The 288,358-nt window shown below is 35.8% G+C and overlaps 1 protein-coding gene across 1 annotated transcript; it reads left to right on the plus strand.

Annotated features, from left to right (window-relative positions):
• Positions 1-23,033: 23,033 nt before the first annotated feature.
• NRK (Nik related kinase) lies at positions 23,034-228,851 on the plus strand. Its single transcript, XM_036271468.1, is given in 29 exon segments — positions 23,034-23,090; positions 30,239-30,304; positions 127,122-127,178; positions 128,470-128,541; positions 145,547-145,672; positions 146,989-147,099; positions 148,530-148,620; positions 151,183-151,313; positions 152,902-152,956; positions 163,642-163,720; positions 164,670-164,845; positions 166,614-166,677; positions 167,079-168,243; positions 171,507-171,614; positions 181,619-181,686; positions 183,590-183,684; positions 186,259-186,353; positions 188,324-188,688; positions 190,574-190,910; positions 193,155-193,341; positions 193,783-193,938; positions 195,747-195,890; positions 198,738-198,896; positions 203,054-203,158; positions 204,745-204,887; positions 205,175-205,324; positions 214,283-214,442; positions 226,425-226,564; positions 228,017-228,851. Coding segments are annotated over 29 exon segments (4,758 nt in total). The 3' UTR covers positions 228,113-228,851.
• The last annotated feature ends 59,507 nt before the right edge of the window (positions 228,852-288,358 follow it).

The following is a 288,358-nucleotide window of genomic DNA, read 5'->3' on the forward strand; positions in this document are numbered from 1 at the left end:
TAGAAGACAGGCTAGAAGAAATCAATCAATCAGAAAAACAAAAGGAAAAAACGATTAAAAAACAAGAAGACAGCTTAAGAGAACTGTGGGACAACTGGAAACGGAATAATATTCGCGTAGTAGGAGTCCCTGAAGAAGAAGAAAATAAGCAAGGGTTGGAGAATATATTCAAAGAAATAGTGACAGAAAACTTCCCTAATTTGTTGAAGGAAGAAGACATTCAAGTTCAAAGAGCACAGAGAGCCCCAAGTAAGAAGAACCCAAACAGGCCCACACCAAGACACATAGTAATCAATGTGCCAAAAATTAAAGACAAAGAGAGAATCTTCAAAGCAGCAAGAGATAAGCGACAGGTTACCTACAAAGGGAACCCCATAAGGCTCTCAGCTGACTTCTCACAAGAAACACGATAGGCTAGAAGGGAATGGCATGAAGTAATCAAGGTCATGAAAAACAAAAATCTGAATCCAAGACTACTTTACCCAGCAAGGCTATCATTCAAAATTGAAAGATCTCTTATCCTTTGAGACTACATGGAGGGACCTGGAAAGTATCATCCTAAGTGAAACAAGCCAAACAGAGAAAGACAAATTTCATATGATCTCACTGATTTCTGGAATATAATGAACATAACAGTTTGAGGACAATCCCCTAAGGAGTGGGGAGGTGAAAGAGGGATGAACAACAGAATTTATATGCATGTATGCATGAACAGTGGACATGGACAACAATCGGAGGAAGGGGCAGGGAGGGAAGGGGGAGGGGGGAATCAGTGGGGGGAAAAAGGAGAATCATTTGTAACAAAAATTCATCAATAAAAAAAAAAAAAAAAAAATTGAAGGTCAAATAAAGAGCTTCCCAGATAAAAAAAAAAAAAAAAAAAAAAAAAAGGCTAAGGGAATACATTAGCACCAAACCAGCACTGCAAGAAATGTTAAAAGGACTGCTGTCATTACCAGGATAAATGGGAAGGAAAATAGAACCACACTAAACAAAAATGGCAATAAATAAGAACATATCAATAATCACCTTAAACGTAAATGGATTGAATGCTCCCATAAAAAGACACAAGTAGCTGATTGGATAAGAAAGCATGACACATTTATATGTTGTTTACAAGAGAACCACCTCACAACAAAAGACTCACATAGATTGAAAGTGAGGGGATGGAAAAAAATCTTCCAAACAACCGGAAAAGAAAAAAAAGCTGGGGTAGCAAAACTTATATCTGATAAAATGGATTTCAGAATGAAGGCCATAATTAGAGACAAAGAAGGCCACTACGTATTATTGAAAGGATCTATCCAACAGGAAGATATAACCTTGATAAACATATATGCACCTAATATAGTAGCACCAAAATATATTTAAAAACTTCTGGAGGACTTCAAAGGAGAAATCGATAGCAATACAATCATAGCAGGGGACTTCAACACCCCACTGACATCACTGGATAGATCCTCTAGACAAAAAATTAGCAAGGAAATAGAAACTCTAAATGAAGCAGTAGACCAAATGGATTTAATAGATATCTACATAGAACTACACCCCAAAACTACAGAACTCACATTCTTCTCAAGTGCACATGGGAAATTCTCAAAGATAGACCACATGTTAGAGCACAAACTAAGTCTCTACAAGTTCAAGAAGATTGAAATTATATCAAGCATCTTCTCAGATCACAATGGCATGAAACTAGAAATCAATTGCAAGAAGAACATACAAAGACATTGGAACAAATGCAAGCTAAATAGCATGTTATTAAACAATGAATGGGTCACCGAGGAGATCAAAGAAGAAATCATAAACTTCCTGGAGCCCTGGCCGGTTTGGCTCAGCGGTTAGAGCGTCCGCCTGTGGTCCTGAGAGACCCGGGTTCGGTTCCCGCTAAGAGCGCGTACCTCGGTTGCAGTTTGTCCCCAGCCCTGGTTGGTTGTGAGGGTGGCAGCCACTCGATGTGTTCCTTTCACATCGATGTTTCTCTCTCTCTCTCTCTGTTCCTCTCTCTCCCTCCCACTCTACCTGAACAAAAAATGGAGGAATGTCCTCCAGTGAGAATAAAAAATAAATAAATAAATAACAAACAAACAAAAACTTCCTGGAAATCAATGAAAATGAAGACACAACAACACAAAATCTATGGGATGCAGCAAAAACAGTTCTGAGAGGGAAGTTCATAGCACTACAGGCCTACCTCAAAAAAGAAGAAAAATCTCTAATAGACTATCTAACCTCACAACTTAAAGAACGAGAGACCAAACAAAAGGAAAACCCCAGAGCAAGTAGAAGGAAGGAAATAGTAAGGATCAGAGAAGAAATAAATGACAGAGAGACCAAAAAAAAAATTCAAAGAATCTATAAAACAAAGAGCTCGTTTTTCGAAAGATAAACAAGATTGATGGACCCTTAGCTAGACTCAGCAAGAGACAAAGAGAGAGAACACAAATACACAAAATCAGAAATGAAAGAGGAGATATAACAACTGACACCACAGAAATACAAAAGATCCTTAACAACTACTATGAACAATTATATGGCAACAAATTTGACAATCTAAGCAAAATGGACAAATTTCTAGAAACACCTAGTTTCCCAAAACTGGACCAGGAAGAGATAGAAAACTTGAACAGACCAATAACAACAGAAGATATTGAAGATGTAATCAAGACTCTCCCAGAAAACAAAAGCCCAGGCCCCAATGGCTTCACGGGGGAGTTTTACTGAACATTCAAAGAAGAACTTATACCCATTCTTCTCAAACTATTTCAAGAAATTCAAGAAGAAGGAAAACTTCCAAACCCGTTTTATGAAGCCAGCATAATTTTAATTCCAAAACCAGAAAAAGACACAACAAAGAAAGAAAACTACAGGCCAATATCCCTGATGAACACAGATGCCAAAATCCTAAACAAAATACTAGCAAATCAGATCCAGCAATACACCAAAAAAATTATCCACCATGACCAAGTGGGATTCATCCCAGGGATACAAGGATGGTACAATTTTCGCAAATCCATAAATGTGATACACCACATAAATAAAATGAAGAATAAAAAACACATGATAATATCAATAGATACTGAAAAAGCCTTCGACAAAATCCACCATCCATTTCTGATAAAAACACTCAGCAGTGTGAGAATAGAGGGATCATATCTTGACATAATAAAGGCCATATATGAAAGACCTACAGCCAACATCATACTCAATGGGCAAAACTAAAATCATTTCCCTTAAGAACAGGAACAAGGCAAGGTTGCCCACTTTCGCCACTCCTATTTAACATAGTACTGGAAGTCTTAGCCACAGCAATCAGACAGGAAGAAAAAATAAAAAATAAAAGGGATCCAAATTGGCAAGGAGGAAGTGAAATTGTCATTATTTGCAGATGACATGATAGTATACATAGAAAACCACCAAGACTACATGGAGGGACCTTGAAAGTATCATCTTAAGTGAAACAAGCCAGTCAGAGAAAGACAAGTTTCATATGATCTCACTCATTTGTGGAATATAATGAACATAACAGTCTGAGGAATGGGGTAGTCCCAGAGATGCGGAAGTGGGGTACAGACTGACAATCCCCTAAAGAGGGGGGTGGTGAGGGAGAGATAAACCACAGAACTTATATGCATGTATGCATGAACAGTGGACATGGGCAACAATATGGGGAAAGGGCAGGGAGGTAGGGGGAGGAGGGAATTAGTGGGGGGAAAAGGAGAAACATCTGTAACAATAATTAATTAATAAAAAAAGTAAATAAGTAAATAAAAATAAAATTCCCTTTGTTATGGATTTGTTTATGTTTGTAATAAAAACTTTGTGGTAAATAGTAAAGATGGTTAACTCATTGGAAGTGAGACTGCAGAGGACAGTGGGCCTATTATGTACTTCTTTATACACTTCTATGTAGTTTTACTTTTACCCTGTTTTCACAATGAAGTTTTGTTACTTTCACAATTTTAATAAAATATGTTTTTTTCTATGAATTTACATTTATATAACTACTATGAAGTTGAACACATTTTCATATATTTATTGGCTACTTATATACCTTCTGTGATTTGTCCATTTATAGCTTTTTCCCATTTTCTTCCCAAAGACTTTCTTTTTCTCTATATATTTGTAAGGCTTCTTGTCTATTAGTAACATTAACCATTTTTGTTCACATGTGTTGAAAATATTTTTCCAGGTCCATTGAATTTCTTAAATTTGTTTTGCTTGTCTTTTCCTGCAGCTCATCAAACAGTAAGTTAGATCTATGTTTTGATATCTGTAACATATTAAGTGAGATAAAGCAAGTTGCTGAGTAATGTCTATAGTATGATCCTATCTGCTTAATTTAAAACATAGAGGAAAATATATTATCTTTATATATGCTTGCATATATTTGCAAGAGCAAAAATAAAGCTATAGAAAGAAAATTCAGACTGCTAACGTTATCTCAATGGTGTGAGATGGAGAAACAATTATTAACTTTTCCTTTACACAAGCCTATATGATTTCACTTGTGTTTGCAGGTAAAAATTATTTTTATTATAATTTTTAAAATCCAATAATTTTTCTTAATCTTAAAGAATACCATCACTGTGTTTTGTGCCCTTAGAGGAGACTATATATTATATAGGGCAAGCACCACTCTCACAGATTTCCCTTGGAAGCACTGCAAAATGAATAATTGATTGAATGTGCTCCATAACTTATGGGTGGATGTGAAGCATAGTCACTCAGACATATTCCCAGAGATGACTCACTACCCCACCTAACACACACACACACAAAACCTGACCTTAAAGACCCTCTTTAATGTTTCAACACCACAAAGAGAAAAACAGAAGAGATGGAAGTAGATATTTGCAGATTGCAATGACAGTGTACATTGCGTGGTAACACTTAGGAGGATCTCGAGGAGGTTAAAGGGGGAAGAAAGGAGTGGTGGCAATGCTAGTATTGCTTGGCATTTGCCCCACATATAAAATTAGCTAGTTATGTCTTTGCATTCTAACCAAGTATAGCATTTGTTATATGACTTTATATTAAATATAATTTCATAGGTGTGACTCAAGTAGAGTACAACTCAAGTAAGTTGAAAACAGAATAGCAATAGTTTCTGGGTAAATAGCCAGACCACAAGATGGAGGAAAAAAAAATGGTAGTTGCACAGTGTCTCAGAATTGGAAATGGAAAGGATTTAGAGTTATTTTAGTTCAATCTATCTTCTAATTTATGAGTTATTTGTACAAATCCAGGGCAGATGACCATCTAGTCTCCACTTGAAATACTTCCAATTGAGAAAGTTCTCTGATTTGTAAAACAGCTAATTCTTTGCAGTGATAACTGTAATAGCACTCTCCCTTAATTGCTATTTTTACCTATTTTGAAACTTCTACCCATTCATCCTTCTTTCTTAAGACTTCCCATTAAAAATAAGTGAAGTCCATAGCCCCAATTAAGCCTTATCTTCAAAAGCTTATATCACTGGTCCTTCAAACTTTCCAAATGACATGATTTCTATATTATTCACCGTTCAAATTAGCCCTAGTTTGACAACTATTTAAGTTGTTTAAAATGTAATGCTTTGGCCCAGCCAGTGTGGCTCAGTGGATTGAACGCCTTCCCGTGGACTGAAAGGTCCCAGTTCTATTCCATGAGGGCACATGCTTGGGTTTCTGGCTCGATCCCCAGTGGGGAGCGTGCAGAAGACAGCCAATCAATGTTTCAATCTCACATTGATGTTCTATCTCTCTCTCCCTTCTCTCTCTAAAAGATCAATAAAAATAAATATGCATGACCAATGAATGCAGACTACAAAGCTGGGGATGGGGTGCGGGGGAAGGGGAGGAGGGTGTCAATGGGGGGAAAATGAGAAACATCTGCAACAAAAACAAATTAATAAATTAAAATAATAATAAAATAAAAAATCAATAAAATATTTTTAAATGTAATACTTTATAATAATCACATCTCTTCAGATGTCTTGGCATATGGTGCAATTAAAAAATTGTCCCTGATTTATATAGTTTACTGGTCTTTCTAGAATCACAGCAATACTAGATTAAAATCACCCTTTCCCTCTGGCTATCACCATACTGCTTTGTCTGTGTCTTTGTGTCATACACACATATATATGCATTGTATACATATATATACATATATATACATATATATACATATATATATATACAAGTTATGTGCACTTCTTTCATGTTTTCACCCCAAAACAGAAAATCTGTATCACGTACCTTTTAGAGTTTCTGTCCTTAGAATTCTATTTTCTCTCTAAATTTTAATAACCCTGATTAGTTTTTTCTTTCTTTTTTAAGCATGCTTTTACTGACCAGGAATGGAACCCGAAACCTTTTGGTGCATGGTTTGATGCTCAACAAACCGAGCCACACCAGCTAGGGAAAACCTGATTTCTTAAATCATAGAGAGTTGCACTGTCCAATACAGTGTCCACTAGCCACATATGTCTGTATAAATTTAAATTTGCCTTAATTAAAAAGAAATAAAATAAAATTTAAAATTCCATCTGTAAGTTGTATTAGCTACATTTTAAGTATTCAGCCTCATGTTTCCTATGGCTATGATATTGGACAGTGCAGATATAGAACACTTTCACCAACACAGAAAGTTTTATTGTATAGTGCTACTCTCAAGTGCTCAGCATAACTTTATACCAATACTAAAAGATCTCTCCAGTTATTTATTGATTTATTAGTCAACTGTTTTTGTTCACTTGGTAATGAATAGGCCTGTCTGTGCTTTATCCAGCTCATGTTTGTCTACCTTGTCTAAGAGGATATTAGGAGACCCTTTGCTGAAATAAAAATATATTAGCAATGGTAGTATCCTGATCTATCTTGTGACAACTCATTTTATTAATTATGCATTGCTTTGTAACAATTCATCCTAAAATTTAGTAGCTTAAAACAGTAATATGTTCTTCCTCTCATTTTAAGGCTTGAATGAGGCTGGAAGATCCACTTCCAAAGTGGCTCATCACATGATTGACAAAATGGTATTGGCTCTTTCCCCTGGGCCTCAGTTCTTCTCCATGTAGTTCTCATCACAGGCCAGCCTTCTTCAGCGTCCTCAAAGCTTGGCAATTGGCTTTCCCCAGATCAAGGTATCTGAAAAACCTAGCTAGATGCTTTGATGTCTATTGTGACCTAGCTTTAGACATACATTATCACTTCCATCATATTTTATCGGTCACAACATGATCAGCCCCGATTCATTGCGGGAGGAGAGCACACAAAGTAATATCATAAGTAACAAAACGTCTGGTTGATTGGGGGTAAATTAAAGGTTTGATATCACACAATTTAAAATAGAAAATGAGCTGGTTTGTCACAGCTCATTATTAGTGTATCCCTGCTTGCTCCTGGGAAGCTCCTCTTAAGAGCCATCTGTATACTATTTCAAAAAAATTCCCCTAGAACCAACTATAGTTTCTAGAATCTTATTGTTCTGTTTTCAAAATATGACTTTTTCCTGTTTTCAAAATTTAAAAATTTTAAAATTGTGGCACTCCGACTATGTTCCAAAGATCACCACAATCACAGCTGAAGAGTATTTATCTATTTTAATTCTGTTATTTTTCTGAACATGTAGATTTGCTCCTAAGCACCACAGCTGGGTACTCCCTAACAATTTTCTCTTCTTTAATCCCCTCTCCTCTCCTCCACTATTGTGTAGTGTACCACAATATTTTTTGTTGAAGTAATGTTCTCTCAAAACATTCTTGATTATGTGTGTTGCTCTCTATAAAACAGAACTATGAAAAAAGTCACATTTAAGCCTTAAAATGATAGTAATTACAGCCAATGTCTGACTGCAACTTGACAGACCCCGAGCTAAGCCATACCCAAATTCCTAACTCATAGAAAACATGAGAGAGAAGAACATATTACTGTTTTAAGCCACTAAATTTTAGGATGAACTGTTTCAAGGCAAGGAATAACTAATGTGTGTGTGTGTGTGTGTGTGTGTGTGTACATATGTATATATATTTTTTCTGTAATTTTCAAATCACCAACTAGCTTTTCTATTATTGCTCAGAATTAAATAGAGTATTAAGTAGCAGTTTTTCTCATTGTCTCTTTTCTCTTTTAATAAGGAGATAAATTTGGAATGAGTTGTAGCTATATATTTCACCTGGAAAGAGAGCACTGATACACGTTAAGTTGCAAGGTAGTATATGCTCCCATTTGTGTTTAAAAAAATTAAAGAGAACAAAAGAATAAGGAAAGAGAACTGTATGTGTATGTGTGTGCATGTGTTTTACAAACTTTATGCTCATGGAGAATGATGTAGAAGGATATATATCAAATTGTTAATATCGTGAATGATGGAGTGGTATTGGTAGTGTGTAATTGAATGAAAAAATTAGAGATTGTTACCTTTTTCTGCATTCATGTTTGAACTTTTTTGACTTATTATAATTAATATACATTAATTTTGTATAATTTTTTAATATACCAATATAATACATTAAAAATATATTCTCTATCATTGTTAACCTGTTAATCGAGCAGGACGTATAAATACATCAAATGTAAACAATATCAGGTACAGGTAGGACATATGAATACTTCCTTGAAATATATGTTGCACTCTGGAATGGGCGGGATGTATGTTTTGGAACAACAAAGGTATTAGTCATCCATACATGTCTCAACATGAATTTAAGACACGGAGGGAATCAGTATTATTTTGCTATTAAGAGTGGTGGACGTGTTCTGGGTGAGCAGTGACGGGTATGTACTTACACTCACCTACCTATTTTCGTATTATATATTATTTACTTATATTTTTTATATTTCCAACCTTTGTATTTTAGAATACATTCTTATAAGTATCCATCAAAATGAATGAAAGCGATATCAGCGATGACGAAATCAATGTACCGGCAGGTAGAAAAAGGAGACGTATTATGAGTTCGTCATCAGAGTCATCTGACAGTAATTTTGACTACGACACGGAACTGAGCGATACTGAGAATGAAATTGGTGAAGAAGTTGATGAAGTTGGTCCTAGCAACAGCATTGTTTCTGAAGAATGGCTACCTCAAAATGCAGAAAGACCATTTCCCTTCACTGCACATCCTGGAAAAACTTTCGATACTCCTTCAAGAAAAGTTCCTTTGTTTTATCTTGAGAAGTTTTTAGATGAGGAACTTATCAAATTAATTACAGAGCAAACAAATTTGTATGCCGGCCAATTTTTTTATAATGATCCTGAGTTGAAACCACGTTCGAGAATTCAAAAATGGAAGGATACAAATGAAGCTGACATGAAGATTTTGGGGGGCTTCCTAATTTTACAAGGAATAATTGGAAAACTGGCTTTTGAACTTTATTTTTCAAGAAGAAGAAGAATTGAAACACCATTTTTTTTATGAAACTATGAGCGAAAGCAGGTTTGGATTATTATGTAAGTTTTTGCATTTTGCAGACAATCTAAGTTTTGATCCTGACACATCTAATAGAAAAAACATATAAAATTGATCCAATCATCAATAATTTGTCAGAAAATTTAAAAGTTTTTATGTATGTGAATGAGAAATATGCGTAGATGAATCTCTTTCATTATGGAAAGGGAATTTATCTTGGAAATAATATATATCTACAAAAAGAGCCATATTTGGAATGAAGTTGTTTACTTTGAGTGAAAGCCAATCTGGATACGTACAAAATATAATTTTATACACAGGCAAGGATACAAATTATGGTTCAAACTACCCACAAGAAAAACAATCAACAAGAATTGTTTTGGAGTTAACACATAACTTACTGAATAAAGGGTATAGGATTTACTTAGATAATTTCTATACATCAATTCATTTGGCTGAACTCTTGTGTCAAAACAATACAGACATTGTTGGAACAATGAGGAAAAACAGAGTCAGAATCTCCAGTGAAATAAAAACAAAACAAAAAATACAGAAAAATGAACATATAGTAAGATTCAAAGACAAACTTATGGTTTTAAAATAGAAGGATAAAAAAGACGTATTGATGCTCAGTTCTATTCATAATGAGGAAAAGACAATGATTGAAAAGAGAGGAAGAAGGCAAGAAAAATCAAATGTTGTCCTGGATTATAACAAGAATATGTGTGGCGTAGATTTGGGAGATGGAGTTATGGTGGCCTACACGGCTGCCCGTAATAGGCTAAAAAATTTTATTAAAAAAATTTTTCTACGATTAATTGATATGTGCTGCTTCAATGCATATATTATATACAAAAAAGATAAAGGTCATTTGGATTGATTACACTTTTTGATAGAGTGTGTAGAGAAATTGGTAGATAACAATATACTGAAAACACACCCAAAGACATCAACAAGAAACTCTACACTTAAACCATCATGCTTAGTTAAAAGGCATTTTCCAGAACAAATGAAAAGCGATATAGGAAAAACTAAATCCAGAAAATGCCGAGTTTGCTACAAAAAAGGTGTTAGGAAGGAAGCTATATACTGGTGTCCGGATTGTAAGGTAGCACTATGTATCAACAACTGTTTTAAAATATATCACACGGAAATTGAGTTTTGAATTTTTACATATATATTTTAATTTTTAAACTCAATATTTCTATTTTATTTGTATGCTTTTGTTTATTGTTCTGTAATTGTTAACTTTTTTATATTTTTATTGTGTATCTAAATAAAAAATATATATTTTTTGTAATCTTTATAATTGTTTGTAAAATTTATAATTTTTTAATTCGATGTTTCCATTTTTTGTTAGTATTCTTGTCTATTTGTAATTTTGTATTTTCCTTTGTGCTTTATATATAAATAAACGAAAAATATATATTTCATAGTCTTTTCATTTATTTTAAGCATAAATAAAAAATAATAATAATATGAAATTACATCCTCCGGGCGTGACATATTTACACATCCTAGTGAAAGAGTTTGCGCCATTATACGCTGCATAATTAAAAACGGAATTCCCCGGTTAACAGGTTAATGCGTCCCCCAGTGATAGTATTTTGACCTGCACTTAGGAAATCATTGCCTATATTTCCATAACGATCACTTCTGTTTTCTTTTTCTTTTTTCATCCTCAATCAAAATTATATCCATTCTACTTATATGATGTATTATTTTCTTCACAAATGGATAATTTCTTAAAGGTCAGTGAATTTTTTTCTTCTTCTTTGAGTGTTCTGTTTTTTCAAAATATACACTCTCTAGTTATGGCTTCCTAATCACTATTATTTTCTCAAGCCTCAGTGGTATTATGGAGATTATATACACACATTTTTATTTACTTTTTTCCTTTTAAAATGTATTGGGGGAGACTGAAAATGGCGGCGGAGTGAATGGAAGCTACAAAGACCATCTCCCAGGACCAAACTGGAATTACAACGAAAATAAAGACAAATCGTCAGGAAAAGACAACTGAAAAGAAGCTTGGAGGACCACATAAACAGGGACACTGACTCAATCCTGGTAGGCTTCTGAAGACACGAGAGGGGGCCGGGAGCCCACAGTCTACAGTGGACTGGGCTGGGACCTGCAGAGCCCTCGGCTGGGAGCTTCGGTGGCCTCAGCTGGGTCCTGCAACTTCATCCAGGAGCGGCACCCATGGGTTACACTCCCAAGCAGTGCCACAGTGCAGAGCCGGGACAGAGGCTAAAATAGCAGCAGCCTCTCACCTTGGGCTCCGGCACAGGAAGGGCAGACTGGATGGGAACTATGGGGGACGCTGGAGATTTGGAGGGCGATTAGACTTTTGCTGAGTTGCAGCCACACAGGACTGTGGTCATCTTACTCCTTCCCAGGGCCCTGAAGGGAGGCGGTGGCCCCTCCCTAGGAGATTCAACCCCACCGGGCAGCCATTGAAATGCTAATAGAGGCCCATTAACAACCAGCATCTGCCCAACACTCAGGAAATCCTCTCACACTGAGCACCTAAGGGAGGTTTCCATTCAACTCAGAAACCAAGGTTCTTCAGGAGACCACTAGTAATAGCCTCCAGGCAAAAAACTAAAGGATAACTACCATTCCCTGGGCTAGCAACTCTAACCAGGAAAGTAAGACTTGACAGTGGTTATTAACTTGGGTCCCCCCTGCCTCATCCAAACCCAGAAGAGGGAGCCAAAAACAGCAGAACACAAACACCCACAGGGAATATTTAGCAGGCTCCAAAGACCACTGTGATAGCCAAAATGGTGACACACAGAAACAAAAGCCAAATGAAAGAACAAGAGACCGCTACCGGCTTATTTCACTTAGGATAATACTTTCCAGGTCCCTCCATGTCGTCTCACTTATATACGGAATATAAGGAACATAACAGTCTGAGGAATACGGTAGACCCAGAAACATGGAAGTAGGGCACAGACTGACATCCCTCAGAAGAGGGAGGTGGGGGTGGGAAGAGATAAACCACAGAACTTATATGCATGTATGCATGACCAATGGACATGAACAACTAAGCCGGGGACGGGGTGGAGGTGGGGTGGGGAGGGGGGTGCCAATGGGCTAAAAAAGGTGAAATATCTGCAACAAAAAATAAATAAAAAATTAAAAAAAAAACAATAACAACAACAAAAAAAGAGACTGCTACCGAAGATGAGATAAATGAGGTGCAGTTAAGCAAGTTAACAGAACAGAACTAGAATTCAGAGCCATGATCTTGAGGAAGCACAACAGCATGTGTAAGGACATGAGCACCATGAGTAAAGACATAGAAATGTTGGAATTTAAAAACCACCAAGAAGAAATGAAGAATGACATATCAGAAATAAAGAACACATTGGAAGGTCTAACTAGCAGGGTAGAGGAAGCTGAAGACTGGATCAGTGAATTAGAAGAGATGGTAGAAAAAAATCAAACAATCAGAAAACCAAATGGAAAAAAATAATTAAAAAACAGGAAAACAGCTTAAGAGAACTATGGGACAACTGGAAATGAAATGACATTCACATCATAGAATTCCCGAAGAAGAAGAAAATGAGCAAGGTTTAGAGAATATATTTGAAGAAATAGTGACAGAAAACTTCCCTAATTTGGTGAAGGAAAGAAGGCTTTTAAGTTCAAGAAGCACAGAGAGCCCCAAGTAAGAAGAACCCAAAAAGGCCCACACCAAGACACATACTAATCAAAGTGGCAAAAATTAAAGATAAAGAAAGAATCCTAAAAGCAGCAAGAGAGAAGAAATAGGTTACCTACAAAGGAAACCCCATAAGGTTCTCAGCTGACTTCTCAACAGAAACACTACAGATCAGAAGGGAATGGCATGAGGTAATCAAGGTCATAAAAAACAAGGAACTGAATCCAAGACACCTCTAAACAGCAAGGCTATCATTCACAATTGAAGGTCAAATAAAGAGCTTCCAAGACAAAAAGAGGCTAAGGGAATACATTAGTACTAAACCAGCATTGCAAGAAATGTTAAAAGGACTGCTGTGATTAGCAGGAGAAATAGGAAGAAAAATATAACCACACTAAACAAAAGTGGTGATAAATAAGTACATATCAATAATCACCTTAAATGTAAATGGATTGAATGCTCCCATAAAAAGACACAGAGTAGCTGATTGGATAAGAAAGGATGGCTCATCTATATGTTATTGACAAGAGAGCCACCTCACAACAAAAGACTCACATAGGCTGAAAGTGAAGGGATGGAAAAAAATCTTCCAAGCAAACGGAAAGCAAAAAAAAAGCTGAGGTAGCAATACTCATATCTGATAAAATAGATTTCAAAATGAAGGCCATAATTAGAGACAAAGAAGGCCACTACATAATATTGAACGGATCTATCCAACAGGAAGATATAACCTTGATAAACATATATGCACGCAATATAGGAGCACCAAAACATATTAGATATCTTCTGGAGGACTTCAAAGGAGAAATCGATAGCAATACAATCATAGCAGGGGACTTCAACACCCCACTGACATCATTGGATGGATCCTCTAGACAAAAAATTAGCAAGGAAACAGAGACTATAAATGAAGCAGTAGACAAATGGATTTAATACATATCTACTGAGAACTACACTGCAAAACTACAGAATTCACATTCTTCTCAAGTGCACATGGGACATTCTCAAAGATAGACCACATGTTAGGGCACTAACTAAGTTTCCACAAGTTCAAGAAGACTGAAATCATATCAAGCATCTTCTGAGAACACGATGCCATGAAACTAGAAATCGATGGCAACTAGAACATGCAAAGACATTTGAACACATAGAAGCTAAATAGCATGTCATTAAACAATGAATGGGTTACCGAGGAGATCAAGGAAGAAATTAAAAACTTCCTAGAATCCAATGACAATGAAGACACAACAACCTAAAATCTATGGGATGCAGTGAAACCAGTTCTGAGAGGGAAGTTCATAGCACTACAGGCCTACCTCAAAAAAGAAGAAAAATCTCTAATAAACTATCTAAGCTCACAACTTAAAGAACTAGAGGGCAAACAAAAAGAAAACCCCAGAGCAAGTAGAAGGAAGAAAATAGTAAATATCAGAGGAGAAATAAATGACATAAAGTAAAAAAAAAAAATTCAAAGATCAATGAAACAAAGAGCTGGTTTTTTGAAAAGATAAACAAGATTGATGAACGCTTACCTAGACTCACCAAGAAATAAAGAGAAAGAACCCAAATACACAAAATCAAAAATGAAAGAGAAGAAGTAACAACTGACACCACAGAAATACAAAAGATCCTTAACAACTACTATGAACAATGATATGGCAACAAATTCGACAATCTAAGCAAAATGGACAAATTTCTAGAAACACACAGTCTCCCAAAAATGGACGAGGAAGAGATAGAAAATTTGAACAGACCAATAACAACAGAAGAAATTGAAGGTATAATCAAGACTCTCCAAGCAAACAAAAGCCCAGGGCCAGATGGCTTTATGAAGGAGTTTTACCGAACATTCAAAGAACTAACATCCCTTCTCCTCAAACTATTTCAAGAAATTCAAAAAGAAGCAAGACTTCCCAACTTGTTTTATGAAGCCAGCATAATTCTAATTCAAAACCATAAAAAGACATTACAAAGAAAGAAAACTACAGGCCAATATCCCTGATGAACATAGATGCCAAAATCCTGAACAAAATACTAGCCAATCGGATCCAGCAATATACCAAATAAATGATTCACCATGACGAAGTGGGATTCATCTCAGGGATGCGGGGCTGGTACAATATTCGCAAATCAATAAATGTGATACACCACATATATAAAATGAAGAATAAAAACCACATTATCATATCAATAGATGCCGAAAAAGCCTTCAACAAAATCCAATATCCATTACCGTAAAAACGCTCATCAATGTGAGCATAGAGGGATCATATCTTGATGTAATAAAGGCCATATATGAAAGATTTACAGCCAACATCATATTCAATGGGCAAAAACTCAAACTATTTCCCTTAAGAATAAGAACAAGGCAAGGATGCCCACTTACGCCACTCTTATTTGACATAGTACTGGAAGTCTTAGCCACAGCAATCAGACAGGAAGAAAAAAAGAAAGGGATCCAAATTGGAAAGGAGGAAGTGAAACTGTCATTATTCGCAGATGACATGATACTATATGTAGAAATCCCCAAAGACTCTATTAAATATTTACTAGACTTAATAAATGCATTTGTCAAAGTAGCAGGATACAAAATTAACGTCAAGAAATCGATGGCATTCTTATACACCAATGACGAACTCACAGAAAGAGAAACTAAGAAAACAATCCCATTTACCGTTGCGGCAAAAAAATTTAAGATACCTAGGAATAAACTTAACCAAAGAAATAAAGGATCTATTTGCAGAAAACTACAGGTCATTGAAAAAAGAAATAGAGGAAGATATAAAAAAGTGGAATCACATACCTTGTTCATGGATGGGAAGAATTAACATCATTAAAATGTCCATACTACCCAAAGCAACCTATAGATTCGATGCAATCCCCATCAAAATACCAACGACATACTTCACAGAATTAGAACCAATATTTCAAAAGTTCATATGGAACCAAAAAAGACCTCGAATAGCCACAGCAATCTTGAAAAGATGAACAAAGTTGGAGGGATCACATTACCAGATTTCAGGTTATACTACAAACCACTGTAATCAAAACAGCCTGGTACTGGCACAAGAACAGGCATATAGACCAGTGGAACAGAACAGAGAACCCAGAAATGGACCCAAGGCAATATGCTCAATTAATATTTGACAAAGGTGGCAAGAGCATACAGTGGAGTAAGTACAGCCTCGTTAATAAATGGTGCTGAGAAAATTGGACAGCTACTTGTAGAAAAATGAAACTAGATCATCCACTTACACCATACACAAGAATAAACTCAAAATGGATAAACGACTTAAATGTGACTCATGAATCCATAAAAATCCTAGAAGAAACTGTAGGCAACAAAATTTCAGACATCATATGCAGCAGAATTTTCACTGATACATCACCTAAGGCAATAGAAACAAAGGAGCAAATGAACACATGAGACTACGTCAAACTCAAAAGCTTCTGCTCAGCGAAAGATACAATCATCAAACGGAAAGAATACCCACTGTGTGGGAGAGCATAATTGCCAATGATATATCAGATAAGGGGTTAATTTCCAATATATATAGAGTGCTCATACAACTCAACAAAAGGAAGACAAACAACCCAATTAAAAAATGGGCAGAGGAACTAAATAGACACCTCTCCAAACAGGACATACAAATGCCTAAGAGACTTATGAAGAAATGCTCAACATCACTAATCATCAGAAAGATGCAAATTAAAACAACAATGAGGTATCACCTCACACCTGTCAGAATGGCTGCCATCAACAAATCATCAAACAACAAGTGTTGGCTGGGGACTATGTGGAGAAAAGGGGACTCTAGTACACTGCTGGTGGGAATGCAGACTGGTGCAACCACTATGGAAAACAATATGGTGTTACCTCAAAAAATTAAAAATTGAACTTCCATTTGACCCAGTTATCCTACTTCTAGGAATATACCCTAAGAAGCCTGAAACAACAATCAGAAAGAATATATGTACCCCAATGTTTGTAGCAGCACTATTTACATTAGCTAAGATGTGGAAACAGCTCAAGTGTCCATCAGTAGACGAATGAATCAAAAAGTTGTGGTACAAAAACACAATGGAGTCATATACAGCTGTAAGAAAGATCTCTTATTCTTTGAGACTACATGGAGGGACTTGGAAGGTATTATCCTAAGCGAACCAAGCCAAACAGAGAAAGACAAGTATCATATGATCTCACTTATTTGTGAAATATAATAAACACAACAGTCTGAGGAATGGGCTAGTCCCAGAGACGTGGAAGTGGTATACAGTGTGAAAATCCTCAGCAAAGGGGGTGGAGGGAGAGATAAACCACAGAACTTATATGCATGTATGCATGAACAATGGACATGGACAACAAAGCTAGGGACAGGGCAGGGAGGGAGGAGGAGGAGGGAATCAGTGGGGGAAAAAGAAGAAACATCTGTAACAAAAATAAATTAATTTAATAAAAAAATAAAATGTATTGGTGGTGACACTGGTTAACAAAATTATACAGATTTCAGGTGCACAATTTTACAACACATCATCTGTACACTGTATTGTGTGTTCACCATCCCAAGTCAAATATTCTTTCATCACCATTTATTCCCCCCAAACCATTCTCTCCCTCCCCCAAGTCCACCTCCTGCCAGCAATCACCACACTGTTGTTTCTGTCCATGAGTTTTTTCTCTTTCTTATTATATTCTCTATACATTATGCATTCAGGGTTCATACAAGTTTTGTTCGATCTGATGCTTTTATAATTTGAGAAGCCCAATTCAGAAAATAAATGTAAAATTTTCAATACAGAATTATTATGGCCACTCCTAGGCCCTTGGAAGTGCAAATGAGATGTCATGAAGCATAAGATTCATTAGCATCAAGATCAATTCGTTCCTGTTTGCATTTGTGCTGGATGAGGGAAGGTGGCTAACCTGAAATTGCTGGTTTGGAAATTCTAGGACTAGGATTATATGACCTCTCAAGAAGGAAAACACTTCAAATAAAAAGGAAGTCCCATTACCAAAGTTAGAAATGCATCTGACTTTTGGGTTAATTTCCCTATTTTAGTTATCTTTATAAAACAATTGTCTTTTTATAGAGTAGCATTCCAGTTTTCAATAGCTATAAGACCTATGCTCAGCTAGGATCAGATTTCCCAAGCCCCATTTTAGAAACAAGCATAGCTCAAATCATGCCGAGCTTAAGAGCATTCCATAACAAGTGACAGAAGCTTTGCAAACTATGGTCAGAAGGCATATTTCATGACCTTTAGCCTGAGAAACATCAGGTGGCTTGTTGCTTTGTCCCCAGAAAAGTGGCAAGTAAAAAAAAAAATCAAAAGGAGTGGAACCAAGAGTGTTGGGAACTGTGACAGAAATCCTACGGTTGCAAAGGTGTCTCCATAAAGAAGAAAGTAAACCCTAAGAAGATCCTTTAGCCCAATGGTTCTCACAGGTAGTACTTGCCTCAATAAAGACTTCCTGAGTTTCTTTGAGATAACTTGCCCTAATCCCTCACAGATATACTGTGAGATATTGGACCTGGAGTGTTTGTTATCACGAATGTGTGAAAATATATTTATAAGAAGACTGCTATAAAATTGTATTTCATTATTCTCATTTAGGACCAGTAATGTAAACAGCAAACTTGTCCTAATAGAAGTTTGCATGATACTCATTTTTATACATTAGGTGTTAAGGTAGAGTGACAAGAATAAATGATAGAATTCTGGGTGTGTTTAAGTGCTTAATAAATATTTACTGAAGCTTTTTATGAGATTCATTTTTAAAGTGTCTAAGATATATTTTTTCAATCATAAATCTGTAAATGAAAAAAAAAGGAAAAGTAGCCTAGACTCTTTTGAATCTATATTTTCACAACCTACACATGCTCTATTATTATAGTTTTCCATAATATGGTGGTTAGTAATTTATATGAAAAAATGAATATACAGTTCTTCACATACAGAGACAAAAGTACTGATTTTTTAAATTGTTTTTTGCAAAAAAAAAAGGTGGCTGGCTGTACAGAGGGGAGGTGCTATAAAGTGCCAAAGAGTGCAGAGATGCACACTGGTCCTCTGGGGGATGAAACCTGTATCATTGGCACCATGTCTACAGTACAGCTAACTGGCTGTAACCTTGCCATTTAACATCTCAGGTCTGCTAAGCACGGTTGCTCAAAAACACAGCCTCCTTCAAGTCTTCACTGAATAAGGTTTATTCTCAGCCAAAAAACTCTCTGGAAAAAAGTAGGAATAGATTTTAATATTTTTAAAGCATTGAAAATTGCTGTTTTTTCCCCTCTGGAACTTTCTTAAGCTTAGAATCCATTTTGCGCTGTGAGGTGATCCACTTGGTAAGCTCTGCTCAGGCAGGTCACTGGCTACTCTTGGGCTATAACTGGGTTCCATTTCTTTTTATAAGGCTCTTGTTATTTCTGTTAGGAGGGCTTGAATGCTGAAAGGGGGGAAGGGGAACTGGATAGCTCAGGGGCCTAGCTAATGTCATCTGATCTCACTTATCCTGAAGCTTTTTTGAATTTGGCTCCTCTTCACACAGTTTCAAAATATGCACAGGCTCTTCAACAGTCATTGACAAGTGGGCTCTGGAGTCAGACTGCCTGAGTTGGAAGCCAGACTCCTCCAATTACTAGCTGTGAGGCTTTAAGAAAGGTACTTCAACTCTCTGTGCCTCAATTTCCTTGCCTATAAAATGGAGTTAATAAGAACCTGGAAGAATATCTGATAAAATTAAATTAGATAAGATATACAAAACCCTTACTCCAGAACATATAACAATCACTCAATAAATTTTAACTATTAGAAAAATACCAACATATATTACGAAATGCTTAGCACCTTAAGATAACAGAATGAAAAGGAGGAGAAAGTGGAATAAATGTGGGACATAGAGTGTTGGCAGTGAAATTACTTCTGGGTAAAACACAATCTGACAACTTCCTAGATCCTGGATGGACTAGTTATTTTTATGCAGTTTGAGGTTAAGAGAGACCGAGAGAGAGAAACACTTTGGAAGAGGGGACAGGAAGTGATGGTTGTGGGGTGATAGGAAAAGAAGTCCTGAAGTTGGAAAATAAGTGCCCTATTTAAAAATGTTTCTCGGGCTGAGTCTAATGCTTGGGGACCACTTTTTGCCTTCTGATCTGCTGGCTGGACTGACCTTCTCCAAGTGGGCCACAAAAGTCCCCATAGCACTGGCTGGTTTGGCTCAGTGGTTGGAGCGTTGGACTGGGGACCGGAGAGTCCCAGGTTGGGTTTCTGCTAAGGGTAGGCATCTTGACTTCGGTTTGTCCCTGGCCCTGGTTGGGGTCTTGTGGGTGGCGGCCACTCCACTCCATGTATCTCTCTCACATAGATGTTTCTCTCTCTCTCTTCCTCCCTCTATGCCTCCAGCTCTATATGAAGATAAATGAGGGGAAAAAAATGTCCTCAGGTGAGGATAAAAAAAAAATTCCCATAATGCTAGTTCACAATGCCATGCTTCCTTTTTCATTGAAAATATTAATAAATGTGTAGGTTCCCTGTTGAATTCTGGTCAAACACCTAAGCTTTCCCTCCCTCTCTACACCCATGGCAGTTCAAACCTAGTTATGGCTAATCCCTATGGAGTCATGAAGCTGCTAGCCTCCCTAGGAGACTTGCAACTAAAGAGTCCAATGATATAGCCTGGATTGTTTTCACTGCTCTGGACTTGTTCCCTTAGACAGGCTAAAACAGTCTCTGCCATTGGAGGACCACAGGGCATTTCCCCATACTCCACCTTCAGCCAGCTGCATTGTCCAAAAAAAAAAAAAAAAAAAGCCTAAACTTATGAACAAATATTTTCTTTAGCAAAGAATATTTTAGAGTTCCTTTAAATGTTGTATTTCTTGACTCTATGTCTTCATTTCTAAAAACTAAATGTGTGCATAAAAGCATAACATTCTATTAACTAGCTCACCTGGCCACCTGTAGTTATGAAATGTTATTTTCAGACTCATATTTTGCAAGATCCAGAAGACTTTTATTGATCTTCAGGGATCATAAACTGCATTTTAAAAAGGCAAGATTTTGTACTGTGGAGTTAAAATTTCAATTTTTGGAAAATATAATTTCTGTATGATTTACATCATATTTGAATTAACATAAAAATTTGATACAGAACACCCAATTTTTTTTTTTTTTTTTTTTGGTGGAGGGGTGGTAGTTGGTTTTTTTCAGTATCCATTAACATAAAATGTTCTTTATTGAGTGAGAGCTGGTTCCTCCGACAGGCTGTAATGATTACAGAGCTCACTAAGTCTCACAGTTTAAGGAATGTAAAGAGGTCAAGCTCAGAAGTTGATAGAGATACGAAATAAACAAAATCCACCAATATATCAAGAGAGTAATTACAAAAGTTAGAAGCGTAGGTCAGAAATGATGAGCTTTGGGTCTTTGGGGAAAATTTACCTAAAAAAAATAATTCTTCCTAATTAAAAAGGAAAGAAAAAGGAAGTAAACCCCCCACGTCAAGTTCGGACCCCAGAGTGTGGGTGCACGAATGGTCTGTGAGCTCCAGAGAAGGTAAGCAGCTTCTGGACGTTTCTCTAAAGTGCTCTTTGCAGTTCAAGTGCTTAGAATGCGTTTAGTTTTACTAACAGACTAGTTGTGCATAAATCCTTCAAAAATAGACTTACTTCCTTAGGGTGAATCGCGTTTGTCAGATTTTTTAAGCCAGTCTCAGACCCCTTGTGCTTTGTGGGAGAATAGAAGCTAACAGCCTGGGCGCCAGGAAACTTTTTGCAAGTAATGAGCGAATGAATGAAACCCAGCCCAAAAGTTGGAGACCAGGAAAGATGCAGGGACACTGAGAGCTAGGCGAACTGTAAATTTAAGAGCCAGGGTAGTCCGGCTTCAGAGATCAGTCATTCTCTCTTAACCTCCAGCACCTGTAACAGGTGCGGTTCCGACTGAGTGGCCAGGGGTTGGTACGAACTAACTTGGGGCCAGAAGAGATGTGGCCGGACTCAAGGGGACTTCACAGCGGCCCTGTTCAGGCTGCCCTGACCTGGGCTAGAGACTTTGAAAGCGAGCTATGGTGGCCACGCGGCATACTTGGTACTCTCTATCCTCTCGCACAGGGTCTCACCCAAGTCTGATCCCTAACTCGGTGGCAAATCATTTCCTTATCTAACTTGATGAGTCTTTGCAATAAAGTCAGAGAAGCAGAAAGACAAAATGGACAACTAGAAAAATCTCAAGTGTTTCGTGGGGAGACTGGGGTGCGGGCTGTTTGAACTGTGGCAGAGCTGTGGGGCCCAGATTGGGAATCTTGTGGAACCAGACCGGTTTTCCGGGGCTGGCAGCTGCCTCAAAAAAGTTTCCTGTAGAACGCTCGCCAGCCAGGGCGGGGGCGGGGGCGGCGGGCGCAACAGTGGACAGAGGAGGGGGCAGGAGGGCGGGGGAGGCCGCGAGGGGTTGGCTCGCAAACCGTTATAGTCCTTCAGCACCTCCCTCCTGCAGTAGCTATCCCGCCCCTGCCCGCCTCCCTGCCGGCGCGGCTGCCCACCTGGCGACGTGACGCTGCACCAATCCCCTTCAAGCTGCTCCGGGGGTAGCCCCCACCTCCTTGCGCCGCCCCCCTCCCCACCCTGAAAGAGGCGCACTCTGCCGGGACAGACACTGCGCGCTCGCCAGAGAAGCACCCCTCTGGCTTCTTGGTCTCTCAGACGGACACTCAGGCTCTTCTCTCACCTTAGCCAAACTTGCTTTCCCGCCTCTCAAACTCTGGCTTCCCTCCACTCCTAGCTCTTTTCCCTCCACTTTCCCCTACTCTATCACCCACGCCACAAATCCCGGTCCCCTATTCCTTTCCCCCGCCTTTTTCCTTCTCCCCCTCCTCCTCAACTTCTTAACCGCTTCCACCTCAAACACCTGGAGCGTGCCTAAATCAGTCAGTCGCCCGCTCCCGTTCCACTCGAAGCCATGGCGGGACCTGGGGGTTGGAGGGACAAGGAGGTCACAGATCTGGGCCACTTGCCGGTGAGTAGAAGAGACCCATCGCCCCCAGAGTGCTCTTTTCTTTGGGTTCGGACACCCAGGGAGGGGACAGACATCCAAAAGCTAGGCTAGGCTTAAACTTCGACGGGATCGCGGGTGCAGGAGGGGACCCTGAGAGCGGGCTTGTAGAAAAGGCGTCCCCGGGACACCCGAGCCGCGCCAAACTCAAGAAAAGGCAAAGGGACCAGGGATTGTGGAGGGAGGAGAATTTGTGGCGGTTGTGCGGACCCTAAACAGCGGGACATTTTCTAAACGTGGCCCATTTTGTCTAGGGGTGCTCCGGTACCTGTCCTAGCTGGGCTCCAGGAGAGGCCAAAGAGAGAGATCAAGCATGGCTTCCTGAAAGCACTCCTCCCTGACACCCTGCCGCCCCATCTTCGTTTCCTTCTTTTGCCAGCGGAGATGCCCACTGGTGGAATGACCTTTACTTGTAGGTGACAGCGGGCCAGAAAATTAAAGTATTGGAGTTTCACTTCTCTCACTTTCTAAAACCTTCTTATTCTGCCAGGGCGCTATTCCCGATTTAGTAATGCAGGAGCGAAAGAACTCGACGCCGCTTGAAGAAGTGAATTCTGCACACCACAATTTAAAAACAAACATATTGCTCTCACTAGCTAACCAGATTTAGCCTTTTCTCGTAGTTTTCGTTTGTGGATTCTCCTTTTTCTGAATGCTCAGTTTTCTTCCAAAGTTGTAATTGATTGGTGAGCTATTATCGTCATCATTATTACTTGACTTATTATTTTAGCAGCGCCGTTTATTTCATTGGCATCTGGTTTCTGGCAGATACTGGATCTTACCCAAATTCGTTTTTAAGTTCTCTTTTTAGATTGGCATTTCACTCGCACCCTCTCTTGAATGCAAAGGGCCTCTGGACTCTCTGAAAGGGAATAAGCTTGCATGTGCTGGAATGATCCCCAGGCAACTGTAGTTCAGGCCTGCTTGCTTTGGGGAAAGCTAAATATTAACCTTGAAGTTATAGGACTATTCAAAGACTCGATGCCTTAATTTTACTCATATTTGGCATTTAAAAATTGTCTTCTTAATGGTTACAGACACTTGTCCCCCTCAAAAATGGGGCATTCCCCAGTCCTCACCTATATAATTTTACTAATGGTGTGGAACAGGAGATAATGCATGTGGATAACATTTAAACAAATTGTTCTTAGCCTTTAAGTAAACATGGTGAATTATAAATTTTAACATTGTGGTTATTGATGCAGCTCCATAAAAGTCACAGCATTTTAAAATATTAAATATTTTTCCATCCTGCATGTACCCAGTTCATATGTGAATATGGAGCCCTCAAACGGTGGTTTCCTTTCTGAAAAGAAATTTCATATTGTTACTAGATTTGCTCTCAAGTAAAAGTGTTAAATCGACAGATGAAATGTTCTCCTCCTCCAGGATTCTCTGTGTATAATGGAAGACAGAGGAAAAAGCAAACTAGGGCAAATATGTGAAACCACACATGGGCAAACTGAAATAAACTAATTCTAAAATTGATTAAAGAGAGGAATGGAAAAGACCTCATTGTAATGATAGAGCAGGGAATTCCAAACCCAATCAAAAAGAAGAAAAAGTTTTACACACACACACACACACACACACACAAGTGGAGGAAATGGCCCAAACTAACTGACCAAGTCATGGGCCTGGGATATAAGAACTTGGTGAGAGTGGAACAGATAAGAGAAAGGCTGCAATCTTTATATTCAGTCCAGTGGAAAATTAACTTTCTGGGGCTTAGTGGTGGTGTGCAGGGGAGAAGGATAAGGTTGATTTTTAATGTAAGAGTAGGGATAAGGCACAAAACCAAGTATTGATGCTTGTTCTTGTTTTACAGACCTCATGAAAGTCTCATAAAGTCTTTAACTTCCAACAATTGCTAAATTTTTATTATACAGGAGTAATTTTATAACTCATTGTGAAGGTTTTCATCATATGAACAAATGTGTAATTATCCCCTCTCCCCAAACATCCAGCTCTAAATCCCAAGAAATCTAGCAGAAAAGTAGTACCCCTTTTATGATTTATTTTATATCACATTTTTAGAGATGTGCAAACTTAACTGTTTCTTTGGTCACTGGGGCATTATTTTTTAGTGATTTGGAGTTTCTTTGCATTTGACTTATTTCCTGAATCTTTGCAGAAGTAAAATTAAATGAAAAGGTCAAAATATATCTAAGTTAGCACTCTGGAATTTTGCATTTTGATGAAATGTAAATAATGATGATAAAGCAAGCAAAGAAACCTGCATGTGATGGGAACCCTTTTGATAATTTTTCTCAATAGGATATATATGAAGGTTAGAAAGTTGGCATTTGTCAATCCCAAGTATACCAATTTGGCAACTACCAGATAATAAGAGGGGATTCAGACCTTTCAGTTTCACACTGAGAAAAAAAAATTTGCACAGTATAGAATAATTAAATATGGGTCTAATTTAAGATTGATATATTATGTCCTTTGTAGGGCTGGCCAGCTAAAATACAAGAGGACATGGAACCTTGACAGAGGTCAGACTTGCTGTGCAAATTGGGATTCAAAGAAAATGTTAGAAGTCTCTTTTTTTTTGGTACTTTTTATATTACATAGATATTATTTTAAAACCTAAAATAGTAAGCAAGAATAAAAACTGGGGAAACAGGAGAGGGACAAGGAAATTGTGTGACTCTTTTTGCATGATACCCTAAAGTGAGAGACATAAGAAAGCGAACATAATAACCAGAAAATTACAAGTCAACTACATTTTTGTCTGTTAACTATTGGGTTGCTGTAATTTTTCCTGATTGACTATTAAATAAATATCTCCTATAAGTGACAAAACAAAAAAAGTACAGAGATTTGTGGTTTGTGCCGTACGTCTTTATATATATATATATATTTTCCACCCTACTTGCCAGCAATATTTGGAGTTGTGGCTATCATCTATCTGTCTATATCTATCTACCTACCTATCAATCAATCATCTATCTATCTATCTGTCTATTTTTTTTTAATATGCTTATGTCACTCAGTCCTTGGGACTGGAAACTACTTCTTCATCTCCATGTCTTCACTAGGATAGTTGCCTTTGCCTTGTGTGCCCAGTATGGTAATGACATTCCTCATGGCAGTGGCCTTGGTATTTGACACTGCCATGTGTACTCCTAATCTATATTGGGGTCAGGATTAGACATGCCTGAAGGACAGTAATGGCAGAGGTGATCTGAAATAGCACATGATCTAAAAACTGTATTTAAATTACATTAGTTTTATATTTAAATATAAATGTCAGCTCTCCCAGTTTTCTACCACCCAGACAAAACCTGTTTTCCACACTCAGTCATGAGAACCTTCCCACTTTAACAAGTCCCTTAGCCTCCTACATATTTTAAAGGCTATTTATTTAATTTAACTTAATTTAATTTTGTCGTTGACAGTATTACAGATACCTCCCATTATCTCCCTTTTTTGCCCCCCCTCCACTCAACCCCTGCCCCACCCCAGGTCTTCCCCATTCTATTGTCTGTGTCCATGTGTTATGCATATATGCATATATATTCTTTGGCTAATATCTTCCTTTCCCCTCCCCGCAACACCCTCCACTCTGAAATCTGTTATTCTGTTCCATGCATCCATACAGTTTTACTGTGTTGTCCACAAGAATTGAAACATTCAGAATATCCTCCATTACATATTCTAGAGCATCACCTCAGCATGACACTTTATTTCAATCTATTTTCTCAGTATTCTTTTCCATTTTCTAGAACAGTGTTTTATACTAATGCTAAGAATAGTGCACAAGAATAATCTGGGGATCTTAAAACTCATCTCCAGGAATTCCATAGGAGGGACAGGAAATCTATATTTTAAATAAAATTCCCCAGATGATTTTCATGTAGTGAGAGTCTATGTTGTCCACAGTTTGAGAAACACTGGTTTAAAAGAAGAGATTATTTTTCCTCTTTTCCACTTGAATTGTGAAGCCCATTCCTCCAGCTATCTCTGAAACTCACTCTGGCACTTATAATGTTATATCTACTATTTTCAGGTTCTGTCTCCATAAAGACTTTTTATAAAATTGCTGTTTAATATTTAAAACAAAAGAAGGAAAGCCTCTGTTATTTCTTCTAGGTACTGTGCTATCTCTTTCCTTCCTGTAGATGTCTGACTATTGGAACGTGTTTTCTAGGTCTGCTTCATTACTGCCCTAAATATGAAATTTATTGCTACCCATATTGACCATTTAATGGTTCCTTTTGTTCTTAATTTAATGTTTGCCTTATTTGGTTCTGTCAATCAGCCACTGCTTTCGAGTCTCTTCCATAACCAGTAAACACTGCCTTCTAGTGGTTATTTTTCTTTCTGTTGCCCCCACCCCTGCCCTTAATAAAATTATACAAAGCACTTCTCTCCCCTTCTCCTTGAATTCAGATGACAAAAACAAATCCCCCAAATACTAAGTGTCAGGGGTGCAACGGTCTATGACTATTAAATTGTAGCAGATAATTTACATAAATAGAAAAATCCAGCAAAGTATAAAGTATTTGCCCAACATTTCATGGTTCAGAAATGTTTTAGTAATTTATTTTTTTGGGGGGGGGAACTTGCACAAACTGGGATTTTTTATTACTAAGCTTTTTTTTTTTCACCAAATGGAAAACCAAAGCATACCAAATCACCAAACAATCTTCAAGTTGATATAGCAGTCATAGATATAAAGATCTTTCCGCTTCTGGATTTCTTATCTTGGCATGGTAGAGCAGATGAAAGGACTGAGTAATTGTGGGGACCCCTTTAATATAGACCTTTTAATTTCAGTGACCAAAAAGAAGAGGTTCCTTTTTAATGCTTCTCTTCTTGGGAGCCCAGAGTAAACTTTTTCGAACTATAATTAAGTGGAAAATTTTGATATAAGAAAGTGACTAATATTACCCTAGTAACTAACACACTTTTTTTTTCAGTTTGACAATCATTTAGTTTTGAAAGATACTACTGTGAAGATGGGAAATGAAATATATTACATAAAACTAATAAAAAATACTCAGAATATATGAATATTATACTGAGATGACTTTAAGAACAAAAAAATAAAATTAAAAACTATTAAATGTGAGCATGAGGAAACTTAAAATATTTTGGTCATTTGTGAGCAGGAAAAATTTTCTATACAACATGAATATAAATAAAATAAGATCAACAAGAATTCTACAGGCATTTTATATTTCCTGTCAATTTCCTTGGTGTCTTTTTTCTTTTAGTAATTAGATCCCCAAATTCAAAATTTATGAGCAAGGTACTTATGTCATTGAGAGGTAGAAAAAGGATTAAATCAATTTAAGATGTGTTCAAAGATTCAGAAATAAAGTTCAGATAATTTAATAATTCTCAAATATATGGTATCTTTTTCAGCTAAAATGCAGCCTTAATTATAACAAAGAATGGTTTACCAATAGTAGTCAGTTAACATATTTGATTCTTTTGATAGATGGCCGGATGATGTTCTTTCTCCAAAACTAATAATTTCTAATATAAATCCCTCATTGATATCCTTCAAATAAATATGCTAAAGTAATAAAATCTTTAAATCTAGCAACTCCTTTCTTAGTAAACGTTTTCCCATAAATTTTTCACTGAGTTATAACAACAATGACATGCTTAATATCAAGGCCACTATAACAATACATATTTACTTCTCTTGAATCATCAAAATTATTATTTCAAGTAAGTTTTGAATTTTTATTGGGAGCATATTCCTTGAGCTATTTGTTTATAATGATCCTGTGCATATTGTGACATTGATTTTGATGATGATTTTAAGAAAGCAGGGTGCTGTTTTCTCTAACAATGATTGTATCAATCCAGTAAAAACATCTGGATTTTAGAATGTCAGAATCTGATATTTTTATAAGATTTTAGAGCTAGAACTAGAAAAGCACCTAAGACAGTACCTTTATTTTATATATGTGAAAAGTAAGTCCTAAAGAAAGTAAATAACCTACCCAGAGTCATGTAATTAATGGCAGAACTAGAACTAAAACTCCATTCTCCTGACTCTATCCAGTTGAATACTTGTTGACTGAAGTAATCCCAGAGCTGTGTCATTTTCTTATGACAGTTTTTGCTAGATTACACAAATATCACACCAGTTTTAAGGAGTATATTATTTCAGGATATGCATTGCATATACTCAATAGTTTTTTTGCTTAGCTCACATTTGCCACAGTAATAAAAATGTTTTGAAACAAGTTTAAACAAAGTTTGTGTATATAAAATGGGCTTTCTATAAGGCACATGAATTTCCAAGAATTTGCCAACACTGCTACCACTTTGTGTATAAACTGGCATATACTCATACCTCATATAAGTTTTCATAAATTAGCAAAACGAGCTCCTAGACTAAAAGTGATAAAATTTTAAAATACATGTTTTGTGGTGGACACGAAAGGGATATCTATATTTTAAGGTAAGAAAACAATGTTCAAGGATGAATATGGCGGCCTTAGGAATTTACCCATAAGCATGTTATATTTTGTCTTCTAGAATGCCACATTTAGGCTTAAGACAAAGAAAATATCAGTTAACTTGTGCCATAAAATGAAATGCATAGATTATCTTAAAAACCAACAAAACCAACTTTGCCTAGTTTTTAAAGCGATAAACTTTGAATGCCCTCATCTTGCTGTGTTATTCATAGAGATGATATTCTTACTATTATATGCATAACTATCTATATTTTATATCCAGTATATACTATTCATTGCTGTAACCTAAACATTCTGTCTGATTAGCACTCAAAAAATGAATGTTAAAAGATAATTTTAATTGCAAGTAAATGAACTTATTTCTGTTTTAATATTCTCTCTAATTATATTATGCATATACCTCAAGTACTCATAATTGTATGCATTTTACAATGTAATGATAATTAATATACAACTACTGTTTCTTTTTTATGAATGACTACACTTAGTCCAGGGAGATTTTAATATCTATTTTTTTTTTTTTTTCGGTAAGTGACACTTTGGTTTTTCCCATTCTAATGGAGTGAGGAAGACTGGAAATATCATTTTCAGATAGTTGAATGCTTGGCTGTTTTTTTTTTTTTCAAGAATATTGACCATTTTTGTTCTACATGTTTTAAGGATCCAACGGGAATATTCTTACTGGATAAAACCATTGGCCTTGGTACTTACGGCAGAATCTATTTGGTAAGTGAAAATAGATTATATATTAATTATTACTTTTTTTGTTACAACAATGATTGAAAGCCAAAACCCTACACTAGAATCCAAATAATGCCAGAACACACCATTTCACTTTGAAAAATTAATCAAATTAAGATTGCTCAGTGACACCTGTGATAACCATTAGAAAATGAATGGATTTTCAATCTAAAATCAACCAACCAAACAAAAATAAAATTATTAGCAGAGAATTAATAAAATCACTAATAGAAAAGGAAACTCATTCAAATAGGATGTACCCAAATAAAAATATCACTTGTTTCATGTTATGCCTCCATACCATTCTAATAATTCACATTCAAATTTTAAACTGAATGTTACAAAAAGGAAAGTTTCCATAGCATTCAATATCATATGGTGTACATGAGTGTGCACATGTGTGTGACAGAGTTTGCCAAAGACTCTAACAAGAAAAATTCTGCATTTATTTAGTGATTATTTATTAATCACAAAGTATGTGTCAGGCACTATGATAGCCTCTGGAGATAAAGTGATGAACAAAATAGATGATGCCTGTTCTTCTGGGGCTTATGGTCTAGAAATGTGTGATTAAATGTAAGTATGTGTGGGGTGGGTGGCTGAGGCATATATATAAATAAACACATGAGTAAATAACTGTATAGTTGCAATTGTAATATACCCTTTGTAAGAAAAGTTCTAATGATATAAAAGCATAAAACAGGAGAGCCTATTTTAGATCGAAGGGTAAGCATTGGCCTCCTTGGGGAAGTGCTTAGGTACACTGATACCAGCAGAACAAATAGGAGATAACCAAGTTAATGCTAGTCTGTGGAGGGTGACTTGATGCATTAGCAGGGTAGTGAGAAAGGATGGGTTGGAGTTGGGGGGTGCTTTGGTGGCCCTATCACCACAATTGCCCTTTCTCTACCCTCTAATATGAGAAATAGACATTTTCTCACTCTTGTATAAGTTTCTGTACAAATACAATGTTCCTCTTTTCCAGGCATGTCCCTCAAAACTCATACCACTGTTCCTAGGCTGATCCTTACTGTAGATTGACCACAGGTTTTTATATTAAGGTTGTGTAGAGGGGTATAGGTCCAGCAGAAGGGGCTTCTTTCTAGTTCAGACCAGGGTGCCCTATACTTGCCAAGCCTTGTATCTTTAGGGCTGCAGCTTCTCAGAAAAGGTTGCTTTTTAAATTTATCTACCCAGATTGGGATGGGGATATCTTTAATTTTTTCTCCATTGATTTTAGAGACAGAGGAAGAGACAGAGAGAGAGAGAGAGAGAGATGGGAGAGAACATTGATTGGCCGCCTCCTGCATGCCCCCCACTGGGGATTTGGCCCACAACCTGGGCACGTGCCCTGACTGAGAATCGAACTGGTGACCTTTGGTTCATGGGTCAGTGCTCAATCACCGAACCACACCAACCGGGTAGGGGGGTAGATTTAAAATTTGCACAAAAGTGCTTATAGCATACAGGTCGAGTAGGAGGGAAAAAACGATTGTGGAATGGTCCTAAAAGCAGAAAGAGCATTGGTGAATGCTGGAAACAGATTTAGTCATGAATGCAATATTCATGACTAAAGTATTTTTAAACCATTTTGTCCTTCCCTATTAACAGAACCAGTGAGCTATAGAGAGTGATGTGATACAGATACAAATGTATGGTTTATGTTGCCTCAATGGCATCTCATACTGAATGGTTAGTTAACATTTGTTTGATCTAGGTGAATTTTTCCACATTATGCATAAATACCTACACCTTATATATAGAAGTTCCTCTTCTTCTTTTTTAATCCTCACCTGAGGACATTTTTTTTCATATTTTGTTCAGATAGAGTGGGAGGGAGGGAGGGGGAGAGAGAGAGAGACAGAGAGAGAGAGAGAGAGAGAGAGAGAGAGAGAGAGAGAGAGAGAGAGACATTGACGTGAAAGGGACACATTGAGTGGTTGCCACCCGCACGACCCAACCAGGGCCAGGGACAAACTGCAACCGAGGTACGTGCCCTTAGTGGGAACTGAACCCCGGTCTCTCTGGACCGCTGGCTGATGCTCTAACTGGTGAGCCAAACCAGCCAGGGCAGAAGTTCCTCTTTTTATGGTACATTTATAATCTCCATGGATCTGTAAACATTTGAATTCCTGAGGAGTGTGTGTTTAAGTGTGTGTGTGTGTGTGTATTCTTCTTTTGATTTGAAGGTATAGAGCTTTCTCCACCATCATATTTTAAGTATAAAAAACCATACGTATATAAGGTAAAAAGCAAAGGTAAGGTTAGATAGCACAAAATGATGGTTTCTCATGAATCATCAGAATTGTGATGCCAGTAAAACAAGAAAAATCAAGAAGGTAAAAAGGTAAGATGTGCATGATAATATTTTTAAACTAGGGTTTATTGAAACATACAGCAGGTCCTCGAATAATGTCATCTTGTTCAGTGTTGTTTCGCTATAATGTTGATGAGATGCCATAGGAACTTAATTCTTGTTTATATCAATTACCCTATGATAAAATGGATTTTTATTATAGTACATCATTTTGTCAGAAGTCAGAGAACCTATCAACATTAAGTTAGGACTTACTGCAGTTTGTATTCAGTAAAATTTACTACTTTAAGTGTACAATTTTATGAATTTGGACGCATTCAGTCACATGACTACCACCACAATAAAGATTTTCCAATACGCATCTATGTCACACAGTATAGACTTTCAAGTAACACTCTACAACTACACTGTGTAGTGTTCCAGCTTGTGTACTATGATTTCAAATTTGCTATACATTTTGCTTTTACATATGATATAATCCCACAGTACTAGTTTGTTTCATATACTCAACACCACAAGTATGTTTTTAGTCAATTATCTTTTATAACAATTAAAAATAAAAAAATGTATTTATATTCATTTTAGTCATTTCTAGAATCTTCATTGCCTTGTGTAAATCCAAGTTTCTCTCTGGATATGATACTTCCTAAGCTTCAAAACTTCCTCTAACATTTCTTATAGAGCAAAGCTTCTGGTAATGAATTATCTGCTTTTGTTTGTATGAAAAGTCCTCATTTCTCCGGAATTTTTGAAAAATGATTACACTGGATATAGAATTTTGATTTGGTCTGATTCCGAGTCAGGGCACATGCCCAGATTTTGGGCTAGGTCCCCAGTGGGGGACATACAGGAGGTGGTCAATTGATGTTCTCTCTCATCGATGTTTCTATCTCTCTCTCCCTCTCCCTTCCTCTCTCTCTAAAATCAATAAAAAATTGAAAAGAGTTGTTTCTTTACTTTGTTTTTTTTTAGCAGTTTAAATAAAAAATGTGTGTGTGAGTGAGTGTGTGTGTGTGTGTGTGTGTGTGTGTGTTGGGTTATTTATCATCCTTGGGGTTTTCTAAACTTCTTGGATATGCAATTTGACATAATTTGGAGAAAATTATTGACTTTTATCGCTGCAAATGTTCCTTCTTCCTTGTTTTCTTTCTTTTCCTTGTGGAAATCAAGTCATATATATGTTAGACCATTTGATATTAAGTCACAGTTCTTGGATTCTTTGTTTTATTTTCTGTTTGTGTGCATGTTTGTATTCATTTGTTTGTTTATTTGTTTTTGTTCTCTTTTCTCTTTGTGTTTTAATATGAATCAATTTTTTTTCCAGTTTCAGATTCCTTTCTCAGATTTTTTGAGTCTACTGATGCAATTGTCAAAGGCATTCTTTAGCTCTTTTACTATTTTTCATTTCCAGCGTTTTCACTAAGCATGTTCAGCTTTTCAAATGCCTAGAAGCAATACAGAAGACTTTTAAAGAGTGGGTTGTTTTCTTTGCTGAAATCTACATTTGTTCATGCATGTTTTCTATGTCTCACTAAAACTTTTCATGTATCAATCATAGTTATGTTAAATTTTCTGTTTTATACTTTGAATATCCAAGTTATCTATAAGGCTAGTTGTGTTGATTGATTTGTCTCTTGAGAGTGGGCTTCTTTCACTTGCTTTTTGCATATCGGATTTTTGTTGTTGTTTGCCAGACATTATACGTAGAACAGTATTTATGCCTTGAAATGGTCAGTCTTGTTATGTTAGGTCATTAATATCAGAAGTTGAGTCAATTTAATAATATGAGCTATGTTTTGGTTATGTTGTTGCTATGGTTACCTTCCATTCACCACCAGCTTTACATTCCTCTGTTACCTTGTGCTTAGCATGAAGGTTTGTTTCCAGAATGCCTTTTCTCAATATTCTTACTCTACCCATAGGTTTAGACCTTCTCTCTACATCTGTGTCTCAGAGATTTTTTTCTCCATGCTATTGTTCTTCCCCTAGTGTTATTCCCCTACTGCTATTGTGTTCATGCTCAGTGCTTGTGAACTTAGGAGGGTGGGGCAGAGAGGTGCTCCATATTTTCTTGATTCAGCTTCAGTCATAGGCAGATTCTGTGCCTCTGGGTCATGGGAATTGGACTTCATTAGTTATCTAGAACTTCTGCTACTGGTAGGATACTTCTAAATGATCTGATCACAGACTAATTCTTGCCTCTTCCCCAGAAGTAGAGGACTTTTTATTTACATTTTCCCCAGCTCCAGTAGGTCTTCATCTGCATCCTGGAAGCAGAGACAGGGTTACTGCCATTCCCTTAGAGCTTAAGGCTTTCATGCCTTCGGGGGAAAGTGATTGGATGCGGTTGTATGTTTTTCCTACTGTAATGGCTTCTCCTCTCCACCCAATCATTTCTATAAATCCGTGGAGAATAGTCTGCAAGGGTATATAGATTTTTCTCATATCTGTTGTTCCCAAGGATACTGTGCTCTCAAGTTAGCTCATATTTAGCCTTTTAGCTAAAATTTGAGCTGAATTGTTTGTAACACATTCTATGGTGACCCTGTCTTCCCCCTGAAGCCACAGTTGAGCCAGTGCTCATGTCTCCACTCTCCTTGTAGGTACTTGTAATTCTTTAGATTTCAGGCTGGTTGGTGGCCTTGAGACTTTTTTTGGGGTTCAGGGTAAAATTATGATTTTGTAGATTATTCAGCTTTTTGTTGTTGGGGTGGGGATTACATTCTTTCCAGCTTTCCACATACTCAGCAGGAGCCAGAAGTCTATGTCAATTCCTTGTAACTAAATCTTCACAAAGGATCTACCATATGCTAGGTACTGTATATATTTATAATTTCCAAGATTTTTATATGTACCTATTCAGATCCAGTGATAGAGAACACTTTCTGCCATCAGATCTTCCAAGAAGAGACCTCTGTGTTACAGAAAGTAGAAGATTACATACACTTCATTTACATTAGATAGATTTTCCTTTTTCAGTACCTCTTTTTTTCTACCTCAAGTTAATTTCCTTCCGTAAAAAGTTTTGGGATTGTGGGATTATACAACATAACCACTTTCATGGAAAACAATTTTGGGAATGGAGTAAACACTTTGAAAATGTTTATGTTCTTTATACCAATAATGCCACATTTGGAAATATATGATAAACACCAAAAATATAGAAAAAGCATAAATCTATCCATTTTAGCAAAAAGGTTGTATATAGGGGGGGGGCTACATTTGAACCAGACAGACTAATTCAGTTCTTAATTGGCCATTAATTAGCTATGACCTTGAGCAATCAATTAATCTCTGAGTATAAATTTCCTTATTTATAAATGGAGCTAAATTATACCTACCTTGCAATATTTGATAAAATTGAAAGACAATGCTTTGCACCTTATAAATAGATGATAGATAGATAGATAGATAGATAGATAGATAGATGATAGATAGATAGATGATAGATAGATAGATATTTTAAAGTAGCTATTGCTATCATTATTATTGTTGCTGTTATCTTTAAAAGGCAAAATCTTAAATAGTAAATAATAAGAGCCCCCCTCTCATGCCACTGCAATTCTACCAGGATTGATTCAGTGTCCCTTGTTATATGGTCCTTGCAAAGTGCTTTTCTGTTGCTTTTTCCCAGTGATTTGTCTTTATTTTAGTTGTAATTTTAGTTTGATCCTGGGAGATGGTCTATGTAGCTTTCATTCACTCCGCCACCATTTTGGAATCCCTGAAAAGCATTGTTAATGAAGATATCTAGCAATATATAAATATGCTTAAGATGATAAGTATTTCATATCATATGTATATACTGATTACAGTTATGTTAAAAAATGCACATGAAAATAGTGAATAGTGAGATACTGGATACAATGTTTATTGTATATTTTTATATTCTGTATTTCTACTGTATGCTATATTATTTAAGTTAAGAACATATATATGTATGTATATATGATAGTACCAAACCCGGTACAACAAAATGGAAGCATAATACCATTAAAAATTAATGTCAGAGTGATTCATAGAGTCCTTTACTTTTTCAGTGCTGCCAACCACATCCCCTGCTGGTTTTTGTTTTTGGTTAAAGTCTCTCCAATGTCTTCCAGCTTGTTTCCAAGTCCTGGTACTCTGGAAGGTTGCCAGCTTTCTGCTGAGGTCTGTGAACGTTGAAATGAAGGCTGAGTTGCACACCCCACATTGTAAGCCCTTTCCCTTTCCTTCTTTTTCCTCTAATTAGATACCTATCTTTCTAACTTCTCCCACCTCCTGCCATTACAAACCTCACTTAAAATAGTGGCTTTCATTTTTCTCTCTTGTTTTAAAAGAAAGTGCTGCCCTTTTCCCCCTAGTAGTGTGATAGAACACATATTCTTTTTCACCTTTAACTGCTATTCTCATGACTTAAGAGTTGTCATTCAGATTGGAGTAGTACTTGAAATTTGTCCATGTAAAGCCATATTAGCAAAGAGAAAATAGATTGGAACTGATTTATTATGGTACTACTAAAAATTAATTTCCCAAATAATGATATACACAAAGATATCATAATTATTTTATGACATATTATGAAAGAGTCCAGGACCCTTTAAAGGTGGCGCAGTGGGTGGCAACCTGAATCTCTTACTGACACTATACATGTAATTTGACTTTTCTGGGCTCATTTTCTCAACTACAAAATAAATGTGTTAGACTAGATCACCTCCAGGGTTTCTTTAAGCTCTTCAACAATACATCTAGCACATTGCCTGGAATTCGATAAAATGTAAATTATTGTTCTTATTGTCATTAGCATATTAATACCTATCTTATCATCCTGTCACTACCTTACAAAATAGAAGTTAATTTTGACTACTAGTATGAGTAGTCCTCATTTCACCAAATATAATTATTTTCATCATGTTTTATTTCTATATTTTCCTCTACTCTACCACCTGATAGTGAGGCCTGATATTTAGCTCAGTAACTACTATGATACCCAATGCAGTGGTATAACTGGGTAGCTGGTAAATTGGGAAAGCAAGATGCTTCATTATATTTTACTGTTATCTAACACCATTTTGTTAAGCAGAATACTAGCAGGATAAGACAATGAACTGAATCTCCAGAAGAATGAGCCAGTTTGCCTTGACCTTAATGTAATGTTGACTGCACCCCTAACCTCAATCACCTTTCCCCACATTTCTATTTGCAAGTGGTGAGGGCATAAATAGGAGTGGGAAAAGGTTCAAGACAACCTTTTCAAGTAAAGGACAAATTAACTTGAAATAGGGTAAACCTCTACCAATGGGTCTACAGCTTCATTGTCACATGTATCTGATGCCTAGTTGAAACTCAATGCTGATGGAAGAAAAAGACTGCCCTAAATATCTCATTGTGCTAAAACTTAAATGCATATCCAGGGCATAAGTGAGCAGACATTCTTGAGAGATAATTAGAGTAGTAATTTGTCTCTTGGTAGTCAGCAGACTAAGTCAGACATATGAAAGTGTGGCATTATAATCATGAGCAAATTCCTGAATTGCTTGCTCTCTAGAAGTTCACCATTGAATATGGAAAGTTTTCTAAAACACCATTCAATGCTTTCCCTGTAAATTTGATTAAAAAAAAAAACAAAAACTGCTGGACACATTGTTTTTACTTGAAAATCTCATCAGACAGGTGAGATTTAGGTTTTTTAGTTACATTTTCTGAATTTGAAGTTGGGGCAGGGAATAGGAAGAGAAAGGCACAAAAGAATTATTCTCAAATTTAATGACATACAATTTATGATATATTAAATTAAGTTTCAGAAACATGGTGCTGACATTTGGGGTGCTTACTCACTAGATCTATTGGATAAGGTTTGAGTATTTTTCCTTTTAGGCTGAAATTATACTGTTTATCTGCCTATAAAATGTCTAACACTCTGAATGCTTTCTTTTTAGGTAGGAAAAGTTCCTCACATCCTTTCCATTTTGCAAATATAGCTCAATTAAGTCAGTCAACAAATGTTGCTTGAGCATCTGTGAAGTTTATAACACTGTGTATTTCATTATACATTGTAAGACTTAGAAGCAGGAACTGATGCTGCAGCTGAGTTGAGGCCACCCATTTACTAGGCTGTTGAGCCTTCCTAGTGTAGTAACATAAGCCCAGGGCAGTCTCTTGGTCCCACCTTCTTCCCGTGACATCATGCCCTGGTAGTAATAGGCTTCAAAAGTAAGGACTGATCTTTCTTAATTAATCCCTCAGCCTGCACCCTCATAAGAAGCATTAAATTAAAATGTTGCTTTTATTGTTTGAAATTTTCCATGATAAAATAATTTTAAGTATCAATTGAATACCCACTATGTTCCAAGCATTGTGTTGGACACTAAGAGCTAGTTAGAATGATCAGAAAACATTTTTTTGGAGGGGAGTATCATTTTACTGATTTAGTTTAGTAGACATAAGGAAGGAGGTTGTTTTCCTTATGATTATGGTCTCTACATTTGACAGGTTACAGGAAAGAAAGAGAGAGTTAAGGTGAGATTGGGCAAAAAAAAAGAGAGGAAATAAGATTGTTATATATATTTTTAAGAAAGTCTAATAAAGTTTCTAGTTGAGACTCCTAGAACAAGTTTTTCCTCAATAAGATAATTGAGATTGAATATTTGCAAAGGAGGTGAAATGAACCAACATGGGCTAAATACAATGAGACTTGGGAGACCAAAGTAGTGGAAAGTACTAAGGCTTAAAAGCCTTGGAGAAAATGCAGTATTTCTCTCTTGGCCATGGCATCTCTCCAACTGTGGAATATAACCCAAACTCTGAGTTATAAGCTTGTCTTTTTTCCTTTGGTGTTATACCAAAATTTACTTCTGCCTCCTGATAAATCTTGAGGAAGGATGAACTATTAGCATTATAGCAATAAAAGGTGAAAGTAAAAGTCATATGTGGGATTCGTGTTCTCAAGAGACCTTCATTAAATTTTTTTTACAACTCAATTTTTTTCACTATTATTCTACTCTGTTTAATGAGTTCACAGATATACATGGAGATATATTCAAATTATATATTTGATGTGTAGGAGTAATGCAAAATCATGAGCTCATATCTTCAGATATATAATCCATTTGATTTTATAATGTTGTTCAAGGGATTAAAAAAAAAATCCAAATGTATGAAAGGAACAAATTTATATTTCTAAACAAAAGTCTCAAGGCAACCAACCAGCCTAAAATATAAAGACAAGCACCTACAAGAAGAGAGGGGGCATGAGCATTGGCTCAACTGTGGCTGCAGGGGGAAGACAGGGTCACCATAGAATTTGTTAAACAATTCAGCTAAAATTTTATGAACTGCTAAAGGCCACGTATGGCAGCTTTGGTAATTCATATAAAAACATCCTGATGATAAATTTTAATTAAATATAACTATAAATATTTCTTTGTATGAGAATAGTACAGTTACCAAAAAATAAATGTACAAAATTGCATAATTAATGCTCAGGTGATACACAAAAATCTTTTTTTAATATACCAGTTTTAGGAAAATTTGTGAGGACAAGCTTTAATTTTTTTTTCTAAATATGTTTTTACTGATTTTTGAGGGAGAGAGGAAGGGAGAGAGATAGAAACATCAATGTGAGAGAGAAACATGGATCTGCTGCCTCCTGCATGCCCCCTACTGGGGATTGCATGTGCCCTGACTGGGAATTGAACCAGGACTTCTCAGTCCATGGGATGATGCTCAATTCACTGAGCCACACCAGCCGAGCAAGGGGACAAGCTTTTATAAACCATTTCATACAATAATGGGAGTACGTGGGAGCAGTGCTAGAAACACTAATGTACTCTTTGTCTAATACATTGCCAATCAGTTTTTGCTTTATTTTTCATATATGCATATATTTATATATACTATATATGCATATATGTATATCCATGTAAATATATATCTATATGTATATTTATAAAATATTATACAAAATACATGTATATATTATATATTTCTATAAGGTATACTACATAAAATATAAATTATATATATATATATATATATATATATATATATATATATATATATATATTACGGTCAGATTCTTGGTAGATTCACTAAAGGTGGTTGGTGTTTGAGTATCAATAGTTTTTGCTTTCCTTGATCCACTAGTAGTTGACTACTAAAAACTAGTTATCTAGGTAGTCGCTACATTTCATGAAGCAGACATTTTGGAAAATAACATTTTGGCAGTTCTAACACTTGAAATAAGAATGAGTTTCTAACCTACCATATGTGTGTATATGTGTTTAAGGTACTTTTGTGGGTGATGCCAAAGTTGCATTTAGAAATTACGGTGACACTGTAGCTGTCTGAAGGTGCCAAAGGAAAAGTTTAACCTCTTACACTTTTATGTTGCCAGGGCTACACTTAAGGTAGGCTCTTACAAAGAAGCCTATGAGTGACATTATGCTAAAATATCAATGAATTAAGCAGTCCTTTAACCTGCAGGGTTATTTTTCCCTGCTCAACTATACTCAGGTGATAACACATTTCTCCTCTGACAGAGCATGGAGAGAGGAGCAATGAGGTATAAATTGTGTAATTTCAATTGGAGAAATAATAATAAAGATATGGTTTATGTGTAATTTGTGTTAGAAAAATAAGTAAGTTTCTTTCAGGTATGTCGTTTATAGGCAGAGTCCCTTTATGACTAGGAAAAAGAGGTTGTATTATTCAGGATTCCCTAAGGGGAAAGAAAATTGATTATATTCTAAACACTGCCAGTAGCATTTTGTATAAGTCATTAACTCTGAAGAGAAATAAAATAAAAGAGAAACACTACAATGATCTAAAAAAGCTAAATATAAGAGTCCACAGAGAAGGACAGCTTTTCTTGACTCTGAGAAAAAAATAAATTAAATTAAAATTAAATAAAAGTATTTGGTAGAGAAATTGGGTGGAAAAAAAACGGAGATAGTGAGCTCAAGGTCCTGCAAATGGATAACTTTTACTGAAGGTTTACATTGTGCTTAGTTCTTAATTTGCATTATATTCCTTATATCTCATAAGTGTGTTGTGAGGTGTACACCACTATCATCAACATCCTCCCATCTCATAAATTAGAAAACTGATGTTCTAAGTAATTGAGTTACTAAACAAGTTCACACAGCTACTAAGTTGCAAATTCAGGAATCCAAACAAAATTTTCCTGCCCCCTAGGTCTGTGCTCTTTACTGTTATATTCAGCTCAACATATACAAGCCAGAGTAAAAAAAAAAAAAAAACATTTAATTAGATCAGCCAGTTTAAAAACAATGATCTGCCCAAGTACAAAAATTTACAGAAAACTAGTGAGCTGAAAGCAGTGATAAGCATCATTCATGATGTGTCCCTCCAGCATATTTGTTCATGATGGGCATAAAAGACAAACTCTAGTCTGAGAGCCCTAAGGAGGAAGGAAGCAACAAAAGATAATTGAAAGTTAGTGTCTCTCACATATGAAACAGAACCTGACATTTTCTTTGTAGGTGACTGTCTCTGAGTGGTGGAGATTTTAACAAGTTAAAAGAATAATTTGTGTTGATTTCTAGGAGCATATGTGAAAATATATATCCATATATTTGTGTGTGTGTGTGTGTGTGTATACACACACATTACATTTTCATTTGTTTACTACCTAATAGATCTCCCAGAGTCTAGACTGGAAAAATTACATAAAGGGGCTACGTGGCTATAGCTTGGAAGGTTAGATATTGGCATATTGGCAGAAGAAGATAATTAAGAAGGTGGATGGAGGCAGGTTTGACATTGAGATGAGATGAGGAGGTATATACCAGGTGTGCTGTTTAAGTAAAATTCTCTCTATATTGTTTCATCAGATGGAGACACAGGTTTCAACAGAACTATGTTTAGGAGTTTTGTGGTGGTTAACATCTATAAGAATTTTATAAGCATCCAGTTCCTCCCACCTTGTAATAAAATTAAATGTTGCAATGACAGCAGAAAGCCAGTTACAAGGCTTGGATTTGATGCCTAAGAATTCATTAATTTTTAAAACTAGTTCACAAATTTCATCATGGATGGTGACCAGGACATTTTTATTTTGGCTATACCTCCTGAGCACCTAATAAAGGGACCTCCACATAGTAGGCACACGGTCGTCAGAGATATAGGGCAAGCACAAATTTCAGTATAGATGTCTTAGTATGTTTTCTATTGCCCACACTCATTTTCTTCTTTTATGTGTTGCCATTCTACAAGTAGGTATTTTTGGAAAATTAAGTGTGTCCAGAAAATCTATCATCATTTTTGTAAAAATTTGGGGACTAGCAGAATAATTTACATGTATGAGTGCTTTGCACAATTTTTTGGGGGACTAAATAGATGTGTGCAAAGGAGACCATCTTCCAAATGGCATATTAAATGGGGGTTCTCTGCTGATGTGCCTTGATGGAAAGGATTGACAAATGATACCCTGTTAAGTAAATGCTGGAGAAAGGTTGGCCTTTCAAAATTATACTTCCTAAGTAACTTTCTACTCTAACTATAAAAATGGTGGCACTGTGTAGAGATAAATATTTCCAAAGGATGGAAATATTAGCCTTACTTTTTTTATTGCTTTCTAATGAATGAGTCATTTAGGAAGTTTGAAAGAGTATATTTTTTCTTGGGGTACTGTAGTTCACTGTAGTGTTGTTGGCATGACCAAGTGTAAGGATGGTTTAAGAGAAACTCATACCTTCAGGAAGATGTCTAGGACATTGAAAATATTTCCTAAGTTGAAAGATTGGCAGCTGTTAGAAAGAAAAAGACATAATTAAGAGCCTACAAATGTCCTTGCTTCTTTTAGCTTTCTACTCACTCTTGCCAGTGGCTATAACAAGTTTCTGTTGTGTTAATCCTCACCCTAGGATATTATTTTTTTCCTTTTTAGAGAGAGTGTAAGGGAGGGGGAGAGGGGAGATTAAGAGAGAGAGAGAGAAACATTGATGTGAGAGAGACATATTGATTGCTTTCCTCACACAGGCATCTCAATCAGGCTAGGGATCAAACCTGCAATCCAGGTACATGCCCTTGACTGGGAATCAAACCCATGACCCTTCAGTGCACCAGCTGATGCTCTAACAACTGAGCCACTCCAGCCAGAGCATAAGCTTTTTAAAACTACCCTAAACTTAATGATTTTTTAAAAATGTAATGTTCCCGATTAATAAAATGTTTAAATGTTTTAGAAATGTAGATTTTTTCATATCCTACACTGTCATTCATATATATATATATGATATGTATATGTATAATATATGTATCTGTATATGTATAATATATATATGTATAATGATCATTGGTGCCAATTTATTGCCAACAGGAGTTGCAAATTTGGTGTACACTGAAGAAGAAATTTTATTCAGTGCAAACAGTTCAATTGTAATATAACATTGCTTTGAGAACTGTACAGCATAGCTATGAGAACAGTTCAACAGTGCTACAGCTCAGTTATAAAACCGCACTATTGTGGAACAGGAAGGCTATAGGGCTGCCCTGGGGCAAAGTGGCCCTCTCTGGCTAGACAACTCTGTTTTGCTGTGATCTGCTCCACCTGTCCCAATATTGTCTACTCTGTTTTATTCTGCCTTGTACAAGTCTGCTCTGCTCTGCTCCTGCACTGGACTCATTTCTCTGCTTTGGCAAGAAGTCTGTGTTTCAGCACCAGTCAGGGAAACACAGTCATCAGTCTTAGTGCATTCCCAGAGTCAGAAGGAAGCTGACTTATATAGAAAGAATCCCCTGACTCTGATCCCTGATTGACCAATTCTCTGCAGATGAGGACTCTAAATTCTCGCATTTTGATTGGTCCAAAAGGCACTGTCCTGATTGATTAGAATGGAACTGTTCTTATTGGTCAGTTAAGATGCTGATGGGGATATAGCTGTGCAGCTCTGACTGGATGGGGAAAACTTCAGTCCTTTTGGTTGCAACACAATTCCAGGAACTCCTTTATAAGGGCTGGCTCAGGTGTCAAGAACGCAGAGAAGGCAGGCAGTTCAATTCAGGCTTTTCCTTGAATCACAGTTTGTGTGAGTGGCCCCTGTGTAGAAATGGCTGCTAGACGCTGTAATGTGTTCTCTACTCTTTTATAAATGCATATTTCTTTTGAGTTCTGTTGGTGCTGTGAATGATTTGCCATTGTATTTCATATGTCATTATGAACTTGATAAAGAATTACAATGCAGTTTGAATAAGTTACTGTAAGATTTAGTGCCCAAGAGTGTGTCTCAAGTTTATATAGATGCAAAAGTCACGAGAGGCTTTAAGAATTCAACTTGCCCTCTATTTGCATTAAAATCTGCAGAATGAGATGTGGACCTAAGTAACTTCACTTTACCCCAATCAAACTTATCATTTTTAAAAGGCTATGATGGCAGCGACCAGATAATACACGTTGCTTCTTTAATATCCCCTGTAGTAGCACTGTACTGATTTAAATTGTATTGGTTAATTCTGTATTTTGTTGTTTTCCTTATTCAAATCTTATATTGAATATCTTCTGATAATCAGGTAGAGGAGTGGGGGAAATGTAGAGAAAAAAATGAGAGAAATAGAAAGGTAAAGGAAACATTAGTACTCAGGTTGCCAGATTTGACCATGAAAACCATGGGCTGCCCAGTTAAATTTGAATTTTGATAAAGAACAATATTTGTAGTGTTATTGTGCCTTAATTATATATTCTTATATTAAGAAATTATTTGTTTATTTGAAATTTAAATTTAACTGAACCTGTCTTTCACTTTATCTTCTAAACTTATCTAGAATCCACTTTACCTGGGTTACAGATTTGTCACCAGTCCATTCTGTGTTAGGAAATAAGGAGAGAATGTTTCTTTCACCTGCTGTGGTATGAGAGATAATGCTGGTTCATCTTACCTGAAAGCTATCTAAAGCTGCCCAAGTGTGAGGAGGAGGTAGTCTTCTTGTCCTAGAATATGTTACTCCTTCCTGCTTCTTCTGACAAATGTTTGGTGCTGCTTTCAGAGCTCTTTAGCAAAGTTGCTTTGCTGGTAGTTGTAAAGGCCACTAGTCCAAGTAAGTAATTCTCTTCTTACTGAAGGGCTTAGTAGGGTAAAGAGAATTTTTTCTTTGACATGCAAAGGAGAACATTTTGCCTGCTCAGTCCACTGGACTGGAGAAAAGAATCAAGATCACTTTTTTTTTTTCTTACTCCAAAAGTGGAAGTGCTCTGTGCTGGTGACTTAATTGGTCACTCTCCTATTTTACTGTGCCTTATATGGGTCCATGCACCTAGTATAATTGCAATCGGTATCAATCAATGGTGTTTTTGTTTGTTTGTCTGTTCATTTGGTGAAGACCTTAAGTTCTTTCATTTCACAAGCCAGGCTATCACTGGCTTCAATCTAGAGATTGCTAAAAGAAAGCTCATTAGTGTTGTTTAGAAGCCCATTGCATGCGACCCATTTCTTTTGTGAATTGTAAGTTAAATAATTAATTTTGCTTATGGTACTGGGGCTTAAGGAAGGATATGTATGATATGACTGATCTACAGTGAAAAATAGAAGCAAATTGTCAGCAGAAGTGTTTAAATCGAATCATCATATCATGCTGCTCCTAATTCCCTCAAGATGGCTCAGAGAGTATATGCTATATTCTCTCTCTTTTGTAAATAATGTTTTCTCAATGACAACTGATAATCTGCAAAGGTAGAATGCATCTTTATATTTTAAGAAGATTCCTAAAGGGGAAGCAATATACTGGAGGTCTCCAGTTGATAAGGCCTTGTTAATTATGCCCTCTCTGGATTTGTTAAGGGTCCTAGTAGAGACAAATACAGCCTGAAACAATGCCATTGTCTCCCAGCTCTCTTGGGGATTTCATTTGCTGGACCTTCTACAATTATTAATTTTTTCTAGTACTTCAGGCAAAAGTAGTTTCTAAATAAGAAGTGGGTAAAGTCATGCACTGTAATGTATAAATACAAAATAAATCAGTCTTACATTCTAGCCAATAACAATTCAAGTTACCACTAAATGCTTACTACTTATTAGACAATAGTCTATAAACTTTATAAGCACTAACTCATTTGATTCTTATGGAAATCCTATGAGGTAGCTTTATTTTCATTTTGCACATGAAAGTGAAGCATAAAGAAGTTAAATAATTTGTTTAAAGTCATACAGTAAGTGGCTAAGCCAGGATTGAAAGCAGATCTCTCTGGAATTCAAAGCCCTCACTTTTAATTTTGCTATATAAAACCACAAGAGAATTACTAAGTACAAAAAAGAACACCTATCTACATAATATATTTGGATCAGTGTTAACCTGGAAGGTGATTCCATCAAGTCACCAAGAAGTACTTATGATGAAATTCCAGTTTTTAAACCTTCCAAGTTTCAGTAGCATTGTTGTTTCCTCCAGCCAATCTCAGAGAGCCTTTTTGATGAAGACAAAAAGAATTAGAAAAATATCTGTTCAGTCAATTGACAAAGCCAGATTATGTGGAACATTTTATAGGGAATATTAGAAGTGACATGAGAAATTAACTAGCCATTTAGAAAGTGCCTATTCAGAATAGTCAATATTTTAAAAAGACTCAATTTTTCTCACTGAGAGCTAGCTTTTATTTTTAAGAATAAATTTTGTGTAAAATATTTCAACAGCAAATTGGTGCACAATATAGGTTTTAGAATCAACAAGACAGAAATAAGTTAGACATGCTATCAATATTGTGCTATGCAATTCAAGACAAAAAGCTATTTACTTAAAAACGAACAAAACTAGACAGCAGACACAAACTATTTAAAAGGAAAATCTCCTTGATGAAAGTCCTGGCCAAGAAGGTTTCAGTTTAGGTTTACAAAATAGATTCTAAGTAGTCAGCTAAAAACTCACATAGGGACTTATTTTAACACAAGTTTGAAATATGCAGCTTCTATCCTTGTACAATCAAATATGCCTAGTCTTCTGCCATGCCACAGTGGCAACTTGTTTTGTGGTGTCCCACAGGTCTGAATTTAACTCCATGAGATGAGTGACCAGGTGGTGGGTTGCTTAACATATCTGAGCTTCGGTTTCATGAAAACAATGGGGACAATAAAACCCATTATGCAGTGTAACTGTTATTATCCCCATGAGAGAACATGTGGAAACAAAAAAAAAGTGACTTTCATCAGTACTGAAAACATCATAAAAAGTAATTACCTCTAAGAATAGGAAAATTGGTCGTCGATGGATGCCTTTCTTTAGTATGAAGTTTATTTTAATATTCTCTATACAGAAAGCTGAGGAAAATGAGGAAGGAGGAAGATTCATATTCTACTGCAGGACAGAGATGAAAAGACTCCCTAGAGGTTATATTATTTATAGATGGCAAAACTCAAGCCCTGAGAAAACAAGTGATTTGTTTAAGGTCAAGTAACTACAGGTGTAAAGCCTCAATACCATGTCTCTATCCTGGGCTAAATAACAATCTTTCAAGACCTCCCAGATATTAAGTAATGCTCTAATTTTCATCTAGTCATACTCTAAGTATCCTACTTCTTCCTAGGGAGCTGTGCATGAAATATCTCATTTTTTCTTCTCATACTAGATTGTAAATAATAAAATCAGTGATAATTTAAGTTTATAGTAATAACTATAACCAGTGAAATTATGTTTTTGAAACCAGAAATGATAGTTAAAATATATTATGCGTTAAGGATATTATTCAATTTAAATTAATCTCTAATAATATATATGCAGGGGGCTCAAGGCAGTGAGAGAGAGAGATAATGCATGAAAGAATATTCACAGATCTCAATGCTGCATTTTTTTTCCAGAACAATCCATAACTTGACATAAATTGAGAAACTGTGTTTAAGCAATACTGTGAGCACCAACAGTCTCAGGCCTGGACTTGCTGCGTTCTGATGGAGCAGAATGCCCTTATTTTTGTATTGTCATGGTTCTAGAGCAAGAGTGCATTTCAGAACCTCTGGAGGAATCATTTGGAAATGCAAATGCTTAAGACCCACTCTAAGAGGTTCTGATTGGGAACCACTGCCTAGCTGAACTTGAGTTTCTAAGTGTGAACCAGAAGTCTCAGAAAAGCTTTACTCCTTTTTTCAGAAGTGGAAAAAAATAACCATATTCTCTGGGAGGACAGAAATTTGTCTTGATATGATGTAATTTGCAGGAAAGATATCCCCCACCAAAAATATGTCCTACAGGCAAACCTTCCCCATATTTTGAAATTCCTACTATTAGAGAGTCATTCCTTCGGACTTCTTATCAGAAATCACCTGTTCACGTGCATATTATAAATTAAGTAATGCATTAAACTACTAATTAACACTTTAGCACAGATGAAATTAGTTCTCAGCTTAATTAATATCAAAAGAAATGAGGCAGAAGACAGATACAATTTTTTATGGCTATGAGAGAAGGCAGAGGGAGAGTTTTGTAACATGGGAAGCTGTTCCCAAGAAAAGCAAAGCCAGATGTAGCACCTCTGTAAGAGAAGAGAGTCTTAGGGGTGACATAAGAGGGTTCGGTGGAAGGGGGCAGGGGATGAATGTAAAATACACTTTCCAGAGGTTATCCAATTGCGTTAGAGGGAGTCTGCTTCCCTCACTCTTAGAGGCTCAAGTCTCTCTTCCTGAGAATGACCCTGGTTTATTTAAATGTAAAGCAACAAAAGGAGAAAGCCTGGAGGGACTTAATCCTACCATTTTGGTTATACAGTATTAAATAGCTGATTGATATAGCCTATTCAGTGAAGAAAACACACACACATTCAAAGTAACTGTTTATTTCTTACTTTAGGAAAAATAGCTAAACTATGTTAGACCAATGGAGAAACAAAGAAACAACTCTCAATCATTTTGCAGATGCCATTTTCTGTTTGTTCATCTGAACCCCAGCCAGTGATATGAGTCCTACTAAGCCAGGGGGTAGAGGAATTGACTCTTGGGTGAAAGAAAAATTACTGTCAGAACCTTTTAATATACTGACATTGCAAGCACAGGGATCTAGGCTGAAGGTAGGATAGAGGGGGAAGAGGATATCGTTATCTAGATTTGGCTGTTTTAAAGTTAACTGAAAATTCTGGTCTTGGTTGTAAAAAAAAATGTTTTGAGAAACTGATATGCATTCTACTATGAACTTTATCTCTCTTTCTATATCTCAGTAAAGCTCATCTGTCCAGATCTTCTGAATACCAGCATATAGTTAAGAAACTATATTCGTTTTTAAAAATGTAGTTTAGATTCATATGATCTTAAATAATTCAGTCACTCTTTGGTCAGATGAACTGAGTTTTAGAGCTTTTATTATATGCTTTTTAGCAGGATTTTTATTTTCTTTGTTGTTGAATTTATTAGGGTGACACTGGTTAACAAAATTATACATGTTCAGGTGTACAATTCTATAACACATCACCTTTACACTGCATTGTGTGTTCACCATCCCAAGTCAAGTCTCCATTCATCACCATCTATCACCTCTGATACCCTCCAAAACCTCCCCTCACCCTCCCTCCACCTGGCAATCACCACACTGTTATCCTTATCTATGAGTTTTTGTCTCTGTTTTTTTCTTTTTCCCTAAATCCTTCCACCCCTACACTCAGCCCCACTCCTGATAGCTGTCAGCCTGCTCTCTATCTATGAGTCTGTCTCTATTTTGATTTTTAGTTAATATTAATTTAGTTAATATTAATATAGATTCCACATATAAGTGGAATCATAAGGTATTGTCTTTCTCTGACCGGTTTATTTCACTTAGCATAATGCACCCTAGGTTTATCTGTACTGTAGGAAAGGTTATCATTCCAATATTTTTTATGGCTAAGTATTATTCCATTGTGTAAATATACCACAGCTTTTTATCCACTCATCTACTGATGAACACTTGGGCTGCTTCCAAATCTTGGCTATTGTAAATAATGCTGCAATGAACATAAGGGTGCATATATTCTTTCAAATTTGTATTTTGTTTTGTTTTGTTTTTTTGATAAATTCCAAAAAATGATATTGCTGAGTCATAGGACAGTTACATTTTTAATTTTTTGATGTAACTCCATATTTCTTTCCACACTGGCTGCACTAGTCTGCATTCCCACCAACAGTGCACAAGAATTTCCTTTTCTCCACATCCTCACCAACACTTGTTGTTTATTGATTTATTGATGATAGCCATTTTGACAGGCATGAGGTGATATCTCATTGTGTTTTTAATTTGCATGTCTGTGATGATTAATTATGTTGAACATCCTTTCATATGTCTATTGGCCATTTGTATGTCCTCTCTGGAGAAGTGTCTATTCAAGTACATTGCCCATTTTTAATTGGATTGTTTGGTTTTTTTTGGTGTAGTTTTATAAGTTCTTCACAAATTTTAGATAGTAACCCTTTATCAGACATATGTATAGGCAAATATATTCTCCCATTCAGATGGTTTTCTTTTCATTTTGTTGATGGTTTCCTTTTCTGTGCAAAAAAAAAAAAAATTAGTTTAATGAACCTAGCAGTAAGCCTATAGGTGGAGGCAGGAGGAGGTGGTACTTGTGGTTCTTTGGGACATTTACAGAACTGTTTCAGGCCCAGTGCTGGTAGAAGCTGGCATTGGTATTCAGCTTGGTCTTTCTCTCATGTAGGCCAGAGGCACACACAAAATATGGATCACTTATAGTTCCAGATAGGTTGCTGAAGGCCAGTCAAAGTCTGCATCTTACATTGGCCTACACAAGAATTGCCCCAGGAGGCCTAGAAAGTAACAAACCCAGTGGCCAGCTTCAGACAACATCACAGCAGGATTTGATAAGCTTCAAAAGAGGCATATACAAAGGAAGATCTTGGCAAGCACCAAATCCTGCTAACATAAATTCCACTTTTTGTGGTCAGCACCTGCACAGAAGCTGGCTTGTCATGATCGAGGTTGAGTCTCACAGGCAACCAGCCTGAGGGTTGATCCCATGTAAGAATGAACCAATAGCAGTTAATACTCAATCATAACAAGAAGGCCCATATAACCCATACAAGAGACATTGAGAGCACCCAGCTCAAGTAATCAAGCAGATTGAACCACTGGACCACACAGGACAACTACTATATAAGTTTATTTCACAAAGACTGGGAGTCATAGCAGACCTATCTAATGCATAGAAACAGTCACAAAGAGGCAGTCCAAATGAGGAGAAAAAGAAACAGATCCTAAAGGAAACAATAAGAGAAATCTTCAGAAAAAGTGCTTAATGGAATGGAGACAAGCAGTTTATCAGATATAGAGTTCAAATTAATGGTTATATAGATGCTCAACAGCATGAAAAAGTCATAGAAACCACAAAAAGGACCACTCACAAATGAATAATACAATATCTGAAATGAAAGAAACACTGGAATGAATTAATAGTAAGCTGAATGAAACAGAGGATTGAATTAATGATATAGAAGACAAGGTAGAAACAAACACCCAAACAGTGCAGCAAAAAGAAAAAAATTATTTTGAAAAATGAAGATAATTTAAGGGACCTTAGGAACAACATAAAGCATGACAATACCCACATCTTAGAGGTTCCAGAAGAAGAATACATAGAGTAAGGCACTATTTGAAGAAATAATGATTGAAAACGTCCCTAACCAAGAGAAGAAAAAAGACACAGGTGTAGAAAGTACAGAGAGTCCCAAACAATGACCGCAAAGAGGCCCACATCAAGACGCATCACAATTAAAATGACAAAGATTAAAGACAAAGAAAGAAACATTTTTTATTAATTAATTAATTAATTAATTAATTAATTTTTGTTACAGATGTTTCTCCTTTCCCCCCCACTGATTCCTCCTCCCTCTCCCTCTCTGCCCTGTCCCCAGCTTTGTTGTCCATGTCCATTGTTCATGCATACATGCATATAAGTTCTGGGGTTTATCTCTCCCCCACGACCCCCTCTTCTGGGAATTGTCAGTCTATACCCCACTTCCACGTCTCTGGGACTACCCCATTCCTCAGACTGTTATGTTTATTATATTCCACAAATGAGTGAGATCATATGATACTTGTCTTTCTCTGTTTGGCTTGTTTCACTTAGAATAATACTTTCCAGGTCCCTCCATGTAGTCTCAAAGGATAAAAGATCTTTCTTTCTTACAGCTGCATATTACTCCATTGTGTATATGTACCTCAACTTTTTTATTCGTCCGTCTACTGATGGACACTTGGGCTGTTTTCAGATCTTAGCTATTGTAAATAGTGCTGCTACAAACATGGGGGTATATATATTCTTTCTGATTGGTGTTTCAGGCTTCTTAGGGTATATTCCTAGCAGTGGGATCACTGGGTCAAATGGAAGTTCAATTTTTAATTTTTTGAGGTAACACCATATTGTTTTCCATAGTGGCTGCACCAGTCTGCATTCCCACCAGCAGTGCACTAGAGTCCCCTTTTCTCCACACCCTCACCAACACTTGTTGTTTGATGATTTGTTGATGGCAGCCATTCTGACAGGTGTGAGGTGATACCTCATTGTTTTCTTAATTTGCATCTTTCTGATGATTAGTGATGTTGAGCATTTCTTCATATGTCTCTTAGCCATTTGTATATCCTGTTTGGAAAGGTGTCTATTTAGTTCCTCTGCCCATTTTTTAATTGGGTTGTTTGTCTTCCTTTTGTTGAGTTGTATGAGCACTCTCTATATATTGGAAATTTACCCTTCATCTGATATATCATTGGCAATTATGCTCTCCCATACAGTGGGTAGCCTTTCTGTTTTGATGATTGTATCTTTCACAGTGCAGAAGCTTTGAATTTGATGTAGTCCCATGTGATCATTTTCTCCTTTGTTTCTATTGCCTTAGGTGATGTATCAATGAACATTCTGCTGCATATGATGTCTGAAATTTTGTTGCCTACAGTTTCTTCTAGGATTTTTATGGATTCATGAGTCACATTTAAGTGTTTTATCCATTTTGAGTTTATTCTTGTGTAGGGTGTAAGTTGATGGTCTAGTTTCATGTTTTTACATGTAGCTGTCCACTTTTCCCAGCACCATTTATTAAAGAGGCTGTCTTTACTCCACTGTATGCTCTTGCCACCTTTGTCAAATATTAATTGAGCATATTGCCTTGGGTCCCTTTCTTGGTTCTCCGTTCTGTTCCACTGGTCTATTTGCCTGTTCTTGTGCCAGTACCAGGGTGTTTTGATTACAGTGGCTTTGTGATATAACCTGAAATCTGGTAATGTGATCCCTCCAACTTTGTTCTTCTTTTTCAAGATTGCTGTGGCTATTCGAGGCCTTTTTTGGTTCCATTGAACTTTTGAAGTATTTGTTCTAATTCTGTGAAGTATGCCGTTGGTATTTTGATGGGGCTTGCATTGAATCTATAGATTGCTTTGGGTAGTATGGAAATTTTAATGACAAATAGAGAATCTTAAAGCTGGAAGAGAAAAGCAGTTAGTTATCTCCAAGGATGCTGCCATAAGCCTGTCAACTGATTTCTCAACAGAAACATTTTAGGCCCGAATGGATTGCATGGAATATTAAAAGTGTCAAAAAGTAAGACCTACAGCCAAGACTAGTCTATCCAGCAAGGCTTTCATTTAAAAATGAAGGACAGCCCTGGTTGGTTTGGTTCTGTGGTAGGAGCATCGGCCTGCGGACCAGAGAGTCCTCCTGAGTTCGGTCCCCTCTAGGGGCACGTACCAAGAAAAAAAAAATGAAGGATAAATAAATAGCTTTCCAGAGAAGAAAATGCTAACAGAGTTTCTTACCGTGAAACAAGTGTTAAAAGAAACGTGAAAAAGCCCACTTGAAGAAGAGGAGGAAGAAAGAAGAAGAAGAAGAAGAAGAAGAAGAAGAAGAAGAAGAAGAAGAAGAAGAAGAAGAAGAAGAAGAACAACAACAACAACAACAACAACAACAACAACAAACAACAGAGGAACAGAGTTAAAAATAAAATGGCAATTAATACATACCTATCAATAATCACTTTATTTAATTTATTTTTTAAAATATGGTTTTTATTGATTTTTTAGAGAGAGATAGCAATATTGATGTGAGAGAAACATTGATTGGCTGCCTCCTGTATGCCCCTAACTGGAGATTAAGCCTGCAACCCAGGCATATGGATTGACTGGGAATTGAACTGGAACTCATCAGTCCACGGAACGACGCTCAATAGACTGAGCCACACCGGCCGGGCAACTTATCAATAATCATTTTAAATGTAAATGGCTTAAATGCTCCAAACAAAAAACATAGGGTAGCTGAATGGATTAGCAAACAAGACCAATATACATGCTGTCTACAAAAGACCCACCTCAAAATGAAATATACCCACAGACTAAAAGTAGAGGGATAGGCAAAGATATTTTATGCAAATGGAAATGAAAAAAACAACCTGGCATATTGATACTTATATCTAATATAATAGATTTTAAAGCAAAGTCTACAGTAAGAGACAAAGAATGAGACTACATAATGATAAAGTGAGCAATCCAACAAGAGGATACAACCCTTGTAAACATTGATTCGCCCAACCTAGGAGCACCTAAATATGTAAAGCAAATCTTGGTGGACATAAAGGGAGAGGTTGACAGTAATAGAGCCATAGTATAGAATTTTAACACTCCATGGACATTAATGGATAGATCTTCTAGACAATCAACAAGGAAAGGGAAGCCTTATATGATACACTTGATCAGATTGATTTAATTGATATCTTCAGAGCTCTTCACACCAAAGCTGCAGAATATACATTATTTGTAAATGCACATGGAACATATTCTAGGATAGACAATATGTTAGGACACAAAACAAGTTTAAATGAATTTTGAAATCTAAAAGAAGTTTGAAATCATATCATCATCTTTTCTGACCACAATTGTGTGAAACTAAATATTAATCACAAGAAAAAACTGAAAAACACACAATGGCATGGAGATTAAATAACATATTACTCAACAATAAAAGGTTAATAATGAGATCAAAGAAGAAATAAAAAGATATCTTGAAACAAATGAGAACACAACAACACAAAATCTATGAGACACAGACACAGCAGTTCTAAGAGGGAAGTTCATAGCATTGCAGGCCTATCTCAAGAAACAAGAAAACTCTCGAGTAAACAATCTAACTTTACACTTAAAGGAATTGGAAAAAGAACAACAAACAATACACACATTGAGTAGAAAGAAGGAAATAATAAATATTCAAGCAGAAAGAACAATATAGAGTCTGAAAAAAATAATAATGCAAAAGATCAACAAAATTAAGAGCTGATTCTTTCAAAAGATAAACAAGATTGACAAACCTTTAACCAGACTCATCAAGAATAAAAGAGAGAGAGCCCAAATAAGAAAAGGAGGAGGAAAAGTAACAACTGACACTAAAGAAATACAAAAGATTGTAAGAAAATATTAAGAATATATGCCAACCAATTTGACGATGGAAGAATGGATAAAATCCTAGAAACATACAATATTCCAAAACAGAATCAGGAAGAATCAGAGAATCTGAATACACAGATTACAACTAGTAAAATTTAAGCAGTAATAATAATTTAAAAAACTCCCAACAAAATCCTGTACCAGATGACATCACAGGTAAATGTTACAAAACATTCAAATAGAACTAACACCTATCCTTCCAACCTATTGCAAAAAAATTCAAGAGGATGGACCACTTGCCAGCTTATTTTATGAGGGCAGCATTAGCTTAATTCCAATACCAGATAAAGACACTACAAAGTAATAACATTATAGGCCAAAACCCCTGTTGAACAGAGATGTTAAAATCCTCAAAAAAAAAAAAAAAAAATTAGCAAACTGGATCCAGCAATACATTAAAAACATTATACCATGATCAAATGGGATTATTGTGGAGATGTAAAGTTGCTACACTATCTGCAAATCAATAAATGTTATCACATAAACAAAATGAAGAATAGAAAATACATGATTATATCAATGGATGAAAGAAAAGCACTTGATAAAATCCAGCACTCATTTATGATAAAAATGCTCAGTAAATTTGGAATATACAGAACATTCCTCAATATAATAAAGACCATATATGAAAAACCTACAGCTAACATCATACTCAATGGGCAACAAATAAAAGCATTTCCCTTAAGATTGGGATCAAGACAGGGATGTCCATTTTCACTACTCTTATTCAACGTAGTACCAGAAGTCCTAGACACAGCAATCAGACAAGAAGAAGAAATAAGAGGAATCCAAATTGTAAAGAGAGAAATAAAATTGCCATTATTTGTAGATGATATGTTACTGTATAGAGAACCCTAAAGATTCCACCAAAAAACCTTTAGAACTGTTAAATGGATTCAGTAAAGTTACAGGATACAAAGTAAATATTCAGCGATCACTTGTATTTTCATGCACCAATAATGAACTAAATCAATGACTTTATAGTCAATAAATATTGGACAAAGGCGGCAAAAACATCCAATGGGTAAAGACTGTCTATTCAATAAATAGTTTTGGGTATAATGAACAAAAACATACATGAAACTAGACCACCTTCTCACACCATTCACAAGAATAAACTAAAAATGGATTAAAGACTTAAATGTTAGACCTGAAATCATAAAAATCCTAGAAGAAAACTTAGGCAGTAAAATCTCAGATATTTCTGGTAGCAATATTTTTTTCTAATAGATTTCTGGGGCAAGGGAAACAAAAGAATAAAACACCAAATTGAACTATATCAAAGTAAAAAGTTTTTATTATGCTTTTCTTTTGTATATTTGACCATAAAAAATGAGGCATTAATGGGCATATCAAACTTAAACATTAGGATTTAAACCACACCAAATCTCATGAACTTGCTTTCTTACCACCATTCCCCTAAGTTTGCATCTATTTCATAAAGCAGTACTGTTTTTAATTAAGTAAACCAGCTAAAGTTGCCTGAGTGGGGACTACTTTCTTAAGGGAAGCCCAGAAGCCAAGAAGCCAAGACTGAATTCTTGGTAGATAATTTAGTGGAATTAAAATCTAGTCAATATGGATGTACTGGGAATATGCTCAAATTTTCTCAAATCACCAAGACCTTAATAGTAGTGGTGGCAAAGGAAGGTGGGCTATAGTAATTTTAAAAATTTTTTAAAAAGTAATACCCTACTACACACTTGTGAATTTCAAAGCTACCAACAAAGTAATGAAATTAGTTGTTTTTCTTCCTCTGGCCTATCAATTTTTTTCCTGTAAATTTCAGTACCCTTTTGTATTCATCCTTGGAATGACTCTTGAGTTTTTCTTTTTTGTTTTTTTACTTTATTTTTGGAATGGTTGATTGACAGATTCTACTTTTACATGATAATTCCTTTAGTACAGGGGTTCTCAAAGTATGACTTTTGGACCAGTAGCATCAGTATTACTCAGGAAATTGTTAGAAGTGCAAATTTCTGGTTGCCACCCCAGAACTACTGAATCAGACACTCAAACTCTAGGTAAGAAGCCAAGGAGCCCCAGTTGTGGGGGCAGGCGATCTGTGTTTAACAAATCAGGCAATTCTGAAGCATGCTCCAAGTTGGAGAACCACTTGTTTAATACATTCCTTAGTTATATCCTATCCTTGAAGATGCTGTTTTGTACCTCTATTGCACCTATTATATGTCCTAGGTCAGGACATATAATATATATATATTATCCTCCAGATTAAGTTCTTAGAGTATACAAATTTGAGGAAGTTATTTAAGACTCTCTTTCACAATAAAAATAAACTTACACACTATGAAACATGTCCTTGAGTATCAATAAAAGCAAATCTCTTGACTTCCCTACTCCCTTATTATAAATCTCTAAATGTTTAGAATACATGCAGCCCCCAGTTTCTATTATAGAATTAGTTACTTTTCCTTGCTTTGCATATGTATTCTGTTAGTGAATTGGAAACTTAAGTCATTTGTTCTTTAAACCTTAATACACAGTCGAGTAGTATTTTGGGGCTGTTTTCACAGTTTTTTCTTGGCAAGTTAAAGGTGGCAGCTTAGTGCTATGGGTTGGAATACTGTAACAGTATTCTGCAATAAATTTCCCCATGGTGATGGCTTAGAATTTACTAAGCATTTCTGCAGAACTTTCACATCTGGAAATCTGGGCAAGATTTCTCAGTAAGAGTAGTTTAGGATGGTAATGGAGAGAGCTGTGCGATTTCCTCTCCTGGTAGGATTTAAAGAATGAGATACTTTGCAGATCATTTTAGAACTTTCATTGTTTTACCACCAAAGATATTGATCTATTCCAGTCAACTTGGTCAATCAATTTAATAAGAAAAGAGAACTTTGTCAAACCAGCTGTTTGACAAGATTAGCTCTTGATTAATTTTATGGCTGGTTATTTAATTAAAGACACATAGTCTCAAGAAACAGCCTACGTTTGATATACTCCTAGTAAGAAACTGAGAAAACTGCAACACCTGCAAGCCACAGGAATATGATTTTATATTTGGTTAATGGGCTTCAGATGAAATTTAATCACAGGAAACACCAAATGTTTTATAGCCTATTACACTTTACTTTTGTTTCTTTTAACCTGCTCCCAAGTTGACTAAACCCAGGTTCATTATGATCTGGTACATATCATTATAAGTGCACATGTCAGGTGATAAATGTTCTTCTGCCCTCTCTGAGGTTGGGTTTCAGTATTTACAGGGGAATCTTCAGTTATATTAGCTCTCTTTTTTCTTAATTTACTTTTGACTGAATTTATTGGGGTGACACTGGTTAACAAAATTTTGCAGGTTTCAGGTTCACAATCCTACAACACATTGTCTGTGCACTGTATTGTGTGTTCACCACCCCAAGTCAAGTCTGCATCCATTTCCATTTATCCACCCTATAATCTCCTTCATCCCCACACTCCCCAGCAATCACCACACTGCATTCATGTCTATGAATTTTTTTTCTTTTTATTTCTTTTTTAGCTCAATTTCTCTACACATACACCCCAGCCTCCTCCCCATCCCCAACAGCTGTCAGCCTGCTCTCTATATTCTTATTTTAAATAAATAAATTGCATATTGCCTTTGGAAACTGTATAGTTTATCGCAGAAAGCATGAACTTTGGAGTCACGCAGACCTGGGTTTTAAACCTAAATCTGCCTACTTTCTGTGTGAACTTAGTCAAATTACTTAACCTAATTGAACTTCAATTTTTTCCATTAGTAAAATTAAGGATAATACCACACAGGATATAGTGCCTAGTACTTAAGAAGTGCTTAGTAAATATTAGTTACCCCCTTTCAGGACATAAGCATTTACATTTGATAATATAATCATAATCAACGGTCATAAACACTGAGCTGTCCTAGTGACTTGGAGGGAGCATCCTATTTTTCTTCCTGACACATTCAATCATGAACTGTGCATATGGCAATAGAGAAGATGATGGGCAGAGGGAAAGAGGAGGAAAAAGGGCCTAAGTTTGACATCTCTGTGTTCTGATTTAATAACAACAATAAAAAAAAGTTTTGATTCAGTGGTGGAAACAGTTTCAACTGGTAAAATGGAAGTACAGAATTCTGAGAGAAGTATAAACTAGAATTGAGAAGAGAAGGGAATGTGTGTCTTTATAATTCAACTAGGGAGTAATTCAGTGCATATTGCAATGAGTACTATAAAGAGAGTTAGTGTGGGATTATAAGAGAGAAGATGAAAGAAACATGTTGAAATTATTCTGATTAAGAAGATTGGGTTGGAAGAGTTTCTGGAAAAATTTTTCCCATGCCCTCTCACCTCATGAGGCTGGGAGACAAGTCTGAATTTGCAGCATGCATAACTAATCGTCTCCTCAGGTGACTATTTTTGAATGATGATATTTAACTTATAAAACAGAAGAATGAAGGAAATTATTGGGAGTGGGGACATGTAGATATTCATACCTCACTTTTTTTTGAGGCACCCGTTTCTTAAAAAGTGTGCTTTGACTCTGAAACAAAGAAGATAACAGGAAGTCCATTAAACCATTATAGATAACATATTTTTGTGCAAGATAATATATATAACTTAGGTATCAACTCATGCCTCACTTTTTTATATCTCACTTTTTAATATCATTCTAATATACCTAAAATTACTGAACAAAGTTAGTAAACTAAGGATCATTTGATGAATAGTCCCAATAGCTCTTAGTCAATCAACAATAATTATAGTGTTCCTGTGAGCCATTTGATTTATGAAAATAATTTTTACCTATTTTTTTACCATTTTTTCAAGTTTCATGTTTATCAGCCACACTCAAAAAGAAAAATTGAGGTAATAACATTTTTGTTCTTTTTACTGATCTATTTCCCATAATCATTCTTTCTTTAATAAAAATAAATGTTTCCAGTTTTAAAGCCTTAAATATATACATTATGGAAATATATCTAAATACATTAGTTAGATACATTAATAATTATTTACAATGAATTTGAAAACAAAGAAATGTATGAGAAAACTCTGCTGAGGAAGTGCCTAGCTACCTAACAACTCTCACTAGAATATTTGCACTTAAAGGAATCCCCAGTTCTGGGACTGTTTATTCCTCACTTTTGCCCCTTGATCTTCAATGGTATATAAATAATCTGTGATAAAGTAACACTAAAAATCTCGGAATGCCATGAAAAATCTAAATTTAGTCCATTATGTCATAAGATTATTGCTCATGTAAATAAGATGCTAAACATTTGATATTTGACATTTGAAAGTTATAGCATCACATTGATATTGCCAACGTGCATGCTTATCATTTAAGAATTTCCATGGATGCAACAACAGTAGAGAAAAACATCAATAATTGTTATGCTTATAAGTCATTCAAATTTCAGGAAAGTAGAGAAAATATGAATATATTTTCTAAGGATACCAATGTCACAGGACCACTGACTAGTTAGGGACATCAATAGGGAACTCAGTATTACTTACAGAAATAAAGGGGCCTGAATTTCTTAGATACAGCAGTATCTAAATTGAACTATGTGATCTTGGACCAGTGATCTCTCAGTTTTCTCATTTGCACTGTGAGTATAATAATACTATTTACCTGATGGGGTACTAGTGAGGATTAACTGAGTTTATATATGTAACAACTCTTAGAACAGAACCCGGTACATGAAAATCCCTCTGAAAATTATTTTTATCGCTGTTATTATTTGAGGATAATGTCTCTTTGTCTTATATTAATGGTGAGACAACCACCATTTTCTTTTTAAGTGATCATTATTATTATCACTGTTATCTATTAATCATTGTATTATTCTGTAATATTTGATTAGAGTCACACTCTTCTTAAATTATGGGATATCAGTTAAGAAGCAAAAGCTTGTTGATACAGATTCACATTCTACATTAAATTTTTATCCAGTTACTTAGCAGGCCAGATGTAAATAATTTATCAATTAAACCCGACCTTTTGACAGAGAATTTGAGGTAATTTATAATGTTAATATGCCACGTTAAGATCAAGGTGAGAGATCAGAAACCAATTAAGGGAAGAATAAAGATAATTATCCCAATAATCTAAGATCTGGATTTCCTGGCATCTTAGGCCAAAAAAAAAAAGAAAGAAAAAAAAACCTCCAAAACTATGATGGCATTTATTTCAATTTGTAGAAAACTATGTATAAAAAAAAAATAATAATAATTTTGTTGCAATTATATCTTTATTGGGTAAGCCAAACTAAAGGGAGAATTAATTTATTGGGGTTTTGTTACACAAATAACTTGTAGGCAATAAAGAAAACAACAAAACAAGTGTAAAAAGCTATTTCCAGGCATTTGCTGGCAGGTGGGTCCACATTCAGTAGAGTTTCACAAATCTGTCTATATCATTCTTTAAGACTTACTCTGTAAAACATGTGACAAAACAAAATTCCCTTTTCTTTTTTTCTTTAATCCTCACCCAAGGATATATTTTTTTTACATTTATCTTCAGACAGAGTGGGAGGGAGGGAGGGAGGAAGAGAGAAACATGGATGTGAGAGAGACACATGGACTGGTTGCCACCCGCACGACCCCAACCTGGGCCGGGGACAAACCGCAACCGAGGTACATGCGCCTGGCTGTAATCGAACCCAGGACTCTTTGGTCCAAGGGCTGACGCTCTAACTACTGAGCCAAACTGGCCAGGGCAAAATTCCCTTTTCTATTTCCCTTTCCTCTTTTGTTGCTCTTTTCTTTTCATTCTCCCTCCCACACTCCCTTTATTTCCTTCCTTTCTTTTTTGATATAATTCCTCTCAGTCTCCTCACTGGAGGAACCCTGCCTGATATGTAAATTAGCCTATACCTCCTGCCTTTCTCTTCTCTACTTAATAAGTCAACAAATGAACTCTGGCATTTTGAAAGTCTTTCATAAAAAGTGAAAAAGAGTATTTTTTGTTTACCTCACTATTAAACTAAATGTTTAGTCAAACAGAACTTTCTATTAATTCCTAAGTCCATCACCAGTACTGTCGAAATAGTAAGAATAAAGTGCCACCCACAAGGAATTTTTGGAATGAAACTACTTGATATCTTGATTGTGATGGTGATTATATGACTGTACGGGGACTGGAAGAGATTAACCAAAGAACATATATACATATATGTATAACCCATGGACACAGAAAATAGTGTGGGGAAGGCCTAGGGTGGGACAGGGCTTGAGTAGATAGGGACAAAAGGGGGGGAGATGTGGTACATCTGTAATACTATCAACAATAAAAAAATCATAGCAATTAAAAAAAACCTCATAAAATATACATTAAAACAGGTACATTTCACTAATGTAAATTATACTTCAATAATCTTCCCCAAAAGGAGTGCTAGCTTCGATTTTTTTCTTCTTCTTGGTATCAGAAAGGAGAAGTTAGAAAGATATGTGGATGTATGAATGAATAGATATCCAAAATACTATATAGATAAAATTATATATTTATAGAAAAGTGCTGAGACTGAGACCCCCAAAGGCAGAATTTCAGGCTCAGCTATACCGCTGACTACACCCCTCTTTTATGTGACATCAGCAAGGTTACTTTCGCTTTCTGGATATTCTTTCTGCCTTTTGTATAAACTTAAGTGGTTGGGCTAGAATCTCATTAAGCCAGGCAATTCTTTGTTGAGGTGACCTGATTTGAGGGGAGGGTGGGAGCCATTAGGGAGATTTGTTTAAGTGTCAGAAAGTAAATTGTCTGTCACAAAAACAGGTGGAATGGATAATGTCATGTGAAATTTGAGCAACATCTGTTTGCCTGTATAGCAATATCTGGGTCAAGATGGAGCCACCTGGGTTGAAGTAACGTATTAAGTTACTTAAATCAGAATCTACTTGACACAAGACATTTTGGTCAGCGCAAAAAAAATGACTATTATCAGTTTTATAGTTTTCAGGATCTTTTTCAATTTCTTTAATTTCTAGGTATTGTTATTTGGAAATAGTGGGAGAAGAGAGTAACTGAATTAATGAACTGTTATTCTCAGCATAAGAGAATTATATTCATCTTAGAAAAGATTGCTTCTAAGATGAGTAGGTATTATTTATAAGTATTTTACTGTCTTGTTGTTCAAATTAATATTTATCAATTGAAGATATAAGAAAAAAAATTGTATCATTGATTGAATCAGTATTAGAATAAGAAAGAGTAATTCACTGAGATATATTGATATGTGTTGTAATATAACCTGATTATGTTGTGGAGACCTGGATTTCCATTTTATGCACAATGAGACCTATATAAAATAGTAAACTAGATAAAATGATGATTTTTGAAAAAGAAATAATAGGAGTTAAGGCAAACCATATTAACTGGTTGAATTTAGTTGTGTTCATCCTGTAAGTAGTATCTATAAATTGAACTCATCAGATAAGATTCTCCAGAAATATATTAGAGTACTTTTCTGTCAGTGACTTACCAAATAATTGTATTTAACCAATACTAGCATGATTTTAGAGCTTTTAATCAATTAAAGTGTCGTTAAGTTGAAATGTGGCTACCCAGCCTGTGTGGCTCAGTGGTTGAGCATCAACCCATGCCTCCGGTTTGATTCCCAATCAGGGCACATGCCCAGGTTGTGGGCCCGATCTCCAGTGTGGGGCATGCAGGAGGTAGCCAATCGATGTTCTCTTTCATCAATGTTTCTATCTCTCTCTCCCTCTCCCTTCCTCTCTCTCTAAAATCAGTAAAGAAAAAAAAATAAAAAGAAAAAAAGAAAAGAAATGTGGCTTGAACCTAGAGAACAGTGGCAACTGAAGAGTATGCACGTATTTCAGAAACACTCTGGAATGTGTTCCTCAACAGAGTGCATGGAAGCCAGATTTATGTCATAAAATACTTTTGAAAAATGTATTACAGATATCTCCAGTAAGAGATAACTTCTTTATGGTGTTCACTCAACAGGGACATGCATAAGTAGAATTCTTTGCACTACCTGATTTGTTGTTTCCATACCATATGTGTGACTGGGGAGGGGAGGTAGAGTACATAATCCTTCTGAAGGAGCAAATGGATAGTTGAGAATCCCATCCCACACAGCTTGGAAAGAAGAATAAACTGGCTGATGGTAATTTTTAATAGCCTGGTTGACCCTGAACCTCTTGAAGGTGAAGTTCTTGACTTAATTTGTTTTTGAAGTTCAAGTCCAGTACCTTGCCTTGAATGATTTTGTTATGATGTGTGTGTGTGTGTGTGTGTGTGTTTAATGTATGTCAGGCACTATGCTACTCCTTTCATGTACATTATTTCTTTTTATTTCCAAAACATTCCTGTGAGAAAGGTATTACCCTTCCTATTTTACTGATGAAGAAACAGAGACTCAGAGAGGTAAAGTAACTTGCTTAATAATTTGACACATAATTAGGTAATATAAACAGCTGAAATTCAAACGTTGCTTCACTGTCCAAATATTAACATGTTCTTGTAATATATTAGTAATTATTATTCAGCTGTTTCTTATACTGAATTGTTTTGCTAAGACTAGAGGAAATTCATACGTCATATTCCCACAGTCATTATTTAACTTATTTTCATTTTTAAGTAACAGCTTTATTGAAATAAAATTCACATAACATTCACCCTTTGTAAGTGTATAATTCAGTAGTTTTTTATGTATTCACAAATTGACCACTATCTGATTCCAGAACATTTTTGTCACCCACGAAAGATACACTGTACCCCTTAGTAATTATTCCCTATTCCCTAATTTCCCCAGGTACTAGCAACAACTAATGTACTGCCTCACAATATTTATATATTTTGAAAATTTCACAGAAATGGAATGCTATAATCTGTGACCTTTTGTGCATAGATAATTTCACTTAGCATACTATTTCAAGATTCATCATGTAGTTTGAGTCAGTACACCAGTCTTTCTTATGGCCGAATAATATTCCATTGTATGGATATAACACATTTGGTTTATCTATTCTTCAGTTTTGCTGGACATCTGGGTTGTTTTAAGGTTTTTCTTCTTTGGCTATTATGAATAATTTTGCTATGATTATACTTGTACAATATTTTGCATGGATGTTTCTGCAATCCTATTGGGTATACACCTTGAATTGGAATTTCTGGATCATCTAGTAAGTATAGGTGATTTTTGAGGAATCACAAGACTATTTTCCAAAGGGGCTGAACCATTTTACCATCTCATTAACAATATATAAAAGTTATGATTTTTTTCATCCTTCCACTCTTTTCCTTTAAAAATATATATGTTATACCAATCCTTGTTGATATGAAGTAATACTGTGGTTTTGATTTGCATTTTCCTAATAACTAATGATGTTGAGTATATTATCATGTGCTTATTGACCACTTAGATATCTTCCTTGGATATTCAAGTTTGCTGATACCAGTCACTAATATTTTCTCCCATGTAAATATGTTCTCCCATTTTGTGATGAAGGCAAATTTATTATATATTTTATTTTTTAGTGAATTTATTAGGCTGACACTGGTTAACAGAATTGTATGTTTCAGGTGTACAATTCTGCCACACATGATCTGTACACTGTAATTTGTGTTCACCACCCCAAGTCAAGTCTCCATTCATCACCATTTATCCTCCCTATGACCTCCTCCCCCCTGCAATCACTACACTATTGCCCATGTCCATGAGTCATTTCCCTTTTTTTCTTTTTTGCTCAATCCCTCCACCCCCACATCCAGCCCCACCCCAAACAGCTTCTGTCAGCCTATTCTCTGTCTGTGACTCTGTATCTATTTTGATTCTTAGTTGATTTTCTTACTTGGATTCCACATAGGAGTGAAATCGTATGGTACTTACCATTCTATGAGTAGCTTATTTCACTTACTGTAATGTTCTCCAGGTCCATCCCATGCTGTTGCAAAGGGTAAGATTTTTTTCTTTTTGTTTTTCACAGCTAAGTAGTATTCAGTTGTGTAAATATGTCATAGTTTGTTGTTGTTGTTTTTCTTTTCTTCTTCTTTTTTTTAAATTTATCCATTCATCTACTGAGGGGCACTTGAGCTGTTTCCAAATCTTGGCTATTGTAAATAATGCTGCAATGATCATAAGTTGCATATATTCTTTCAAATTATGTTTGGGTTTTTTTCAGATGTATTCCCAGAAGTGGAATAGCTAGGTCATAAAGAAGTTCCATTTTTAATTTGTGAGGGAACTCCATACTGCTTTCCACACTGGCTGCACCAATCTGCACTCCTACCAACAGTGCACAAAGGTTCCCTTTTCTCCACATCCTCGCCAACACTTATTTGTTGATTTATTGATGCTAGCCTTTTTGACAGGTGTGAAATGATATCTTACTGTGGTTTTAATTTGAATGCCTCTGATGATCAGTGATGTTGAGCATTTTTTCATATATCTATTGACCATCTGTATGTCCTCTTTGGAGAAGTGTCTATTCAGGCCTTTTGCCCATTTTTTATTGGATTGTTGGTTTTTGGTGTTGAGTTTTAGAAGTTCTTTATAAATTTTGGATACTAACCCATTATCCAATGTATCAGTGAATATGTCCTCCTGTTCAGTGGGCTGTCTTTTCATTTTGTTAATGGTTTCATTTGCTGTGCAAAAATGTTTAGTTTGATGTAGTCCCGTTTGTTTGTTTTCCTTGCCTTGTCCAATATTGGAGTATAGTTTGATATCGGGTATTGTGATTCCTCCAACTTTGTTCATCTTAAATTTGCTGTTGATATTTGAGGTCTTTTGTGGTTTTACATAAAATTTTGGAATAATTGTTCTAGTTCTGTGAAATAAGCCATTGATATATTGACAAGAATTGCATTGAATCTATAGATTGCTTTGGGTAGTACGGACATTTTAATGATGCTAATTCTTCCTATCCATGTACATGGTATATGCATCCACTTATTTGTATCTTCTCCAATTTCTTTCTAAGTATCTTATAATTTTCTGTGTACAGGTTTTTTATATTTTTGGTTAAATTTATTCATGGGTTTTTTATTTTATTATTTTTGAAGCAATTCTAATGGTGATTGTTTTCTTAATTTCCCTTTATGGTTGTTCATTATTGATGTATAAAAATGCAACTGATTTCTTTTCTTTCTTTTTTTTTTTTTTATCCTCACCTGAGGACATTTTTCCATTTTTTGTTCAGATAGAGTGGGAGGTGAGGGGGAGAGGAAGAGAGAGAGAGAGAAACATCGACGTGAAAGGGACACATTGAGTGGCTGCCACCCACATGACCAATCAGGGCCGGGGACAAACTGCAACCGAGGTACATACCCTTAGCAGGAACCGAACCCGGGTCTCTCTGGACCGCAGGCCTACACTCTAACCGCTGAACCAAACCGGCCAGGGCTAAATGCAACTGATTTCTTGATATTCACTTTGTATCCTGCTATTTTACTGAATTCATTTATCACTTCTAGTAGTTTTTTGGTAGAATATTTAGGGTTTTCTATTTACAATATCAAGTTAGCTACTTAAACAAAATCATTACCCAATCCAGTGTCATAGAGATTTACTCATATGTTTTCTTGTAAAAGTTTTACAGGTATAGCTCTTACATTTAGGTACTTGGTCCATTTTGTTTTAAAATTTTTATATGGTATGAAGGAAGAGAACAACTTCAATCTTTTGCAGTTTGCCCCAATAGTGTTTATAAAAAATAATTATTTGTTCTCAATAATTGTTTTACCACTGTTGTCAACAATTGTTTTATCATAAATATAAGTGTAATGGTTTATTTAACTTATTTTCATCTAATTATCAAAGATTTTATGATGCCTATCATAGATATGGTTTATATATTTGAATGTCACACAAAATAAGACAGTGATTGATAAGATACACACTGTGCTTACTTGCTGTAAAATAGTTGTTGAAACAATTTTGTCATCAAGGAGGAAAAAATAACTGGTTTGTAACTTTGAACATAACTATATTTAGGCCTTTGTTACAGTGAATTATTCTCTATTATGGTGTAACATTAATTGGGAAATGGATTACTCAACAGCTAGTTTTGTATAAGGTAATATAGTAATGTCATCACTGACTGCCTTTTCTTAAATGCAAAAAGAATTTCTTGCTGGTTAACCACTTAAATTACAAAAGGGAAAAAGCAGCTAGATGATTTTCCTATATAAATTAAATGTAATCATTAGTCATTTAAAAAATAAGAATAAAAAGAAAGTTGTCACTTATCTCCCAAATTAAGAAGGAATACATTCTCTAGTCTCTCAATGACTTTTCTCATTATAATTTTCTTTTGGCTGAGATTACACAGACATTTATTTCTTAGAACAGCAATGGGAGACAGAATATTTTGTTACTATGACACGTATCACTTGATATACAAAATATACAGAGAAAAAATGGTTTTAAAATTGGTGTGTCTGTGGCTTTAACTTTCCTAAGTTAAATTTTATAATGGATACAATTAGTGACCAATGTTAAAACCAAGATGGAGGGACTTGTGCTTATTGTGCTCTTAATGCATCTCAATAAGTTGATTAAACTTGTTTCCAGTGGGAAATTCACTTGTGTCCCTGAGGTCTTTCAGAGTCCTTAGAAATTTCATACTTTAACTGTCCTAAAATCTTCCAAGTGGTGAACGGTTGGTTTGAAATTAGGATTTTAGTCATTAAAATGTTTTAAAATACCAGGAGAGATATTAAAATGTTTTAAAATACCAGGAGAAGAATTTATATGCATATAGGCATGAACAGTGGACATGGACAACAATCGGGGGAAGGGGCGGGGAGGGAAGGGGGAGGGGGGAACCACTGGGGGAAAAAAGGAGAATCATTTGTAACAAAAATTAATCAATAAAAAAAAATAAATAAATAAAAATGAAAAAAAAAAATAAAATAAAATACCAGGAGAGATTATGTTCTATTTATCCTGCAGCATATGCCAGGGGCAAACAAAACCAATATTCCATAAATTGTGTACAAGGAATAATAGTTAAACTGCACAACTTTTGTGAAATATTAGCCCAGGTTTTTGTACCATATTGATTGCATTTCTTGAAAGGCAAAGGCAAGAGGAAAAGTCACTATGAAAGTAGAGATGATTCTAAGGATGCTGAGTTTGAAAAAGTTAAGAAGGAAGTTATAAATTGAATATTATTACTATGAAAAATAGAGTCTTGTTCCAGCATAATTTATTTAGACTGGCCAAACTTCAAATTTTTAGGTTAGTTATACATGTACACACACACACACACATACACGTGCGTGCACACGCACACGTGCACGCACACGCACACGTACATGCACACACACAGAGTTTTCTAGAGTCCTGGACCAGAAGGCTTCTCAGGGAAATTTTACCAAACATTCAAAGAATAACTAATACCTATCCTCTTCAAACTATCTAAAAAATTTGAGAAGAAGGAGGACTTCCAAGCTCTTTTTATGAGGCTAGCATTATAGTAATTCTAAAACCAGACAAAGACACTACAAAGAAAGAAAAGTATAGGTCAGTATCCCTGATGAACATAGATGCTAAAATCCTCAATAAAATATAAGTAAATAGGACCCAGCAATGCATTAAAAAGATCACACAACAAGACCAAGTGAAATTTATTCTGGGGATGTAAGGTTGGTACAATATTATCAAATCAATAAATGTGATACATCACATAAACGGAATAAAAGATAAAATTTACTTGATCATACCAATAGATACATAAAATGCATTCAAAAAAATCAGATACCCATTTTTGATAAAAACTCTCACCAAAGTGGGAATAGTGGGAGCATACCTCAAAATAATAAAGGACGTACACGACAAACCTAAAGCCATCATCATACTCAAAGGGCAGAACCTAAATGTGTTTCCCTTAAGAATAGGAACAAGACAGGGATGTCTGCTTTCACCAGTCCTGTTAAACATAGAACTGGAAGTCCTAGCTACAGTAATCAGACAAGAAGAACAAATAAAAGACATCTAAATTGGAAAGATGAAAGTGAAACTGTCATTATTAGCAGATGACATGATATTGTACATAGAAAACCCTGCAGAATCCACCAAAAAACTACTAGAGTTAATAAATGAATTTGACAAAGTAGCAGGATACAAAATTAACATCTAGAAATCAAAGGAATTTTTATACACTAATATCTCTGAAAGAGAAACTAAAGAAACAAACCCTTTACCATTGCAACAACAACAACAATAAAATAAGATACCTAGAAATAAACTTAACCAAGGAAGTAAAAGACCTGTAGTCAGAAAAAAACAGGAAATTGAAAAAAGAAATAGTGAAAGATAAAAACAAGTAGAAGAATATACCGCATTTATGGATTGGAATAATTAATATCATTAAAAAGTCCATATGACCCAAAGCAATCTATAGATTCGGTGCGATTCCTATTAAAATACCAACGAAATATTTTTGAGAACTAGAACAAACAGTCCAAAAATTTATATGGAACCAAAAAAGATCCTAAATCAGCAATCTTGAGAAACAAGAACAAAGTTGGAAGGGTCCCCAATACCCAATATGAAGTTATGGTATCAAGCCACTGTAATCAAAACAGCCTGGTACTGATAAAATAATGAATGTATAAACCAATGGAGCAGAACAGAGAACCCAGAGATTGACCCAAGCCATTATGCTCAACTAATGTTTGAAAAAGGAGGCAAGAACATACAATAAAGTAAAGATAGTCTCTTCAATAAATGGTTTTGGGAAAATTGGACAGGTACATGCAAAAAAAAAAGAAAGAAACTACAGGACCAACTTACACTATACACAAGAATAAACTCAAAATGGATAAAGTATTAAATGTGAGTCCTGAAACCATAAAAATCGTAGAAGAAAATAGAGGCAACAAAATCACAGACATCTCACATAGAATTTTCATTGATGCATCGCCTAGGGCAAAAGAAATAAAGGAAAAAAATAATCAAATTAGACTGTATCAAACGAAAAAGATTCTGCACAGCAAAAGAAATTAGCATCAAAATAAAAAGGGAACCCACCCTATGGGAGAACATACTTGACAATGATACATCTGACAAGGGGTTAATTTCCAAAATATATAAAGTACTCATACAACTTAACAAAAGAAAGACAAGCCAATTAAAAAATGGACACAGGACCTGAATAGACGCTTCACCAAAAAGGAAATAAAAATGGACAAGAGACATGTGAAAAAATGTTCATTGTCACTAATCATCAGAAAATGCAAATTAAAACTATAATGAGCTATCACCTCACATCTGCCAGAAAGACTCCCATCAATAAATCAACAAAAAACAAGTACTGGCAAGGATCTGGAGAAAAAAGTTACCCTAGTACACTGCTAATTGGAATGAATATTAATGCAGCCCCTATGGAAAACAGTGTGGAATTTTCTCAAAAAATCAAAAATGGAACTGCTTTGTTACCTCGTGATACCACTTCTAAGAAAGTTTCTTAAGAATTCTGAAACAACAACTGGAAAGAAAATTTGCAGCATATGTGCATAGCAGCATTATTTTCAATAGCTATGATCTGGAAACAGCCCAAGTGCCCATTGTTAGATGAACAGATAAAAAAGCTGTGGTACGTTTACACATAGTGGAATACTATGCATCTGTGAAAAGGAAGGGCCTCTTACTTTTTGAGACAGCATGAGGGACATGTGTGTGTGTGTGTATTTAATTAATGTATTTGTTTATTTTTGTTACATAGGTTTCTCCTTTTTCCCCCATTGACACCCTCCTCCTGATCCTGTCCCCCCAGCATTATTGTCTATGTCCTTGTTTACACATACATGCATATACTTTCTGTGATTTATCTGTTCCCTCCACCCACATCCACCTTTTCTGAGGTTTGTTAGACTGCACCCCACTCTTATGTCCTGATCTATTCTGTTCCTCAGATTGTTTTGTTCATTATATTCCACAAATAAGTGAGATCATGAGATATTTGTCTTTCTTTGCTTGGCTTGTTTTGCTTAGCATAATATTCTCCAGGTCCCTCCATGTCATCTCAAAAAATAAGAAATCTTCGCCATGGCTGGTTTTGCTCAGTGGTTGGAGCATCGGCCCATGGACCAGAGAGTCCTGGGTTTGATTCCCTCTAAGGGCACGTACCTTGGTTGCACTTTGTCCCCAGCCTCAGTTGGGGTTGTGCGGGTGGCGACCACTCGATATGTCTCTCTCATGTCGAAGTTGCTCTCTCTCTCTTCCCCCCTCTCTCCTTCCCACTCGGTCTGAACATAAATGCAAAAATGTCCTCGGGTGAGGATAAAAGAAAAATATATATATTTTTTTCTTACAGCTGCATAGTACTCCATTGTGTATATGCACCAAAACTTTTTTCACGCACACATCTATTGATTGACACTTGAGCTGTTTCCAGATGTTAATAATTGTAAATGGTGCTGCCATGAACATAGGGATACATATACTACTTGTCATTGGTGTTTCAGGCTTCCTAGGATATATTTCTAGAAGTGGGATCACTGGATCAAATTACAGTTCAAATTTTAATTTTTTGAGGAAACACCATATTGTTTTCTATAGTGGCGGCACCAGTGTACTTTCTCACCAGAAGTGTACTAGAGTACCCTTATCTCTGCACCCTCGGCAGCACTTGTTGCTTGATGATTCCTTGATGCTAACCATTCTAGCAGGTGTAAGGTGATATTTCATAGTTTTAACTTGCATCTCTCTGACGATTAGTGACATTGACCACTTTTAGGTATGTCTCTTGGCCATATGTATGTTGTGTTTGAAGCCGTGTCTATTTATGTCCTCTCCCCATTTCCTAATTGGGTTCTTTGTATTCCTTTTTTTTTGAGTTGTAAAAGTACTCTATATATTTTGGAAATTAGCCCCTTATCTGATATACTGTTGGCAATTATGCTCTCCCATACAGTGGGTTGCCTTTCCATTCTGATGGTTGTTTCTTTTGCTGTGCAGAAGCTTTTCAGTTTGATGTAGTCCCATGTGTTCATTTTTTTCTTTTGTTTCTGTTGCTTTAGGTGATGTATCAGTGAAAATTCTGCTGCGTATGATGTCTGAAATTTTGTTGCCTACGTTTTCTTCTAGGATTTTTATGAATTCACGCATCACATTTAAAGTATTTATCTGTTTTCAGTATTCTTGTGCATGGTGTAAGTTGGTGGTCTAGCTCATATTTTTTAATGTAGCTGTTCAGTTTTCCCAATAACATTTATTAAAGAGGCTGTCTTTACTCCATTGTATGCTCTTGCCACCTTTGTCAAATATTAATTGAGCATAATGTCTTGGGTCAATTTTCGGGTTCTCTGTTCTGTTCCACTGAACTATATGCCTGTTTTTGTGCCAGTACCAGGCTGTTTTGATGACAGCAGCTTTGTACTATAACCTGGTGTCCGGTATTGTGATCCCACCTACTTTGTCGTTCCTTTTCAAGATTGTGGTGGTTATTCGGGGTCATTTTTGGTTCCATATGAACTTTTGAAGTATTTTTTCTAGCTCTGTGAAATTTGTCATTGGTATTTTGATGGGGATTGCATTGAATCTATAGATTGTTTTCGGTAGTATGGACATCTTAATGATGTTAATTCTTTCAATCCATGAACAAGGTATATGCTTCCACTTTTTTATATCTTTCTTTATTTTTTTCAATGTCTTGCAGTTTTCTGCAAATTTACTTCTTTGGCTAAGTTTATTCCTAGGTATATTAATTTTTTTTGCTGTGATGGTAAATGGGATTGTTTTTTGATTGTTTGTTTGTTTTTAGTTTATATTTTGTTCATCATTGATGTATAAAAATGCAGTTGATATTTGACGTTAATTTTGTATCCTGCTACACTGACAAATTAATTTATTAAGTCTATTAGATTTTTAATGGAGTCTTTAGGGCTTTTTATGTATAATAACATGTCATCTGCAAATAATGACAGGTTCACATCCGCCTTTCCAACTTAGATTCCTTTTATTTTTTATTTATGTCTGACCGCTGTGGCTAAAATTTCCAGTACTATGTTAAATAAGAGTGGCAAAAGTGGGCATCCCTGTCTTGTTTCTGTTCTTAAGGGAAATGATTTTAGTTTTTGCCCATTGAGTATGATGTGAGCTGTAGGTGCATCATATATGGCTTTTGTTATGTCAAGATATGATCCCTCTATTCCCATATTGCTGAGCGTTTTTATCAGAACCGGGAGCTGAATTCTGTCAAATTCTTTTTCAGCATCCACTGATATGATCATGTGGTTTTTATCTTTCATTTTATTTATGTGGTGTATCACATTTATTGATATGTAAATATTGTACCAGTCTTGCATTATTGGGATGAATACCACTTGGTCATGGTGAATCATTTTTTTTTTTTTTTTTGATGTATTGCTAGATTCCATTTTCTCGTATTTTGTTATGGATTTTGGAATCTATGTTCATCAGGGATTTTGGCCTGTAGTTTTCTTTCTTTGTAATGTCTTTTTCTGGTTTTGGAATTAGAACTATGCTGGCCTCACAGAATGATTTTGGAAGTCCTCCTTCCTCTTGATTTTTTTGAAATAGTTTGAGGAGAATGGGTGTTAGTTCTTGGAATGTTCAGTAAAACTCCACCATGAGGCTGTCCGGGACTGGGCTTTTGTTTGCTGGGAGAGTCTTGATTACATCTTCAATTTCTTTAGTTGTTATTGGTCTGTTTAAGTTTTCTGTCTCTTCCTGATTCAGTTTTGGGATACTATGTGTTTCAAGAAATTTGTCCATTCTGCTTAGATTGTCAAATTTTTTGCCATATAATTGTTCATAGTATTTGTTAACGATCCTTTGTATTTCTGTGGTGTCAGTTGCTACTTCTCTTTCATTTCTGATTTTGTGTATTTGGGTTCTTTGTCTTTGTTTCTTGGTGAGTCTAGCTAAGGGTCTATCAATCTTGTTTCTCTTTTCAAAGAACCAGCTCTTTGTTTCATTGTTCCTTTGATTTGATTTTTTGGTCTCCATGTCATTTATTTCTCGTCTGATCTTTACTATTTCCTTCCTTCTACTTGCTCTGGTGTTTTCTTTTTGTTTGCTTTCTCATTCTTTAAGTTGTGAGGATAGGTAGTCTATTAAAAATTTTTCTTGCTTTTTGAGGTAGCCCTGTAGTGCTATAAACTTCCCTCTCAGAACTGCTTTCACTGCATCCCATAGATTTTGTGTTGTTGTATGTTCATTTTCATTGGTTTCCAGTTTCTTCCTTGATCTCCTTGGTAACTGATTCATTGTTCAATAAAATGCTATTTATTCTTCATGTGTTCAAATGTCTTTGCATGTTCTTGTTGCAATTGATTTCTAGTTTCATGACATTGTGATATGAGAAGATGCTTGATATAATTTCAATCTTCTTGAACTTGTAGAGACTTAGTTTGTGCCCTAACATGTGGTCTGTCTTTGAGAATGTATCATGTGCACTTGAATAGAATGTGAATTCTGAAGTTTTGTGGTGTAATTCTCTGTAGATATCTATGAAATCTACTTGGTCTAGTGCTTTATTTAGTGTTTCTGTTCCCTTGCTAATGTTTTGTCTTGAGGATCTATCTAGTGAAGTCAGTGGGGTGTTGTAGTGCCCTTCTGTGATTGTATTGCTGTCAATTTTTCCTTTGAAGTCCTGCAGAAGATTTTTAATATATTTTGGTACTCCTATATTGGGTGCATATATGTTTACCAAGGTTATATCTTCCTGTTGGATAGATCCTTTCAATATTATATAGTGGCCTTCTTTGTCTCTAGTTATGGCCTTCATTTTGAAATCTATTTTATCAGATATGAGTATTGCTACCCCAGCTTTGTTTTTCTTTTGTTTGCCTGGAAGATTTTTTTCCATCCCTTCACTTTCAACATGTGAGTCTTTTGTTGTGAGGTTGGTCTCTTGTAAACAACATATAGGTGAGTCATGCTTTCATATCCAGTCAGCTACTCTGTGTCTTTTTATCGGAGCATTTAATTCATTTACATTTAAGGTGATTATTGATATGTACTTATTTATTGCCATTTTTTTAGTGTCTTTATATTTTTCTTTCTATTTCTTCTACTAATTAATTACAGCAGTCCTTTTACCATTTTTTGCATTGCTGCTTTGGTGCTAATATATTCCCTTAGCCTTTTTTTTTTTTTTTTTTTTTTTTTTTTTTTGTCAGGGAAGCTCTGTATTTGACCTTCTATTTTGAATAATAGCTTTGCTGGGTAGAGTAGTCTTGGATGCAGATCCTTGTTTTTCATGACCTTGATTACCTCATGCCATTCCTTTCTGGCCTGTAGTGTTTCTGTTGAGAAGTCAGCTGACAGCCTTATAGGGTTTTCTTTGTAGGTAACCTGTTGCTTATCTCTTATTGCTTTTAGAATTCTCTCTTTGTCTTGAATTTTTGGCACTTTGATTACTATATTTTTTGGTGTGGGCCATTTTGGGTTCTTCTTACTTGGGGCTCTCTGTGCTGCTTGAACTTGAATGCCTTCTTCCTTCACCAAATTAGGGAAGTTTTCTGTCACTATTTCTTCAAATATATTCTCTAACCCTTGTTCATTTTCTTCCTCTTTGTGGACTCCTATGATGTGAATGTTATTACGTTTCCAGTTGTCCCACAGTTCTCTTAAGCTGTCTTCCTGTTTTTTAATTATTTTTTCCTTTTGGTTTTCTGATTGGTTGATTTTTTTCTACCCTACCTTCTAATTCACTGATCCAGTCCTCAGCTTCCTCTACTTTGCTATTTAGACCTTCCAATGTGTTTTTCATTTATGATGTGTCTTTCTTCATTTCTTCTTGGTGGTTTTTAATTTTCAACTGGTTGATTTTCAACATTTCTATGTCTTTACTCATGGTGCTCATGTCCCTACACATTCTGTTGAGCTTCCTCAAGATCATGGCTTTGAATTCTAGTTCTGTTAACTTGCTTAACTGCACCTCATTTATCTCATCTTCGGTAGAGGTCTCTTGTTCTTTCATTTGGCTTTTCTTCCTGTATTCCACCATTTTGCCTATCACCATGGGCTTTGGAACCTACCATATTTTCCCTGTGGGTGATGGTGTTCTGCTGTTTGTGGCTCCCTCTTTTGAGTTTGGATGAGCCAGTGAGGAGCCACTTAAACACCACTGTGAAGTCTTACTTTCCTGGTTAGAGATGCTAGCTCAGGGATGGTACAGTTATTCTCTTGCTTTTTGCCTGGAGACTATCAGTTGTGGTTAATTTAATAGCTTTGTGTTCTCAGTTGAATGAAAAACTCCCTGAGGTGCTCAGAGTAAAGGGGTTTCCTGAGGTTGGGGCAGATGCTGATTGTTAATTAGCCTCAATTTTTATTTTAATTGCCACCAGGTGGGTTTCAATCCTCGAGGGAGGGACCACCACCTCTCCCTAGAGCCCTGGGAAGGAGGAAGATGACCACAGTTCTGTGTGGTTGCAATTCAGCAATAGCTCTGAGCACCCTCCAAATCCCAAGTGTCCCCACACAGTTCCCGTCCAGTCTGCCCTCTCGCTGCCAGAGCCCTGTGTGTGGCTGTGGTTATTTTAGCCTCTGTCCAGGCTCTGTACTGTGGAGCCACTTTGGACTTTAACATGAGGGTGCTGCTCTCAGCTAAGGCTGCTGCTCACAGCTAAGGCCGCTGCTGACTGTGGGCTCCAAGCCCCCCTCTCGTGTCTCCACAAGACTACCAAGATTGAGTCAGTGTCTCTGGTTATGTGGTCCTCCAACCTGATTTTCTGTTGCTTTTTTCTGATGATTTGTCTCTATTTTCATTGTAATTCCAGTTTGGTCCTGGGAGATGGTTTGTGTAGCTTCCATTCACTCTGCCACCATTTTGATGGATTCTTTAGGGTTTTCTATATAGAGTATCATGTCATCTGCAAATACTGAGAGTTTCCACTTCCTCCTTTCCAATTTGGATTTCTTTTTTTTTTTTTTTTCCTTATTGATTTTTAGAAAGAGGATAGGAGAGGGAGAGATAGAAACATCAATGTTCTAGAGAACATTGATTGGCTGCCTCCTTCCTGACCCCCACTGGGGATTGGGCCCACAACCCGGGCATATGTCCTGACCAGGAATCAAACCCATGACCTTTTTGTGCATGGGTCAATGCTCAACCATTGAGCCACACCGGCCAGGCAGGTTTTCATCATGTCTAATAGTTGTGGCTAAGACTTTCAATATTATGTTAAATATGAGTGGCAAGAGTGGGCATCCCTGTCTGGTGTCTGTTCTTAAGGGAAATGCTTATAATTTTTTAGTATAATGTTGGCTGAAGGTTTTTCATATATTGCCCTTATTATGTCAAGATATGATCCATCTATTCCCACATTGCTGAGCATTTTTATCAGAAATGGGTGCTAGATTCTGTCAAATGCTTTTTCAGCATCTATTGATATGATAATATGGTTTTTATCTTTTATTTGGTAGATGTGGTGCATCACATTTATTGATTTGCGGATATTGTACCATCTTTGCATCTCTGGAGTGAACCCCACTTGGTCATGATGAATACTTTTGTTGATGTATTGCTGGAACTGTTTTGCTAATATTTTGTTAAGAATTTTGGCATCTGTGTTCATCAGGGATATTGGCCTGTAGTTTTCTTTCTGTGTAGTGTCTTTATCTGGTTTTGGAATTATAATTATTTTGGCCTCATGAAATGAGTTTGGAATTCTTTCATCTTCTTGAATTTTTCGGAATCATTTGAGGAGCATGGTTGTTAGATCTTCTTTGAATGCTCGGTAAAACTCACCAGTGAAGCCATCAGATCATGGGCATTTGTTTACTGGGAGTTTCTTGATTACATCTTCAGTTTTCTCCGATGTTATTGGTCTGTTCAAGTTTTCTTTTTTTTTCAGTTCAGTTTTGGAGACTATGTGTTTCTACAAATTTGTCCACTTCACCTAGATTGTCCAATTTGTTGGTGTATAATTGTTTGTAGTATGTTTTAATGATCCTTTTTATTTGTGTGATATCAGTTGTTACTTCTCCTTTCTGTTCTGATTTTGTTTATTTGGGTCTTCTCTTTTTGTGTCTTGATGAGTCTGGCTAAGGGTCCATCAATCTTGTTTATCTTTTCACAGAACCAGATCTTTGTTTCATTGGTCTTTTGAATTGTTCTTTTAGTTTCTATGTTATTTATTTATGCTCTGACCTTCACTATTTCTTTCCTTCGACTTGCTCTCAGGGTTGTTTTGTTTGTTTTTGGTTTGTTTGTTTACTTCTAGTTCTTTGAATTGTAGGGTTAGAAAGTCAATTAGCCATTTTTCGTGTTTCTTGTGGTAGGCTGGTAGTGCTACGAACACTCTCAGGACAGCTTTTGCTGCATCCCATAGATTTTGTGTTGTTGTGTGTTCATTTTCATTTGGTTTCAGGAATTTTTTAATTTCTTCCTTGATCTTGGTAACCTACTCGCTGTTTAATAACAAACTATTTAGCCTCCATGTGTTTGAATGATTTTATGTGTTTTTGTTATAATTGATTTCTAGTTTTATGACATTGTGATCTGAGAAGATGCTTGATATGATTTTAGTCTTCTTGAATTTGTAGAGATATACTTTATGTCCTGACATGTGGCTATCTCTGAGAATGTCCAGTGTGCAGTTGAGAAGAATGCATATTCTGCAGCTTTGGGGTGAAATGTTCAATAAATATCAATGAAGTCCAACTGATCTAGTTTGTCTTATAAGGACTCTATGTCCTTGTTAATTTTTTGTCTAGAAGATCTATCCAGTGGTGTAAGTGAGGTACTAAAGTCACCCACTATGATTGTATTGCTATTGATCTGTCCTTTGAAATCCTCTTGAAGTTTTTAAATATATATTTGGTGCTCCTGTGTTTGGTGCAAATATGTTGACCAGGGTTACATCTTCTTGTTGGATTGTTCCCTTTAATGTTATATATTGACCCTCTTTGTCTCTTACTATGGCCTTTGTTTTGAAGTCTAGCTTATCAGATATGAGTATTGCTACACCAGCTTTTTTCTCATTTCCATTTGCCTGGAAAAATTTTTTTCCATCCCTTCACTTTTCATCCTGTGTGAGTCTTTGTTATGAGGTGGGTCTCCTGTAGACAGCATATATATGGGTTGTGTTTTCTTATTTAATTTGCTACCCTATGTCTTTTGATTGGGGTATTTAAGCCATTTACATTTAAGGTTATTATTGATAGATACTTATAAGTTGTCATTTTTATTTTATGCCTGTGTTCCTCTCTCTCTCTCTCTCTCTCTCTCTCTCTCTCTCTCTATATATATATATATATATATATATATATATATATATATATATTCTTCTTACAGCAGATAGCTGTATGTGGCAGGCACCACTGGGACTGCAGGTCCTGCTGCTGGTGACTGGGGAGTGCTGTTACCTGATAGGGCTCAGCTCTGCTCAGCCTCTGCTGATGCTGTTGAGGATGAGTCTCAGCTGCCAATCTGTGCTGCTGCTGCCTGCGTTGCATGTCTGCTTCTGAGCCTCTATTGCTGGGGATGTGTCTAAGCTCTGATCAGGATGCTGCTCTGGGGAATGGTGCTTGGCTCCCAGGTGTTTTTAGCTTCCCCAGCAGGCACCTTGACAGTGCTGCTACTGTGCACTGGTCTGTGTGGACACAGCGGGATCCACTGCTCTGATGGTATGAGTTCCATTGGTGGGCTCAGGTCGCTGAACCCTAGCTGCTCCCACTGTCTTCTCCCAGAAAAGACCAGGGATCTTCCAAACTGGTGGGGCCTCCCGGCCCCACATGGAGAAGTGCCCTGATGAGCCGCTTACTGTGGTAGCTAGCTGCTCCCAGTCCACAGCACAGGAATCTTCTGCCCCGCAATTCTGCACTGCTCAAGGTTGCTCGTCCACACTCATGTCCACTCACACTCTCTCACACTCGCTCACACTCTCACACCATCACCCTTGCTCTGGTCCTGCCTGCCTCCATCATTTCGGACTTGGATATTTTTATGATAAGCAAAATAAGCCAGTCAGAGAAAAACATGTATCACATGATCTCACTTATATCTGGAATCTAATGAACAAGATAAACTAATGAATAAAATAGAAACAGAGGCATGGAAACAGGGAACAAACTGACAAATCTGAGAGGGAAAAGGAGACGAGGGGCAGGAAGAGATTAACCAAACAATGTCCATGCATATATGCATTGCCCATGGACACAGACAATAGGGTGGTGAAGACCCGGGCTGGGGTTGGAGCCCAATGGAAAGGGGCAATGGGGAAAAATGGGGGGTACATTTCTGTAATATCTCAACAATAAAGATAATAAGAAAAATAAAAAAATATATATAAAAAGTCACTGATTCCCATATGTTACCATTTTAATCAGCAAAGAATTCCTTATGATGTTCAGCCAAAATCTTTCCTACTTTAATTAAAGCCTAAGTTTCCTTTTTTATCGGTTCCTGTTATTACAATGGCATTCATGGCCTTTTGTGTATTAAATGACAATCTTACAAGTTACCATTGAACTTTTTCTCCTCTCAACAACCCTAGTACATCTAAACATTCCTAGAAAGATTAATTTACCATCACTTCAATCATTTTTGTTATACTTTGCAAAATAATATTTTTCTCTTCAAATGATAATAATGTTCAAATTGGCTTAGGTAGAGTCTCTCCAGGAGATTCTGAACTTTTTGCACTTTTCAGATGAAAGATGGAGCCTAACAATCTCAAAGGTCTATCTAGCAGACTGCCATTTCTCACCTTGACATTTCTCAATCTGTTTTTTCTTACCATGTGTGGTCACATCTGAAAATTATATAAGCAAAGCTTAGGTAAAGGCATTTCTCAAAGGCTTTTGTCATGGGAGTCAATTTGGTTATTAGCTTTGGAGAATAACTTATTTAACAAAATTGAGTCACATTTTCAATAGGCCCATCTCCCGAATTTTTTTTTTTTTAATCCATGGTCATTCTGCATCATATATAACAGTATAAAGTTTTAATTAGTATGGAAACATAAATATTAGAGGCCTGGACAGTGTGGCTAAGTTGGTTGGAACATCAAACTGTGCACCTAAAGATTGTGGTTTTGATTCTCAGTCGGGGCACAAACCTAGGTTTTGGGTTTGATTCCCAGTCAGGGTACATATGGGAGGCAATAGTGTTTCTCTCTCACATTGATGTTTCTCTCTCTCTCTCTCTCCCTCCCCTTCCCCCTTTCTCTAAAAAATAAAATAATATTGCATTAAAATGTTTTTGTCTTTTTGTTGCAACTTTAATTGGAATGTATTCTGTAGGGATATGCAGTGTTCAATTTATACATCTGAAGGGGCAGAGCCTAGAGTTAAAAATCCATATAGAAAGGATCACACAGCACTTGGTGCTGCTTAATTTCAAAAATTTAAATGGGACATAGGCAAAATCCAGACATTCAGTGTATAATGCTGTGTGGTACATCTAGTTACCTAGTAAACATAGAGAACTTAAAATAGCTATGGGCCACTGCCCAGTCATGACTCGCCAATTTTGCAAATTTACTTTCCCTATTTATTAGAAAAATATTCCCCTATCATTAGAGTGGAAATTTATAAACTCTTTAAAATTAAAAGGAATAAAATAATTATTAGTGGGATAATTCTAAAACCATAAAATATACCAAGTAGAGAAATAAAACTTTGATAGAAATCAACATTTATTTTAGCTGATGGCAAAGATTTATCAAGCTGTCCAAAGTTTAATGAATGTATAACTACTAAGCACACATATGTGCATACACACAAACATATGGTTCTCAATACCTGAATAATCTTAGTGATATAATTTGGAAGTTAAACTTCTCGGGTAGAAAAACTAGTTTACATTTGTCTTCTTATATAGCAAGACTTGTTCAGTCCAGAGTAAATTTGAGAGAATAAAACTAGGTCATTTAGGGTGTCTGAATTTTGCAAACAGACTGGTAAACTTCATAGAGGATAGATAAAATAGACCAGTAAAATGAATTGCTTTGGCTGCACTTTGCCCACTCTCTCCTACCTTCCAGCACCCCCTCCTCTTCCTCACTCTTGTTTTATCCTCTCCTCCTCCTCCTCCTTCTTCTTCTTTTCTCTCTCTCTCTCTCTCTCTCTCTCTCTCTCTCTCTCTCTCTCCCCTTCCCTCTCTCTCTCTTTCTCTCCAACCCCCCCTTTCTCTTCCCCTAATTCCTCTTCCCTTCCTCTCTCATCTTTCTTCCAGTGTGGGCAACAAGGCAGCCTACAGCTCATTATCCCATCAACAGTCCCACTGTCACCCAGTCAAAATGATTGGATCTACTCATCCTATCTATATATCCCTTCAGGCTCTTCTTGGGATATTTTTTCCCCTTCAAGATAACCCTGGATTTTTATTTTAACCTGTGTATTCCCTTATATTTAAGTGCTTGTTATACTGTTTAACTGCTGCTAAAACATACTGCCACAGTTTCATTTCAGCAAGACAATTATAAAATAATCTCACTATCTCTTTAAGACTTTACACGTGTAGTGGTAGGTTGGGGAGAGTGGGAACAGAGTTAGTGGAAAGAAGGCATAATTTTGACAGGTAAAGTGTCTTCCTTAAGGAGGCCCCTGCTCATACTCTTTCACATAATGTCCCATAAAGATATTGGAATATTTTGACTTCTTCTAGTTCACAATAAAATAAAAGTTAGTGCATGATGAATAAGAGCAACTTCTTAACCATCTCACTGACAGTGACTCATGACCACATCAGTGAAGACCCTTGAAACCTGAGGGTTTTAGTTTTGTGAAATCCCAGGTGTGAGCTTAAAGAGATAGTAGGATCTTTATTTTGTTTTTTAATAATTATCTAACTGTAATGGGAACCCTGCGGTATATTTAGGCAACTGTTAATAAGTGCAATTACCATTTCAACCCACACAAATGGTGTAGGCTGCTAAACTATTATTTATGTAAATATTGTAATTTGGGCCTGAAAAAATTGGATTTTGTATATTAATAAATAAAATTGGATATAGAAAAAATAAACTATAATTGACACCTTTCTTTGCAGTCCTCTAGCTCTATTTCTATATCTGTAGAAGACTTACTAAGGAAAAAGATATTGTCAGTCTTACAGCCTTGTAGGCACTGCTATGGAAAAATAATATTTTCTTCATTTATATTCTGCCAAGACAACCATTTGATGACCAGTTTACTGAGAAACTATTTCAGTTATTTTGTTTACAAAGTTTGTGCCAAGGAACACTGCTTGGCCTGGGGATTACTTTAGGTGGCATAGCTCTCAAAAATGTAAGTAAGGCACTTGAAACAAACAAATAATAAAAAGTAAGCAATAAAAGTCAATAGGTTTTTTCATGATAAATTTTAATTTGTGTTATGAAGTCCCAAATGAATATTTTTATTGGCTTATATATATTTTATTACTAATAAAAGAAGTTTATTGCATTATGATGACATTAAAATCTATTCGTTTAGCATACAATAACAGAACTTCTATGCATATGCATGTAAAAACATAACATAAAAGTAAGTGACAGACTTACAAGGAGATATTGATAAATCCATGATCACAATGGAAGAATTTGACACCTGTCTCAGAATTTTACAGATCAAGTTAACAAAAAATTTAATAAAAGAGCAATGAGCAGAGCATCGTCCCAATATGCCAAGTTTGCACATTCAATCTTGAAGGTCAGAGCACATACAAGAAGCAAACAATGAATACATAAATAAATGCAACAACAAATCTCTCTCTCTCCTCCCTTCCCCTAAACATATATGCACTTAACATAGGAGCACCAAAATATATTTTAAAACTTCTGGAGGACTGTAAAAGAGAAATCGACAGTAATACAATCATAGCAGGGGATTTCAACACCCCACTCACATCACTAGATAGATCCTCTAGACAAAAAAATGAACAAGGATAGAGAGACTCCAAATGATGCACTTGAAGATCAAATAGACTAGATATTTATAAAGAATTACACTACAAAACTTCAGAATTCATATTCTTCTCAAGTGCACACGGGACATTCTCAAAGATAGACCACATGTTAGGACACAAACTTAAGTCTCTATAAGTTCAAAAAGATTGAAATCATATCAAGCATGTTCCCAAACCACAATGGCATAAAACTAGCAATCAATTATAATAAAAATATTTAAAGACATGGAGACTAAATATCATATTATAAAACAATGAATGGGTTACCAGGTAGATTAAGGAAGAAATTAAAAAGTTCCTGGAAACCAACGAAAATGAACACCTAACATAAAATCTGTGGGACAAACAGAGAAAGACAAGTATCATATGGTCTTACTTATTTGTGGAATATAATGAACATAACAGTCTGAGAAAAGGGGTAGTCCCAGAGAAGTGGAAGTGGGGTACAGGCTGACAACGATCAGAAAAGGCGATAGTGGGGGAAGGGAAGAGATAAACCACAGAACTTATATGCATGTGTGCATAACCAATGGACATAGACAACAAAGCTGGGGATGGGGCAGGGGTTATAGGGAGGAGGGTGTTAATGGGGTAAAAAAGGAGAAATATCTGTAACAAAAATAAAATTAAAAGTGAAATAAAAATAATAAATAAACTTAAAAAAAGAACTATGTGACCAAGGAAAGAAAATAAAAATAAAATAAAATCTGTGGGACTCAGCGAAAGACGTCCTGAGAGGGAAGTTCATAGCACTACTGGCCTACATCAGGAAACAAGAAAAAATTCTAATTGACTATATAGCCTCACAACTTAAAGAACTAGAAAGCAAACAAAAGGAAAAACCCAGAACAAGTAGAAGGAAAGAAGTAGTAAAGATCAGAGCCAAAAAAAACTCACATAGAGACTAAAAAAATGATTCAAAAGATCAATGAAACAAAGAACTGGTTCTTTGAAAAGATAAACAAGATTGATAGACCCTTAGCTAGACTCACCAAGAAACAAAGAGAGAAGACCTAAATAGAGAGTAGAAGTAACAACTGACATCACAGAAATGCAAAGGATGGTTAACAAATAGTATGAACAATTATACACCAACAAATTGGACAATCTAGGCAAAATGGACAAATTTCTAGAAACACATAGTCTCCCAAAACTGAACTGGGAAGAGATAGAAAACTTGAATAGACCAATAACAACTAAGGAAATTAAAGATGTATTCAAGAATTTCCCAGCAAACAAAAGTCCAGGCCCAGACAGCTTCACTGGGGAGTTTTACCAGACATTCAAAGAAGAACTAACAGCCGTTCTCCTTAAACTATTCCAAAAAATTCAAGAAGAAGGAAGACTTCTAAACTCATTTTATATGGGCACCATAATTCTAATTCCAAAATCAGATAAAGACACTACAAAAAAAGCAAACTACAGGCCAATATCCCTGATAAACATAGATGCCAAAATCCTTAATAAAATATTAGCAAATAAAATCCAACAATACATTAAAAAAATTATTTGCCATGTTAAAGTGGGATTCATCTCAGGAGTGTAAGGCTGGTACAATATTTGCAAATCAATAAATGTGATACACCACATAAATAAAATGAAAGATAAAAACCATATGATCATATCAATAGACACTGAAAAAGCATTTGACAAACTCCAGCACCCATTTCTGATCATAACGCTCAGTAATGTGCAAATAGAGGGATCATATCTCAACATAATAATGACCATATATTGAAAACCTACAGCCAACATCATACTCAGCAAGAAAAAAATAAAAGCACTTCCTTTAAGAACAGAAACAAGCCAGAGATGCCCACTTTTGCCACTCTTATTTAACATAGTACTGGAAGTCTTAGCTGCAGCAATTATACATGAAAGAAAAATAAAAGCAATCCAAATTGGAAGGAGGAAATGAAACTGTCATTATTTGAAAATGACATGGTATTGTACACAGAAAACCCTAAAGACTCCATCAAAAGTTTACTAGATTTAATATACGAATGTGGCCAAGTAGAAGGATACAAAATTAACATCGTGGAATCAACAGCATTCTTATACACCAATAATGAACTCACAGAAAGAGAAACTAAAAAAGCAACACCGTTTACTGTTGTGGCAGAAAATAAGATAACTAGGAATAAACTTAACTGAAGATGTAAAGGAAGGACCCATTTGCAGAAAACTACAGGACATTGAAAAAAGAAATAGAGGAAGATATAAAAAAGTGGAAGCATATACCTTATTCACGAATTGAAGGAATCAACATCATTGAAATGTCCATACTACCCAAAGTAATCAATACATTCAATGCAATCTCCATTAAAATGCCAATGTCATAAGTCACAGAACTAGAACAAATACTTCAAAAGCTCATATGGAACCAAAATTTTCCCGAATAGCAGCAGCAATCTTCAAAAAGAAGAACAAAGTAGGAGGGATCACAATACTTGATATCAGCCTATACTATAAAGCCATTGTAATCAAAGCAGTTTGGTATGGCACAAGAATAGGCATATAGATCAATGGAACAGAACAAAGAACCCAGAGATTGACTCAGACATTATGCTCAATTAATATTTGTCAAAGGTGGCGAGAGCATACAATGGACTAAAGACAGGCTCTTTAATAAATGTTGTTGGGAAAATTGGACAGCTACATGCAAGAAAATGAAATTCGACCACCCACTTACACCCTACACAAGAATAAACTCAAAATGGATAAAAGATTTAAATGTGACTGATGAATCCATAAAAATCCTAGAGGAAAATTTAGGCAACATTTTAGACATCACATGCAGCAGAATTTCCACTGATACACTGCCTAAGGAAAAAATTAACATGTGGGACTACATCAAACTAAAAAGCTTCTTCACAGCAAAAGAAACAAGTATCAAAATGGAAAAGGAACCCACTATATGGGAAAGCATAACTGCCAATGATATCTTAGATAAGAGGCTAATGTCCAAACTATATAGAGTACTCATACAACTCAACAAAAGGAAGACAAACAATCCAATTAAAATGAGGAGAGGGCCTAAATAGACACCTCTCCAAACAGGACATCCAAATAGCCAAGAGATGTATGAAAAATTGCTCAATGTCACTAATCGTCAGAGAGATGCAAATTAAAATGACTATGAGGTATCACCTCACACCAGCCAAAATGGCTATCATCAACAAATCATCAAATGAGTGCTGGCAAGGGTGTATAGAAAAGGGACTCTAGTACACTGCTGGTAGGAATGCAGACTGATGCAGTCACTATGGAAAACAATATGGCATTTCCTCAAAAAATTAAAAATTGAACTGCCATTTGACCTAGTGATCCCACTTCTAGGAATATACCATAAGAAGCCTGAAACACCAATCAGAAAAAAATATATGTGCCCCTATGTACATAGCAGCACTATTTGCAATTGCTAAGATCTGTAAACAGCCCAAGTGTCCATCAGTGGATGAGTGGATAAAAAAGCTGTGGTATTTATACACAATGGAGTACTATGCAGCTGTAAGAAAGAAAGATCTCTTATCCTTTGAGACGACATGGAGGGACCTGAAGAGTATTATGCTAAGTGAAATAAGCCTATCAGAGAATGACAAATACCACATGATCTCCCTTATTTGTGGAATATAATTAACAACATAAAAACCTGATGAAAAAAACCGACCCAGAAACATAGAAAGGAGGATGATTCAGACTGACAAGCCTCAGAGGAGGGAGGCAGGGGAAGGGATGAGATAAACCAAAGAACTTATATGCGTGTATGTGTAACCAATGGACATAGACAACAATGTTTGGGGCGAGGGGCAGGATAGGTAGGAGGGTGTCTGCAGGGAAAAAAGGAGAAACATCCATAACAAAAACAAATTAATTAATTAATTAAAAAAACTTAAATAGTAAAGAATCTATATTCTCCAGAATGTACTCTTTGACCAAATTTCAATACAATTTAGAAACCATCAACAAATTATGACAAATGTTCTCATGTATTTAGAAATTGAACACATGTTTATATAAATAATTCATAGAGAAGTGGATATTTAATATATACTCAAACATATTTATTCAATGATATAGTTTCCCAATCCTAAAATACTTTAGATTAAATAAGAGAAGTGTTTTTTTGAACCTCCCATGCATATCACATAATAGTAGTAAACCCATAGAGTAATAATTTCTGAATACTTGGTTGATGAAAAAAAAAAGTGTTATACAATTAATATATTAGACAATCATAAGAAGATGCTTTAATAGATTTAAGTTAACCATTTTTTTTTCAAGTCCTTTGGCAGCACTGCCTTTTTTATCACACTTCCTAGCAAAATGATTTGCAAATAGGAATTCACTTAATTTTTGTTGGATTGTATGTAGTAGAAAATAGTGAGAAAGTATTATGGTCTTAATGGATTAATTGAAAAATCATTCCTACCCTATAATTATAGTAGATTCACTGAAGTTTACTATTAGAATTTCAATTAATTTAAAATGGCCTTTTTGAAATTCTGCCAAATTAATAAAGAATAATTTTATTTTTTAATTTTTCAAAAAGGCAAAGTGACTCAGAAAGCTACATCTTATTGATGCTCTTTTGCCCCAGTCAGGCATGGATGGCGTGTCTTCTCTGTATTCTGTACTCTCATCCTAAACCAGGTGTGGATACATGGTATTTTAAAGGTCTGATGATTAGCCAAGCTGAACTTTCAAAGTCTGTAGATAAGTCACCTAAAGTTAGTGGCCTAATTCCGGCTTAATAATGAAGCCCCAGTCCCTGTTTTATATAAGCCCACCCTGATAATAAAGCTTATTAAACATATTTATATTATCTAAAAGTTCTAGCATTGTCAGAGATATACTTAACTGATTATGAAAATATTTAAACAGTGCATTTGTGCCTGAATTTGAATTAACTCAGAACTGTATACATGAAACTCTTTCTTCCACTATAAATAGAAATTAAAACATTAAAAAAAATCATCCTATTAACCAGTTGCTTTCTTTATATCTTCCAAATATTAGCAGTTTTCTCCATCTGATATAATCATGGGTCCCATCTGACACTTAGGATTTTAATAGTAATTTGTGCCATTGCAACCAGTATGAAACCATATCGAAACTATGATGTAAAAATGTAGCTGTTCCTTATGAATTCAGACACAAACTGTGACTTTGAAAATAGTCAAATATATAAAATTTCACTGATATGGGGTAATAATGGCTGGAGTTATGAAATATTTTTAATAATTATAACACTTTGAAGGACCTTGTAACTTTTTATTTGCCCCTTTCTTTTGAAAATTGCCACATTATCTCCTTCATTACAGTAGTTTGTGCATCTTTATTACCATATTAAAATTTCCTTAAAAGAAACTGTAACTAATATTTATAATGTCTTGTCTAGTGTCTATCATATAGGTAGGATTTAATCAATACTTCTTAAATGTGAAAGGTTGTGTAAAGGAGTGAAAAGATCACTAGAATGGAAAGGGAGTCTTGCACTTAATTGTGGCTATGCTACTAATCTAGGGAACAAGTGGTAGAAAATAAAGCAGAAAAATAGAGGTAAACAATTTTTTTTTTTTTTAAACCCTCAAAATAATGAAGAAGGCAGAGTTGGTGTCTATATGTCCCCATGATCCTCTAGATCAATTTGTTCATTTCTTCCAAATCTGGGAATCATCATTGCTATACTCACTCTTCACTACTAATATTCCACATGCAGACACATATTTTATTGCAAAACCCAGATATTTGATGTAAATGTATGTTTCCAGCCTTCGTATTGCCTTTGTTGCCTATATTGCCTTGTTAGGTTTGACTTGCCTCAGTGACTTCCCTCTTTTGGATAGCCTTAATTTAAATACTTCTGTACTTGGATTTTATTTTCCTGGCATCATTCTCCTTTTATCATGTTACAGTTTTCGACTCAGCACTCTGTAGGTGATTATATTCTACTATCCTTCCCCCCCCCTCCTTTGTCTGCCACACAATTGTGAGGGATACACTTTCAGCCTTTTAGTTGATTTCACACTTCAGATTTAATTTCAGTAGACTTGATGTAAATAGCTTGTTATTGGCAAATTCAGCAAAATAGTAGCCAAAATGTGCTCAAATTCCCACCAATTAGTTAATCCCTGAGAGTTAAAAAGGTCCTCCCAAAAGGAGACAACTCCAGTTAAAATGCATATGTAAGTACATTGATGAGAAGGGAGGTCACTACAAAAAACCTTCCTAGTACATCAGTAAGAGAAGTTTAATGCTTTGACTTTGAAACGACCAGAGCAAAATCCTAAAGCAATAGGGTTTCAGAGTGGAGAGTAAAAGGAGTAAACATCTAGGGCATGGAGAATTACTCACAAACATCCATAGTGCTGCCTCAGAATATTAAAAATGGAACTGCCATTTGACCCAGTGATCTCACTTCTAGGAATATATCCTAAGAAGCCTGAAACACCAATCAGAAAGAATATATGCATCCCTATATTCATAGCAGTGCTATTTACAATAAATAGGATCTGGAAACAGACCAACTATTCATCAGTAGATGAGTGGTTTAAAAAGCTGGGGTAGTAAGATTCCACAATGGCGGTGGAGTGAATGGAAGCTACACAGACCATCTCCCAGGAACAAACTGGAATGACAACTAAAATATAGACAAATCATTAGGGAAAATCAACAGAAAAGTAGCTTGCGAGGACCATATAACCATGGACACTGAACTGATCCTGGTAGGATTGTGGAGGTATGAGAGGGGGGCTGGGAGCCTACAGACAGCAGCGGTCTTAGCTGTGAGCAGTGCCCTCGGTGTTAAATTCCTAAGTGGCTCCACAGTGTAGAGCCAGGACAGAGCATGAAAATAGCCACAGACACTCACCTTGGGCTTCAGCAGAGGGAGGGCGGACTGGACGGGAACTGTGTGGGGACACTTGGGATTTGGAGGGCACTCAGAGCTTTTGCTGAGTTGTGGCCACCCAGGACTGTAGTCATCTTACTCCTTCCCAGGGCTCTGGGGAGAGGTGGCAGCCCCTCCCTCAGAAATTCAACCCCACCCAGTAGCTATAGAAATGCAAACTGAGGCCCATTAACAACCAGCATCTGCCCCACCCTCAGGAAATCCCCTTACATTGAACATCTGAGGGAGTTTTTCATTCAACTAACAAGCCAAGGCTCTTCAAGTAACCACTACTGACAGCATCCAGGCAAAAAGCTAGAGGATAACTGAACCATTCCAGGGCTTGCAACTCTACCCAGGAAAGTAAGACTTGACCGTGGTGTTTAACTTGGGACCTCCCTCACTCACCCAAACTGGGTAGAGGGAGCCACAAAAAGTGGAACACCAAAACACACAGGGAAAATTTGGCAGGCTCCAAAACCCACTGAGATAACCAAAATGGTGAAAAAAAGAAACAAATTCCAAATGAAAGAACAAGAGACCTCTACCAAAGATGAGATCAATGAAATGTAGTTAAGCAAGTTAACAGAGCTAGAAGTCAGAGCCATGCTCTTGAGGAAGGTCAACAGCATGTGTAAGGACATGAGCACCATGAGTAAAGACATAGAAACATTGAAAATCAACCAATTGAAAATTAAAAACCACCAAGCAGAAATGAAGAATGACATAGCAGAAATAAAGAACACATTGGAAGGACTAAACAATAGAATAGAGGAAGCTGAGGACTGAATCAGTGAATTAGAAGACAAGGTAGAAAAAAATCAACCAATCAGAAAACCAAAAGGAATAAACAACTAAAAATCAGGAAGACAGCTTAAGAGAACTGTGGGACAACTGGAAACATAAAAATATTCGCATCCTAGGAGTCCCCGAAGAAGAAGAAAATGAGCAAGGGTTACAGAATATATTTGAAGAAATAGTGACAGAAAACTTCCCTAATTTGGTGAAGAAAGAAGACGTTCAAGTTCAGGAAGCACAGAGAGCACCAAATTAGAAGAACACAAACAGGCCCACACCAAGAAACATAGCAATCAAAATGCCAAAAATTAAAGACAAAGAGAGAACCTAAAGGCAGCAAGAGATAAGCAACAGGTTACCTGCAAAATAAACCCCATAAGGCTCTCAGCTGACTTCTCAACAGAAACACTACAGGCCAGAAGGGAATGGCATGAGGTAATCAAGGTTATGAAAAACATGGATCTGAATTTAAGACTACTCTACCCAGCAAGTCTGAGGGAATACATTAGCACCAAACCAGCACTGCAAGAAATGTTAGAAGGAATTGCAAAATGGAGGCAGAATGAATGGAAGCTACACAGACCGTCTCCCAGGACCAATCTGGAATTACAACTAAAACACAGACAAATCGATGGGAAAAAGCAACAGAAAAGCAGCTTGCGAGAATCATATAACCAGGGGCCCTGACACTATCCTGGTTCATGTCCTTCAGGGACAAGGAGAAGCCTGTGTCAGAAGAATGTGCTTTCCCAACTTGACTTGAGGAGCAAAGAGGATCCATTGGTGAGCCCTTCCTATGGCTGTGGCAGCACTGGGATATTCTCACTGAACTTCTAAAAAAAGACATGCTACTTGACCACAAAAAAAAAAAAAAGAAGAAGAAAGAAATAAAAAGACATGGTCCAGAGGGAAACACATTGGGAAATTACTGCAGTGCAATGGGAGATGGACACAGAGGGGGAGCAACAATTAAAAAAAAAAAAAATACAGTGGAAATGAATGAAATAAAGAATAGAAAAGAAAAGAAAACAAAACCAGAAGCTGATTCTTTGAGATCAACACAATTGACAAACCATTAGCTAGAAAGAATAAGAAAAAAGAGAGAAGACTCAAATTATTAGCATCAGAAATGAAAGCAGAATTATTATTATATTACAGAAATAAGGATTATAAAGGAATACTGTGAACAACTGTATGCCAACAATTTAGATACTTAGAAGAAATGAACAAATTCCTAGAAGGACACAAGCTACCAAAACTGCCTCAGGAAGAAACAGAGAATCTGAACTAACCCATAACAAGTAAAGACACTGAATTAGCAATCAAAAAAACTTCCCAAAAGAAAAGTCCAAGTTCAGGCGGCTTCAACAATGGATTCTATCATAACACTTATTAAGAAGAATGCCAATCTTTAATAAAATCTTCAGAAAAACAGACAAGAGTGGAGCACTTCACAACTCATTCTATCAGGCCAGTATCACCCTACACCCAAAGCAGACAATGACATCTCAAGAAAATTACAGAGCAATGTTTTATAAATATTCAAGCAAATTACAAAATTTCTTAACAAAATAGTAGAAAGCCAAATTCATCAACATATAAAAATATTTTATGCCCAAGTAGAATTTGTCCCAGGAATGCAAGTTTGGTTCAACATCCAAAAACTAAGTAATATAATACACCATGTCAAAAAACGAAAGACACATAGTCATCTCAGTAGACACACAAACACACAAAAAAACATTTGACAAAATCCTTTCATGATACAAACACTCAACAAGCTAGGAATTAGAGGGCAACTATAAAAACTGAACAGCTAACATGGTACTTAATGGTTCAAGGCCAGAAACCTTGCCCCCTAAGATTAGGAATGAGACAAAGATGTCATTTATATGAAATATTCACTATAAGAAAATTTATAAAGACAGAAAGTAGATTAGTGGTTGCTTAGGTATGGAGGTCATGGGAAAATGGGAAGTGGTAATTAAAGGTTACAGGGCTCCTTTTTCAGGTAATAAACGTTCTAAAACTGATTGTGGTGGTGACTGCACACATTTGTGAATGGTACGGTATGTGAATTATATCTCAATAAAGCTGGTTTGTTTTTCTAAAAAAAACAAACAGAAATAAATGTTAAAAGCACTGTTGTATTAGTAGAAGAAATAGGAAGAAAAATATAACCACACTAAAAACAAATGGCAATAAATAAGTACATATCAATAATCACCTTAAATGTAAATGAATTGAATGCTCCGATAAAAAGACACAGAGTAGCTGATTGGATAAGAAAGCATGAATAATATATATAGTTGTTTACAAGAGACCCACCTCATAACAAAAAACTCACATAGGTTGAAAGTGAAGGGATGAAAAAAATCTTCCAAGAAAATGGGAAGAAAAAAAAAAAAAGGCTGAGGTAGCAATACTCATATCTGATAAAATAGATTTCAAAATGAAAGCCATAACTAGAGACAAAGAAGGCCACTACAGATTATTGAAAGGATCTATCCAACAGGAAGGTATAATCTTGGTAAACATATATGCACCCAATAGAGGAGCAGCAACATTATGTTGAAAATCTTTTGGAGGACTTAAAAGGAGAAATCAATAGCAATACAATCATAGCAGGGGACTTCTACACCCTGCTAACAGCACTGGATAGATCCTCTAGACAAAAAATTAGAAAGGAAACAGAGACTCTAAATGAAACACTAGACAAAATGGATTCAATAGATATCTACAGAGAATTACACTGCAAAACTACAGAATTCACGTTCTTCTCAAGTGCACATGGGATGTTCTCAAAGATAGACCACATGTTAGGACACAAACTGAGTCTATACAAGTTCAAGAAGATTGAGATCATTATCAAGCATCTTCTCAGATCACAATATCATGAAACTAGAAATCAATTGCAACAAGAACATGTAAAGACATTGAAACACATGGAGGCTAAATATTATTAACGTTTAATAATATTTAATAACATGTTATTAAACAATGAATGGGTTACTCAGGAGATCAAGGAAGAACTTAACAATTTCCTGGAAATCAATGAAAATGAACACACAACAACAAAAAATCTATGGGATACAGCAAAAGCAGTTCGGAGAGGGAATTTTATAGCATTACAGGCCTACCTCAAGAAACAAGAAACATTTCTAATAGACAATCTAACCTCACAACTTAAAGAACAAGAAAGCAAACAAAAAGAAAAACCCAGAGCAAGTACAAGGAAGGAAATAGTAAAGATCGGAGCAGAAATCAATGACATAGAAACCAAGAAAACAATTCAAAGGATCAATGAAACAAAGAACTGGTTTTATGAAAAGATACAAAAGATTGATGGACACTTAGCTACACTCACCAAGAAACGAAGAGAGAGAACCCCAATACACAAAATCAGAAATGAAAGAGGAGAAGTAACAACTGACACCACAAAAATACAAAGGATTGTTAACATATACTATGAAGAACTATATGGCAACAAATTTGACAATCTAAGCAAAATGGACAAATTTCTAGAAACACATAGTATCCCAAAACATGACCGGAAAGAGATAGAAAACTTGAACAGACCAATAACAACTAAGGTAATTGAGGACGTAATCAAAACTCTCCCAGCAAACAAATGCCCAGGCCCAGATGGCTTCACAGGGGAGTTTACCCAAAATTTCAAAGAAGAACTAACACCCATTCTCCTCAAACTATTCTAGAAGAAGGAAGACTTCCAAACTTATTTTATGAGGCCAACATAATTCTAATTCCAAAACCAGATAAAGACGCTACAAAGAAAGAAAACTACAGGCCAATATCCCTAATGAACATTGATGCCAAAATCCTGAACAAAATACTAGCAAATCAAATTGAGCAATACTTCAAAAAAAATTATTTACCATGACTAAGTGGGAATTATCCCAGGGATGCAAGGATGGTGCAATATTTGCAAATCAATAAATGTGATCCAGCACATAAACAAAATGAAGAATAAAAACTACGTGATCATATCAATAGATGCTTAAAAAGTATTTGACAAAATCCAGCACCCATTTCTGATAAAAACATTCATCAATGTGGGAATAGAGGGATCATATGTGGACATAATAAAGGCCATAAATGAAAGACCTATAGCCAACATCATAAACAATGAGTAAAAGAGCATTTCTCTTAAGAAGAATAACAAGACAGGGATGCCAACTTTTGCCACTCTTATTTAACATAGCACTGGATGTTTTGTCCACAGCAAACGACATAAAGAAAAAATAAATGAGATCCAAATTGGAAAGTAGAAAGTGAAACTGTTATTTTTGCAGATGACACGATATTATATATAGAAAAACCTAAAGACTACATCAAAAATTTACTAGACTTAATAAATGAATTCGGCAAAGTAGCCGGATGCAAAATTAATGTCAAGAAATCCACGGCATTTATATACACCAATAATAATGCCACAGAGAAACCTAAAAAATTATCCCATTTATTATTGTGGGAAAAAAATTAAGATACCGAGGAATAAACTTAACCAAAGAAGTAAAAGACCTATTTAAAGAAAACTACAGGACATAGAAAAAAGAAATAGAGGAAGATATAAAAAAGTGGAAGCACATACCTTGTTCATGGATTAGAAGAATTAACATCATCAAAATGTTCTCATTACCCAAAGCCAGGTACATATTCAATGCAATCCCCATCAAAATACAATGGCATGTTTCACAGAACTGGAAAAAAATACTTCAAAAGTTCATATGGTACCTAAAATACCCTGAATAACAACAGCAATCTTGAAAAAGAGGAACAAAGTACGTGGGATCACAATACAGATATCGGGTTATACTACAAAGGTACTGTAATCAAAACAGCCTGGTACTGGCACAAGAACAGGCATATAGACCCGTGGAACAGAACAGGGAACCCACAAATGCACCCAAGACATTATGCTCAACTAATATTTGAGAAAGAAATAAAGAGCATACAATGGAGTAAAGACAGCCTCTTTCATAAATGGTGTTGGGAAAATTGGACAGCTACATGTAAAAAAATGAAACTGGACCATCAACTTTCACCATACATAAGAATAAACTCAAAATGGATAAAACACTTAAATGTGACCCATGAATCCATAAAAATTCTAGAAGAAAATGTAGGCAACAAAATTTCAGACATCATACAGTGCAGAATTTTCACTGATACATCACCTAAGGCAACAGAAACAGAGGAAAAAATGAACACATTGGACTACATCCAACTAAAAAGCTTCTGCACAGCAAAAGATACAATCATCAAAATGGAAAAGCAACCCACTGTATGGGAGAGCATAATTGCTAATGATATATCAGATAAGGGGTTAATTTCCAATATATAGAAAGTGCTCATACAACTCAACAAAAGGAAGACAAAGAACCCAATTAAAAAATGGGCAGAGGAACTAAATAGATACTTCTCCAAACAAGACATACAAATGGCCAAGAGGCATATGAAGAAATGCTCAACATCACTAATCATCAGAGACATGCCTGTCAGAATGGCCGCCATCAACAAATCATCAAACAAGAAGTGTTGGCGAGGGTTTAGTGAAAAGGGGACTCTAGTACACTGTTGATGGGAATGCAGACTGGTGCAGCCTCTATTGAAAACAATACGGTGTTACCTCGCAAAAATTAAAAATTGAACTGCCATTTGACCCAGTGATCCCACTTCTAGGAGTATACCCTAAGAAGACTGAAACACCAATCAGAAAAAAATATATGTACCCCCATGTTCATAGCAGCACTATTTACAATAGCTAAGATCTGGAAACATCCCAAATGCCCTTCAGTAGACAAATGGATAAAAAAGCTGTGGTACATATACACAATAGAGTACTATACCGCTCTAAAAAAGAAAGATCTCTCATCCTTTTAGATGACATGGGGGGACCTGGAAAGTATTATCTTAATTGAAACAAGTCAAGCAGAGAAAGACACATATCACTTGATCGCAATTATTTGTGGACTATAATGACATAACAGTCTGAGGAATGGGGTAGTCCCAGAGATGTGGAGGTGGGGTACAGACTGACAATCCCTAGAAGAGGTGATGTGTGGGAGAGATAAACCACAGAACTTATATGCATGTATGCATGAACAATGGACATGGACAACAAAGCTGGGGACATGGTTTGGAGGGAGGGGATGGGGGTGTATTTGGGAGAAAAGGAGAAACATCTGTAAGAAAAATAAATAAATAAATTTAAAAAGAAACAAAAAATTGTCAATTCAAGGAGAAGTGACTTTAAGTCAACTTAATGTCTATAATGAGGATGCCAGGTAGTTAGTGGTAACTTACCACATTTATATTGATGAAAGATACCCTTTACTTTCTTCAATCATCTATGATTTAAAATATTGACTACACCCTGAATACTGTAGGCATTTTTTAACCTATTTTCAATGGAAGCCTTTTTTTTCTCCTTATCTCCTTTCCGAATCTTTTCTACTACCTCCTTCTTGTCTCAATTTCCCCACTACTTCTTCCTTTTCCATTTTTCCTCCTTTCTTTCCCAGTTTTGGCTTTTCCCTAAGTCTTAGTGTCCACCCCAGTCAAAATTAGGTGCTCCTAAGGTACCTTTGAAAACTTCTAATCACTGATATAGATTGTAGAGAAAATTTATAATGGTATTTTTTCCTTTGAAGCATCAACATCCTCTCCACCTTAGCTTCATGATGAGGGTTTTTGTGTTTGTGCATCTTTGGACAGAACTGAGATAGTTGAGAATCCTGTTTTGATTGTGTAGATATTGAGGCAAAGCTGCTTCTTTTGGTTGAGTTCCTCTCCTTACCCATCACCTATCTGTCTCGGTGCCTTTTCTTCAATTATTTGTGCTGTTTGCTAGAACTGTAAGCACTGCAGCTTACATCTGTCTGAGCAGATGGAATGTATTTTGCATGCGTGTTAACTGATTCATGCATTGCATAAAGAAAACAATATGAGTTAAAACATTTTGACATTACAATGAAGCTTTATCTGTTGAGTGTTGAAACCTGTTTGCTTATAAAGGGTTTAATTCTTTGCCCTAGCCCATACCCTCACCCACTACTCCATGGTCAAGCCTGAACAAACCTTAAAGAAAAGATCTATACTGTCTGTGACAATGGGACAAAGTGGGAAACTGAGATGAAAAAATTCTGTTTACAAAAGTGTCTTCTGGTAGGTGAGTTCCCTTTTATTTTTGTAGTGCATGATCTTTCATAGGGAATAAAAAGAATACAGGGGTGGGGGAAAGAGAAGAGATAAATCAAAGAATTTATGCATATAAGCATAGCCAATAGACATAGACAACAATGCTGTTTGGAGGGGGAGCTAGAATGGGAGGAGGGTGTCAGTGGGGGAAAAGGAGAGACATTGGTAGCAAAAATAAATTAATTAAGAGAAAAAAAAGAATAATATTGTGGGGAAGCTTCACACTTGAAGAACTAATGAAATTGTTATTTCTCACTTGATTATGATTTTACTGTATTTTGTAGATAAAGTTGGTTGGAAGTGTTTTCAGAGTGTTTGACATAATGTGTGCCCTAGTCTCACAGAGTTCCTATATAGTTTCTTCAACATGAGCACAATTACAGACTGTGACTTTAAACTTAAATTTGTGAACAGCACTGAAGGTTTTATGATGTCACCCATTTGTTACAACAACTCTCAGTGGTTTTGTACTTTTATCCCCTTTAGAAGGGGGTATGCTTGTGCCATAGCAGTGCATTAAGGTCTTCCCTTAGTTGCCTACTAGTAGCTACTCATTTATTTCCAGCAAATGTTGTTTGTATCTTGCAGCCAAGAACATTGAACTTTATTGTCCATTGTGAGCAATTCACTGTTTGAATGTTGTAGTGCAATAGAGTAGCTCCATTTGCAAATGATGTTACTATTTATTTTTACTTTTTTCCTCTGCAGGGGTAATAACAAGGGTAATAAAACTGAGTTGAAGCTGCTGTAGAAACACATATAACTGCATCAAATTACAGGGCAGCTTCTAAACTACAAAGCCACTGAAACCACCAAGGCCCTCTTCTGTCCCCTTTCACAGTTTTAATAAGCAAAACCATGACTGTCCCAGATTTCTAGATGAGGAAAAACATTATTTTGTTGGATTGTGGTGGTGGTTCAATACTTTTTAACTACAAAAAAATTTTTTTGTTTGTTTCAGCAAATATTATTTGGCTGAATTTAATCAGGTTTTGGGTAACTTGAAGGTTTACTAAAGAAAAAAAAAAGCTCTCAGCATTTCATATACTCATAGTTGATATAGCCACAGGGGATTATAAACAGGCATTTGGGGAAGAATATTGGGAGTAGAAGCCATGGATTAGTAGAAGTATGGATAAGAATTAGCTAATGTCAATTGGCAAACTAAATTTGTAGAAATTTGGCAAGAGCCTTGGCACTTCTATTGCTTTTGTAGGATCATGACTTCTGACCTTGACTAACTCATTTTTCTCCCTTGAAGTTTTCTACCTGAAGAGAGTAGTGAGGAACTTTGAATAGCTTCACACTAGAACAACAAAGATGATTATAGGATCAAAAACTGAAATTCATCTATGGACAAATAATGCTCTTTGAATTCTTAAATTACTCTGCTGAAGTATAACATTTCACAGTCTTTGTTGGGAAACCCAAGTGTATCATGGGGCACATTGAACTTTCTCCTTCTAATTCTTCACTCACATAACTTGGCATAAAAAGTATTCTTGTGCCCCCCCCCCATCACATATACAGACACACCTTTGCGCATGCATCTCCTCCCCTAATTTACAGCTCCATGTGGAAATTGACTTGGTTTAGTTCAACTGGTATTTACTAAGTATTGGTAATGTGCCAGGCATTGTGCTAGTGCTAGACTCTAAAGATGTATTGAGAGGAAATTTACCCTTAGGTAGCTGCTAGTCTAAAAGCTAAGATGGATAGGTAAGTATGCTAATAAGGTAAAAAGAATTTATGAAGCCTTCGGAAAATTAAGTACCACCTTAAAGTATAAGTTTTACTTATGTTACTGAAATAATTTGAATGAAAATTGACTCTCATGATATATTATAAATACAGGACACTTCTTTGTAATGACCTAAAAGTAACAATTGCCATGAACAATATTTATATTAATAAAATCCATCAGCAATCTCTTTGTTACTATTGTTGAAGGAAGTGTAATTGCTGTCCCCCTCCCCCAAGGTTCAACATTTGGCTGAAAGTTGTAGCAGCTTGGTGATAGAAATATTGGATCCTAACATGTCAAGGTTAAAATTGTATTTATTCAACTCCAGGGTCCATATGACCAAACCCAGAAATATTTGTTCTTGCTTATTATGAACTCACTCCAAAGGAGACATTATACCCATAATAATTTTCCAACTTTGATACACTTGGCTGAAAGAGCAGATGTTACAATTGATACCACAAGAATAAAAATAATAATAATAATAGGAGACTACTATAAAAAATATACACTAATTAATTAATAAACCTAGAAGAAATGGATCCATTCTAAAAATGTACAACCTACTAAGACTAAATCTTAGTAAAATTGAAAATCTGGACAGACTGATTACTACCAAGTAAATTGAATCAGTAATCAAAAACCTCCCAATAAACAAATGTCCAGGACCAGACAGCTTCACTGGTGAATTCCACCAACTATTTAAAGAAAAATTAATACTAATTCTTTTCAACTTTCCCAAAAATAGAAGAGGAGAGAATTTTTTCAAACTCATATTATGAGGCAAACTTTATTACCCTGATAACAAAACCAGAAAATGATACCACAGGAAAAGAAACTTATAGACCAATATCCCTGATCAACATAGATTACAACATCCTCAAGAAAATATTAGTAAATAAAATTCAACAAAACATTAAAAGGCTCATTGCCCTGGCTGGTGTGGCTTAATTGGTCAAATGTCATTCTGTGCACCAAAAGGTCACTGGTTAGATTTGCAGTCAGGACACATGCCCAGGTTATGGGTTAGGTCCCTAGTTCAGGTATATATGGGAGTCAACCAATCGATCTTTTTTTCTCACATTGATATTTCTCTCTCTCTCCCTCTCCCTTCCTCTCTCTCTAAAAATCAATAAAAACATATTTAAAAATATATAAATAAATAAAATATAATTAACCATGATCAAGTGGAATATATTCCATGGTTTAGGATGCAAAGATGGTTAAATATCCACAAATTAGTAAATATAATACACCACACTAACAAAATGAAGGATAAAGACCATATGATCTCAATACATGCAGGAAAAGCATTAGACAGAATTCAACATTCATTTAGGATTTTAAAAGAATTTCAGCAAAGTTGGGGTAGAGGGAACATACTGTGACATAATAAAGGCCATACATAACAAGACCACAGATAATATCATACTCAGTGGTGAAAGGTGAAAACTTTTTGTCTAAGATCAGGAAGAAGACAAGGATGCCAACTCTCATCACTTTTATTCAACATAGAATTGAAAATCCTAGCCAGAGCAATTAGACAATAAACATAAATGAAAGGCATCCAGATTGCAAAGGAATAATTTAAATGTCACTATTTGAAAATGATATGAGACTATACATAGAAAACTCTAGACACCGTTTAAAACCTGCTAGAACTATTAAAAGTTTTTAGTAAAGTTGTGGTATACAGAGTTAATATACAAATATATTTTGTGTTTCTGTACACTAACATTGAACTTTCAGAAAAAGAAATCACTCCCATTTATAATTGCATCAGAAATAATAAAATACCTACAAATAAATTTAACCAAGGAGGTGAAATACCTGTACACTACAAACTACAAGATACTAAAGAAAGAAATTGAATAAAACAGAAATAAATGGAAAATATTCCATGCTCATGGGTTAATTAATATTGTCAAAATGGCCATACTACCCAAATCAATATACAGATTCAGTGCAATGCCTATAAAAAATTCCAATGGCATTTTTTACATAAAGAAAACAAACAAGTCTAAATTTTGTATGGAACTCTAAAAGATTGTGAATAGTCAAAGCGATTTTGGGAAAAAAAGAACAAAGCTGGGAGTATCATGCTCCCTGATTTTAAACTATATTACAAAGCTAAATTAATTAAAACAGACATATAGATCAATTTAAAGAATAGAAAGCCTAGAAATAAAACCATGAATATATGGCCAATTAATTTACAATAAATGAGCCAATAATATACAATGAGAAAAGGATACTACCTTTATTAAATAGCATTGGAAAAATAGGACAGCTGCATGCAAAATAATGACACTAGACCATTATTTTAAGTCATACACAAAAAATAACTAAAATGGATTAAAGGCATGAATTTAGACCTAAAAAAATAAAACTCCTAGAATAAAACATAGAAGGTAAGCTTTTTGACATTGGCCTTGGTGATGACTTTTTTAATCTGACACCAAAAATAAAGGCACCAAAATCATAAATAAACAAGTGGGACTACATCAAACTAAAAAGGTTTTAAATAGCAAAGGAAACCAAAATAGAAATGCAACCTACTGAATGGCAGAAAATATTTAAAATCATGTATCTGATAAGGGGCTATTATATAATATATATAAAGAACTCACAGAACTAAATAATAAAAAAAATATCTAAGTAAAAATGGGGAGATCTGAATATTCATTTTTACAAAGAAGACATATAGATGAATAACCTGTATATGAAAAAATGCTCTACATCATTATACAGCAGGGAACTGCAAATTAAAACCACAATGAGATATCATCTCACACCTGTTGTAATAGCTATTATCAGAAACTGTAAGTGTTGAAACAAGAACCTGCAAGTGTTGATGAGAATGTTTATAAAAGGAACACTTGCACGCTATTTGTGGGAATGTAAATTGATGAAGCCACTATGAAGAAAAGTATGGATGCTTTTCAAAAAAAAATAAAAATAAAACTAACTTATGATCCAGCAATTCCACTTTCTGGCATTCATCCAAAGAAAATTAAACACTAATTTAAAGGGGTATATGCACCCTTATGTTCATTTCAGCTTTATTTACCATAGCCAAGATATGGAAACAACCAAAGTATCCACTGATAGATGAATAGAGAAACAATGAACACATAGGTTGTTTATATATATAATGGAATAGTAGTCAGCCATGAAAAAGAATGAAATATTACCATCTGGGACAACATGATTGGACCTCAAGTGCATTATGCTAAACATAATACATCAGACAAAGAAAAACAAATATCATAGAGACAAATTAGTGGTTGTCAGAAGTGAGATCTGGGGTCTGGGTTCAGGAATAGTATGTGAACTTATTTTTTTTTTTAGTTGAAATAAATTGAAAAAAATTTCTGTGATGATGGTATGCTTATGCAAATATCAAATCAGAAAATCACTTTAGCAGTTTGAAAATGATTATTACCCCTCAATCAAATGTAATCAACACAGTTTTGAGCGTAGCATTGTAGTGTGCTTTGTGGGAGATATAGAAAACAGGTGTCCTAATAATCTTGTCAATTATAAAGTAACACTTTATAAACTATTTGTTTTTCTTTTTCTTTATTGATATATTAGTCAGAGAGAGAAAGGGAGAGAAAGAGATGGAAACATCGATGAGAGAGAACATCGATTGGCCGCCTCCTGCTTGCCCCTCACTGGGGATCAGGCCAACAACCCAGGCATGTGCCCTGACCAGGAGTCAAAACAGTGACCTCTTGGTGCATGGGCTGATGCTCACCCACTGAGCCACACAGGCCGGGCATAAACCATCTTTTTCCTTTAATTAATTAATTTATTTTTGTTACGGATGTTTCTCCTCCCCCCTCCCCCACCGATTGGGTCCTCCCTCTCCCTCCCCGACCTGTCCCCAGCTTTGTTGTCAATGTCCGTGGTTTATGCATACATGCACATAAGTTCTGTGGTTTATTTCTCCCCCACCACACCCTCTTCTGGGTAACGTCAGCCTGTACCCCCACTTCTACCTCTCTGGGACTACCCCAATCCTCAGACTGTTATGTTCATGATACTCCACAAATAAGTGAGATAATATGATACATGTCTTTCTCTGCTTGGCTTGTTTCACTTAGGATCATACTTTCCAGGTCCCTTCGTGATGTCTCCAAAGATAAGAGATCTTTCTTTCTTCCAGCTGCATAGAACTCCATTGTGTATATGTACCACGGCTTTTTTATCCATTTATCTAATGATGGACATTTGGGCTGTTTCCAAATCTTAGCTATTGTAAATAGTGCTGCTACAATCATGCAGGAACATCTATTCTTTGGGATTGGTGTTTTAGGTTTCTTTGGATATATTCCAAGAAGTGGGATCACTGGGTCAAATAGAAGTTTAATTTTTAATTTTTTGAGGTAACACTATATTGTTTTCAATAGTGGCTTCACCAATAGTGTACTAGAGTGCCCTTTTCTCCACATCCGTGTCAACACCTGTTGCTTGAAGATTTGTTGGTGGCGGCCATTCTGACGGGTGTGAGGTGATACCTCATTGTTGTTTTAATTTGCATCACTCTGATGATTAGTGATGTTGCACATTTCTTCATATGTCTCTTAGCCATTTGTATGTCCTATTTGGAGAGGTGTCTATTTAGTTCCTCTACCCAGTTTTTAATAGAGTTCTTTGTCTTCCTTTTGTTGAGTTGTATGAGCACTCTCTATATATTGGAAATTAACCTCTTATCTGATATATCATTGGCAATTATGATTTCCCATAGAATGGGTTGTGCTTCCATTTTGATGATTGTATCTTTTGCTGTGCAGAAGCTTTTGAGTTTGAAGTAGTTCCATGTGTTCATTTTCTCCTTTGTTTCTGTTGCCTTAGGTGATGTATTAATGAAAATTCTGCTGTGTATAATTTCTGAAATTTTGTTGCCTACATTTTCCTCTAGGATTTTTATGGAATCACGAGTCACATTTAAGTCTTTTATCCATTTTGAGTTTATTCTTTTGTATGGGGTAAGTTGATGGTCTAGTTTCATTTCTTTGCATGTAGCTGTACAATTTTCCTAACACCAATTATTAAAGATGCTGTATTGATTCCACTGTATGCTCTTGCCACCTTTGTCAAATATTAATTGAGCATATTGCATTGGGTCCATTTCTGGGTTCTCTGTCTGTTCCACTGGTCTATATGCCTGTTCTTGTGCCAGTACCAGGCTTTTTTGATTACAGTGGCTTTGTAGTATGACCTGAAATCTGGTAATGTGTTCCCTCCAACTTTGTTCTTCTTTTTCAAGATGGCTGTGGCTATTCTGGGTCTTTATTGGTTCCATATGAACTTATGAAGTATTTGTTCTAGTTCTGTGAAGTATGTCGTTGGTATATTAATGTGAATTGCATTAAATTTATAGCTGGCTTTCAGTAGTATGGAAATTTTAGTGATGTTGATTCTTCCAATCCATGAACAAGGTATGTGCTTCCACTTTTTTATTTCTTCCTCAATTTCTTTTTTCAATGACCTGTAGTTTTCTGCGAATAGGTCCTTTATTTCTTTGGTTAAGTTTATTCCTTGGTATCTTAACTTTTGCCACAATGGTAAATGGGATTTTTTAAAATTTCTCTTTCTGTGAGTTCATCACTGGTGTATAAGAATGCCGTCAATTTCTTGATGTTTATTTTGTATTCTACTACTTTGCTGAATTAATTTATTAAGTATAGTAAATTTTTGATGGAGTCTTTGGGATTTTCTACATATAGTATCATGTCATCTGCGAATAATGAGTTTCACTTCCTCCTTTTCAATCTGTATTCTTTTTACTTTTTATTCATGAGAGATTGCTGTGGTTAAGACTTCCAGTACTATGTTAAATAATAGTGGTGAATGTGGACATCCCTGTCTTGTTCCTGTTCTTAAGAAAAATGCTTTTAATTATTGCCCTTTGAGTATGGTGTTGGCTGTAGATCTTTCATATATGGTCTTTATTATGTTGAGATATGATCCCTCTATTCCCAGGTTGCTGAGCATTTTTATCAGAAATGAGTGCTGGATTTTGTCAAATGCTTTTTCAGCATCTATTGTTATGATCATAAAATTTTTATCTTTCATATAGTTTATGCGGTGTATCACATTTTTTGATTTGCCAATATTGTACCATCGTTGCATCCCTGGGATGATTTCCACTTGGTCATGGTGAATAATTTGCTTGATGTATTGCTGGATTCAATTTGAAAGTATTTTGTTCAGGATTTTGGCATCTATATTTATCAGGAATATTGGGCTGTAGTTTTGTTTCTTTGTAGTGTGTTTTTTCTGGTTTTGGAATTAGAATTATGCTGGCCTCATAAAATGAGTTTGGAAGTCTTCCTTCTTCTTGAATTTTTTGAAATAGTTTTAAGAGAATGGGTATTACTTCTTCTGTGAATGTTTGGTAAAATTCCCCCATGAAGCCAACCAGGCCTGGGCTTTTGTTTGCTGGGAGAATCTTGATTACATATTCAATTTCCGTTGTTGTTATTGGTCTGTTCAAGTTTTCTATCTCTTCCCGGTCATGTGTTGGGAGACTATGTTTCTAGAAACTGGTGCATTTTGTGTAAATTGTCGTAATTGTTGCCGTATAATTATTAATATATCTGTTCACAATCCTTTGTATTTCTGTGGTGTTAGTTATCATTTCTCCTCTTTCATTTCTGATTGTGTGTATTTGGGTTGTCCCTCTTTGTTTCCTGGTGAGTCTAGATAAAGTTCTATCAATCTTGTTTATATTTTTTAAAAGTCAGCTGTTTGTTTCATTGATCCTTTTAATTGTTTTTGTGGTCTCCATGTCATTTAGTTCTGCTCTGATCTTTACTATTTCTTTCCTTCTACTTGATCTGGGGTTTTCTTTTTGTTTGCTTTCTGGTTCTTTAAGTTGTTAGGTTAGATAGTCTGTTAGAAATTTTTCTTGCTTTTGAGGTAGCCCTGTAGTGCTATGAATTTCCCTCTCAGAACTGCTTTTGCTGCATCCCATAGATTTTGTGTTGTTGTGTGTTCCTTTTCATTGGTTTTCAGGAATTTTTAAAATTTTCACCTTGATGTTCATGGTAACCCGTTCATTGTTAAATAACATGCTATTTAGCCTCCATTTCTTCAAATGTCTTTCCATGTTCTTGCTGCAATTGATTTCTAGTTTCATGCCATTGTGATCTGAGAAGATGCTTGACATGATTTCAATGTTCTTGAACTTGTAGAGACTCAGTTTGTGCTCTAACATATGGTCTGTCTTTGAGATTGTCCCATGTGCACTTGTGAAGAATGTCAATTCTGCAGTTTTTGGGTGTCATTCTCTGTAGATATCTATTAAATCCATTTGATCTAGCGCTTCAGTTAGAGTCTGTGTTTCCTTGTTAATTTTTTTGTCTAGAAGATTAATCCAGTGATGTCATCAGGGTATTAAATTCCCCTGCTATAATTGTGTTGCTGTTGTTTCTCCTTTGAAGTCCTCCAAAAGATTTTTAATATATGTTGGTGCTCCTATATTGGGTGCATATATGTTTACCAAGGTTATATATTCCTGTTGGATAGATCCTTTCAATATTATGTAGTGGCCTTCTTTGTCTCTGGTTATGGCCTTCGTTTTGAAATCTACTTTATCAGATATGAGTATTGCTACCCCAGCTTTTTTTGCTTTCCATTTGTTTGAAATATTTTTTTCATCCCTTTACTTTCAAACTTTGTGAGTCTTTTTTTGTGAGTTGGGTCTCTTGTAAACAACATATATAAGAGTCATGCTTTCGTATCCAATCAGCTATTCTGTGTCTTTTTATCGGAGCATTCAATCCATTCACATTTAAGGTGATAATTGATATGTACTCATTTATTGACATTTGCTTTTAGTGTGGTTATATTTTTCTTCCTATTTCTTCTACTAATTATAGCAGTCATTTTAGCATATCTTGCAGTGTTGGTTTGGTGTTAATATATTCCCTTAGCCTTTTTTTTTTTTTTTTTTTTTGTCGGGGAAGCTCTTTATTTGACCTCCTGTTTTGAATGATAGCCTTGCTGGGTACAGTTGTCTTGGATTCAGATCCTTGTTTTTCATGACCTTGATTACCTCATGCCATTCCCTTCTGGCCTGTAGTGTTTCTTGTGAGAATTCAGCTGAGAGCCTTATGGGGTTTCCTTTGTAGGTAACCTGCTGTTTATCTCTTGTTGCTTTTAGGATTTTCTCTTTGTCTTTAAGTTTGGCATTTTAATTCCTATGTGTCTTGGTGTGGGCCTGTTTGGGTTCTTCTTACTTGGGGCTCTCTGTGCTTCTTGAATTTGAATGCCTTCTTACTTCACCAAATTAGGGAATTTTTCTGTCACTATTTTTTCATATATATTGTCTAACACTTGCTCATTTTCTTCCTCTTCCAGGACTACTATGATGTGAATGTTATTATATTTCCAGTTGTCCCACATTTCTCCTAAGCTGTCTTTTTGTTTTTTTAGTTGTTTTCTTTCTTTTGATTTTCTGATTGGTTGATTTTTTCTACCTTGTCTTCTAAATCACTGATCTGGTCCTCAGCTTCCTCTATTCTGTTATTTAGTCCTTCCAATGTCTTCTTAATGTCTGCTATGACATTCTTCATTTCCACTTGTTTGTTTTTCATTGTTTCTATATCTTTACTCATGCTGCTGAGCTTCCTCAAGATCATGGCTCTGAATTCTACCTCTGATAATTTTCTTAGCTGCATTTCATTTATCTCATCTTTGATAGAGTTCTCTTGTTCTTTTATTTGGAATTTGTTTCTTTGTTTCACCATTTTGGCTATCTCAGTGGGTTCAGTGGGTTATGGGGCCTGCCAAATTTTCCCTATGGGTGTTGGTGTTCTGCTGTTTGTGGCTCCCTCTACTGGGTTTGGATGAGCCTGGGTGGGTCCACGTTAAACACCATTGTCAAGTCTTACCTGGGTAGATTTGCAAGCCCAGTAAAGGTTCAGTTATCCTCTAGCTTATTCCTGGCGGCTAATGGTCTCAGTTACTCAGTGCCTTGGAATGTAGCACTGGTGTTCTGCATAAGAGGATTTCAAGAGGGTGGGATAGATGATGGTTATTAATGATCCTCAATTTGCATTTCTTTGCCTCACCTGGGAAAGGCTGAATCTCTGAGGTGGGCGGGCACTGGTGCTTTTCCCCACAGCTTGGGGAAGGAACACACTGGCCACTGTCCTTTGTGGCTGAAACTCAGCAAAAACTCTGAGCAGGCATAAACTTTTAAAAACAAATTTAAAGTTGAAGTTTGTAGAATTTCTTTAAGGAGCTCCCCAAACAGCCTGCATCTCTTTCTTTGGCAATCTTTAGAAATAAGTAAAATTTCCTGGTGGATAAAGTGTGAAGTGGAGGGTGAATGACATGTTGCATTATATGCCCCCCAACTCTACCCACCTACCACTACTACTAGTCTGTGCTAGATTCTCTCCAATCTTGACCACACCTCCAAATCCTTACTTCTCTGAATCCTTTTGTCCCTTTGATGTTGTTAAAATTTTTGGTGGTGATGAAGAATAAAAAGGAAAGCAATTAAAATACTTCTGAATAAGAATCAAACAACCATTACTTCCCCTCTCAATCACTGGTTTAGGAAAGGCCCTGCTTGATGTCAGGAATATGTACGTACCAAATTTTGAAGTCTTTTCCAGCACCATGTCTTTGTTTTACCACATAGACACAATACTGACAGAAACTATCTTGCTAGCCACATTGTCTCATCCCCCTCCCCCCCCCCCTAAACAATATAGCAGAAAATACTACCGGATGTTCTTTTTGGCTGCAGTCTTGGTGGTCTTGAAGAATAACTTGGTTTGTTTGCTAGGAAAAAAGCTGGAACCCAAAAGAATGAGTGAAAGGACAAAACTGTGAATGAAAACAAGGTTACCAAATGGATATTGTGTTGTGTGTGCCTGTGGCCTCCCACCACCACAAAATCCAATTGAAAAGGAAAAAAGAATGCCATAGGAATTATGTGGTTTAGTTTTGCCGACAGAAGGCAAAGCAAATGACCAGAAGGACTATGTAGAAACTGCTGAAGAGTCGAGAGTCTTTCCACAACAGTTTCCTTAACTACATGGTTATAAATAAGTTTTTAACCAAATCAAAATTACAAGGACATCAAAGACTGTCTTGTATTTTTTCTGGGGAAAAACATGTTATTTAACTGCCACAGAATGATAGATTTTTCCAACACAGCTGTCACAACTGCTATTTTAAATAATTTGTTATGGTTTAAAATGTGTAATTCATCATTACTGAAATTTAGTGCTAGGTTTTAACTGCCTTAACCACCCCGAGCTTTGCTTCAGACCATTAATGCACAAAACGCAGTCATAAAAAATGAAACTACTAATGACCAATTTCTCAATGAACATTTCTGTCTTCTTTTAAATGAGATTTAATTTAAAACATTGTTACCCTGAAATTTCTGATGCAAACAGGTGCATTCTTGCATTTTCTTTTTATCTCTCTTTATGGCAGCTCCCGATTTTTTTTTTTTTTTCTTCTTCAGTGGCTATGACTTCATCCTCAGCATTATCTTACAACTTTTGCTCATCGTGTGCACTGTATCCACCCTGAACTTTATAATCTCCTCAAATTCTATGCCATCTTCACTATCCAGTTGACAATCTACCTGTTCTGGGAAGCCTTCCCAATTACTCTATTCATCATTCATCCAACTAGTATCCATTAAAGTGTCTTATGTACCAGCTGTTGTGCTAGGCACTAGATATACCTAATGAAACAAATATATTCCCAAAGAATTTTCATGTTTCACCTGATTTTATTAATGGAATGGCTAAATCCTTGATATAACATTCTTTTGATAACTATACTTTATTGCCTTAATGTATTTTTTTCATTATTATCCTCTGTATGTAATTAATTTACTCAATATACTTTGCTTATCATTGTCAATGTGGTTCTTTACTTATAAAGGATTCAAGAAGACTGAATCCACTTAAGGCTATCACCTGTTCCCTGCTCTACCATTACTACTCTCCTTACTCTCCCTTCCACATCTACATCTATCTCCTAGATTTGCTAACAGACATTATAATGAATAACTGAAATAGCTATTTACTTCCATTTGAGCAGGTCCAAAGGCAGAGAACAGACCTATAAATCAAAATTGAAAATCGTAAGATGCTGTGTGCTAGAAGGAAGTATGGTGGATGGGTTGGTCAGTTAGAAGTCAGTAAGGCTAAGTCTCAAGTGACCTGGATGCTGACAATTTGTAATTTTCTTCTGCAGTTACTGGTAACCTGTAGTTTGATTCTGGGTCCCCAATGTACAAGTTGGCCTTGCTTTCTAATTGGAAGTAATCTGAAATGTGATATTTGATTTTCCAAAATAAATTGGAGGAATTTGGTGTTTAATGAAAACTAGTACAAGTTTATTTGTAAATGAGAGAGTTATTTTATTTTATATATATATATATATATATATATATATATATATATATATATATATTTAAGATTTTAAGATTATCCTGCATTGGATTTTCTTTAAAGTAGCACATATACCTTTTAGCAATGTTTATTTAGTATGTTACAAGTGTTCTAAATTCAGGAACATGCCACATTTTCTGTTTATAGTATAAATTCAGAATGCTGATATTTAGCTTAGAGTCATTGAACAGCTACAGCACAGTAATAAACTCTGTTTTTTCCTAGGAGAAACAGACTAACTAATGCTGTTTATTTGGTGATCTAAATTAATTCATGAAGAACACAAATCCTTGCCAAATTGAAATCAACACATTGAGGAATGTATGTTCTCTCCTGGGCATTTTCAAATGATCCTAGAAAAAGAATACATATTTGTCCCAATTACTATATTTTGAGAATAGAGTTGTGAGAACATACATTACCCTGGAAAGTTTTTTTAGGAATTTATTTACAACTTTCACATGGTATCATATATTCATTCTTTAGAACGCTTTAAGCTGTACTTAGACTATATTTGGAACCAAATAATTCAGTCTTTGCATTTGGTTCTGTTTTCCAATTGTTTCAGGTCTATACATCTTAAAAACTGTAAATATCCCCAGTAAAATTTTGACTTGGCACATTTTGTTTTTTCACCTCTCCATTCCCTCCCTTCCTTGTTTATTCCCTTCACACTTTGAGAAACCTTCACCTTGCTTTCCATTTCATACACCTGCTAACTTCATTATGGCAGAGGAATGATCTCTCCTGGAACCCCTCAGACTTTAGCCCTTTTCTTTCCTCTACCTCTGCTTCCATCAACACTTAACTATTTATTGCTGTTCTTGCAGTGATATAACCTGATTATCTAACTCATGTTAAAGTATCAATGACAGATAATAACTAAGTTTTTTTTTCTCAGCTAACACATGAAGAGTCAGGGAATTTCATTACTTTCATAATATTGAGGACATAGTCAATCAATTTTTTAATACTTTGTAACAGTTTGTGAGGTGGAGGGGGGGGTGGAGTAGTTCACTTTCTGTTGCCCCTAATATTATATTATGTAAGCTGTATCTATTCATGAATAATTTGAATGAGCTTGATGGCAAGACAATAAATTGCCTGAGGTGAAGATATAGATTATTTGATTCCAAATATCAGTAGGCTTGGGCCTAGAATCAAGAATAGCTACAAATAATTGTTACTAGATATCATCTTCTATTACTCAATTAGAAGGCCTATGAATTTATACAAAATATTTAAGCAACAGTTTCTTGTCTTATGATAGGAATGAAAGCTTAAAGAATTTTATTCTTCTTTCTCTGTGATGCTTTAGAATTAAAAGGTCATTCTGTGTACCCAAAGTCTACTTAAGAGAACATTTTTTTGTTTATTGATTTTAGAGAGAGAGGAAGGAAGAGGGAGAGAGAGAAATAGAAACATTGATGAGAGATAAAATTGATTGGCTACCTCCTACATGCCCCCCACTGGGGATTGGGCCCACAACCTGAGCATGTTCCCTGACCAGAAATTGAACCAGCAACCTTTTGGTGAATGTATTGATGCTCAACCATTGAGCCATACCAGCTCAGCGGGAACATTTTTAATCTAGTGCAGCTAGTTGCTCCTATATATTAGTGGTATTATTGGTGGTAAAAAAAAAAAAAAAAAAACATTAAAAAAACCCACATTTATATTTTAAAGATTTCCTTGTGATTTTCATATATAATATTCACTAAGGCCACTGGGAACTGTCAGGATATTTAACATTCATTCTAGAATGCAAAACGAAACTACTTTCTTAGCATTTTCTATGTATGTTTCTAGCAAATAGCATTTTAAATTAATTGTTATAAAACATACATTGTAATTAAAAAAAAAAATCACATTCTAGAAATTGGACTTGCTAGTCCTGGTTAAAATCTCTTTAGTGTGACAATGTTTTTTGACAACATGGCCTTAAGCTAAGATCACAAAACAACTTCTATATAGTCATTGAACCACAAGATGGCACCACTGAACAATCAGTTTGTCACAAGATGAGTTCTAAGTTTACTAGATAAATGCTCAAAAATTTTGTTATCTCTTTTCAAAGCCAATGACAGTCCCTTCTAATTAATAGAGTATGAGAGGGAAAAAATAATAACTTTATAGTCAAGAAACCTGGAAAACATCACTTAAATCAAGTTACCAAGTTTAATTATCACCAGTGATTGGTCATGTTTATACCATGGATCCCTGTGAAGAGCACTTCACTTCTGTGATATTCTTTTAACAAACTCATAAACTCAGTTTAATCATGAGAGAATATCAGATAAATTCAAAGTGAGGGACATTCTACAAATTACATGACCAGTACTCCTATAAAGTGTCAAGGTCATAAAAAAAAACAGGAAGGAAAACTAAGGAACTGTCACAGATTGGAAGAGTCTCAGGAGACATGGCAGCTAAATGGAATGTGGAATCCCTGTTTGGTTCCTACAAAAAGAACATAGTGGAAAACCTGGAGAAATCCAAATAAAGTCAACAATATAGTTAAAAGCATTGTATGTGTGTGACATGCTGCTTAATAGACTCTGACTCCAAGTGACCCTATAAATGAGAAAATATCCAAAATGTCCACATGAGTCATCTCCTCCAGACTCTTGAATATGACTTCTTTTATAGAGTCAATCTCAAATTTGACCTTGCTCTTTTCCTGCTGCATTTTTTCCAGCATTATTATGTTTTCCAAAGAACCCTGCCTTCTCATGAGGTGTCTGAAGGAAGACAACTTCAGCTTTGTTTTTGTTTTTGCCTCCAGTGATGTTTCTGTCTTATTTGTTCTAGGACCCACCTGTTTTTGTTTTTTTCCCCTGGTGGTCTAGGGTATTTTATAGAGTTCTCCTCCAGTACTTTGTTTTAAATGAATAATTTTTGTTTCCTCTTAGCCTCCTTCACTTTCTAATTTTCATATTTGTACATAGTAATAGGGAATACTAAGGTGTTAATTATCCTAACCTTGATCTCTAATGACATATCTTTGCTCTTGGTAATTTTTCCTAATTCTTTCATTGCTACCCTTGCAAATCCCAGCCTTCCTTTGATTTCTTATATTGTAAAAGTATTGGACCATTGTTAATTTCTTAGTTTTGACAATTGTACCATGGTGAGTTACTCTGTACTACCTCTGAAAACATTCTCTAATTCTAAAATTATTTCAAAATGAAAATATTAAAAAGTCAAGATTCAGAGGGAACTCTCTGACATAGTTTAACAAACAGTGATTTTCCAATTGTCTATTATCTGTATACACTAGACTTCTATGAAAGCTTGCATAGTGGTTCAGTATATTAACACAGTACATGGTTTCAAGATTTGGGGTTTATTTCCTCTATAGATACAGGAGGATGTTTCTCAAACCCCACATCTGACAAAAGAATTTTCTCCAACTTTGAAATAAGAGAATAACTCTCAGATAATGAGGGTAGAACTGATTGTTTTCTGTTCTATAGCAATTGCTGACACCTTTTAAAGACATTCAGTTATCTCACTAATGTGTATTCATTTCTGACACACGACCTCATTTACAAATAGTGACTTGCTCAATAGGATTGAAGTAACCTTAAATGCATGAGATTAAATTCTATCAGTTTTATTAGTGGGAAAAATGGAGAAGTGCTGACTCATATGTAGCATGTTACATTGATGACAATGGTAGTGGTGTGTGTGTGTGTGTGTGTGTGTGTGTGTGTGTGTGCATGTTTGAAGTTCTATAATCAGTTGGCTTTATTTTGATAAGAAAACTTGTAGGTATAATCTGCAAACAGTACTCATACTTCAAAGCATATGCATTCTAAAAGAGATTTGACAACAAGCAATATAGTTAAGGATTATTTTCCTGAAATCAAGAACGTTCATCTTGTGCATATTTACTCATTTGACAAGTTAGCTAAGATATTAACAGTACCATCTAGACACACCAACCCTTATTTGATCATTCTATAAGTAAAAAAATGTTGTCTTTCATTTGAGAGCTGCAAGTAGTTATAGTCCCTTGGTTTGAATGCCCCTATTAAAGATCTGTATACGCCCTGGCCGGTTTGGCTCAGCGGTTGGAGCGTCGGCCTGCGGTACAGAGAGACCCGGGTTCGGTTCCCGCTAAGGGCACGTACCTCGGTTGCAGTTTGTCCCTGGCCCTGGTTGGTCGTGAGGGTGGCAACCACTTGATGTGTCCCTTCACATCGATGTTTCTCTCTCTCTCTCTTCCTCTCTCTCCCTCCCGCTCTATCTGAACAAAAAATGGAAAAAAAAAACAAAACAAAGATCTGTATACTATAACTGTGGTAACAAATTCACAAATTAGGTGGCTTATAACAGTAGAAATGTATTTTCTCATATTTCTTGAAGGTAAAAGTGTACAGGGCCATTCTCCCTTTGAATGCTCTAGGAAAGAATCTCTTCTTCCCTCTCCCTAGCTTTGGGTGGATGCCAACTATCTTTGGCATCCCTTTGCTTATAGGTCCACTGCTTTAATTACTTCCTGTCTTGACATGGCATCTTCGTTTTGTGTGTCTGTGTCTGTGTTTCTGTGTCCAAGTCGCTATCCCTTTCTCTTATAAAGACATCAGTCATTGACCACTGTAATCCAGTATATCCTAATTTAACTTGACTATCTCTGCAATGGCCCTGCTTTCAAGTTCACATTGTGAGGTTTGAGGAGAAATTGAATTTTGAAGACACCATCTAACTCAGTAGAGATAAGGAATGAAATCTTCTGCCAGAGAACTATAATATTAGGTATTGTTTTAACATGAAGCCTTATTCATATAAACACCAAACTGAAATTTTTCTATAACTAAAACTTGAAATACCTTAAAAAGCACCAGCCACAAAATAAGAACTCTGATTCCAAACCTCTATATTCATTTATGAAAATCATAAATCTCTAATATATAATTGCATTTAGGATAATACTACATTCTTAAAACTTATGATGTTTTCAATGAGAAACAATATTTCAGAACTTTGTCCTTTCATAAATATAGATGTTTCATATATCAAGGGCATACTAAATGGATTAGAGGACATTAAATTAATTACATATCACTCTTACCTGAGATCATTATGGAAAAATTTGTTTAGTAAATTAAAAATGATTCAGTATAAAGATATGCCTGCACATAATCAGACGAAAAAAATGTTCAATAGAACATCTCCTTTGTCCCCATCTCTAATCTGAAATTTTTACTTTTCATTTTGGTGCTTTGGTGCCATATAAATCTAGACTAAATATACAAAGAAAGCAGTGCCTTCAAATGACCAATTATCTCCACTCTTTAATACAAGTATAAAAAGCAAAACTAGGACTGGGGTCAATATGATGGAGGAATGTCCTGAGCTCATCTCCCAAGACAGACACATAGAAACTACAACTACATATAAAGCAACTACTGAGAATGACCTGAGCATAGCAGAAGAGATTTTCTTCAACTAAGGATAGAAAGAAAAAGCCACATTGAGGAGGGTAGGCAGGACATAGATGTGCTCTACTCAAGACAAAATCCCAAGGACAGCAACTCATAAGTGGAAGAGTTATCACAACCTTGGAGGTTCCCCCTGAGGAGATAGAGGTCTAAACCTCACATTGGGATCCCCAGCCCGGGGGACCTGAATTGGGAAGAGGAACCCCCATAACATCTGATTTGAAATCCAGCATGGCTCATGTCCAAGAAAGCCAAAAGGCTGTTGGAAAACAAGACTTCAATCTTAAAGGAGCACACAGAATCACTCAGTCTGAGTCCTAGTGAGAGGCAGCAGTTCCAAAAGTGTCTCAATCATTCGCAAAGGAGAAACATTGACTACATTTAGGAGTTACATTGGCTAAGTTTAGAATCTGATGGAACTATTTCCAGGGACAAAATTGATGGTAGGTACCATTTTCTTCTTTTCTTTTTATTTTATTTTAATTGTTCTCCCCTAGATGGTTCAGCACTGGCAGGTACCATTTCTCTCCATTAAACTTGCTAATTTTGTTTGCCCAAATTCAGCATTTCCCTGAGGACCCACCCCATACATTAAACCCTTCATGGCTGATGTAACTTCTGCACCATCACACCTGGAAAGGGGGTTCAGCCTGCACTGGCACACCTCCATAGTGTCTCTCATTCTACCATATCCATTGGATGGCCTCAGGCAGCACAGGCACCCCTCCAAGCATCTCCTGGTCTTCTGGTCCAACCTCCACATAGCAGCATGTCTGCAGGAGTCACAGCAGAGATTCACATACAGCAGAGGCAAGACTATCCCCACCTACCAGTATGCCCACAATAGTCATAGCTTGGCCCCCCAGACAGGTGGGCAGGAGACCATACCTTCCCACCAGTGTACTGCAGCAGTCATGGTTATGCCTCACAGACACTCGGCTTGGAGCCCACCAGAGCACACATGAGGCAACTGTGGCCCAACCACAAGAGGTTGCACACAGGGTCATCCAATATTACTTAGCTTTGGAGACCAGGACACCTTCTATATAACACCACTCTGTTAAGACTGGGAGATGTAATTGATATACCTAATACATAGAAACAAACACAGAGAGTTTGATAAAGAAACTAGAAATATGTTTCCAATGAAAGAACAAGAAAAAAAAAAATCCCAGAATAAAACTTAAATGAAGTGGAGATAAGCATATTACCAAATAGATTTCAATGTAGTGATAATAAAGATGCTCACCAAATTTGGGAGAAAAATGGGTCAACACAGTGGTAATTTCAACAAAGATTTAGAAAATATATTTTAAAAATCAGAAGTGAAAATTATAATAACTGAGATGAAAAACAAAATACAGAAGAAATAATCAATACAAGAATAGATGATGCACTGGAACAGATAAATGATCTAGAAAAGTGTAATAAAAACACCTCATTGGAACAGGAAAAAGAAAAAAATAATTTTTAAAAAATGACAGTAGTGCCCTAACCAGTGTGACTCATTGGTTAGAGCATCGGCCCACAGACCTAAGGATCGCTGGTTCAATTCCCAGTCAAGGGAATGTACCTGGGTTGCAGGTTCAATCCCCAGCCCTGGTTGGGGGCCTGTGTGGGAGGCATCCAACTGATGTGTCTCTCTTACATTGATGATTCTCTTGCTCTCTCTCTCTCCCCCTTCCACTCTCTCTAAAAATCAATGAAAAATACATACTCATGTGAGGTTTAAAAATAAATCCTCACATGATAGATTAAGGGACCTCTGGGAAAACATCAAGTATACTAAGATTTTCACTATAGGGTTCCCAGAAGGAGAGGAGAGAGAATGGGACAGAAAACATAATTGAAAAAATTAATGGCTGAAAAATAAGTGATACAGGCATCAAAGTCCAAGAATCACAGAGTTAGAAACAAGATGACAGAGATCCACACCAAGAAACTTCATAATTAAAATGTCAAAAGTTAAATATAAAAAGAGAATCTTAAAAGGAGGAAGATAAAAACAACTGGTTACATATGAAGGGACTCCCATAAAACTATAAACTGATTTTTCAGTGGAAACTTTGCAGTCTTGAAGTTAGTGGCAAAATATATTCAAAGCAGTTAAAAGAAAAAATTACAAACAAGAATAGTATACTCAAGAAAGTTTTCATTCAGTGAAGGAATTTCCTAGATAATCAAAAGTTAAAGGAGTTCACCACCACAAAAAGGAATTAAAACATATTAAAAGAACTGTTGTAAATGGAAAATAAAAGGCTAAAACTGTAAGAAATAATTATGAATGACAAAATCTCACTGGTAAAGGCAAACAAATTGTAAACTTGGTGGATCAACCACTTATAAAGCTAGTATGAATGTCTAAAAATGTAGTAAAACTATTTATATGTATAAAAATCAGTATAGAGACATATAAACATATGAAATATGCAAAATATAATGTCAAAAATATAAAATGTAGGAAGGGAAGGAAAAATATAATGCTTTCAATAAGTGTTTGAATTTAAGCAACCATGAACTTAAAATAGACATTTTATATATATATATATAATGCTATATATCTCTCATGGTAACCACACACCAAAAATGTATAATAGCTAAACAAACAAAATAAATAAAGAGAAAGGAAACCAAACATAACTCTAAAGAAAGTTATCAAATCACAAGGGAACAGAGGAAGAGAAAAAAAGGAACACAGAAGAACTACATAAATAACCAAAAATAATAACAAAAGGACAATAAATACGTACCTATTAGTAATTACTTTCAATGTCAGTGGACTAAATCAAAAAACATAGGGTGGCTGAATGGATTGAAAAAAGGCCATACATTTCCAGCCTACAAGAGATATACTTCAGATCTAAAGACACGTACAGAATGGAAATAAAGGGATGAAAAAAGATATTCCATGCGAATGGAAATGAAAAGAAACCTGAGAAAATGTTGCTTATATCAGGTAAAACAGACTTTAAAACAAAACTGTAACAAGAGACAAAAAAGGGCATTACATTAACAATAAAGGAAGCAATCCATCTAGAGGATATAACCCTTGTAAAAATCTATTCACCCACCATAGCACTCAATTACAGAATGCAAATATTAACAGATATAAAGGGACAAACTGACAGTAATACAATTACATTAACACCCCACTTACATCAATAGATAGATTGTAAATTGGAACATAAAAGTCTGAGGAATACGGTAGACCCAGAAACATGGAAGTAGGGCACAGACTGACATCCCTCAGAAGAGGGGGTGGGGGGGGTGGGAAGACATAAACCACAGAACTTACATGCATGCATGCATGACCAATGGACATGGACAACTAAGCCGGGGACGGGGCAGGGGTGGGGTGGGGAGGGGGGTGCCAATGGGATAAAAAAGGTGAAATATCTGTAACAAAAAAATAAATAAAAAATTAAAAAAAAAAGAAAATGAACAAGGAAACAGTCCACTTAAATGACACATTGGATCAGATGAACTTAATGTACATAATGTTCCATCCCAAAACAAAAGAATACAAATTCTTTCAAGTAACCATGGAACATTTTCCAGGATTAATCACATGATAGGCCATAAAACAAATCTAAATGTATGAAAATTGAAATCATATTAAGCATCTTTTATAATCATAATGGTATGAGACTAAAAATCAATTGAAAGAAGAAAAATGTGGGGGAATAAAACATGTAAAGGATAAACAACATGCTACTAAACAATCAAGGAGTCAATGAAGAAATAAAAAACTACCTTGAGACAAATGAAAACAGAAACATATGTTCTAAAAATCCAGAGGACACAGCAAAAACACTTCTAAGATGGAAGTTTACACCAATAAAATCCTACCTCAAGAAACAACAACAACAAAAAAAACTCATTTAAAAAAAATCACCTTACAACTAGAAAAGAAGAACAAAATTCAAAGTAAATAGAAGGAAATGAATAATAAAGAATATGGAACAGAGACTGAAACATGATAGCACACAGCAATGAAACTAAACTAGTCCATTGAAAAGATAAACAAAGGTGATAAACCTTCAGACACATACAACCTTCTAAGACTCAACCAGGAAGAAACAGAAACTATGAGCAGACTGATTACTAATAATGAAATTGAATCAGTAATCAAAAACTTTCAGGAAACAGCCCTGGACAGCATGGCTCAGTTGGTTGGAGCGGTGGAAAATTAAAATGTGCACATGTGCATGTACCTAAGTTTGATCTCCAATTTAGGCATGTACAGGAAGGCAGCAATCTCTCTCTCTCTCTCTCTCTCTCTCTCTCTCTCTCTCTCTCTTGCTCTGCACCCCTCTCTCTCTAAAATCAATAAGCATGTCCTTGGGTGGTAATTTTTAAAAAGTTAAAAAAAAAAAAAAAAACTACCAGGAAAGAAAAGTCCAGGACAAGACATCTTCATAGGAAAAATTTAAAAACATTTAAAGAAGGATGATATCTATCTTTCTAAAATTTTTCCAAGAAATTAAAGAGGAAGGGCTTTAAAAATATCTTACGATGTCAGTATTATCCTGATACCAAAATCAGACAAAGACACTACAAAAAAGAGAAATTACAGGCCCGTATCCCTGATGAACATAGATATAATAATTTACCCAAAAAATTAGCAAACCATATTCAGCAATACATTAAAAGGATCATCAGCCATAATCAAATAGGATTCAATCCTTTGATGCAAGGATGGTTCAATATCCACAAATCAGTCATCATGGTTCATCATATTAACAAAACAGAGGATAAAAATTATATAATCATCTCAATAGATGCAGAAAAAGCATTTGATATCAAGTAATTTTCATATATGATAAAAACTCTCAACAAAGTGGGTACAGAGGGAATATACCAAAACATGACAAAGGCCTTATATGACAAACTCACAGTTAACATTATACTTACTCAGTGATAAAAACTGAAACCTTTTCTTTTGAGATCAGGAACAAGACCAGGATGCTCACTCTCATGATTTTTATTCAATATTATATTAGAAGTCCTAGTCAACAGCAGTCAGACAAGAAAAAGAAATAAAAGGCACCCAAGTTGGAAAGGGAGAAGTAAAATTGTCACTATTTACAGATGACATGATACAATATATAAAAAAACATAAAGACTACATGGGAAATTATTATAACTAGTGAATACATTTAGTAAAGTTTTAGGATAGGAAGTGAATATACATAAATTATTTCTGTTTCTTTACTCTAATAGTGAACTCTCAGAAACAGAAATTAAGAAAACAATTTTATTTATAATTGCATTAAAAATAATAAAGAGCATAGAATTAAATTTAACCAAGGAGGTAGAAGATCTGTATTCTGAAAACTGTAAGACATTGATGCAAGAAATTGAAGATGACACAAATAAGTTGACGAGATATACTATGCTCATGGATTGGAAGCATTAATATGTTAATAGTCCTCAAAACAATATAAAGATTAAATTCAGTCCCTTCCAAAACACCAATGACATTTTCACAGATCTACAACAAATAATCCTAACATTTATATGCAGCACAAAACATACCAAATAGACAAAGTAATCATGAGAAAGAACAAAGCTGGAGGCATCATGTTCAAACTATTCTACTCTACAATGTATAGTAATCAAAGCAGTATAGTACTAGCACAGAAACAGACATATATATCAATGGAAGAGAAGAGAAAACCCAGAAATAAATTCATGCTTATATGATCAAGTAATGTACAATAAAAAAGGCAGGGATACACAATAAAAAAAATCAATCTGTTCAAGATATGATGATGGGAAAACTGGACAGCTATAAGCAAAATCAATTAAACTCCATGCTGTCTTACTTCATATACAAAAATAAACGAAAAATGGAATAAAGACTTAAATGTGTTATATTATAACACACTTAGAAGAAAACAAAGGTGTTAAACTCTGACATCAGTCTTAGAAATATTTTTTTGGAATATGATTCCTCAGGCAATGACAACAAAAGCAAAAATTATCAAATAAGAATCCATGAAACAAACAAACAAAAAAATCCTTTGCAAAGCAAAAGAAAACAATAATATGAAAAGGCAACTTACTGAATAGGAGAAGATATTTGCAAATTATGTATCTGATCAGGGGTTGATAATCAAAATCTATAAATAACTTTAAAAAACTCAACATCAAACAAACAAACAACATTATTTTAAAAATGGGCAGAATACATGAATGGACATGTTTACAAAGAAGACATACAGATGACCAACAGACACATGAAAAGATGCTCAACATCACTAATCTTCAGGGAAATGCAAATCAACATGACAATGAGATAGTACCTCACATCTGTCAGAATGGCTATTACCAAAAGGACAACAAACACCAAGTGTTGGTGAGAATGTGGAAAAAAGAGAACCTGTATACTCTGTTGATGGATTTGTTAATTGGTGCAGCCACTACAAAAACCAGTATGGAGGTTCCTCAAAAAATTAAAAATAAAGTCCAAAGTAGAAGGAAGGAAATAGTAAACTATCATACAAACCAGGAATTCCATTTCTGTGTATTTATCTGAAGAAAACAAAAAACGCTAATTTAAAAAGATACATTTGTGTCTATGTTTATAGCAGCATTATTTACAATATCCAAGATATGGAAGTAACCTAAGTGTTCATCAGTAGATGAATGAATAAAGATGTGAGGTATAGATAGATGATAGATAGATAGATAGATAGATAGATAGATAGATAGACGATAGATAGATAGATGATAGATAGATAGATAGATAGATAGATAGATAGATAGATAGATAGATGATAGATAGATAGATGATAGATAGATGATAGATAGATAGATAGATGATAGATAGATAGATAGATAGATAGATACATAGATACATAGATAGATAGATAAAATAATTTTCTATTACTCAGCCATGAAAAAAACTGAAATATTGCCATTTGCATCAACATGGATGAATCTAAAAGGTATTATGCTAGTGAAATAAGTCAGACAGGGAAAGACTTAATACCTTATATTTTCACTTATATGTGGAATCTAGAAAAAACAAAACAAAATAGAACAGACTCATAGATTTAGAAAATGAACTGATGGCTACCAGAGTAGAGAGGATTTGGAGGACTGGGTAAAAAAAGATGAAAGGGGTTAAGAAATAAAAAGTGCCAGTTATAAAAGAAATGTCACGGGGATGTAATGTACAATATAGGGAATATAATCAATAATATTGTAAGAACTTTGTGTGGTGACACATCATGACTAGACTTATCATAGTGATCACTTCATAAGGTATATAAATGTCAAATTGTTATTTTGAACACCTGAAATGAACATAATATTGTATGTCAATAATACTTTAATAAAAGTGGTAAAAAAAAAAAGCTTATTTGCATATATACACAACCAATTGACATGGACATTAGGCTGGTGAAGGCAGGAGGGTGGTGGGAGTGGGAAATGGGGGGAAAAGGGAGCCATTTATAATACTTCCAACAATAAAAAATAAATAAAGATAAAAGAACAAAAAATGGAAAAAAGCAAAACTACGCCATAAACCTGCTTGATTTTTTAAATGAAATACTTGGAATTTCTTTAAAATGTTCATAATTCAATGTTTTTGTTCTCTTTATAATACCTTATATTTACTCTCTATAGAACATTTTATATTTCATGATAGGCTATAGTGTTTGACCTTATTTACTTGTAATATTTTTCACCTTGCTGCTTGATTATATAACTAACATTTAATGTTTATTACTATCCTGTGTTTCAGGGACTCCATGAAAAAACAGGTGCATTTACAGCTGTTAAAGTTATGAATGCTCGTAAGGTAATATTATATCCTGTCTGTATTTTATTCCCTTAATAGAGTATGTTATAAGGATAAACAACTCAGAAAATATTGCTTTGTTTTTTAAATCATTAACATGTATAATTATGCTTATGTTAATATGAATTTATTATATTTATCATTCAATATTTTTCTACCAATTAATTTATTATATTTACAGATAAATTGCTTTTATTTTGGTATTTTATAAGAATAAAGAAATTCTCTGTTTTTATATCTATTTCTAGTTGATTTTCTGTTACCAGGGATAGCAAAGAGATTTCTTCTAATATTGTGTTAATCCTTCTGTGTTCCATCATATTCTTCTCCCTTTCTAACTATACCTTTTGAAAATTGAAGCCATTAGATTGTCAATGACAAATAGAAGGAAAGAACTTGTCTGAGATGTATATTTTTCTTATATTTTCTGACAGATGAGCAAGAGAGACAGTTTAATTGCCACTGTTACTGCTAACATTCTTAAAGTTGAGTCACGGTTTATAAGATATTGCCATAGAATTTGCTAGGCACTGATTTATGTTCTCTTTTTTTATCACGAGTGCCTCACTTTCTCAAGATAATATTAGCATGAACATAGCAAAGATCAAAAAAATTTCACTTTACTAAACCTTAAAGGAAAAGTATCAAATATTATGTTTAAAAAACTATACATAGTCACTGAACTGTTTTCTATGCCATAAACTGTTCTTTTACAATTTGTGCAGGAAGTGAGTGCTGAAACTATTTAAAGAGTTGGCATGCTTTTTGTGTTGCCAGTAAATGTCAAATGTTGCAAACAAATGTGAGTTTCAAGGGATTTTGATGTTTTGTGGATTTATTTTGACCAACAAACCTGACTTTCCAATAATCAGTCTAATACTATCTGAGTGACACGCTCTAAAATACTTAATTCCTTGTTTTATTTGAGGGGCCTTGGCCTACATTTAATTTACTTTATATATACACTAACTTTTGAAATATTTAAAAATCATATTTAGCTCATACATAGTATCAACTACCTTGTTTTATAAAGGGGGAAACAGCATTTATTATCATCAATTTGTAATTTTCCCATTAATATGGCAGTGAAATCTGTTACTATGAATTTGGTGCTAAGTTTCTGCATACATAAGAATATACCTTTTTAGTTAAAACTATTAGCAAAAAGTGAGAGAGGAATAATGTTATGTTACTCTTCCATTTAGTGCTAAAAGAGCACAATATACTAAAGAATAAATAATTTTCAGAGTGTACCAGTGGATCTAAAAGCGTTTTCTTATTGGTTTTGCAGACCCCTTTACCTGAAATAGGAAAGCGAGTGAGAGTGAATAAATATCAAAAGTCTGTCGGGTGGAGATACAGCGTGAGTACTGAAAGTCCTCAGTAACCCCCCAAGTAGTCTTCCCTTATTTTTCAATTTTAAAGTAATCCCTTTGTGTGTATTAATATCTTTAGAAGACCACCACTAAAGCATTCTTGTCTGAAATTGACAACATTTTTACAGCTTTGCACATATTCACATAGAGTCAATCACAATGTTTGAACACTAGCTTCTATCAGAAAGGACAGTCTAGAAGAAATTTTTCCTTGAACAAATAAGTGTAGACTGAAGATGAGGGACTGAGTAAATCCATAAAGCATAGAGCACTCTAGCTCAGTAGCAACAAAGGAGATGATGGAACAAAGAGTATATTTTGCCTAAAATTGGCCTTGGCAAATTCCTTTTTTACACCTTCTTTCTACATGGTATTTTGGACTGGCTTTTCCCCCATTGTGATTCTAAGAAACATTGTAATTATATATTAGCCAAATAAGGATTATCCTTTTTTATTCTAAGACCAATAGCAGACAGAAAACCAACAAGATACCAAGCTTAAAAGACTTCAGATATCTGACACAGTACTTATATACATGAAGGACTGTGAAGATGCTTTCTACTTGAAACTTTTTAACTACCTTAAAAGAACAGTCTCTATGACTCTAATAATCTACTGACTCTAGAATAAGATCAGGGAAAGAAAATTATTTTCCAGTAGACATCGATGATTTACATGTTGGTTAACTATTGAAGTATTCTGTGGGCCAAAATAAAAATCCTTGGTCTTATCAATATTTTTATTCTTACTTTTCTCCACTGCAGCGAACTATTTGCTATTCAAATACTTTCAAATTTTTGTGGCTTAATAAATATGTTATCAAGCACATTAAAATAACCTTTTTCTTTTACACAGTCACATTCAGAAAACCTTTCCAGTTATATTAGAAAGATATTGATAAATAGCTTCATGATTTTTCTAGTAAGTAGTAAGCTCCTCTTTTATTTATACTGTATCTCAGGAGACAAAGCATATCCAAATAAAACAGTAGTACTGAATAATAATTTGCTTTGTTCGATAAAGAAGCTGTAAAATCTAAAATGTGAAAAATCTAATTGTTTGACCAATTTTGAATTTATCAAACATTTATGTTAATAAATTGCTTTAACAACCAACTTACACCATACACAAGAAAAAAGTCACAATGGATAGAAGACTTAATGTGACTCATGAACCCATAAAAATCCTAGAAGAAAATGTAGGCAACAAAATTTCAGACATCAGACGCAGCAGAATATTCACCGATACAATGCCTAAGGCAAGAGAAACAAAGGAAAAAATTAACACATGGGACCACATCAAACTAAAAAGCTTCTGCACAGAAAAAACAAAAAAAAAACAAAAACAAAAAAAAACACAAGCATCAAAATGGAAAGGGAACCCACTATATGGGAGAGCATAATTGCCAATGATACATCAAATAAGGGCCTAATGTCCAAAATATATAGAGTACTCATACAACTCAACAAAAGGATGACAAAGAACTCAATTAAAAATGGGCAGAGGACCTAAATAAACACTGCCCCAAACAGGACATACAAATGGCCAAGAGACATATGAAAAAGTGCTCAATGTCACTAATCATCAGGGAGATGCAAATTAAAACAACTATCAGGTATTACTTCACGTCTTGCTGCCATCAACAAATCATCAAACAACGAGTGCTGGCAAGGGTGTGGAGAATAGGGGACTCTAGTACACTGCCGGTGGGAATGCACACTGGTGCAGTCACTATGGAAAACACTATGGTGTTTACTCAAAAACTTAAAAAGTGAACGGCCATTTGACCCAGTTATCCTACTTGTAGGACTATATCCTAAAAAGCCTGAAACACCAATCAGAAAGAACATGTGTATCCCCTTGTTCATAGCAGCATTATTTACAATTGCAAAGATCTGGAAACAACCCAAGTGTCTATCAATAGATGAGTGGATAAAAAAGCTGTGGTACATATATACACTGTAGAATACTATGCAGCTGTAAGAAAGAAAGATCTCTTATCCTTTGAGATGACATGGAGGGACCTGCAGAGTATTATGCTAAGCAAAATAAACCCATCAGAGAAATACAAATACCACAGGAGCTCACTTATTTATGGAATATAATGAACAAAATAAGATGATCAACAAAATAGACCCAAGACATAGAAAGAAGTAGGATTCAGACTGACAAACCTCAGAGGAGGGGGGTCAGGGGCATGGAAGAGACAAGCCAAAGGACTTATATGCATATATGCAAAACCAAGTGGACATAGACAACAATGCTCTGAATGGTGCCAGGATTGGGAGGAGGGTGTCTATGGGGAAAAAAGGAGAAACATCTGTAACAAAAATAAACTAATTAATACAAACAAATAAATAAACTGCTTTAAACATCTTCCCCAGAATCTCTCTGGTATTCTTTCCATGGGGAAAATGATTCTGATTCTAGAATTGGGTGAAATTACAAAGGAAGTTTTGGCATTCTTCCACAGACTCTTCTTGACAAAAATCAGGATACTCAGGCCACGCTGGCATCAGCTGGCCCTGAATCAGGAAATGCTATTACATCATATTACTGGGATATGTGTGAGAGTTTTAAGTTACCTACTTGGCCTCACAGATATAAGGCACTTATGTGTTTCTCACAAGCTCAACTTCTTGTTAATTGATAATGGCAAACACAGTGATTCTTTCCAAACATATCTAATCATAGTTTATTGGTTTTGGGGGGATGTACATTTATGTGGGAAACCCACTCTTAAATTTTATTAGTTGGGAAATTTGAATTATCTAATTATATATTTAATAAGAAAAATAACTGCTAGATGATCAGCCAGTTAGCATCTAAGTTATCTTGAATCCTGTGGGGAAAAAAGTCTGTGACTTGCACACACATCCATCTCTTTCAGTCAGGGGTTTATGGAAATAACAAGAATGTGGAATTTACACATGAGTTTAAATATCAAGTCTACCACTAAATTCTTGAGAAAAGTAGACTTGCCCATCTAGGACTCTGGTTCCTCATAGATAAAATGGCACCAGAATATATGGCCTACCTATAAATAGGGTTAAAAAGTAAGGTCAAATGCAACTACATAGCAACCTAGAGCCCAGTTATTACCTTATTCTTGCTTGGGGACATAGGCTTTCTAACCCAATAGAAAAGGAAGCTCCTTTATAACAAACCACCAAACAAGTCAAAGGACTTATTGTGGCCCTTGCTTCTCTTTAACTTGTTCTTTGTTCTCTTATCCGCACATCATCATCTCATTCTTATTTATTGCACTGAATGTCTATTCCTCTTAGCAGAAACCTGTTGCCTTACTAGGAACTGACAGTGTCCTTATACACAGAGAATTTCTACTTCCTTGTGATTTATTTCTGTGCCATGGCAGATATTGTTACCATTTCAAAGGAGAGCCACATCAGAGGGGAACCAGAAAGTTAAGGGTCTTACATGGCAAGAATGAAAGCCACAGGGTCAACTTTTAGCTCTTTAGAAAACAGAAAAAGGGAATTAGAAAGGACTTATTAGAAGATGGGATGAGACTAGAACCTGAACTTCCATATAATTCTCATGTTCCAAGTTGACTGTTTTATTCATCCATGCCTATATTATATAATTAATACAAAGGGAAAACCTGTCATTAGGTTTTCCAACTAGATAAATCCGACTTCACCATCTTTCCCCTAAAGACAAATAGGTGTCTAGATTTGTTCTCTAGTAGTTGAATGTTTATTGGTAAATTCACTGGAAAATCCTAGGGAGATGCTAAAGAATGTTCTGCAGCTCTCAGCCATTTCTCTGAGATTTCAAACTTATTTTTACAAAATATAAATACTTGGGGACACTATAAAAACTAGCTTTTGCCTTATATTTATTTCATAACTATTTCAAATTCCAGCCACAATTAAGCTAAATATAAAAAGTAACTGTCCATCTTTTCTACTTGGTCTTAGAGAATAAGTTAAGAAGGAAGGAAAATAGCTGACCACATATATTCAGTTACCTATTCATTTTAGCCAAGAGATAAGATGTGTTTTTCCTTAACCTCAGGCTATCAAGTCAAGGTAATTGGAGGAAATTCTGGGGAGAACTAAAGATCCAGGTGAACTTTAATTGCTTTTCATGCTAATTGGCCCTTTTCTAATTCACTGCCTCAAAGAAGTCAATAGTATCTCTTTTCACTGGATATCAGAATAGGAGCCTAACTGTATCTTTAATTAAAAATCCTTCTTTACTTTACATACAATTAATATATTTCACTTTGTATAATAAGAATATTCCTTAAAAGGTTACATAAATTGGACTTTTATACATGTAGTAAGAGGGCTTTTAAAATTATAGTCAAATGAAAGTTAGAGCAAATAAAGATTAAAAAGACCCTGGTGGTGATCCATTTGTCAAGTGCAAGATGACTTCTTGAATCCTTTCATATCACACTCAACTTTATTATGCTCTATTTTATATTCATCAATGGTTGTCACTCATGTATGTGAATCTTATTTTCCTGTTGATAAGTTCCTTTAAGTTAGTACTATGACACCTAAATGGATAAACAAATGATAAGTTCATTGAAAATTCTCAACAGTTTACCTTTTTAAGTTAATATTTTAAGATATTTTTCTCTAGTGCATTACACATGTACATACAACAAGTGAGATGATTTCATATTATTAAGAAGTGAAGAGTTTTTTTAGATTGGCTAAGAACCTGGCCAGTTTGGCTCAACAGTTGGAGCATCAGCCTGCAGACCAGAGAGTCCCAGGTTCCGTTCCCACTAAGGGCATATAATTCAGTTGCGGTTCAACCCTGGCCCCGGTGGGGGTCGTGTGCGTGGCAACCAGTCGATATGTCCCTCTCACATCGATGTTTCTCTCTTTTTTCCTCCCTCTCTCCCTCCTGCTCTGTCTGAAGATAAATACAAAAAAAAGAAAAAAAATGTCCTCGGGTGAGGATACAAAATAGATTGGCTAAGAAAAGTTACAGGAGAATTAGGAAACTACTGGATTGTCGTGATACAAGGAGACATAGTTGAATATTAGGGAAAGCTGTTTGCTTCCTATTTCACTCCACTATAACAAATGTGCTTGAAATGAAGTTTACTGATGTTTGTAGATTAAGGAAAAAAGTGGAGACAGGTGTATATTTTTTTTATTAAAAAGATATTAATTGTTTACTAAATATACCATCTTTAAAAGGAAACTTAATCTTTTCAAAATGAGACTTTTAATTTTAAAAGTTTTAAATTAATGTTTTCTTTAAATTAATTTATTTTTGTAAGAGATGTTTCTCCTTTTTTACCCCATTGACACCCTCCTCCCCATTCCTCCCACCCCGTCCCCTGCTTTGATGTCTGTGTCCATCGATTATGCATACATGCATATAAGTTCTGTGGTTTATCCCCTCCATCCCCCACCACCCCCACCCCCTCTTCTGAGGGTTGTCAGTCTGTACCCTACTTCCATGTCTCTTAGTATACCCTATTCTTCAGACTGTTATGTTCATTATATTCCACAAATAAGTGAGATCATGTGATATTTGTCTTTCTCTGCTTGGCTTATTTCGCTTAGGATAATACTTTCCAGGTCCCTCCATGTCATCTCAAAGGATAAGAGATCTTTCTTTCTTACAGTTGCATAGTACTTCATTCTGTACATCGTTGTGTATATGTACCACAACTTTTCATCCATTCATCTACTGATGGACACTTGGGCTATTTCCAGATCTTAGCTATTGTAAATAGTGCTGCTATGAACATGAAGGTACATATATTCTTTCGGATTGGTGTTGCAGTCTTTTTAGGCTATATTCCTAGAAGTGGGATCAAAAGGTTAAATGGAAATTCAATTTTTAATTTTTTGAGGTAACACCATACTGTTTTCCAAAGTGGCTGTACCAGTCTGCATTCCCACCAGCAGTGTATTAGAGTCCCCTTTTCTCCACAGCCTTACCAACAATTCTTATGTGATGATTTGTTGATGGCGGTTATTCTGACTGGTGTGAGGTGATACCTCATTGTTGTTTTAATTTGCATCTCTCTGATGATTAGTGATGTTGAGCATTTCTTCATATGTCTCTTGGCTATTTGTATGTCCTGTTTGAAGAGGTGTCTATTGAGCTCCTCTGCCATTTTTTTAATTGGGTTCTTTGTCTTCCTTTTGTTGAGTTGTATGAGCACTCTATGCATATTGGAAATTAAACCCTTATCTGATGTATCATTGGCAATTCTGCTCTCCCATACAGTGGGCTTCATTTCCATTATGATGGTTGTATCTTTAGCTGTGCAGAAGCTTTTGAGTTTGATGTAGTCCCAAGTGTTCATTTTCTCCTTTGTTTCTATTGCCTTAGGTGATTTTTCAGTGAAAATTCTCCTGCATATGATGGCTGAAATTTTGTTGCCTACATTTTTTTCTAGGATTTTTATGGATTCCTGAGTCACATTTAAGTCTTTTATCCATTTTTAATTTATTCTAGTGTAGGGTGTAAGTTGATGGTCTAGTTTCATTTTTCTTCATGTAGCTGTCCAATTTTCCCAACACCTTTTATTAAAGAGGCTGTCCTTACTCCACTGTATGTTCTTGCCAACTTTGTCAAATATTAATTGAGCATATTGCCTTGGGTCCATTTATAGGTTCTCTGTTCTGTTCCACTGGTCTATATGCCTGTTCTTGTGCCTGTACCAGGCTGTTTTGATTACAGCGCCTTTGTATAACCTGAAATCTGGTAATGTGATCACTCTAACTTTGTTCTTCATTTTCAAGATTGCTGTGGCTATTCAAGGTCTTTTTTGGTTCCATATGAACTTTTGAATTACTTGTTCTAATTCTGTGAAGAATGTCATGGTATTTTGATGGGGATTGCATTGAATCTATAGATTGCTTTTGGTAGTATGGACATTTCAATTATGTTAATTCTTCCAATCCATGAACAGGGTATGGGCTTCCACTTTTTTATATCTTCCTCTGTTTCTTCTTTCAATGACCTGTAGCTTTCTGCGAATAGGTCCTTTTTTTCTTTGGTTAAGTTTATTCCTAGGTACCTTAATTTTTTTGCCACAATGGTAAAAGGGATTGTTTTCTTAGTTTCTCTTTCTGTGAGTTCATCATTGGTATATAAGAATGCCATCTATTTCTTGATGTTAATTTTGTATCCTGCTACTTTTCAAAATTAATTTATTAAGTCTACTAAATTTCTGATGGAGACTTTGGGGTTTTCTATATATAGAATCATGTCATCTGCAAATAATGACAGTTTCACTTCCTCCTTTCCAATTTGGATCCCTTTTATTTTTTCTTCCTGTCAAATTGCTGTGGCTACAAGTTCCAGTACTATGTTAAATAAGAGTGACAAAAGTGGGCATCCTTGTCTTGTTCCTGTTCTTAAGGAAAATGCTTTTAATTTTTGCCCATTGAGTATGATATTGGCTGTAGGTATTTCATGTCTGGCCTTTATTATGTCTAGATATGTTCACTCTATTCCGACATTGTTGAGCGTTTTTATCAGAAATGAATGCTGGACTTTGTCGAAGGCTTTTTCGGCATCTATTGATATGATCATGTGGTTTTTATTCTTCATTGTATTTATGTGGTGTATCATGTTTATTGATTTGTGAATATTGTACCAGCCCCACATCCCTGGGATGAATCCCACTTGATCATGGTGGATAATATATTTGGTGTATTGCTGGATCCGATTTACTAGTATTTTGTTCAGGATTTTGGCGTCTATGTTCATCGGGGATATTGGCCTGTAGATTTTTTTCTTTGTAGTGTCTTTTTCTGTTTTAGGAATTAGAATTATGCTGGCCTCATAAAACGAATTTGGAAGTCTTCCTTCTGCTGGAATTTTTTGAAATAGTTGGAGGAGAATGGGTGTTAATTCTTCTTTGAATATTCGGTAAAAGTCCCCCGTGAAGCCATCTGGGCCTGGGCTTTTGTTTGCTGGGAGAGTGTTGATTACATCTTCAATTTCTTGTGTTGTTATTGGTCTGTTCAAGTTTTCTATCTCTTCCTGGTCCAGTTTTCGGAGACTATGTGTTTCTATAAATTTGTCCATTTTGCTTAGATTGTCGAATTTGTTGCCATATAATTGTTCATATTAGTTGTTAACGATCTTTTGTATATCTGTGGTGTCAGTTGATACTTCTCCTCTTTCATTTTTCATTTTGTGTATTCGGGTTGTCTCTCATTGTTTCTTGGTGAGTCTAGCTAAGGTTCCATCAATCTTGTTTATCTTTTCGAAAAAGCAGCTCTTTGTTTCATTGATTCTTTGAATTTTTTTTTTTTTTTTTTTGGACTCTATGTCATTTATTTCTGCTCTGATCTTTACAATTTCCTTCCTTCTACTTGCTCTGGGGTTTTCTTTTTGTTTGCTCTCTAGTTGTTTATGTTGTGAGGTTAGATAGTCTATTAGAGATTTTCCTTGTTTTTTTTTTTTTTTTGAGGTAGGCCTGTAGTGCTATGAACTTCCCTCTCAGAACTGCTTTCGCTGCATCCCATGGATTTTGTGTTGCTGTGTCTTCATTTTCATGGGTTTCCAGAAAGTTTTTAATTTCTTTCTTGATCTCTTTGATAACCCATTCATTGTTTAATAACATGCTATTTAGCTTCCATTTGTTCAAATGTCTTTGTATGTTTTTCTTGTAATTGATATCTAGTTTCATGCCATTGGGATCTGAGAAGATCCATGATATGATTTCAGTCTTCTTGAACTTGTAGAGACTTAGTTTGTGCCCTAACATGTGGTCTATCTTTGAGAATGTCCCATATGCACTTGAAAAGAATGTGAATTCTGTAGTTTTGAGATGTAATTCTCTGTAGATATCCATTAAATCCATTTGATTTAGTGCTTCATTTAGTCTCTGTTTCCTTGCTAATTTTTTGTCCAGAGGGTCTATCCCGTGATGTGAGCGGGGTGTTGGAGTCCCCTGCTATGACTGTATTGCTATCAATTTCTCCTTTGAAATCCTCCAGAAGATTTTTAATATATTTTGGTGCTCCTATATTGGGTGCATATATGTATCAAGGTTATATCTTCTTGTTGGATAGATCCTTTCAATATTGTGTAGTGGCCTGCTTTGTCTTTAGTTATGACCTTCATTTTGAAACCTATTTTATCAGATATGAGTATTGCTACCCCAGCTTTTTTGTTCTTTCCATTTGCTTGGAAGATTTTTTTCCATCCCTTCACTTTCAACCTATGTGAGTCTTTTGTTGTTAGGTGGGTCTCTCGTCAACAACATATAGGTGAGTCATGCTTTCTTATTTAATCAGCTACTCTGTGTCTTTTTATGGGAGCATTCAATCCATGCACATTTAAGGTGATTATTGATATGTACTTATTTATTGCCATTTTTGTTTAGTGTGGTTATATTTTTCTTTCTATTTCTCCTGCTAATCACAGCAGTCCTTTTAACATTTCTTGCAGTGTTGGTTTGGTGCTAATGCATTCCCTTAGCTTTTTTTGTTGTCTGAGAAGCTCTTTATTTGACCTTCTGTTTTGAATGATGGCCTTGCTGGGTAGAGTAGTCTTAGATTCAGATCCATGTTTTTCATGACCTTGATTACCTCATGCCATGCCATTCCCTTCTGGCCTGTAGTGTTTCAGTTGAGAAGTCAGCTGAGAGCCTTATGGGGTTTCCTTTGTAGGTAACCTGTTGCTTATCTCTTGCTGCTTTTAGGCTTCTCTCTTTGTCTTGAATTTTTGGCATTTTGATTACTATGTGTCTTGGTGTGGGCTTGTTTTGGTTCTTCTTACTTGGGGCTCTGTGTGCTTCTTGAACTTGAATGCCTTCTTCCTTCACCAAATTAGGGAAGTTTTCTGTCACCATTTCTTCAAATATATTCTCTAACCCTTGCTCATTTTCTTCATCCTCGGGGACTCCTGTGATGCTAATGTTATTACGTGTCCAGTTGTCCCACAGTTCTCTTAAGCTGTTTTCCTGTTTTTCAATCATTTTTTTCCTTTTGGTTTTCTGATTGGTTGATTTCTTCTACCCTATCTTCTAATTCACTGATCCAGTCCTCAGCTTCCTCTACTCTGTTATTTTTACTTTGCAATGTGTTTTTATTTCTGATATGTCATTCTTCATTTCTGCTTGGTGGTTTTGAATTTCCACAGGTTGATTTTCAACATTTCTATGTCTTTACTCATGGTGCTCATGTCCTTACACAGGCTGTTGAGCTTCCTCAAGATCATGGCTCTGAATTCTAGTTCTGTTAACTTGCTTAACTGCACCTCATTTATCTCATCTTCCGGAGAGGTCTTCTTTCATTTTGCTTTTGTTTCTGTTTTTCACCACTTTGGCTATCACAGTGGGCTTTGGAGTCTGCCAAATTTTCCCTGTGGGTGTTGGTGTTCTGCTGTTAGTTGTTCCCTCCCCTGGGTTTGGATGAGGTAGGGAGGACCCACTTTAAACACCACTGTCAAGTCTTAACTATCCTGGTTAGAGTTGCTAGCTCAGGGAATGGTAGTTATCCTCTAGCTTTTTTTGCCGTGAAGCTATTAGTAGAGGTCACCTGAAGAACCTTGGTTTCTGAGTTGCCTGAAAAACTCCCTCAGTTGCTCAGTATAAGAGAATTTCCAGAGGGTGGGGCAGATGCTGGTTGTTAATGGGCCTCAATTAACATTTCAATGGCCACCAGGTGGGGTTGAATCTCCAAGGGAGGGACTGCTGCCTCTCCCCAGGGCCCTGGGAAGGAGTAAGATGACCACAGGCCTTGGTGGCTGCACTCAGCAAAAGCTCAGGGCACCCTCCAAATTCCGAGTGTCTCCACACTGTTCCAGTCCAGTCTGCCCTCCCTCTGACGGAGCCCAAGTTGAGAGGCTGCTGCCAATTTAGCCTCTGTCCGGGCTCTGCGCTGTGGAGCGCCTGGGACTTTAACCCAACGGTGATGCTCATGGCTAAAGGTGGCCGAGGCTGCGGCAGCACCCAGCCGAGGGTGTAGCACCCAGCCTAGGTGGCAGGACCCAGCCGAGGTGGCCTCAGGTCCCAGCCGAGGCCACAGGACCCAGCAGAGGGTGCAGCTTCCAGCCGAGGCCGCTGGTCCCAGCCGAGGCCGCAGCACGTCCCAGCAGGGGCTGGAGGTCTGAGCTGAGTCTCCTGGTCCCAGCCGAGCCCTCAGCAGGTCCCAGCCCAGGCCTCTGGGGACTGTGGGCTCCCAGCCCCCTCTCGCATCCTCGCAAGCCTTCCAGGATTGAATCAGTGTCCCTGGTTATATGGTCCTCCAAGCTGCTTTTAGGTTGCCTTTTCCTGAAGATTTGTCGTTATTTCCGTAGTAATTCCAATTTGGTCCTTGGAGATGGTCTGTGTAGCTTCCATTCACTCCGCTGACATTTTTTTTTTCTCCCTTTTAACATTCTTTGTAGTGCTGGTTTTGAGTTTATATATTCCCTTAGCCTATTTTGTCTGGGACGCTCTTTATTTGACCTATTTTGAATGAAAGTCTTGCTGCGTAGAGTAGTCTTGGATTCAGATTCTTGTTTTTCATGTCCTTGATTACTTTATGCCATTTCATTTTGGCCTCTAGTGTTTCTGTTGAGAAGTCAGCTGAGAGCCTTATTGGAGTTCCTTTGTAGGTAACTTGTTGCCTATCTCTTGCTGCCTTTAGAATTCTCTCTTTGTCTTTCATTTTTTGCCTTTTTATTACTATGTGTCTTGGTGTGGGCCTGTTTGGGTTCTTCTTACTTGGGGCTCTCTGTGCTTCCTGAACTTGAATGCCTTCTGCCTTCACCAAATTAGGGATGTTTTCTGTCACCATTTCTTCAAATATATTATCTAACCCTTGCTCATTTTCTTCTTATTTGTTTGTTTCTATGATGCGCATATTATTATGTTTTCAGTTGTCCCACAGCTCTCTTAAGCTGTCTTTCTGTTTTTTAATTGTTTTTTCCTTTTAGTTTTCTGAATAGTTGATTTTTTCTACCCTGTCTTCTAATTCACTAATCTGGTCCTCAGCTTCCTCTACTTTGCTGTTTAGTCCTTCCAATGTGTTCTTCATTTCTGCAGTGTCATTCTTCATTTACTTTTGGTGGTTTTTCATTTCCGATTGGTTGATTTTCAATGTCTATGTCTTACTCACGGTGTTGATGTTTTCACTCATGCTGTTGATCTTCCCCAAGATCATGGCTCTGAATTCTAGCTCTGATAACTTGCTTAACTGTATTTCATTTATCTCATCTTTAGTAGAGGTCTCTTGTTCTTTTATTTGGAATTTGTTTTTTGTTTTGTTTTGTTTGTTTTTTTTTATTATTTCACCATTTTGGCTATCTAATTGGGTTTTGGAGCCTGGCAAATTTTCCCTGTGGATACTGGTGTTCTGCTGTTTTTGGCTCACTCTACTGGGTTTGGGTGAGTGTGGGAGGACCCACGTTAAACACCCCTTTTATGTCTTACTTTCTTGGGTAGAGTTTCAAGCCCAGGAGTGGTTCAGTTATCCTCTAGCTTTTTTCCTGGAGGATATTAGCAGTGGTTTCTTGAAGAACATTGGGTTCTCAGTTCAATGAAAAACTCCCTCAGGTGTTCAGTGTAAGGGGATATACAGAGCATGGGGCAGATGCAGGTTTTTAATGAGCCTCAATTTGCATTTCAATGGCCCTTCGTGTGGGGTTGGGGTTGATACTCTGAGTGTGGGGACACCTCTTCTCCCCAGAGCCCTGGGAAGTTGTAAGATGGCCACCATCCTGCATGGCACAACTCAGCAAAAGCTCTGCTTGCCTTCCAAATCCCAAGTGTCCCCACACAGTTCCAGTCCAGTCCACCCTCCCTCTGCTAGAGCCCAAGGTGAGTGGCTTTGGCTATTTTAGTGCTCTGTCCCAGCTCTGTGCTGTGGAGCCACTTGGGAATTTCACCCCGAGGGCACTGCTCACAGCTAAGACCGCTGCTGTCCGTTGGTTCCTAGACCCCCTCTCATGCCTCCGCTAACCTAACAGGATCGATTCAGTGTCCCTAGTAATATGGTCCTCACAAGCTTCTTTTCTGTTGCTTTTCCCCTATGATTTGTCTTTATTTTAGTTGTGATTCTAGTTTGGTCCTGGGAAATAGTCTGTGTAACTTCCATTCACTCCGTCACCATTTTGGAATCTTCGAGGTATATATTTCTGATAACACTCTGACTAATTCAAATAATGTCAAGTAAGAAAGATGCTATATCATATTATCTTACATTTTTAGCATTCTTATTTCAAATATTTAAAGAATTTTAAATATCTTTAAAATTTGGTTCTACTAACATTCAATAAAGATAAGTAATACATGCCATACTCCATGAGAATTCTGAGGATAAATTGAATCTTGAGAAGTTTACATAAATTTCCACTTCCTGGCTATCAATGCTGAAGTTGAGATGTCTTAATGCACAGAGTAGATGCTCTTTTCTGATAACATCATACTGACTTCTGCTAAAAATATCTCTTGAAATTATGTGCTCTACCTTGATGGTCTCATTCCCAAAAACTACATCAATTATCACTATGTAGATAGTCCTTAAAAACAATACCTCTAGCCTTAACCTGTCTCCTGAATGGCAGACACATACCACCATTTTATGAAATTCTGTGCATCTCATGGAGTATGGCATAAATAGGAACTGCATTTATGTTTATTAATATAGAAAGATGCTCTTTAGTTATTGAATAAAACATACAAGTTACAGAAGAGCAAAATAGTGATAAGAATATGAGCTTGTTTACATTAAAAAATAAATATATATAATATTTTTATTATATTTCTACCCATTTATCTCTATAATTTCTAGCTGCTGCATTAGCATATAAAACAGTCTGGAGAAACATGCATCCAACAGTTACCATTGGTACTAGGAAATATGCAGTGATATATATTCAGAAAATAAATGACTTGAAGCATATCTTTTAAAACAGATCAAACCAGTACCTTTAAAATGCAATGAATCACAAATTAATCACACAAACTAATCATGGCTGTGTGGCATAGTCATAAAGATAGACATATATATAAATCAATATAATAGAACTATTTCTATATAGGTATGGAAAACTGATTTTTGACAAGGGTGCAATGGCAAGTTGCACAAACAGGATAGTCTTTCCAACAAATGATGCTGAGACAACTGGATAGCCACATGTAAATGAATGATGTTTGACCCCTACTTTCTATGAAAATTAACTCAAATGAGTCAAAGATCTATATGTAAGAGCTAAAACTATAAAATGCTTACAAAATAATATTGGGGTAAATTTTATGACAGATTTGGCAATGGAGCTTTAGATTTGGCATCAAACATAGAAAACAAGAAATCATAAGTTGGACTTCATCAAAATTTTTTTTAATTTTTAATTTTGTTTTTTACAGATGTTTCTCCTTCTTTACCCCATTGGCACCCCCCTCCCCATCTCTCCCACCCTGTCCCCAGCTTTGTTGTCCATGTCCATTGGTTATGCATACATGCATATAAGTTCTGTGGTTTATCTCTTCCCACCCCCCCACACCCTCTTCTGAGGGATGTCAGTCTGTGCCCTACTTCCATGTTTCTAGGTCTACCTTATTCCTCAGACTGTTATGTTCATTATATTCCATATATAAGTGAGATCATGTGGTAATTGTCTTTTTCTGCTTGGCTTATTTCACTTAGGATAATACTTTTCAGGTCCCTCCATGCCGTTTCAAAGGATAAGAGATCTTTCTTTCTTACAGCTGCATAGTACTCCATTGTGTATATATACCACTGCCTTTTTTATCCATTCATCTACTGATAGACATTTGGGCTGTTTTCAGACCTTAGCTATTGTAAATAGTGCTGCTATGAACATGGGGGTACATATATTCTTCCTGATTGGTGTTTCAGGCTTCTTAGTGTATATTCCTAGAAACGGGATCACTGGGACAAATGGAAGTTTAGTTTTTTGAGGTAACACTGTATTGTTTTCCATAGTGGCTGCACCAGTCTGCATTCCCACAAGCAGTGTACTAGAGCATCAACTTACACCATACACAAAAATAAACTCAAAATAGATAAAAGACTTAAATGTGACCCATGAATCCATAAAAATTCTAGAAGAAAATGTAGGCATCAAAATTTTGGACATCATATGCAGCAGAATTTTCACTGATACATCACCTAAGGCAACAGAAGCAAAGGAAAAAATGAACACATGGGACTACATCAAACTCAAAAGCTTCTGCACAGCAAAAGAAACAATAATCAAAATGGAAAGGCAACCCACTGTATGGGAGAACATCATTACAGATAAGGGGTTAATTTCCAATATATAGAGAGTGCTCATACAATTTAACAAAAGTAAGACAAAGAACCCAATTAAAAAATGGGTAGAGGAACTAAATAGACACCTCTCTAAACAGGACATACAAATGGCCAAGAGACATATGAAGAAATGCTCAACATCACTAATCATCAGAGAGATGCAAATTAAAACAACGAGGTATCACCTCACACCTGTCAGAATGGCCGCCATCAACAAATCATCAAACAACAAGTGTTGGCGAGGGTGTGGAGAAAAGGGGACTCTAGTAAAAAAAAAAATTTTAAAGTTGTGCCTCAAAGTACACTAAAAAAAGTGGAAATACAACCCAAAGAATGAGATAAAATATTTGCAAATCATATACCTTATAAAATACTTGTTATCTAGAATATATTAATAATGACATAATTCAATAATAAAAAGAAAATACAATTAAAAAACAGGGGCAAAAATTTTTTATTAGACATTCCTCTGAAGATCATATACAAATGACCAAGAAACACATGAAAAAATTCTTAACATAACCCTGGCCAGTTTGGCTCAGTGGTAGAGCATCAGCCTGTGGACCACTGAGTCCTGGGTTCAATTTCAGCCAAGGGGCACATACATCTGTTGTGGTTCGTCCCTGGCCCTGATTGAGGCAACCAGTCCCTGTGTCCCTCTCTATTTCCCTGTCTTTCCCTTTCTCTCTATGGGAAGAGAAACAGAAAAATATCCTCGGGTGAGGATTAAAAAGAAAAAAGAAAAAATTCTTAATATTATTAGTCATTACAGATTTGCAAATCAGAATCATAATTAGATACTACTTATACCCACTAAGATGGTTACAATAATAAAACAGAAATAATACATGTTTGTGAGAAGATAGATAAAGTGGAATCATTGTTGTTGGAGATGTAAAATGGTACAGCCACTGTGGCAAAAAGTTGGGCATTTTACCAAAATGTTAAACAGAGAATTATCATTTGAGCTAACAATTTCACTCATAAGTATGTACAACAAAAAAATGAAAACATATAGCCACACAAAAACTTGATATGAATGCTCATACTAGGGTTATTCATAATAGCCTAAAGGTGGTAATAATCCAGATGTCCACTATTTAATGAAGAGTAAGTGAAAAGTAATGGAATACTGATAGGTGTTATAACATTGATGAATTTTGGGAAAAAAGCTAGTCACAAAGGTCCACATATTTTATGATTGTAATTTATGTAAAATGTTCAGGATAGATACATCTACACAGATAAATATATATATAGTGGTTACTGAAAGCTGACATGTGTGTTTGGCAGAATTTAGCTAAAGTGTATGGAGTTTCCTTTTGCGGTAATAAAAATGTTCTAAAGTTGATTGTGGTAATGGTTTCATAATTCTGTTAAATACTGAAAACTATTGAATTTTTCATTTTAAATGAGCGAGTTATATGGTATATAAATTATATCTTAATAAAACTTTTACAAACAAACAGATCTGGGGTTATTCAATTCAGTGAAAAATTTATACAGTGGCCATTGCTCCTGGTACAAGGATCACATTTTGAGAACCATTGAATTAAAAGATCTTCAACTAACCTTTATTCTTCTCCAAATTCCCAGTACACAAGAGATTTTTATTCTCTGACAATTCTAGTTGAGCTTTTATAATAAATTGCTGTATGGTATAACAGGTTGCCATAGGATTCTCCTTCTTTGATTTACTGCATTTTAGAGTCTCACAGCCATTAAATGGTGTAGCATAGGAACTTTATTTTCTATTCTTATTCTGCAGGATGAAGAAGAAGATCTCAGGACTGAACTCAACCTTTTGAAGAAGTACTCTTTCCACAAAAACATTGTGTCCTTCTATGGTGCATTTTTTAAGCTGAGCCCCTCTGGCCAGAGGCACCAACTTTGGGTAAGTATTAATTACCTTGGTCTTATCCATAAAACTAAGTCACACTTGATGATATAGTTTCATAAGCTGAGATATCACACAATTAAAACAGTTTCTGTTCCACTCCAACCATAACTCAGGTTTGTGCCCTACACAGACTTCTTTCTAAGGGCATATACTCATTCTGTTGTCAAAAAAAAAAAAATCCTTTCTTCTCAGCATATCCAAACAATACCTCTTCTTTAAGGCTTAGCTCAAACCCCAACTCCTGATTAAGCATCCCTGGTGTGGTCTCTGTCTTCCCTCCTTCCTCAGATATTTGGATTTTTTCCAGTTCTTTTTAAAATTTGTATTGAATGTATTGGGGTGACATCAGTTAATAAAATTATGTAAGTTTCAGGTGTACAATTCTATAATACATCAGCTGTATATTGTATTGAGTGTGTTCACCACCCCAGTTCAAGTCCCCTTCCATCATCACTTATCTCCACTATATCCTCACCCATACCCTTTCCCTGCGTTAATCACCATCATGTCATTTGTGTCTTTAAGGTTTTTTTTCTTTGCTTAGTCCCTTCGCCTCTGAGAGCCATAAGTATTTTCTCTGTATCTATGACTCTGCTTCAATGTGTTTGTTTATTTTGTTCATTAGATTCCACATATAAGCGAAATCATATGGTACTTGTCTTTCTCTGACTGGCTTATTTCACTTAGCATAATAGTCTCCAAGTCTATCTATGCTGTCACAAAAGGTAATATTTCCTTCTTTTAATAGCTGAATAGTATTTTATTGTGTAAATGTACCACAGATTTTTATCCACTATCTATTGATAAAGAACTTATACAACTCGACACCAAAAAAAGCAGAAACAAAACAAAACAAACATCACACACACACACACACACACACACACAATTAAAAATGGGCAAAGGACCTGAATAGACACTTCTCCTAAGAGGACATACAGATGGTCGACAGACATGTGAAAAGGTTCTCAACATTACTCATCATCAGAAAATTACAAGAATATATCTGAAGAAACCTGAAACAATATATGCACCACTCTGTTCATTGCAGCATTACTTACCATAGCCAAGATTTGCAACAGCCCAAGTGTTAATCAGTAGATGAGTGGATAAAAAAGCTATGGTACATTTTTTAAAATCTTTCTAATTCCACTAGCCTTTAGAGTCTTCCATAAGACAATTGAGCCAGTCTTTGCAGTGTCTTGATCTCTAAATATTATATGTAAATGCAAGCCATATGGACTAAAACTCTCCAGATATTTTCAGAGATTTATTTTCTAATTATTGATCCTTTCCTGGCTTCCTTGCAGATGGTGATGGAGTTATGTGCAGCAGGCTCAGTCACTGATGTAGTGAGAATGACCAGAAATCAGAGTTTGAAAGAAGACTGGATTGCTTATATCTGCCGAGAAATACTTCAGGTGAGTCTTCATATAGTTATTGTATTCTGGCCTTGATAATACCTGGGAGTACTATATACAGTGTACCTTATAGCTGCTCATATAGGACGGTTTAAAAATTCTTAGCATCACCTCTGAATTGGTATACCAAAAAAGACCAAAAGGGATTAGAAAAAGCACATTTTTAGGTGAAGTGCTTAAACTTTAAGGTAGACCACAAGATCTATAACCAGATCCTTCCAAATCATAACCTTTAATGGTTCTGTCAAATTTAATTATTGTGTTGAATGGATCATGGTCATAACCACTTGGAGTATTTATTATGTTATTATGATTTTAGAGTTACTTTTTAAAACATAGCACTGTCATTTGATTAAGATGAAAGTGAGACAGAAGGCAGTGTTTTATAAAATGGTCCCAAATCATCTGCAATCATTTTGAAGACAGATATACTCTTTTAATAATTACCTACTTTTAAACTTTATTTTGAACATCAAGTTGGGTGAAAGTGACAATCTTCTTGATCTAACTCAAATTTTTCCTTGTGGCTTAAGTGCTTAAGAACACTCAAGAAAAATGTCAACAGAACTAAACAGAATCACTGATACAAAGTTAAAATATCTTTCAAATAGTTAAGAGTGCAAACTCTAGGCTGAGTTTAAATTATGGGTCATTATGTATTAGCTGTGTGTCATTGAGTTAGTTACTTAATATCTTCAAATCTCACCTTTCTCATCTATAGTATGGGGTGATATTAGTACCTTCCTCAAAGGGTCGTTGTGATAATTTAATAATTTGTTGCATGTAAAGCACTTATCATAGTGCTTGGCAAAGAGTAAGAACTCTATAAATAGTAGCTGTCTTTACCATTACTTCTATTATTAATCCCCATTTAGTATCTGGAATAATCTCACTGAAGTAAGGTCACCTGTTATCTAGGTCACAGGTTAATTTTGGTGGAACCAGCATGATCAGCCAATACAAATTACAAATGATTTAAAATGAATTTCTACATTCCTCCAAATTCTCAGCCTACAAGGTTGGCTAGAAAATATTTTGGACTAAACAAATGGCTGGGTGAAGAATAGAGCAAAACAATGACTGAACTATGATTTTAATTGTCCAGGCCTTTACTTTTATGGTTTATGGGAAATGTGGAGGCTGGAAAAGAAGGTAAATGGCCCAATGTATACACAAATATTGCTTTCTGGTGTTCTTTTTCTTTCTTGGGTGTCCTGATTTATTTTCCTTTCCTTATAGACAAAAGTAGTATTTCTGGGACCTGGTTATAGAAATTCCAGCCTAAAGAAAGAATTTCGTCTGAAAAAAATTCAAATCTAGGCCATTTATATTACCAAATGTTTTCTAAATATATTAAGAACAGTATAATAAAAAGAGAAAAAATATAAATATGCTGATGGGAATTTTTAAAATAAATATATTATATGCAGGGCTTAGCTCATCTTCATGCACACCGTGTAATTCACCGGGACATCAAAGGTCAGAATGTGCTATTGACTCATAATGCTGAAGTAAAACTAGGTAAGTTTATTTTTACAATACTTTAAGTGAAGCCCAAAATATCTTATTGGAGAAAAATTCTTTAAGATAATTGTGTTTCCTATTATATTCCTAACAATATTTTTTACTTGTTTAGGCTGTGTCTTCCTTACCAGCAAAACCAGTTGAAATTTTAAAATTTGTTTGGGAAGGGAGTTGGGGCAAGACAAGGATGGACCTAACTGCTTCTCTGAAATCATATAAGTAAAACAAACTTTTAAATTGTAATAGGAGGTATACATTTTGGTCATTGCTTTACCCTCTGTTAGACCTAGCTATTATATTTATTTCAACAATTTAAATGAGTATATATCATATGCAAGTCTCTGGGCCATGAATAGGGATCAAACAAAAAGTCATTTCTTCCATAATATAGGGCCATACTTTTCCAAGAATATCAAAGAACTTTTAAATTACTTAGGCACAAATTGATTCTTTGGAATTTTCCTCAAACATTTAAGAAATGATATCAATTAGAAATGATTCTCCAAATCAAATTCAGAATTAGAAATCAAAAAACCACAAAGTCCATGGCTTTCTGTTCCAGGGCTCAGAATGGCAGGATTTTTTGAAAATAACCACACACTTTGTCTCACAAGAACATACAGAACAATATATTATATCCTCTAAAGTTTAAAATAAATATTACTGGTTGGATTTTAAATAATACCATATGAATAAGGACAGTACTGTATAATGGCAGATAATCTCATTGATATAGAACGTAAATCACTGGAATCAGATGTTGTATTATTTTTTAATCAAATCAGTTCTTGCCAACCATGTCTCTATCATGACCTTAAGATAGTTCCCATTTTCATTCTAAACGAACACAAACAGAATAGAGACGTTATTCATTTATTGATAATGTTTTTCACTGAATATTTGTAGAAGAATCATGAGGAAATTGTTCTTAAAATAAGTACAAATAGTTTTAAGAAAATGTATTATGTCTTTTGGATGTAAAAGCTGCAAAACTGGAAACAATTTTAAGACACTGTGTTAAATGCATGAAAGGAATGTAAATCTCACATTCAAATGTGCAGATAGTCTGTCACAAGGCTATATATTATGTTTACATGTGGCAGAACTCCTATATAATTGGGTCAAGTTACTGGCCAACCCTACCATTTACAACACAGAAGATTTTAAGTAAGTGAAAAGCTACAGAAAAATCTGCCACAACGTCCATGCACTAAAGCTCATTTACTTTACTCTGAGGGAGAGACATTTTAACATTGGATTAGAATTTATTTGGACTTACTTTGCACATAAACCTTGTATATGTGATTTCAAATTTATCATATTCCAGCATATTTTAAGCAACATTTTATAAGGAGGGCAACCCAGTGACAGCCAAACATAGTCACAGGAAAGAGACTGGAAAATTAGTATATTGCAATTGATCAATAATCCTCATATTCTGGTGCTTACATCATTAAAGAAAAAGTTAAATTATACCACTGTTGAAGTCTGATCTCTACTTGTAATTTCAGCTTTTCTTTGTTTTCCTTTTTATTCCATTGATCATTCTTTCTTCTAGTCTTTTCTCCTTTCAATTCCTTCTCTGAAAAAATTTATATCAGTTTATGTCTTTCATAGATACTTATTGGCCCTTAAAGTTGGCCTTAAGGGATAATTAGAATACTGAGCTCTGCTTTAACCTATTCTCCAAAAATAATCTAGATAATGAGATTGTGCAACACCCAATGATGAATTCCACATATAATGTACTTTTTTATTGTTCTTGTTGGATTTTTTTTTCTTAAAGACTACCTTACATGCTTAACTTTTTAATTTTTCTAATTTTTTCAAACTACTTTTCAGTCATTGTTTTTTCCATCCTCTTGATTTCTATTAATCATTCTAAATTAGAAAATCTACTTCATTTTTTGAACCCTTGTTTTATTTATTCTTGACTAAATTACCCCAGTCTACTTTAGCCTTGTTATGTCTGTTTCTTGGGATACTATACTAAATATTTTAATATAATCTTTCCCACACATGAATAGAAGATTGAACTTTTATAGTATAAACTAAGATATGTATACTACAGTAAATATTTGCATCTGATTCAGAAGATCTGTAGAATAAATTAAATTCTAGCAGAAAACTCATTTTTCTTTATTAGTGTGATAGGAATTTGTAATGTCGTGAGTGAGGCTTCCTAATAAACTACGACTAGATTTTAGATTTCTTAGATGTTGCTTGAAGTGCTGGTCTTCCTCCAGCTTGGTAATAGGTCCAGACCCTACATATGTTATTACTTCAGAGGTTTAGGGTATACTGATGGAACTTTATTTTTAATATTCGTGGTAAATATTCAGCCAAACCTACTAAAGATTTATAATAGCATTGCTGAGTCTCTTTCCAATATAAATAGCAGAAAAATCATATTTCCCTATATTCCTGGAGTAGGCTTCATGGTAAAGTTTGCTGGACTGGAATAAAAATCTGTTATCCATTGTGGCTTTTGTATTTTATTTCTAAGTTAATGCAAAAACTTTTTGAGTTTCTTGTTACCGATTATTTTGAATTTTTCAGTGGATTTCGGAGTTAGTGCCCAGGTGAGCAGAAGTAATGGGAGAAGAAATAGCTTCATTGGGACACCATACTGGATGGCACCTGAAGTGATTGACTGTGATGAGGACCCTAGACGCTCCTATGATTACAGAGTAAGTGTGAGGATTCAGAGAGTGGGTATCAAAATTTTGAAAGAACATTTAACTAATGTTTATTTTTAAATGATAAAATAAAAGATTAAAAAGCAGTCAGTTCCCCCTTTCACATTAAATTCTAATAGGAAATACTAGCCAATATAACTATATGTGGTTTGATTTTACACAGAAAAATAATATTTTCTAAGAATGTAGACAAATTAGACCATTGGGAGTTATACATATTTGAAGAAGAATGTCTACTTTATGTTGCTTGCAACTTCTTGGTATAATATTATATTATGTAGTTTTATGTGGAAATTTAACTTTCAGGGACAGAAAGTTACTTTTTGCTCAGGGTAATTGAGAAAATCCTTGGCATGGTTCAACTATAAACCACAAAAAAATCAGTAGAATAGACAAATTAAGTAACAATTTATGTTATTTATTAAAATTTCCACTGAAGCTTAAATTTGGACAATGTACATCTATGTAAACATTTTAAAGAGCTGATGTGGAAATAAAAATCTCCCTTTGCTATGGACTGGAAAAACCAGACTAACTCGACATCATAAGTCATCCAAACAACTAACTGTGGTTTCATTTTGTGTGGAACATAGGACTAGATACTTGAATTTGATTAATTCAAGTTTCATCTATTTTCCCTTTCTATTAAATATCCTCTGCTTAATCAGCAAGCAGATCTATTGAAAAACTAGTATATAGTCCAGTGCTATTAATGGCTATGGAGACCATGGAAACATACTGTTCTTTTAAGTGGCTTGCTGTAAAGATAATGCTTTATAGTTGTACAACATTTTTCAGTCTTCCAAGGATTTTCACAATATTAATGATTTATTTTTAATGTTCAGCTCCATATAATTTAAAGAAAGCTGAAACTTAGACCCTTACAACAACCCTTTGAAGCTAAGAGATCTGTAAACTGGTGCTCTAAGAATTCAATTAACTTGATTAGGAGTCATCCAGTCAAACAGTGTACTTCTAGCCCTGTGCCATTTTTACATTCTAAAAAACAAAGTATACTTAATAGTAGTGAGGATAATTCCCTAGAACCTTCTTAAATTTAATTTCTTAGAATTATAATTGTATCCTCAATTTACCATACTCAAGGAAGTTCTTCGTGTGTGTGTGTGTGTGTGTGTGTGTGTGTGTATGTGTATCAATATATATAAATTTTATAAGTGGATACCATTATTATCTCCATTTTGCATAGGTTGAAGTTGAACCACAGAGGGTTAAATTGTTTACCTAAGATTGCACATGTAGTAAGTAGGTTTATGTGATAGGATTTCTTTACAGAATATTCCTTTTGGTATTACCTTTAAGGTAATAATAGCAGTATAATCATGATGATTCTTCTCATACTTAACCCTATCCCTTATCAACTTGTATGGAAAAGTACTTGCTGGTCATAAGCTCAGATAATGTCTTTCTATAACAACAGTCTATAGAAAACCCATAAAATGTCTCTGGCATTGACACCACCACCCTCTCAATCAAAGACTGTTTAGAGAGTCTAAATACTGTAAGTTACATAATTTTCAGTGACTTTTTTTTTTATTCTTTTTTTTATTTTTTTTTGCAGAGTGATGTGTGGTCTGTGGGAATCACTGCTATTGAAATGGCTGAAGGGGCTCCTCGTGAGTAAAATTGTTTGATGTTTGTTAAAAGTTAGGGAAATGTATTGTTCAAATATGCCACTTGTATCAGTCAGCTTGTACTGGCCATACAGGTGCCACACTATATGCCAAACTATAAATGGTAGCTTTTTTGGTGATTACTAAATGCTCCAGTCAGAATGGCCAGCTATGTCTATAAAAAGAACGGTCAGCTTTTCTCTTTTATGTATCTCATTTTAAGGTCATTGAGTATTCTTTTAATATAGCCTCAATACTATTTGGTCCTGACATTCCTGATCCACTGAACCTAAAGGTATTTTGATAAATATTGATTGACAAGTGGAACATTTAGGTTCCAGAACATTGACAGCCATGTACTGTTATGACTTCAGGCAGTGACAGTTGAGAAAATATTCCAGTGATTGGTTGAAATTGAGCCAATCCTCAACAATGTTGGAAAGTATGCTTTTTATTTCCTTTGGAGTCAGTTTACCTTTGGTGCCCTGTTGCTCCTTTCAGCCATTCCAGTACCATTAAGAGCTCAGAAGGCTCCATTTCCTCTTGTTTCCCCTCCTCCCCATCATTTAAGTGACCTATCAGCATCCTGTTTCAGGACACTGCTTTCTGGTAGGAGAGTGAAAATTGAATGTGAACTTGGGTATAAATTATTGATATCTAATATATGACAGATCATACTTACTTCTCTAATTACCTAACCCCAAAAATGTAAATGATAAACACATTTCTGGTATTGTTGGATGAGAAATGAGAGAAATACCTGGAGTGTGTGTTGGGGGTGGAGTGTATGTTGGGATTGCTTTGCTTCTGCCTCTCCAAGCAGATCCTATAGGTTCCTATGTTCCTGCATGCTCCCTCTGCACAATGTCCACACACAAAGCTTTATAAGCTTGGACTATCATGTTACTATATTTCAAGGCCAATAGGAGCAAGTTCAATGAGATGAAATAGTAGTAATATAATTTTTAAGAATTGCTAGTGTCCCTTGGAATATCACAACGGGGGCTTGGATTAAAGCCATATAGGAGCCCTGGCCGGTTTGGCTCAGCGGTTAGAGCGTCGGCCTGCAGTCCGGAGAGACCCGGGTTCGGTTCCCGCTAAGGGCACGTACCTCGGTTGCAGTTTGTCCCCGGCCCTGGTTGGTCGTGCGGGTGGCAGCCACTCGATGTGTCCCTTTCACGTCGATGTTTCTCTCTCTCTCTCTTCCTCTCTCTCCCTCTCGCTCTATCTGTACAAAATATGGAAAAATATCCTCAGGTGAAGATAAAAAATAAATAAAAATAAAAAAAATAAAATAAAATAAAAATAAAGCCATATAGGAAATCTCCACAATTGCTGTCTCATAGTCATTTTTGTACCCACCCATTCCTTTGTGAACTTCTCCTTTCCCTTAATGTAAACCTACCTAATCTATGCCCTAACTCATGACCCCTAGAGGTGTTATTGGTTGACTGAATGATGCTCAGATGTTAATAAATGAAAAGTGCTTAATATTGTACAAACTCATTTGCAATATGTTTAAAGGACAGAATCTGATGATAGATTGGACACAACAAAGGAATGAAGACAGTCAAATATGATCCTGATATTTTGAGCTTGCATCTCATTCTGCCCTCAATTACAAACCTGCACTTTCTTTTAATTTATACCCATGTAATTGAAACAAAAGCATGACCTTTGAAAAATGGCCTTTATATCACTCTAATGAAATTGCTCTGGGAGCATTTTTCTACTGCAATGAGAGGCTGGTTTAGCATTGTAATTTTTTTGGAGATGTATTTTGGGACAGGAAGGATGACTTTAAAGGGTCATTAATAATGAATTGTTTTTATATAAATGACACACTTGAAGCGTTAGATGACATACTTGAAGTGTTAGATGACATTTACACTATTACCCTCCTATGGGAATTTTTTGCATTGCCAGTTTTCTTTAATCAAAACACAAGAGGAAATAAGTGAAGTGAGACGCATATTTAAACTCTTATAGAAAAGTGTACATTCCTCAAACCAATGAGGTAATTAATTATATAGCACATGTCAAAATAGGCTTTTCTTTGTAGGGCTGTGTGTCTGTAAAATAGATGAAAGTTTAGTAATTGGGCACAAAATTGAAGTGCCAGATAGTTAAAATCTTTATTATGCTATCAGTAGCTTATTTTTCATCCTATATATATTTATATATATATATATATATATATATATCTGTATCTATATATTTATGAAAACACTTTATGAAGAAATAGCAGATATAGCAGATAAGACAAGCAACCTTATACTACTTTGCAAAATAAAATTATGACAACTTCATTCATCAGTACAGATAGTAGATTTCATAAAGAACAAAAATACCACATATAAAGAATTGCCAATTTACTCTATTTATAAAAAGTCCAGTCTAGTTTAGTCATTTGCAGTTCCCTAAACAATTGGAATCTTAACATTTCTAACATATCTTCAAAATGTACTTTCAGAGATACAGAAAAAGTATTTAATTTTTTTGGAGTTTTTAAAATTTATTTTTGTTACAGATGTTTTTCCTTTTTTCTCTACTGACACCCTCCTCCCGACCCTGCCTCTCCTAGCATTGTTGTCTATGTCTATTGATTATGCATATATGCATATAAGTTCTTTAGTTTATCTCCTCCCTCTCTCCCCCCTCCTCTGAGGTTTGTTGGTCTGAACCCTACTTCTTTCTATGTCTCTGAGTCTATTTTGTTTATCAGCTTATTTTGTTTATTATATTCCACAAATAAGTGAGATCATGGGGTATTTGTCTTTCTCTGATTGGCTTATTTCACTTAACATAAAAATCTCCAGATCCCTCCATGTCATCTCAAAGCATAAGAGATCTTTCTTTCTTACAGCTGCGTAGTATTCCATTGTGTATATATATGAACTACAGCTTGTTTTTATTAATTTATTTTTGTTACAGATGTTTTTCCTTTTTCCCCATTGACACCTTCCTATCCATCCACCCCCACCCCAAGCCCAGCTTTGTTATCCATGTCCATCATTTATGCATACATGCATATAAGTTTTGTGGTTTATCTCTCCCCCCCCAACCCCCTCTTCTGAGGGTTATCAGTCTGTACCCTTCTTCCATGTCTCTGGATCTACCCTGTTCCTCAGACTGTTATGTTTCTTATATTCCACAAATAAGTGAGATCATGTGACATTTGTTTTTCTCTGCATAGCTTGTTTCACTTAGGATAATGCTCTCCAGGTCCTTCCATGTCATCTCAAAAAATAAGAGATCTTTCTTTCTTACAGCTGCATAGTACTCCATTGTTTATATGTATCACAGCTTTTTTATCCACTCATCTATTGTGGACACTTGGGCTGTTTAAATATCTTAGCAATGGTATTTGCTATGAACTTTGGGGTACATATAATCTTTCTGATTGGTGTTTCAGGCTTCTATTCCTAGAAGTGGGATCACAGGGTCAAATGGCAGTTCAATTTTTAATTTTTTGAGGAAACATCATATTGTTTTTCATAGTGGCTGCACCAGTCTGCTTTCTCACCAGAAGTGTGCTAGAGTCCCCTTTTCCCAACACCCTGGCCAGCACTTGTTGTTTGATGATTTGGCAGCCATTCTGATAAATGTGAGGTGATACCTCATAGTCATTTTAATTTGCATCTCTCTGATGGTTAGTGACAGTGAGCATTTTTCCAAATGCTTCTTGACCATTTGTATGCCCTGTTTGGAGAAGTGTCTATTTAGATCCTCTGTCCATTTTTTATTGTGTTCTTTGTTTTCTTTTTGTTGAGTTGTATGAGCATGCTGTATATTTTGAAGATTAAGCCCTTATCTGATGTACCATTGGCAATTATGCTCTCCTATATAGTGGGTTCCCTTTCCATTTCAATGGTTGTTTCTTTTGATGTACAGAAGCTTTTTAGTTTGATGTAGTCCCATTTATTTTTTTCCTCTCTTTCTCTTGCGTTAGGTGTTGTATCAGTGAAATTTCTGCTGCGTGTGAAGTCTGAAAATTTGTTTCCTACATTTTCTTCTAGAATTTTTATGGATTTATGTGTCTTCTATTCATTTTGAGTTTATTATTGTGTATGGTGTACGCTGGTGGTCTAGCTTCATTTTTTTTTTTTTTTTTTTTTGCATGTGGCTCTCCAGTTATCCCAACACCATTTATTAAAGGGTCTGTCTTTACTTCACTCTATGCTCGACACCTTTGTCAAATATTAGTTGAGCATAATGTCTTGGGTCAATTTCTGAGTTCTCTGTTCTGTTCCATTGATCTATATGCCTGTTCTTGTGCCAGTACCAGGCTGTTTTGATTATAATGGCTTTATAGTATAACCTGATATCTGGTATTGTGGTCCCTCCTGCTTTGTTGTTCTTTTTGAAGATTGCAATGGCTATTTGAGAAAATTTTGGTTCCATAAAATGTTTTGAAGTATTTGTTCTAGTTCTGTGAAATATGACATTAGCATTTTAATGGAGATTGCATTGAAGGTATAGATTGCTTTGGGTAATATGGACATTTTAATGATGTTAATTCTTTGAATCCATGAACAAGGTATATGCTTTCACTGTTTTTTATATCTTTCTCTATTTCTTTTTTCAACGTCCTGTAGTTTTCTGTGAACATATATTTTACTTCTTTGGTTAAGTTTATTCCTAGGTATCTTATTTTTTTTTTTGTTGCAATGGTAAATGAGATTGTATTTTTAGTTTTACTTTCTGTGTGCTCATTATTGGTATATAAAAATGCCAATGATTTCTGCATGTTGATTTCATATCCTACTACTTTTCCAAATTTATTTATTAAATCTAGAAAAAACTTTATGAAGTCTTTAGGGTTTTCTATGTACAATATCATGTCATTTGCAAATAATGACAATTTCACTTCTTCCTTTCCAATTTGGATCTCTTTTATTTTTCCTTCTTGTATAATTGCTGTGGCAAAGACTTCTTGTACTATGTTAAATAGGAGTGGCAAAACAGGGCATCCTTGGCCTGTTCCTGTTCTTAAGGACAATGTTTTATTTTTTACCCATTGAGTATGATGTTGGCTGTAGGATTTTCATATATTGCCTTTATTATATCAAGATATAGTCCCTCTATTCCCAGATTGCTGAGTGTTTTTATCAGAAATGGGTGCTGATTTTGTCAAATGCTTTTTCAGCATCTATTCATAGAATCATATGGTTTTTATCTTTCATTGTGTTTATGTGTATATTACATTTATTGATTTGCAAATATTGTACAGCCCTTATATCCCTGGGATGAATCCCACTTGCTTATGGTAAATATTTTTTTTAATGTATTGCTGGATCCATTTTGCTAATATTCTATTAAGGATTTTGGCACCAATGTTCATCAGGGATATTGGCCTATATTTTTCTTTTTTTCTAGTGTGTTTATCTGGTTTTAGAATTAATGTTATGCTAGACTCATAAAAAGAGGTTTTAAGTCTACCTTCTTCTTGGATATTTTTGAATAGTTTGAGGAGAATGGGTGTTAGATCTTCTTTGAATGTTCGGTAAAGCTCCCCTGTGAAGCTGTCCATACCTGAACTTTTGTTTGCTGGGAGTTTCTTGATTACATTTTCAATTTCCTTAGATGTTCTTGATCTGATCAAGTTTTCTATCTCTTCCTGGTTCAGTTTTTGGAGACTTTGTACTTTTAGAAGTTCGTCTATTTTGCCTAGATTGTCCAATTTGTTGACGTATAATTGTCCATATTATTTTTTAACGACCCTTTGTGGTTCTGTGGTGTCATTTCTTACTTCTTTCTTTTTGATTTTGTGTACTTGTGTCCTTTTTCTTTATTTCTTGGTGAGTCTGGGATTCTATCAATCTTGTTTACCTTTTCTAGGAACCCGCTCTTTGTTTCATTAATCTTTCGAGTTTTTTGTTTGTTTGTTTGTTGGTTGGTTGGTTTCTATGCCATTTATTTCTGCTCTGACCTTCAAAAATTATTTCCTTCTACTTACTCTGGGTTTTTCTTTTTATTTACTTTCTAGTTCTTAAGTTGTAGGGTTAGAAAGTCAATTAGAATTATTTTCTTGTTTCTTGAGGTAGGCCTGTAGTGCTGTGAACTTCTCTCTCAAAACTGCTTTCACTGCATCCCATAGATTTTGTGTTGTTTTAGGTTGATTTTCATTGGTTTCCAGGAAGTTTTTACTTTCTTCCTCGATCTCCTTTATAACCCATCCATTGTTTAATAGCATGCTATTTAGCCTCCATATGCTTTAATGTTTTTGTTGTAATTCATTTCTAGTCATGCCATTGTTATCGGAGAAGATGCTTGATATGATTTCAATCTTCTTGAACTTGTAGAGACTTGGTTTTGTTCTAACATATGATCTATCTTTGAAAATGTCCCATGTGCACTTGAGAAGAATTTGAATTCTGTGGTTTTGGAGTGTAATTCTCTGTAGATATCTTTTAAATCCATTTGATCTAGTGCATCATTTAAAATCTCTGTTTCCTTGTTAATTTTTTAACTAGAGGATCTATCCAGTGATGTCAGCGGGGTATTGAAATACCCTGCTATGATTGTATTGCTGTTGATTTCTCATCTGAAGTCCTCCAGAAGTTTTAAATGTATTTTGGTCCTCCTATATGCGATGCATATATGTTTATCAAAGTTATATCCTCCTTTTGGATAGATCCTTTTAATATTATGTAGTGGCCTTTTTTGTCTCTAATTATTGTCTTCATTTAGAAGTCTATTTTATTTGATATGAGTATTGCTACCCCAGCTTTTTTTTTTCCTTTTCCTTTGCTTGGCACTTTTATCCATCCCTTTACTTTCAACCTATGTGAGTCTTTTATTGTGAGGTGGGTCTCTTGTAAACAACACATTTGTGAGTCATGCTTTCTTATCCATTCAGCTACTCTGTGTCTTTAAATCAGAGTGTTTCATCCATTCACATTTAAGGTTATTAATGATATATAATTATTTATTGCCATTTTTTTTTTAATCCTCACCCGAGGATATTTTTCCATTTTTTTGTACAGATAGAGTGGGAGGGAGAGAGAGGAAGGGAGAGAGAGAGAGAAACATCGACGTGAAGGGACACATCGAGTGACTGCCACCGCACAACCAACCAGGGCCGGGGACAAACTGCAACCGAAGCACGCGCCCTCAGCGGGAACCGAACCCGGGTCTCTCCGGACCGCAGGCCGACGCTCTAACCGCTGAGCCAAACTGGCCAGGGCTATTGCCATTTTTTATTATGGTTATTTTTTTCTTTCTATTTCTTCTACTTATAAAAACAGTCCTTTTAACATTTTTTTGCAGTGCTGGTTTGGAGCTAATATATTTTCTTAAACTTTTTTTGTCTGGGAATCTCCTTATTTCACCTTCTATTTTAATAATAGCTTTGCTGGATAGAGTAGTCTTGAATTCAGATCCTTGTTTTTCTTACCTTGATTACTTCATGCCATTCTCTTTTGGCCTATAGTATTTCTGTTGAGAAGTCAGCTGATAGCCTTTTGGGGATTTCTTTGTAGGTAACCTGTTACTTATCTCTTACTGCTTTAGGATTATCTCTTTGTCTTTATTTATTTATTTATTTATTTATTTATTTATTTTGGCATTTTAATCATTATGTGTCTTGGTCTGGGCTTCTTTGTGCTTCTTGAGTTTGTATGCCTTTTTCCTTCACCAAATTAAGGAAGTTTTCTTTCACTAATTCTTCAAATATATTATCTAACCCTTGCTCATTTTCTTCTTCTTCTGGAACTCCGGTGACGTGGGTACTGTTACATTTCATATTGTCCCACAGTTCTCTTAGGCTGTCTTCCTTTTTATAAATTGTTTTTTTCTTTTTGGTTCTCTGATTGGGTGATTTTTTTCTACCCTGTCTTCTAATTCACTCATTCAATACCCAGCTTTCTCTACTCTGCTGATTATTCCATCATTCCTCTATGTCATTCTTCATTTCCAATTGATTGGTTTTGAAGGTTTCTTTATGTTTACTCATGCTGTTGAGCTCTGTACTCATGCTTTTGACCTTCCTCATAATTATTACTCTGAACTCTACCTCTGATATCTTGCTTAATTGCATTTCATTTATCTTTTCTCCTGTAGAATACTCTTATTGTTTAATTTGAGATTTGTTTCACCCTTTTGGCTGTCTCAATGGATTTTGGAGCCTGCCAAATGTTCTGTGTGTGTGTGTTGGTGTTCTGCTTGTTGTGGCTACCTCTCCTGGGTACGGGTTAGTGTGGGTGGACCCACTTTCAACACCACTGTCAAGATTTGCAAGCCAAGGAAAGGTTTAGTTATCCTCTAGCATTTGCCTGGAGGCTATTAGTTTCAGTTACTTGTTGAGCCTGGATGTGTAGCCTTCAGCTGAATGAAAAATTTCTCAGGTGTAAGAGGATATCCAGTAAATAGGATACTTGCTTGCTATCTCACTCTAGATGTTAATGATCCTAAATTTGTATTTCTCTGAACTGGCCTGGTGGTGTTGCATTCCTGAGGGATGGGCTTTTGCTTCTCTCAGGGGCTCTAGAAAGGGGCTTTTTGAATAATATGACTACTGTCCTGTGAGGGAGTGATTCAGCACAAAAAATCCAGTGTCCTCCCCTCCAGCTCCCTCTTGAGCCAGAAGCTCCGGATTCTCTTCCCAGAGTTCCAATCCAGTCTACCTTCCCTCTTCTGGAGTCCAAGGTGAGTGGCTGTAGCTGATTTGGTGCTTTTTAAAACCATTGGTTTTTCAGTGGGAACTACTCACAGCTAATACAGCCCTCAGTTGCTGTCCATGGGCTCCCAGCCTGTTCTCTCACACCTCTGTGGGTTCTACCAGGCTTGATTTGCCATCTTCTTTCTGTCCCTGGTTATACATGTTCTCCCCAACTGCTTTTCATTTGTTTTTTCCTGATAATTTGTGTTTATTTTAGTTGTAATTCCAGTTTGGTCCTGGGAGACAGTCTGTGTAACTTCCATTCACTCTGCTGCCATGTTTCCTTTTTCCCATCCAATATATCTTTATGATGGCTCTTCTGCTCACTTTCTCCATATTAAAAAATCTCTTCCTGTTACCTCTGCCCTCTTTGGCTATTTTGTTTCTTTCTCCTCCTTTACCAAATATCTGAATGTTGGTGATTCCTTGTTCAATGGTTTATATTTATTAAATGCCTAATCTTGTGCCAGAAACTTTTACTTGTAGGTTGCCATTTTATCCTCACAACAACTCCTTGAAGGAATTATTGGTATATTTTTTTATGTTTTTAATGAAGAAAATGAGACACAGATAGGTTAAGTACTTTTCACAAAGGCAGAGCTACGAATTGAACCCAGGTCACCTTACTCTTAAAGGTGTGTTCTTAACAGTTAATTACACTATGTCTACCTCTTTTCCTAAGACTTTCAACTTCAAAACAGATTCTTCTCATATTTTAGACTGCTAAAACATCTATATATTATTTTGCTTAGCTACTAGTCTGATTGACTTTTTTTGGTTTGTTATTATATATTCCAATTTTACAACTATAAATAGCTGCAATACAAAAACACAAAAGAGTGCTTTATCTCCACTTTTGGTTTACTTCTGTTGATAGAAATTATCAATCACATATTTCAAACATATTATCTAGTACAATTTATTATTTATTTGTCACATCTGGGAACAGTGAAGGTTTATGGTCTTATATAAAGGACTGTGTGTTAAAATGAACTTTTCTTTTCAGTAGTCAATTTATTTATTTATTTGTTTGTTTATTTATTTTTTGTCCTCACTTGAGGACATGTTTACATTTATCTTCAAATAGAGTGTGAGGGAGAGAGGGAGGAAGAGAGAGAAATATTGATGTGAGAGAGACACATCGATTGGTTCCCACTCACATAACCCCAACCAGGGCCAGGGACGAACTGCAACCAACGTACATGCCCTTAGCAGGAACTGAAGCCAGGACTCTCTGGTCCATGGGTCGACACTCTACTGAGCCAAACTGGCCAAGGCTATTTGTTTATTTATTTAAAAATTATCCTTATTGTTGAAAGTATTACAGATGTCTCTCATTTCTTCCATTGATCCCCTCCTCCCCACTCCCACCTCACCCCTGCCTTCACCTCACTATAACCTTTGTCCATTGGTTATGCATATATGCATATAAATTATGTGGTTTATCTCTCCTCCCAAAGCCTCTCCCTCTGAGGTTTGTCAGTCTGTTGTCTACTTCCATGTCTTTGGATCTATTTTGTTCATCAGCTTATTTTGTTCATTATATTCTACAAATAAGTGAGATCATGTGTTATTTGTCTTTATCTGACTGGCTTATTTCACTTAGCATAATACTCTCCAGGTCCCTCCATGCCATCTCAAAAGGTAAGAGATCTTTCTTTCTTACAGCTGTATAGCATTCCATTATATAAATGTACCACAGTTTTTTTTATCTACTCATCTACTAATGGACACTTGGGCCATTTCCAGAACTTAAGTATTATAAATACTGCTGCTATGAACATAGGGTTGCATATTTTCTTTCTTATTGGTGTTTCAGGCTTCTTATGACATATTACCAGAAGTGGGATCACTGGGTCAAATGGCAACTCCATTTTTTTTTATATACATATTTTTATCTACTTGTTCCTTAATGTCTATTCAACAATAACATGTGAAAGAACACTTAAAATCTCTTCAGTAATAAGGAGTGTGCTCTGTAGATACCCTTCTCATTCATTCTAAACTTACCTATTTTCCTTTACAGCACTGTGTAACCTTCAGCCCTTGGAAGCCCTCTTCGTTATTTTGCGGGAATCTGCTCCCAAAGTCAAATCCAGTGGATGGTAAAGATGAATGACTTAATCTCCCATACATATTAACTTGATATTTTTATTTAGCAGAGTAGTTTTAATTAATTTGGTCAGTCATGCTTCATCATCCTTTTTGGACAATATTTCCTAAAATTCAATGCCTTAAGTGTGGAATCTAAATGGCTGATTTTCTTTAAAAACAAGCTAGCCAACTAGAAATAAGTAGTACCATCCAGAATATATTATAATGACATTTTAGTCCTAGTGTTAATGACATATTCAGTTGTTTCTCCAGTTATGAGATAGACCAATGGAATCCATTTATAATATATCTTACTGTGCCAGATAGGCAGTCAGTGATTTCGATAGCCCAATGGTTTGGCCCTTAAATTAAACATCTACATCCACAGACCTAGAAAAGAAGACATTCTCCCAGGGTGCTATAGGACAACTGAACTCAGGAACCTTTTTCATTGAAGCTTTTTTATCTAGAACTTGTCATCATTCTAGCTTATTATTAATGCTTTCCCTGCTAGAAGTGGTGACTGTGATTTGATTACTAATATTCTTGCTTGTGATTCAATTTAACCCTTCCTACAGATGCAGGATTTCTTGCCACATCTGTTTTCATGGGCGACTTTATAAAGTTAGTCTCAACAACACTAGTTTCTTAGGTCATTATATATAAACCTCATAGTTCAAACATACCACTTGACTTTTTGCCATATACACACTTCTGAACTCATTGAAGTTTCTAGTATTATTTGGGTAGAAAATGCCAATATCTCTGATCTCTTCTGAGATTTGAATGACATTGTTGTATAATATATACTGTCAAGCTGCAAGATATTAAGGAATTGAAAAAAACAATTATAGTTAAAGGCAACTATACTTCCACAAATATGCCCTTCATAGTGGCATGGCACGGTGGGTGTGGCAGGACTGAGAATGCTCTTTTATCTCTTTGTCTCATGTCTTTTAGGTCTCGCAAGTTCCACAATTTCATGGAAAAATGCATGATAAAAAATTTTCTATTTCGTCCCACTTCTGCAAATATGCTTCATCACCCTTTTGTTTGGAATATAAAAAATGAAGGACATGTTGTTGAGTCACTAAAAAAGCATCTTACTGGAATCATTAAAAAGAGACAGAAGAAAGGTAGAATATATGAACATTCATTTTACTGGAATTACTATTCAGATGACAAAAGAACTTATTCCTTTTTTTTTTTTTTTCAGGAAAAATTTTTTTTAAGAATTAAGCTGAAAGTGCCCTGGCCGGTTTGGCTCAGCAGTTAGAGTGCTGGCCTGAGGTCCAGAGAGACCAGGGTTTAGTTCCTGCTAAGGGCACTTACCTCGGTTGCAGTTTGTCCCCAGCCCTTGTTGGGTCGTACAGGTGGCAACCACTCAGTGTGTCCCTTTCATGTTGATCTCTCTCTCTCTCTCTCTCTCTCCCTCCCACTGTATCTGAACAAAATATGAAAAAAAAAAGAATTAGGCTGGAAGTAAAAATTTGGAGGCCCTTGATACTTAGTTTTCTACTAATGTGCCATTTGCACTTAATTCATTATCTCTAGCCAGTTGCAACTGGCAAGTGTTCATATTTACAAAGACCTTGAAAGTCTCAGGAAGAATTTTGTGATGTTCCAATTTTATTTTAAAAACCTCCTAATTAAAGAAATAAAGTAAATAATAATAATATAAAATGTATATCTTACTTTTGTTTTGATTTGTATTTTTGGCTGACATTTTCATTAACTCCAGTGAGATAAACGGCTTTGTAATTAACAATTTATTGACTTTTAATTTTGAAGTCTGTGCACTCTACAAAGTCTGTGCAATCTCAAATTATAAAGTGTAATTAAAGGGACTAATTTATATAAATAAAAGTAAGCTTCTACATATTAATACCAAGAATGTCAGGATAGATTATCATCAAATCCAGAGGAAATTACTTAAGAAGTTCTTCCTTATAGGTTGTGTGGCACATTCCACATTTAATTGCGGCACCATAGACAAAGTTGAGAGTGGTGATAGAGTGGAAAAAAAAGGAAACCTGAAAAATATAGCAGGCGTTATCAAATTATCTTCAGGGTTGATTGCAGTGTAACTTCTTTCATCTACATAACTATATGTCTCCTATTTTGAAGTGAGAAGTAGCAGGAATTAATTTATTTAAACATGGTGGAAAATTCATTTGATGAGCATTACAAAAGCCAGCCAGTCTCAAATGGGTGCAAAAAGACTCCACATCTACTTGATTTACCAAGTTCCTGACTTACAAGTTTTCCAGATTGTTATCTACAGAAAAAGTCACATTCATATAAAGATTACATAGAAGATGTAAATATAGTTGCTCTAAACAATTAAATAGAGGAAAACAAACTTTTCTGTCTGTGTCTATATTTCAGTACAGCACAGCTGACAGGAAAGAAGCTGAACTTCTCAATGCATTAAGTATTAAACATATAATTTAGATTTTTAACCTTCACCTTGAAAGAACCAAAGATCCTTATCCTCATTTTCAATCTTCTTTGAAAGGACCAAAGATAAGTGTGAATCTGGCTATAAAGTCTTCACATCTAGAGCACATACCCATAAGCCATTTTCACCAGCCATCAAGAGTTTCCCTTGTTCTTTTCTCCCTTTGCCTTTCTCTTTAGAATTGTAGGAATCATACTGCTAAATTTCCTTTCCTATGACCAGAGAAATGAGTCTGTATACCTCAGCTTCACTGTACTGCAAAAGTGGATCTAAGAACCTGGTTAGTGTCTATATCACCAACCAGAAGTGATTTAAAGGGTTACCTTCTTGTTGTCCTTTAAAATTCACTCATCATCCTGAGAAATAAAGGGTGAAATTTGGATAAACTGGGTTACATTAATCTCTACTGACTGTCATGCATTATTTTTTTCTCTCACAACAAGGAATACCTCTAATCTTTGAAAGAGAAGAAGCTATTAAGGAGCAGTACACCATGAGAAGATTCAGGTGTGTTACATACAGAATTTGACAGTTCATGTAAGGCAGTTGATTTCCATGTTGTTGTATTTGACTCAGACAAACTTAGTCTCTTACCATACAGCAAATAACAAATCTCTATTGTCAACAGATACTTGAATAGAAAGGTTGAGGAAAAATTTAATACTATTAAGATATTCCTTAATTTCTAGCAATAGGATGATCAAGTAGATTATCAGACCATTAATATTGAATGCATTAGTAATACAAAGAATATTTTAGACATTACAGGTATGATTCAAGAAAGATTTACTAAAAATATCTTTGGTGCAGAAAATATTTCTCTTTTAAAATAAAAGCATTTCCTCTGAATGGCTTCACTCTACTGACAATTCTAATTGTATGACAAATGTTTGTATTTTTATTTCTAGAGGACCTTGTTGTACCCATGAGCTTCTGAGACTGCCAACCAGCAGTAGATGCAGACCACTTAGAGTCCTGCATGGAGAACCTTCTCAGCCAAGGTGGTTACCTGACCGGGAAGAGCCACAGTTTCAGGCACTTCAGCATCTACAGGGAGCAGCCAGGGTATTTAGGCCAATACAGGCTCAGGACAATGCACCTAGGTCTCTACAGGGGCAAGCCCAGGCATTTCATCGACTACAAGGGGCAGCTCAGGTGTTCATGCCACTACAGGCTCAGGTTAAGGCTAAAACATGTAGGCCCCTACAGATGCAGATTAAAGCAGCTCCACGACTACGGAGGGCAGCCTGGATGCTCATGCCACTACAGGCTCAGGTTAAGGCACCTAGGCCTATAAAGCTACAGACCCAAGTACCCAAAAAACAGCAAGCTTGTGCTCAGCCCCAGGCATCAGAACAGCCACAAGATCTGGACCAGGTACCAGAAGAATTTCAGGGGCAAGATCATGTACCTGAACAACAACAAAGGCAAGGCCAAGCCCCTGAACAACAGCAGGGGCAAAACCAGGTACCTGAACAGCAGCTGGAGCAAAACCAGGTACCTGAACAGCCAGAGGTACAGGAACAAGCTGAGCCCACACAAGCAGAGACTGAGGCAGAGGAACCAGAGTCATTACGAGTACATGCCCAGGTGTTCTTGCCTCTATTGTCACAAAACCACCATGTGCTGTTGCCACTGCATTTGGATACTCAGGTGCTGATTCCAGCAGAAGGACAAACCAAAGAGTCACCTCTGGCACAGGACTGGACACTAGAGCCCCCACAGGCAGTTGGTTCAGTTCAAGAACTGATACAAGGACTATCAAGAAACTTGCTTCGAGCACCAAATTCACATAACTCAACGCCACTTGGTCCACTGCAAACCCTGATGGAAAACCTGTCATCAAACATGTTTTACTGTCAACCAGAACAGGCACAGAAGAAAAAGTCAAAGGTTTCTAGTCTAAGGCAGGCATTGGCAAAAAGATTATCACCAAAGAGGTTCCGGGCAAAGTTATCACGGAGACCTGAAAAGTTGGAATCCTCAGATTTAGAAGCCTGTAGGCGAAGGCGTCAATGCAGATGGGAAGATATCTTTAATCAACATGAGGAAGAATTGAGACAAGTTGCAAGTGTAAGAGATTATGATTTTTTACAATTATCTTTATTGTTGAAAGTATTACAGGTGTCCCCCCTATTTCCCCCCATTGACCCCTTCCATTCTGCCCCCCCCCCAGGCCTTCACACACTATTGCACTATTGTCTGTGTCCATGGATTATGCATATAGGCATATATAAACTCTTTGGTTAAACTCTATTCATACCCTTCCCTCTGAGATTCCTCAGACTGTTGTATGTTTCCATGTCACTTGATCTGTTTTGTTCATCAGCTTATTATATTCATTAGATTCCACATATAAGTGAGATCATTTACTGAGTGAAATATGCAGAGAAAATATGCTAGTACACACCTATGTTTTTCCTCTGTAAAACAAAATGAAATAAATATTCCTTATGTCCCAGAGAAGATTAAATAATTGATGCTTCAAATAAATGATCCTGATATTTCCAGATAATTGTAACTTAATTTGAGAAAGATTTGCTTGAATGATCCAGGTAATTGATTAATATATCTGTGGAACTATAGCTTTATTAGTTTTCTACCTATTATTCCCTTAATGAATAAAGGGAAACCATACACATATTTAAAATTACAATTTGGACCTTTTTGAACTTTACACTGTTACGATGCCCCCCCCCCTTTGCCCACCTCCACTCAGCCCTTATCCCACCTTCCCTTTGGCCAACACCACAAGGTTGTCTGTGTCTATGGGTTATGCATTAGTTGGATCTTTAAAAATTATGTCAAAAGTTCAAACTTTCCAATACCTACTTTATTAACCAATGTCACCCAAATAAATTCAATACAATTTTTTAAAGCTTTCCAATATAATGTACTAAAAATAAACGCAATTTTTTTTTTGTTTTAATTTGGTTTCACTCTTCTAACATCTAAGTTAATTTGCTCGCTCTTTCCATGAAATGCTGAATTGTACCACTTAATTGAATTGCACTAATTTTTGTAATTCAAGGTGTTTAAGTCAAGCTTCAAATGAGAAGAAAAATAAGTTTCCAAAATATTTTGTACATAGTTACCACATGTATCACTTGTATCAATAATTTTCCATCCATTTTACATAATTAATAAATGAAGTGTCATGCATAGAACATGACATATCATAAATTTATCTCTGCACTCTTTCAAAATGTGAAACATATTATGTTAATCGCTTTATCTTATTTTGGAATAGTCAACAAAACTTTGTTCTTTCAAAATTCTTTAATATCAGAGGATATAATTTGGCTGGAGTTGGTGAATTCAATGGGACAAATCTGATCTGACAATGAAAGGTTTGTGGGCTTCATAAGTGAATAAGTGAAATCAACAAGATTTAGGAGAGAATTTTTTTTCTAATACTTAAAAGCATCTATTTACAGAAGAGGAATCATTGTGAGGATCCTAACTTAAACCCTGGTATCAGCATTCACTTATCTAATAATTAATGTAGTAATTAAAAATGAATCTGTCTGAATATCTGGATAGGGGATTGTTTTGCTTTGTGCCCATTGAGCCAATAGAACAAATTCAACATGAGAAAAATTAAAAACAGCAAGAGAAGAAAGGCCCAAAAGAGGAAACAGATATCTAACCCCCCCACAAATGGGAGGTAGGGAGAAAAATAAACCAGATAGAGAAGAGGAGATATGAATCTAGAATGGTGATATTTGCCCTGAAAATTAGCCATTTAAAATGCTAATAACTATTCTCAATGAGCATGTAGTAATAACTGAATCTAATGGGTTTCACATTTGTGAAAAAGACTAGTATGCATCCTTGCAAAACTCTTAGTGTTAATACCATGCACATATTTATTGTCATTTAATGTTTTAAATATATATTTGAGAAACCACTCTATAATGGAAAAAATGAGTAATAGTTACTAATCTCATAACCCTATGGTTTTGTACAAGTATTCATATCTTTATGAGTAACTGCTAAAGAAAACATAAAGGAAAAGTACATTATTGATGCTGCAGTCAAAGTCATAGGTCTTTTGAAATACCGGAAAATTTATTAGTGCTTAGAAACATTCCTGATATGTCAACTCACCAGAAGCAAGGAAAACACATTTTCATTACTCTCTTTGAATAGAAGAAATAAAATTGACTGGCTTAAATGGGAAAACAGAAACTTTTGTAAGCTCCCAAGGGTCAATTAGGGAGAACTATTTGCATTGCGATATTACAGAACTTCCATTGCACAAAAGGACCGAACTTTGTAGTTATAAATGCATACTAAACATGACAGTTTGAGATTGTGAGTTACGCTTCAGTCCAGAGACTCGTTTTTATTGCGGTGACATTGGTTAATAATACTACATAGGTTTCAAGTGTACATAACTATGATACATGATATGAATTTTGCATTGTGTGCTCACCACTCAAAGTAAAATCATCTTCCATCACCATATATTTGGCCCTCTTTACTCTTTACTAGCCCCCAACACCCTTTTCTCTGATAACCACCAGAGTCTTGTCTGTGTCTATGAGTTTCAGTTTTACATCCCACATGTGAGTGAAATCATGTGGTTCTTAGCTTTTAAAAATATTTTTTATTGATTTTTAGATAGAGAGAAGGGGAGAGGGAGAGAGAAACATCAGTGAGAGAAAACATCAATTGTCTGAGTCCTGCATGCCCCCCACTGGGGATCAGGCCCACGAACTGGGCATGTGCCCTGACTAGAAATCAAACAAGTGACCTCTTGGTGTATGGGTCAATGCTCAACCACTGAATAACACTGGCTGGGCAGTTCTTAGCTTTTTTTGACTGGCTTATTTTGCATAGCATAATATTCTCAAAATCCATTCATGTTGTTGCAAATGATAGTATTTCATCATTACTTATGGCTGAGTAGAAATCCAGTGAATATATGTACCACATCTTCTTTATCCAATTCATCTATCAAAGGACACTTTGGTTGTCTCTATGTCTTGGCCATCATTAATAAGGATGCAATGGACATAAGGGTGCACGTATCTTTGTGAATACAGAGATTCTTAATCTGGGTCTAATAGGTGACCTTCAAGTGGTCAATAATCCCCCTGTAAATATATGTGGATATGTGTATATTTATATAGTTTTCTATGGAGAGTCTGTATCATTCCTCAGATACTGAAAGAGACCCAGAGCTAAAAACTTGTAAAAGCTGTTGGTTTAGATCAATTTTAATGTTTGAAAATTATTCATTTATACTATGCATCAGGATGCATAGGGTTGCTCCTATCCTTTTCATTTTAAAAGCAACAAAAATATTTATTCTTCTTTTGTTTCAAAAGCACAAAGAAGATGAATCATCAGACAATGATGAAACATTTCATTCGATTCAGGCAGAAGTGCAAATAGAACCATTGCAGCCATACATCCCAAATCCTAAAGGAAATGAGGTAAGTTTCTCAATATTAGTTGCTGTGACATTAATAAGTGCCTAGAACAGTGGTTCTTAAACTTTTTGATCTCAGGATCTCATTATACTCTTAAAAATAGCAGACCCAAAGAAACTTGTGTGTAAGTGATTTGTGACATACAATATTTAACATATTAGAAAAAACAAAACATTAAAATATTTATTAATTTGTCCAAATTTCAAAAGATGGCAGCAGGCAGGACCAGAGTGGGGGTGAGCATGTGAGAGAGTGAACTAGTGTGTGAGAGAGTGTGAGTGCATATGAATGTGAATGACTAAACTCGGGCAGTGCAGAGACTCAGAGTAGAAGGTTCCTGTGCTGTGGACAGAGAGCAGCCGGCTACCATGGTAAGCAGCTCTTCACGGCACTTCTTTCTGCACTGTGGGGAGGTCCCACCACTTTAGAAGATCCCAGATCTTCCCTTGGAGGAGGCAGTGGGGAAGCTAGGGCCCAGCAACCTGAGCAACAAGTGCACCTGGCACCATCAGACCAGTGGACACCCAATGTCAACACAGAGCAGTACACAGTAATGAATCGGCCAAGGTGCCAATTGCAGAAGCCACAAACAGCCGGGAGCCCAGCACCATCCCCCACAATAGCAGCCCATCAGAGTCGAGATATACCTCCAGCAACAGAGGCTGGTGAACAGAATCTATCCCCAGGCAACAGAAGCACAGACCAGCAACTGAGACCCATCCCCAAAAACTATGCAAAGGCTGAGCAGGAGTTTAGATTCATGGGGTAGCAGCACACCCCAGCCCCATCGGCAGGACCTGGGGCTCCACAGAAGCCTGTGCTACCCAGCGACCCACAAGAGCTGTGGGAAGCTAGAACCTGAGAAGGACAAGTGCGATCCAGCTGCCCATAGGACCTGTGGGGTGCTGGAGCACCAGAGAGGCCTGTGTAACCCAGGTATCCAGAAGATAAGCATAGAGCCGGGTTTCCCAAAGGACTGTGTAATCCAGGTGCCCAACATATGGGCAGGGAGCATTGCTCCAGCAGGATTGAGCTATACAGCTACAGGTGGCACCAGTGACCAGCTGGAAACACAGCTCCAGAAGGGCCCACATGATCCAGCAGCAGCACCTACCAGGACACACACACCCGTACCAGCCCCCAATAGTCAATCCTCCAAGATCCATAGCAGGCAAGACGCGACTCACAACAAAACAGTCTGGGAGGCAAAGTAGCCTTATTTGATATATAGTGAGCTGCATACACATCCAAACATTCCTCAGAGAGTCTAGAGCTAACAGGCAGCTAAAATGGGAGACAAAGAAACAACACCCAAAGGAAAGAAAAAGAGGAATCCCCAGAAAAGGAACTATATGAAATGGAAGACAGCAAATTGTCAGATAAAAATTCAAAGCAATGATTTTAAGGGTGCTCGAACAATTTGATGAGAACTACAAGCAACATAATAAGAATTATCAAGTGCTCACAGGGAATTACTTCAGCTTAATAAAAGGTAGAAGCTACGCATAAAAATCAAGAGGAAATAAAGAATGACAAAGCAGTAATGAAAATACCTTTGAAGGGTTCAATAATAGATTAGAAGAAGCTGAAGACTGAATCAGTGACTTAGAAAACAAGGTAGAGAAAAACACGCAAGTAGAACAACAAATGGAAAAAAAAATTAAATCAGGAGGAAAGTTTAAGGGAGCTGTGGGACAATACAAAACATAACAACATTTACATTATAGGGATACCAGAAGAAAAAGAATCAGAGAAAGGAATAGGGAACCTGTTTGAAGAAATAATGACAGAAAACTTCCCTAAACTGGTGAAGCAAAAAGTCACACAAGCCCAGGAAACATAGAGCGTCCTAAGCAAGATGAACCTCAGACGACCCACAGCTAGACACAGCATAATAAAAGTGGCAAACATTAAAGACAAAGAAAATCTTAAAGGAAGCAAGAGAGAAACAGAAAGTTACCTACAAACGAGCTTCCATTAGACTGTCAGCTGATTTCGCAATAGAGACCATGCAGGCCAGAAGGGAGTGTTATGAAGTGTACAAAGTGATGCAAGGCAAGGGTCTGAATCCAAGACTACTCTATCCAGCAAGGATATCATTCAAAGTTGAAGGAGAAATAAAGAGCGTCATGGATAAAAAATAAAAAAAAGTTAAAGGGATTTACCACCACCAAACCAGCACTCTAAGAAATGCTGAAGGGACTGTTGTAAAAAGAGGAAGAGAGAGAGAGAGAGAGAGAGAGAGAGAGAGAGAGAGAGAGAGAGAGAGAGAGAGAGATGGGCATTGAATTAAAATGGTAACTAATAACTATCAATCAATAATTACCTTAAATGTAAATGCCTTAAATGCTCCAGTCCAATAACATAGGATAGCTGATTGGATAAGGAAAAGAAATCCATATACATGCTGTCTACAAGAGACCCACCCACCTCAAAACAGAAGACTCACACTGGATGACAGTGAAGGGATGGAAAAAATATTTCCAAGCAAATGGAAATTAAAAAAAAAATTGCTGGTGTAGCAATAATCATATCTGACAAGATAGACTTCAGAACAAGGGCCATAATAAGAGACAGAGAAGGTCACTATAATATTAAAAGGAGCAATTCAAAAAGAGGATATAACCCTGGTAAACATACACACACCAAATATGGGAGCACCAAAATATATTAAAAAACTGCTGGAGGACGTCAAGGGAGAGATCAATAGAAACACGATCATAGTGGGTTACTTTAACATGCCACTGACACCACTGGATAGATCTTCTAGGCAAAAAATTAACAAGGACATAGAATCCTTACAAGACAAACTAGATCAATTGGACTTCATTGATATTTACAGAACATTTCACCCCAAAGCTGCAGAATATACGTTCTTCGCAAGTGCACATGGGTCATTCTCAAAAATAGACACAAAGTAATTCTCTACAAATTCAAGAAAATTGAAATCATATCAAGCATCTTCTCAGATCACAGTGGCATGAAACTAGAACTCAATTACAATAAAAACACTCAAAAACATTCAAACACTTGGAAGCTAAATAGCATGTTATTAAACAACTAATGGGTTACTAATGAGGTCAAGGAAGAAATGAAAAACTTCCTGGAAACCAGTAAAAATGAACACACAACAACAAAAAATCTATTTGACACAGCAAAAACAGTCCTCAGAGTGAAGATCATATCACTATAGGCCTATCTCAAGCAATAACAAAAATTTCTAATTGACTTTCTAACCCTACAACTAAAAGAACTAGAAAGTAACAAAAAGAAAAACCCAGACCTAGTAGGAAAAAGGAAATAGTAAAGGTCAGAGCAGAAATAAATGACATAGAGACTAAAAAAAATAACAATTCAAAAGATAAAGAAAACAAAAAGCTGTTTTTTTAAAAAGATAAAAAATATCGATGGACCTTTAGCCAGACTCACCAAGAAACAAAAAAAGAGAACACAAATATACAAAATCAGAAATGAAAGAGGAGAAGTAACAACTGACACCACAGAAATACAAAGGATCATCGGAACATACTATGAACACTTATACGCCAATAAATTGGACAATCTAGGAGAAATGGACAAATTTCTAGAAACACAGAGCCTCCCAAAACTGAACCAGGAAGAGAAAGAAAACTTGAATAGAACAATAACAAAAAAGAAAATTGAAGATGCAATTAAGAAACTACCAGCAAACAAAACCCAGGCCCAGATGACTTCACAGGGGAGTTTTACCAAACATTCAAAGAAGATCTAATACCCATTTTCCTCAAAGTATTCCAAAATATACAAGAAGATGGGACACTTTCGAACTCATTTTATGAGGCCAGCATAATCCTAATTCCAACACTGGATAAAGACACTACAAAGAAAGAAAACTATAGTCCAATATCCCTGATAAACACAGATGCCAAAATCCTTAACAAAATATTAGCAAATCGGATCGAGCAATATATCAAAAAATAAAATTACTCACCATGAACAAGTGTATTTTATCCCAGCCATGCAAGGATGGTACAATATTCAAAAATCAATAAATGTGATACACCACATAAACAAAACTGAAGATAAAAACCATATGATCATATCAATAGACGCTGAAAATCATTCAACAAAATCCAGCACCCATTTCTGATAAAAATACTCATCAATGTGTGAATACAGTGATCATATCTCAACATAAACTAAAAGCATTCCCCTTAAGAATGGGAACAAGACACAGATGCCCACTTTTGCCACTCTTATTTAACATTTTACTGGAAGTCTTAGCCACAGCAATCAGACATGAAGAAAAAATAAAAGGGATTCAAATTTGAAAGGAGGAAGTGAAAGTGTCATTATTTACAGATGACATGATATTGTACACAGAAAACCCTAAAGACTCCATCAAAAATCTACTAGACTTAATAAATGAATTTGGCAAAGTAGCAGGATACAAAATTAATGTCAAGAAATCAACAGCATTCTTATACACCAATGATAAAGTCACAGAAAGAGAAACTAAAAACAATCTCATTTATCATTGCAACAAAAAAATTAAGATACCTAAGAATAAACTTAACCAAAGAAGTAAAGGACCTCTTCACAGAAAACTACAGGACATTGAAAAAAGAAATAGAGGAAGATATAAAAAAGTGGAAGCACATACCTTGTTCATGGATTCGAAGAATTAACATCATTAAAATGTCCATACTACCCAAAGCAATCTATAGATTCAGTGCAATCCTCATCAAAATATCAATGACATACTTTACAGAACTACAACAAATACTCCAAAAGTTTATATGGAACCAAAAAAGATCCCAAATAGCCACAGCAATCTTGAAAAAGAAGAACAAAGTATGAGGGATCACATTACCAGATTTCAGGTTATACTACAAAGCCACTGTCATCAACACAGCCTGGTACTGGCACAAGAACAGGCAGATAGATCAATGGAACAGAATAGAGAACCCAGAAATTGACCTAAGACAATATGCTCAATTAATATTTAACAAAGGTGGCAAGAGCATACAGTGAAGTCAAGACAGTCTCTTCAATAAATGGTGTTGGGAAAATTGGACAGCTACATGGAAAAAAAGAAGCTAGAACACCAACTTACACCATACACAAGAATACTCCAAATGGATAAAAGACTTAAATTTAACTCATGAATCCATAAAAATTCTATAAGAAAATGTAGGCAACAAAATCTCATACATCATATGCAGCAGAATCTTCACTGATATGTCACCTAAGGCAACTGAAACAAAGGAAAAAATGAACACATGGGACTACATCAAACTTATAAGTGTCTGCACAGCAAAAGAAACAACCATCAAATCGGAAAGGAATTTCCCTGTATGGAAGACCATAATTGCCGATGATGCATCAGATAAGGGGTCAATTTCCAAAATATATAGAGTGTTCATACAACTCAACAAAAGGAGTACAAATAACCCAATTAAAAAATGGGCAGAGGACATAAATAAACATCTCTCCAAAAAGGACTACAAATGGCCAAAAGACATATGAAGAAATGCTCAACATCACTAATTATCAGAGAGATGCAAATTAAAACAACTATGAGGTATCACCTTACACCTGTCAGAATGGCCACCATCAACAAATCATCAAACAACAAGTGTTGGCGAGGGTATGGAGAAAAGGGGACTTTAGTAATCTGCTGGTGGGAATGCAGACTGGTGCAGCCACTATGGAAAACACTAAGGTATTACCTCAGAAAGTTAAAAGTTGAACTGCCATTTGACCCAGTGATCTCACTTCTAGGAATATACCCTAAGAAGCCTGAAACACCAATCAGAAATAGTATATGTTCATAGGGGACATACCCCTATGTTCATAGCAGCACTATTTACAATAGCTAAGATCTGAAAACAACCCAAGTGTTAATAGATGAGTAGATAAAAGGTGTCATACATATACACAATGGAATAAGAAAGAGAGATCTTTTATCCTTTGAGATGACATGGAGGGACCTGGAGAGTATTATGCTAAGTGAAACAAGCCAAGCAGAGAAAAACAAATATCTTATGATCTCACTTATTTGTGGAATATAATGAACTAAAAAAACTGCTGAACAAAATTAACCCAGAGACATAGAGGTGGTGTACAGACTGACAAGCCTCAGAGGAGGGGGCTTAGGGAAGAGATAAACCACAGAACTTACATGCATGTATGCATGATCAGTGAACATAGACAACAAATCTGGGAATGGGGCGGTGGGGAAGGGGAGGAGGGTATCAGTGGGGGGAAAATGAGAAACATTTGTAACAAAAACAAATTAATAAATAATTTTTTTTTTTATCCTCACCCAAGGACATTTTTCCATTTTTTTGTACAGATAGAGTGGGAGGGAGAGAGAGGAAGGGAGAGAGAGAGAGAAACATCGACGTGAAGGGACACATCGAGTGGCTGCCACCCGCACAACCAACCAGGGCCGGGGACAAACCGCAACCGAAGTACGTGCCCTTAGCGGGAACCGAACCCGGGTCTCTCCGGACTGCAGGCCGACGCTCTAACCGCTGAGCCAAGCCGGCCAGGGCATAAATAAAAAAATTTGAAAAGAAGAAGAAGGTGAGGGGATTAAGTAAGGAAAAAACCAAAACTCATAAACACAGACAACAGTATGGTGATAGAGACTTGATTTGGGCTGGTGAACATACAATAGAATATACAGATGATGTGTTGTAGAATTGTACACCAGAAACCTGTATAATTTTGTTAATCAATGTCAGCCCAGTAAATTCAATAACAATAACAAAATAAATAAATAAAGTATTTATTAATTTATTTAAAAATAGTAAAAGGATTACATGTTAACCTGAGAAACAATTCTTAATGAAAAAAACTCTTATCCATTTTGCTTGCTAGATTCTCATGTCTGCTGCCTTTATTCTGTTACAATGTGTTGTTTAGGTCAAAGTATATGAATAAAAGCTTGCTTCTCAAAAACATATAGCTTAAAAGGGAGAATTTTCATAGCCTTTTCAGATAATTGTGGATATTCTTTGATAATACACAAAAACTGGAGAAGTGAAATTTAAATCTCTGTGAATGAAATTTTGTATATTTAGTAACATTAAAATCTATTGGTTTATTATGTGCTGTGAATAGATGTTTTATGCATGCACAGTTTTGTATCTTTATGTGCTGGTCAGTTGGAAAATATTGGTTCACTATTTGTGTGCATTTTTCCATATGTTTACACATTACATTTCATTATGCAACATCAAAAAACTGCATTTGTTAATATAAATTTCATCATAAACATTATTGAGTATTAATAAGCTGTAAAGTGTATGGTGACAGATATGAGTTTATATTTTTTTTCCAATTTTTATTAATTTATTTTTGTTTATAGATGTTTCTCCTTTTCCCCCCTAGACTCCCTCTTCCCCATCCCACCCCCTACCCCCATAAGCATTGTTGTCTATGTCCATTGATTATGCATACATGCTATTAGTTGTTTTCTCCTTTAATGGACAGACTTATTTCACTGATTTTAAATGAAATGCCTGCCAAATACCCAAACTGAATAATCATATTCTGTCTTGTTAGTGATTCTTTTAAGTAAAAGTTTGCCTATAAAATTTGTTCAGCTTATAACATTAATAAATGCCATGAATAAGTAGGTGTCTAAAACAGTGGTTCTTAAGTGTTTGGTCTCAGGATATCTTTTGAAAATTATAAAATAATATTTTTCTCTCTGTATTCTTTTTATTGAATTTATTGGGATGACATTGGTTAATGAAATTATATAGGTTTCAGGGATACAACTCTACAATACATCATCTGTATGTTATATTGTGTTTTCACCACCCCAAGTTAAATTTCCTTCCATCACCATTTATCCCCCATTTACCTTCTTCTACCTTTCCCACCCCTACCCCTTTCCTCTGGCAATCATCATACTGTTGTTTGTATCCATGAGTCTCTATTTTTTTTCTTTGCTTAATCCCTTCTCATATAGCCCCCCAATGTTTTTTTTTTCTTGATCATTTCTGTTCTGGGATGTAGTCTATGATAGGGAATAGTTAATCTAATCTGTGGTTTATTTTTTTATACTTTTGGGAATAATTAAGCCCGACCTGGTGTCCAGTTTGGCTTTTGTTTTCACAACTATATTAACAACTGTTTAGCACATGGTATTGGTAACTCAAGTTGGAATTTAAGTTCCTGTGCAGACCAGGTAGTATCATCATAGCCAGCATTTCTAACAGCTAGTCATCTATAAATTTCTTGGTCACTAAGGGCGACTAAGTGAATGGGTGAAAACTCAAAAGTTCTTGCCTTACTGATAGTGGGCCAGGAGTCTCATTGTTGTTCTTAATAAGCACAAGGGTTCCAGATAACTACATTTCTTCCTTCAGAACACTTCACAGTAGTCTACTGTGACATTTGTCGTGGACAATTTTCCTTTTTAAATGTTTTTTTTTTCCTGATATTAACAGTCTTTTGAAGTGAGTATTGTTTGATAAATACTAACCATGGGGTGGGGAGCTGGATTGCATTATTTAGCTACAAGCAGCAATTTGTCTCCCTCCCTACCTTATAAAATGATTATTTTATTCTTACCCTAAGCATGGCACCTGAAGCAGGAAATATAATGAGCTGTGTCTGATTGGTTTGCCTTAGCATGTGCTATTCTTACTAATCATTATCTTCTACTCATTTTTCAGACCAAATATAGCCAATTCATATTAAACATAGCCTTTTTTATTGTTGCCCTTTATCTCTTCTATGTAATTTTGGCTTCTGATTTATTAGTGTCAATAAACTTCCTGGGATCAGCTTCATGCTGATCTAGAGACCTGGCCTGGATCTATTTGATGCCAGCTATCTGAATCAAACAAAAAACTCAGTCAGCTTATTCTGCATACTGCAAATATCTGCTTATATTTGGAAAAACTCATTAGCAAAACATATAAACAATTGACATTTTTAATTTCTTATCTATCTGTCTGTCATAGTGTAAAGACAATCTTGGTAAGTCACTACAGAGAGAAAAATAGTGTAGCAAGGTAAGAACAGGCTTGTTTCACTTATTTTAATTGTGTCCATCCATCTATCTGTCTATCTATATCTGGAAACTATAGAGTAATTTTTGTCAGCATGAAAATGCCAGAATTTTTAAAATTGTAACACTTGAATTTTTCTTTCTAAAGAATCTAGTCTGACTACCTTGTTGAATGTCAAAACAACCTATACTTTGGGTAGCTAAAAAAATATTTGGAGTAGAAACCCAGTGATATAAAACTAAATGAGGCAAAGCAACACTCCATCATCCTATTTAAGAATGTTGGTGGAAAGTTTTTCTGCCCCGCTAATGGAAGCTGGCATATTATATGTTTTTTTCAGGTCTTTTGCTATATTAGATGAGTGAATAATTAACACAATTCAAATGAATTCATTTAGAAGTGGAAAAAGTATTTGGAACACTTGTCATTTCAGTCAAATTTTAAAATGAAAAATACTTTTTAAAAAATGGAACTCTTTTGACTCAGTGATTTTAGTGATGTGTATATGTGTGTGTTACACTTTTTGAAAATCTAGGGTTAGTTTAAAAGAGTGAGTGAGAAATTTGAATTTAAATTCTGAGTGAGAAGTTTGGACTTGATATAAAAAAGTAATATGAAAACATAGAAATAATATTAAATTAGCAGTAGAAAGACCTATATTCTGATAATAAATATTCTTTGACTTGATATAAAATTACTTAAAAAGTCATTTTCCCTTTCTAGGCTACAGATTTCTCAATAACAATATGGGGGTGTCAGGTTATATGATCTCCAGAATCCATTATTATTCTAAATTCAAGGCTATCATCAGAAAATATGGTTAAGCAGTTATAAGTAACTATGAAACTACAATATATTGATATAAATTAGATTTTATAAGTAGGATTTTAAGGAAAACATCTCTATATGAATAAAGACTTTTTTTTCTATACATTATACTCAAAATGATTTATAATGGAGAATTATATCAAAGTACTGCATTGTGTCTTTAAGGTCCAAGAAAGATCTACTTCTGTGCCTTATAACCAGGATCGTGCACACCACGTCAAGTTCTCTTCAAGGTGTGTGTGTCTGATTTTTTACTGAATATTTATAACGACATCATCATCAATGATCCATATTTAAAACCTTAATTGTAATGATCCATTAACTAGATTTTTCACATTTGGATGTATGCAATCACAGTGTCATTTAGTTTTATAAGAAGGTGGTAAGATCCCCATTTAATAAAAGTAATAACAATGAATTTTTTCAGCTTTCAATTAGTAATTTATAATAAAAACAAGTATAATTTAATTTGTATAATGCATTTCAATCACAAATTATATCATGTACTACATGATAAAACATATATATATAAATAATCCCTAACTTCAGAACTAATGACACAGAATGTGCAAGCCTGAAATGATCTATAGGGAAAAGCAAATCTAAAACTCAACACTATATCAATGATAATTTGTACCTGTCTCTGTATTTCTTATGTCTTTAATATTGGTGAATTTCAGTAATTTTCAAAGGTCATGTTTCATCATCACCCAAGATTATTTTTTCCATTGCTTTTTTAGAGACAGTGGAAGTGGGGGAAGAGTTGGGGGAAATGAGAGAGAGAAAAGCATGGATGTGAGAGAGACACATTGATTGGTTGGCTTCCACTCCTGCCCCCACTGGGGCCAGGGATTGAACCTGCAACCCTGGTACATTCCCTTGACTGGGAATCAAACCCATGACCCTTCAGTCCACAGGCCAACTCTCTAACTACTAAGCAAATTGAAAGCTAAATTTGAATGTAGATTTTCCTTGAAAATCATACCCCCTCCAACCTCAGTTTGTAATGGATACAACTTAGTCTATATTCATTCACTTAGTCATTCAGTAAATATTTATTGAGCACTTACTATATTCAATACACTAGAGAGCATGTCAGAGTTGACAGTATGTAGTATGTATATTCCTAACTTGTTATATTTTAAAAATCCATATATTTATGTCCTTGGATTTAAATTATGTATACAAATCTTGGAAAATTCAAAAGCTAGATTGAGAACTTTTTCTTTCTCTGTATTCAATTAATGAACTGCCATAATTCTTCTGGCCACAAAGGAAGGAAGGAACTCCTTTAGTTTTGTGTATCTCTTTAGTATCATGGGGTATGCCTTTAATAAAACACTATACGTAAAAAAATTGTTATTGCTGTTAAACTGGAATTGGTTGGTCAGGTTAAAAAAGCATGTTTGAATTTATGAATAACAAATATATTAACTTTAAGTATGGTTAAACTTATAAAATTGATTTGAATGAAACTTGAGTCTTTCCTGAAATTTGGGGTCATAAAGAAATTCTTGTCTGTTCCAGTCTTAAATCAGTAACTGTAGTCCTTATGCAGAAATTCCAAAGCACCTATAAAATTTAGCAGCACTGGTTCCAAAAAATATTTCTAAATATTTCTTGAATTTGAAGAGTAAAATTAGAGTATTCTATCTGTGTTCATCCATCTATTTATATCTAGATGAGAACATTAAGAATCATAGATTCCAAGCATTTTAAATCAAGATGATAATTGTGGAATATTTGATACAACAATTACTTAGCTTTTTTATCATGTTGAAATCCCCACATACTGTATACTATAAATTATGTTTATTGCTGCATTACTTTATTAATGTCTGACCACTTGCTTAAAGAAACTTTATAGGATTTTTAGAAGTAAATATGATATGTAAAATAAACACATAACTATATGGGAACACTTTTTTATATTTTGGAAAATGTTTCTTTGTTCTAGATAAAATAGCAGGTTTAGGGAAAAATAGAAATTGGAAAATATTACTTAAGCTCTACTTTTTTACAGTTTGGTATATACCTATATACTTAAGCAAAACTTTTTGTTGGTCTTGATGTTGAGTTGTATATTCCCTTTATGAGTGTTAGGACATGGCACATACTTTTCTGTCTTTTTATTAGTGTTCTTCAGTGGTCTCTTTTGGAACAAGCTCAGCAGCCCATTGACAGCAGAAAAAAAAGTTTGAAAAATCCTCAGAATTGTCCAGCAACATCAGGTAACTCAAAACACAGTCAAAATACAGAGCTGATGATTCACAATTTATGTTGCAGTAGTCAAGAAAAGTTTCAACAAGAAACTAATCAAAAGTGTCAGGAAATCCAAGTAGAATTAAGACCAGAAAGCTATTGGATTTGGCAATTGGGTGGTCAGTGGTGACCAATGAGAAATGGAAATTAATTTTTCAAAAGTTTCTTCTTTCAGTTGAGTAGTAGCTACGAATGTGTCTATGGAGGCAGGGTGTGCCTACTTGGGTTTCCATGATATGTGTGAAATATATGGGAAAGGAAGGCACTTGGGAGAGTCTTCTCTAATAAGCTTAAATTAGGATATCTTTAGTATATGGAAATATTAGATGTAGCAGTTGTGAGCATGTGTTTTATTTATCAGTTTGTTATTTTACTTCCTGAAGTAAAAGATATAAAGTTCCTCATAAACATTTATAAATTTTACAAATGTGTTTCCACAAAATACATGAAAAAATAATCAATAAAATCATATAAAATAACTTCAAAAATGTATGACTTTCAAACAAGTGTTTTATTTTATGTTGTGCTTTTGAGAGAGCCTAAATTAATTATAGAGTTGTGAAATATTGAGTAAACAAAGGCAAAAGTTGTGCCTTGGATCATAAACTCTGGCATTATGCACTTTTAAGTAAAATGCCTGACTGTCTCCAAGTAAAATGTAAAGTTGTCTGTAAAGATGTAGCATACACATTTAATTAAAATGTTAATAATTAAAAGGATATATAGGTGTAAAATCAGATTTTGAAAGACCTGAACTTAAAAATCCCCTTCTTCTTAGAGGACTCAGATAAACAGCAGAGTCCCCTTCAAGCCTGCTTGAAGAGAAACTTTAAGAATTTTCCCCCCAGGATCTTTCTGGTTTACTTAGGGCGAGTTGGCTAGTAATGGGTAAACAATGAAAAATTTAAGGGTTACTCCTATCACATTTTTGAAATAAGGAAATTCTGAATTAAGCCACAAAGCAGTCTGAACAGTGATTAGAGGGAGAAGGGGATGGGTAGCATCTGTATAGATAATCGCTAAAGTTCTTTTCAACTCTGAAATTCTGTTGTTTAATTGTGTGCTACATAGAACACTTTAAGTTCCCACAAGATTGCATACTTCATCAGGCAGGAAAGGAGAGCATCTTACTATAAATTTTCCTCAAAATCTGAAACACTCACCCAATCTGCCTAATTAGCCTAACAACATACCGAGAGACTTGAGAGAAAATTGTTTCCTGCAGAAAGATAAGAAATTGCAAATGTACAACAGTATCAGAAGATGCAGACACAAATTGTAGGGTGTGTTCAGTGTAATCTGCTCAAAAGATAGCAGTATATACAAATACATGTTTTCTGGAGTTGTAGTGCCAGGACTTTTGCTATGTATACCAATGCTGAAAATAAAAGTGGAATACTACTATTTATCTTTGAGATCAAGCACACAAAAACAGTAAACAGGGACCTGAGTGTCACTTTATTGAAGCTTTGTCAAAGTATATTCACCCAGATCTACTGATAGTTGACCCTAAATACTCCCACTGGATTTTAATCACAAGTGTTAATTACTATCCCACAAATCTTCATCTCAAAAATCCAGACTTCCAATCCAGATGAATTTGAATTTTAAATAGAAATATTTACAATATAAAATTGAGCTGTGCATTGTGATAACATCTAGCCACATGTGGCTATTAAAATTGAAAATTAAATAAAATTATAAAGTCAACCCATCAGGCACATTGTCCATATTTAAAATGCTCAATAATCATGTGTGCCTAGTGGCTATATATTGGACAGCACAGATACAGAACACGATTATTGCTAAAGAAAGTTATAGCGCCACTACAGAAAGATTCTCAGCTTTATAAAAAGGGCTAAGTTTTGTCTCTTTTCAGTTGTTCACTTCTCACATGTAGAAAAATACTTAAGGCTATATCCTTTAGTAGAAATGGCATACTAATGATTGCAGTCAACTCTCCTTTTGAGATTTTTGTCTAATCTATCATCTTCTAATACACTGTTGGGCTCTTTTTGTACTGGTTATTAGGAGAGGCCAGTGGTACCACCTAGCTTTTCCTGTTTCTAATATATTCTTTCTTTTAATGGGACTATCTGTTTAACAGTCTTACTGTGTACCTTCTTACACAGATAGAAATGCTTAGCAAGTGTATTCTTAATATTGAAAACAAGACAAGTACCACATTATCTCACTTATTTATGTAACATAATGAACAAAATAAGCTATTGTCCAAAAGAGATCCATATTGAAAACAGAATAGCCATGTACCTATATAATTTTATTAACCAGTATCACCCCAATTAATTCAAAAAATAGGAAGAAATAGCCATGTAGTTCTACAGACAGCACAAAATTTTGGCCTGTCACTGTCACTGAAAACAGAACCTAGAATCCTGGCCCTATGAGAATTTATCAGGTAATATTTCTTGAATGGAAAGAGTCTACATGAAAAATACCAAGAGATATAACTGGTACACTATAAATATGAAGGCAATGGCTATGATCACCGCTGTTACTAATGTGTTTTTGACATTCCACAGAATCTTCCAAGGAAGAGAGTCCAGTGACTGGGAGAAAATCTCAGTCATCACCTCCTTATTCTACAATTGATCAGAAGTTTCTGGTTGATGTTCATGTAGGTTTCCATCTTAACTCTTAACACATTTATGTTTGTTCTTTTTCATTTTGAATTTCTTTTGACTTACATACTTTTATCATCACTTGAGGAAAAGATTAAAGTGTTTAGGTTTTAAGTTAATATTTCAAAGGTAAATTTCTATTGCTATGTGAGTATGCACAGATAAAATCTAGAAATTAAATTTGGAATGGAAAAACATTTAATTGATCATCAAACAACAAGTGCTGGCAAGATTATTGAGAAAGGAACCCTAGTACACTGCTGTTGGGAATTCAGACTGTTGCAACCACTGTGGAAAACAATATGGAGTTTCCTCAAAAAATTTAAAATGAACTATTTTTTTGACCCAGTGGTCCCTCTTCCAGGAATATATCTTAATAATCCTGAGACACCAATCAGAAAGAATATATGTACCCCTATGTTCATAGCAGTATTATTCACAATAGCTAAGATCTGGAAACAGCTCAAGTGCCCATCAGTAGATGAGTGGATGAAAAAGCTGTGGTACATTTACACAATGGAATATTATGCATCTGTAAAAAAGAAGGGTCTCTTACCCTTGAGGCAGCATGGAGGGACCTGGAAATTATTATGCTAAGCAAAATAAGGCAGTCAAAGGAAAAAAATATCACATGATCTCATTTATATGTGGAATCTAATGAACAAAATAAACTGACAAACTAAATATACAGAGGCATAGAAACATAGAACAGACTGACAAATCTTGGAGGGAGGAGTGGCAGTGGAGCTGGAAGAGATTAACCAAATAATTTATATGCATACATGCATTGCCCATGGACGCAGACAACAGCGTGGAGAATGCCTGCAGTGGAGTGGGAACCAGGTGGAGGGGAACAATAAGAGAATAAAGCGGGGGGACATCTGTAATGCTCTCATGAATAAAAATTAAAAATTATTTGATTTTCATATTCTTGTATCAGAATATATTCAAGACAAGATTATAAAAAATATTTTTCAAAACTATTCTCAAGGGGTTAAGGCTAGATGATCAATTTTTGTCTCATCATTCTTGGATAATCAGGCAATGTGTAACAATAAATAAATTATTGAAAAAGAAAATTTTCTCTGATTGCATAAATAAAGTCTTCCAATTCTTTGTGTAGGGTGCTTTTATTTTTTAATTTTTTTAAATATGTTTTTATTAATATTTTAGAGAGCGAGAGAGAGAGGAAACATCAGTGAGAGAGAGAAACATCCATCAGCTGCCTTCTACATGCCCCCTACTGGGGATTGAGCCTGCAACCCCAACATGTATCCTGACCAGGAATCCAACTGGACCTCTCAGTTCATGGGACAATGCTCAAAGCATTGAGCCACACTGGCCAGGCTGTAGTGTGCTCTTAGATAATTCCATTTTGCTTTTGTAATTACCCCTACTCTGCTACACACACACACACACACACACACACACACACACACACACACACATCCTTTTCAGGTCATCCAAAGGATGCTTATTTGACACATAACTTACTTAAAGGTAGATTTTTATTAATATGTTTAAAAATGTTTTAGTTACTTTAAGATGTCCTGTGCTGTAGGTTCTTAACATATCAATTTTAATAGTGACATGTTAATACCAATGTCAGAGGATAAAACAAAAGGAAAAAGTAACTATATCTTCTATAGAGCATCAAATCACCTGTTCTGCTCTCTCTCACCGAAACCAAATGTCTATTCTTCAGAAGACTAGTAAGGGTAATAATAAAAAAAAAAAAGTAAGTAAATTTTTTCCTACGTGATCCAGAAAAACCATGAATGATCACAGCTTGAGGTTTTAGTTTTGGCATCTCATCTTCACAAGAACGTTGACTTTTTTGCTATGGAGTAAACATTTTCATTTTGATTGAAAATATGTTTTAATATATTGTCAGTTTGGAAACATTTCAGTCTAGAAGAAAATTAAAGGGTACTAGAGACTACATTAACCTCTCTTGTGTACACAGGTTCCAGATGGATTTAAAGTAGGAAAAATATCACCCCCCGTTTACTTGACAAATGAATGGGTAGGCTATAATGCTCTCTCTGAAATCTTCCGGAATGATTGGTTAACTCCTGCACCTTTCATTCAGCCACCTGAGGAAGATGGTGACTATGTTGAACTCTATGATGCTGGTACTGATATTGATGGTGATTATCATGATTCTAATGATGTGTATGAAGATACCTATGACCATGACAATGACAATGATGCCTTGGATAACCAGGTTGGTCAGGCTAATGATGTTCGTGAAGACCATGATGATGATGGCAATGATGAGGGTGTTGATGACAAAGACAATAATCATGACAATGCTCCTTGTTGGCCAAGGTTGGTTTTTCTGGATTACTTGCACTATTCATGTTTTATATTTCAAAACTATTTGCACCTTTAGTTTATTGCAAAATTTATTTATTAAGAGGGTGAATGAATTGTATTTCCATATTAGTAAATAGTTGATTTTTAATAAAATATTAAAATTATTTTTAAAAATTAATTAAAATTTTTGTACATTATATTTTATTAATATTCAAGTATTTGTTAAGTTCTTTAATTTTGATTTAAAAAGCTCCTTTAGTTTTTTTTTCTGTTCCTTTCCTTTTTATTGAATGTATCAGGGTGACATTGGTTAACAAAATTATATAGGCTTCCGATGCACAATTCCAAAACACATCATCTGTACGGTGCACTGTATTGTGTGCTCACCACCCCAAATCATCTGTTAACATTAATGCTACTGAATCATCCTACCCTGTGAAACTGCAATAAGTATGAGAAATGGAGTGACAAATTTAGTAATGTTCTACTTATTAAGCCCTAGCATTTGCAAATAAAATATCTAAATTTGCTTAAACATGATTTAAAATTTGACTTTCACTTGATATATTTAGGCTGCAACTTACCAACATGGCATTGTTCTTGAAATTCTGAAAATTTCTATGACTAAATTCAGTACTCATTAAATTTTATCTTTTTTTAAAGTAGCTGCTAAAAGTGATTCTATTTCGTGACATAGTTTTTGGCAGGCTACCAGTTTTTTGCTGTATATATTTAGTTCCTTGCTCCTACTATAAACAGTGTGTTCTTATTTAAATATGCTCATGGTTTGTATTTAAACTGCTCTCAAGGAAGATTAGTTACAATACTACATTTTTACATTTGTATCAAATAACCATGGGAGAATTGTTTTCTTTATAATATTGAAATCTATATATTGTTTTGTTACAAGTTAAATGTTATTGGGGGATATATATGACATAACAGATTTTTTTTTTCTTTTTTGTCAACTAAACTAATCTGCCAGGAATTCCATTGCCAAATAAATCTGCTTTTAGAATTATAATAGGTACATGTTTATGATTTCTCTTATGCAAAAGATCATTGAGATATTTTGTTAGCTTGGTGTTCATAACTAATTAAATAACTGTTTTAACTTAATGAAATCTATATTATTGAACTTTCTAGTGGTAGTAGACCAATCAATGGGATTGTGTAGCAAAGTAGTCAATACACATATTACAAAATCAAGGCACATGTTAGCATTAGTATAAAATAGATATAGTGCAAGAAGAATCATTCAGATGCATTGTAATTGAGCCAAGAATATGGGTTTGATCACTTATGTGGTTGTGAATTTGCCAATGCACAAAATAGTTCATTATTTAAGAAAAAAATACATATTCTTTCTACCAATGTGTGTTTTTAATAAAGGATTAAATTTCTATTCCATCTGCCATCCACATGTAGCCAGGGAACTAATGATGGCTATGGTGTTAATTCACTATTTTTTTTTATTCTCACCCCAGGACATGTTTGCACTTATCTTCAGATAGAATGGGAGAGAGAGAGGGAGAGACATCGATTAGAGAGGGACACATTGAGTGGTCACCACCCACTCAACCCCAACTGGGGCCAGGGACAAACTGTAACCGAGGCACGTGCCCTTAGCAGGAACCGAACCCAGAACTCTCTGGTTCGTGGATCGATGCTCCAACTACTGAGCCAAACTGACCAGGGCTAATTCACTATTTAAGAGTTAAAGGACACAGGGATATTTTTCTTCCCTATATCATACCAGTATTCACATAGAGCAAAAATGTGCTTAGAGATAGTACATATGTACACAGCACATTCTGATTCTGTTTAATTTCCTGACTTTCAGACATGTTTTTGTTGGATTGCTTTCACCCAATCATTAACTGGATCTTGTTATCAGGTCAAGCTATGGCAGAGGTGGAAGTTGGAAGCAAAATGGTAGAGATGTAATTGTTGGAGGAGAAGGAATCTGCAGCAGCTATGGAAGCCAGAGGACCAGTAGAAGCCATGTGGGATATGAAGCCAATGAGGACAATGCAGCTATTGGAGATCATGGAAGAGAGAGAGCCAATATAGGAAGCAAGAGAAGAGGCATGGAGAGTAATAGAGGTAGGGGAGTTAGTGGAACCAATGAAGAGAGTGAAGTCCTTGAGCTCAGTGAAGGAGAAACTTGCTCAGTAAGAGATGGTCCAGGTTTGGAGAGACCAGCATTTCAGGACTTTGAACATCAACAGGAGGTAATTTGAATCCCTCTTCTTATGAATGTGTTTCTTCATGTGATGTCACATTTTCAGCCATTCTACGTATATTTTAAACTTCCATTCCAAAGCCTTAAACATTTTTAATTATAGCTGTAGGTGGATCTTAAATTCTTCTAATTTGGATGGTTTCTATTTATTTCCAGAGCAAAAACATCTTCTTTATTTGCCTTTATTACTCAGATCACATGTTTGGGATAATGTCTCTTAACACATACATTATTTTTCTAGGAAGTTTTAATTTTGGTAAAATATGCATAGCAAAAGTTTCCATTTTAACCATTTTAAGTGTAGAATTCAGTGGAATTGAGTATATTCACAGTGTTGTACAACCATTACTACTAGTCATTGTAAGAACTTTTTATCATCCCCAAAATTAAACAATAACATTTCTTCTATTATTTCTCTCCCTAGTACTCAGTAACCTCTATTCTTAGTTTTGTCTAGACACCTTGTATAAGTAGAATCAGACAGTATTTGTTCATTTTTGTCTATCTTATTTCACTTAATATAATATTTCCAAAGTTCATTCATGTTTTAGTGTATGTCAGAATTTCTTTCCATTTTAAGGCTAAATAATATCCCATACTATGAATATATAGCATTTTGTTTATCCATTAATTTGTACATGAGCACTTGTTGTTTTAGGCTATTTGCCATGGTGAATAATGCTGCTGTAAAAATCGGTATACAAGTATCTGTTGTTGGAGTGCCAATTCTTTGGACTATATACTTAGAAATGGAATAGCTAGATGTATAATTGTTATAGTGGTATTAATTGTTATAGTGGTATTGCTAGATTCCTTTTTAGTGTTTTAAGGAACTGTTCACACGTACAATTAACAGCTAAGTAACAACATGTGCTTACATAATGATTTGTCATTCACAAAAGGTTTACTGACTTCACAAATAGGTTTAGAAATACTCAGAAAGCTTTCTAGATGCTTGATCAATAGGAATTATCACAGAGAAAATTTTCTGGAGCATGTAATATTTGAGCAAATTTTTGATAAATGGAAAGTGATTGGATATCTGAAGACACAGGTGAGATTCCAGACAGAGGAAATATCATGCCAATCTACTTCCCCAATCTATTGTCATATCACAAATAGGCTCCTAAGATGCCATGCTCTTTCATGAATTAATGCCCTTGAATAAGCTCCTAACTTTGTTTATAAGGCTGACCCCTCATCTCTTCTCTTCTTTGTGATCTTCTCATCCTTCATGATCCAATTCATATATCATCTTTAACTTCCCAAGGCAGAATTATATACTCCTTCTGTGCTTGCAAGAATTTTGCCCATAGTTTCATTTTATTGCTTATGACATTGTACTTTGGTTATTTGTTTACATGCTCTTCTTTCACACTACATTGTGAACTCATAAAACGCAGGAACTATGTTTAATATGTCCTTAATTACTGTTATTTACCACAGGCTTACAAAAAACAGTTGGTAGGTTTCTTTTTTCCACAGGATATAGCATTCCACACAAAATCTGTGACATACTGTGGCTTTTATCCTTGAGTTTCTTCTCTGTAAGTTAATGGAAGCTGGCTACATTTTCATTGAAGCATGTTTACACTCCTGAGTTCGTGTTGGTTGATTTTCCATCATTAGCTCTGCAATTTTACAAAGTGGAATCAATATACCCACACTGGTACTTTTAATTTTTTCAAGTGCTTTTGGGTATAGCATAGCTGAATGTAAGCTTTGGAATCAAGCGTACTTTGACTTCAAACTCTGGCCCCTTTACTTATCTCTATGACTTTAAAAAAAATATATATATATATATATATATATATATATATATATATATATATATATGTTTTACTTTGCTAAGCTTTAGTTTCTTTAGAAGTAAAATGGAGATAATTATACTTACTTTTGGAGTTGTTGTAAGGAACCACAATGATATGTAAATAAGATGTCTGGCAGAGTACCTGGTACATATTAAAAATTCCACAAATGTTAAGTTTCCAAATTTTATAGCCAGAAACTTCAGATTCCTTGAATTTCTCTTTTGATATAAATTATCTCAACGTAGTTTATCTCTCTTCAGATAAAATTGTTGAGTTCATCTGGTAAATGTGCATTTTATAAGTGTGCAGAATTATAGATGTTAACAAATTTTGTATTCTATTTTTCAAATATCTCCCAGGAATAATATATTTCTTTCACTGTTAAGCTCCTAATATAGTCAAATTAACTTTTCATCTTTTAGGAGTCAGTTGGTAGAAGTGAGACCTCAAACGCCATTGCCTCAGGTGCTGAACACACAGTACCTGATGATGAGAATGACAGTATAGACATATCGGAAGCATCAACAGAATCAGGTTTTTCTGCCCATCACTCATCTCCTTCCAATTTTTCTTGGAACACTGCAAATGCTGAGTTTGCCAGTGCCATCTGTAAGTGTGTTTAATCTCCAAATGCTGCAGTCTGTTCACATATTAAATACTGTGTTGGACCACTGGTTCATGATCTGAAAAGAATTAAATAATTCTGATATTCAGTTGACATAAATCCATTTGGACATATGCTTTAAAAATCTACTCTCCACTGAGTCTTTATGGTACCTAAATTTGTACTAAAATTGAGAAATCGAGTCCCTCATCTGGATTTTTTTTTTTTTTTTGCAATCTAATCACAGGAATTTGAAATACATTTATATTCAGAAATGTATTTTAACTGTCATGATTTGTGTTATCTGATCATTTAGGAGTTACAGAAATGATACCTACCATAAAGGAAAAATAACTTATCTAGGCTGTGTCTTATTTGTGGAAACACTTAAGCATATATGATGTATACACTAGTAATTTCCATGTCTTCTCCTTACTTCTTCACAGTACGTGCTGGATTAGTGGAAGTACCTGAGAAATCACCTAAGAAAAACTCTGAAGTCAATGTTAACCCACTATATGTTTCTCCTGCATGTAAAAAACCACTAATCCACATGTATGAAAAGGAATTCACTTCTGAGATATACTGTGGTTCTTTGTGGGGTGAGTTTGGTTTTTTAAAACTGAGGTATTGCTCTTTTGAAGATTATATTTTATCTTTGTAGTAAAGTTGTAAAAAATCATAGTTGTAAAACATTTGTTTGCTATAAGCAAGTCATTACCAAGAAAACAAAGATATACTTATAGTAGTTACTTTGCCCCTTTTTGCTGATTTATCTTCACTGAATGTAGTTTGGTGTTTGAATTGGCACTCCCAGCCCTTTTTTATTCTATTTTTCTTTTTAACTTGAAATAACTAAACTGAAATATAAAATTGAACTTGGTTATGATTGTTTTTTAATTTGAGCTTAGTATTTTTTAATATAACAGGATATGTAGCACATAATATTTAATGAGATATTGCAAGCAAATTTCTGTAGGTTCTTGTCTTAAAATAATCTTGATAATTTGTTGGAAAAGTTTCTACTATGTCTTTGATAGACTTTTTTAGTCCTTTGTTTCAGAAAAATGAATTATAACCACATTAGTAGTACTGAGACAATATTTTACCACAAACCAGTTTGTATCATAAATGAAACAGAATACATGAACACAAAAAGGGGAGATATCCAAAGTACATACTAACCTCCAATTTTCAATTTCATATATTTTACTTAATGTATGCTTGAACATGGAATAGAATTTTAAATTAAAAATAGAGCAGTGTAGTGAACATTATAGTTATATGGATTGAACAACTTAGGGAAAAACCTTACATCCTCAAAGTTTTGCTATTAAAATGTGTCACATTTCAAGAAAGCCAAGTATCCTTCATTATCATTTCAGTCAGGCAACTACACAGTTTATGTCCAGTAACTAATTTCTATAACTTGTAAAATATTTTGAAAAACAAGATTACAGTAAAAATTAATTGCACTTCCTCTCCCTCTTGGATTCCCCTGTAGGAATAAAATGCAGTTTGTAAATCTGCCACTGGCCTGGTCATTACTTAGAGAACTGGTAAAGGACAGAGTGGAAAACCGAAGGCAGGGACCCATGCCTTTACTCATACCTCCTTGGAGTACAAATATTCTCCAAGTAGAAGGAAGATATTGAAGTACTCTTTCTTACATTACTTTGCTGATTTTCTCCAGTGTCTTAGGATATGGAGGAAAACTCCCACAGTGGTTTAAAGTATATTCTAACTTTACTTCAATCTTCTATTTCAGTCCTGTCATTCTAGTCTTTTAAAACAGTACTTACAGTAAGAAATAAAAACAATGCTTCTATTTGATTGACTAGAATCCACAGACAAATAATAGAGCATAAGACTTGAAGTACATAAAAGTAGGGATTAATTTCATAGACATTTAGTAATGTAAATTTTAAAATATATGCATGAACACAGAAGCATTCCATTTTAAATCAGTTTATATATAATTATTTTAAAAACACAAAACCCCTTAGTTACAGTTAAGAATGAGAAATCAACTGAATTTAAGTCTTTGAAGGTGCTAGACATCTTCAGTGTTGAATGGTAACTTTCCAAGGGGTTGATTGATTTTTATAAAGTTTGAGACACAACTAAGGGTGCTGAGTTATACATATAGTTTTATTTGTAAGATGGCACACTAGACACCAAAAAGTACAATATTCTCAGATGGCATTATTTTCTATATTTGTACATATTCTGATGAAATTTCTTCTGTTGGTAGAGATTTCATTTTTAAACAGAATGAGGCTAATATAAGCCTAAAATGATGTTTCCTTTACATAAATCAGAACATTTGTATAGAAAAAATATTAATATAAAGTCAATTATAAAAATATAATCTGAACTAATTTAGGACTTTTTTTTTATATACAAACAGGAGTGAATTTGCTGTTGGGAACCCGATCTAATCTATACCTTTTGGACAGAAGCGGAAAGGCAGATATTACAAAACTTATAAAGCGAAGACCATTCCGTCAGATTCAAGTTGTAGAGCCACTCAATTTGCTGATTACCATTTCTGGTTCGTTTAAGAACTAAAATTAGCTAAGTAATTACACAGATTAATTAGGTTGCAAACTGAGCTAAAGACTTTCTCAGGAGAAAGTGTTCATAGGAAAGCACTTTAAATATTACATTTAATTGGGACACCAGATTTTCCATTCAGTATTTTTTACCTATTTATAATTTAAACAAACTTTATTTTATTATAATACACCCAACCTAGGTCAATGATAAGAAAAGCCATGGCATCTGCATTGTTTCAGGTTGTTTTTTGTTTTGTTTTTTTTATCCTCACCTGAGTATATGTTTTTACATTGATTTTTTAGAGCGAGAGGAAGTGAGAGAGAGAGAAAAAGAGAGAGAGATCAAAGTGACAGAGAAACATGGACCAGTTGCCTCAACAGGGATCAAACCCACAACATAGGTCTGTGCCTTGACCCAGAATTGAACCCACAAACTTTTGGTGTATCGGACAATGCTCCAGCCAACTGAGCCATCAGGCTAGGGCTCAGGTATTTTCTGAGTAGCCACCTCCTACTTCATAACTCACAATTTTATCCACCTGTACACAAATGACCACATTAACGTCCACTATATACCTTTCCTGTGATGTATCTGAAGCAAAAAACAATAAAGTAAACAATTAGATAAAAATAAAACCATGTTGTCCCTGGCACAAACTTATCATAAGGGCCTATAGATAGGGTTAGTAATTAGTATGGATCCCCTAAGGCCTCTCTACTCTTAGCATACATATAGCAGCTGAATTTCTTAGATTTGGTCAGTTTGTACCTGAACCTTTCAATATGAGAGAGCAAGTAAATGGATGTTAGTACTAAATTTGATTACTAAATAATAAGGAAAGAACTAGCATTAAAGCTGACTATAGGCCAATGATGGTAGACAAAAGAAATAGAAAAACATTTTTTAAATGGTTTGAGTCTGAAATAAAATGATGTTACTCACAGTCATTTATATATGTTTACATGCTTTCTGTCTATACCTAATAACCATATTGCGCATAATTATTGTTTATGTGTATTCCTAAATATGATTAACTTTGTTTTAAATTTTAGTAAGAGAATAAAATCCTTTATAGATGCTAACACTTCACAATTTTTTGATCATGTTATACAGTCATCCATTTGTAATTGCTTGAAGTAACATTTAGCTTCTGAAAATAACTGGATGGCTAGATAACACAGTTTTTTTTTTCCTATATTGATTTTAGAGAGAGAAGAAGTGAGAGGGAGAGATAGAAACATAGATGAGAACATCAATTGGCTGCTTCCTGCATGACCCCCACTGGGGATCGGGCCCACAACCTGGGCATATGCCCTGACCAGAAATCGAACTGGCAACCTCTTGGTGCATGGGTTGACACTCAACCACTCAACCACTGAGCCACACCAGCCGGACAAAACTTTTTTTTTAATCCTCACCCAAGGACATTTTTCTATTTATCTTCAGATAGAGTGGGAGGGGGGAATGGAGGAAAAGATATAGAGAGAGAAACATTAATGTGAGAGAGACACATCGATTGGTTATCTCCCACATGATCCCAACCATGGCCGGGGATAAACCACAACCAAGGTATGTGCCCTTGGCTAGAATCGAACCTGGGACTCTTTGTTCCATTGGCTGATGCTCTAACCACTGATCCAAACTGGCCAGGGCCACAGTTCTTTACTTTTTACCCAGCTTCCTATAACCCAAATGTGACATTTTTAATGTTTAAGTTTCTCTCAAATGTGCATTATTTTTGCATCAAAAAGTACTGAGAACATCAGTGTATAAAGACACGTAATAGTTAAGAGTAAAAATTTATTTTACTATTTAAGAATAGAATGGCAGCCCAGCCAGTGTGGCTCAGTGGTTTAGTGTGAACCCATGCACCAAGAGGTTGCAGGCTTGATTCCCAGTCAGGGCACATGCCCAAGTTGTGGGCCTGATCCCCAGTGGGGGGCATGCAGGAGGCGGTCAATTGAGGTTCTTTCTCATCTATGTCTCTATTTCTCTCTCCCTCTCCCTTCCTCTCTCTAAAATCAATGAAGAAAAAATTTTTTTTGAAAAGAATAGAATAGCAATACACATAGATGTCTGAATTCTAACACTGCTTTTAAAAGTACCACGTAAAATATATTGAAGATTTATTGCATAAATAAGAATCATATTATTGGGCCAAAATTTTTTATAATCATAAACCCTAAAATGAATATAAAATCACTATATATAAAAAGAAATATGTAATTTTATTGCTTGTTTTTCCTGAAGGAATTGTAAAAAAGTTGATGGGATTTACAATGAGAAAATTAACACTGAAGATAAATTTTGTTGAGAAAAAATAACAATAAAATCATTCAACTATTTTGTAAGTATGCTGAAATGAAAAGAGCTGAGAGAGATCTATCCCACTGTCCCTGATTGTCTAACATCCCTCTCATACATATGCAATACCAGGGACTGCTTCTGGGTCTCTGAATCCTAGAAGGGTCATGACTTTGATAAAAAACAAGGTACAAATGAATGGATGGTAATTATGTTGCCTGCACAGTGGCAGTCTTAACTTGTCCCAAATAAATATTTTACATTCACTTCAGACAGGCACATAGATAGAGAGTAGATACTTTGACTATCTTTTGGAAGTGAGAAACTTTGCAATCACATTTCCACACTCTGAAGGGAAGACTGATGCAGTATAGTTCTTTAAAAGTGCTTTTTACTTTAATGTAAACATTTGGTTGCAAAGGCAAAATGCCTTTACTTTTTTTCTTTCTAATATATGGAAAAAATAGATTGAAACACTATCATTTTTTTTTTTTTTTTGGTTTTGTTTGTTTGTTCGTTCGTTCGTTTGTTTTACCAGGCCATAAAAATAGACTTCGGGTGTATCATTTGACCTGGCTGAGGAACAAGATTTTGAATGATGATCCAGAAAGTAAGAGAAGACAAGAAGAAATGCTAAAGACAGAGGAAGCCTATAAAGCTATTGATAAGTTGACAGGCTGTGAACACTTCAGTGTTCGTAAGTCCTATTTCATATTTACTATAAGTGTACAGATATTGCTTCCCTTCACTTAATGAATGGAAGTGTATTGTTGTGAAAGTCAGAGAAAGGAAAAAAGTTGCAACTTCATATACAAAAATGAGTGAATTTCATTGCAACATTTTCCAGGTTTTTTATGCCACAATTATGGCTATTATGGAGAAAATATTGATTGACTGAAATGGCTATTGAAGTTAAATTTGGTTTAACTTCTTACCTTTCTTCTCAGTTACTCTAATCAGTCCATATAAAACATTATTTTCCTGTCTTTATATAACTTCAACTATATAAATTCTTTGATATGTCTTCAATAACATGCAAATAGATTTATATGACGTGACCTTTCCTTGAAACAGCAATACAATATAATCATATAACAATTCCTTTTATTTTTATTAGCAAGTTCTTCTTAACACTAATCAGGAAACTTTACAATGAGTCAAAAAGAAGTCTCCTATGGTCTCCTAGCTCTTGCTCCCACTGTCAAGGTTCATGAATATAATTGCTAAATATTTTCTGGCTGTTTAGAATGTTTTCATATCCCCTGCCTCTTCACATACGTTCACTACAAAATGGAATAGCAACCCCACAGTGTTAGAATCATGCTATCATCTGTCAACAACTGGAAAGTAATGTTATCCTATTCTGTTCTGTTTCTGAAGCAAATATCCTCTACTTCCAGCTTTCATTTTCTACTTTCCTCTTTCCCAATTGCTTCTTTAGTCAGAACTAGTGACATAAATAAGACATAGCTATAATCATATAATATGAGTTATATCAGAGTATTTCTATCCTGACTGACCATTTTTGCTCTGAATATAAAGACTTTCCCAGGATAGAATTTCATATGTTTGTACATATTTACATAAACACCATTGAAGAGACGATGAGTACCCAAAGTGTGCATTAAGTAAATACATCACTTTCTTTTAGTTTTAGGTATCACTACATTCCTTCAAATTATATTATGTAAATTTGGTAGCCAGAGGTAAATGATATACCCTGATGTTAACCCAGGAGTTTATATAACAGAACTTCTTACTACCAACTTGTAAATATTTTAGTTCAATAAGAGAGAGTTTACAAAATTAACCAACCATCTTGTAAATCTGTGCTCCTAGTAGGCAGAAGGAAAAGCTAATTCTAGTTTTCCTGGCTGAACCCATTTCAACCCATCCTAGTACTCATAACAAACAAAAACATTTGTCCTACTGACAGATGGAACAGAAGATTCCCTTTGCTTGTTGGGGATTTATTAATCATTCTTCTTTGACCATATTGGGAACAGTGCAAAAGAAAAAGAATGTGTGTGTGTATGAGGGGGAGAGAGAGAGAGAGAGAGAGAGAGAGAGAGAGACCTTATATATTGGTCTCAGATGAAGTCTGGTTAGAGAGGACAGAAGCAATGTCACTGCCAAGTAAGACAAATTTTAGCACAGAGTATATATAAATCTAGCAGGTAGGACAACATATCCCATAAGAGCCAAAAGGTCTAGCTGTGAACAAGCATATTTTTTTCTATATTTTTATCTTAATAAAAACTCTATTGTAATAATTTATATAGTGTAGAATGTTCCAATTTAAAAGTATAAAATTCAATGGTGTTTAGTATGTTTATAGAGTTGTGTAATAACCATCACCATAATCTAATTTTGATCATCCCCCCCAAGAAAAAACCCGATAGCCTTTAGCAACCACTGCACATTCAAGTTGTCTTACATTCACATTATTCTCCTCACAATCCTAGGTAATGTCAACTGATGGTCCTTGGCTCCAATTCAATGCCAATAGGCATTTCCAATTTGGGGTGCAGTGAAAAAGGAAAATTTATTCAGTGTATGCAGCTCAACTGTGATACAACATGGCTAGCATAGCTGTGGAACAGCTCAACAGTGTTGCAGTTCAATTATGAAGCAGCATGACTGTAAAATAGCATAGCTGTGAGGAGGCCCTGGAGCAAGGCTCTGGGCATGTGACCTTGGGAGGAGCAGCCCTGGGGGTAGGTCCCTCTCAGGCTAGACAGATCTTCTCTGGTCTGGTCTCCTCTACCTGCTCTGGTATGGTCTTATGTGTTACAGTTACATCTAGAAAAATGCAGTATTTAGTCTTTGATAGAAAGGGAAAGTGTGCTCTCCAAGGGAAAGGGTAGCTGTCTCATATACATAGAAGTCCTGACACCTAGTCCCTAATTGGTCCATCCAGATGCCAATTAGCACATAAAATCCTAGTAGTTTGATTGGAACAAAAGGCACTGTCCTGATTGATCAGATGGAGCCACCCTGACTGGTCAGTGAAAATGCTGATGAGGGTATAGCTGTACGGCTCTGATTGGATGGAGAAAGCCTTAGTCCTATTGGTTGAAATTCAATTCCAGAAATTCCTTTTTAAGGGCTGGCTTAGATGTCAGGAGTACAGTGAAGCCTTCTCCCTGAAGTGCAGTTTGTGTGAGAGGCGTTTGTTTAGAAACAGCTGCTAGGCTCTGCTTTTAAATTTGAGCCCAATTAATTTGCATCTCTCTCATGATTAGTGATGTTGAACATTTCTTCATATGTCTCTTAGCCATTTGTATGTCCTGTTTGGAGAGGTGTCTATTTAGTTCCTCAGCCCATTTTTTAATTGAGTTCCTTGTCTTCCTTTTGTTGAGTTGTATGAGTACTCTATATATAGCTTCTGTACAGCAAAAGATATAATCATCAAAATGGAAAGGCTACCCCCTGTATGGGAGAGCATAATTGTCAATGATATATTGGATAAGGGATTAATTTCCAGACTGTTTTTCAAAGTGACTGTACAATTTTACATTGCCATAAGTATGACGATTTTCTTTTCTTTTCATCATTGTTAACACTTACAGTCTGTGTTTTGAGTTTACCATTTAGATGGGTGTAATGTTGCATCTCATTGTAGTTTTGATGTGCATTTCTCTGAGAACTAATGCTATTGAGCATCTTTTTAAGTTTTTGCTGACCATTTGTGTATGTTCCTAGGATTATTTGTCTTTTCATTGTTGAGTTGTAAGCAGTCTTTTTATATTTTGTACACTAGACCCTTATCAAGTATATAATTGAAAAAATTTTCTCCCATTCCATAGGTTGTCTTTTCACTTTCTTGATAGTGTACTTTAATGCACAGAAGCTTCAATTTTGATTAAATCTAATCTTTCTCATGTTATTTATGCCTTTGGTGTCCAATGTAAGAATTCATTGCTATAAAGATTTATTCTTATATTTACTTCTAGGATTTTATAATTTTACCTCTTATATTTAGGTCTTTGATTAATTTTGAGTTAATTTTTATATATATTGTGGAGCAAAAGTAGGTTTACAGTTGTGAATACATGAAAAACAGTTTTTTCTCGGTTTATTATTTATTAGTAATTATATTACTTTCCATATGAACAACTGTAAACCTAATTTTGCCTTACCCTGAATGATGTAAGATAAAGGGTCCAACTTTACTCTTTTTTATGTGGATATTCAGTTCTCTCAGTACCATTTATGGAAAAGATTATTCTTTTCCAACTTAATGATCTTGACGTCATTGATCAGAGATGTATGGGTTTATTTATAGACGACTCCCAAAAACACCCCATTGATCTATATGCCTATCCTCATGTCAGTCCTATACTGTTTTGATTAGTGTAGCTTGTACTAAATTTTGTATTTGGAAAGTATGAGTTCTCAAACTTTGTTTTTACTTTTCCAAGATTGTTTAAATGTGGGGCCTCTTCCAATTCCATGTGAATTTCATAACCAGCATCAGCATTTCTGCATAAAAAAGTCATTAGGATTTCAAGAGAGATTGCATTGAATCTGTAGATCACTTTGGAGAGTATTGCCCTCTTAACAATGCTAAGTTTACCTATACATGAACAGTGGAAGTCTTTCCATTAATTTATGGCTTCTTTAATTTATTTGAACAATGTTCTGTAGTTTACAGTGTATTATTTACTTGAAGGCTACGCAATAATATTGTTGTCTTTTAAGGGGCATCAAATTGTAAACATATAACTATTCAAAAATATATAATCTGTGCTCTTAAAATGTGGTTTTGACATTTTCAATAACAAATACAAATACTTAAGTGTTCTTGTTAACTTTGTGGCATTGTTACTTCTTTGTATTTTATCATTGTAGTCCAACATGAAGAAACAACATATATTGCAATTGCTTTGAAATCATCAATTCACCTTTATGCATGGGCACCAAAGTCCTTTGATGAAAGCACTGCTATTAAAGTGAGTGGTCTCTTTTTCCCTTTGATAATGTTTTTCTTCTGAAAAATCATAAACAGAAAAGTATTTTTCAATATAGTAGCAGAAATATATACCGTTCTTCTACAGTTATTTTAATTTGAATATATCATGTCAATCATTATCATTTAACCCCCTTTTTAAGAAAATTCACAGGCACTACAGCAAGGGAAAGTGTGAGGGAAATCCCTGACCCATCCCTCAGAGGACTTCCCACCAGCTCCTCACTCTGATTCTTATAGTAAACATGAAGACATTATCTTCTAGAGTCCCAACATAGACTTTGTGTGCTACCCCAATGACTTGAAGCTGAGAAAGTCCCTGTTTGATTTTAGTGAGGGGTAGAGAGCAAAGGGAAGGGAAGGAAAGGTGTGGCAATATTAGAGGAAATCCAATGGTAGAGGGATGAAGGAAGAGAAATACTTTAATTACCAGGGCTACAACAGATGGGGCTGAGGAGGAAAAGGTAGGTCAATATTGCTTCTCAGCTGAAACTCTAAATACATTTCTCTCTAGAACTATTGCAAGGCATGGTGGTTAGGCTTATTTGGATTACCAATACTACTTCTATCTTTATATGGTTTAACTGAACTCCTATGGATCAGCCTCTTAAGGTAACCATTTGGCATCCCAAACTATTAAATTACTGATGAGTTTTTAATAACATCTCATATGGGGTACTCTTTTTATCTGTATTGTCATTTTATAATTCTCCAGAATTCCACATAAATAGGATTATTTTATACTTATTCTATAGTAATGAGGACTAATTAATAAATTAGCAGCATTATATAGAGTCTTAATCTGAGTGTGCATTAGAATAATCTAGAGCGTTTGTTATACGTTTATATCTCAGACCCATCCCCAGGCCAATTAGTAGGTCTAGAGTGGGGCCTTGAAATCTATATATTTAGCAAATGTTCCAGCCAATTTGGTCCATCTACAGTTTTGTTTTTTGTTTTTTAAGTGCTGATAAGAACACATCATGATAGACCTCCTTCAGGTATTTATGAAATACTTCTGTATCTTAGGTCAGGATCTCTTCACATGGTATATTTTGTAGGCCAAAACATCACATGTGTGCAATAAAAATAAGCTAATTTTTATGACTGTCCCTCAGTGTCTATTTGCACAATATATATGTTCTTTTATAAATAACATAGAATACTATGCAGACAGTCTGGGCCTGCCCTGACAAAAATCACATCCCTGATCTGATCTCCCTAAATTGGACCTTGGGTCAGCTTTCAGTATTTGGATGTGGGTTTGTTCTTTGATGTCTGCTGATTGGTCAGAGCTGCCTGATATGGATCTGGAAAGCAAAGAAGATAAGTACTAAGAGTCTGTCTGGTCTGATACACAGTTCCTGATTCAAGTCCTCACTCCAGTTCTTGAATAAAACCTCATGAGTATAGTATGGTGAGTCTTGTGAAGCCCAGTCCTCCACTGTGACCTGAACTTGGGTAATGAATCCTGTTTGCCTTTTTGTTTCCTTGAACTAGCAAGCACAGGAGCCTAGAGTACATCCAGTCTATGGTAGGTTAACATGTCTGGCCTTTTTCATTCCCTACCAAGTATGCATTGATATATTAGCAGACTCTGAAGGAAATTACATGTCCTATGAAGCCTATATATGAATACTGGCAAAAATATAGGCAGCTGATCCAGCAAACCATTTTAAGAGACCAGATGAGCTACTTCATTTGCTGAAGCTCAAGGCAAGACATTTAAAAACAGAAAACAGGGTGCAGGACCATACAAGGATCTTATGATTATTAGAGAGTCGATCTTCAAGTGGAAAGTCAATATTTAAGACCCAAATATAATGATTTTCTCATTGCCTTACCAGACCTAATAAAAGTTGCAATACATAGGTCTCTAAATACATTGTGTAATTTTTGACAATCGCCTGGCTTTTATAAACCTTTTAATCAAAGGGCAGGGGAATTTTTGCCTTAGGGTGTCATTGTTGGCCTTTTGGCCATATTTGTTTTTATGTCTACAGGTATTTCCAACACTTGGTCATAAGCCAGTGACAGTTGACCTGGCTATTGGTTCTGAAAAAAGACTAAAGATTTTCTTCAGCTCAGCAGAAGGATATCACGTCATTGATGCAGAATCTGAGGTTATGTGTGATGTGACCCAGCCAAATAATGTAAGGCACCTTAAAATTATTGTTTATTACAATTTGAGTTTTTCACAACTGTCAAAACTCGTAAAGATTTAAAAGTACGATTATCAATGTCTATACTGGAACTGAGACATAAAAGGAAGTATAGAATGTAGTAATGTATAAACAAAAATCAGTGATGATTTCTTAGTCCAACAATTGAGTCTGTTCTATAAACAAATAGTGTTTGTCTGGCACAATGCTGCTTTTTTTTTTTTTAATGAATAGAGTTTATACTTAAAAGTTGGGACTTTTATTGATAAAGCAAAAAATCTAACAATATTGACCCACACTATAAACATTGTCAACTGAAACTGATTTGTGCCCGCCTCTTTTTAGATGGAATATATGCTATGAATTTTCTATCTATTTACCTTTATGTATTTACAGTAACTGGCACTAACAGGAATATGAGTTTGCATTCCTTACTTTATTCCTTCTGGACCCCATAATGCATTAACAGATTCTTTCAAAAATGTACCACCAGTATTGCAGCATTATTATGTATATCTCCTTTCCTTATCCAGATTGTAGTACTTTAACTGTGATATACAGAAAATTATCATAAAATGACCTCTTATACTATCAATTATAGTTTGAATTTCTGATCAAATAATTCAACATTTAAAAAGCGAATTCACCTCAACTCTTAAATAATGAAAATATGACACATCTAAGAAATGGGGAGTTGTAAAAATACTATACACATCATTTATATAAAGATCTGGAACAGAACATAATCCCTCCACACACACACACACCATACAAAATATAATTCTGCTGTGTCTCAAATTTGTTGGTAACAATGATATTTAATGATATTAAAATTATACTTAAAAAGAAGGTGAAACAAATCTGTTTCACCCTTTCTTAATTCCCCAGTTTGACAACAACTAAAATTTTAGCAGTTTACCATTATACAAAAGTCCAAGATAAGGTTTTTTGTACTTTTATTTTTATTTTTATTTTTATTTTTTTAGTTTTATTTATTTATTTATTTTTTTGTTACAGATATTTTACCTTTTTACCCCATTGGCACCCCCACCCCACCCCCCCTCCACCCTGTCCCCGGCTTAGTTGTCCATGTCCATTGGTCATGCATACATGCATATAAGTTCTGTGGTTTATCTCTTCCCACCCCCCCACCCCCCATCACCTCTTCTGAGGGATATCAGTCTGAGCCCTACTTCCATGTGTCTGGGTCTACTGTATTCCTCAGACTGTTATGTTCATTATATTCCGTATATAAGTGAGATCATGTGGTATTTGTCTTTTTCTGCTTGGCTTCTTTCACTTAGGATAATACTTTCCAGGTCCCTCCATGTCGTCTCAAAGGATAAGAGATCTTTCTTTCTTACTGCTGCATAGTATTCCATTGTGTATATGTACCACAGCTTTTTGATCCATTCGTCTACTGGTGGACACTTGGGCCGTTTCCAGATCTTAGCTATTGTAAATAGTGCTGCTATGAACATGGGGGTACATATATTCTTCCTGATTGGTGTTTCAGGCTTCTTAGGGTATATTCCCAGCAGTGGGATCACTGGGTCAAATGGAAGTTCAATTTTTAATTTTTTGAGGTAGCACCATATTGTTTTCCATAGCGGCTGCACCAGTCTGCATTCCCACCAGCAGTGTATTAGAGTCCCCTTTTCTCCACACCCTCGCCAACACTTGTTGTTTGATGATTTGTTGATGGCGGCCATTCTGACAGGTGTGAGGTGATACCTCATAGTTGTTTTAATTTGCATCTCTCTGATGATTAGTGATGTTGAGCATTTCTTCATATGTCTCTTGGCCATTTGTATGTCCTGTTTGGAGAGGTGTCTATTCAGCTCCTCTGCCCATTTTTTAATTGGGTTCTTTGTCTTCCTTTTGTTAAATTGTATGAGCACTCTCTATATATTGGAAATTAACCCTTTATCTGATACATCATTGGCAATGATGTTCTCCCATACAGTGGGTTGCCTTTCCATTTTGATGATTGTTTCTTTTGCTGTGCAGAAGCTTTTTAGTTTGATGTAGTCCCATGTGTTCATTTTCTCCTTTATTTCTGTTGCCTTAGGTGATGTATCAGTGAAAATTCTGCTGCGTATGATGTCTGAAATTTTGTTGCCTACATTTTCTTCTAGAATTTTTATGGATTCACGGGTCACATTTAAGTCTTTTATCCATTTTGAGTTTATTTTTGTGTATGGTGTAAGTTGATGGTCTAGTTTCATTTTTTTGCATGTAGCTGTCCAATTTTCCCAACACCATTTATTAAAGAGACTGTCTTTACTCCACTGTATGCTCTTGCCACCTTTGTCAAATATTAATTGAGCGTATTGCCTTGGGTCCATTTCTGGGTTTTCAGTTCTGTTCCACTGGTCTATATGCCTGTTCTTGTGCCAGTACCAGGCTGTTTTGGTTACAGTAGCTTTGTAGTATAACCTGATATCTGGTATTGTGATCCCTCCAACTTTGTTCTTCTTTTTCAAGATTGCTGTGGCTATTCGGGGTCTTTTTTGGTTCCATATGAACTTTTGAAGTATTTGTTCTAGTTCTATGGAATATGTCGTTGGTATTTTGATGGGGATGCATTGCATCTATAGATTGCTTTGGGTAGTATGGACATTTTAATGATGTTAATTCTTCCAATCCATGAACAGGGTATGTGCTTCCACTTTTTTATATCTTCCTCTATTTCTTTTTTCAATGATCTGTAGTTTTCTGCAAATAGGTCTTTTACTTCTTTGGTTAAGTTTATTTCTATGTATCGTAATTTTTTTGGAGCGATGGTAAATGGGATTGTTTTTTCAGTTTCTCTTTCTGTGAGTTCATCATTGATGTACAAGAATGCCGTTGATTTCTTGACGTTAATTTTGTATCCTGCTACTTTGCCAAATTCATTTATTAAGTCTAATAGATTTTTGATGGAGTCTTTAGGGTTTTCTATGTACAATATCATGTCATCTGCAAATAATGACTGTTTCACTTTCTCCTTTCCAATTTGGATCCCTTTTATTTTTTCTTCATGTCTGATTGCTGTGGCTAAGACTTCCAGTACAATGTTAAATAAGAGTGGCGAAAGTGGACATCCCTGTCTTGTTCCTGTTCTTAATGGAAATGTTTTTAGTTTCTGTCCATTGAGTATGATGTTGGCTGTAGGTCTTTCATATATGGCCTTTATTATGTTGAGATATGATCCCTCTATTCCTACATTGCTGAGCATTTTTATCAGAAATGGATGCTGGATTTTGTCGAATGCTTTTTCAGCATCTATTGATATGATCATGTGGTTTTTATTCTTCATTTTGTTTATGTGGAGTATCACGTTTATTGATTTGCGAATATTGTACCAGCCTTGCATCCCTGGAATGAATCCCACTTGGTCATGGTGAATAATTTTTTTGATGTATTTCTGGATCCGATTTGCTAGTATTTTGTTCAGGATTTTGGCGTCTATGTTCATCAGGGATATTGGCCTGTAGTTTTCTTTCTTTGTAGTGTCTTTTTCTGGTTTTGGAATTAGAATTATGCTGGCCTCATAGAACGTGTTTGGAAGTCTTCCTTCTTCTTGAATTTTTTGAAATAGTTTGAGGAGAATGGGTGTTAGTTCTTTTTGGAATGTTCGGCAAAACTCCCCTGTGAAACCATCTGGGCCTGGGCTTTTGTTTGCTGGGAGAGTCTTGATTACCTCTTCAATTTCCTTAGTTGTTATTGGTCTGTTCAAGTTTTCTATCTCTTCCGGGAATAGTTTTGGGAGACTGTGTGTTTCTAGAAATTTGTCCATTTCGCTGAGATTGTCGTATTTGTTGCCATATAGTTGTTCATAGTAGTTGTTAACGATCTTTTGTATTTCCGTGGTGTTGGTTGTTACTTCTCCTCTTTCATTTCTGATTTTGTGTATTTGGGTTCTCTCTCTTTGTTTCTTGGTGAGTCTAGCTAAGGGTCCGTCTATCTTGTTTATCTTTTTGAAAAACCAGCTCTTTGTTTCATTGATCCTTTGAATTGTTTTTTTGGTCTCTATGTCATTTATTTCTGCTCTGATCTTTACTATTTCCTTCCTTCTACTTGCTCTGGGGTTTTCTTTTTGTTTGCTTTCTAATTCTTTAAGTTGTGAGGTTAGACAGTCAATTAGAAATTTTTCTTGTTTTTTGAGGTAGGCCTGTAGTGCTATGAACTTTCCTCTCAGAACTGCTTTCGCTGCATCCCATAGATTTTGTGTTGTTGTGTGTTCATTTTCATTGGTTTCCAGGAAGTTTTTAATTTCTTCCTTGATCTCCTCGGTGACCCATTCATTGTTTAATAACATGCTATTTAGCCTCCATGTGTTGAAATGTCTTTGCATGTTCTTTGTGCAATTGATTTCTAGTTTCATGCCATTGTGGTCTGAGAAGATGCTTGATACGATTTCAATCTTCTTGAACTTGTAGAGATTTAGTTTGTGTCCTATCATGTGGTCTATCTTTGAGAATGTCCCATGTGCACTTGAGAAGAATGTGTATTCTTTAGTTTTGGGGTGTAATTCTCTGTAGATATCTATTAAATCCATTTGGTCTAGTGCTTCATTTTGAGTCTCTGTTTCCTTGCTAATTTTTTGCCTAGAGGATCTATCCAGTGCTGTCAACGGGGTGTTGAAGTCCCCTGCTATAATTGTATTGTTGTCAATTTCTCCTTGGAAGTCCTCCAGAAGATTTTTAATATATTTTGGTGCTCCTATATTGGGTGCATATATGTTTATCAAGGTTATATCTTCCTGTTGGATAGATCCTTTCAATATTATGTAGTGGCCGTCTTTGTCTCTAGTTATGGTCTTCATTTGGAAATCTATTTTATCAGATATGAGAATTACTCCCCCAGCTTTTTTTTGCTTTCTATTTGCTTGGAAAATTTTTTTCCATCCCTTCACTTTCAACCTATGTGAGTCTTTTGTTGAGAGGTGGGTCTCTTGTAAACAACATATAGATGAGTCATGCTTCCTTATCCAATCAGCTACTCTGTGTCTCTTTATGGGAGCATTCAATCCATTTACGTTTAAGGTGATTATTGATATGTACTTATTTATTGCCATTTTTGTTTAGTGTGGTTCTATTTTTCTTCCCATTTCTACTGCTAATTACAGCAGTCCTTTTAACATTTCTTGCAGTGCTGGTTTGGTGCTAATATATTCCCTTAGCTTTTTTTTGTCTGGGAAGCTCTTTAATTGATCTTCTATTTTGAATGATAGCCTTGCTGGGTAGAGTAGTCTTGGATTCAGATTCTTGTTTTTCATGACTTTGATTACTTCATGGCATTCTCTTCTGGCCTGTAGTGTTTCTTGTGAGAAGTCAGCTGAGAGCCTTATGGGGTTCCCTTTGTAGGTAACCTGTTGCTTATCTCTTGCTGCTTTTAGGATTCTCTCTTTGTCTTTAATTTGTGGCATTTTAATTACTATGTGTCTTGGTGTGGGCCTGTTTGGGTTCTTCTTACTTGGGACTCTCTGTGCTTCTTGAACTTGAATGCCTTCTTCCTTCACCAAATTAGGGAAGTTTTCTCTCACTATTTTTTTGAATATATTCTCTATCCCTTGCTCCTTTTCTTCTTCTTCGGGGACTCCTATGACGCGAATATTATTACGTTTCCAGTTGTCCCATAGTTCTCTTAAGCTGTTTTTTAATAGTTTTTTCCTTTTGTTTTTCTGATTGGTTGATTTTTTCTACCCTGTCTTCTAATTCACTGATCCGGTCCTCAGCTTCCCCTACTCTGCTTTTTAAACCTTCCAATGTGTTTTTCATTTCGGATATGTCATTTTTTATCTCTTCTTGTTGGTTTTTATTTTCCATTTGGCTTATTTTCAGTGTCTCTATGTCCTTAATCATGCTGTTCAGCTTCCTCAAGATCATGGCTCTGAATTCTAGCTCTGTTAGCATGCCTAATTGCTCCACATTGATCTCATCTTCGGTGGAGGTGTCTTGCTCTTTCATTTGGCTTCTGTTTCTGTGTTTCACCATTTTGGCTATCACTGTGGGCTTTGGAGCCTGTCAAGTTCTCCCTGTGGGTGTTGGTGTTCTGCTGTTTGTGGCTCCCTCTCCTGTGTTTAGATGTGCGAGGGAGGACCCACGTTGAACACCACTGTCAAGTCTTACTTTCCTGGTTAAAGTTGCCAGCCCAGGAAATGTACTGTTATCCTCTAGCTTTTTGCCTGGAGGCTAGCAGTCTAGGTTAATTGATGAGTTTTGGGTTGTCAGTTGATTGAAAAACTCCCTCTGGTGCTCAGCCAAGGGGCTTTCACGAGGGTGGGGCAGATGCTGGTTGTTAGTGAGCCTCAATTAACACTTCAATGGCCCACAGGGTGGGGTTGTATCTCCGAGGGAGGGGCTGCTGCCTCTCCTCAGAGCTCTGGGAAGGAGCAATGTGGCCTCCGTCCTGAGTGGCTGCACTCAGCCAAAGCTCTGAGCGCCCTCCAAACCCCGAGTGTCCCGACACAGTTCCAGTCCAGTCTGCCCTCCCTCCGCCGGAGCCCAAGGTGAGTGGCTGTGGCTGTTTCAGCCTCTGTCCCGGCTGCGCTGTGGAGCCGCCTGGGAGTGTGACCCGAGGGCGCCGCTTACAGCTGAGGCCGCTGCTGAGCTGCTGACCGTGGGCTCCCCGCCCCCGTCTCGCGCCTTCGCAAGCCTACTGGGATCGAGTCAGTGTCCCTCGTTGTATGGTCCTCGCAAGCTGCTTTTCTGTTGGTTTTTCCCGTCGATTTGTCTGTGTTGTAGTTGTAATTCCAGTTTGGTTCTGGGAGATGGTCTGTGTAGCTCCGTTCACTCCGCCGCCATTTTTCGTTTCCCCTTTGTACTTTTAAATCACTGTAGTAATATGATATTTTGCATAATAGGATCATTTGATACATTTCTGACAAATTACATAGAGCAGTTGTCAGACCATTAGTAGAGACATTTTTTTTTTCTTTTTTTATTTTTATTTATTTTTTTATTGATTAATTTTTGTTACAGAAGTTTCTCCTTTTTCCCCCACTGATTCCCCCCTCCCCCTCCCTCCCTGCCCCTTCCCCAGATTGTTGTCCATGTCCACTGTTCATGCATACATACGTATAAGTTGTGTAGTTCATCCCTCCCTCACCTCCCCATTTTTTAGGGGATTGTCAGTCTGTACCCCGCTTCTGCGTCTCTGGGACTACCCCATTATCTGAGTGATCAGTTAATTATATTGTTCATGTGATCAAACTTAAAAGAAAAAAATGTCTCAGGGCCCTGGGATATGAGACTTTTTTTTTTAAGTTTGATCACGTGAACAATATAATTAACTGATCACTCAGTTATCATCTATGAATATATAGAAATCACGCTGTTTTATAATATGGAAATACTGAACCAAGTCATACTAAAGCCACTTAGATATGAGTACAGGTTCATTTTGATTTAAATATAGTACTCTTCAGTTGGAATATCTCCCATAGTTTCCTGCATTTTATTTTTAAATGTCATGTCAGCTATTTTTTTTTTTTTGAAGCTAGTACGGTATTGAACATTGCAGCACTAGACCAAGTTTAGACCAATTTCAAAAAGCATTCAATGAGATTAAATCCTGTGTTCCACTTGCCTACCAAGCAAAGATAATTATTTCCTTTTGAAGCAATCAGGTAATTATTGTGGAAGCTAGAAGAGAGGATGAGTTTAAAAACTTTTTTCTGACCTAATTAGGATATCTTAAATATATTCAAAAATAATATTTTTAGCTAAGCACTCTAGTGTCTTGACCCACTAAATAAGAAAGGACTCTAATAGAAAGGAGGGGAGAGTGTCTTCTGTGACAGCATGTACTAAAAATAATATTTTTTTCAAGAGTGCTAGATTACAAAAGCTGTAATGCTACAAGGAAGCCATATGTACTAAAGAATATCTGGCTACTTCAGCAACTATCTGAGAAGCAAGAGAATTACCTCTCAGGCTGTCTGGATTTACAGCCGTCCACATTTATTCTAAACAGATTTTCTTGAAGCAACTTTATTTCTTGCAATTTCTTTTTCTCTATTTCTTCATCTCTTTTCTGATTCAATTGCTCATGCAAGTGCCCAGGGAACGCATAAAAATTGCTTTTTGCCTCTGGGTCCCCATTTTAGTTTTAAGGATTGTTGTTGCTGAGACATGGCCTCAAGCACTTGGCCTGAGTACGCTGGGCTTGGCAAGTATAGCTTCTGACCTTTTTTCCTGTAACTTGCTGGTTTGAAGAAAATGATAGAGGAATGTAATTATTCATTGCTCAGAGAAATACTATCAACATGACAATATACGTAGTTTAAGCAAATTTTGTCACGTTGCATCACAGAATTTAGAAATTCTTATATATTTCTTATTATTTGATATTATATCACCAAATACATCTCTGAATTTGTGTATTTAAAGTATTTTAATATTTAATTAGTTGGATAAGAAATTCTATATTTTTGTGAAGGGTGGACAACTTATATTTCAATCTGTGTAGAATACTATAAAGCTGGTTCTTATAAACATTTTAAGCTCAAGCTATTTTAAGTTATTTTTTTATTTCTGATTTGAATGAATTGGTGTATACCAAGTGGTTGTGTGTTTGTTACTTGAGTCATACATTCATTACTAAAGTATTAATTAATGTGCTGAAATCTAATTCTGTAATAAGTAATAATGTTTCTATCATTATTCATAATACTTTCTGAAATTTTAATGAATTTCTCCATCTTGGAAATATATCTCTGCTTTTTTCAAACAAAAATTTCTCCTACATATAAAGGAGAATATTAAATAGTGATGATTTTATGACATAGGACAACACTTTTTAAGTGTTGGATAGCATGCTGTTTAATATTGTGATAAAATATTTTCTTCCTCCCTGCACTTTGATCTCCCTTTTGAACTTTATTGCTTAACCAATCTGCATCAATTAAAGTAGTAGTGATTAAATTTTGGACATATAAATCCTTGTGAAACATAATTCCAGCCCCTGGAAATCATTATATCACAGAATATCATCATTTTACCTGACTCCTTGGGAATTGGCATGATGCTCACCTTCAAGGCTGAAGCCCATTCTGTGGAAGCAAATGAACAACTCTTCAAGAAGATCCTTGAAGTATGGAAAGACATACGATCATCAGTAGGTAAGTATAATTTTTTTTCTTCTTTCACATGATCCTGCAGAATACTCCATTTCCTGAAGTATCAGATTTTCTCAAAGCATATAGGGTTAATTTGGGATACTGCATAGTTGTTCCCTTAGTGGGGTGATCTGTGTTTGTCATGTGCTTAATGAATCTACAAGAGGCTGATTTTGGGTTTGTTCATTTGCAATAATCATATAATTAGAATAAGAAAGGAATTCCTTCCCACAAAAATGTATAATTTTATTTTAACTCTTCTTTGCTTACAGATTTTACACAGATGTTGAAAATGCTTCATTCTAGCACATTGATTTGAGGGTTTACCTTTTTCTTAGGAGACTGACAAATAGTCATAAAAGAAGAGCAAAATGTTTCTACTTCGTATAGTCAATAACATTCTGTGTAGTGAATAATAGTCTTATGAAGAATTGAATACAACTGAATATGTGACATATTGGTTGTCACTAAGGTTTCATCATCCTTCATTTACAAAGAGATAAATATGACTCACTGGAATGCGTATTAGGTACCACCCAAATGGAAGAGTAAAGAAAATTGCCTTTTTATCTTCATCAGGCCAGGATTTTTTTTTCTTCCTGACCAATGTGGGAAATCTGAGTAACTTGCAACTCTTGTATATGTTTTTGAGGCTAGAGGTGATTCTAGATAGGGAACAGAAGGCATATGAACAGTAAAAATATTAGCGAAGGTAAAATGGTTTGATGAAGAATAAATGTTTCTGGAAGGGAAAGGAGTTTAATTAAGCAAATAAAAAAGGGGGAGAGGGAGAGAAAGAAAGAGAGAGAAAGGTAGTTTGTCAATAGAGAAGCCAGAGGCTTCTGAAATCTCTCTTAAAGGGCTAAATGTGATCCTCATGTGGCTATAAAAACCAGTTTAAAAGAACCGCTTTTTAATGGACATATTTTTTTCATTATGGGATGATAGCACTTTGCATTTCATCTGCAGAATCCTTTCTTTTTGCATACATAGTGTTAAGAATTATCCTGAAAACCGCCTCCAATTGCTTCAAGCAGGTAAGAACTCACAGAGTGTTTAAAACCATTTTAAGTGATGAAAGGTAAATGCTTAAGATATAATTGATAGACCTGGGGCACAGGAAACTGAAAATAAGGAATGTTGATCTAACAATTACAACTGGTAGTTTTTGGTCACTTTGATAATCAAAACTTGAAATAAAAAAAATTAATTTAAATGGGAAACTGAACAAACCTCTATATATGCCACTAGGCAACCATATGAATCAAAGAGGTCTTTAAACTATGTTTATATTGATTTTTTTTTTTTTGAGAGAGAGAGAGAGAGTAAAGGAGAGATAGAAACATCGATGTGAGAGAGAAACATCGATTGGCTTTCTCCTGCACACTCTCCCCCTCCCACTGGGGATCAAGCCCACAAGATGTGCACATGCCCTGTCTGGGAATCAAACCAGGACCTCTCAGTCCATGGGACGATGCTTAAGACCCTGAACCATACCAGCCAAGCTCAAAGAGCACTTTAAAAGTCATCTGGTATAGCACTTGTTCTTAGGACAACTTCTGACCTAAAACAAAAAAGATACTTTAGTTGTGAGAATTTGAAAACCATCCCTTTATATCTAAAATAAATTATAGCACTATAAGAACATGATATTTCAGTTTGTGTATTAAGGGCATTTTGAGAGTATAATAAAGACTGCAGTATAACACTGATATTTAAAAAAATTAATTACTCTTTTTTTCTGTCTAAAAACAACTGCTTTTTTATTTAAAACTAACCTAAATTTAAATTTCAGCAACCTAAATTTTACATTTTCTTGAGATATATTAAATGTGTTCAATAATATGATCATTTCTCTAGATATTCAAAATATATATAGAAGATTAACAATCACAGCAAGTATCACTAACGATTCTAACCCAAATCATTAGATTCCACCTCATAAGCAGGCTAGCTCAATAGCTAGGTTATGTGGCAAATTATTGTGTTTCAAAATTAAGTTGGAAATTATGTAATGCCATATGAACTGTGTACTCAACTCAGCATGTAAGCTGTACATTAAGTTTAGAAATGTTTGTTTTTGTGGTTGACAAAAATTCAATTTTAATGACAAATTCACATAGATGAAAAATTCAAATCTGGATGCAAAAAATCTATTACTTGTTCCCAACACTCAGGCCATGTATTCCCCTGACTTTCCTTATATCTGGAATGATTTTAATTCTAGTCTGAAATTGGACTTATAAAGTCTCCTTTCAGGAGACCATAGTATCAATAAAAATGATTGCAATTTAATTACAATTGTATGTCGATTTCCTATGCATAAATATTTTGAAATATAATGTAAAATGGAGAAAGAAAAATATTTTTGGTAAGTTTTAGTTGAGGGATTCAAAATGTCTCACACTGCCTATGAAAAGTAAATTTCCAACATTTTGAGAGGAAGATGGTGGAGGGCAGGACCAGAGGGAGGGTGAGTGTGTGAAAGAGTGAGCAAGTGTGTGAGAGAGTATGAGTGGATGTGAAGGTGGACAACCAAACCCAAGCAGTGCAGAGACTCAGAGCAGAAGGTTCCTGTGCTGTGGGCAGGAGAAGCTGGGTACCACTGGAAGCAACACTTCAGGGCACTTTTCCTTGAACCTCAGGGAGGTCACACCATTTTGAAAGATCCTGGGTCTTTCCTGGGAGGAGGCAGTAGGAGCTGCAGGGCCCAGCAAACTGAGCCCACCAGCACACCTGGCACCATCTGACCTGTGGACAATCTGTATCAACACAGACCAATGCACAGCAGTGAAGCTCCCAAGGTTCTGGTCATGGAAGACTCAGAGAGCCTGGAGCCCAGCACCATCCCCATAATAGCAGCCCAATCAGAGTCCAGATATACCCCCAGCAACAGAGGCTGGGGAGCAGGCAACCATCCCCAGGCAACAGAAGCACAGACCAGCAGCTGAGACTCATCCCCAAAAACTACAGCAAAAGTTGAGCCCCACTGGAAATCAGCACTCCCCAGCTGCCAGTGGCAGAACCTGGAGCTCCACAGGGGCCTGTGTGGTTCAGTAGCTTATAAGACCAGTGGAAAGCCTGAGCCCCAGAGAGACTGGTGCAATTCAGCTGCCCACTCTCTGGAACTGCAGGGTGCGGGGACACGAGAGAGGCCTGTGTGACCCAGCAGGGACTGTGCTATGTAGTTACCCCCAGGACCTACGGGTGCTGAAGCACCAGAGAGGCCTGTGCCACCCAGCCAGTACTGTGTGATCTAGTTAACCATGGGGCCTGCAGGGTGCTAAGCACCAGAGAGGCCTGTGCAAGCCAGCAGGGACTGTGCTATCCATTTACCCACGGGACATGGCGGGTGCTGAAGCACGAGAGAAGCCTGTGTGACGCAACAGCCCATAACATAGACATAGAGCCAGGTCCCCAAAGGGACTGTGCAATCTAGTTACGCATGAGACCTGCAAGGTGAAGGGGCACCAGGAAGGCCTCTGTGACCCACCTGCACACAAGATAGGCACAGAGGATGTGAAAATGGAGGCGGAGTGAATAGAAGCCACACAGAAAATCTCCCAGGTCCAAACGGGAATTACAACAAAAATAAAGAAAAATCCTTGCAAAAAAAGCAACTGAAAAGCAGCAGGATAGGACCACATAACTAGGGACACTGGTAGGATATGCAGAGGCATGAGAGGGTGGCGGGTTGGAAGCTCAGGAAAAGCAGCAGTCTTAGCTGTGAGCAGCGCCCTTGGGGAATAATGACCAAGCCCGCTCCATAGCCCAGAGAGCCAGGTCAGAGCACTATAATAGGCACAGCCACTCACCTGGGGGATACGGCAGAGGGAGGGAAGACTGGGCTGGAACTCTGAAGGGACACCCAGTATTTAGGGGGCACTCAGAGATTTGCTGAGTTATGGCCAAAAAGGACAGTGATCAGTGTGCTCCTTCCCAGAGCTGTGGGGAAAAGCAGCAGCCCCCCACACTCTTGGAGATTCAACCTTTCCCAGGTGAGGCAAAGAAATGCAAATCGAGGCCCATTAATAACCAGCATCTATCCCACCCTCTGGAAATCCTCTTATGCAGGACACCAGAGCTGCATTCCAAGGCACTGAGTAACTGAGACTAATAGCCACCAGGAAAAAGCTAGAGGATACCTGAACCTTTCCTGGGCTTGTAATTCTACCCAGGAAATTAAGACTTGACAGTGACGTTTAATGTGGACTTACCCACCCTCATCCAAACCCAGTAGAGGGAGCCACAAACAGCAGAACACCAACACCCACAGGAAAAATTTGGCAGGTTCCCAAACCCACTGAGACAGCCCAAATGGTGAAACAAAGAAACAAAACCCAAATAAAAGAACAAGAGAACTCTATAGAAGATGAGAGCAATGAAATGCAGCTAAGCAAATTATCAGAGGTAGAGTTCAGAGCTATGATCTCAAGGAATCTCAACAGCATGAGTAAGGACGTCAGCACCATGAGTAAAAATATAGAAAACCAACCAAGTGGAAATGAAGAATAACATAGAAGAAATTAAGAACACATTGGAAGGATTAACCAGCAGAGAATAGGAAGCTGAGAACCAGATCAGTGAATTAGAAGACAGGGCAGAAAAAAATCAATCAGAAAACCAAAAGGAAAAAAAAATTTAAAAAACAGGACACAGCTTAAGAGAACTGTGGGACTACTGGAAACGTAATAATATTGGCATCATAGAAGTCCCCAAAGAGAAGAAAATGAGCAAGGGTTAGAGAATATGTTTGAAGAAATAGTGACAGAAAACTTCCCTAATTTGGTGAAGGAAGAGGACATTCAGGTGCAAAAAACACAGAGCCCCAAGTAAGAAGAACCCAAACAGGCCCACACCAAGACACATAGTAATTAAAGTGCCAAAAAATTAAAGACAAAGAGAGAATCCTAAAGGCAGCAAGAGATAAGCAACCGGTTACCTACAAAGGAAACCCCATAAGGCTCTCAGCTGACTTCTCAACAGAAACACTACAGGCCGGAAGGGAATGGCATGGAGTAATCAAAGTCATGAAAAACAAGGATCTGAATCCAAGACTACTCTATCCATCAAGGCTATCATTCAAATTAGAAGGTCAAATAAAGAGCTTTCCAGACCAAAAAAAAAAAAAAAAGGCTAAGGGATTTATTAACAAAAAACCAGCACTGCAAGATATGCTCAAAGACTGCTGTAATTAGTAGAAGAAATAGGAAGAAAAACAAAACCACACTAAACAAAAGTGGCAATAAATAAGTACTGGTCAATTATCACCTTAAATGTGAATGGTTTGAATGTTCTAATAAAAAGACACAAAGTAGCTGACTGAATAAGAATGCATGACTCACATATATGTTGTTTACAAGATACCCACCTCACAACTAAAGATTCACATAGGATGAAAGTGAAGGGATGGAAAAAAATCTTTCAAGCAAACAAAAAGAATACAAAATCTGGGGTAGCAATACTCATATCTGATAAAGTAGATTTCAAAATGAAGGTCATAACTAAAGACAAATAAGGCCACTACATAATATTTAAAGGATCTATCCATCAGAAAGATATAACTTTGGTAAACATATATGCACCCAATATAGGAGCACCAAAATATATTCAAAATTTTCTGGAGGACTTCAAAGGAGAAATAAACAGCAATACAATCATAGAAGGGGACTTCAACACCCCACTGACATCACTGGATAGATCTTCTAGACAAAAAATTAACAAGGAAACACAGACTCTAAATGATACACTATACCAAATGGATTTAATAGATATCTACAGAGAATTACACCCCAAAATTGCAGAATATATATTCTTCTCAAGTGCACATGGGACATTCTCAAAGATAGACCACATGTTAGGGCACAAACTAAGTCTACTAAGGTTCAAGAAGATTGAAATCATATCAAGCATCTTATCAGATCACAATGGCATGCAGCTAGAAATAAATTGCAACAAAAACATGCAAAAACCTTTGAAAACATGAGACTAAATGGCATGTTATTGAACAATGAATGGGTTACAATGGAGATCAAGGAAGAAATTAAAAACTTCCTGAAAACCAATGAAAATGAACACATAACCACACAAAGTCCATATGATGCAGGGAAAGCAGTTCTGAGAGGGAAGTTCATAGCACTATAGGCCTACCTCAAGAAACAAGAAAAATTTCTAATACAATATCTAACATCACAACTTAAAGAACTAGAAAGCAAACAAAAAGAAAACCACCGATCAAGTAGAAGGAAGGAAATAGTAAAGATCAGAGCAGAAATAAATGACAAGGAGACTAAAACAATAAAATAAAATAAAAAAACAACTCAAAGGATCAATGAAAGAAAGGGTTGGTTCTTTTAAAAGATAAACAAGACTGATGGACCGTTAGGTAGACTCAATAAAACCAGAGAGAGCCCAAGTACACAAAATCAGAAATGAAAGAGGAGAAATAATAACCGATACCACTGAAATACAAAGGATTGTGAACAAATATTATGAACAATTATACGGCAACAAATTCGACAATCGAAGCAAAATGGACAAATTTCCAGAAACACAGTCTCCCAAAACTGAACAAAAAGAGATAGAAAACTTGAACAGACCAATAACAATGAAAGAAATTGAAGATGTAATCAAGATACACAATGGGGTGCTATGCAGCTGTAAGAAAGAAAGATCTCTTATCCTATGAGATGACATGGAGGGACCTGGAAAGTATTATCCTAAGCGAAACAGCCAAACAGAAAGACAAGTATCACATGATCTCACTTATTTGTGGAATATAAGGAACATAACAGTTTGAGGAATGGGGTAGTCCTAGAGACATGGAAGTGGGGTACAGACTGACAATTCCCAGAAGAGAGGGGGTGGATGGGGAGAGATAAACCACAGAACTTATATGCATGTGTGCATGAACAGTGGACATTGACAACAAATCTAGGGACAGGGTGGGGAGGGTGGGGGAAGGGGGAATCAGTGGCGGGGGGAGGAGAAACATCTGTAAAAAAATTTAATTAATTAATTTTTTAAAAAAGACTCTTCCAGCAAATAAAACACCAGGCTTGGACGACTTCACTGGAAAATTTCACCAAACATTCAAAGAAGAACTAATACGTGTTCTCCTCAAACTATTTCAAAAACTTCAACAAGAAGGAAGACTTCCAAACTCATTTTATGAGGCCAGCATAATTGTAATTCCAAAGTCAGGAAAATAAAAATAACAATACAAAGAAAGAAAACTACAGACCAATATCCCTGATGAACATAGATGGCAAAATCCTGAAGAAAATACTAGCAAATCGAATCCAGCAATACATGAAGAAAATTATTGACCATGAACAAGTGGGATTCATCCCAGGGATGCAAGGCTGGTACAATATTCACAAATCAATAAACATGATATACCACGTAAACAAATGAAAGATAAATATCATATGATCATATCAATAAACACTGAAAATGCATTCAACAAAATCCAGCACCCATTTCTGATAAAAACGTTCAGCAATCTGGGAATAAACAGATCGTATCTCAACATAATAAAGGCCATATATGAAAGACCTACAGCCAACATCATACTCAATGCGCAAAAATTAAAAGCATTTCCCTTAAGAACAGGAACAAGACAATGATACCACTTTTACTACTCTCAAATAACAAAGTATTGGAAGTCTTGCCACAGCAATCAGACAGGAAGAAAAAATAAAGCGATTCAAATGGGAAAGGAGGAAGTGAAACTGTAATTATTCGCAGATGACATGGTACTATACGTAGAAAACCCCAAAGAATGCATCAAAATTTTCTAGACTTAATAAATGAATTTTGCAAGTAGCAGGATACAAAATTAATGTTAAGAAACCGATGTCATTATTATACACCAATGATGAACTCACAGAATGAGAAACCAAAAAAAAAAAAAAAAACAATCCCATTTACCATTGCGGCAAAAAAATTAAGATACCTAGGAATAAACTGAAGCAAAGAAATAAAGGACCTATACGCAGAAAACTACAGGTCATTAAAATGAAATAGAGGAAGATATAAATAAGTGGACGCACATACCTTGTTCATGGATTGAAAGAATTCACATAATTAAAATGTTAATTTTACCCAAAGCAATCTATAGATTCAATGCAATTCCCATCAAAATACCAACGACATACTTCACAGAGCTAGAACAAATACTTCCAAAGTTCATATGGAACCATAAAAGACCTTGAATAGCCACAGCAATCTTAAATAAGAAGAACAAAGTTGGGGGGTTCACATTACCATATTTTAGGTTACACTACAAAGCCACTGTACTCAAAACAGTCTTGTACTGGCACAAGAACAGACATATAGACCAGTGGAACAGAACAGAGACCCCAGAAATGGACGCAAGGCAGTACGCTCAATTAATATTTGACAAAGTTGGAAAGAGCATACAGTGGAGTAAAGATAGCCTCTTTAATAAATGGTGTTGGGAAAACTGGACAGCTACATGCAAAAAAAATGAAGCCAGACCATCAACTTACACCATACACAAGAATAAATTCAAAATGGATAAAAGACTCAAATGTCACTCACGAACCCATAAAAATCCTTGATTAAACTGTAGGCAACAAAATTTCAGAGAGCATACGCAGCAGAATTTTCACTGATACATCACCTAAGGCATCAGGAACAAAGGAGAAAATGAACACATGAGACTACATCAAACTCAAAAGCTTCTGCACAGCGAAAAAGATACAATCATCAAAACGGAAAGGCTACCCACTGTATGGGAGAGTATAATTGCCAATGATATATCAGATAAGGGGTTAATTTCCAATATATATAGACTGCTCATACAACTCCACAAAAGGAAGACAAAGAACCCAATTAAAAAATGGGCAGAGGAACTAAATACAGTGATACCTCGGTTCTCGAACATAATTCGTTCCAGGAGGACGGTCGAGAACCGAATTGTTCGAGAACCGAAGCAATGAAGCCCAATAGGAAAGCGAGACTCCACAAAGCGTGACTCTCTCTCTGCACTCACACTGATGACGCAAGCAAGGCGCGCTGGGCCGAATGAACGCCATTCGGCTCAACTCGGCTCATCTCGGAAGTTCGAGTTCCAAATATTTGTTCGGATTCTGAGACAAAAGTTTCTCGAATCTCCTGGTCGAATACCGATTTGGTCGAAAACCGAGGCATTCGAGAACCGAGGTATCACTGTAGACACCTCTCCAAACAGGACATACAAATGGCTAAGAGACATATGAAGAAATGCTCAACATCACTAATCATCAGAGAGATGCTAATTAAAACAACAATGAGGTATCACCTCACACCTGTCAGAATGGCCGCCATCAACAAATTATCAAACAACAAGTGTCGGTGAGGGTGTGGAGAAAAGGGGACTCCAGTGCACTGCTGGTGGGAATGCGGACTGGTGCAGGCACTATGGAAAACACTATGGTGTTACCTCAAAAAATTAAAACTTGAACTTCCCTTTGACCCAGTGATCTTATTTTTAGAAATATATCCTAAGAAGTCTGAAACACCAATCAGGAAGAATATATGTACCCCCATGTTCACAGCAGCACTATTTACAATAGCTAAGATCTGGAAACAGCCCAAATGTCCATCAGTAGAAGAATGGATAAAAAAGCTGTGGTACATATACACAATGGAGTACTATGCAGCTGTAAGAAAGAAAGATCTCTTATCCTTTGAGACAACATGTAGGGACCTGGAGAGTATTATCCTAAGTGAAACAAGACAAGGACAGAAAGACAAGTATCATATGATCTCACTTAATTGTGGAATATAATGAACATAACACTCTGAGGAATGGTGTAGTCCCGGAGACCTGGAATTGAGATACATACTGACATTCCTCAGAAAAGGGCTTGGTTGGGGAGAGAGAAACCACAGAACTTATATGTATGTATGCATGAACAATGGACATGGACAGCAAAGCTGTGGACAGGGCAGGGAGGTGGGGAGGGAGAATCAGTGGAGGAAAAAGGAGAAACATATGTAATTAAAATAAATAATAAAGAAAAAGAATGCGCCCTGGCCAGTTTGGTTCAGCGGTTAGAGCGTTGACCTGCGGTCCGGAGAGACCCGGGTTCAGTTCCCTCTGGGGGCACGTATTTCGGTTGCAGTTTGTCCCCGGCCCTGGTTGGTCGTGTGGGTGGCAGCCACTCGATGTGTCCCTTCACGTCGATGTTTCTCTCTCTCTCTCTCTCTTCCTTTCTCTCCCTCCCACTCTATCTGTACAAAAAAATTAAAAATATCCTCGGGTGAGGATAAAAAAAAAATAAAAAAATATAAAAATGAAAAAAAAAAGAATGCAAAAAAAAAAGAAATTCTTTTAAGTTGAATGAATTTTTAAGAAATGATAAAAAAAAGTAATTTTCATAAATGTTACTAATTTTCATGAGTCCTTTTATGCATATTTAATGTACATATGTATATGCCTGGTAAATTTTGGTACATTTATTTATTTAATATTTATTCTTTTTTATTGAATTTACTGGGTTGTCATTGGTTAATAAAAGTATATAGGTTTAATATAATACATCATCTGTATATTACATTTTGTGTTCACCTCCCAAGTCATGTCTCTTTCCATCACTGTTTATTCGCCTTTACCCTCTCCTGCTTCTTCACACACCCATTTCTCTCTGGTAATCACCATACTGTATCTGTCTATGAGCTTGTTTCTTTGTTTGTTTGCTTGATCCCTTCACTTTTTTCACCCAGCATCCCCCTCAATACTCTCCCTTTTGACAACTGTGAGTCTGTTTCTGTTTTGTTAGTTTATTTGGTCATTGGATTCCACATATAAGTGAAATCATATAGTATTTGTCTTTCTCTGACTGGCTTATTTCACTTTGCATAATACTCTCCAGGTCCATCCTTGTCCTAGAACCTTTAAGAAAGATAAGGAAAAAAATTTAATTGTATTGTAACTATATCAATGCAGAGTTTGACTTCATAATAGAAGAAAATGAAAACTCTAGTGAATTGCATTTTAATTCCAGTCATGTTAATATGGGAAAAGTGTTTTGTTTTAGAGTTTTCTAGAGTATTTTAACTTGACTCAAAATTTTGATGTTATTTTAAGTGCAGGATTGTATTTATTTATGGAAATTTGCTTCCCCATGAAGGCCATAAAGAATATCAACTGTGTGTCTCTCTCACTTTGATGTTTCTCTCTCTATCTCTCTTTCTCCCTCTCTCCCTCCCACTCTATCTGAAGATAAATTTAAAAAAAAATGTCCTTGAAGAGGATAAAAAAATAATATCAACTTGGAAGTTAAACATTTTAAAATAATACTGCCTCCTGTGTCAAAATACCTTACAGCACTAGCTGACTATATGGCTATTTACATAATTAGGTTTTCTGTTTTAGAGCAATTGTCATAATCTTAACATGATACAGAAGTTGAAGTCTTATAAAAATATTCTAAGCAAGAAAAAGCATTAATAGTTTCCAATTAGCTTTACTACCCTTTATAACACAGTAATTCATTGCATTGCACTAAAGTTGCTAGTCATTATTTGAGTAAGTCATTTTTAACAGTTTTAATTTTGAAAAGTTAGTTTTTCATGTATGTTATTTGAATACAATTGCAACCCTTTATGGAATTCTGTACCTCAACTGAACTGTAAAATAAAGAATGGCTGTGGGTAGATTTGACTTTCTACCAATAGGGTAGAATTAACCCTCAGCTTTTTCTGTAGTATTAGAGAATATGAATAGCATTAATTAACTGAGATCTAGTTATTCAGTGCTGATCACAATACTGACAATAAACAGCTGGTTTACACTCCACTGCTGAGTAGCATAATGGCCAAATGACCTATTCTAGAAGGAAGAAATAAATAATGTATTTACCCAACCTGTAATAATCAGCTTCTTAATAATCAAATAGTGACTGTGGTTATAATGTTCTATCACTGTTAAAAATATTTTTTTTTGTTTTTCTGATTTTTAAATTTTTATTGTAGCGTATGAATGTACCCAGCGAGCCACAGGATGGGGCCAAAAGGCCATTGAAGTTCGCTCTTTGCAATCAAGGCTTCTGGAAAGTGAACTGAAGCGCAGGTCAATTAAGAAACTGAGATTTCTGTGTACCCGAGGTGACAAGGTATAACTTATATCCTTCAGTTAGCGAAAAATAAAGCAAAAAATGAAAATTAACTGAGGAGATTTATATAATCTCCTTATAACTATAAATATATTTATGCTTTATTTCCCAAATTGGCATGTATTGATAAGAAAAACAATTTTGCATTTGGAAGTAAAAACATTGACTTGGTTAATGATAATATTTGATTTCAAAAAAAATTTTTCAAAAAAGTAAAAAATAAAAATTCTAATTATGTCCTAAGTGTAACTTAGTCATTATTTTGTTTGGTGCAAAATCCATTATTATCTTTGTTGCATAGTTCTTTTCAAGTTTATATTAATATATTTTGAAACAGAATGCTTGGGTAAATCTGCCTTTTATAGTTTCCAATGTAATCTAATAACAGAAAAAGGAAAATTACCTATGTTTGCTGAACCCTACTTATGTACTAGAGTTTGTGCTAACTACTTTTAAAGCTACATTTACTCTTCACCAATGGGTATTATTTTGTCTATTTTAAAAGAAAGCAAAATAAAATTGAGATTTGGCAATTATTTGTGTAATGTGATCAATTTTAACAACCCATTCAGATAGTTTAGATGGAAAAATACATTGAATAAAATCATTACAGTCCGACATATTATGAGACATTATAATGAGAAGAAATTATCCTAATAAGACTAGAAAACAATCACATTTAGGAGAGATTGCAGAGGATTCCACTTAATATCAGAACAACCAAGGCGAAGCAATATGCTTCAAGAAAAAGTACTAGTTTGCAGTGTCAAGGAATATAATGGCAAGAACCAGTGTTTCAAGTCAAATAGACCTAGGATGCAGTCCTGGTCCTACTGCCTGACTAGATGTAAGAACCTGGAAGTTTGATAAATCTTTCTGGACCTTAGTTTCTTCATCTCCATCTAATTATCTTCATGGCATAGATCATATTTACATGACATGCTTCTCTCTAAGTCAATCAGTTTAGTCCATAATATCCATCTATTAATGTCAGTGAATTCTACTGATAAAGTTAAAATTGCACCAAATATAAAATTTCATAAACACCAGCAACAATGATGAACATCAAAATAATTTAATCATTTCCGTATATTTAAAAAAAAATCAACTTGAGTAAAAGTCAATTTTTTTAAGCAAAGGAGAATTGTTAACCAAAACTGATCAAAAACTTTAGGATATAAATGCCACCTACAAAAACCTAATTTTATTTAAATCATATGAAGAGCCATTATATGGAATATAGTAAGAGGTTATTTATTAATATATAGAGACTACATATTATTTTAAATTCTTATTCTTTAATTTGAGGAAATTCTATTCCTAAAAACAGTATGGCTTAATATTTTTAGTGGTTGATGCAGATAAATTGAAATTATAGTTGTATCTTACAAATATCAGGTTACAATGTACTATGTATTTACTAATGGTGTCTTTCTTCTTTTTTTTAAAAAGCTGTTCTTTACCTCTACCCTGCGCAATCGCCACAGCCGGGTTTACTTTATGACCCTTGGAAAACTTGAAGAGCTCCAAAGCAATCATGGTGTTTAAAAGGTTCCAATGATTGATTGCAATATTTACAAACATCATAAATATGCAATTTGTATCTTAAAATTTCTGAGATTAAATGAGCATTCAGTTTAATTATTAGGGAAAAGATAAATCAGATACTTTACTTTTAATGTAGCACAGAACAGTTCTAATGAGAAATGCAGCTTTATATATAAAATTAACTATAGCAAGCTCTATGTACTCCAATGGTGTACAATATCTTTTGCACAAACCTTGTAACTTTTGTTACTGTGAATTCAAACATTATTCTTTGGACAGTTTGGACAGTATCTATAATCAGATTTTATAACATGGAATAAAGAAATCTGTAATGACTTAGATTTCAAGCAGCTTTCAAAAGAATTAGCACTGAATGAGCTTTTTCAGAAAAAAAATAAAAGTAGCAGCAAATCATATAGCAATTTGCAAAGTCATATAAAGAACTAAAGTTTAAATTATGAAATTAAAATAGTAAGGACTATGCTATAAATCAGACTAAGCTTGACCAACCTTCATGCATGGAGACAACTACAGTAATAAACATGGGAAAGACCACCCATTTTCTCATTGCTCCATGACAGTTAAGCTCACAGTTAGAGACCAGTTGTATTCTTTTCACCGAATGTTAAGCTGGTTTTCTCCTGATAAGAAGAAAGGAAGAAAACCTCAGATGCTTTATATTCCTCAGAACTCCCCAAGATGTGCAATAGCTTTTAAAAACCACCAAATAATACATTTGCAAGCCTGAATACAGGATTGAATTCTTATACACATGTACTGTAAAATTATTTTGTTGTTTTATTTTTTAATACTTTAATGTAGGTGTCAAATTTTACCCCCAAGAACAAATTGGTTAATTTATCAAAATTCTTATCTGGCCAAGAGTGTGACCATCAGACAATATTAAATATTTTCCCAATCCCATATTAAACTGTATAAAAATTTCTCTTCAGATATTAAAAAATATAACAGCAAAAAAAAAACAAAAAAACTTTGGCTGCTAATTTTTTTTTTATATTTCTATCCCTATAAAATTGGAAATTAATCTATAGTGATAAGTCTACATGTAAAGACTTAATGTTTTAGGTAAAACAATTTTTTTGAAAAAAACAAAACTTTGATCATATATCCAAGTCCATAAATTTAGAGTACTGAAAATCATGCTAGTTTACTATCCATATAGGTTATAGATGCCATACATAGGTGGTTTTGGGTCACCTTGGTAACTACTACCTGATGAAAAGCATAATTTCTGCATATCCATCCTCAATACCATGGTTAGTTCTGGGGCAATAGAGAGGCAACAGAACTACCACGAAGTATACCTCAGTATAAGTCCTCTAGTCTGCTTCTAAAATCTGAAGACAGTGCTAGTGGGATCATAATTTTCAAACTACCTGGTTAACCAAAATTAAAAAGCAGCTGACTATGTGTGATTTCATGATAGCACATTATTTACTTGGCACATTAGTGCCAGGAATAATGAGAATTTAGGAGAACCTGAATCCATGAATTAAAAAAATAAATGTGATTCACATTTCTGTTACTGTGATACAATAATGTGATCCTAAAACTAGCTTATTCTTTAGTGTTTACAACTCGAATAACTTTTTAAATGCAGTAGTTTAAAGAAAAAAAAAAGCTTTCAGTAGTTTAAAGAGAAAAAAAAAAAAGCTTTCTTGTCAAATTATTTTCTTAGGAGTAATCTTTATTATTATAAATTCATACACCCAACAGGTCATGTGGAACTTTGTGGAGGTACCTCATTGCTGAGCAAATGGAGCTTGCTATGTTTGAATTTCAGAAAATTTTCTCATTTAAGTAGCATGTAGAATCAAGTCTTTTAAGAATTCATTTTTCTTCAGACTATTTACTCAAAGTTAAGTTTCAAAAATAAGTTTTATCTTAAAATTATATTTTAAGGCAGTAAGAGAGTAAACTATTTTAGGATGTCAACTCCCATTGTACTCTGTGGTTGTTATTCTAAACATAGACAGTAGTGGACTGCATATATGAAAATGTCCCAAAATAAACATGCCAGAGAGATTGCAAAATGTGTAACTGAGCTTTAAAGGTTAAGGTGTTAGTGAAGAAAGGAAGATGGACATATATTAAGAAGAGGCATTGAAATGTTGGATAGCCAGATAGGACTGAACATATTTAAAGTGTTTTGTAGGTAATGAATATTTTTGATTTCTATGTTAATTCATCTGGAATTTTTATATCCTATGCCAACTAAAACAAGAAAGTCAAGGGACAATTAAATGTCATAGTCAGTGCACAGTAATAGAAGAAATTATGTCAAGACCTTACCTTGTAGCAGCAGTACCTGGAAGCCCTGACCCATCACAGCAATATGGTGGAAGATTCCTGACAAGCCAATTCCCTAGCCCTGTGATTTGAAGCATGAATGATGTGGTAGGTTTTGAGGAGTACTGGGACATAGTGCCGTTTTATTTGAGTGTACTATCGTTTTTGTTTTTTTCACCAAAAACCTTACCAAAATAAAAGGCATTACTGGAAATATTTGGAATCTATAAAATTGTGTATGAAAAAGATTGTCAAGAAAAGCTCTGAGTGATTAGGTATGTTGAAGTAAGGTAAGATCCTCAGAGGAAACAGTAAGAAAGGATTATGATTAAAATAGTTAAATAAACAAAAGCAGAAATTACACATGTGCACACACACAAACACACACATACACACACCACACAAAAATCATTAGAATATATAAATTATAACATTTTCAATGCTACCAGTTTCTAGATAAATCAATCGCCAATTATTTTCTGCCAGGACTTATTTAATTAAGAGTATCCATAAAACTAGGAATAATACCACATGTATTCAATGGGATCATTTAAGTATTCTTAAATTCTTTTTTAAAATGTGCTTATTTAACTTGATTTGTATTCAATCTTTGCTCTAACTAAAAATTATTGATATCATCTTTGACACTGCTAATTGTTTCCTCAGAAAGTCTTCAATGAACCTTGTTCAACCTCTAAGAATAAAATAAATTAAATTATTGATTGATGTCATTATTGGAAACATACTTATCTAATGCCTCAGAATTAGGACTCATTCAAGGAATACTCATTTCTTTAAAGTGTGTAATACTGCACTGATCAGAAGATGTTAGGGGATCTGCCTGTTGTTCCATTAAGAATTTTGGCCAAGCAGTGGTATATTAATCATGATAAAATCTTTCTGGGTATAGTTGTGAAATTAGAAACTGATTAATTTTCCTCTAAGTGTGTGGGACTTTACACAGACACAGAGACTCATACAATATGGGTTAAACCCAAACATGTTTTAATGCTGACTTCCTTTTCATCCCACCTCAGTGTCCTGAATTCAAGTGGAGAAGAGGAGAGACCTTATGTAAAGGATAACCTTATCCAAAGAGAGTACTAAAGATCTATAGTTTATTGGCATTTAAGAAAGAGTTTAGTGTACATTGATGATGGGAAATAGTAGGTAGAGTAATCCTGGCAGGTTGTCAAGGAAGCTGAACCCTTCAACTCGGGCCAGAAAAGAATTGCACTCCCACTTCTAGGAATATATCCTAAAAAACCTGAACACCTGTCAGAAATAATATATGCACCCCTATTTTCATAGCAGTGCTATTCACAGTAGATAAGATCTGGAAACAGCCCTAGTGCCCATCAGTAGATGAGTGAATAAAAAAGCTGTGGTACATTTGCACAATGAAATACTATGCAGCTATAAGGAAGAAAGAGCTCTTACCCTTTTAGACTACATGGAGGGACCTGGAGAGTATTATGCTAACTGAAATAAGCTAGTCAGAGAAAGACAGGTATCACATGATATCACTTATATGTGGAATCTAATGAACAAAATAAACAACAACAAAAAAAATAGGACCAGAGACATGGAAGCATGGCACAGACTGTCAGATCTCAGAGGGAATGGGCTGGGAAGGAAAGAGAGTAAACAAAGAACTTATAGGCATATATGCAAAATCCATTGTCACAGACAATAGTGTGGTGAAGGCCTGGAGTGGGGCGGGAGTTTTGGGGGGCAATATAGAAAAATGGGGGAAAATCTGTAATACTCTCAAAAATAAAGATTTTTTTAAAAAAAAGAACAGCATTTCTCTCAACAGGTCATAGAAGCATTAAAGACAGGGTGCCATGAATATCTATTGCCTTGGAACATTCTGGAGAGATGCTCATCAAGCTTTCCCAGTAAGGCCAGCTGGTTATGTGGCCAGGCTTTCAGAACTTGGATTACTCAGACATGACAAGCTTGTCTGGACTTTTAGAGACTAAATTCAAAGTGCTTCACTACAGTCTAATTGACTCATTATGCTTTGATATATAAGACCCACAAACCTTAAGTATTTTAAGGGACTATGTTATGAGCCAAGGAACAAAAATATCATCACGGATTAATATTACAATGGGCAGGGTGATACTCTTAAGTTTGAGAGAGGGCATTATTCTAGGGATCTTTTACCAAAACGTGGGAGAAGATAAGTCATGGGTAGACGTCACTATTAGTAACTTTATCATTCTCAAAGGGAGTAGTGGGTTTAAATACTCCAATACTGCAAGTCTATTAACTGAATCTTTTTTCAACATTGTGATTTCCAATATAGTAGCATTTTTATAGGGCCTTTAGCCCCTACTTAAGGATTCTCAGGTTCCTGGAGGTGATAAAGCCATCAAGTATGACTGCTATTTAATTCCAACTATTGAATGGAAGCAGCTAATGAATTAAAGGCCAAAGATGTTTCAGAAAACAGTGTTATATGTCATGTCTTACGTTTATCACAACCATGTCAATTAATTCAAAAAGAAGAGTTTCTGCTGGAGTAAAATTGATGCTATATGGATCTATATTTTCAGAAGCTAATCCAATGTCTACTTTGTAGATGACTTTAAAAAATCAGGATTGTGATTAATTTTTTTTCATAGCTTTGCTACCCCATATGTCAAAGTGCCTTATTTGGTGCTTAATATACAGCTAAGACTCAAGGAATATATGAGTTGAAAGGGAGAATTTGGCCTTTTTACCTTGATTGTCCTTATTACTATTTTACTTGCAAGAGCTTAAAATTAAAATTCACAAATTCATAACATTCATTGAAGTAGCATCTGTGTTCAAGTAACTAAAAGGTAATGACCTATTTTGGGTAATGTAGAATGAGTTTACCCTACACAACTGAAATTAAATTAAAAGCATGTCTTTTTAAAGTGTTGTTTACCTTTAAAAGCAACACATATGAGACCACTGTACCCCTTTATTAATTACTCAAGATTATAAGTAATCACAAAGATTGTTTAGTAACATAACAACAACACAAAATAAGCCATTCAACTAGCTGTTTTGTACAAATATTTGGTTTAAATGTGATTTTTTTCCCACAAAATTGACTGTTGTAGTACCCTCAGCCATATTTAGTGGTCATCAAAGCTTTTAATGTGTACTTTTTGATTCAAGCATTTAAATTATGTTTCCATAAACAGTTATATCTAATTCCATGCATTCCATGAAGGTACTTTTTAGAAGATGAAAGAGTGTTTATTGACTTGCAGGTGAACAGGTAGCTATTAAAATGCATGCCAATTGGGATCATCTTTCCAAAAGTCTAAAAGTGTGCATGCAATACCATGAAATTGAATCTCACAAGTTGATATAGTCACAAATAAATATAATGAAATTCAAAGCCAAATGGACTAATCAAAAGTTAAAATCTTCTCCCTACAATTAAAATCAATATTATATTTCAGGCTGAAAGAATGGGTTGTTCATTTGCAAATGCAGAAAGTATTTATGAATTGTACACCACAAACCAGAATGTGTAAAAACCAAACAATACCAAAAATGGTTATATGAACTGTATTGCTTATCCCTCCAGTCTCAGAGGAAATTTAATTATTACCTGAACTTTCCTAATTCAACATTAGGGTTGTACAAAGGTCTTGGATATCAAAAAATCAAGAGATACCCCAGTGGTCTATAATCTACAGTGATCAACATTGACACACTTATTGCTCATTTAGTTTCTTACAGTGACTCACACTTCTGTGTCATGTGTGACCATGGAAATTTCTGTCAAAGCAGAGAGCCCAGATACCTAGGATCATATCCACTGTGATCAAACTACCTCCCTGGGTGCTAAATGGGCATGGGTCCCTGCCTCTTTAAAAACCACAGTTCTTGGAAGATGGCGGCTTGCAGGACCTGAGGGAGGTTCAGTGTGTAAGAGAGTGTGAGTGGACGGGAAGGTGTAGGACCAAACCCTAGCAGTGCAGAGCCACGGAGCAGAAAGTTCCTGTGCTGTTGACAGGAACACCCAGCTACCGCAGTAAGCGGCCCTTCGGGACAATTCTCCCTGCTCTGCAGGGAGGTTCCACCATTTTGGAAGATCCAGGGTCTTCCCTGGGAGGAGGCAGTGGGAGTGACTAGAGCCCAGCAACCTGAGCCCACCAGGACACCCGCCACCATCGGACTAGTGGTCACTCTGTGTCAACATAGACTGGTGCACAGTAGTGGAGCTCCCAAGGTGCCAGTTACAGAAGTCCTGGACAGCCAATAGCCCAGCACCATCCCCCACAGTAGCAGCCTGATCAGAGTCAAGATATACCCCCAGCAACAGAGGCTGGGGAGCAGACAACCATTCCCAGGCAACAGAAGCACGGACCACCAGCTGAGACGCATCCCCAAAAACTACAACAAAAGCTGAGCAGGAGTTGAGCCCCACAGGGCAGCACCACTCCCCAGCCTCCAGCTGCAGGACCCAGGGCTCTACAAAGGCCTGTGTGGTCCAGTAGCCCACAAGAGCAGTGGAAGGCTGAAACCCAGAGAGGCTGGTGACATCTAGCTGCCCACACTCAGGAACTTCAGGGTGCTAGGGCACAAGAGAGGCCTGTGTGACCCAGCAGAGACTGTGCTATCTAGTTACCCATGGGGCCTGCAGGGTGCTAAAGCACCAGAGAGGCCTACATGACCCAGCAGGGACTGTCCCATCCATTTACCATAGGAACCTACGGGGTGCTGAAGCACCATAGAGAATGGTGTGACCCAGCAGGTACTGTGCGATCTAGTTACCCATGGAGCCTGCGGGGTGCTGAAGCACCAGAGAGGCCTGTTCGACCCAACAGCACATAATATAGGCATAGAGCCAGGTCCCCAAAAAGACGGTGCGATTCAGTTACCCGCGGGACCTGCAGGGTGCAGGGGCACCAGGAAGGCCTGCGTGACAGAGCTGCACACAAGATAGGCATAGAGAATGTGAAAATGGAGGTGGAGTAAATAGAAGCTGCGCAGACAAACGGAAATTACAACTAAGATAAAGACAAATCCTCGCCAAAAAAGCAACAGAAAAGCAGCAGAACAGAACCATATAACCAGGGACACTGGTAGGATCTGCAGAGGTGTGAGAGGGTGGTGGGCTGGAGCCCACAGACACCAGCAGGCTAAGCTGTGAGCATCGCCCTTGGGGAATAAAGACCAAGCCAGCTGCACAGTGCAGAGAGCCAGGACAGAATGCTAAAATAACCACAGCCACTCACCTGGGGGCTAAGGCAGAGGGAGGGCATACTGGCCTGGAACTCTGTGGGGACACCTAGAATTTGGAGGGCACGCAGAGTTTTTGCTGAGTTGAGGCCAGAAAGTACGGTGGACAGTGTGCTCCTTCATGGAACTGTGGGGAAAAGCATCAGCCCACCACACCCAGGGATTCAGCCTTTCCCAGGTGAGGCAAATTGAGGCTCATTAATAACTAGCATTCAGGATTCCAAAATGGCGGCAGTGTGAATGGAAGCTACACAGACCATCTCCCAGGACCAAACGAGGATTACGACAGAAATATAGACAAATCATCAGGGAAAAGCAACAGAAAAGCAGCTTGGAGGACCACATAACCAGGGACACTGACTCAATCCTAGTAGGCTTGTGGAGACACGAGAGGGGGGCTGGGAGCCCACGGTCAGCAGCAGCCTTAGCTGTGAGCAGCAGCCTTAGCTGTGAGCAGCGGCCTTAGCTGTGAGCAGCAATCTCAGGTTAAACTCCCAAGAAGCTCCACAGTGCAAAGCCAGGACAAAGGCTAAAATAGCCACAGCCACTTTCCTTGGGCTCTGGCAGAGGGAGGACAGACTGGACTAGAACTGTGTGGGGACCATCGAAATTTGGAGGGCATTCAGAGCTTTTGCTGAGTTGTGGCTACAAAGAATGGTGGTCATCTTACTCCTTCCAGGGCTCTGGGGAGAGTCAGTGGCTCCTCCCTTGGACATTCAACCCCACCTAGTGGCTATTGAAATGCAAATTAAGACCATTACAATCAGAATCTGCCCCACCCTTGGGAAATCCCCTTACTCTGAGCACCTGAGGGAGTTTTTGATTCAACTGAGAGGCCAAGGATCTTCAAGTAACCACTAATGATAGCCTCCAGGCAAAAAGCTAGAGGATAACTGTACCATCCCTGGGCTAGCAACTCTAACCAGGAAAGTAAGACTTGACAGTGGTGTTTAACCTGGGTCCTCCCTGGCTCATCCAAACCCAGGAAAGGGAGCCACAAACAGAGGAACAACAACACACACAGGGTAAATTTGGCAGACTCCAAAGCCAACTGTGGTAGCCAAAATGATGAAACACAGAAACAAAAGCCAAATGAAAGAACCTGAGACCAGAGACCTCCACTGTAGATGAGATAAATGAGGTGCAGTTAAGCAAGTTAACCAAACTAGAATTCAGAGCCATGATCTTGAGGAAGCTGAGCAGCATGTGTAAGGACATGAGTATTATGAGTAAAGACATAGAAATGTTGAAAATAAACCAGTTGGAAATTAAAAAACAGCAAGAAGAAATGAAGAGTGACATATCAGAAATAAAGAACACATTAGAAAGCCTAAATAGCAGAGGAGATGGGGTTTAAAAATGGCGGCAGAGTGAATGGAAGCTACACAGACCATCTCCCAGGACCAAACTGGAATTACAACAAAAATAAAGACAAATTGTCAGGAAAAGGCAAACAAAAGGCAGCTTGGAGGACCACATAACCAGGGACGAGGACTCAATACTGGTAAGCTTGCGAGGACGCGAGAGGTAACCGGGAGCCCTCGGTCCACAGTGGCCTGAGCTGGGACCTGCGCCCTCGGGTAGGACCTGTGGCTTCGGCTGGGACCAGTGGCCTTGGCTGGGACATGCTGCAGCCACAACTGGGACCAACGGCCTCGGCTGGAAGCAGCGACCTCGGATGGGACCTGGGGCCTCCACTGGGACTAGCAGCTGCCTTGGCTGGGACCTGCGGCTGCCTCGGCTGTACCTGCGGCCTCAGCTGGGTCCAGCGATCTCAACTCGGTGACAGGCCCTCAGCATGGAGCTGCCGCAGCCTAGGCCACCCTTAGCTGGGAGCAGCGCCCTCGGGAAAAAGTCCCAGGCGGTTCCATGGCGCAGAGCCTGGACAAAGGCTAAATTGGCAGCAGCCACTCAAATTGGGCTCCGGCAGAGGGAAGGCAAACTGGACTGGAACTGTGTGGGAACACTCGGGATTTGGAGGGTGCTCAGAGTTTTGCTGAGTGCAGCCACGCAGGACTGTGGTTACCTTACTCCTTCCCAGGGCCCTGGGGAGAGGCAGCGGCCCCTCCCTGGGAGATTGAACCCCACCCGGTGGCCATTGAAATGCTAATTGAGGCCCATTAACAACCAGCAGCTGCCCCAACCTCGGGAAATCCTCTTACACTGAGCTCCTGAGGGAGTTTTTCAGTCAACTCAGAAACCAAGGTTCTTCAGGTGACCTCTACTAATAGCCTCAAGGCAAAAAAGCTAGAGGATAACTACCATTCCCTGAGCTAGCAACTCTAACCTGGATAGTTATGACTTGACAGTGGTGTTTAAAGTTGTTCCTCCTTGCCTCATCCACACCCAGGGGAGGGAACAACTAACAGCAGAACACCAACACCCACAGGGAAAATTTGGCAGACTCCAAAGCCCGCTGCGATAGCCAAAGAGGTGAAAAACAGAAACAAAAGCGAAATGAAAGAAGACCTCTCCGGAAGATGAGATAAATGAGGTGCAGTTAAGCAAGTTAACAGAACTAGAATTCAGAGCCATGATCTTGAGGAAGCTCAACAGCATGTGTAAGGACATGAGCACCATGAGTAAAGACATAGAACTGTTGAAAATCAACCAGTTGGAAATTAAAAAGAACCAAGAAGAAATTAAGAATGACATATCAGAAATAAAAAACACATTGGAAAGTAAAAATAGCAGAGTAGAGGAAGCTGAGGACCGGAGCAGTGAATGAGAAGATAGGGTAGAAAAAATCAACCAATGAGAAAACCAAAAGGAAAAAATAATTAAAGAAACAGAAAAACAGCTAAGAGAACTGTGGGACAACGGGAACATAATAACATTCAGATCATGGGAGTCCCCAAAGAAGAAGAAAATGAGGAAGGGTTAAAGAATATATTTGAAGAAATAGTGACAGAAAACTTCCCTAATTTGGTAAAGGAAGAAGGCATTCAAGTTCAAGAAGCACACAGAGCCCCAAGTAAGAAGAACCCAAACAGGCCCACACCAAGACACATAGTAATCAATGTGCCAAAAATTCAAGACAAAGAGAAATTCCTAAAAGCAGCAAGAGAGAAGCAACAGGATACCTACAAAGAAAACCCCATAAGGCTCTCAGCTGACTTCTCAAGAGAAATACAATAGGCCAGAAGAAAATGGCATGAGGTAATCAAGGTCATTAAAAACAAGGATCTGAATCCAAGACTACTCTATCCAGCAAGGCTATCATTAAAATAGAAGGTGAAATAAAGAGTTCACAGGCAAAAAAAAAAAAAAAAAAAAAAAAAAACGACTAAGGGAATACATTAGCACCAAACCAACAATGCAAGAAATGTTAAAAGTATTGCTGTAATTAGCAAGAAATAGGAAGAAAAATATAACCACACTAAAAAAAAAATGTCAATAAATGAGGACATATCAATAATCATCTTAAATGTAAATGGATTGAATGCTCCCATAAAAAGACACAGAGTAGCTGATTGGATAAGAAAGCATGACTCATCTCTTTGTTGTTTACAAGAGACCCATCTCACAACAAAAGACTCACATAGGTTGAAAGTGAAGGGATGGAAAAAAATCTTCCAAGCTGGGGTAGCAATACTCATATCTGATAAATTAGATTTCAAAATGAAGGTCATAACTAGAGACAAAGAAGGCTACTACATAATATTGAAAGAATGTATCAAACAGGAAGATATAACCTTGATAAACATATATGCACCCAATATTGGAGCACCAAAATATATTTAAAATCTTCTGGAGGACTTCAAAGGAGAAATCTATAGCAATACAGTCATAGCAGGGGACTTCACCACCCCGTTGACATCACTGGATAGACACTTTAGACAAAAAAATTAGCAAGGAAACAGAGACTCAAAATGAAGCACTAGACAAAATGGATTTAACAGATATCTACAGAGATTTACACCCCAAAACTACAGAATTCACATTCTTCTCAAGTGCACATGGGACATTCTCAAAGATAGACCACATGTTAGGACACAAACTATGTCTCTACGAGTTCAAGAAGACTGAAATCATATCAAGCATGTTCTCAGATCAAAATGGCATGAAACTAGAAATCAATTGCAACAAGGATACAAAGACATTTGAAAACATTGGGGCTAAATAGCATGCTATTGAACAATGAATGGTCTACCATGGAGATCAAGGAACAAATTAAAAACTTCCTGGAATCCAATGAAAATGAACACGCAACAACACAAAATCTATGGGATGCAGCAAAAGCAGTTCTGAGAGGGAAGTTCATAGCACTAGGAACAAGTTTGATGGACACTTAGCTACACTCACCAAGAAACAGAGAGAGAGAGAACCCAAATACAAAATCAGAAATTAAAGAGGAGAAGTAACAACTGACACCACAGAAATACAAAAGACCGTTAACAACTAGTATGAATAATTATATGGCAACAAATTTGACAAACTAAGCAAAATGGACAAATTTCCAGAAACACACAGTCACCCAAAACTGGATCAGAAAGAGATAGAAAACTTGAACAGACAAATAACAACAGAAGAAATTGAAAATGGAATCAAGACTCTCTCAGCAAACAAAAGCCCAAACCCAGATGGCTCCATGGGGGAGTTTTACTGAACATTCAAAGAAGAATTAATAGCCATTCTACTCAAACTATTTCAAAAAATTCAAGAAGAAAGATGACTTCCAAACTCGTTTTATGAGCCAGCTTAAGTCTAATTCCAAAACCAGAAAAAGACACTACAAAGAAAGAAAACTACAGACCAATATCCCTGATGAACATAGATGCCAAAATCCTGAACGAAATACTACCAAATCGGGTCCAGCAGAACACCAAAAAAATTATTCACCGTGACCAAGTGGGATTCATCCCAGGGATGCAAGGCTGGAACAATATTCGCAAATCAATAAATGTGATATACCACATAAATAAAATGAAGAATAAAAACCACATGATCATATCAATAGATGCCGTAAAAGCCTTCAACAAAATCCAGCATCCATTTCTGATAAAAACGCTCAGCAATGTGGGAATAGAGAGATCATATCTTGACATGATAAAGGCCATATATGAAAGACCTACAGCCAACATCATACTCAATGTGCAAAAACTAATAGTATTTCCCTTAAGAACAGGAACAAGGCAAGGATGCCCATGTTCACCACTCTTATTGAACATAGTACTTGAAGTCTTAGCCACAGCAATCAGAGAGGAGGAAAAAATAAAAGGATCCAAATTGGAAAGGAGGAAGTGAAACTGTCATTTTTGCAGATGACATGATACTATACATAGAAAACCCCAAAGACTCCATCAAAAATTTACTAGACTTAAGAAATGAATGTGGCAAAGTATCAGGATACAAAATTAACATCAAGAAATTGATGGCATTTTTATACAGCAATGATGAACTCACAGAAAGAGAAACTAAGAAAACAATCCCATTTACTATTGCGGCAAAAAAATTAAGATACCTAGGAATAAACTTAACCAAAGAAATAAAGGACCTATTCGCAGAAAGCTACTGGTCATTGAAAACAGAAATAGAGGAAGATATAAAAAAGTGTAAGCACATACCCTGTTCATGGATTGAAAGAATTAACATCATTAAAATGTCCATACTACCCAAAGCAATCTATAGATACAATGCAATCCCCATCAAAATACCAATGGCATACTTCACAGAATTAGAACAAGTACCTCAAAAGTTCATATAAAACCAAAAAAGAACTCGAATAGCCACAGCAATCTTGAAAAAGAAGAACGAAGTTAGAGTGATCACATTACCAGATTTCAGGTTATACTAGAAAGCCACTGTAATCAAAACAGCCTGGTACTGGCACAAGAACAGGCATGTAGACCAGAGGAACAGAACAGAGAACCCAGAAATGGACGCAAGACGATATGCTCAATTAATATTTGACAAAGGTGGCAAGAGCATACAGTGGAGTAAAGACAGCCTCTTTAATAAATGGTGTTGGGAAAATTGGACAGCTACATGCAGACAAATGAAACTAGACCATCAACTTACACATTACACAGAATAAACTCAAAATGGATAAAAGACTTAAATGTGACTCATGAATCTATAAAAATCCTAGAAGAAACTGTAGGCAACAAAATTTCAGACATCAAAAGCAGCAGAAATTTCATTGAAACATCACCTAAGGCATCAGAAACAAAGGAGAAAATGAACACATGGGACTATATCAAAGTCAAAAGCTTCTGCACAGCAAAAGATACAATCCTCAAAACGGAAAGGCTACCCACTGTATGAGAATGCATAATTGCCAATGATATATCAGGTAAGGGGTTAATTTCCAATATATAGAGAGTGCTCATACAACTCAACAAAAGGAAGACAAAGAACCCAATTTAAAAATGTGCAGAGGAACTAAATAGTCACCTCTCCAAACACGACATACAAATGGCTAAGAGTCATATGAAGAAATGTTAAACATCAGATAAATGCAAATTAAAACAACAAGGTATCACCTCACACCTGTCAGAATGGTCACCATCAACAAATCATCAAACAACGAGTGTTGGAGAGAGTGTGGAGAAAAGAGAACTCTAGTACACTGCTGGTGGGAATGCAGACTTGTGCAGCCACTATTGAAAACACTATGGTGTTACCTCAAAAAATTAAAAATTGAACTTTGATTTGACCCAGTTATCCCACTTCTAGGAATATATCCTAAGAAACCTGAAACAGGGATCTGAACGAATATATGTACCCCCATGTTTGTAGCAGCACTATTTACAATAGCTGAGATTTGGAACCAGCCCAAGTCTCCATCAGTAGACGAATGAATAAAAAAGCTGTGTTACATATACACAATGGAGTACTATGCAGCTGTAAGAAAGAAAGTTCTCTTATCCTTTGATACTACATGGAGGGACCTGGAAAGTACTATCCTAAGCGAAACACGCCAAACAGAGAAAGTCAAGTATCATATGATCTCATTTATTTGTGGAATATAATGAACATAATAGTCTGAGGAATGGGATAGTCCCAGAGACGTGGAAGTGGTGTACAGACTGACAATCCCCAGAAGAGGGGATGGTGGGGGAGAGATAAACCACATAACTTATATGCATGTATGCATGAACAATGGACATAGACAACAAAGCTGGGGACAGGGCAAGGATGGAGGGGGAAAGAGGAATCAGTGGGGGGTAAACATCTGTAACAAAAATAAATAAATAAATAAATTAATAATAATAATAATAATAAAAGCACAGAAAGCCCCAAGTAAAAGAACCCTGCCGTGACCTCTTTTCGCCATATTGTCTGACAAGGTCTGGACATGGTGAGGAAAGCTTCAAGGGATTCATCTTCTAAAAAGAGGAGGTAGCATGGGAGTGAGATTCATTGCTATTATGGGAATTATACTAAGAATTTTTATTCGAATATACCTGATGACTAACCTGGGAACAGCAAACAAAATATTTGAAATCTTGCCGTTTCAATTAAATTCTGAAGAAATGCCAGCTTCCTCTGAAACAGTCACCACTGCATGTCCGGAATGTCTTAACAATTTACTAATTCAATTGGTAAAATATTTCCTCCGAAAGTCTCTAATAAAAAAAGTCATAGATGAATTGCAACCTGTAGAACTAATGGCGGCACCCTATACTCCTGTGCCTTCTCCCTAGATAGAAGGAGTATTTTACACAGGATTCCTGACCCTCCCTTGCTCTTTACAGGAGTATACAATGAAAATAGGTTAAGAATAGTTAACAAAGACAAACTACATGTCCCTTACACTAACTTGCCTATCATGAAACAGTTAGCATGCCAAGGTCCTCCCTGGTGCCTATGGTAAAACAAACAAGAATGTTCTATTCTATTTCAATTGAATCGATATTATAAGAAATGTTGCCCTTATCTCTTTGGAGATCTTAAACAAAACATAGCTGATTTAGAGAAAGAGAAAAGATATAAGGTTTATAATGAAGCTAATCAATAACCTTAGACAAAGTATCAAAAAATCATATCTGGGTGCCAATATTTTGCTTTTACAAAAATAAGTCTACATATCATTCTGTTCCTTTCCTTTGTCTAATTGAAACTAACCTCCTGGAACTATGAAACTTAACTTTCTACTTCTGTAGCTGCAAATGCTTAACCTATGCCAAAAAAAGAGAGTATATAATAAAAAAATTTGCATGAAATGGGGACAGTGTCACACTGCCTCTGAGTCATATAGTCATCTGTTTTCTGGTGCGGACTCATTATCCACCTTCAGGACCTCTTGGATCCTGCTGCAGCTGGACTGCAGCAGAACCCAAACAGGCCCACACCAAGACACATAGTAATTAAAATGCCAAAAAATTAAAGACAAAGAGAGAATCCTAAAGACATTAAGAGATTAGCAACAGGTTACCTAAAAAAGAAACCCCATAAGCTTCTCAGCTGACTTCTCAGCAGAATAACTACAAGACAGAAGAAAGTGGAATGAAGTAATCAAAGTCATGAAAAACAAGGATCTGAATCCAAGACTACTATATCCACCAGAGCTATCATTCAAAATAGAAGGTCAAATAAAGAGCTTTCCAGACAAAAAAAAGAAAAGGGCTAAGGGAATATATTAACACGAAACCAGCACTGCAAGATATGCTAAAATTGCCCTGGCCAGTTTGGCTCAGCGGTTAGAGCGTCGGCTTGCGGTCCGGAGAGACCCGGGTTCGGTTCCCGCTAAGGGCACGTACTTCGGTTGCAGTGTGTCCCCGGCCCCGGTTGGTTGTGCGGGTGGCAGCCACTCGATGTGTCCCTTCACGTCGATGTTTCTCTCTCTCTCTCCCTTCCTCTTTCTCCCTCCCACTCTATCTGTAAAAAAATGGAAAAATATCCTCGGGTGAGGATAAAAAAAAAAAAAAAAAAGATATGCTAAAACGAGTGCTGTAATTAGCAGGAAAGATAGGAAGAAAAATATAACCACAATAAACAAAAATGGCAATAAATAAATATGTATCAATAATCCCCTTAAATGTAAATGGATGGAATGCTCTGATAAAAAGACAGAGAGTAGCTGATTGGATAAGAAAGCATGACTCATCTATATGTTGTTGACAAGTGACCCACCTCACAATAAAAGACTCACATAGGTTGAAAGTGAAGGGATGGAAGAAAATCTTCCAAGCAAACGGAAAGAAAAAAAAAAAAAAAACTGGGGTAGCAATACTCATATCTGATAAAATAAATTTGAAAATGAAGGTAATAATCAAAGACAAAGAAGGCCACTACATAATATTGAAGGCTGTATCCAACAGGAAGATATAACCTTCATAAACACATATGCACCCAATATAGGAGCACCAATATATATTAAAAATCCTCTGGAAGAATTCAAAGGAGAAATTAATAGCAATACATTCATAGCAGAAGTCTTAAACAACCCACTGACATCACTGGATAGATTCTTTAGACAAAAAATAAGCAAACAGACTCTAAATGAAGCACTAGACCAAATGGATTTAATAGATATCTACAGATATTTACACCCCAAAACTACAGAATTCGCATTCATCTCAAGTGCACATGGGACATTCTCAAAGATAAACCACACGTTAGGACATAAACTAAGTCTCTACAAGTTCAAGAAGATTGAAATCATATCAAGCATCTTCTCAGATAACAATGGCGTAAAACTAAAAATGGATTGAAAGAAGAACATGCAAAGGCATTTGAACACATGGAAGCTAAATAGCAAGTTATTAAATAACGAATGGGTTACCAAGAAAATAAAGGAAGAAATTTAAAACTTTCTGGAAACCAATGAAAATGAACACACAACAACACAAAATCTATGGGATGCAGTGTAAGTTGTTCAGAAAGGCAAGTTCATAGCAATACAGGCCTACCAGAAGAACCAAGAAAAATCTATAATAGACTATCTAACCTCATAACATAAAGAACTAGAGAACAAACAAAAAGAAAACCCCAGAGCAAGTAGAAGGAAGGAAATAGTAAAGATCAGAGCAGAAATAAATGACATAGATTCCAAAAAAACAACTCAAAGGATCAATGAAACAAAGAGCTGGTTTTTCAAAAAAGATAAACAAGATTGATGGACCCTTAGCTAGATGCAACAAAAAAAACAAATAGAGAGAATCCAAATACACAAAATCAGAAATGAAAGACAAGAAGTAACAACTGATACCACAGAAATACATAAGATCCTTAACAACTACCATGAACAATTATATGGCAACAAATGCGACAATCTAAGCAAAATGGATAAATTTCTAGAAATACATAGTCTCCCAAAACTGGAAAGGGAAGAGATAGAAAACTTGAAAAGACCAATAACAACTAAGGTAATTGAAGATGTAATCAAGACTCTCCCAGCAAACAAACAAAAGCCCTGGCCTACATGGCTTCAAGGGGTGGTGGGTGGGGGAGGGGTATTGAACATTCAAAAAACTAATACCCATTATCCTCAAACTATTTCAAAAAATGTAAGAAGAAGGAAGACTTCCAAACTCGTTTTATGAATCTGGCTTAATTCTAATTCCAAAACCAGAAAAACACATTACAAAGAAAAAAACTACAGGGCAATATCACTGATGAACACAGAAGCCAAAATCCTGAACAAAATACTAGCAAATCAGATCCAGCAACACATCAAAAAATTTTTCACCATAACCAAGTGGGATTTATCACAGGGATGCAAGGCTGGTACAATTTTCACAAATCAATAAATGTGATACACCACATAAATTAAATGAAGAATAAAAACCACATGATCATATTAATAGATTCCAAAAAAGCCTTCGATAAAATCCAGCATCCATTTCTGATAAAAATGCTCAGCAATGTGGAAATGGAGGTATCATATCTCAACATAGCAAAGGCTTTATATTAAAGATCTACACCCAACATCATACTCGATGGGTAAAAAAAAAAAAAAAAAGCATTTCCCTTGAGAACAGGAACAAGACAAGGATGCCCATTTTCACCAGTTTTATTTAACATAGTACTAGAGTCTTAGCCACAGCAATCAGACAGGAAGAAAAAAATAAAAGGGATCCAAATGAGAAAGGAGGAAGTGAAACTGTCATTATTCCCATATGACATGATACTATATGTAGAAAACCCCAAACACTCCATCAAAAATTTACTAGACTTAAGAAATGAATTTGGCAAAGTAGCAGGGTACAAAATTAATGTCAAGAAATCGAAGGCATTCTTATACACCAATGATGAACTTGCAGAAAGAGTAACTAAAAAAACAATCCTATTTACCATTGCGGCAAAAAAATTAAGATACCTAAGAATAAACTTAATCAAAGAAATAAAAGACCTAATTGCAGAAAAATACAGGTCCCTAACTACAAAAGAAATAGAGAAAAATATAAAAAAGTGGAAGCACATACCTTGTTCATGGACTGAAAAATTAACATCATTAAAATGTCCTTACTACCCAAAGCAATCTATAGATTCAACACAATCCCCATCAATATAACAACGACATATTTCACTGAACTAGAACAAATACTTTAAAAGTTCATATTAAACCAAAAAAGACCTTGAATAGCTAAAACAATCTTGAAAAAGAAGAAATAAAAGGAAGGATAACATTACCAGATTTCATGCTATACTACAAAGCCACTGTAATCAAAATAGCCTGGTACTGGCACAAGAGCAGGCATATAGACCAGTGGAACAGAACAGAGAACCCAGAAATGGACCCAAGGCAATATGTTCAATTAATATTTGAAAAAGGTGGCAAGAACATACGGTGGAGTAAAGACAGCCTCTTTAATAAATGGTGTTGGGAACATTGGACAGCTGCATGCAAAAAAATGAAACTAGACCGTCAACGTACACCATACACAAGAATAAAATCAAAATAGATAAAAGATTAAATGTGACACATGAATCCATAAAAATCCTAGAAGAAACTCAAACCAACAAAATTTCAGACATCATACGCAGCAGAATTTTCACTGATACATCACTTAAGGCAACAGAAATAAAGGAGAAAATGAACACATGGGACTACCTCAAACTGAAAAGCTTCTGCGCAGCAAAAGATACAATCATTGAAATGGAAAGGCAACCCACTGTATGGCAGAGCATAATTTCCAATTATATATCAGATAAGGGGTTAATTTCCAATATATATAGAGTGCTCGTACAACTCAACAAAAGGAAGACAAAGATCCCAATTAAAAAATGGGCAGAGGATCTAAATAGACACCTTGCCAAACAGGACATACAAATGACTAAGAGACATATGACAAAATGCTCAACATGACTAATCATCAGAGAGATACAAATTAAAACAACAATGAGGTATCACCTCACACCTGTCAGAATGGCCGCCATCAACAAATTATCAAACAAGTGTTGGCGAGGGTGTGGAGAAAAGGGGCCTCTATTACACTGCTGGTGGGAATGCAGACTGGTGCAGCCACTGTGGAAGACACTATGATGTTATCTCAAAAAATTAAAAATTGAACTTCCATTCGACCCAGTGGTCCCACTTCTAGGAATATACCCTAAGAAGCCTGAAACACCAATCAGAAAGAATATATGCACCCCCATGTGCATACTACCCCTATTTACAATAACTAAGATCTGGAAACAGCCCAAATGTCCATCAGTAGACGAATGAATCAAAAACCTGTGTTACATATACTTAATGGAGTACTATGCAGCTGTAAGAAAGAAAGATCTCTTATGTTTTGAGATGACGTGGAGCAACCTGGAGTGTGTCATTGTAGGCAAAACAAGCCAAACAGAAAAAAGCAAGTATCATATGATCTCACTTATTTGTGGAATATAATGAACGTAACAGTCTGAAGAATGGGATAGTCCCAGAGATGTGGAAGTGGGATACAGACTGACAATCCCCAAAAGAGAGGGTTGTGGAGGAGAGATAAATCACAGAACTTACATGCATGTATGCATAAACAATGGACATGGACAACCAAGCTGGGGACAGTGTGGGGAGGGAGGGGGAAGGGGAAATCATTGGGGGAAAAAGGAGAAACTGTAACAAAAATTCATTCATTCATTCATTCATTAAAAATATATAACTAGCATCTATCTGACCCTGTGGAAATCCTCTTATGTAGAACACCAGGGCTACATTACAAGGCACTGAGTAACTGAGACTACTAGCTACCAGGAAAAATCTAGAAGATAACTGAACCTTTCCTGGACTTGCAAATTTACCAGGAAAGTAAGACTTGACGGTGGTGTTTAACATGGGCCCACACAGGCTCATGCAAACCCACTAGAGGGAGCCACAAACAGCAGAACACCAAACCCAAAGGGAAAATTTGGCAGGCTCTAAAACCCACTGAGATAGCCAAAATGGTGAAACAAAGAAACAAAGCCCAAAAGAAAGAACAAGAGAACTCTATTAAAAATTAGATAAATGAAATTCAGTGAAGCAAATTTTCAGAGGTAGAGTTCAGAGCCATGATCTTGAAGAAGCTCAACAGCATGACTAAGGACATCAGCACCATGTGTAAAAATATAGCAACATTGCAAACCAACCAAGTGGAAATGAAGAATGACATAGCAGAAAATAATAACACATTGGAAGGACTAACTAGCACAATAGAGGAGGCTGAGTACCAAAGCAATGAAATAGATGAAAGGGTAGAAAAAAATCAACCAATCAGAAAACAAAAAGGAAAATACAACTAAAAAACAGAACTGCTTAGAACTGTGGGACAACTGGAAACGTAATAACATTTGCATCATAGGAGTCCCCGAAGAGGAAGAAAATGAGCTAGGGTTAGAAAATATATTTGAAGAAATAGTGACAGAAAAAATTCCGTAACTTGGTGAAGGAAGAAGGTGTTCAAATTCAAGAAGCACAGAGAGCCCCAAGTAAAAAGAACCTAAACAGTTCCACACCAAGACACATAGTAATTAAAATACCAAAATTTAAAGACAAAGAGAGAATTCTAAAGGCAGCAAGAGATAAGCAACAGGTTACCTACAAAGGAAACCCCATAAGGCTCTAAGCTGACTTCTCAGCAGAAACATTACAGGCTAGAAGAGAGTGGCATGAATTAATCAAAGTCATGAAAAACAAGGATCTGAATCCAAGTCTACTTTATCCAGCAAGGCTATCATTCAAATTAGAAGGTGAAATAAAGAACTTTCCAGACAAAAAAAAAAAAAAAAAAGGCTCAAGTAATATATTAACAACAAACCAGCACTGCAAGATATGCTAAAAGGACTGCTGTAATTAGTAGAAGAAATAGGAAGAAAAATAAAACCACACTAAACAGAAATGGCAAGAAATAAGTACATATCAGTTATCACCTTAAATGTGAATGGTTTGAATGCTCCAATAAAAAGACATAGAGTAGCTGACTGGATAAAAAAGCAGGACTCACATATATGTTGTTTACAAGAAACCCACCTCACAACAAAAGACTCACATAGGTTGAAAGTGAAGGGATCGAAAAAAATCTTTCTAACAAACAGAAAGCAAAAAAAAAAAAAAAGCTGGGGTAGCAATACTCATATCTGATAAAGTAGATATCAAAATGAAGGCCATAACTAGAGATGAAGAAGGCCACTACATTATATTGAAAGGATCTATCCAACAGGAAAATATAGCCTTGGTAAACATATATGCACCCAATATAGGAGCACCAACATATATTAAAAATCTTCTGGAGGACTTCAAACAAAAATACAATCATAGCAGAGAATTTCAATTCACTGCTGACATCACTGGATAGATCTTCTAGACAAAAAATTTACAAGGAAACACAGATTTTAAATGAAACGCTAGATCAAATGGATTTAATTGATATCTACAGAGAATTACACCCCAAAACTGCAGAATTCACATTTTTCTCAAGTACACATGTGACATTCTTAAAGTTAAACCACATGTTAGGTCACAAACTAAGTCTCTACAAGTTCAAGAAAATCGAAATCATATGAAGCATCTTCTCAGATCACAATGGCATGCAGCTAGAAATCAATTGCAACAAGAACATGCAAAGACATTTGAAAACATGGAGACTAAATAGTATATTATTGAACAATAAATGAGTTACCATGGAGATCAAGAAAGAAATTAAAAACTTCTTGAAAACCAATGAAAATGAACATAAACAACACAAAATCTATGGGATGCAGCGAAACAGTTCTGAGAGGGAAATTATAGCAGTACAAGCCTAATTCAAGAAACATGGAGGTACCTGGAAAGTATTATTCTAAGGGAAACAAGCCAAATAGAGAAAGGCAAGTATCATATGATCTCACTTATTTGTGGAATATAATGAACATAACAGTCCGAGGAATGGGGTAGTCCCAGAGACGTGGAAGTGGGATACAGACTGACAACCCCCAAAAGAGGGGGTGGTGGGGGAGAGATAAACCACAAAACTTATATGCATGTATGTGTGAACAATGGACATGGACAACAAAGCTGGGGATAGGGCGGGGATGGTGGGGGAGAGAGGAATCAGTGGGGGAAAAGGAGAAACATCTGTAACAAAAATAAATTAATTAATTTAAAAAATAAAATAAAAAAGAAACCACAGTCTTTGTATCCTTTCATATTCCTGGTGAATCTTTCTCTTTCCCATTAACTTCTTGTACTTCAGTCCCGACCTCATTCCACATAAAATACAATTACATCTTTCTCTCTGCTTTATGAAAATCACCTACCATAATTGTGTAAAAGAGCTTAGGCTTAGAAAAGCCCAGCAGGATATTTTGAGACAGTTTTTGCTTTAAGCTTCAGTGTATATATAACCTCTGTACCTGCCCAAGAAAAATGAACCCTCCATAAACTTGGGGAGAGGAAACTCAATGTGAACAAATTAATGCCATAATTAGTAATCTGTCACCTACATATGAAAAATTTAACTCAATATAATCAAACAAATGAAAATTTGGAAAACAAGACACTATTATTGCTATGAATTCCTTATCATGTCTCATTACCCTTTCTACATTCCCTTCCCCAGTACCTTCATCCTTTCCTTCATGCTGTGTTTCAGCTTCCAAACAACTGTCTCTTTTAGATTGTTATCCCTGCTTTCTCCTTGATAACCTCCACCTTTGAATCTCCTGCTATTAAACTGTATATCCATTGCCCATCCTGATTGCAGTCGTGTAAATACCTCCACATCATTCCTCCTTATTACCTAAAAAATTTACCACTGTTTGGCTGTCATTTCTTCCAACACTACTTCTAATTCTTAGTAAAGTTAGTATCTACTTAGATAACTTTCAATATTTTTCCTCCTTTACTCCATGACTTCCTATCCAAATAAACTACCACATCTCAAACACCCACTCTCACAGTAATAAACTCTAGACCATATCATTATCAATAACTATATTTGTTTTTTGTTAGAGAAAGAGAGGAAGGGAGGGAGGAGAGAGGCATCGCTTTGTTGTTCCACTTACTTATGCATTCATCAGTTGATTCGTGTATGTGCCCTGACAGTGGATCAAAACCCAAACTTGGCTCATCAGGGCAATTCTCTAACCAACTAAGTTACCTGGCCATGAAGATATATATACTTCTTTCATAAGCTCGGTTTCAAGTGTCCCACTCTCAGACCACCACTTTATTTTTTATGCTGACTCCCTCTATCACTAGACAACAAAAATTATTTTACTTCATATGGACCCACAATCTATTCATTCCAACACCTTTTTACTGCCCTTTACCATTACTCAAAGAAGTTCTCAATTGTTTACTGAGGTAAGATTTCATGGTGTATTAACATAACCAATCTTTTACATAGACCCTTTAACTCCACTGCCTTTCTTTAGCTTGACAAAATCACAAATTTTCTTGATCTAACTATTTGTCTCCTCCACACTACATCAGTGCAGCTAATTGTGGCTATAGGAAATACACAACTGTACTAACTGGTCACATTTTTAATTCATGACTGAAAACTACCCAGTAATTTATAATATAATTTCCTAATCTACTCATTCTTCCCACTCATATTTAGGAATGATAAAGTGATACTTTATCTTCTGTCCTTAATTCTCTAAAATCACCTCTCTTATTCTCATACTTACCTAATGACCTACATTCCCATGTCACTGAGAAAATAAAAGTCATTAGTTTCCACCATTTTATCTATACATGTATCACAATGAGTCTCTGCAATTCCTCTTCCCCAAATCAGTTTTATATTAATTCCAACTGAACTTTCATTCTCACCATTCCAGGGAAAGAACTGCAGAGCCCTTGTCAAGGTCACCAATGACCTCTACATTGTCAAATACAATGCCAATTTTTTCCAGTCCTCTTTTACTTAACATATCAGCAATGTTTGTCAAAATTGATAACTTCCTCTTCCTTGAAACAATTTCTTCTTTTTGCTTCTGGAATACCACTGTCTCCTGATTTGTCTCCTACATCATTTATTCAATTGATTGTGGCTGTAGAAAAATATACAACTCTGCTAACTGCTCTCATTTCTTACTGTCTTTTCTTCTGGTTTGTTCTCATTTCTCTCATCTCTAAATGTTGTAGTGCCCTAGGACTCATTTCTACTACCTTAGATCTCTTCTATGTACATGTTTTTCTTTAGGTAATAACATCTATTTTCATGCATATTAAAGCCATCTATGCTCTGGCGACACTCAAATAATTATCACCAGACTGAACTATTTTTCTGAGATCCAGATTCATATAACCTCACTTACATGATATATTCTTTGTTTCCCCTTTTTATTAAGGTGGTAACTTTTATGTTATGTGTTTTTTACCATGAAAAAAACCTCAGCTGTAGATTGGTAAAAGGTTGCTGATTGTTGGGGCTGAGTGATGTTCATTGTTCTGCTGTATTTTAATAAATGCTTGAAATTTTCTATCCTACGACGTGACTAAAAAAAGAACACAGCTCTTTTAGCAAAAGTCACACTAAGAAAGACTCATCTAGAATCTGGATTTCTGAAACACCCAAAGGGACTGAGGACGTGAGCCTGGGCTGAAATGCTATTGTGGCATTCACTGTGGAGGCAGAAGATCTCAGCACTGTTTTCAGAGACTGGACCACATCTGCTAGGAACTTAGCACCAGTGGGCAGCACACTTTTACTTTGAAGGTTTCCCTAACACATTACAATCATCTGATCATTATGCTGTATGCAGTTCTCTACTGGAAAGATGAAAATATACTGCTTAGAAGACATGCATTTCTGATATATTTTATTTATGTTCTCTATGTTACCTTATTAAACTCTTTTCCAACCTTCCTGGAATCAGCAATATTAACAATCTTCATGTTTTGTTAAGCTCTTCAAACATGCTATCCATTGCCCAGCCAAAGCACATTTCTTTGTTACCACTGCTTTAGTACCAACACAGCTCTCCGGTGATATTTGCCAAAATATTCTTGGATTCATTTGTAACCCCTTTACTTACTTAAATGTAAAGGATAGCTGTGTGAAATATTAATCACATCATTATGCCTATCTATGACTACCTAGATGAGTTGGTAAATTATATATAAAGAACAATAAATAATAATAGAATGATAAGCAAATGTGGAAAATTGAAGGAACAAACTGGCTTTCATCCAGGATATCTCTACATTCTGCCAAAATCCCAGATTAAAACTGAAGGAGTCACACATTTGGATGCTTTATTTACCTGTTGCTAAATGTCTTCACCTTTGGACCATCAGAGAAATGGACAGATTTCAGTGCTGTAGACACAGATGTAACTGTAGGCAGCTCAAAGAAGACCAGGCTTCAAAGACAATGGAGACTATGTTGAAAAGAGAGTTAGATAAAAGTCTAGGGGATATGATATATAATGAGAGGATAAAATGCCACAAAGTAATGATGATGGGACCACTGACATGCACAAATATAGTCACAGTATGGAAGTCAGGAAAAGCAATGTTCTAGGACACAGGGGGATTTAAGATACCATGAAATTTACAGAGGTCTTGTCCCACCTTCTTTATTGGGGACAGGCTAGGAGGAAAATGTATGACAGGAATATCTAACTGTAATGTTCTTCTTTGCACAACTGACTGACCCCTCCTGACACTACCTTGCAAATTTGCAGCCCTTGAGTTATAGGTCTAAAATAAAAATTGTCCCCCAAAATAATAGTAAAAACAATGGGCGTGCCATTTCTCATGAAATTTCATCTCTGAGGTTAGTCTTTGATCTCCACAGCATGTTGAGAAATACATTTCTGGGTGCCTTTTTTCCCCACTTAAGCCATTTTTCAGCACCTTTCCCTGTAGATATTTATTTCTTGATATCTTCCTCTGAGTGTGAAGTTAGTGCCTGGTTTTCCCCATTTAATTTTCTGACTTTTGGTTGTTGTTTGAGTTTAAAAGTTAACAATAGTTATTGTTTTGGTTTGTTGTTCTTTTCAACCAATAATATCCTTGAGCCAGTCTTCCAAGTAAAGTATTCAAATTTTTGTTGGCCACAGTACCATTTTGCACATTTGTGAACTTCCTGAAACACTGCAAAAGTGCAAGTTGTCATGATTCATAGTTGACCAGTATCTGTGTAGAGGACAAATCCAGGCTAGTTTGCAAAATACAAACCTCATTTAGCACTGTCAGCCAAATCTCTCCAGTTCAGCTCTTGGTCCTCGGTTTATCCCCATGTACCTTCCTCCATGTGACAACAAGTAGAGGATGGAGTAGAAAGAAACAACAACAGCTTTATTAATACGTAATTTGCTTACCATAAAGTTCAATACTTTAAGTGCATAATTCAAAGACTCAATATGTTTACATATTATGCAAAAATCACCATAAACAAATTTTAGAACATTTTATTACCCCAGAAAGAAACCTCATACCCATTAGTAGTCAGTCATCATTACTCCTCCATCCCTTCACAACCCTAGGCAACCATTAATAAGCTATCTGTGTCTATAGATTTGCCTATTTTGGATAGTACATTTAAATGAAATTACACAATATGTGGTCTTTTGTAATTGGCTCTTTTCAGTTAGCAAACTTTTTTTGAGGTTCTAATTCATGTTGTAGCATGTACCAGTACTCCATTTCTTTTATTACTGAATAATAGTCCATGGTATGTATATACTACGTTTTATTTGTTCATTCATCAGTTGGTAGATATTTGGGTTGTTTCCAGTTTGGGCTATTAGGAATAATGCTGCTATAAACATTCATGCATACATCTTTGTGTATATACATATTTTCATTGCTCTTGGGGATGTATCTTGGAGTAGAATTGCTGAGGCATATGATAAATCTCTGCTTAACTTTTTAGGATTTGCGACACTCTTTTCTAAAGTGGCTGCACCCTTTACATTGATATAAGGGTTTCAATTTCTAACCATCGTGGAAAGCACTTGTTTTGTCCTTTTTTTGTTATAGCCATCCTAGTGTATGTGAAGTACTATGTCATTTGCAGTTTTGATTTACATCTCCCTAATGACTAATAGTATTGATTGAGCATCCTGTCATATGCTTATTGGACTTTTTATATGTGCTTTAGAAAACATATATACTCATATTCTTTGCCCATTTTTTAATCCTCACAAAAGCATATGTTTATTGATTTTAGAGAAAATAAAAGGGGAGAGGGAGAGAGAGAAAGAGAAAAACATCAATGTGAGAGAGAAACATTGATCAGTTGCTTCTTGTATATGCCCAGATTGGGAAGGGAACCCACAATCTAGGTATGTGCCCAGACCAGAAATCAAACCCCTAAGCTTTTGGTGTGCTGGATGATGCTCCAACCAACTGAGCCACCCAGCCAGGGTTCCTTTGCCTATTTTTAATTGGGCAATTGGTCTTTTTGTTGTTGACTTTAAGAATCCCATAAATATTCTGGATGTAAGCCACTTAAGAGATATGGGCTCATGAATATTTTCCTTTTTTATTTATTTTTTACATTTTTATTGACTTTGTTGGGGTAGTATTGATTTATAAAACTATAGGTTGAAAGTGTACAGTTCTATAATATATCATCTGTGTATTGTATTGTTTGTTCACCACCAAAGTCAAGTCTCCTTTGATCACCATTTATTCAACCTTTACCCTCTTCTAGCTCCTCTTACTCTCCTTTTCCTCTCTTAATCACCATAATGTTACCTGTGTCTATATGTTGTTGTTGTTGTTTTTGTTTATCCCTCTACCTTTGTCACCCAGCCTCCTAACCCCTCTACCCTCTGACAGCTGTCCTTCTGTTGTTTATTGATTTATTGATAATAGCCATTCTGGCAGGTATGAGGTGATACCTCATTGGAATTTTAATTTGCATCTCTCTAATATTAGTGATGTTGAGCATTTTTTCATGTCTATTGGACATCTGTATGTCTTCTTTGGAGAAGTCTCCATTAAGATCCTTTACCAGTGTTTTATTGGATTGCTTGCTTTTGGTGTCGCTGTTTTTGTTTGTTTGTTTGAAGGGATGGGTTGGTGTTGAATTGGACTTTTAAATATTTCTATCACTTCATGGGTAATTTTTAAAAATTTTATTAGTGTTATCAATTGTACCAAATAAGATTTTAATATTTTGAACTCCAATTAACATTTTTTTCTATGCTTCCTGTGATTTTGGTATTATATCCAAGAAATCATTGTGAAATCCAGTTATTACACTTTTTTCCTAGGTTTTCTTTGAAGGGTTTGATAGTTTTAGCTCCTACATTTAGGTCTTTGAACTATTTTGAGTTCATTTTTCTTTATGGTGTGAGATGGGAGTCCAACTTTTTTATTTTTTGCAAGTGGATATCCAGTTGTACTAAAACCATTTGTTCAACATACTTTTTTCCCAATTGAATTGTATTATTTCCCAAAAGAAAATTAATTCAACATACATGTTTGTTTTTTTCTCTTGAACTCGCAATTCCATAACATTGATCTGTCTATTCTTATATTGGTACCATACTTTTTAAATTACCGTGTATTTTTACTAATCTTGAAATTGGGAGTATGAGTCTTCTAGATGTGTCATGTTCCAAGATGTTTTTTTTAGGTACCTTGCAGTTCAATGTGCATTTTGGGATCAGCATATTACTTTCTGCAAAAATGAGAGTCAGGATTTTGATAGAGATTGTACTCAATATGGAGATCAACTTGGAGAATATCCCCACTGTCTTAACAATATTAAGGCCCAGCCAGAGTGGTTCAGTGGTTGAGCATCAACCCATACACCAAGAGGTCGCCGGTTCGATTACCAGTTGAGCACATGCCCAGGTTGCGGGCTCAATCCCCAATGTTGGGTATGCAGGAGGTGGCCAATTGATGTTTTTTCTCACTGGTGTTTCTGTGTCTCTCTCCCTCTCCCATCACTCTCTCTAAAATCAATAAAGAAAAAAAATAAAAGAAACAATACAAAGAATACCAGTCTGTGACACAGATTGCCTTTCCATTAATTTAGGTCTTCTTACTTTAATACAATGATATACTATAGTTCGGAGTGCACAAGCCTTCCACTTCTTTTGTTAAATATATTCTTAAGTATATCACTTTTTATGTCACTATAAATGAAATAATTTTCGTAATTTCCTTTTTATATCTATGTTACCTAAAATTCTAGGTTTTTATTTTCTCAGTGAGCAAATCCCAAAGCCTTTACACCTGAGTTTTTTAGCCCACCAGTACAATATTAATTGCATAACCATTTAACATGTATTGAATGCAAAAAATAAAAAGATAATTTACATTCCATAATACCAAGAAAGATAGGGAGAGAAATATAATCCAAAACACATTTTAAAAGGTTACAATTATTTGCATATTTGCACTCTCTAACATTCAAAACTGCTAATTGCTAACATTTCAGAAAGTGTAAATTTAGCTTAAACCAAATATTATCAAAATAAATTCAGAAAGAAAAAAAAATGTATTTTAAATGTATGGAGAAATAAAAGATTGACCAGAAGATAACTAATCGTACCTGGCTAAAGGATAACATGAAAATGTACATTCTATAATACAAGTTAAACCACAATATTTAACTTTTTGAAATTTTTATGAACGTATTGATTGAAATTTTGTTTTATAATTGTTTCTTGCTAGTATTTAGACATTTAATTTTATTTTATTTATCAACTTTGTATGCTATCACCTTGTTTTTCTGTTGTTGTGTTTTAATCCTCATTAAAGGATTTTTTTCATTTATTTTCAGACAGAGTGGGAGGGGGAGAGAGAGAGAAGCATCAATGTGAAAGAGACATATAGACTGGCTGCTCCCCCCAACAAAAACCCTGACCAAGGCCTGGGACCAAAGAGCAACCGAGGTACATGCCCTTGACCGGAATCAAACCTGAGACTCTTTGGTCCACGGGCCTACGCTCTAACCACTGAGCAAAACTGGTCAGGGCTGTATCCTATCACCTCATTCAATTATTGTGTTAGTTTCTGGAGCTTTTGTACATTCCTTAACATATACTTTCTACACATTTATTTCCTAATTAAGACAGTTATATTTTTAAATGTTCCCTTTTAGATTGTTTCATGCTACTCTATAGAAATACAACTAATATCCATGTGTTTATCATGTCTCCTAGAAATTTGCTGAATCTGTCCATTAGCTGTAACAGTTTTTGTGTAATCCTGATGATTTTCTATGTATAAGATCATACCATCTGTGGGTAGAGACTATTTTACTTCTTCCTGCACAATTTAGATCCTTTGATTTCCTTTTCTTGCCTAATTGCCTTGGCTATACCTTCCAATACAATAACAAAGTGGTGATAGAGAATATTCTTATCTTGTTATTAACCTTAAGAAAAAAGTATAATGTTAGCTGTTGGTTTTTCATAAATGCTCTTTGTCATATGGCTGACACTGTCTTCTAGTTTGTCAATTGTTTATATAATTAAAGGGTATACATTTTTTTTTCAATTTTTGCATCAATTCATATCATTATGTATAGTTTTTCCTTAACCTGTTCATATCATAGAATACATTGATTGATCTCCAAATGTGGAATTAATCTTGGATTTTTGGAATAAATCCCACTTGGTGATAGTACATAATTATTTTTATATACTGTTGAATTAAGTTAACAAACATTTGGTTCAAGATTTTTGCATTAAAATTCATGAGAAATATTCAGATGTAGTGTTTCATTAAGGTGTTATGTTTGTCTGGTTTGGGTATCAGAATAATATTTACTTCATAAAATCATTTGGGAAATATTGCCCCCTCTTCTATTTTCTACAAGTAGATTTGCAAAACTGGTATTTTTTTTTTTTCCTTTTCAACATTTGGTAGAATTCTCTAGCAATATCATCTGGGCCTGATGATTTCTTTTGGGGTACATCTTTGAAATTATAAATTAACTTTATTTAATGGTTATAGGACTATTCTTATTGTTTAATTTAACTTGATTAACTTTTAGGAGTTTATTGTTTTTGAGGAATGATCCCATTCTTCTAAGTTGTTTATAGTATTCTCTTATTTTAATAGCTACAGATTCTTTAGTAATATTTTTTGCCTCAATCTTAGTAATGGCGATTTGTATCTTCTTTATCTTTATTTTTGTCTGTCTTACTGGAGGTTTGTAAATTTATTTGAGTTTTTGAAAAACATGTCTTTGTTTTTGTGATTTTCTGTATAGTATTTCAATTTTCACTTTAAATGATTTTTACTCTTCTATTTCTCATTCCCTTTATTCTGTGTGCTGTGGACTTATTTTGGTCTTCTTTTTGTTTCCTCAAGGTAGGAACTTAGATAACTAATTTGAGACCTTTCTCTGTTTCTAAAGTAAGTATCTTAATTCTATAAATGTGTTCTATCTTAATTCTTACATTTTATTTTTTTCTTTTCTCTAGTTTGCCTTCTTTTGTTTCTCCCTTATTGCATTCCTGTGAGTTACTTGAATGTTATTATAAGTCCATATTGATTTCTTTATAATTATTTTTAGCATATTTCTTTGAATACTGTTTGTAGTAGTTACACTGAGTATTAAAATATATTACTTGTCGCCCTGGCCTGTTTGGCTCAGGTTGGAGTGTCGGCCTGCGGTACAGAGAGACCAGGGTTCGGTTCCCGCTAAGGGCACGTATCTCGGTTGCAGTTTGTCCCCGGCCCTGGTTAGTCGTGCGGGTGGCAGCCACTCGATGTGTCCCTTTCACATCGATGTTTCTCTCTCTCTCTCTCTCTTCCTCTCTCTCCCTCCCGCTCTATCTGAACATAAAATGGAAAAATGTCCTTGGGTGAGGATAAAATATATATATATATATATATATTATTTGTCATAGCCAAGTGATATCAACATTTGACCACTTGAAGTAAAATGCAATAACCTTACTGCCATTTATATTTCTTTACTTTCCTCATTTTAACATATAATAAAGTGAGGAAGATGACAGCCTGCAGGACCAAAGGGAAGATGAGTGTGTGAGAGAGTGTGAGTAGATGTGAAGGTGGATAACCAAACCCAAGCGGTGCAGAGCCTAGAAGGAGAAGGTTCCTGTGTTGTGGACAGGAGCAGCCAGTTACCTTTATAAGAGGCCCTTCAGGGCGCTTCTCCCTGCACCACAGGAAGGTCTGACCATTTTGGAAGATCCCGTGTCTTCCCTAGGAGGAGGCAGTGGGAGCAGCTAGGGCCCAGCATCCTGAGCCCACCAGCACACCTGGCACCAGCACACCAGTTACCCATGGGACCTGTGGGGTGCTGAAGCACCAGAGAGGCCTGTGCAACCCAGCAGCCCATAACATAGGCATATATTCAGGTCCCCAAAGGCACAGTGTGATCCAGATACCCACAGGACCTGCATGGTGCTGTGGCACCAGGAAGACCTGTGCTACCCAGCCACACACAAAATAGGTTTAGAGGATGTGAAAATGAAAGTGGAGTGAATAGAAGCTATGCAGAAGATCTCCAAGAGTCAAAGGGGAATTACAACTAAAATAAAGACAAATCCAAAAAAAAAAAAAAAAAAAAAAGCAACAGAAAAGCAGTAGGACAGGAACATATAACCAGTGTTTTGTGAAGGCTCAAGAGGGTGGTGGACTGGGAGCCCATGAACAGCAACAGTCTTAGTTGTGAACAAAGCCCAGCAAGGCTATTATTCAAAATAGAAGGTCAAATAAAGGACTTCCCAGTCCCCCCCAAAAAAGGCTAAGGGAATACATTAGCACCAAACCAGCACTGCAAGAAATGTTAAAAGGACTGCTGTAATTACCAGGAGAAATTGGAAGAAAAATAGAACCACACTAAACAAAAATGGCAGTAAATAAGTACATATCAATAATCACCTTAAATGTAAATGGATTGAATGCTCCCATAAAAAGACACAGTGTAGCTCATTGGAAAAGAAAGAATGACTCATCTATACGTTGTTTACAAGAGACCCACCGAACAACAAAAGACTCACATATATTGCAAGTGAAGGGATGGAATAAAATATTTCAAGCAAATGGAAAGCAAAAAAAGCTGTTGTAGCAATACTCATATCTGATAAAGTAATTTTAAAAATGAAGGCCATAACTACAGACGAAGAAGGCCACTACATTATATTGAAAGGATCTCTCCAACAAGAAGATAAAACCTTGACAAACATATATGCACTCAATTTAGGAGCACCAACATATATTAAACATCTTCTGGAGAATGTCAAAGGAGAAATCAACAGCAATACAATCATAACAGGGGACTTCATTACCTCGCTGACATCACTGGATACATCATCTAGACCAAAAATTAACAAAGAAGCACAAACTCTAAATGAAGCGCTAGGTCAAATGGATTTAATAGATATCTACAGAGAATTACACGCCAAAAACTGCAGAATTCACATTCTTCTCAAGTGCACATGGGACATTCTCAAAGATAGACCACATGTTACATCACAAACTAAGTCTCTACAAGTTCAAGAAGATTGAAATCATATAAAGCGTCTTCTCAGATCACAATGACATGAAAATAGAAATCAATTGCAACAAGAACATGCAAAGACATTTGAAAACATAGGGGCTAAATAGCATGCTATTGAACAATGAATGGCTTAACATGTAGATCAAGGAAAAATTTAAAACTTCCTGGAAACCAATGAAAATGAACACACAACAACACAAATTTTATGGGATGCAGCAAAAGCAGTTCTGAGAGGGAAATTATAGCACTACAGGCCTACCTCAAGAAGCAAGAAAATTCCTAATAGACTATTTAACCTCACAACTTAAAGAACTAGAAAGCAAACATATAGAAAAATACACAGCAAGTAGAAGAAAGAAAATAGTAAAGAACAGAGCAGAAATAAATGACATAGAATCCAAAAAAAAAAAAAAAAATTCAAAGAATCAATGAAACAAAGAGCTGGATTTTCAAAAAGATAAAGAAGACTGATGAATCCTTAGATAGACTCACCAAGAAACATAGAGATCCCAAATACACAAATTTAGAAATGAAAGAGGAGAAATACTAACTGACACCACAGAAATACAAAAGATAGTTAACAACTACTATGAACAACTATATGGCAACAAATTCGACAATCTAAGCGAAATGGACAAATTTCTAGAAACACATAGTCTCCCAAAACTAGATCAGGAAGAGATAGAAAACTTGAACAGACCAATAACAGCAGAAGAAATTGAAGATGTAATCAATATTCTCCCAGCAAATAAAAGCCCAGACCAGGATGGCTTCACTGGGGAGTTTTACCGAACATTCAAAGATCTAATACCCATTCTCCTCAAACTATTCCAAAAAATTCAAGATGATAGAACACTTCCAAACTCTTTTTGTGAAGCCAGCATAACTCTAATTCCAAAACCAGAAAAAGACACAACAAAGAAAGAAAACTACAGGCCAATATCCCTGATGAACATAGAGGCCAAAATCCTGAACAAAATTCTACCAAATCGGATCCAGCAATACACCAAAAAAATTATCCACCATGACCAAGAGGGATTCATCCCAGGGATGCAAGGCGGGTACAATATTCGCAAACCCATAAATGTGATACACTACATACATAAAATAAAGAATAAAAACCACATGATCATATCAATAGATGCTAAAAAAGCCTTTGACAAAATCCAGCTTCCATTTCTGATAAAAACGCTCAGCAGTTTGGGAATAGAGGGATCATATCTAGAGATAATAAAGGTCATATATGAAAGAACTACAGCCATATCATACTCAATAGGCATAAACTAAAACCATTTCCCTTAAGAACAGGAAGAAGGCAAGGATGCCCACTTTCGCCACTCCTATTTAACATAGTACTGGAAGTGTTAGCCACAGCAATCAGACAGGAAGAAAAAATAAAAGGGATCCAAATTGGCAAGGAGGAAGTGAAATTGTCATTATTTGCAGATGAGATGATACTATACATAGAAAACCCCAAAGACTCCATCAAAAGTTACTAGACTCAATAAATGAATGTGGCAAAGTAGCAGGATACAAAATTAACGTCAAGAAATTGATGGCATTCTTATACACAAATGATGAACTCACAGAAAGAGAAACTAAGCAAAAAATCCCATTTACCATTGCGGCAAAAATTAAGATACCTAGGAATAAACTTAACCAAAAAAATAAAGGACCTATTCGCAGAAAACTACAGGTCATTGAAAAAAGAAATAGAGGAAGATATAAAAAAGTGGAAGCACATACCCTGTTCATGGATTGGGAGAATTAACATCATTAAAATGTCCATATTACCCAAAGCAATCTATAGATTCAATGCAATCCCCATCAAAATACCAACGGCATACTTCACAGAATTAGAACAATTATGTCAAAAGTTCATATGGAACCAAAAAAGGCCTCGAATAGCCACAGCAACCTTGAAAAGGAAGAACAAAGTTGGACGGATCACAATACCAGATTTCAGGTTATACTACAAAGCCACTGTAATCAAAACAGTCTGGTACTGGCACAAGAACAGGCATATGGTCCAGTGGAACAGAACAGAGAAACCAGAAATGGACCCAAGGCAATATGCTCAATTAATATTTGACAAAGGTGGCAAGAGCATACAGTGGAGTAGGGACAGCCTGTTTAATAAATGGTGCTGGGAAAATTGGACAGGTACTTGGAGAAAAATGAAACTAGACCATCAACTTACACCCTACACGAGAATAAACTCAAAATGGATAAAAGACTTAAATGTAACTCATGAATCCATAAAAATCTAGAAGAGACTGTAGGCAACAAAATTTCAGACATCATACGCAGCAGAATTTTTACTGACAAATCACCTAAGGCAATAGAAACAAAGGAGAAAATGAACACATGGGACTACATCAAAGTCAAAAGCTTCTGCACAGCGAAAGATACAATCATCAAAACGGAAAGGCTACCCACTGTATGGGAGAGCATAATTGCCAATGATATATCAGATGAGGGGTTAATTTCCAATACATATAGAGTGCTCATACAACTCCACAAAAGGAAGACAAAGAATCCAATTAAAGAATGTGCAGAGGAACGAAATAGACACCTCTCCAAAGAGGACATACAAATGGTTAAGAAACATATGAAGAAATGCTCAGCATCACTAATCATCAGAGAGATGCAAATTAAAACAACAGTGAGGTATCACCTCACACCTGTCAGAATGGCCGCCATCAACAAATTATCAAACAAGTGTTGGCGAGGGTGTGGAGAAAAGGGGACCCTAGTCCACCGCTGGTGGGAATGCAGACTTCTGCAGCCACTGTGGAAAAACAATATGGTGTTGCCTCCCAAAATTAAAAATGGAACTTCCATTTGACCCAGTGATCCCACTTCTAGGAATATACCCTAAGAAACCTAAAACACCAATCAGAAAGAATATATGTACCCCCATGTTTGTAGCAGCACTATTTACAATCGCTAAGATCTGGAAATAGCCCAAGTGTCCATCAGTAGACGAATGGATAAAAAAGCTGTGGTACATATACACAATGGAGTACTATGCAGCTGTAAGAAAGAAAGACCTCTTATCCTTTGAGACTACATGGAGGGACCTGGAAAGTATCATCCTAAGTGAAACAAGCCAAACAGAGAAAGACAAGTTTCATATGATCTCACTTATTTGTGGAATATAATGAACATAACAGTCTGAGGAATGGGGTAGTCCCAGAGATGGGGAAGTGGGATACAGACTGACAATCCCCTAAAGAGGGGGGTGGTGGGGGAGAGATAAACTACAGAACTTATATGCATGTATGCATGAACAGTGGACATGGACAAAAACTGGGGAAAGGTCAGGGAGGGAGGGGGAGGGGGGAATCAGTGGGAGAAAAAGGAGAAACATCTGTAACAAAAATTAATGTATAAAAAAATAAAAGAAAGAAAAAGATTTGCCCATACATAGGTGTCTATATTTCTGGGCTCTCAATTCTGTTCCATTGGTCTGTGTGTCTGTTTTTCTGCTAATGCAATGCTGTTTTGATTGTTGTCACTTTGTAGTATAATAGTGTAATTTGGACTTCAGTTTAGTATTAGATTCTATAAATAAGTGTTATCAGACAGTATTTGTCTTTCCTTTTCTAATTTCATTTTACATAAAAGCCTTTAAGGTCCATCCATGTTGTTGCAAATGACAGGATTTACTTTTTTTTTCTCGTGGCTGAGTTATATTCATATATATATATATATATATATATATATATATATATATATATATATACACACACACATACATACATATATATAATCATCCATTCATCCATTGATTGACTTTCAGGTTTTTTTGTCTTCTTGCCTATTGTGAATAGTGCTGCAATAAACATAGGAGTGCATATATATCTTCAACATACTGCTTTCATTTATTTTGGACATATATCCAGAAGTGGGGTTTCTGGATGATGATTGTTTTATTTTAAAATGTTTCAGGAACATCCATAATGTTTTCCACAATGGATGTACCAAGTTATATTTTCACCAACCATGCAAATGGCTTTTCTTTCGTACACATACTCACCAACTCTTGTCATGTCTTTTTTTTTTTATGGTAAATATTCTAAAGTATGTAAAATGATATCTCATTGTGGTTTTGCTTTTTAGTGACATTGAGCATCTTTTCATGTACATGTTGTACATTGGGGCATCTTCTTTAGAAAAATGTCTATTCAGTTCCTCTGGCCATTTTTAATTGTTGAAAATATTATGGATGACCCCAACCCCAATTTTCCTCTCAGTTATCCCCTCTTCCTGCTTTCCACAAACTAACCTTTGCTCCTTTTTTAATCAGAATGTTTGTTTTGTTATCAAATTATATGTATTCGTTCTATATTTTATATATTAACCCCTTATCAGAAAGATGATTTGAGATGTTTTCTCCCATTCCATAGTCTGCTTTTTCATTTGTTGATTGTTTCTTTTGCTGTGCAGCAGTTTATTAGTTTGATGGTCTCATTTATTTTTGTACTTATTGCTTATGTTTTTGGTGTCTTTTCTAAAAATTGTGGCCAAAACCATGTCAAAGAATTCTTTCATATGTTTTCTTTTAAGAGTTTCCTAGTTTCAAGTCTTACATTAATGTATTTAACTATTTTGAATTAATTTTGGGGTATTATGTAAAATTTCTTCAGGCTGAGATACTCTAAGGAGAGGCTGATAACTCCAGCATTATATTATGAGTTTATCAAGGGAACTTATGTATAAGGTGATGGTGAGACAACATGGATATCTTCTACACCATGTAGCAGGCATTGAGGAGTTATATAGGACATGGCATTGGGTAACAAGAGGAATTGGGGTGTTACTTGCCCTAGATAAGGAGAAAATACTTTATATGCTTGCCTGGGGTTGGGCAATAGCTTCTTCCAGGAACCAGAATAAACCAGTTAGCTGTCTGGCATAAGGGAGAGGTCAATTAGAAAGTCTGTGAAGGGATTATCAGGGAGAAATTTTTATTCTGGCCAGGATGTAGCTGGCCAGTACAGCAGCAGTCTTATCATTAAATAGCCTCTTCTCATATGCTCCATTCTTCTGAAAGGTGCCCTGAGTGGTCAGCAAAGGGTTTTACTAGCAAGAAGGTAGCTCATTTAGTGTCCAACTGGCCACACCTACAATATAGACACAATGAAAAAAAAAAGAGAAATGAAAAGAAACAATTCAACTATTAGGAACAATTTTCATTGTGATTCCCAGCCCCAAATCAGTATGTTAATAGGTCTCCTAGACTTAGAATTGGATCACATAAGGTGTTTACTTGACCTTTCTTATGTGCTAATAAAGAAGAAATATTCTAGATTCAGCTAGTATAAAAACTGCAACATTCAGTTTGTATGATGGCATAGGTGCCTCTCTGTAACTAGATACCATGGAAACAGCAAAATTTTAAGGTAGAAAAGACAAATATTTAGTAGGGACTTGCACTGGGATGTCTTTTCCTATGAGTATGATACTCATAGTCTGACTTTTGGATGCTAATGTAGCCATGGCCTTGGGAATCTGACTAGGCTGTGTAAACCTTACAAGTTGGCCAGGAGAAGTGATGCTATCTAGCATAAGGAGGTAAATAGGGGGAGGTGTATATGCCAGACAAGGACCCCTACCTTCCCCACCCTTTCAGTGGTGTGTTTACCAGTCAATGTATGGTATGTCTCCATGGGTCCTGACTGCATTAAGGTGACATGGTCCCACCAGACACTGAGCAGTTTCTCCACACTCAGAGTCCTGAAGTAACATCCATTCTGGCAGTAAGTTCCATTGCAGATTCCGGTAAATGGTCACTGTTACAGCGACAATAGTGCTTAGTGTCCTTATTAACATAAATCCTTGATCCATAGCAAGCATTAGAGCTATTGCTGTGTCCTTTGTTTCTCACACCTTTACCATATTGGATGCCTCAGTGTGAGTTCCTATTCTGTCATATAAAGCAATAGGTGTTACAGGTTGATCATTTAAATGGAAGGCATCTTTTCCACCTGGCCAAAGTAGATTTTCCAGATCTGTTGTTTAATTATACATGATTTTTTATCAGCCCAGCTGCTTGTGGATTTTAGAAGAATTAAAACCTCCATTTAATATTGTGCTTTTTTGCCCATATTTGTACATCATGTCATTTGAAATGTAAATCCCATCAGTTACTATCTCTTCTATGGGGTTACTTATATATAGTACTTAACATTTTAATCATTTTAGTGTTGACATACAGCACAACATATTTGGATCCCTCATTCAAAGGAAGGGGACCTATGTGGTAGAATGCAGCATTCTACCTAGACACTACAGTGTCCACCTTTCCAATGCACCCAATCATCCATGTCTGTGGACCAGTCAGTTGCAAAAGTGCATATTTTGCCAATGTATCTGCTCCTTCACTGTATCAGCTTACTTTTATATTTAAATTAATGTATTTAATTAAATACATTATAATTTTATTCAGCTATATAAAATGTCCTTCCTCAAGATAACTATTCACAAACTTTTTACATGTTTCTTTTATTTTCAGTCTTTTTGTTGTTATTGCTGTTGACACTACTACAAATGTCCCCCATTTTAATCCCTTTGCCCTCAACACCTAGCCAACCCCCAGCCTTCACAACAATGCTGTCTGTGTACAGGGACTATACAACACATATATTCTTTGGCTAATCTCTCCCAGTCCCTCCACTACCTTCCTCTCTGACGTCTATCAGTCTGTTCTATGTATTAATACCTCTAGTCCTATTTTGTTTATCATTTTATTTTGTTCATGAGATTCCCCATATAAAATATATCATATGACATTTGTCTTTCTCTGTCTGGCTTATTTCGCTTAGCATAATAATCTCCAAGTTTATCCATGCTGTCCAAAAGGATAAGAATTCCTTCTTTTTTTTTACAGTGCATAGTATTTTATTGTGTAAATTTACCACATCTTTTTATCCATTCATCTACTGGTGAACACTTTGGTTGTTTCCTTATAACACTGTTTTTAACATAGAGGAGTATATATTCTTTCTAATTGGTATTTCAGGAATCTTAGGCTACATTCCTAAAAGTAGGATCACTGGATCAAACAACAGTTGCATTTTTAATTTTTTGAGGAAACTCCATACTGTTTTCCACAATGCCTGCACCAGTCTGGATTCCCACCAATAGTGCACTAGATTTTGCTTCTCTCTACATCCTTGCTAGCACATTTGTTGGTTTTTTGATGGTAGACATTCTGATAGGTGTGAGGTGATACCTCACTGTAGTTTTACTTTGCATCTTACTGATGATTAGTGACATTGATTATTTTTTCATATGTCTATTGACCATATTTGTATGTCCTTTTTGGAGAAGTGTCTATTTGGGTCCTTTGCCCATTTTTAATTGGATCCATGTCTTCCTAGTGTTCAGTTTTTAAGTTTTTTATATATTTTGGAAATCAACACCTGATCAGATGTATCATTGTCGAATATGTTCTCCCATATAGTGAGTTCCCTGTTTATTTTGTTGATGGTTTCTGTTGCTGTGCAGAAGCTGTTTAGTTTTATGCAGTCCCATTTGTTATTTTTTTCTTTATTTCTCTTCCCTTGGAGATATAACCTCAAAACTATTGCTATTTAAGATGTTGCAGATTTTACTGCCTATGTTTTCTTCTAGGATTTTTGTGGTTTTGTCACTTACATTTAAGTATTTTATCTGTTTTTAGTTTAATCATATTATGGTGTAAGTTGATAGAATAACTTTACCAGATAGAATATGGTGGGTTGACTTTTTTTTTTCCTTTCAGAGCTTTGAATATATTATCCCACACTTTCTTACCTGTAAGATTTCTGTTGAGAAAGCCACTTATAGCCAAATGGAGGTTCTTTTTTAAGTTACAATATTTATTTTACTTGCTGCCTTTAGAATTCTCTCTTGATCTTTAATTTTTAACAGTTTTATTATAATGTGTCTTAGATAAGATTGTTTGGATTGAAATAATGGTATTCTATTAGCTTTATGAACTTCGATGTCCAAATCTCTTCCCAGTTTGGGGAAGTTCTTAACAATTATTTATTTAAATAAGCTTTCTGACTTCTTTTCCCTCTTGTTGCCTTCTGAAACTCCAAAGGTTTGGTTATTGGGGTATTGTTTTTATGATCTCTCATAGAGCACATAGGCTTTTTTTAGCCCATCTTTCTTTTGTTCTCTGGCTGGGTTATTTCAAAGTTTGTATCCTTTATCTCACTATTTTTTTCTGTTTTTTGGTCTGATCTATTCTGTTATTTATGTTTTCTATTGCATTTTTAAATTTTTATTTAATGAATTCTGTAGCTCCAGAATATCTGTTTGGTCCTTTTCTACAATTTCTATTTCTTTGTTAATTTCTTATTTCGATCATGTATTGCTTTTTTTTTTTATTTCATTGAATTGCCTTCCCATGTTGTTTTTTGTTTGTTTGTTTGTTTTTGGGTTGTTTTTTTTTTTGTGTGTGTGTGTGGCTTATTGAGTTTTCTTAAAAAAATAACCTATTTTTCTTTATTGGGTAAATCTTAGCACTGCATATCTTTGTGTTTGGTTACTGTAAGATTATTGTTATCTCTTGGTGATGTCATGTTTCCTTGACTCTATGTTTCTTGGAGTTTTGTGTTGCTATTTTTACATTAAATGTAACAGTCACCTCTTCCAATATTTACAACTACATTCAGGGTAGAAATATCTTTTATCAGTCCTGCTGTAAATTCTACATCTCTCCCAGACCTTGTATAGATATACCTTCTTCATTCTTCTTGTTCCTTCTTGTGGAAGATCTCTTAAGCTTGTATGTCTTCTCTCAATCTTACATTACAGCAGGCCAGGTGCTGGTACCCTCTTTTTTGTTTTCTCTAAGTTGTTACTACAGGTCAAGTTAGTATTTTATCCCTTGCCTACAGACCTTGGCTTGTATTCTTTGCATCTTCCCTAGTCTTCTCCATCACCACCACAGAAAGCCAGCTGCAGATTTCAGGGAGGTGTGAGTTTTGCATACAGTACACTGGGGCACCTGTGTACCAGTGGGTAAGATCTGTGTGTGAGAGTTTCTTGCAGTTTGAGAGAAATATTCCTAATGGAGTCTAGAATGCAATCAACAGGAATGGTGTCCCTTTAATACCCTCTATGAATTTTATATGACACTGCCCTGATTTGTTACCCTCTTCCCAAACATAGAACTCCCAAGTTAATGCTCTGGATGCTGTGAGACAGTATGAGTTTCTTTGGCAATGTTCCACACAGCTGGGGAAGACAGGTGTCCACCCATTCACTCTCCCTTTTTCTCCCATGGGAGAAAGCACAGGCTAATTCATTTAGCCCTAAGCTGTGCTTTTCTGGTGTAATGGTGATGCTGTGAAAGTCAAGTTTTGCTTTTTTTTTTTTTTAATCTTACCTATTCCAATGTGTCCAAACTCATAATTTTTTGCTCCAAGGGAATGCTAAAATTTCTCCTCTTGAAATCTGGACTTCTATCAAGCATCTCTCATCCGTATCTGTCTGCTCAGGTTAGTGATCTCTAGGTGCTCCCAAACCATGCCCAAGATGGACTAGAATTGGTTTACAGTCTTCTGTAGTTTCCACAACCATTATCAAAGTATGTCTACAGATTTCTCAATGTATAATTGGGGAAGACTTTTCTAAATCCCTTGGCATATAGCACTGGATTCCACATCTTCGCCAGAGGCACTTTTGTTCATGGATATATGCCTAAGTTTTGTTGTTGAAGGGGGAGACAAATAAATACAAAGGATGTGTTATGGTACCATGATGCTGATGTCCAGATGATTCCAACATTTGGTTCACTTTACTATTGTATCTGGTTAATACCTTTTCTTATTCAAGATGTGATTTCCCTAGTTCTTAGTATGACAGCATTATATTGTTTCCACATGTTTTATTTATTACATTAGTAGATTTCTACCTAAATCTTTTATATAAAAAGGCAGTCACCCTGCCTAGTTTCAGTACCCAGGTCCTGGTCTACATTTTGGTCTGTGATTACAATAACTTTTATTTTCAGAGGCTTTGTAGTATTATTTTGGTCTGCTTGGTTTATCTGGTGCTGCTGTAGCTCCCATTGGTACCTGGTGGTGCAGAAGATGTTTTCCTAGGCTTGGGTACTTGGTGTCTTTGTGAGGAAAGTAGTCTCAGACCATGGGTGCAAAGAGGCTTCCCTAGCATGAGGTTGTTATGACATGATTTCCTTTGTCAGTGTATGATGGAGAGTGATTCTCTGATTGGGCACCTATTATAGGAACCTTTATACTGGGTTGGAAAGGGGAGTTTCATGCCAGTGAAGACAATCTTTTGAGATTGGACTTTTTGTAATGGAACTTCTCTTGCTGATATTACCAGGCTGCCCCGATATCTTCCAGTGTGGGAAAAGAGTTTCTGGACCAGTGGGGAAAGAGAGTGCCTCTCTTGGTTGCTTATTGTTCTTGAAGCTCTTGATAAATCTCTTTTCTAGTGGTGTTGGGCTTGCCTGATATTGTCAGAGGGACTCTTATTAGATCTGGGGGAGGAATGTGCCTATCTGGGCTACCTTCTGTTATTCAGTTGGGAGTTGGGAAAACAAGACAACTTGCCTCTGTGTTGTTTCTCCAGTATTGGAAGTCCCAAAGCACATTGCCTTTTTCTTACCACCTTTCAAAGTTCTCCTTTGGTTTCTACATGCTTCATAAATACAGAGTTTGCAGTTTTACCTGGTGCGAAGGGGCAGGGAGAAATGAGTCTGCTCCATCTTGTACCTAAAACTTGCAGTGACCTAAATAATGCATCTATACATCTTTTTATTGCCTTTTCTTCCTCCCTCACTCACTCTGTGAACTCTGTAACTCCTGATTTCTGTTACCATCTTTCAAATAAACCATGTGAAACCAAAGTCCTTGTATCAAGTTTTGCTTTCACTATAAGCCAAAGGCAAACCCAACAGGCTAAAATAGGTTAAAGACGTGAAAAATATGATCATCAAAAGAAATAGGAATAAGTTATAAACCTATTAAAACATCTTTGACCAACTAATAATGAAAGAAATAAGAATGAGCACAAATATACGATTTTCTGTCAGATTGGCAGAGGTTAAGGATTTTGATATTATTCCTCTTTATGTGCTATCATTGCAATCTCTGTGCAAGGCAATTCAACAATAGCTCTCAGCACACATATTTCTTTTGATTCACAATTTTACTTCTAGAAATATATACTACATATGTACTCACACATGTACACAGGTATATGCACAAGGATATTGTTGCATGATTGGTTGTATTAAAACACTGGACTAGGGCATAAAAATACTGAGTTTCCATCAGTAAACTATTGATTTTAAAAGTATGGTAAATTCATACAGTATAAAATATTTTATCAAAAAAATAAAGCATGCATTTGTGGGTTGATATGGAAAAAATATCTCAGGTTCAGTAAAGGAATAATGCAAGGTGCAAAAATGTACACAGTATAATTAAGAATTATTTATACTCTCTATTATATAATAAATTAACATTAAAAGACATTGCCTCTGAAAAAATAAAATTAATGTTTGAGTAGGTGAGATACATATTTTTCATTTTCTGTCATTTTGTACTCTTAAAAATTTTAATCGTGCTCATACGTTTTCTCAATTATAAAAAATTGCCAAATAAATAATAAATATGTGTTCCTTAATTGTAATTAAAATTAATCTTCAACTTAATTTAACTATTATTTTGGTTTCAGTGAAAACTGTTTTCTAAAGCTTGTGCATAGAAAAATACCACACATAGACACACACATCGAAATGTTAAAATTAATGATCTACATAAAGAAAAGACTATATATTATTTTATTTAGTCTACATAATTTTCTGAATTGTTTGTAATGTGTGTGTATTACTTTAATAATAAATATTATTTAAATAATTTAAAATTATTTAAATAAATACAGTATCATTATTACATTTAAAGACCTACTCCCTCAAAAAAATATCTTTTAATAAACTCTACATGGCATGTCTGTGTGTTACCATCCTCCTCCTCAGTGAAAACCTGCTTTATCCTATTGCCAGGTGTTCTTTTTCCTTTGACTTCTCTACTTTGGTCTAGTTGCTGATTTTGGAGCAGAATAAAAAAGTATAAGAGAGAAAAGGAGTTTCTTCACTTGGACACTTGAGCTTAGGCCTCTAATGCAATACCTATCAAGAGAAAATATGATTTTCCCCTGAGATTAATGAAATTACAACTCTTTCATATTTAGATTATAATTCTGTTGCACTTGATTATTTTAAGTGTGTATTGTAACAAAATCAGAAGATAGAAATATTACTTATTTTCCTACTGATTTAGGAAGAAAACTACTCTTAAAATTGCTTTTCCTAGCCACTAAGTGGAGCTGTAGGCCCAAGTATGAGAAATATGAGGCAGGAGATCAGTTGTTTTTTTAAAATAAATATAAGGATGTTCTTGGAGTCCTCCAAGAACAATGACAAACATTCAGACCTCTTTTTCTCCCAAAATTCCACTCCTTTACTCAAAATGAGTATTCAGAAGCTGCGATGTTGAAGAACTGGATGAAGTCATTTAGGAGGCCTAGGAATGAAATATATAACTGACATTCGATTTCATTAATTTACTATATATAGCAGATTATTTAAAACACTAAAGTGTTATAAAAAGTGCAATTTTAGAATTATAGAATGTCTTTTTATTTAAAATTTCAGTTGCCTGCTTTCATTTGTCATTCCACTATAAATCTGTGATTACTGACATATAAATTTATACATCAGGAGACTAAAAGAAAAAAAACGGTCTTAAGGTTATATCTAACACAATTTTATTAAGTGGTTCACATTCTAAACTGATAATTCTATCATTTATTCTTTCAATATTGTATTGTCTTCAGTAGAATTTCATAACTGGGGGTGATTTTGCCACCCATGAGATATTTGACACTGGAAACAATTTTCATTGTCATGAGTCAGTGTGGTAGGTGCTTCTACAGTGTAGTGTGTAGAGATCAGAGATACTAAGGAGGAACTACTTGATACTTTCCCTAATTATTCCCATTACCTCTCATGATCCTTGATACAAAGAGAAGAAAGAAAGGACATCATGGTTCTTGGGTCGACACTCAACCACTGAGCCACACTGGCCCGACTAATTCTATTATTTTTAAAAGAGTTTTTTACAGCCCAGTTGTTGAATATAGTAAGATTTTTTAAAAAATGTGTTGAGGGAGAGGAAAATAGTGGCAGAGTGAATGAAAGCTACACAGATGATCTCCCAGGACCAAACAGGAAGTACAACAACAAAAAAAGACAAATCTTTGGAAAAAGCAACAGAAAAGCAGTGGGATGGGACCATATAACCAGGGACACCAGTAGGAACTGCAGAGGTGTGAGAGGGTAGCGGGCTGGGAACCCACAGGCAACAGCAGTCTTAGCTGTGAGCAGCGCCATAGGGGATAAAGAGCTAAGCTTACTCCACAGAGCAGAGAGCCTGAATAGAGCACTGGTTAGGCTACAGCCACTCACCTGGGCTCAAGCAGAGGAAGGGCACACCGGACTAGAACTCTGTGGGGACACTCAGAGTTTTTGCTGAGTCACAACCATAAAGGATGATGGCCAGCTTGTTCCTTCAAAAATCTGTGAGGAAAAGCAGCAGCCCCTCCCTTGGAGATTCATCCTTTTCCAGATGAGACAAAAAAATGTAATTTGAGTCTCATGAACAAACAGCATCAGTCCCACCCTCTGGAAATCCTTTTACACAGCACCAGGGCTACATTCCAGGGACCTGAGTAACTGAGACTACTAGACTCGCGGCAAAAAAAAAACTAGAGAATAACTGAACCTTTCATGGGCTTGGAAATCTACCCAGAAAAGTAAGACTTGACAGTGCTATTTAATGTTGGACCACCCAGGCTCATCCAAACCTAGTAGAGGGAGCCACAAACAGCAGAACACCAACACCCACAGAGAAAATTTGGCAGGCTCCAAAACCCACAGAGATAGCCAAAATGGTGAAACAAAGAAACAAATCTCAAATGAAAGAACAACAGAACTAACTCTATTGAAGATGAGATAAATTAAATGCAGGTAAGCAAATTATCAGAAGTAGAGTTCAGAGCCATGATCTTGAGGAAGCTCAACAGCATGAGTGAGGATATCAGGCACCATGAGTAAAGATATAGAAACATTGAAAACCAACCCACTGGAAATGAAGGATGACAAAGCAGAAATAAAGAACACATTGGAAGGAATAACCAGCAGAGAAGAGGAAGCTGAGGACTGGATCAGTGAATTAGAATACAGCGTACAATAAAATCAACAAATCAGAAAACCAAAAGGAAAAAACAATTAAAAGACAGGAAGATAACTTAAGACAACGGTGGGACAACTGGAAACATAATAACATTCGCATCATAGGAATCCCCGAAGAGGAAGAAAATGGGCAAGGGTTAGAAAACATATTTGAAGAAATAGCGACAGAAAACTTTCCTAACTTGATCAAGGAAGAAGGCATTCAAGTTCAAGAAACACAGAGAGCCCCACATAAGAAGAACCCAAACAGGCCCACGCCAAGACACATAGTAAGTGAAATGACAAAAATTGAAGACAAAGAGAGAATCCTACAGGCATCAAAACATAAGCAACAGGTTACCTACAAAGGAAACCCCATAAGGCTCTCAGCTGACTTCTCAAAAGAAACACTACAGCCAGACGGGAATGTCATGAGGTAATAAAGGTCATGAAAAACAAGGATCTGAATCCAAGACTACTCTATCCAGCAAGGCTATCATTGAAAATAGAAGGTCATATAAAGAGCTTTCCAGACTAAAAAGCCTAAGAAAATATATTAACACAAAACCAGCACAGCAAGATATGCTAAAAGGGCTGCTGTAATTAGTGGAAAAAATAGGAAGAAAAATATAACCACACTAAACAAAAATGGCCAGAAATAAGTACATATAAATTATCACCTTAAGTGTAAATGGTTTGAATGCTTTGATAAAAAGATACAGAGTAGCTGACTGGATAAGAAAGCATGACTCACATGTATGGGGTTTACAAGAGACCCACCTCACAATAAAAGACTCACATAGGTTGAAAGTAAAGGGATGAAAAATCTTTCAAGCAAACAGAAAAGGAAAGAAAAGCTGGGGTAGCAATACTCATGTCTGATAAATTAGATTTCAAAATGAAGAACAAAAGTAGAGACAAAGAAGGCCACTACATAATAATGAAAGGATCTATCCAACAGGAAGATATAACCTTGGTAAATATATATGCACCCAATATAGGAGCACCAAAATATATTAAAAATGTTCTGGAGGACTTGAAAGAAAAATCAACAGCAATACGATCATAGCAGGGGACTTCAACAATCCACTGACATCACTGGATAGATCATGTAGACAAAAAATTAACAAGAAAACAGACTCTAAATGAGGTGCTAGATCAAATGGAATTCACAGATATCTATAGAGAATTACACCCCAAAATTGCATAATTCACATTCTTCTCAAGTGCACATGGGACATTCTCAAAGATAGACCACATGTGAGGACACAATCTATGTCTCTTCAAGTTCAAGACGATTGAAAGATTGAAATCATATCAAGCATCTTCTCAAATCACAATGGCATGAAACTAAAAATCAATTGCAACAAGAACATGAAAGGACATTTGAAAACATAGACGCTAAATAGCATGTTATTGAACAATGAATGAGATACCATGGAAATCAAGGAAGAAATTAAAAACTTCTTGGAAACCAATGAAAATGAACACAAAACAACACAAAATCTATAGGATGCAACAAAAGCAGTTCTGAGAAGGAAATTATAGCCCTACAGCCCTGCCTCGAGAAACAAGAAAAATTTCTAATTGACTTTTCAACCACACAACTTAAAGAACTAGAAAGCAAACAACAAGAAAATCCCAGAGCAAGTGGAAGGAAGGAAATAGTAAAGGTCACAGCACAAATAAATGACATGGAGACCAAAAAAAAAAAAAAAAAAAAAAATTCAAAGGATCAATGAAACAAAGAGCTGGTTTTTTGAAAAGATAATCAAGATTGATGGACCCTTAGTTAGACTCATCAAGAAACAAAAAGTGAGAATCCAAATACACAAAATCAGAAATGAAAGAGGAGAAATAATAACTTACACCACAGAAATACAAAGGATTGTTAGCGAATATTATGAACACTTATATATCAACAAATTTGACAATCTAAGCGAAATGGACACATTTCTAGAAACACATGTATCCCAAAACTGAACTGGGAAGAGCTAGAAAACTTGAACAGACAAATAAGAATGAAGTAAATTAAAGATGTAATCAAGATTCTATCAGCAAACACAAGTCCAGGCCCAGAAGGCTTCATGGTGGAGTTTTATTGTACATTCATAGAAGAACTAATACCAGTTCTCCTCAAACTATTTCAAATAATTCAAAAGGGAAGACTTCCAAACTTGATTTATGAAGTGAGCATAATTTTAATTTCAAAACCAAAAAAAGACACTACAAAGAAAGAAAACTGCAGGCCAATATCTCTGATGAACATAGATGCCAAAATCCTGAACAAAATACTAGCAAATCGGATCCAGCAATACATCAAAAAAATTATTCTCCATGACCAAGTGGGATTCATCCCAGGGATGCAAGGCAGGTACAATATTCACAAATCAATAAATGTGATACACAACATAAAATAATGAAAGATAAAATCATATGATCATATCAAGAGACCCTGAAAAACCATTCGACAAAATCCAGCACCCATTTTTTATAAAAATGCTCAGCAATCTGGGAATAGAGGGATCATATCTCGACATAATAAAGGCCATATATGAAAGACCTACATCCAACATCATACTCAATGGGCAAAAATTAAAAGCATTTCCCTTAAGAACAGGAACAAATCAAGGATGCCCTTTTTGCCTCTCTTATTTAACATAGTAAAGGAAGTCTTAGCCACAGCAATCACACAAGAAGAAAAAATAAAAGGGATCCAAATTGGAAAGAAAGAAGTGAAACTGATTATTCACAAATGACATGATATTATACATAGAAAACCCCAAAGATTCCATCAAAAATTTACTAGAATTAATAAATAAATTTGGCAACGTAGCGGGATACAAAATTGATGTCAGTAAATCGACAGCATTCTTATACACCAATGATGAACTCACAGAAAGAGAAACTAAAAAAAAAAAAAAAACAGTCCCATTTACCATCGCAGAAAAAAAATTAAGATACCTAGGAATAAACTTAACCAAGGAAACAAAGGACTTATTCTCGGAAAACTACAGGTCATTGAAAAAAGAAATAGAGGAAGATATAAAAAAGTGGAAGCACATACCTTGTTCATGGATTGGAAGAATTAACATTATTAAATGTCCATACTAACCAAAGGAATCTATACATTCAAGGCAATCCCCATCAAAATACCAACTACATATTTCACAGAACTAGAACAAATACTTCAAAAGTTCATATGGAAGCAAAAATGCCCCGAATAGCTACAGCAATCTTGAAACAAAGAACAAAGTTGAAGGCATCACAAAACCAGATTTTAGGTTATACTACAAAGCCACTGTAATCAAATAGCCTGGAACTGGCATAAGAACAGGCAGATAGACCAATGAAAGAGAATAAAGAACCCCAAAATGGACCCAAGATATTATGTTCAATTAATATTTGACAAAGTTGGCAAGAGCATACAGTGGAGTAAAGAAAGCCTCTTTAATAAATAGTTTTGGGAAAACTGGACAGCTACATGCAAAAAAAAAAAAGAAAATGAAACTAGACCATCAACTTACACCATGCACAAGAATAAACTCAAAATGGATAAAAGACTTAAATGTAACACATGAATCCATAAAAATCCTAGAAGAAAATGTAGGCAACAAAATTATAGACATTATACCCAGCATAATTTTCACTGATACATCACCTAAGGCAACAGAAACAAAGGAGAAAATGAACACATGGGACTACATAAACTCAAAAGCTTCTGCACAGCAAAAGAAACAACCAGCAAAATGGAAGGCAAACCACTCTATGGGAGAGCATAATTGCCAATGATATATCAGATAAGGGGTTAATTTCCAATACTATATAAAGTACTCATACAACTCAACAAAGGGAAGACAAAGAACCCAATTAACAAATGGGAAGAGGAACTAAATGGACACTTCTCCAAACAGGATATACAAATGGCTAAAAGACAGATGAAGAAATGCTCAACATCACTAATCATCAGAGAGATGCAAATTAAAACAACAATGAGGTATTACTTCACACCTGTCAGAATGGCCACCATCAACAAATCAAACAACAAGTGTTGGCAAGGTTGTGGCAAAAGGGAGACTCTAGTACACTGCTGGTGAGAATGCAGACTGGTGCAGCCACTATGGAAAACAATATGGTGTTACCTCAAAAAATTAAAAATTGAACTTCCATTTTACCCAGTGATCCCACTTCTAGGAATATACCCTAAGTACCCTGAAACACCAATCAGAAAAAATATATGCACCCCCATGTTTGTAGCAGCACTATTTCCAATAGCTAAGATCTGGAAACAGCCCAAGGGTCCATCAGTAGGCAAATGGATAAAAAATCTGTGATGCATTTACACAATGGAGTACTACACAGCTGTAAGAAAGATCTATTATCCTTTGAGATGACATGGAGGGACCTCAAAAGTTTTATGCTAAGCAAAACGAGCCAAACAGAGAAAGACAAGTATCATATGATCTCACTTATTTGTGGAATATAATGAACATATTGGTCTGAGGAACATGGTAGTCCCAGAGACATAGAAGGGTGGTACAGACAGACAATCCCCAAAAGAGCAGAAGAGAGGGTGGGGGAAAGATAAACTACAGAACCTATATGCATGTATGCATGAGCAATGGACATGGACAACAAAGCTGGGGACAGGGCGGGGAGGGGGGGAGGGGTTATCAATGGGGGAAAAGGAGAAACATCTGTAACAAAAACAAATTAATTAATTTATAAAAAACGAAACACTATGATGTTTCTTCAATAAACTAAAAATGGAACTGCCATTTTACTCAGAGATTCCACTTCTAGGAATATATCCTAAGGAGCCTGAAACACCTATCAGAAATAATATATGCACCCCTATGTTCATAGCAGCACTATTTTCAATAGCTAAGATTTGGATACAGCCCAAATGTCTATCAGTAGATGACTGCATAAAAAAGCTGCATTTACACAATGAAATACTATGCAGCTATAAGAAACAAAGATCTCTTACCCTTTGAGACAACATGGAGGGCTCCGAGAGTATTATGCTAAGTGAAATAAGCCAGTCAGAGAAAGACATGTATCATATGATCTCACTTTTTTTGTGGAATATAATGAACAAAATAAACTAGTGAACAAAAAAGATCCAGAGACATGAAAGCATGGAACAGATTGACGAATCTCAGAAGGAAGGGGTTGAGGACGGCAGGAAGAGATATACCAAAGAACATATATCCACATATGCATAACCAATGGACACAGACAACAGTGCGATGAAGGCTGGGATGGCAAGAACAGGAAGGAGGGTGTCAAAAGGGGAAAAAGGAGGGATATGTGTGATACTTTCAACAATAAAGATACATTTAAAAAAAGGAAACAACTAAAAATAACAAAAAATATACAATTGTAGAAGCATTACATGTTCCTTGTTTGAAAAAAATTAAAAACATATCTAAAAATTAAAATACCCTACATCCACACCTCTGCCCCCACAGCTGTTAAATGCTTTTTAGTTATGGCTTCAAATTTTTTAAAAAGTCATTGATTTTCAAATCTTCTCATTACAGACACATTATTTTGGCGAGTAAAAGTCTTGCATTCCTTAGAAAGAGAAACTTTCATGGTGGATTAAATCCAAGCTCCTGTAGAATTAGTAAATTCTGTGAACATAAATTAGGATCAGCAATAGGAAAAAAATTCCTTCTAATAATTAGCAACTTTTATTAAAAGCAGATATTTTTCTCAAGTAGTCCTACCCTAGCACTAGGGAAAGAGGCCTCTGAACCCTGTCTGAAGCAAAACTCTTTACTACCAGATGTGAAAGGCAAAGTGCTTAATGGAGAGAGTTTAAAGGTCCTCAGTGTTTTCATAGTAAACACTAATTAAATAGTACTGTGGAAATTCTTTAGAAGTCTGAGGCAGGTAACGGCAATGGTATAAACCAAAGGGACATTTTGGGTCAAAAAATGTATCTATATGTGTGTAGGTGATGAAGACTTGATTACAGAAAACAATAGTACAATAAACACAGATAGAGAAAGTATTTATAAACATTGCCTAGGAAAGAAATTATTGAGAGAGTGGGCAAGAAAGAATGCTTCAGGTGAAACTGTCAAAACAGATCAAGGGAAGAACCCTCCTTCATATCACACTTAAACTTGTTTTATTTTAATTAATACAAAGTAAAGTTTGTTGTTGCTGGTCAGTTACACCAGATTGTTGCTTTCAAAAGATTCCAGACTGACAGGCAAAAGTTTACTGAATATCAATTTGAAATATTCACATATTTTTAGGAGTAACTCCTGGCCCTATCCAATGTAAACTGAGCTAAACTTTTTAGGGTCCTTCATTTCTGCAGCTCTACTCCAATTCACACAATAAAATCCCATGTCTGGAAACTGGATATGTTACAGGGGATTCTTCCTTATAACATGATAGTGAAGAACAAAGGGCAGGGATATCTAAATTAAAAAGTTTAGTCAATTATATAATAGTAAAAGCTAACATTTATTGGGCACTTACCACACAATACCTACAATGTAGATATCATTTTTATTATTTCCTTTCTACAAATAATGAAATTGAAGCCCAGAGAGTTTAAGTGGTGGGCCCAGAATTTAAATCCGTGCTCTATGCTAATAGCCATGTACATCATTGATTTATTAATATGGTCTTTCTACTGAAATTCTTTAAAAGTCAGAAAAAATAAAAAACAACTCAGGCAAATTTAAGCAAAAGTGAATTTATATAATGATATTAAGAGATCAGAGAACACAGGGACCTAGACAACTGGTCTAGGAATGACCAGAAGCGCTGGTGAAGGACAATACTGACACTTTGTTTCCCTAGTCCTCAGACACCTTTGGTCTTTTTGTCCCTATGATTAAGATCCAAAATTTAGCCACAGAGCATTAGATTATCCTAATTTAGGTCAGGATGTGCCTGCCTCTTGGTTAGAGTACAACAGTGCTATTGTTTTAAGTAGACTTAACATGAGGACAAGGGTAGTTTTATAAAAGGAAATTGGAGCATAATTAGGAAGAGGAAAGTTGATGCTAGGGAGCCAAAAGCAACACATATCTACTAGAATCTATGCTCATGGCTGCTCAGCATCTACATACTCTTCTTTCTACCTTCCAAAAATGTCCCTGTATAAAGACAATTATTTCATATATAACCCAAGACACATTGTCATTTCCCAATATCTCTTCAGTCACTTAATTGAGCTCATATTCCAGGATTTATGGGTAATATTTAGACCTCTTCTATATCCATTGTGATTATGTTTCAATATTCTTCAACCTGTGGACTAAATGTAGCCACCTTAATCACAGTTTATATACAATTTTGGAAAAAAGATGATATATATTAATTAAAGTATATAGGTTATAATTACATGATAAGGAAGATAGAACCTACTTGTATAAACTGAAGTCCTCAGTTCTGTAGCTGGTGTTGAAGTCATATTTAGAATTTATGATTTCCTTTCTCCACTATCCATTTAATATCTCATTTTCATTTTATCAATACCTTAGCAGTTGGGTTTCATTGTTCAGTGGAACACTCAAACTTTAATTTTTGGCTGATCTGAGCCCATGGATGCCCTGCTTGAGAGCAGTTGCATTAATTTACATTTTGGTGCCAACCTCTCAATTTAGATAATTACTTCAGATAGTTTTCCTAGCATTATGCCACTTTCATAGTATTCATGAATTAAGTTATTTGCCAAAGCGTCCATAGTCACTAAATTGTATATCTAAGGTTTAAACTCAGACTCTTCTGACACCCAAATTCACACTTGTGATGCTAGCCAAGCTCACTGAAATTTTTAAAAAGAGAAGAAGAAGAAGAAGAAGAAGAAGAAGAAGAAGAAGAAGAAGAAGAAGAAGAAGAAGAAGAAGAAGAAGAAGAAGAGGAAGAAGAGACTGAGATGAATAGAAAATAAAAGGAGCAACATCAGAGTTTTTCTCATCATAGGCTCACAATCAGCAAATGACAGGTCTTTTGGGTGGGCAGAAGGTAGAGGAAAAGTATATAAGACAGTCTCCACAATGGAAAGGGGGTAGGAAGGTGCAGACTGAGACAATACCTTGCAACATTATACCTTGCAAAGTTAATAATTTGCAAGGAAATAAAACAAATACATGATAGGAGGGACAAAAAACAACTTAGAACTTGTGGGGGCATTTCATCTCAAGTTCTGGGAGGTGTGGTATATGTACATATAACAAAAAAGTAACCCTAGACAGAAAAAAATGGCAGCAGAGTGAATGGAAGCTCAACAGGCAGTCTCCCAGGACAAAATGGGAATTACAACTAAAATAAAGACAAATTGTCAGAAAAAGCAACATAAAGGCAGCAGGAAATGACCATATAACCAGGGACAGTGGTAGGACTGTGGAGGCATGAGAGGGTGGTGGGTTGGGAACCCATGGACAACAGTGGCCTTAGCTGTAAGCAGCATGCTTGGGGTTAAAATTCCAAGTGGCTCCATAGCACAGAGTGCCAGAACAGAGCACTGAATTGGCTAAAGCAACTCAACTTGGACTCCAAACTCTGTGGGGACAGCCGGGATTTGAAGGGCACTCAGAGTTTTTGCTGAATCACAGCCACAAAGAATGGTGGCCAGCTTGCTCGTTCCTGGCCACACAGGATGGTGGCCGGCTTGCTTCTATCAGGAGCTGTGGGAAAAATCAGTAGCCTCTCCCTTGGAGATTCAGCCTCTTCCACATGAACCAAAAAACTGCAAATTGAGGATCATTAACAACCAGCATCTGTCTCACCCTGCGGAAATCCTCTTCCTCTGCAGAATACTAGACGGCCACATTCCAAGGCCCCGAGTAACTGAGACTAATAGACTCCAGGCAAAAAACTAGAGGATAACTGAACCTTTCCTGGGCTTGCAAATCTACACAGAAAAGTAAGACTTGACAGTGGTGTTTAATGTGGAACCTCCCATGTTCATCCAAACACAGTAGAGGGAGCCACAAACAGCAGAACATCAACATTCACAGAAAAAATTTGGCAGGCTCCAAAACCCACTGAGATAACCAAAATGGTGAAACAAAGAAACAAATACCAAATGAAAGAACAAGAGAACTCTACCAAAAATGAGATAAATGAAATGCAGTTAACCAAATTATCAGAGGTAGAGTTCAGAGCCATGATTTTGAGGAAGCTCAACAGCAATAGGATATCAACACCATGAGTAATTCATAGAATCACTGAAAATCAACCAACTGGAAATGAAAAACCACCAAGAACAAATGAAGAATCGCATAGCAGAAATAAAGGACACATTGGAATGACTAACCAGCAGAGTAGAGGAAGTTGAGAACCAGATCAGTGAATTAGAAAACAGGGTAGAAAAAAATCAACTAATCAGAAAACCAAAAGAAAGAAAAAAACAATTAAAAGACAGGAAGACAGCTTAAGATGACTGTGGGACAACTGGAAACATAATAATCTTTGCACCATAGGAGTCCATGAAGAGGAAGAAAATGGGCAAGGGTTAGAGAATATATTTGAAGAAACAGTGACAGAAAACTTTCCTCATTTGGTGAAGGAAGAAGACATTCAAGTTCAAGAAGCACAGAGATCCCCAAGGAAGAAGGACCCAAACAGGCCCACACCAAAACATATAGTAATTAAAATGCTGAAAATTAAACACAAAGAGAGAATCCTAAAAGCAGCAAGAGATAAACAACAGATTACCTACAAAGGAAACCCCATAAGGCTCTCAGCTGACTTCTCAACAGAAACACTACAAGCCAGAAGGGAATGGCATGAAGTAATCAAGGTCATAAAAAACAAGGATCTGTATCCAAGACTACTCTATCCAGCAATGTTATTATTCAAAACAAAAGGACAAATAAAGAGCTTCCCAGATTAAAATACAACAACAACAAAAAAAGTCTAATGGAATATATTAGCACCAAACCAGCACGGCAAGAAATGTTCAAAGGACTGCTGTAATTAGTAGAAGAAATAGGATGAAAAATAGAACCACACTAAACAAAAATGGTAATAAATAATTAATATCAATACTCACATTAAAGGTAAATGGTTTGAATGCTCCGATAAAAAGACACAGAATAGCTGACTAAATAAGAAAGCATGACCCACATATATGTTGTTTACAAGAGACCCACCTCACAAAAAAAGACTCACATAGGTTGAAAGTCAAGGGATGGAAAAAAATATTTCAAGTAAACAGGTAAAAAAAGCTGGGTTACCAATACAAAAATATATGATAAAGTGAGTTAAAAATGAAGGCCATAACTAGAGACAAAGAAGGCCACTGCATATTATTGAAAGGATCTATTCAACAGGAGGATATCACCTTGGTAAACATATATGTACCCAATTTAGGATCACCAAAATACATTAAAAATCTGCTGGAGGACTTCAAAGGAGAAATCAACAGCAATACAATCATAGCAGGGAATTCAATGCCCCACTGACATCACTGGATAGAACATCTAGACAAAAAATTAACAAGGAAAGACAGACTCTAAATGAAGCACTAGATCAAATGCATTTAACAGATATATACAGAGAATTACACTTCAAAACTGCAGAATTCACATTCTTCTCAAGTACACATGGGACATTCTCAAAGACAGACCATATGTTAGGACACAAACTAAGTCTCTGTAAGTCAAGAAGATTCAAATCATATAAGCAACTTCTCAGATCACAATGGCATGAAACTAGAAGTCAATTACAACAAAAACGTTCAAAAGCATTCAAACAAATGGAGGCTAAATAACATGTTATTAAACAATGAATGAATTACCAAGGAGATCATGGAAGAAACTAAAATCTTCCTGGAAACCAATGAAAACGAACACACAAGACAAAATCTATGGGACACAGCGCAAGCAGTCCTGAGAGGGAAGTTCATAGCACTGCAATGCTACCTCAAGAAGCAAGAACATTTTCTAATTGACTATCTAACCCTACAATTTAAAGAACTAGAAAATAAACAAAAAGAAAACCTAAAGCAAGTACAAGAAAAGTCAGAATAGAAATAAATGACATAAAAACAAAAAACAATTCAAAAGATCAATGAAACAAAGAGGTAGTTCTTTGAAAATATAAACAAGATTGATGGAAATTTAGCCTGACTCACCAAGAAACAAGGAGAGAGGACTCGAACAAAATCAGAAATGAAGGAGGAGAAGTAACAACTGACACCACAGAAATACAGAAGAATATTAAAAAATACTATGAACAATTATATAACAACTTCCACAATCTGGGTGAAAGAGGCAAATTTTTAGAATTACAGTCTCCCAAACCTGGAATGGAAAGAGACAGAAAACTTGAACAGACCAATAACAACTAAGGTAATTGAAGATGCAATCAAGAATCACCCAGCAAACAAAAGCCCGGACGCGGACTGCTTCATGGGGAAGTTTTACCAAAAATTCAAAGAAATAACACCCATTCCCCTCAAATTATTTCAAAAAATTCAAGAGGAAGGAAGATTTCCAAGCTCATTTTATGAGGCCAACATAATTCTAATTCTAAAACCAGATAAAGACACTACAGAGAAAGCAAACTACAGGCCAATATCCCTGATGAACATAGATGCCAAAATCTTTAACAAAATATTAGCAAATTAGATCCAGCAATACATTAAAAAATTATTCACAA

This window comes from Molossus molossus, unplaced genomic scaffold (genome assembly GCF_014108415.1).
Source record: "Molossus molossus isolate mMolMol1 unplaced genomic scaffold, mMolMol1.p scaffold_m16_p_2, whole genome shotgun sequence".
Lineage (NCBI taxonomy): Eukaryota > Metazoa > Chordata > Mammalia > Chiroptera > Molossidae > Molossus > Molossus molossus.